Consider the following 288,358-nt stretch of genomic DNA (forward strand, 5'->3'; position numbering starts at 1 on the left):
CGTTAAAGAGCCCCGGTTCCGGGAGCCCGTCAAGGATTGCAGCTCCGACTTGACGAGGGGCAGTGCTCATATGATGAAGCATGACACCTAGCTTGCTGGGTGTGTGAGAGCTCTAGTTCCGCAAAGGGCACTCCCCTGGCCCTCACCTTTTTAAAACAAACATGCAGATGTGGTTCAGCGGTAAATGCATTGTCAGGACACCAGGGCTAAGAATGATGGAGAACTAATACAATGCAGCAGAGCTAGTAAAGTTGCTGCACTGAGTTGTGTGTGGAGCAGAAAGTTTGTGCTGGAAGCACAGCACGCAGGCAAAGTGGGAAAAATGAGTAGGCACAGAATTTAGGCACCAATCCCTGCCTACAATTCCTTGTAGATAGGAATTTGCTTTCACGCCCATGGGTGGCTGCATTTCAAGGTCTGTTGATACAAAGTAGGGCAAGGCAGCACTTTGCGCAGCTTTGTATTACTTTGCATTGCAATCCAACGCAAAAGACAATTTGTGTTGAATGGTGAATCCCATCACAAATCTTTGCATCAGGTTTGCATTAAAAAAGTCATGCAAACCAGACACAAAGTGTTTCTATATCTCGGCCTAGGTACATTATCTTATAATATTTGGGGGGAGAAAATGCTGAGGATTGTGAGGAAGATGTGCAGGAAGGGAGAGGCATAATTGCCCGAGGGTGCCGGGTGTGGGTGGCAGGCAGCAAGTGTTTCATGGGTTAATCGGGCTGCAGCAGGTTATGTCATATTGTGTAAGGCTCCCCCAAGAGTTCTCTACCCCTTTTGAAAGCAGGGACAGATGATTTGAGTGGACCATACATAACAATAATTTGTAGAAAAGTGAATGTAGGGGATATTTTTCACCTTGTGGTTTTGAATGACATCATGGACAACTCTAGCTTTTGCTGTCCATTTTATGTCACCCTTTGGTGAAAACCATTCATAAATTTACTGTTATATTTAATTCTGAATTCTATATGGTTATTTACAGCCATAAAGATGAGGGGGAAGTGTTGTACTTGATAAAAATGTGCCAAAACAGGGGATATTAAGTATGTGGTCAAGAAAGTCATAAGTGACAAGAGTGTATGCTCAATATTGCATACAGTAAGGTAACACAACAACATAACATTATGTAAAAACAAAGCAAACCCAACGACGGACCAAGGTCAAGCACTTGTATTCCTACTGTTTTCCTTATTACTAAGGTACACTATGTTTGTGTACGTGGTGCAACAACTTCCAGCACCCGTCGTTGTTAGATGCAGGACAAGACCAAGAGTTTATACACAACGGAAGGTGCACTCAAATAACCAGGTCCAAATTGATATGTATTCCAAAAGATCTTCTCTCGATCTTCGTATTTATTAAGCAAACAAGGCAGCCAACGCGTTTCGTTCCTAACACACAGGAACTTCTTCAGGGCTGAAAACAATACATAAAGTAACGTATAAAAAACACACACACCGACATATAAATATACAATACACTTACATCACAACGTATAGAAAACATTGACAAACCATAATAACCATAATTCCAAAAAGAACAGAAAAACGACCTAACATAAGACATGTATATACATATATATCAATACATATAAAATCTGCGAGCGTAAAGTATAAAAACAATTAATCTAATCTGTATTCATCTGTGTCAGAGATTGAAAGATGCGAAGTATAAATAATAACATAACATAACACAAAAGTTGCAAGCGGAGAAAGGAAAGGACAGAGGAAAAGGAAAAGAAAGAACCAAAAAAATATCAAAAAAGGACTCACAATAGCCAAAGTAATTGGCAGAGATAACAAGCATCTATATATTCCTGTATATGTCCCAAAAGTTGGCCATTTAGTAAGTTGCTAATACTAACAACATGCAAAATAAGCAACGAGGAAAAAAGGGGGGGGGGAAATGTGAAAGGGGAATAAAAAACGATGGCTTAGGCTCACCACAGAGTAGGTAACTTATGTAATCCTATTCCAAATTCGTAGAGTCAGGGAAAACCCAGATCACAAAGTCGAACCGCACAGTAGGTGTGTAATAGCACATCTGGAACATAAATATAACAAAGCCCAACAGTGTCATGGGCAAAACAAACCAAATAGCATAATAAGTAGGAAAAATATCCTACATGAACAGTATATGAATAAAAAGCTAAGTTCATTACGGGGTACACTTACCCACAGGTATAAAAACGAAGGCAAGATCTTATTACAAAAAAGTCACGTGTAGACACAGGATAGTAGGTCAGGTAGGTTATAAATCCATTGTTGGACCAATTAATCTAAAAGAGAATCAAAAAACAAGAGGTCTCACCACCTGATATGTGTTCAACCAACGAAAACGTAAATAAAGACATCGTGTCAGTCACGACACGCAGTTAAGAGAATGTGCCTAATAACACATACAGATGAAAAGGGTCAATGCAATTAAGCAATTGAAAATATAGAAACCCATAAGCAATAAAAACGGGCAATGATCATGTCGACATCCATCAGAAAGTAACCCATTAGGTTTGTGAACAATAAACCAGTATACAAAATAATATATGTACATGTCAGAGACCATAAAGTTAGAGAACCGTAACATGTGGAATAACAAAATGTATATGCACCCCCATTGTCCTAAGTCTAAAAACCGACCCACAGATCTAATGTGGCGAACATATTACGGCGCCACAGTAAGCAAGTGACACATTATAATCCTGTAGCAAGCAGCAACACGTGCATCGTTTAAAATATTGAGAATCGAAAAAACAGCATTAGCATGTTTGCTCAACCGAGCTTAAAGGAACCACCTTACGGAAACACTTGTAAATAAGATACACTTTGTTGACAATCGACTATGCTGGTAATACGTCAATAAGACGTTGAATGGAGTATAAAAACAGTTTATAAATAAACCGCAACTAAAACCAAATTGTAACACCCCAGTGTCGACAGTTGACTATACTGGTCATATGTCAATCCGACGTTGAGTAAGGTATACATACAAGTAATAAATAAACCACAGCTGTAACAAAATTGTAACACCCCAGTATGAAGGGGAAAATCTGTTGAAAGTTCACCCCCCCGGTGTTCTATACAAATAAAGCGACCCGCGCACGAGTACTCACCTCAATGGTCGTAAATGAACCAGCGGCATGATAACCAGCAGCAGAACGGCGAAGCAAGCAGACCTGCACATCTAGGTCGGTTTAAATACACCGGCCAAGTATAACCACGCGTTATTGGCTGACATGTAGAGCGAACATAGTAAAGGGACAAGACCAAATTCCCTAAATGTGCCGCCATCATGGAATGGCCTAAAATATACATTCCCATTGCAGTCAACCACACGGACTGCCGAGGCCAGCATAGTAAAATCGTATGGTTGTGTTCAAAATCAACCAAAATCAGAACCTGAATTAATAAATGATAAAGAGAGAAAATAAAGGCGAAAATACCACCAATAGTGCAAAGAATACTGCAAGGGCTATATATCAAAACGAATACAGCAGCCATCTTGGAATGGTAAATTACACACAGTAAAAACCATAAAAAGACCATGTATATGGCAGAAGGAAAGACAAAGAAAAAAGAATAAATAGATAAGAGGATATTTACAAGAAGTAAAGAATAATTATAATAAAATAAATTAGATAAGCCAGAGTAGGGCATACGAGAGATTAATAAAAAAGAAGAATGAGAAAAAAATATATATAAACAGCAAACCAAATTTCATTACTAATTTTGTGTATATAAGCTGCATCCTTTTTTCAGTAATGCAAGGCACATACGATCATGGGTAATATGCATCGTAAATAATAACAGATTGTACAATGCATGCAAAGCATTACTAGTTCCATTTAGACAGAGTGATTCACAAATGAAGCAGCCAGAGTGTTTAGTGCTGGCATAACCTGTTTGGGGAACAACACTACCCCAAGAAGTAATGTAGTTCCTTATCCGTATTATGTCCTACCTCGGTTGCCCTAAGTCTGCATATCCACTTTGCCTCCTTTTGTCTCACCAGGAGTTCCCTATTCCCCCCTCTGTTGGTGATAGGGACATGATCTATTCCATGGAACCAGAAATCATCACTATTTCCATGTGCAAGTCTATAGTGTTCACTCAAGGGATATCTCCGATCTTTATTTACAATGGCCCTACGATGTTCCTGTATTCGGACTTTTAATGGGCGGATTGTACTTCCAACATAAATGATGTCACAATTACATCCTATTATGTAAACAACATGAGTAGTATTGCAATTAATAAAGTGCAATATATCATACTTAACGCAGGTATTATAGCAGAAATTAAAGATTTTGTTCCTTCCATGTGGACACATGTTACATGTTCCACAGGTGAAAAAACCTTTTGGTTTGACTGACAACCACGTTTCCCTTGGAGTGGTAACGTAACTGGGACATAGGAAGTTGCGCAGTGATCTGCCTCTTCTGTATGTAACAGATGGAAAATCAGTGAGACAACTCTTAAGTGATGGAACCTCTCCAAGTACACTCCAATTCTTCTTTAAGATGTTAAAGACCTTCGGACTATTGGCATTATACTGTGTAATAAACCTAACTGGATTAGCATCAGGTTTTTTCTTTTTATGAGATGGTTGCAAGGTGTCTTCTCTAGTCCGACATTTTACTTTTTCAATGGCTTTATCCACAACTTCTCTCGTGTACCCCCTCTGTAAGAATCTAGTACTGGACTCTGAGATGTTATTGAGGAAAGTGTCATCATCGCTACAATTCCTACGGATTCTAATCATTTCCCCATAGGGGATGTTGTTAACAACAGATCGAGCATGGGCACTATTCGCATGAAGGATCCCGTTACAGGCTGTGTCTTTCCTGTGAAGGGTGCTGTGTATTTTCCCTTCTTTTATAAAGAATTTAACGTCCAAGAAGTTGATACTGTCTTTCCCAAAAGCCATTGTAAATTTGACATTATATTGATTATTGTTCAGGTACGTAAAGTACTCATTCAACTCTTCCACTGAACCAGACCAGAGACAGATAACATCATCGATGTACCTCCCCCAAAAGACAATGTGTTCAGTCCAGGGGGAGGCACCTCTGCCCCAGGCATGCTCCCTCTCAAACCACCCCATAAAAAGGCAGGCATAAGAGGGAGCAAACCTGGAACCCATCGCAGTACCAAGAGTTTGTTGGAACCAACATCTGTCAAAGAGGAAAAAGTTGTTACATAGAATAATGTCAATCATCTCCATGATCATCTCATTGAAGGAAAACTGGTCAGCATTCTCTTTGTCCAAAAAGGACTGGATGGCCGAAAGCCCAAGATCCTTGCGGATACACGTGTAGAGGCTTTCTACATCAAAAGTTACAAAGAGTAATTCTTCCGACCATTCAAAATCCTTAAATTTAACCAGTATGTCCTTACTGTCCCTGATGTATGACGGGAGGTTTACAACATATTTTTGCAATCTCAGGTCCACAAATTCAGAAATCCTCTCAGTGGGTGAACCTACCCCCGAGATAATTGGACGCCCAGGTGGGAAGGCATTGGGTTTGTGTATTTTAGGAAGGATGTATATGCATGGAAAGTTGGGACAGTCCACTCTAAGGTATCGGAATTCGTCTTCTGTAAGTAGCATCACATCCTTCCATTCATTCAATTTGATGTTGATCATGATAGTTAACTTCTCAATCGGGTTACCAACAACCCTCTTATAACAGGACTCATTGCTGACCTGGCGGTGGATCTCATTCATGTAGTCATCGTGGTTCATAATCACAACATTACCGCCCTTATCCGCCTCCCTAATAACAATGCTCTTATCTTGTTTTAAGCGATTGAGGGCTTTTCTCTCTTGTGCAGTAATGTTGTGATTACGCCACGGTGTGAATTTTTTGTTAGTCTCCATCTTATACAGATCTTCACTTACTTTCTCATAAAAAACATCTATGTTGCGATGATAGTTCATGACCGGTGTAAATTTAGATTTAGGTTTCAAACCACTATCTAGGGTATAGTTCTGTGGTATATCCAAATCACTGATTAAAGAAAGTATGTCACATTGTTCATCATCATCGAGTGTCATAAGGCAATGAATGTCCCTTACGTCTGCGACCGTATGGGTCATAGGTAGTGAGGGCGCAGAGTGTTGAGGAGTCTGCGGAAAAATTTTGGAGAAATGATCTTTTAATTTAAGAATCCTAACAAATTTAAAAAGGTCTATATGTACGTTAGTAATATCCCCACTCTGTGTTGGACAGAAATTCAAACCCCGCCTTAAAACGGCAACTTCATCCTTGTCAAATGTTTTATTGGACAAATTAACAATTTCCAAATTTACACCAGGCTGTACATCATTACATGAGAAATTTTGAACACGAGTGTCATTTACTTCTTGACCTGTCCCACCGTGTTCCCTTTTCCCTTTGTACCTGCCTTTGCCCCTCCGACCTCCCCGCCTGGTTTTGGCATCTCTCTCTTTTGTTGTAATCTGCTGCTGATTCCCCTTTTCATCTGTATGTGTTATTAGGCACATTCTCTTAACTGCGTGTCGTGACTGACACGATGTCTTTATTTACGTTTTCGTTGGTTGAACACATATCAGGTGGTGAGACCTCTTGTTTTTTGATTCTCTTTTAGATTAATTGGTCCAACAATGGATTTATAACCTACCTGACCTACTATCCTGTGTCTACACGTGACTTTTTTGTAATAAGATCTTGCCTTCATTTTTATACCTGTGGGTAAGTGTACCCCGTAATGAACTTAGCTTTTTATTCATATACTGTTCATGTAGGATATTTTTCCTACTTATTATGCTATTTGGTTTGTTTTGCCCATGACACTGTTGGGCTTTGTTATATTTATGTTCCAGATGTGCTATTACACACCTACTGTGCGGTTCGACTTTGTGATCTGGGTTTTCCCTGACTCTACGAATTTGGAATAGGATTACATAAGTTACCTACTCTGTTGTGAGCCTAAGCCATCGTTTTTTATTCCCCTTTCACATTTCCCCCACCCCCCCCTTTTTTCCTCGTTGCTTATTTTGCATGTTGTTAGTATTAGCAACTTACTAAATGGCCAACTTTTGGGACATATACAGGAATATATAGATGCTTGTTATCTCTGCCAATTACTTTGGCTATTGTGAGTCCTTTTTTGATATTTTTTTGGTTCTTTCTTTTCCTTTTCCTCTGTCCTTTCCTTTCTCCGCTTGCAACTTTTGTGTTATGTTATGTTATTATTTATACTTCGCATCTTTCAATCTCTGACACAGATGAATACAGATTAGATTAATTGTTTTTATACTTTACGCTCGCAGATTTAATATGTATTGATATATATGTACATACATGTCTTATGTTAGGTCGTTTTTCTGTTCTTTTTGGAATTATGGTTATTATGGTTTGTCAATGTTTTCTATACGTTGTGATGTAAGTGTATTGTATATTTATATGTCGGTGTGTGTGTTTTTTATACGTTACTTTATGTATTGTTTTCAGCCCTGAAGAAGTTCCTGTGTGTTAGGAACGAAACGCGTTGGCTGCCTTGTTTGCTTAATAAATACGAAGATCGAGAGAAGATCTTTTGGAATACATATCAATTTGGACCTGGTTATTTGAGTGCACCTTCCGTTGTGTATAAACATAACATTATGTGTAAAGAGGTTCTGGTGTTTATGACTGCCCCTCATGTTCATAAGCTGGACAAACATGACCAAAACGTTTCTAAAGGCACAGATACAAGTTTTGCATGACACCAACTAACTGAGAACACAGAGCTTGTAAATAAGTCAGTAGTTCACCTTTATTCTGGTTCAGCTGTTCTTAGGAGAGGAGTAATGATGGCAGGTTTCAGGGGAATGGGAACAGTACCTGAAAGGAGGGAGACATTGCTAAGGTTAGTTGTGTCCAGGGGGAGGCAGAGTTTTTTGAAGAATACTACTGAACATGTGTATGAAGACCAATTGGATACAGTGCTTTGAGTGCCAGTTTTAGGACATCAGAAATTTCTAGGGGTTTGAAAGAGGTGAAGGTGGATAGTAGGTGCAGAGGTGGACTAGGAGTATGAAGGGTCTCAGTGAAGTACTTGCTGTAGATGAATGTGACCAAAACATCAAGGGCCCGATTCACAGAACTAACTTAAGACAAAATCCTAAACTTACTACTTTTGGTATTCACAGAAGTTAGGATTTTGTCTTAAGTTTGTCTTAAGACAAACTTAAGACAGACTTAAGACAGTCTTAAGACAGACTTAAGACAGTCTTAAGACAGACTTAAGACAAACTTAAGACAGTCTTAAGACAGACTTAAGACAGACTTAAGACAGACTTAAGTTAGGATTTTGTCTTAAGTTTGTCTTAAGACAAAGTTAAGACAAAATCCTAACTTCTGTGAATACCAAAAGTAGTAAGTTTAGGATTTTGTCTTAAGTTAGTTCTGTGAATCGGCCCCCAATTGTCTGGCTGACACAAACGTAGCCCATCATATCTTTCTATATGTGTTTCTGAGCAAATCAAGAGCTTCTGAGTACTAGGGGTCATTCCAGTGTATGGTGTGGTACATCTTGAAGATGCCTTAAATGTAGACTATTGTCTTTAATAGTTTACAGACAGAAAATACCCTGAGGCTTTCATATCAAATTGAATGAATTGGAACCCCATTGAGTGGGCACAGGAGGAGGTGCCTGTTACTCTTAAGGTGGCCTGCTTCTCACATGAGGTGGTAGGTGCTTTTGTTTATGTTAGCAGTGATAGTAGTAGTGGTAAAGACTGAGTGGTGTTGACTTCCCCATGTCTGTTCTATTTCTATCAATGATCTCTTGAAAAACAAGTAGGCAATTTACCAGTCTCTAACAACTCTTCTGCCTATGGTAGTCAGGTGGTGTACCAAGAGGGTCTGGCAGGCAAAGTGTGACCGACATTACACATCTATTGCAAAAATAATTGCCATTATTCAGTGGAAATTAGACATGCCTTTGAAGTTCAACAAGAAAATTGATATAAGAATGACCTAGACCAGGCATAATCATACTGCTTACTTTTGAGATGACATGGAACTAGACATAAAGATATTATGGTCCCAAGCTCAAAGGTGCTTTCATCTTAATATTATAAATAGCTTATACAGCTGCAAAAGTCTAGACTGGGAATTCCAGCATAACAGCTCTTTTGTTAAACTACTAGACCTACGGACTGATTCAGAGTTTTTTACTTCGTTGCCCTGAAGGAGTCACCGCACTCCAAAATTAGAGCTGACGCTGCCCCAATGGATATCTCTTACATTAGCAAGAATTGCAGTCATGGCAATACTTGTCAATACATTAAAATGGAACCTGAAAGCGAGATGTTCTTTTTGAAATTAAGAAAAGCAATGACACCCTTGCCGCCATTGTTTTCTACCATGGCGGGGGGGTTGGTGGGGGAGGTCATTGAATTTGTTTTTTTTTACATATGGTCATGTTTGGAATGACAGTAAACGAAAGTAAAAATTTGTCATTTGTTCGCCCTCTTTAAATGGGGCGGGTGTGCAAATGGCGCAACCTCCAATTGCCCTTACTCCATTGGGCCATCAGTAGTGTATGTCAGCTCTGGAGATGGTGTAGTCTGTGCTGTGGTCATATTGAAGATCCAGCTGACCAATTGCCAGTGTTAAATAAAGGCACGTCCTTTGTTTCTTCATATCAAACCAATGCTCTGGAATGTGAGGTTTTCTTTTTAGGTCGAGCCTAAACAGCGCTTGCGCTGTAGGAAATCTGTAGTTATACTTTGTGGAGTGATGGAATATTGGCTCGGGCACGAGCAGCGCTGCGCAACCTGCTTGCTGCCTGTATCTCCTTGTTTATTTCTGCCTGGATGCACTTTCGGTTCGCTGACACAAATCAACAGACGCACAGCGCCTGCCCCCGCCCCATGGAGTATGTGGTCAAGCTACTGTCTGAGGATCCGGTGTCACATGCCTTAAACAAGTATTTACAATGCACTGGGTCTCGCATTTACGTGAGTTTGAGCTATTGACATTGCAAATAACAATGCCTTTTATTTTTGTTTTCAAAACATAAATAAAAGGCATTGTCATTTACAATGCCAATAGCTTAAACTTGCGTAAATGCGAGACCTATTGCATTGCAAATGCTTGTTATAAATTTATGAGACTCTCAGATTGAGACACAGAAAAATCTGAATTTTTTAAATTAAAACACTGAAGCTCCTTTTTGGCACCTACAACACATAACATGCTGGACACTTTTGAAATAAAGGTTAAAAAGGATTTAGGAGAGTTACATTTAAGACCAAGCAAAAAACCAAATTTAACTAAAAATTCGAAAAATATTTTGAGATCCCTAGAAGAAAACAAAGAAGTGGTATTTCAATCAGCGGACAAAGGTGGAGCATTAGTGATAATGGATGCTGCCTCTTACTCATCGAAAGCTGAGGAACATGTGAATGATTAATCTATATACATAGCATTGGAAATAAATCTTACTCTTGATCTAATGGATAGTTTGACCAAAATATTAGACAACTCATAAGAACTCAAATGGATTAGCTCATCCACCAAACCATTTTTAACGACTTCACACCGAAGAAGACTTGAACTTTACATGTTATCGAAAATGAACAAGAACATGATAGAGCCACCATTTCGCATGGTGGTGTTAGGGTGCTAGTCACTATTTTAATCTTTGTGTAAATATTTTGATGTTTTATGCATCCTTTTGTACAAACTTGAGTACATATATACTAAATACGATGGATTTTCTTTGAAAGTTGGAAGACCTTTTTCAAGATGACAGAAACAATTGATTATTATGTACAATGGATGTGACATCTTTATATATTTCTATTCCTCACCAGGAGGGATTAGAAGCGACAGAGTGGGCATTATTGAGACAACCAGAACTGAAAGCACACAAAGCGTTCTTGTTAGAACTTCTACATTTTTGCCTTCACCATAGCTATTTCAAGTGGAATCAAACATTTTTTCTTCAACTATGAGGGATTTCTATGGGTTTTGCAGGGGTGCCTGCATATGCCAATACTTTTATGGCAAAATCTGAATTCAAGAACATCCTAGAAGACACATCCTGGAAAGAAAGGCTGTTGATGTACTGTTGTTTTAATGGCAACATTTTTTTAATTTGGAAAGGCACCACAGAAAGATTGAAGAACCGCATTCAGGATTTAAACCTAATTGATTATTGATTTAACAGCATCGTCAGTAATACCAAGTTGTCAGTTTTGGATGCCTAGATTGAACTGACTGACACAGGATTAAATACCTGTGTACATAGAAAACCAACAGAAAGAAATAACACATTATTATTTCAAAGCTTTCATCCCATCAACTTGATTCAAAATCTACCCTTTTCTCATTTCTTGAGAATAAACATGTTCAAACACAGAAACATGTAAAATTACATTTGATAAATTCAAAGCGAGAAATACAGACAGAGGGTACCCCTCTAAGATATTAAATGATACAGAAGAACAAGTCATGAAAATGGATCAGAAGGATCTGTTGCAAAAGAAACCTAAAGTCAAAACAGAATGAATGGTGTTCATATCAAAATATTCAACTAAGTCCATAGCGATTAAGAAAATAATCAACCAAAGATGGGAATTACTACAAAATGGGCTAGAGTTCCAAGGTCTTTTCAATGAGAATCCATTATATGCATACACCAGATCCAAGATTCTTAGAGAGATGTTAACCACCCAAAAAATTCCAAGAGAACCTCAAGGAGCAGGAAGCAAGAAATGTCACAACTGTATCCATTGTAAAAATGTAGTCATGGGATATCCGATCACACAACCTAGAACAGGAGAGATGATGAAACTCAGACATTCAGAGGACTGTAATGCCAATAATCTAATATCCAGCATCAAATGCCCATGTGGTGTGCTGTATATTGGCGAAACAGAGGAGAAATTCAAACTTAGAATAACAGAGCATAAAAGTATGATCCGGAACAAAAATGTTAACTTTAATCTGGCTTTACATTAGACTGAATACAGGCATTCCATAGCTAAGTTACTGTTTCAAAAGTGTAAATAATAACGAGCAAACCTGGACTTAAATAATAACCAGGTACTTTCACAAAGAGAAGTATATTGGAGGAAATGTCTGGATACGATGTCCCTCAAAGGAATGAATGAAAAAATAAACATGAGCTGCTTTTTAAAAAGAGATATCACATGTCAGGTTGACTAATACATTTTTCTACATGAATAGCATCCAAGCAATTCCTTGGTAGTTTACCACATACATATAGACTTGGCTGTTGATTTGAAGTAATCACAAGAACAAGCGTTTACATATTATTATACATTTCTAAAGGTCTTTCACAGAACATGATCATTTAAGGATGCACGGGGTATTCAGTGGCGTTGTTGCTGTCACTAAGGCCCATTTCTTCTGGTCTCACCAGAGGAAAACATCTAGTACGTTATGTTTACTTTTGGTGTGAGGTGGTCTTTTAGCTTGTCTCGTGCTCTATAGTAGTTTAATTTCAATGTGCAGCATTTTTCAGTAAGCTGTGGCACTCAAATTCTCAGTTTTCGAAATATTTTTGGTCAGGTTTCTCATGATTATTAACGAAGAGGTATTGTTTACGATCAAGTACACTTGTACATGCCGGCTCCACTTGTCAGTTAGCAACATCTCCACTTCTGATTAGAGAGTAAGCACGGGCAGTCCTATTTCCATTGCCAATAAGGAAGACACAGGTTTCATGAGGGTTAAATACAAGGGGGCAGATTTACAAGCCACTTGCAATACTTTTACGCTGCCGTTGCGTCACTTTTGTGACACAGCGGCGGCGTAAACAATGTGCCACTATGCAACATATTTACAACGTGACGCATCTAGTGAGATGTGTCACAATGTAAAGCCCTGCGCTACATTATACCTGTGTCAGGTATAATGTATGCAGGGTGGGCATTCCGTCGCAAGGAAGCCCGGTAAAAGTGACGCAGTGAAATCTACAAGATTTCACGGAGTCACTTTTACGTCCCAGCTGAGTTAAATCCTTACGCCTGCTTGAAGCAGGCGTAAGGAATGACGCAGCATATAAGGTATAGGGCAACCCTGAGCAGTGCTGGAGTTGCGTCGCCCTTGCGACACAACTCCAGAACTGCGTCACCCTTACTGCGACAGCTGCGTCGCATCTGTCTATCCTTGCGCCACGGTGCGCCGCATTGTAGATGCGGCGCATCCATGGTAGCGCAAGGGGTATTCTGAGTCACGCAATATAACTGGCGTATCCCTGCCAATATGTAGGGATGCGCCAGTTATTGTAAATCTGGCTCAAGGTTTCCAGAGATACGTTCACAGTACAACTTACGGTTCATCAGAGCTCAGGAAACATGTTGATAACTTCCTAGAAGACAGCTATGCAGGCTTGAGATACAAGGTTTTTCTCTTCATGATAGTATTGAGATTACAAAGAGAAGGTAGAACTTGTGTTTTCCAATCCTCGTTGCAGTGAGGCTATATTGATATTTGATCACGATTCTTCACCGGTGCATAGATTTTATATGGAGAGAGGCATGTTTCACAAAGTTTTGTTCGAGTACGAGTTAGTTACGTAGGATCTTGTAATTCGTGTTACTAACAGCGTGATTTTTCACAGTTCATTTCAGCACTTTCACTAGATGTATTTCCGGATAAGGAAGCATTAAATAAGCACATCAGAGACTTTCCTTTTCATATTCTCCGTACTATAGTTTTCTTACACAATAGGATGCGATGACAAGGTAACACAGTATATTTTCAGATTACCATTTGGGCACCCAGGTTCTCTTCATTCCTACTTTCTTATCATATTCACAAAGACCTTTGATTACTATCATGCATGATGAATTCAGAATCGGTGTTCACTAAGCCTATGATTGAATATTAAACTTGGGGTCATTGTATCTATCATCACACACCTTGCCTTGATTTCACTCACAGAAAAAGTATTGAGGTTACGCAGATAATAATGTATAAATGAAATATGTTGGTGAATTTTTCCAGCTTGATGAATTATTGTTTTCTATTGTTTAGTGAAGCCCCTGAAGAAGGGATTGAATCCCCAAATTTATTGGGCACATCCCTGTTTGAATGAAATATAACACAAGAAATCATTGTTGTTATATACAAAAGAAAATGCTTTTAAACAAATGTCATCATAAGTAACAGGCTTGGTCTCTGTATTAGGGTAGGAACAATATATTATTTTTTCAAAAGATGACAGAAGAAGATAATACTGTGGAAAAATTAAATGAAACGTATAAAACTGATAAATGAGTTTGAAGGTAATTAAATTAAAAGATAAATTCCTTTATTAGTGCTTACTGAGTCAAGGATTCCAGGAGTTCTTCGCAAATCTAGTAGTCTGAGCTGCTGTCATATTGAAGATCCAGCTGACCCTAAATGAGGCAGATGGACATTTAGTACAGCAGAAAGGGTACTCCATCTCCTTTGAGGTAGAGTACCCTTTCCACTGCACTCTCAATCAGCCTTAAGACACAATTTTCTACAATTCTAGTAAAAATCCAAAGTAGTGCATGATCTTACAGTAATATTGTGGTTGGATCATGTTTCAACTCATTGCATGAGTAGGCTAAAAGGGTTAGTCTCAGAAGCTCTCTGAGTTAATTAAATAATTATTGATGTGGCTTAATTGGTTCAGTTCCATGTGCATATTACTGCTGCTGCTTCACTTAGTGGGTTGGAAGAACCTATGGAAGACAGTGTGTTAGTTTTAGTTTGTGGGGAACCCCATTAATGCTCTTGAAGGAGATTTCAGTGAAGCAGTATGAGTCAATGGGATAGTACAAATAAATTAAACCTTGTTGCTCATTCAGTTTAAGTTAATCATTAGATCTTTGGCCCACATATACAGAATAGTTACTGAGAGCCACTGGTGTGATATGGGTAACTGGTTGAACAAAGTGGCTCTTTGTGCTCTTGTGGAGTTAATAAGAACATAAAGTATGGAAGATACTATGAACTGTTTTGATTTCAGGGTGTAAAGCCACAAAGATGAGACATAGGTGATGTAGTGGATAAAAAAACGATGGCTCCATGTTCCAAAGCAGGAAAGATTGGGCATATGGGTTTGCAAGTGACTAAGATTGTATTTCAATATAGCATAAAAGAATGTTTTAATGACAATTTAGAAATTTATAAAAATATGTTCAGGTTGATCAGGACTGCCCCTCATCTTTTAGGCAGAGTAAACTTGATTAAATGTTTCTATTGCCCAGCATGCAGGATCATCCCAAATATTCTTTCATGGCACTCATTGAGGATGGAAAAGAAAATAGATGACAATCCCACTCCTAGTGAGGATGGGCTTATCCAAACAGCAGAATATAAAGGAAGACTTTATCTGGATGACCGAGAATGAGTGTGATGAAGCCTCATTACAGGAGTTTGAGATTTTAATTTTCAATCACAGCACACGTATACATTTTCACACAAAAGTTTGCACAAAATTTAGCATGTCTTAATCCCCCCCAAATAATTACTCTAACTACAATAGACTCAACATACCATGTGCCTAGAACCTGTAAAAGCCCCGTTTTTGCCCATACCTCCAGATAAATGCTATTGCAGTCCCGGTATTTCCCCAAGCTTTGACTCTGCCAAGCATCATCATCCTATAGGCACTTCCATATCACCTAAGACATCTTGAAATAAAACATCACTTAGTTGGGCTTATTGTGACATGGTTTGATGTCAATTCACCCACATTGACTTTCTCATTCAAGGCCAAACAATTTTTTATAAAAAGCAGAGAGGGTAAGTGTGTGAGCGATATAGTGCTAGCTTACATGTCAGAACATACCTGTTTCATAAACTAAACTCCATATTCTAAACCTTTGAGTGCTTTGTGTTCTGTGTTGCATGAATCCTATAGCTCCTTCATGTCATCAGTGCAATACCAGCTATTGACTGCAATGGAGCATCTCTGGACAGGTTCCTTGAACTCTAACAATAGACTAAAGCCAACAAAATCATGATCATGGCCCCTATAACTTGTGAGTTACTAATCCAGACACCAAACCTGCCAAAGACCTCCTCGATGACCAGCAGGTCCTAAGATTCAAACAGGTGGTATATGGCCCGAAGGCACACACTAGACCTCATTTTTATTACAACCTTGAATCCACAATCATCCAAAGTCCAACCTCTCCTTGATCATTATCACATCCTCAATCCTAACCTGTGAAACAACTGTTCAAAGCAGAAATGATTCCCTCTCAATTCTCCATAGACAATTATGTTTACGAAATGAGGCATTTGAGTCATCCTACGCTGCGACCAAAATTAATCAACCTTTGACAAATTCCCACATTTCTCTTCTCAACACAATCTACCTCACTTTGGCTGAAGGGTGTAAATTCCCTCAACAAGTGTTTCTCTTGGTATCTTGCAGAGCTGAAATGTGCCAGGCAAACCCTGAAATAATAATGGCATACTTCTCAATCTGAAGAAAACAAAAGCCACTGCGAAGCACCCAGACGAAGCAACCACAAGATGATCAAGAAAGCTAAAAGGTGTGTTTCTTTAAACACAACCATGAGGTACCCCAAAAAAACAAGGACATCTTTTACACATACCAGGAGTTTTCTAACAATGATGGCTTGAATATAAACACACACATATCTGAGCAACACTGCAAAGACCTCCTGATCTTGTTTGAATCCAAAAATGCAAAATATTTCAATTCCATACCCAAAGAAACTTCACACCCCTATCCCACCTCTGCGCCTAGTATACACATTCACTTCATTCAAACCCCAGGAGTTTTCTGAGGCCAAACCCCTAGCACTCAAAGGACGGTATCCAATACACATACTCAGCAGTATGCCTGAAACAACTATGGTGCTGTTCCCACCACTCCTCTCCTGAAAATAACTGGTGGCCGAGAAGCAAGCTAGCTATGGATGTATTTATAAACCATACTTTCTGAGTGAAATCATTGAAAGGGAAGTAACAAGACTTTTCCATGCTTATGTGGAACGTATCAACCTTCCCCATAACCCACAATCTGCGTTTTGAACAGTGAGTGTCACCTAAATTGCACTACCCAAGATGAGGTGAGAACTTAGGGCCATATATATCAAAAAAACAGTTTCGCGATTCTCAAATTACGAGTTTTAGCGAATCACAATTAGAGAATCGCAAAATGCAATGTATGTAGGATTTGCAAAAAAGTTTGTGAATCCTACATATTCCTTATTTGCGAATCGCAAATTGAGATTCGCAATTAAGGAATACCTTCCCATTTATTCCTATGGGCTAGGAGGCCCTTAGGAATGATACGGAAGACATTCTCAATTTGTGATTACCAATTAGAGAATCACAAATTGAGAATGCAATTTCAAGGTTGCAAGGGTGCCAAAACGACACCCTGTTACACCCCTGAAATATGCATGTGTGCACATTTTGCGCACATACATGCCCTAACGGCATGTATGTATGACATATGGCACTTTTAAAAAATCTAAAAAGTGCTTTCTTACAGAAAATCGCAAATTACCACCAACTTGAAGTTGGTGGTAATTTGCAATTCCTTAAGGTCAAATAGCAAATTTCTGGTGCTTCCAGAATTGCATTTAAGGAATCGCAATTTGCAATTCCTTAATTGCATTCTCAAAATAGAGACTCCCAAATTTTGCAATTCTCTATTTTGCGATGGCCTTTTGGAATGATACATCCCAAAAGCCTTTTTCCTATTTTCAAACGGGCTGATTCTGAGAATCTGCCTGTTTGCAAACGGGAAAAAGGCTTGATACATATGTCCCTTATTCTCTACTTGGATGGGAAAAGGAAAACTACCCTGAATGTTATTGAATGGATGGTGGCCTACCACACTGTCAACCACACCAAACCTTCTGGAAAGGTTTGAGCTTTGAGCAGGAATCTCTGGGACTGCTCTGAAATGAGTTCAACCATTCCCCAATGGTCACAGCCAAAAAATTCAGAATTTAATCAATCAGCTCATCAACATGCCTTGTGAAGTGTATCACTCTTTGAGGTACTCCCCACCTTTTTCTTCTCTTCGACATCAACTAGTGACCCTTGGTAGATCTTGCTGAGCTGTGCCAGGAGAACTTCAAAATTTATGATGACTATTGTCAAATGAAATTCCCCTTCAAAAGTTGACCTGAGAGTTGAACCAACAGTACCTTGTGCCTACACCATGTGTTTCACTGGATAAATGGTAGCCTCCTACTATCTAGTTATCCTAGTGATAGCCAATCCTAAGTTTGATGTGCCTCCATTTGTCTGGCCTACAGATATTGGGACAACTCCACTAACCTGATCTAAAGAACCTGGGAATGATTTCAACACTAACACTAACTCACCTCTAAGCTCACATTTTCACTGAGGCAGAGCATGTGAATGTGCAACTCTCCCATCTCTAGGAAAGCCTCTCACTTCTTCACACCTAAAACTTAATTGAATTGACCAGTCTCATTTTGTGATACCTTGGATAAGACAAAATCATTTGCTAGGGCCTTTACAAGAAACACATTGCTAATCTCTACAGATTTCAGAATCAAGCAGTAAGAATGTGCCTTAAGCTCAAAATATGGGTCCACAACCAACCCGCCCCTAAGGGGTGCGTATCCAACCGTTCTTGATCAATTCCACGAATAAACTCAAGGTCTGGTGTTCCATCCATAATGTGCACTGTGGCAAAGGTCCAGCCTACCTGTAGAAAAGGCAACTCTCCACCAGGCACCTATGCCAAATGTCTACCCTCCGGATCAAACATCCTTCAAGAGGGTGACAGATCTTTAAGTATGCAAGGCCCAAGATCCTGGATTGTCCTTAACACCAACCAATGAGTGAAACCAAACAAAACAAGATCAAAAAGCTCATAGAAATTGAAAGTTTCAAACTCGCTTTCAAGTGAGATTGTCTCAGGAAAAATGGGTTGTGCAGAACACCATTCATCAATAATAATCACCCCACCCTATTACATGCTTACTTCCCTTTCAACAATCATGAACTCCTTACAACTTTCAAGTGCTTTACATTTACTGAAAGCCAGCTCCTATTTATATAAAACACCTACAAAATCAGATAATTAAATCCCCCACTGGCAAGTATTTTTTTCAAGATTACCATATTTATTGTTTTTCAGTTTTACTCCAAAACACACGTTTTCAGCTGCCTGTGAAAAATGAAGATGTTTCTTCATAAGGTGTCAAGAGGTAGGTTTAAGAATTTATTAATAGGTTGTGTCCTTTCTTTCAGATTCCCATTAATAGAAGCAAGACCATAGATTTAGGAAAGTCTTGAAAAGTGAAGCCCAGTATTCAAAGAAGCGGAAAAGATTGGAAGTGACCAAAGAGAATCAAAGTCTTGGAGAGATTACTGTTCACAGAATCATGTTTGGCTCAACAAACGCAATAGCACTTATCTATTTAGGGCCTGTAAATTAAATGCTATTAGTGGACTTGCAGCATTGATTGATTAAACTGTCATTTTCACCTGGCAATATAAACCTTTTGTGCTATTCTAAACCCTGCCTTTTTAATACATGTAAGGCACCCCTTGGAGATGCCCTGAAAAGCCAACAGGGCCAGGGGCACTGTATTTAACAATGAGTATATGTAATTTTAAGTTTTACATGTCTTGGTAGTGAATAACTCTTAAATTCATTTCTCACTACTGCAAGGCCTGCTTTTCCCATAGGATAATTTTCAGTTTGCCTTTTCACATTAAATAAGCCATAACTTCCAAGTGGGAACAGGTAATTAGTTCACATTTGGGTGCCGATTCGGATCCGTTAAAAAAAATTCCCGCCCGACTCGAATCCGTATTTTTTTACATACGAATCGTACAAGTCCCGTACAAACGGCGAAGTACGATTCCTACGTGAAAAATACATACGAATCGCGTCGGGAAAAGTCTACGAGACGTCCCCGGACAGTTTTATATACAAATTGTAAAACTGAAGTCCGAGCACGCAAGTACGATCCGTACCACCCGTCCGAGAACACAAGCGCATGGAAAAGGCCCCGTACGGAGCGAACTTTGTACGACCCCTACCCGAGTACACTTGTGCCCGGTGTACGAGTCGTGCGGCCCCCCCAGCCTCCCCCCTCCCGCGTACTTTTGCACCATACCCCCCACCCCCTGTATGTACGGACCGTACCCCCCACCCGCGTATGTCCGCACCGTACCCCCCACCCCCCACCCGTATGTACAGACCATACCCCCCACCCGCGTATGTCCGCACCGTACCCCAGGCATACCCCAATCCTCGCGTATGTACGGACCGTACATACGCGAGGATTGGGGTACGCCTGGGGTACGGTGCGGACATACGCGGGTGGGGGGGTACGGTCCATACATACGGGGGTGGGGGGGTACGGTGCGGACATACGCACCATACATATGCAATGTTGGCCTATGTACGGTGCGTACCCCAACAGCGCGTATGTATGCACCGTACATATGCAATGTTGGGGTACGCACCGTACATGATGACACGTACGATGTGGGTGATGGTGTGTACATCGCGTACCGGGCCCCCTTTTCGTCGTGCATCGCAGCGTACTTTTCCGGCACTTTTTGGCTCCCGTAAAAATATAGCCGTACGGAGTGCTGTAGGTACGAATCATACTTGCTGGTCCGTAAAACGCTGCCTGACTTTGTGCGTACGTCGCGTACGCGCTGTCTAGGATCAGAATTGTATGTATTTTTTACCCGTACGGTGTTTTTTACGATTTGTACGGAAATGCTATTTCTGTACGAATCGTACTTGCTGGTTTGTAAGGTGGAATTCCCGGGTACGAGTCGTACGGAGAAAACGCTCCGTACGACCATTTGTACCCGGGTTTTACAGGATCGGAATCGGCACCTTGGTGTCTTTGGAATTGTAATTAAAAAAACTATTTTATGGAGAAGTTGGATTTTGGTTATAATTTTGAAAATGCCACTTTTAGAAAGTTGCATTTTCCTGCCTCAGGCATTTCATACTTGCAGTCTGTCCCTGTGTCACATGACAAGGTGTAGTTGGCAGTTGGTCTTTGTGTATTTTCTCCTAGATAGCCACACACAATATAGAGCTTAGGTGTACCTGGATTGGAGTACGAAGTTAGGCACAGCTCAAATGACACCTGGACAGGCTGTGTCCTGCCTTCACACAAATTACTGCGTACCCCCTGTAGTTAATCAGGAACCAGGGTAGGGTAGGCAGGAAACCTGAGCACTTTACTGGAATCCCCAACTATTTAGTGCACTTCTCAACCTGTGGATACTACACAGCGAAGAGTGCTGTGCTTCTTTTCTGCCATGAGAACTACCAATATGCACCCTTCATCCTAGGCTGAAGTAACTCCAAGTGTGAGTTAGCAGACCTCCTTTTCGGAGCTACGGGGAGATAACAAGCATCAGAGGCTCCCTAAAACTGCAACTGCCCAGCTGACCTGGAACTGGATCTGCCAGAGTCCTGATGGCCTCTGCTGGAGTAAGTTCCCGACCCTCAAATGGTTCCCCTCAGGTCTTGGACCCTTGGTGTGGCCTCAGTTGAGCTCCTCTTGAGTTTTTGGGCTCTTCACAAATGGGTTCATTTGCACTAATACCGCGCCACCCATACCCATTGCTAATGCCACGTTCCAGTGAACCAACACTTCCCGCTACAGCATCGACCAATGTGGTGACTGCCAATGCGACTCTCCAGCCACAACCTTATGGGACGCCAACAGGATCTTCAGTCTACAGCAACAACCATTCGCAATGCCCGGACGGCCCTTCACACTACTTCAAAGGACACCTGCGAACGTCTCCCTGCTCCTCACGACCCATTTCACCTTGATCAGAACTCTGAGACAGTAGCTATTTCAGTGGGATGAACCTGGTCCCTTTATTCGACTCGCACTCCATCGTGGTCAGCCTGAACTTGTGACTATCTCCTGTTCGAGCTCGACCAGATAGCCATGAACGGTGCTTTATGCTTTTTGGCGCAATTTTCAATGAAATCTTTAAAATTGCATATGTCCAGTTCTACTGATTTAATTTTTTTTTTGAGGTGTCATATTAATTATTATGTTTTACTTACATTATCTGTTTCATATTTGCCTATGTAGAGAATTACAGGCAAAGCAAAAAGTATCAGTTTACATCCTTTTAAGTTAACATAAGAATTACTCTTTCATTTAAAGCCTTGTATCATGATTGGACCTGAAGGTGAGTTATGAACATTCCACCTTCTTTAAGTAGACAGGGTCATCTGTGAACAAGTTCTAGTGAAGCAGCAGCTATTCATAAGAACGTTGGCTCCGTATTGAGCCTCGGTTTTCACTCAATGCTTTCACTTTCAATCATGTTCTCATCCTCCCCATTACTCTTAACAAATGATACTCCTTCAAATGAGGTCTGTATCCTTGTTTAAAGTGTAGCCAACACAACAAGATGATGGACGGAGTGCTGAAACTTTTTAACCACTCACCCCCAGTCAAGAGATCTGGGTTTAGTCCATTGTTCTTTTGCTCACTATGCCACCCCAGTTTGGACCCAGCCATATGCAAATCAGTCTTGACCCTGTTCCTTGTTTAGAGTGTGCAGGTGTCCTGTCGCCTGCCAGGGCGGTGGAGGTAATAACTTCTGCTGCCCTGGTGGACTACCAACTACCATATTTTGCAATCTTCACCTGCCTGTGGAAGATCTTTATGCCTTCAGAGGAGACACTGCCAGCACAGATCCTGTGAAGGCAGTGACAGTTTGCTGAAAAGTCGCCATGTTTTATGCGGCCACTAGAAAACTTTTGTGCGTTACAAAAACAACACCCAAATCAGGAGTTTATTTTTATAAACAGAAAACTAATGGCCCTTACACCCTGGGAGTGATTGCAAAGGCATTGGGGATCATTTTGTATTTTTTTGTTGAGGATCAGCAAGATGCTTCTGGTTTCCATGAAAAGAAAAAAACAGACTTTGAACTGTATGCTCTAAATTGGACGGATGGTCTGAGGTAAACAGAATGACGCGATAATAAAGGGGATGATCGACGGAGTGTTTGAGCAAATGAGACTCTCACCTTCAGTCAACTGATCTGGGTTTAGTCCATCATCATTCTTTAGCTCACTCCACCACCCCAGTTCAGACATGATCATATGCAAATCAGTCTGACCCTGTGCCTCATGGGAACAGTCCAGCCCGAACTGCCAAGCCATGTCTTCCCTGGACTGGAAACAAGCATCCTGGGACCGGTTTCGGGTCCATAACCCTCATCAGCCAAGCTATCTTGAATCCAGTGGCAAAGTGAGCAATGGACCCACGTCTGGGCATACCCTACCAACTTAGGGCAAACAAAGCACTACCAAAGGGGATGATGGACGGAGCGTTTGAGCAAATTAAAAACCCACACCCAGTCAACTGATCTGAGTTTAATCCATCATCATTCTTTAGCTCACTCCACCACCCCAGTTCAGACATGGCCATATGCAAATCAGTCTGACCCTGTGCCTCATGGGAACAGTCCAGCCCGAACTGCCAAGCCATGTCTTCCCTGAACCGGAAACAAGCATCCTGGGACCGGTTTCGGGTTCATAACCCTCATCAGCCAGGCTATCTTGAATCCAGTGGCAGTGAGCAAGGGACCCACGTCTGGGCATACCCTGCCAACTTAGGGTGAACAAAGCGATACCAAAGGGGATGATGGACGGAGCGCTTGAGCAAATCAACCACTCACCCCCAGTCGTCTGGGTTTAATCCATCATCATTCTTTAGCTCACTCCACCACGCCAGTTCAGACATGGCCATATGCAAATCAGTCTGAGTCTGTGTCTCATGGCAACAGTCCAGCTCGAACTGCCAAGCCATGTCTTCCCTGGACCGGAAACAAGCATCCTGGGACCGGTTTTGGGTTCATAACCCTCATCAGCCAGGCTATCTTGAATCCAGTGGCAAAGTGAGCAAGGGACCCACGTCTGGGCATACCCTCTCCAACTTAGGGCGAACAAAGCGATACCAATGGGGGTGATGGATGGAGCGTTTGAGCAAATCAAACACTCACCCCCAGTCAACTGATCTGGGTTTAATCCATCATCATTCTTTAGTTCACTCCACCTCCCCAGTTCAGACATGGCCATATGCAAATCAGTCTGACCCTGTGCTTCATGGGAACAGTCCAGCCCGAACTGCCAAGTCATGTCTTCCCTGGACTGGAAACAAGCGTCCTGGGACCGGTTTCGGGTTCATAACCCTCATCAGCCAGGCTATCTTGAATCCAGTGGCAAAGTGAGCAAGGGACCCACGTCTGGGCATACCCTGCCAACTTAGGACGATTTGCATATGGCTGGGTTCAAACTGGAACGGCAGGGTGAGCAAAAAAATGATGGATTTAGGCCCAGATCTCTGTACTGGGGTGAATGTATGACAGTGTTCTGCATTCTGTCCATCAACTGTTGTTTTTGCATTTGTCACACCGAGTGGGAAGGGTATGCCCAGACGTGGGTACCGTGCTCTCCATGCCACTGGAATCAAGCTATCCTGGCTGAAGAGGGGTGAAACCGTGAAACCGGTCCTAGGATGCTTGTTTCCAATCCAGGAGGACCTGGCTTGGCAGTTCGGGCTGGACTGTACCCATGAGGCACATGGTCAAGACTGATTTGCATATGGCTGGGTTCAAACTGGAACGGCATGGTGAGCAAAAAAACAATGTATTTAGGCCCAGATCTCTGTACTGAGGTGAATGTAAGAGTGTTCTGCATTCTGTCCATCAACTGTTGTTTTTGCATTTGTCACTCCGAGTGGGAAGGGTATGCCCAGACGTGGGTCCCGTGCTCTCCATGTCACTGGAATCAAGCTATCCTGGCTGAAAGGGGTGAAACCCTGATACCGGTCCTAGGATGCATGTTTCCAGTCCAGCAAAAAAGCGATGGATTTAGGCCCAGATCTCTGTACTGGGGTGAATGTATGACAGTGTTCTGCATTCTGTCCATCAACTGTTGTTTTTGCATTTGTACACAGAATGACAGCACACGCTCCATTGGGCTGTCAGTCTAAAGTTTGCACTCGCGGAACTGGCAGAGAAACTGCTTGCAGAAACATAATGGACTTCTCAGATCTAAAGAAAGCTGATGGACTGTAAGTTCAATGGACAGGGTACACTACCACATTTGTTGTGTGTACCCTGTCCTCCAAACTCTGTAAAAGCCCCATAACTCCTTTCTCCTGGTTCTGATTAGGTACAATGACTATCTTTGTGTTCATAGACACAAGAAAACAAATGGACAGCAGACCTAAGACCAGTATGCCTATTGAGTAAAGAACTGTGACACCATATCTCTTCCTAAGCCTTCTCTCAGTAGTGGGTGCCAGACTTGTTTTGAACTTATTTTCAAGGGGAATTTTGATTGGTTTCTGTGTCCCACATGGATAAACTATGTCTATTGTTTTCAGCAAGCTTTGATAAAATAGCAGCTGTCCCATACATTCAATCAGCTCTCAGCACCTACCTCTATTGCTGATGCCAATTACATCCCCTTCAGTGGAACCAAAGCCCCTTCCTACTTGCTCTAGATAGGCAGACCAGATTTAGCTGTTCAGAGCCATTAAACACTTATAACTAGCTAGCCCATTACACATTTTACATTTTCTGGAACCTAGATTTAAATTTGTTGATCCTTTTTAAATGTTTTGCCAACTTTTATGTTAATTCTTTGTTTTTCTGTTGCTCTTGGGAAATGTGTTTTCTGTTCCAAGGCAATAAAAGCAAAGACAGCACCAGTAATTTACTTTCCACCCTCCCTCTTTTGGGAGGAATGGTTGCAGTATACGGTTCTGATGAAGACGCTGACAAGTAGAAGTATTTCCAAATATGATGTTTATTTCCGAGTACAAGACCCACAACAGCTTGAGGCAGGAGCTAGGCAAGAAGTCTCAGCAAGCCCCACATTCTAGAATCCCCACCATAATGACACAGCAATGACATAGATAAACTCTACACTAAAAGATACATAACTTTTAATCAAACACCCATACTACAATGGTCAGTCCACTTCTCTGAGTGGTTACCTATATTTGAGACACAAAATCTACATGCACCATTACAAAGTATCGAGCAACAACTAAAAACATTTCTGTTTGGGTTACAAATTGTGCCTTCTCTTGCAGCTATGCCAATGTTGAGACTTCACTTTTAAGGATGACTAATGTGGCTTTGCCACCCTTATGCAACCATCACTCTTTAATATTCTAATTCTTGACATTAATTAAATATAATGATTCAAGAGGGCAGTGGCACTCATTATGCCACCCACTAAAGTATCTGGCCTGCCACTGCAGCCTGCGTGTGCAGTTTTAAACACCAATTTCGACCAGGCATAATAAACATTCTGCCAGACCTAAACCATCCTTTTTAGTACTTAGAAGTCACTCTTAAAGTAGGACCAAATGATACTCCAGGGATCAGTTGGTTGATTATCTGTGTGTGCTACAAGATCACAACAAGCTTTAGAGACCTCCCTGCAACTTCCAAGTTGACCTGCTGCAACTAGACCTGTTGGGCTTGCCTGAGCCCTGGTGGCCTCTGCTGTAGTGAGTCCCCAGGACTTGGACCCTAGGTGGGCATCAGGATGCACTCCTCCAAAAGAAAAAGTGAAAATAGTGAATATGGGTCTCCTTGCGACCTCAAACAGGCCCGTTCATTTCAAGACTTTGCCGCCTGCTATGGATTCCAACACAAAGCTCTAGTCAGACCTGCTCATTGCATCAACAGTAAGTGCCAGTGAAGTACTGTGGTCTAGTGAGACATGCACTTTGTGCTACAACAACAGCCCACGACGACTGCCAGTGCGAAGATACTGCAACGACCGTGCACGACACTTGACTGGCTCCTTACCCTACAGCAACAATGGTCTATGATGCCCGACCTGCTCTTCATGCCACATCAAAGAACATCAGTGACAAAAGCCTCCTCCTTGCTCCCTCCTCCAATGCAAATGGAACTCTCTGTGCCGGACTCATAAGCTAACTCTTCAGCGAGACTAACCTGGCCCTGTATCCGACCTACGCTCCATTGTGTTCACCCGGAATGTGTGAGTATCCCCCGGTCTAGTGTGTTCAGATGACTGCAAGTGACCTTTTGTGTGTTTAGGTTCTAATTTCACTTAAAAAATAATAATTGCACATCTCAGGTTCTACTTATTGGATTTTTGTAATTCTGGTACAATTCTATTTATGTAAATTTGCTCTATTTATCTAAATTGAATTGAGATTTTTCCCGCGTTGTGTTTTTTCACTTTATTACTGTTTGTGTACTGCATAAATACTATTGCCTCTATATTAAGCCTGACTGCTCTGTGGTAAGCTACCAGAGGGTTAAGCATGGGTTAATTTTGTGAATTTTCAAGTTCACTCTGACAAGGATTGTGGTTGTTGCCCAAGTGGGGCGTCTACCTCTGCCAACAAATAACCCAATTTCCTACTCAGGTGCTTTGCAATCCAAGCCCCAATTTCGTGCCTCCGTGGTTAGGATACTGTACTGGCTGTTTAAACCAAAATGCAGTCCTCATAAACGATTTATTGTCCAGTCTTGGCTCCATTGCCAATACTACTGAAAAATGATAGTGCAATATTACAACCACCCGTGCACTCACTGTTCCATACCTAAATTCCCCCATTCAATATCCCACTGCATACATTTTCCCTCTACCCACACGGCCCTTACTGATTTCATCCAGTCATGCACTGACCAATCAAACTAAGCATCCATCTATGTGCTAATTCACTCAACCATCCAACAATACATCTATTCACTCAGTTGATCTTTCATCCATGTGCTCACTCATCTATCTATAAATAGACATTTACAATAGAAACAATAAATCTAGTGGCTTTGTCAAAGCTTATTATGTGTTTTTATTGGCAGCTCGTCTTTGATGCCTGTGATGGGACTCGTGACCACCAACGCTGACTTGCATTATTTACATTTTCTTATGACTTGAATAGCACGCACCTAGATGAACTTGAATTCTGTGGTTTAATTTTCTTTTTAATTTCCGCATTTTATTTTTCTTGTATTGTAATGGCAACTAACCTGCAACCCCTTAAATGTATTTGTAACTGTTGTTTTCATTTATGCGTATGGGCATATTTTTCTTTATTGAGTTCATTTTATCCATTCATTTCAGCGTCTTTTCTGTTCCCAGTACATGTTTTAGCTCCTTTTCCTCCTTGCCTCCTTTCTATTTTCTGTGCTAGCAACCCAATTTTAATATATTTTATGGGACTCCAAATCCTATGCAGTACAATTGTTAGTTATTTAAAATAGATGAAAGTATGGATTCACTAAAGAGGCACAAAAGTCAAGCAGGTCAGCACCCATTAGTGCCAAGCTGCACTGTCTTCTGGACCTGTCCGATGAAGCGCATGCATCATCTGTGATCATAAATCTTTCTTTGATCTAATACCTCCTTTCACCTTCACACAGTGCCAGTCTGGCCTAGGTTGTGGTGTGCACCCTGCATATTGAAACTACAATATCAATAGAATATTATATCAGGGACAGAACATTGATAATAAAATATCTACAGGTAAGTAAGCCTAGATTTTTCATACTTAACTCCACATACATGTACCTACACAGTACATATATTTTCAAGTTACATAGATTTGGAGTTAGGACTAGTAAATCTTTATTTCTCTATATGCACTTACCTTTTCATATTTTCCGCCCTCGATATTCTTCTATCTCAATATTGTTGGTGTCGATACTCAGTAGTACAATCCCAGGTAGAGAATTTTCTTCCTTATCAGAAGGCAAAGGACCCACTGCTTTCTATTTACACCCACTATTTCTCAATATATGCTCATTTTCAAAAAATACCGTCTAGACCAATGACTTTATTAAGGACACCTTATTACGTCTTTTCACCTTCACAGGTTCCTGGTTGAGGGAATCATCAGGTTCTGGCATAGTCCCGTCAGTTCATGTAGGCTCGAAAATCTGTCACCTTAATCGTTCATCAGGTTTAGAGAATTGGGCAGCCATCATTGGCCCTGAATGGCTCAGTTTCACTTACCTTGCCCTTACCTCATCCAACATGATTACATTTTTACTTCTCAGCAATCTCCACACTCATCTCTACGATGGCTACTACACGACAAACACATAGATAAAGATGAGAATTTTAGAAAATCCGTCTCCAACGTTAGAGTCCCACTCCTACTTAATTTTTCTAAAACTGTAGTATGAAGTGAGTTCAATATATATATAAGACTAGCCTGACTTGGCAGAAGCGTCATCACTTAAAGATTTCCTAGCTATTCTCCACATTTAGCAACATGTTAATGGCCTAACACACATACTCTGTTAGCCAAACACTATAACTTATCTTTTCCTTTGACCCAAATCTAGTTACGCTTGAAGTGTTCCATATTGCCCCATGGCCAGACTATTACATAATAGCTTTCTCTGTCTATCTTAAGGCTAATGTCCCTATTCTTAAGAATCTAGCCAATCGGTGATGAAGGCCATTGTAGAATCTCCCCTCTGGTAGATTTCACAATCAACGTCAATGATACTTTTCCTCCCCCTCATGTCTTTGTGACAGACAGTCTTCAACATATGAATGACTATATCTTAGTGGCTATTGACTAGAGGTGTGGAAAATTAGTGTAATCTGCATATGTGTAATTTTGCATACTTTTGGAAAATGGCACAAAATTATATGTAATTGCATGAAATGGAAAACCGGCAAATGGTGCCATATTTAGAATGCACCAATTCTGCGTCAATTATTGAATGCCAGGTAGCAAAAAGATAGTGCAAAAGAACAGAACAGCAGTGAACAACAGCCACTCATGTCCTGTTGTTCGCATTGTTTCCCTGCACATGTGGTACCTTTTTACTACAAATGACATTAATTTTGTGATGTGGAATAACAGTGTCATTTTGGCAATTTAGTGTAGTATTGTACTAGTGAATATTGACACCAACAATATCGTGGCATATTAATATTGTGGACAGAATATTGAAGGACAAACTATAGAAAGGTAAGTGCATATAGGAAAGTTTAGATTTACTATTCCTGACTCAGCATCTAGCTACCTTGAAGTTATATTTATCACATGGGCACACATATGTGGAGTGAAGTATAGAAAAACCAAGACTTACCTGTTGATATTTTAATTTCGAGGTTTTGCCCTCGTTATTCTGTTCCATTGATATTGTTTATTTGATATTCAGGGGGCACACCTACTGTATCAAGAGTAGTGTAGTGATGTTGTATCACTTTAAGTGGGCTCGTGGGTAGGAATAGAATCTACATCTGTATTAGGAATGTTAGGGTATGAGTGTGATTCTAACTGAGTGTCAAAGGATGGTCAAGTTCTGGGTAAAAGTGGTAAAGTAGCAGCACAGTGTGAAGAGCCTTTCAAGGATTGTGCAACTGGGAGTAGGGTAAGCAGGTTTGGCATTCTACGAAGAGAAATCGAGGAAGCACTGATATCGGATTTATCCTTCTACGAAGAGAAATCAAGGAAGCATTGATATCGGATTTATCCTGGTTTTAATTTACTGGATGTTCCTGGTAAACGAGGCGGACCGATCAATCATTTGTTTGGGTCTCTCGCATCGTGTTGGGAAAGTGTACGATGAAGTTTCGTTTTGCCTGGATTTAGGGCTCTCACCACATCGCATTCTGCGGTGAACTATTTCGACAAATTTTGAACATTTGGAAATATCAAGAAGTCTACTCACTTTTGGATGTAAACATTGTCGTTGGAGAGCTCCGCGAGTCCATTTCCTCGCGTTGGATCGTCATCGCACCGTCACGTGTGCCCAGCAAAGTGCACGTCATCACGTACCTTGGTTCATCTTCGCACTGTCACGTGGTACCAACTAAGCGCACGTCATCTCGTACGTGCTAAACACTCGCAGGACACCGTCGATTCGGTTACCATAGTTACGCCTCGACGACGCAGTGTGCGCTCAGAACAAGGACTCATTTTCGCAGGAGATTGGGTTCGTAAGCATTTCGTGATGAGCAGGTGAGCCCAAAGTCACGTGAGTTTCAGGCAAATAGTAACGAAATAGTCCTCGTGAACACAAGGAAGGTTAAATTATAGTGTTGACATTCAAGCAGCTCATTTGTTTTTATTTATTTCGTTTTGGCTGAGTACACCAGGGATTTCTTGAAGTGGTGAGCTATTTAGTACAGTAGCAACAACTGGATGTGGTATTCCAAACGAACAGTTCGGAACTCGTGTTTTTGGATCTTCATTAATTTACAGTTTTTTTTCTGGTTTTTCTTGTTTACTGTTTTTAATTAAAAAATGCCGTCTGACACTTCTTCATCATCCTCGGATACAAGAAATGCCGCTTCTGGCGATGGAATGTTTGTGAAACCACACATTAATTCACCAAAAGAATTTTTACCAACGCCTGGTGATCCGGTAGTAACATGGTTAGTGTGGAAAGACTATTTCATCAACTACATTGCGAATTTGGAGGACATTAGCGGAACATTCTCTCCGGAAAGGAAGAAAAGGATGCTATTGTATTCATTAGGTCCCGAAGGCTTACGGATTTTTAATGAAATGGTTAAGGTGGAAAGATCAGAGGGGGACACAGATGTTTTCAAATCGGCCATATTAGATTTGGATGATTATTTTTCCCCTTCTGTGTGTATTGCTGTAACTAGGCATGCTTTTTTCCACAGGAAACAAGACAAACTAGAGACTATTGAGGAATATGTGTCCGCGTTAAGGAAGTTAGCGAGCAAGTGCAGATTTGCTCAACTGCATGATGAGTTTATCCGTGACCAGGTGGTAATGTACACCAAGAATAAGTCTTTACAAGACAAATTGTGGATAGAAGGAGAGAGTTGTCTTAAGGACATCGTTGCCATAGTTAAGAAAGGAGAACTTTCAGAGAGATGTGCGAAAGCCACGCTTTCGAATGATAAAACGACCACTAGTGAGGTGGTGGGTAAAGTTAGCGATAAGAAAAAGGTGTACAGGAATAACACCAACTCACGGTTTGACAAAGGTAAATCTGATGTATCTACAAAAAAGAAAACGGACTATGGGGATAACAGAAGGTCAGGAAGTTTGATTTGTTATAGATGTGGAAGTTATTCTCACTCTGCAGGTTTTGAGAAGTGTCCGGCAAAATTGGCTAAGTGCTTAGAGTGCGGTCTAGTGGGTCACTTCTCTAGAGTTTGCAGAAGGAAAAAAAAATTGAACACGAATAGTAAAGTGAAATATGTTCAAGAAGAGGAGGATGATAGTTCTTCGACTGCTAGTGATGCAGATATTCAGGTGAATTGCATCCAAAAAAAGAAGGTAGTACTGAATATAACTGGTAATTCATCGTCCAAGCCGTTATGCATGATCTCTTTAGGGGGCATAGTAGTACAACTTGCTGCAGATTCGGGATCTCCATTCACCATAATCCCACGAGATGTATGGAACAACATGTTTGTGGGTAAAATTGGGGAGTGGTTAGAACCCAATGATGTCTCTGCTGAGAGTTTCACAGGGGACAGAATAGACATGTTAGGTTTTAGAATGTTAGTTTTCAGGTTCAAAGAGAGAGAAGCAGTGGGCAAACTATATGTAGCTAAAGAAGGTCCACCAGTGTTGGGATGGAAAGATCAGAAGTCGTTACATATCATCCTGAATCCTAATAGCAAGGAACAAGTTTTAGTCTCATGTGATGGGGAGGACACTAAGAAGTGGGTCGTACAAGAATTTCCAGAAGTATTCACAGGTACCATGGGCAAGTTAAAAGGATTTACCCATCGTATCCATTTAAAAGAGGGAGCTATTCCCAAAATCCACAAAGCTAGGAATATTCCTTTTATTGTGAGGGATGAGGTGAAAGGAGAATTACAGAAAATGTTGGAAAATAATGTCATTGAAACAGTAGAAGCTGCGGAATGGGTTTCTCCCTTAGTCGTAGCACGCAAATCGAATGGTAAAGCCCGTTTATGCGTGGATTTGAGATATCTAAATGATAACATACTAGTTGACCAGTTTCCCCTCCCAAGGATTGATGAAATGCTGTCTGTAACGAGAAATGCAAAGTGGTTTTCCACTTTGGACTTGTCAGCAGCCTATCATCAAGTCGTCTTGGAAAAGAGCAGCAGGCACCTTACCACTTTTTGCACCCCTTTTGGGTGTTACAGATTCAAGCGCATGCCGTTTGGGCTGGCATCAGCCGCTGCAGTATTTCAGAGGCTCATGACCAATCTTTTTAAGCACATACAAGAAGTAGCTGTCTTCCAAGATGACATCTTAATCATGGGGAAGGATAGAGCACACCACGACATGATTTTAAGGGAGGTGTTGTCCATTCTCCGTGACAATGGATTGGTAGCTGAAGGCAGTAAGTGTAAGTTTGCTGAGAAGTCAGTCACATATTTAGGCCATGAGATTAGTTGTGCAGGCATAAAGCCCAAATGTCGTTTGGTGGATGCGATTCTCAATGCACCCCCACCTAAATCAAAGGACGAACTTCGTTCTTTTCTTGGGTTGGCGGAATTTTATTCCAAATTTGTTTACAATTTTGCAAAGAAAACATATGAAATGCGAAATTTGTTAAAGAACAAGGTTACGTTTGATTGGACGCCTGCGTGTCAGAGCGCATTTGTCACCATTAGAGAAGCAATTGCTCATGCTCCCACATTGCAGGGTTTTGATCCACAGGCGTTTTCTGTGGTCACGACGGATGCTAGCGGTACTGGTCTTGGGGGAGTTTTGTCCCAAATTGGGAATGATGGTAAAGAAGTAATCATAGCATTTGCGTCTCGTTCGCTTTCTCCCACAGAGGAGAAGTACTCTGTGATAGAACGCGAAGCCTTAGCCTGTGTCTGGGCTATGGAGCACTTTAGAAAGTTCATATGGGGTAAGAAATTCTTGTTGCGCTCCGACCATAAACCATTGATGAAGCTATTGACGACAGAGGGTTTGTCTAGGGCATCGGCGAGAATCGCAAGGATGTCTATGCGACTCCAAGATTTTGTATATGAGGTGAAATATGTACCGGGTGCAAAGAATATCATTGCAGATTTCTTAAGTAGACTTCCGTTACCTATGAAAGAAATTGACCTTGATCCTTGGAGTGAATTCTCTGTCGCTGGTGTATTTGATGATACAACAGGGTTGCGTAGAGATGATTGGCACTTGGAGTGCAATAATGACAAAACTCTGGAAATTGTCAGAAATAGAGTCATCCAAGGGTGGTCTAATGAATGCAAAAAGGATGTGGCACTGAGAGCTTTTTGGGAGGTGCGCGACGAATTAAGCCTTGATGGGGAATTTGTATGTAGAGGAGGAAAAGTTATACCTCCGTATGGTATGAGGAACAAAATTATCGTCATTGGGCATGAAGGTCACCCTGGAGTCTCTCGCACCAAAAGGAACATTAAGGCGTTATATTGGTGGCCAAGAATTGATTTGGAAATTGAACGGTTTGTAAGGGAGTGCATCAGTTGTGAATCTTCGGATAAAGCACAGAAGACACTCAATCCCCCAATGTCTTCGTTGTCATGCCCGGATTTGCCTTGGGAAGAAGTCGCTTTAGACATTATGGGTCCTGTGGAATGGCAAGATGGGGTTACCAAGTACTTAGTTGTGCTTGTGGACATGTTTTCCAGGTGGATTGAGGTTGAAGTGGTGATGAAGGTGAACACTGAAACGGTTATTAATTTCTTACAAAGATGCTTTCTTAGAGAGGGTTTTCCTGCACGCATCCTTACAGACAATGGTGTTCAATTCAAGTCTGATTTGATGAGAAAATTTATGGAGTGTACTGGTGTTCAGCAACGGTTTACAGCTTTATATCACCCTAGAGGTAATTCGGTGGTAGAAAGGGTTAACAGGGTTTTGAAAGGTGTTTTGCAATTGGCGAAGAAAGGTAATAAGAATTGGGATGATGAATTGGACAGGTTAGTCTGGTCATACAGAATCACCCCACATGACACTATTGGGGAGAGTCCTTTTGGGATAATGCGGGGGAGATTTCCATATTGTAAAATTAATCCGGGGTGGATTGGCAGGAGTAGAAAGTATGATTGGGATGCTGAACGTGTAAAAGAAGCTATGAAGGCTTCACAAGGGAAGAATAAATCATATTTTGATAACAAACACGGTACAAAAGAACCGTGTGTTCAGGTTGGACAATGGGTAAGGGTCAAAATTGCTAGAAAATCTGGCAAATTACAACCCAGATTTTCAGAACCTAAGACTGTTACAAAAGTTATGAGGAACACAGTGCAACTTGATGATGGAAGTGTCCATCATATGAGCCGCATTGCTTTGTCACAGGACCAAAGTAAAGGAAAAAATAATATTTCAGAGGAAGGAAGAGCATATTGGTGGATGGATGTTTTCCCGTCTGTAGGAGATGGTAATGAAAGACGTGGGGATATAGATATGGGTGAGTGTACGCAGTCCATGGAACCTTTGGGTTCTCAGATGGAGCAAAATGGAGCAGCTGAAGTTGTCTCTGATGAGGGGAATGTTATTGGTGGGGAAACCTTGGAAGGGAGTGTGCTGAAGGATGGTCAAGTTCTGGGTAAAAGTGGTAAAGTAGCAGCACAGTGTGAAGAGCCTTTCAAGGATTGTGCAACTGGGAGTAGGGTAAGCAGGTTTGGCAGGTGTATCACTACTCCCCGGAAACTTGATGGTTTCGTTATTTGTAAGTAGCGTATTTTTGTAAATTGTGTTGTTATGATTTTTGTAACTAAGTGTGTGTGAGTTTTGTAAATGTATTTTTGTGAATACAAAGTATTATTAAGAAGGGAGATGTGTAGTGATGTTGTATCACTTTAAGTGGGCTCGTGGGTAGGAATAGAATCTACATCTGTATTAGGAATGTTAGGGTATGAGTGTGATTCTAACTGAGTGTCAGTTATACTGGATGAGCTGCTGATCTCTGGATGTACTCAGCTGTACTGGAATAAACTTGGAGTTATCTCTACTACATATGTCTTACTCCTAATTTGCATGGATGATCTACCACCCGATGTTACAAGTAGCATGAAATGACCATGTTGATTTGAGATTACGACAGGGTAACGCAGTTTTTGCACTGGTCTACTATTGACCAGCTTGTGATCCCTACATTTTCAACAAACACTAGATTTTGTCAGTCTGCTCCCTGGTTCATCCTTGATCTGTGCATAATGAAGATTACGGGTAAATGTGCTACATGCCTGTGGCCAAATAGTTATACTCCTGGTCCATCAGTCAATCAGTCAGTCAGTCAGTCAAACACTTTATTTTGGTCACTAGGACCATAAAATCACATACATAAAATGCATCATTATAAATCAACATTATGCTCAAAATTGCAAGGTTAAAATAACAAGATGAAAAGAATATAAACACCATGACATGACCCTCCCCAAGTGAACAGAAACAGGAGTAATCCCGTTGACCCAGCTGAGACCGGGTAAGTATTATAACAATAGAACAACATGTCAACTGGTATATCATACAGGGGGACTGTTCATCGAAAGTGTGTCAATCACATAGCACAGGGACAAAGGGACGAGGGAGACCAAGTAAGGGGTTGTTATTTGCCTATAGAAGCACTATACTACAACTAGATTGCAGTAACCATAACAACCAATTTTGCACTGGAAGTGTTGCAGTGAGTGAACGGCGCAGTGACACAAGTGATTAAGGAACAACGTGAGGCGGCGAAGAAAACAATAAGAAACAATAAATTGGGGGGTCAAACAAAAGTATTTACAATTACAAGTACAAATTTATTGTTTGTAAATGACCCTTTTGTTGCCGCGAATGGCGTTGTGAAGTCGACGGCGTTTTGACCTATTTAAATCAAAGTCATCATCAGGACGATGGTTACATAATTCTTGGAAAGTGCTCTATAGAGTCAGGAAAAAAGCGAGGGATAATCAATAGGAGTAGAGCCAAGAGAGAGAAGAATCAAACATGGAATCGAGGGACAACACTGGGAAAGTAGTTAGGATACCTGCTGACACTGTAACTGAGGAGGAGAGAGTCCGGGGAGGGGTGGGGGGATTCTGTTAGTCTGGAACTGCTTTGAAATTAAAATGCAAGAGATCAGGAGAAGGAAACCCGAGCACAGCGTGTCAATGTAGGTAGGTGTCCCCCTGGATGTTACCTGTAAAGCGTCACTTGAATGGGGCAGCCTCAAGAATGGCTGGGCTGTGGTCTAGTGCTTCAATTCCACATCTATTGAAGGCAGCAAGTGCGACGCTGGGCTGTGGTCTGAGAAATTAGATGAAACGGCCGGGGGTTACTATCAGGGAGTGTGACGGTAGCCGATAAGCAAGGGCTGAATAGGGCACCGTGAGCTTACCTTAGGGGTGAATTCAACCGGCAGCAGGGGAGCCGATGTCTGGAGGACGGAGTGAATAAATCAGATTACGACCAGCAGTGTCGTTGTCCGCGATTCCAGGTTTAGTCCGGTGGGGGGACGAGTAAAGAGTCTCACTAGTTCTGCCCGGCGTATCCAGTATAAGTGGAAGCCGGCAGATGGATCACGTGAGCGCGCTTAAAGAAAGGGAACTGGTGTGTGGGGGCTAAGAGTTGTGTACCCCGAGGGGGATCAGATAGAGAATTGGTGGCAGATGCAAGATGGCCGTCTAGTAGACACCGAGGTATGGTGACATTTATACATAACTCAACGGAGATCTTATGTTACATATTACAATTCCAAGGTGAACAATGTGAATAAAAAGTTTTTAAGGAGAAGGAAAAAAGTGCACTAATTACAGTACAGTACATTTCAGGCAACATGAACATAGTGAAAGCAAACAGACTGTAATATAAATTTGGCAAGGGGAACAAATTAAGATAAATCGTATAAACATTAGCGCTCATTAGTACGAGACCAGCAAAATAATGATATATATCGTATGTCTGGTCCAACACAAGGTATATACAAAAGTGGGGTAAGCGCATGTTAGAATATTACAAGACATCTATTACACATCAAATGGAGGATTAAAAATTCCTCAGCGTGAGGAGAAAATTAACTAGCCAAATGGGTTGCATCAGGAGTACATGTACTATAGATGACATAGCTCTCACAGGGTGCATGGTAGCAGGGCGGAACACTAAACTGTAGTGATCACTGTGTTCCACTCATCGAGCGAATTGAGTCCTTGGGCAACAGAGTTGCAGTGTGTAATCCACCTGCACTCACATTTATTTAGGGACAGTTGGAGGTTGCCACCACGGATGGATAATAGTGGACAGACTATGACCTGCCATGTCATATCTGTTTCGGAGTAATTGTGTTCTTTGAAATGTGTAGTGACATTTCTTGTGTTGGGAAATGCGTTGCTTCACCATCTGGGTGGTTTGGCCAATGTAAAGTAAATTGCATGGGCAGCGAATCGCATAGATGACGTTGTTGGTGCGACAATTGGAGAATTGTTTAAGCTGATAAGTGCATTCTGTGGTGACAAATACCTTGATGTTGCTGGTAAGGTCACAGACATTGCAGGTCTGGCACTTGAAATGACCTAAAATGGATGGGAGTCCCCATAAAACTGTTACCGATTGGTCATTCTTTTCTTTGAGTGGCCATGTGATGGCGTGGACCAATTTATCCGAAAGATTGTTACCTCTTTTGGATGAGAGTAAAGGTGGTTCCTTGAAGCATGGGAAGGTGCGGAGTAAGGTCCAGGTTCTTTTGATCATCCTGCCGACCTTGTTGCTAAAAGGGCTGTAGGTAGAGACAAATGGAATGCGTGAGTTTTGGCGTTTGATTGAGGGTGTCAGAATTATCTCTTTATGGCTATACCATGCCCGCTTGAGAGCCTTCCTGATCAGATGTTTGGGGTAGCCTCTTTTGGTCAATTTCTCAGAAAGGATGGCTGCCTCACAGAAATAATCTTTGCTCCACTTACAATTCCGCTGTATATGGAGGAATTGCCCGTATGGTAGGCCATTGCGTAGACCACGGGGATGATAACTAGAGTACAGTAGCAAGGTGTTACGCTCTGTAGGTTTGCGGTACGAAGTTGTGCCAATGGTCCCATCCACTACGTGTAAAGTGAGGTCTAGGAAAGGTAAGTCATTTTTTCTGATGTCAGAAGTGAAGGTGAGGTGAGGTTGGTTGTTATTGAGCCATGTGACAAAGGAAGATAGGTCTTCGTGTTGTCCTTGCCACAAGAGAAGGATATCGTCTATGTAGCGACGCCATAATGTAATATTGTTCAAAAATGGGTTTTGGATGGACAGGATAAGTATTGTTTCCAAGTGATGGACGTATAGGACAGCAAAATTAGGAGCGAAACAAGCGCCCATTGAGACTCCTTTTATCTGGAGGTAGTACGTATCCTTATACAAGAAGTAGTTATTGGTTAAAGCAATGTGGAGGAGTTGGATTATGAAGTCTGTGGGAATGCTCATAGGTCTCGATCGTGTATCTAACAAATGTTTCATCACTGCCAAGCCCTCTGTCTGGGGAATGTTAGTATATAATGATTCTATGTCGAGACCAGCCATAAGGTCAGTCTCGGGGTTGAATGGGAAATCCTCAATGATATTGATCAAGTGAGTGCTATCTTTGACAAAGGTGTTGGTGAATGGAACAAACTCTTTAAGGATGGCATCAATATATTTGCCCACTGGTTCCAAAATGGAATGACAACCCGATACTATAGGGCGTCCTGGTGGTGCGGATGGGTTTTTATGCACTTTGGGCAATGTATAGCTCACAGGTGTTCCGGAGTGTGGGTTATTGAGGAAGGCATGTTCTTTTTACAGATGATACCGGTATGCAGTGCCTGGGTGGTGACTTTGGATATTCTGGATTCCAATGGGGGCCCTTGAGAAACACAGAGTATTGTCTACAAACAACAACCTGGGGATAGAGACTCCGCCAATTTTGGAGGCATTGTGGGTGCAATCATTTAGATGGTTAAATACATAATTTATACATAAGGAAAAAAGGGCTGGTGCGAGGACACACACCTAGAACCACTTGGGAGATGCTTATCCTTTCAGTTAATGCCCCATCCTTGCCTCTCTGTACTTGGACATAGTTTTCTGCGTGAACCCTCTCTAAAATACTTACCAGGGTGAGAGGTGCTCCCATCGACCTAGAGTCCGGGAGACAAGATCTAGGGACCAAAACAAAAGAAACTCTAAGTTCGATGAATGCAACATAAAGATAGTCCTTCAGGGTTTTGATATATTTCCAGAAGATCAGCATGATGTTAAAGACTTGATTGACAGTTCCAATTCTGAGTCTGAACCCAGCCTGAAAGGAAGATTGAATGTTTCCGTCCAAAACCCACTCCTGGAGTTTAGGTAGGACCTGACATCAGAACACCATCTGGAGGATGTCAATTAAGCTAATAGGCCTATAGTTACTGAGGTCAGATCTAGCTAACTTCTTAAAAATTGGTACAATTACAGCGCCCCTCCAGTACTCAGGAAGAGAAGCTCCTGTCATATTGGCATTCAGCAGGAGGTTTATGTACGAGTCCCAAATCTCAGTCTCAAAACGGTGCAAACCACCTCGGATGTAATTCAAACCCAGGGCCTTCCCAGGTTTCAAGGATTCTATTGCTTCCTTTGTGTCAGCCAGTGTAAAGAAGTCTAGAGCTGCTACAGAGGATTGCTATCACCTGGCGAAAACCGCTCAATACTACTAGATGATTGATCTGGGTAGGGTGAAGAATATAACTTAGCAAAGTGTTGGACCATGCATTCTGTTGAAAGTGATGTACAGTCATAGTATGAGCAGTCACGCTACCATGCGCAATATGAGCTAAAAGGAGGAACTATCTTTCCTTATGGAGGCGTCTAACAGATACTGACAATTCTTATCATCCCAGCTCATTTTGCTTGCCGCTAGCACCACTTTATAGTGCCCTTTCAAATCAGTAGAGGGTTTGAAGATCTTGTTGCTGCTACCAAAAGGGCTTTAGCTAGTCTACAATCCTTGATAAACCAAGAGGCCATTTCAGTAGCATCTGTTTTCGACTTGCCAGTTCCCCCCTCTACCTGAAACAGATGACTTAGGGAATCAAATAGCTGTTCATGATTTGTAGAAATGGGGATAGCATACATATCAGCATCCTCATATGGGGATAAGATAGAGGCAAAGAGATCGTAAATCGAGGCAAGCCGTGCAGGAAAAGAACAGACTTTAGACCACTTTAGAACCCTCCCAGAGTTTCTGACAAATAACATTCCCGTAATCCATGTGCTGAGAAGTGAAATCAAGCCCTGCCTTCAGTGTTAAGTGTAGAGGATTATGATCACCTTTTACTCTCTCAGTAACTGGAAAATCATCCAGGCAGTCCCATAAGTTAAGAGACAGCATTACATAGTCAATCCTACTCTTCAAGGGAACGCTACAAAATGTAAGAGCCCTACCCATATCAGATACTGTCCTGCAGTTACACACCTGCACTCCATGTGTAATGTTTAGTAGAGCTAAATGTATGGCTACTGTAAAACAAGGTTTTAGGCGGGGACAATGATTCCTGGAATACCCAAAGCTTCGTCTTCAGATTCGGTGACTAATGTAATAAAATCAATTGGCTCATAAGTAGTATTAAAGTCTCCTGCTAGAATAAACTTAGGATTGTAAAATGAGGACTCTTAGTGATTGTCAAGTATAGTTAATGTTGGGGTAGCACTATTATGCACCAGACTATGGTTGTAGATATTGCAGACGTTGATTACGACCAGTCACAAACCTTGATAGATAACCCCAAAAGATAGGAGGGCCCCGTGGCCAACTCCTCAATTCAGCAAAATTTTGCCCCATATCAAAATGCCCCTGGATGGTCGGCCAGACAATGATGGTGGTGTATTCACTGAGTAAGAAACAAGCCCTGACCTGTGCAACGGCTCTGAGGCCCAAGTCTCCTGAAAAATGCTGAGACAAAAAGAAACAGTATAATCGCCACAATGTGAATCGGCTAGCTTGATACATATCCCAGCAAGGCTCTAAGAGAGAATATGCAGCAAACTGGTAGATTCCAGTTGCTCAATTATGGTAGATATCAGTTGGTCACTATCTATGGAAACAGCGTCATAACTTGAACTATATCACCAGCTACATTTGGAACAGATAGCAGGAGACATGGGGCAGTTATGGACTGTAGTCAATCAACACCACTCAAGGACCAAATACTCCTGTAATTACCCCAACCCGCTTTAGAACCCCCACCCCACCTGGTACTATTGCAAAAATTGAGCTGGATCCCTGTGCTGGTAGTGTGAATGTCCAGTGCATCTATTGCCAGTAGGCCTTCTAAAATCTCCTCTGAAGCCACAGCAACCTCAATAGTATCATGCAAACCTGGCTCATGGCAGGGTCTGTGGACTCTCAGAATGACTTCCATGATGATCACTTGCACTTACCGCTGTCTCCTAACCAATACAAAACTTTGTTGCATAGTGACTCCCTACTCTCAAAACAACCTTCCCGCAGCTTAGGGACATTAACCAGGTTGAAGTTAGGATGGCCCTCACAGCTTTTGGACTGACTAGGGTGCCCGCCAAAAATAACCCCATAGACATCACAGGGTAGTAGGACACCACGTACGCTTCCTCAAGCCACTCCTAGGGCTGCCCGCCACTGTGTGGGGCTTGTGGGACCCCGAAAAAGTGCATGTCCCATGCCCACAGGGAACCTTTAACACTATATAGTGTGTGTTAGCAACCAGCCCCTCCTTCTTCAAGCCCCTCCTAGGGCTGTGCGTGGCATGTTCGGCTTGTGATGCCCCCGGAAAGGTGCGCATCCCACGGGGAACCTTCTGCGATATATCTCATGTGTTAGCAGCCAGACCCTCTTTCCTCAAGCTCCTCCTAGGGCTGATCGATGGCATGTGGGGTTTGCGGTGCTCTCAGCAGATCACGTGTCCTGCACCCACAAGGAACCTTCAGCGTCAAAACTCCTAGTGCCCTAAACCCTTAAATCCCCCCCCACACATATATATGTAAATATGTATGTGTGTGTATATACATTTAAGTGAAGCAACTCTTACCTTTGGTCTAAAGACTCCCGATGTACTGTCTACAATGCAATGGCGCTTGATGTAATACCTGTGAACAAAGTAAGCACACCTCAGAGAAACTTCTGCTTTAACAGGCATTATTTTACATATTCAGACAATTTAAGCCTATTGCTCTAAAAATAAACATGAATACCAAATGTACAGCATTTTATTTTGACACACAATCAATCTATAGTTAAGTCATGGCTTTTTGTGTGAATCATGCTTTTTGCTATTGAAGCTAGGTATGGTAAAAAAAAACACTGGAAATACCTGTTGATGTCTTTTCTGTAACACATGAGAGCTTTCTCACAACAGGTCAATCAGAGCGACAACACATTCAGCGGTAAAAATGTGTGAAAAGGCAGTTCTATTTATCTAAAATGTCATAGCTTTAACAACCATATAATGGACCTGGCAACTTCGGAAATACATTCTATTAATAGGATTTAGAAGCACGAACTTATGCATGGGACAGAGATTTCTATCTACAATTTCATCTTCATGAATACTCATTCAAAAAATAGATCTATCTCTTAATTGATTAATAACACTACAACAAGCTAATGTAATCAGCAGAATAAATCACTTCTACATCACACTCTTCTGACGGTTGCTTAGCAAGAGTTTTCTTTGCTGAATCAGATTACGCGTTTCACCAAAGCAATATGTACACTTCATTTGTCTTCACTGTGCAGCCATCCCACGCCACAAAGTACAAAACTAAGGCCCTAATTATGAGTCAGGCGGTCCGAGGACCCTCAGACTTATGGGGTTGTGCAGTGGTGGTCCAGCCACTGCGGCACCAGAGGCCTACCGCCCCATTACGAGTTGGGTGGTTGGACTGCCCTAGGACCGCCGCCAGGGAATCGCCAGTCCTTGGAGATAGCAAGGCCACAATATGTTTTTCCGCCAAGCATATTACGAGTTTCCTCTCTGCTGGCGGTGTCATGAGGTTCCTCCTCCATGTACACTGTGGGGGAGAGTAAACAAAGGGGGCCCTACAGGGCCACCTGTGCCACCTCTGCGTGTGGATACACACGGGGTGGCATGGCCAGTGCCCCCAAGTGCATGCACAACAGTTCCTGCACGGCATGGACTTTCGAGTTCATGCCATGCAGGAACCTTGTGTGGCATTCCAATTGCGGTGCCTTTTTCAAAGGCACCGCGCCTTTGAAAGAGGCTCCGCCCTAGAACCTCCATGCTGCCTGCGTACCTGACCACTTTAAGTCGTAATCTGGCGGGCAGGCGATGGCAAGTCTTGGCGTGCGAGGTCATGGAGGTGGCATACCAACTGCCATTGCACCGCCAAAACTCCTAATTGGGCCCTAAGAATACTACTATAAAGCTTCAAAGCCTGTAATTACGCATTATGCTTCACATGCTGCACACACACACCGGCTTTAAGTGGAATCTGTCATCTGCTGTGTAAAGCAGAACATAGGCCGTCCTTCAAATAAGTGAAATCACCAATGTTCATAGGAGCACTTCAGAGCAAACTACATGTGCTTCATTGCACAAATTGCGACCTTGAAGCTCACCATTGTAGTCACCTCGAGCCTTGAAGGTGGTCTTTGCCACTTCTTATAGACCTTTGGGCCCAAGAAGCATTGTTGGTGGTTACTGGAATTCAACCTTCAATTAAACGAATAATCCCAATTTTTCTCCTTTCTGAAATAGCCTCTGTCATTTTGTGTTCTCTCGAACAAATCTGTTCATGGGCATGCTCAGCTGTATCACATGCCTGTCTACTTTCTGGACTGAAGGACTAAATTAGCCCTGGAGTGTCCTTGTCTATGTCCTTGTTTGTTCTGTGTTTGTTCCTTCTTTTGAGTGGATCATCTATGCCCATGACAGTACCTTACTCACATATAACATAGACAACAGTAAATAAAAACAGGACTTGACAGTAATGCACTACTAGAAAGGAACTCCTTTGGGGCAATCCAACTTGTTACAGTTTTATGTGCCACGGCGTTCCCTATGGTCTGCTGACCAAGCTTTAGTTAGTATCCCTCGTGTTTTGAGAGCTAGAGCCGGAGGCTGTTCCTTCCGCAGTCTTGCGGCGTAACTCTGGAATTTGCTTCCGGTATCGATCAGAGGGATTCAGAACCATCTTGCTTTCATAAAGCCATCAAGACCTGGCTTTTTCCGGTTTACTCCTAAGCTGCTTTCTGCTCTTATCACTTTAAACACGTTGGGGCAGATTTACAAGCCCCTTGCGCCACTTGTGCGTCACTTTTCCCATATTAAAAGTGACGCAAAAGTGGCGCAAGGGGCTTGTAAATCTGCCCCTTTGTGTATTTTTTTAAATGGATCCAATACATGCTGTCGTACAGAAAAGCATTTTTGGGACATTATCCTGACATTGTTGTACTCAAATCTTCCAATATTGTTATTACTGTAAAGGCTTTTGTCCAGCACCCTAAAATTGTCCATCCACATGCTTCCTCTACTCATGTTATTACTTCGCCATGTACAGTGCTCTGAAACCCGGGTAGTGTCGGCACTACACACAGAGCAATATATAAATTAACGAAATAAATATACATGAAGAAAGACCACTCAGATATATATTGTTGTTTCTCAAATGTATGATTCTTTATAAACATGAACTCATCCTGCCCTATTGAGAAACAAACCGCATCATATGATGATGTTTAGGCCTCTCCCTTTCTTGAGTAATAATGATCAATTCATGTGACACCTAAGGATGTGAGAAATGTATATAATTACATCAAATTTGAGGAGAATGTACACAAATTATGAATGATTATGTGAAATGTAAAACTGGCATTTAGCACTGAATTATTTTGGATGCAAGGATGCGTTTGGCACTAAAAACATAGCACAAAAAACACACACAAGTGCCACTGACAGCAGCCACTTGTTGTTTCCCATGTGCTATCTTTTTCCATCTAACTGTGTGTAAATATGCAATGTAACATAAAAGCGCAATATCAGGAATTTCACGTAAGAAGTGTAACACAAATTTAACAAGATTACTCAAGATTACACCCATGTAATGGTTATTTCACATTGCACTAGTGACACCATCCCCTTGACATGCACTGATCACATAATCATGCTCTTCACAACTGAAAAGCCTATCACACCAAAAAAGTAACTAAACTAACAATTTTCAATTCATAGCCAAACAGACATTATTATAAGGCCAACGCTCTTCTTCACAGATGGCGTATCCTCAATGCCTGGCACTGTAGACAATATAGCCAATGACCACTAGTTTCAACGAGATATGTTAAAAAAAAAAAATTAAACCAATAACACACCATGACTTCTTCAAACCTAAGCCTGCTAAGGTTTCAACTACTGTTTAATGAAAAACGTTTCCAGAATTCAAAAGATATAACCTAACAGCTAGCTAAGTTTCCCCACAAGAAAGCTCAAAAAGGAACTATGCACTGCATACTAAACATGTTAAAGGTTGCCTGTTGGACTTGGCCCTTTTTGCAGGGTCATCCCTGAACTTTTGCCTTCCTCCTACATTTTTTCTTACCTGTTGTTGGCTGTTTTATGACTCTGGGCACTTTACCACTGCTGATCAGTGCTAAAGTGCATATGCTCTCCCTATTGTAAATGGATGTATGGATTAGTGACTCCATGATTGACTGATTTGGTTTACCTGTCAGACCCTAGTACAGTGCACTGAGTGTGCCCAGGGCTTGTAAATCCAAATGCCGCTGGTGGGCTTGCAGCACTGGTTGTGCCACCCACAGAAGCAGCCTGTTAAAGTGTGTCTAATGCTTGCCATTGCAGACCCTGTGTGCAGTCTGGTACTGCCATGCTGACTGGGTAAGTGCACCCACTTGCCAGTCCCTAAACCTTCCCTTTTCTTCATATCAGACACCCCTATGGTAGGCCCAAGGGCAGTGTGCATTGTAAGTATAAGGTAGGACAAGCCCTGATGTGTGTGGCATGTCCTAATAGTGAATTACTGCCATTTTCGTTTTTCACTATTGCAAGGATACCTGTTCTCCATAGGCCAGAATGGGCAGTTTGATTATTACATCTTATAATCCTAACTGACTCAGGGAACATGGTAGAAATTCGAATTTAGTATGCCTGAACTCAGAATAATAAAATACATCTTTTAGTGAAGTTGGTTTTAATATTCTGTGTTTGAAAATACCACTTTTAGAAAGTAGGTATTTTCTTGTCTAACCATCCAACCCTGCCTCTGCTAGGTTGTGTTTTCCTTGTCTGGAGTTTGAGTGACAGGGGCTGGGGATTCCAGGAGACAGGGTGATTCAGCCCAGTGGTGAATAGAGAGATCTGCATCTAGATGGGAGGGAGGAGTTGCACCTGGGACATGAATAGGGCTGTGCCTTCCCTCCACAATGCTGGCTCCACCTCCTGTGGCGCGTCTGATGTCTCTGCCCTGCTCTCTGAAAGGAAAGAAGGAGTCATGTAAACAAAGTGCTCCAGGACTGACCAGAACTGGTTTGTCCTAGGCAAAGGTCTCTCTGCCTTCAGAGAACAAAGAGAAACTTAGTATAAAAGAGGGGTCCCAAACCCCAGAGAATTAGATCACTTTTGGACAACAAGAAGAAATCTTTGCTGAGGAAAGGAACCAGAAGAAACTGAGGAGAGACTATCCCTAAGCTGAAGTGCTGCTTGGGGGATTGGCCTGCAGTGGTTGCCTGACTGCCAAAGAAAGGAGAAAGGAACTTTGGGTACTTTATTTCAACTCGTAAAAGATCTCCAAGGGCTTGAGAGAAGAGCTTGCCTCCTGCTGAAGTCTCAGGGGCAACAGACGTCAACCCCCAGCTCCCCAAGAGTTCTTTGGAAGTGCCTGCAGTTGTTTGGGCCTTCTGAGGGACTGCGTGTCGCAAGCAGCTGGAAGCATCTCGCAACTAAGAAGAAGCATGTCGCTGTCGCAGCCGCTGCAGTCGCATCGAGGATGTCTCCGCTGTAGCTGTCGCATTGCACCGCTTCACGAGAAGCGTCTTTCAACGAAGAAGAAACATGTCGGTGTCGCAGCCGCTGCCGTCGCATCACGGAACAACGGTGTTGCCACTGTAGCTGTCGCATTGCACCGCAGAAGCGCCTTGCATCCACAGAGAAGCGCGCCGCCATCGGAGCCGCTGTCGTCGCATCACTGAACAAGGGTGTCGCCGCTGCAGCTGTCGCATCAAGCGAAAGCGTCTTGCATCGCCGGAGAAGAGTGTAGCCGCCAGAGCCGCTGTCGTCGCATCACGGAACAAGGGTGCCACCGCTGCAGCTGACGCATCGAGTTGAGACTTCTTGCAACATCGGAGAAGCGTGCCGCATCAAGAAGAAGATGACATCTTTATTTCTTTGCACCAAAATTTCATCGCATCATGACGTTGCTCGCCGCATTGCCCCGGAAGCGCAGTAAGGAATCAACGCATTACCATCGTTGCAACACTTTCGTTGCCCTGTGTGTCGCATATAAAGGTACATTGACTCAAAGTGTCGCATTTTAAGATCTAAAAAGAACTAAGCCAATTCTACCACTTTAAAGTAATTATTGAGTTTTGTCGTTTGTGGTCTTGTGTTAAATATATATAATGAATACTTTTTTTTAATATACAACTATGTGGTGTCCATCTGTAGTGTTGTCACCGGATTACTGTATGTGTTCACAAATGCTTTACACACTGCCTCTGAGATAAGCCTGTCTGCTCGTGCCAAGCTACCAAGGGGGTGAGCATGGGTTATTTTAGGAGCGTATCCCTTTACCCTGACTAGATGCAAGGGTCCCTATATGCCAACTAGAGACCCCCAAATCTAACATTGCCCAAATTAAATGTAGCAGGAAAAAAGTAGAAACAAATAAAAAGTACAACCAAGAGTATATGTGGAGGGCAGATTGAATCATTTTGGAAAGAAAATATGGTATGATTCTACTAGAAGAGAACTGACAGATCAGACACTGATATGTCAACAGAGAGGGAATCTGGAGAAAGAAATGAGGGCTTCCAATGACTAATTGAAATGAAGTCAGTGATGCACCAGAACAAAATCCCCAAAATGATACGTTATAAAGATAAAAACAAACATGAAAGAAGAAGCATAAAAAGAGAAGGCACCAAAGAAGAACCATTATTAAAGATGTATATATGGAATTGATTTAGTGCAAACCTAGCCACAGGGCAGTGCAGCACTTTACTCAAAACCTATTGGGATTACAAAGAAATATCAGTGTTTTAAATACATCAGTATTAGGAAAAGGATATATGTTAACAGTAAGTACTGGGCTAGTATACAAAAGAGGATTGTAGCATTAGTCTGTGAAGTATAGTTTGAAAAGGTGTCCTTTTTAACTTTACGGAAAACTAATGGTTCTGGGTTGCATCTGATGTAGTGAGGAATCGAGTTCCAAAGCGATGAGAATAAGAAGGCCTGCCTGGAAGGTTTATTTTGGGGGATTTGAGGATTTTTTGAATCACTATGCTTCTATTCCTATTTCTTGTGTATTGCTGCCCACAAGTGAGTGTCAGTTTTTCCATAGGGTAGGAGTTAGGATGCTATACAATGTTATGCAGATTTTGCAGGCAGTCTTAAAGTTAGTCCTTGACTTAAAGGGAAGCCAGTGGTGTTATTTTAGGATGGGTGTGATCCAATTTCTTAGTGCCTGTATAAAGTTTGGTGTCTGCATGTAAAACAATAGAGGATTTGAGAAGACCCACTGGCATTTCATTGCCTTTTTCAAGGTGAGTGGGAATGAGAGAATGAACTGTGTTTGTATGACTGAATGGGAGATCATAGGCTTTAGTTTCCTGAGTAAGTGTAACTGATAGGAGGCAAGTTTGGTTAATTTGGCAAAGTGATATCTTAAATATAGATTTTCTTTGATGATATTTGACAATGAGGATATTATAGATGGGGAAGTGCCAAGCAGATGTAATGTTAAAGCCATTTTTTTACTGGAGGGGGAGTTGTTAGTGAAGATGATAAATGTTGTTTTTGCTGGGTTTACTTTTAGAGAGAGAGACACATAGGATGCATCCATTCTATTAGTTTCTCTAGGAAGAAGTTTAAGTTTGTTATGTTACTTGGTATCTGAGACACCAAGGCAAAGCTGTGTATTATTGGAGTATTGGTGTATGTGAAATTGAGGAGATGGGTTCCCTAACCAGTTTGTAGACTGGATATAATATTTTTTTGCATCGATGGGGTTGGTGCAGTTTTATTGTGTTGAAAAGAGACTTGGGGTGGTTTGTAACTTTGTTAATCTTTGATCTGTAGACTTTTGTTTTCATTGGTTGTATGATAATTTTGTTTGTGTGCTTTTTGTAATTTAAGTGCTAACATAGATTCTGTTCTTTTTTCTCTCGTCTACTCTTTTTCCACTTTCCCAACTTTTCTTTTGGTGATATTGAGCTCGCTTGATTACCATGTTGGTTCGAGTTTCTAGGTGTAGTGGTGTAAGAATGCTGGCAATGGCTTTTGTTGATCCCATGTAATAGTTTGTGAGGCAGTCAGCAGTGTTTGGCATATTCAGAAAGGAGGCAATGATTTTCAAATCATCTGAAAGTTTTTGGATGGGTATTTCATTAGTTTCTTTACCATACTTTTATGGGTTCATGAAGATTCTTTGGTGCTAGTGGTAATTTGAAGGACATAGCAAAGTGGTGAGACTAATCTTGGTTGAATGGGTGGTTAGGTTAAATAAGGGTTTGTGGGCAGGCGAGCATACAAGCCTGGTCACAAGGTAGCTCCACCCTTTCCTCCCACCCTGCACTGCGCTTCGCCATGGATACGCTGTGAGTAACGTGCTGTGATGGGATGCCAGGGGTCGGAGTATATCATTAGCGGCAAACCACTTGCCTTGACAGTTGAGGAGAGACTCGGCACCCACACATGGCAGTTTTCTACCAGTGATATAAGCAGCAATGCAACAGGACGCCGCGATCAGAGTTTGGTGACGCATTATCCACTGTCAGCAAGGTGGAAGCTCAGTGAGTAGAACGCTTGCTTTTTAGGTCGAGCCTAGCAGTGCGCTTGCACTGCTCTGCGAGGCGTCTTGTAGCTACTCCATGTGGGTTTGACTCATCCCACACATTTAATTGGCTTTTGCGTGTGTCTTTCTATAATGAAAGCATGCAAATGGCTAAAGGTGGGTCCATGTCCCACCTCTTCTGAAAAGGTTCACTCCCACTCCATTTTGCCTCAGGAGCGAGCAGCGGTGCGCAGAGCGGCAGCTGCAGTGCCTCCTTGTTTATTTGCATTAGGAGCACTCCCCTCACCTTCTGCATGCACAAACACAGCGTTTCCCTCCCCCAACCAATCCGTGTGCAGCACAAGCCCCGGACACCCTCAGCAGCCAGCTTGGTAGTTTACTGGTTTTTATCACCATGGGCTTGAAACTTGTTTTAAAGGAGGCCGTGCTTGTCATGGTGTTTGATGGATTCTGAAAGAAAGCAGAGGCAACCCATTTTAGTTCAGCTAATTGTTGTAGGATTCCATGTGTTGATTGGGGACTGGTGCCTCCCCAGCCCCTCAAACATGTGAGTAGCCAGCGTGACGTGAGTTTTGTAATACCAGCACGCACAGGACTTGTTTTTCCTTCCTATATAAAAGCCTGCGACTCATTTGTCATGTGACCTTTCCTTCAGCGATTCCTGGCATTTTATAACACTACGCATGCTGGGACTTTTAGGGTCTTTGCCTGTTTGTTTAATTGGAAGTCAGCTGTTTGTATCCACATGCGCCCCATTTAGCACCAAAGACCACACCTTTGTAAAATACCTCATCATGACATGGGAAGTCTGTGGCAGCGGGTGTCAGGGTGCACGGAATCGTGAGGTGCCGCGCTCTGTACTGAATACATCTAGTGTGCATTTTTCCCTAGAGAACCTGTAACAAGCAGCCCCAGAACATACACTCTGACAATGAGTGCTCTATGTACAGGTGGCCCGTAAACATCTTATAGACATGGGGTGAGTATTGAATACAGTGAAATGGCCTTACACCGTCACTCAAAGGAGAAAAAGGCAGTACATTTTCTGTACGTATATGGATTCTTTGCTCCAGTACATATCTGTGCCATCTATTTGTCGTCCACATGTGCACAGCGTTGACCAAGCTTGGTTGTATACCTATATCCATTCAGTATGCATTGCCACCCTACAGCACTCATAGCCGTGAGCGCGCACATCAGTACCATGGGGATGTTTGTGCAGCGCCTGTTATTACGTGTACTGTGCCCTGCTGTGTACTTTGTGTGCTCAATTGTGTATCCACGCACTACAAGATCTAACACCACACATACACAATGCAGACCCCCACGAAGCAGCCTTGGGAAGCGCTAACATTGGGTACTACTACTAGTGTATCAAATATCCTGCGTACCAGAATGTACCTACAGCCAACACCACATGTGCTTAAGTGTAAAACATACACTGTAAGTACATGTTCTGTGTATAACACAGAGGTCTTTCTGGACCTGCGCCAGCAGTGAGTGCCAGACCGGCAACCCCAAAACCAGCCGTATACACATGTGCTCTAGTGCACATTAGTAAATACAACAAAGTGCCAGGGAAAGGGAACATGGTCAAGTCAGCCTTCACCATAGCTCACTAACCCTCCAGTACTAATTACAGCCTCACTGCAATACCCTACCAATCCAGCACTCACTAAATCCCTCACTGCGGCACACTCCCTCTAAAGTACTCAATACAGCCCTCACTGCAACGCCCTCCCACACCAGCATTCACTAAAACCCTCACTGAAACACACCCCTGCATCAGAACTTACTACAACCCTCACTGCAACGCACTCACCCACCAGCACTCACTAAAACCCTCACTGCAACACCTTGCCACTCCAGCACTCACTAAACCCTCACTACAACACACTCACCCTCCTGCACTCACTAAACCACTCACTGCAACTCACTCCCACTCTACCATTCACTAAGACCTTCACTGCAACACCTACCACTATAGCATTCACTACAGCACTCACTGCAACAAACTCACTCTCCAGCACTCAAACCTCTCACTGCAACACACTCACCTCCAAACCTCACTGAAACCTTCACTGCAACCTCGAGACAAATCTCTGAACTGGCTCACCTCAGCTCTAACCGCACCTACTATAGTCCTCTCAGTCCCTGTCTGACCCTCATTGCACCCTCACAGCTCTCACTCTGCCTGGTTCGAACTTCATACTCAAGCTCACTGCACACTCCTCCCTTGACCCTAAACCTTCACCCCACATTGCCCATGTCCGACCCTATCTCTACCCCACCCCCCAGGCCACCATGTTGACCCTCGGTGCATCAATCCAACACTCAGTGAATCCTCCCCCACCCTCACTATGCCTGCTTCGCCCTCATCACACCTCCCTGCCCCTTTTACGCCCCCAAATCCCCCTGGTAACTCTGTTTCTCACACATTGTCATTTGTTGGGGAAGAACATGTTCACGGGTAGCAAGTGGGGGCTGCCAACTGCATCTTGCCCAGTAAGTCCCCCACCGCCCCTTTACCTGGTGAAACTGGTTCTCTGCGTACAGCTGCCTGCAGCTGGTGTACGTGTTTTACAATGTAATTGGGGGGCACCTTACAACAGTGTAGACTGGTTCAGCCGGAGGGTCCAGTGGGACCGGGGGTGGTACGTCATTTCTCGGCTGCACATCATGCTCCCCTCACACTATATCCATTTACTTGCGGAGCACAGTGGGATTGTGACGTGCCCATGGGAAGGTTGTGTTGCATCTGGAGGGCCACGAGGCTTCTAGCCGAATTATGGGCGCTAGTTTTAATGTATTTTCTATTCATTTCCCCATTCCTATATATTAATTTCTCTCCCTTTCGCACTTCCTCTGTCAACCTTTCTCTTCTTATTTCTCTGCTCTTCTGTTTATCTCTTTCCACTCTTCCTCTCACCATTTTCCCTTGTCTCTTTGCTGCTATTTTTTTTATCTCTGTATCTAGTCTTCTGCCGTCTCTCTTTCTCTGTCTAGCCATCACCCAGGCACTCATCCTCTATTTCTTTTCATCCCTCCTGTGGTCACTCTCTTCGTAACATGCACTATCTGTTCCCCTCTCTCAGTTTCACTCCTTCTCTCTCTCTCGCTTCCTCTATCTCTCGCTCAAGCATACACACACACACAATTTCTTTCCAAACATCTCTGGCTAAACACTTATAAGGCTCCTAATGCGAGACCTATTGCCAATGCATGTTGACTCTTGCATTCAGCCCCCCTCCTCCCTCACGCATAACAGCATTTACTCTCCCTCGAGAATTCACCTGTGAAGCTCTCTACTACCACCCTTGTCCGACCTTGACAAAGGTGCTGGGACAGGAACTGCATACTTGATCACATTTTTCGGCTCTACTGAAGTGGAGAGTGAGAGCAAAAGGAGATAAGGGACAGCATGGCAAAGCTGGTGGGAAGGTGTGAGCGGGAGAGTTGAAACCAAGATTGTAAAACCGCAGTCAAACAGATCTCTTTGAGGTGACAAGATGGCCTTAGTTTCACAGAAAGGGAAAAGACGGGGAAATCAAGGGAGATTAGCCCCAGCTAAATCTGAAAAAACTACCCACATAAAAACTGGAACACTGCATTACTTAGAACTGACCTGTTTAGAGGAAGAGAACGTATGGAAAACTCTATGAGTTTTGAGGTTAGTTCCTCTCAAAAAGGTCCATAATCCCCTTGATGATATCAAAATGGTCACATTGCCAGTCAGACACAAGCAAGACTATAGAAGGAACCATATCCTCAATGTCGTTGAGAGCGCCACTAATAGCAAGTGAAGGGCAGAGGCAGATCAGCGTTGCTTCGAGTTGAACTTTAGAACCTCCCCCAGAAGGATTGATGAATTAGTATGTGAGTCCAGCAAATGCCTGTATGTGTGAGGCCTGACAGGCCTCAGGGGAGTCAGTGGGGGCTGAACCAGAATTAAGTCAAGTGCACATACGGATCCAAGAGGAACCTCAGGAGAGAGTTAAGTCATTAACACAACTCATGGAAAAATCCTCAATGAAACCAGAGATCTACAATGGACAACAAGGGGGGAATAGTGGCACTCAGTCAATGGCTAGAGAAAATTGAAGAGACCTTGACACAGTTCCCTGTGAGACTCCGGGAAGCTGAGCAAAGAGGTCCAACATTGGAACATAAGGTCATAGCGCTGGGGAGAGAACTAATGTTGGAAGGAAATTCGGCAGCTATCTAATAACATCGAAGTTCTGGGGAACCTTAGTCAGCTTCTAATCTACGCTTTCTGGGCATACCAGAGGGAGAGGAGACTCAGAGTGGATCTACCAACGCGGTGCAATTGATTGAAAACCTTATTATAACATATATTTTGCTAGGTTTCGATAAAGAATTGACGATCATGCAAGCACACCGAGTACCCGCACAGCAAACTCCAAATATGAAATATCCAAGAACCATCCTGGTAAACTTAAACAACTTAAGGATCGGGGAGCAGATCCTGGCAGCTGCAATTAAGCAGAAAGAGTTCTTCATTTCAGAGAGGTTGAATCTTCGCATTTTTTCAGATATATCTGTATCTGCTGCTCAACGACAGAAGAAGTTTCAAGGTCTTCTGAGTCAATTCTAATTCGGGGGGTCAGGCCTCCTTAATTCAACAGTCAAAGTTCAAAATCTTGTATAAAGGGCAGTTCCACATTTTCTCTGATGTAGGAGATGCACAGACATTATAGACAACAATTCTAAAGTCAGCTGACATTGAAGAACAACATACTCCACTGGTTAAATCTGTACGCTAACTTTCCATTCCTAATAGCATCCAGTATACTAATGGTGCACAGGGTGGGTTGGCTTGGTGCCTTGTCCAAGTGCTTCCCAGGTGACTGTGTGATTGTTAATTTCAATTCTACTCTTACTGTCCAACAATTGCGTTTTAATTATCATGTAAGTGGCAATATGCACCCTAGCATGTGTCTCTCTTTACTGAATACCTGTCCCTTTATTTACCCAAGCGAGGAGGAAGGCATACCCTAGGAATGATACTAGAGTGACCTTCAGGTGGGATTTCTCCCCACAGAGTGACAACTTCAGCGGCGTGAACACCACTGAAGTTGGGAAGACGTGAGAGGAACAGCGCATACTACCCGAAGTGGAAGCCTTGCACCAAAGAATGCTAAAGAGAAAAACAGCACACAAAGAGTAAACCATGATGCTGCACCAAGGCGTCGTGATACCACAGACAGAACAAGAGACTATCTGACCCACATTAGTGTCCTACACCGAAGTTCCCAGCCCTGAGGAAGACCTTCTCCAAATCCTCACGGTCCCCACAAGAAGGTCGAAACACGTCGGCACAAACACTCCCTCTCTTTTTTTCTTCACTGAGGCCAAGAGTATTTCCCCATGGAATTGACAAGTCACCAAGGACACTTAAGTTAAGCCGAATACAGGCCGCTTACCTTCCCAAAATACACCCAGGTGCTCTCTGACCTCTCTCTTCTGGACCGGTTCATGTACAAATATCGATACATAACAAGATAGTAGGACTGTCTAGATTCACAATAAGTTTAATTATGTATTGTCTACAAAGTGTTCTTTTGCACTTTCTTAATATGCACTGTATATAGAGTTTTTAATGTGTAACAATCACAAATAGGTACCAATCTGTAATCTGTAAAAAAGTACCATTGTCATATAATGTTTGCTTGATTCAAAGGATAAAAAAGAAAAAAAGAAAAAGTATGAAGTAAATACGTATTGCTGTAATATCAAGTATCTTGTACGAATTGTGTCATTTATATTGGAAAATACTTGCATGTTGGCTCACTGTTTAGAATAGAATTGAAATATCCACAGGTAATTTTGTGAACACACACAGAGGTACTAAAAATAGACCTGCGTAGTTAAAAGGACTAGGTAATTCATGGTCCGAGGGGTACCTACCAATTGCAACGCTTAACTGATTTCAGCCTCTCTGGTCCGTAACAGAATCGCTCCCCTATCTATGGAACGCTTAAGCTTGGGAAGGCACTCGGCTTAGACAAAATTACAGGTTACCTACAAAAATCCAGCAATAGCATCTGGGTTCCACATATAAAACTATTACTAATATAATTGTTGCTGGTGCCTTGATTCCATCTACATGGAAGGGGGCAGAGATTGTCCCAGTTTTCAAAAAAACCCGGGCAATACATCTAACGACCGCCCCATCAGCCTCTTGGACAACCTCCAGAAGGTTTTCTGTAAACATATTATAGATCGACTAGTGGACTGCATAGATGACAAACATATAATTTCCAATCTCCAATAAAGATATAGACCTTTAACCAGTTCCATAGATTAAGTCTTTCTTTTTCCGCAAACCAAATGTAATACTGTTGACATAGGTTGCAGTGATCTTTTTATGGCCTTTGTTGACCTTTGCGCTGGTTTTGACGTAGTCCCAAGGGACAAGGTATGGACCACTCTCCAGGGGATAGAGTCCCATGTAATCCACTAAGAATTATAGTGTGCCTCCATAAAAGTAACTATGCTAGTATCCACTATGGCAACAAGAGTGAACTGACAGACCCTGTGAGAGTTAGTAAGGGTGTTCGCCAGTGCTGCATTCTATCCTTTACCTTCTTCCTTTTATATATTAATAACTGTGTAGGCTATCTAACTAACTGTGCCAATGACTCTCTTTCTCTTGCTGGGCAAAAAATCCCAGGCCTTTTTGATGCAGATGACACTCCTCTACTAGCAAAAACTAGAGTTGGACTACAGAATCTTGTAGATAGCTTTTGCACCTTTTGTAAAGATTATTGTCTTGAGGTGAATGTTGGAAAAACAAAACTGATGGTTTCCACTAAAAGGAGGAAGCTGAAGGGAATGGTCAATCTGTGCAATAAAGTGTTGGAGAGGGTATCTGAGTTTGACTACCTTGGGGTCAAATTAGCTGACTCTGGATCTTGGACACCGCAGATCCTAAAAAGCTCCCATGTCACAAGTCATAGAGCAGGGGCCATCGCTGGATGGCAAAAAAGGCTCAGTGGTTCCCTATTGTCCCGGCGATAGAAATTTCCAAAATGCAGACACTAGGAGGGGCACTCTATGGGGCAGATTGTGGGGCCACTGTCAACTGTTTGAGTTGGGAGTGAAGGAGAACAATTTATTTAGAGTGATCACAGGATTAGGAGAGGGAACACATGTACTACTGAAACTAGACCTGGGTACTTACTCTGTTGCCGAGTTTGTGGCAATAAGACCACTTCTATGTTGGGTCCGTGTATGGACCACTAGTGAACTCCAATGCTACAGAGAAGGTCTTACTGACATTTTAACTCTCCATTCATTGGCTCTGAAGATCAAATGGCTGGGGTATATAAAAAAGACATGGAACAAATTTGGCTTAAGGTAGTTCTCAGACAGCCTCGCCTCCATTCTATCAAATGCTGATCCAATGGTCAAACACAGATACTGGGAGATGATAGGTACCCAAAATGAAGAGTTAAGTCTAAGAAGAAGCCTCATAAGGGGCATTCTAATGCACACATCGATGCCTAACCCTGAGGCGTTACTGGATTACATCCGTCCATCAAGAACCTGTACACTGTTCCTCCAATTTAGATGTGGTATTTTGACAATTGCTGATTTCGCTACATGATGGGACTCCTCGACTGGAGCTTCTAGTAGCTGCAGCTTCTCCCCCTCCACAAATGAAATGAAGGAGCATCTTCTCTTTTTCTGCCCAAAATATGCAACCCCTAGACATAGATGGTTTGTTTCCCTGTGTAGGAATTTATCAATTACCTCCCTGGCCAGTGCCCTGAGGATCTGTAAGAGTGAATCCTCCGATTTGGTTGTGACAGCTGTCTCCAAATTTATTTTTGCTGCATGGGCGATTAGGCTAAAACTACTAATGAGATTGTAGCAAAACAAGATGTAAATATTGCTTTTAAAAAAAAAAATTCTGTACAATTTCCTAGTTTTATTGATTTATGTAACTTATTTTATTGTTTTTAACGTTTCGAGGATACAGAGTTTGTTTTCTCTGATGTATTTTATGATCTCTTTTATTTGCTCTTTTTATGATGAACTCGTGTTGTGATGTACAATGTTGGTTTTTAATGTCCTTGACGATGAAACTTGTTTTCCAACTGTCAATAAATTTTGAAACTTTGCAACTTTTGGCAAGAAACCCACTTGAAATCAAATACTCCTAAGTTGTCTATTCCCTCGTAGGTTTCCCGTGCTTGTTTTCAGCAGCAGGGGTGTCATGAAGGGGGGTAGTTATTTTCTGCTCTAGAACCTTTAATTGGGTAATCGAGAGTACAAGGAGGCACAGTAAGGGACAATAGCTTTGGATGGTTGACCGTATAACTTCACAGTGCATTCATTTTATTTACTACTGTGGCCCAATAGAGAATGAGATGCACACTCTTAATCAAATATATTCAGTTTTGATAGAGGCAAGGGGGCTAATCATCTTGGGGGGGGGGACTTTAATTTGCTGCAGGATCCCCGGCTTGATGCCTTGCGTAGGGATAAGGAACAACTAAAACATAACTGCTTCTATGATGGTTCAACTCAAGGAAGAATATGGCTTGTTGGATCCATGGCATACTTCAAATCCTGATGCTAGACTCTGTGCATGCCTTTCCAAACACTTTAAGTCTGCATCACGGATTTATTTTTTCTTAATTTCATCAGACTTGATGCACAAATTATTGGAAATAGCTTCTCGAACCACTCTGTGGTTTCCTTTCAAGTGGAAACTAGGGCAGTACATATCTGTGACTTTATTGTACCTGTTTACTTTGCACGTTTAATAGATATGAATATTAGAATGCATCATTTTTTTAGGCCCTAAACACTTTATTGTTATGCCTTTTTTGCATAAAGATAGTGTTCTCTATTTGCTGTGGAGCAATATTTTTAAAAAAAATAAGAGTATAGTAGCTTTTATGACTGTTGTCTTTTGATAACTAGCTAACCTGCTATCTTGGGAAAAGATATTCTATTTTTTTTACTACACGTTGTTAAAACAATATTTTATACTTTTAATTTATCACCTAATGAAAACATTTAACAAAAAAAAGGTTTGGTGGATAAAAAATGAAGACAACCATGTTATCCTTCTTGTGTGCAACTTGAGGTGGTTGATTTGATTAGGTTGTGGTGTTGGATGCTTTTTGTTTTCTAGTGGGTAGATTTTTCTGAATATTGCATGGGATGTTTAGATCACCCTAAAAAATACTGTTAATGTGGTTAGTTTCCATTACAGTGCTTAGTTCTTCTAATTGTTCAGGGAATGCTTGGTTGTGGCCGGAGATGCATTAAATGGTATGAAAACTTTGTGCATTAGACATATGGAGATTGTAAGTGGTTTTAACAAGTGGAGCAAGGTCACTCTAAAGCAGAATATTTTCAGTGGTTATTGTTCGTGACTGCAGGACCACCTCCATTTATCTCAGATCTTTCTTTCCAGATGATTGCTTAGGAGGCATAGATTTCTATTTGATGTGATACAAGAGTGGTCAATGGGGCGACCATTGGGACAATTAAATACATTGAGCAGTGAATACTGACAATGGAGTGAGTATCAACAATGAGAAGTTTTGACAATGGGGCACGTATTAGAGTAGGAAAAAGGAGTTCGACATTGTGGAACAGGACAGTCAGCCACATGGCCATCAAGACTGTAATGTGAGATAGGAAGCGAGCAGGGCAGTTGCAGGGAGCAGGGAAGTGATTCAGCAAGCCAATAAAAAAATCAGGTAGTTTAGCAACAAAAAAACAGAACCCCAAGCAGTATATTTGTTGGGTTGTCCATGTTGGTTAAGAGGACACAGAAATTTAAGGTGAAAGTGCATGGTGACCTACGTACATTTACATAGTCAGTATATTGCCATTGTGAACATCATGACCTCAAAGTACTGTCCATTTGGAAGTTGAGATTAATACCTCAGATGCAGCAGTTCGACATCAAACATTTTTTAAAAAATAGTTCTAATTTTGGGGAATGAGCCCAGAAACATAACTATGGTAGGTTATGGTAGACTATATTATCTTTATTAGCTTTCAAAGCAAATCTTTCACTCTAAAACACGATCAAAAACATACACAATAAGATATTAACATGAAAGAGTCATATCAAATATTTAAAACAAGAAACATTTAATGTATAAAAGACAGTATACAAAAGTGGGCACATCCCCGGTCTGCTCCAGATTCCCTCAGCTCAAAGATATGATATTGTTATGGTCTTGGGAGAATAGATCAATCCACTTCTCCAATATGACAGTTGCACGGACTGCTTGTTGTGACTGTTAATTATTTGAAACATTACACTACTTAGCTTTTTAAAGTCTCATGTGTAATTTCCAGAATCCGCCTGAAATAATTTCACCATTCTGGTAACAGAATCTTGGTCACAAAGATGAAACTAGATTGCATTTGAAATGTTATTTACTGTTGTTCTTCTCAACCAAGAAGCAATTATTTTTTCCCGAATCAATTTATATCAAGACAGTTTAAGATAAAGGCCCTAATTGAATGGTGGCATGTACTATTTAGTTCTACATGTCCTGTTAGTAAAAAAACTATCACATTCATTTTTCACTAATGTGAAGCCTACCCCACCCTTAAGATAACATAGGGGAATCCTTCATACATCAAATAATCTGTAATTTCAAATTAGGAGCAGGTAGCTATATCATGTTTGGTGTTTTGGGAATTGTAATGAAAACCCCTATTTAATGTTAAAGTTGGGTTTTTGAGTACATTTCTTAAAATGCCACTTTTAGGAAGCTGGAATTTTTCTGCCCTTGGCCCTTTTTTGCCTGCAGCCTTCCTTGGGTCACATGACTGGGTGCAACTTACAATTAGACTTTGAATTCCTCCCAGACAGTCACACAATAGAGGGATTTAGAGTGCCTGAATGGGCCATCTGCTGGCAGGATGGGATGGAGCTCAGCCCAGCCCCACTTGCAACTGACTAGGGATGCTCTGCCTGCACACAAAGGACCTAACACATCCACATTGTCACTGCAGCCAGCTTAGGTCCAGGGCAGGGGAGTTAGGAAATTCCATGCACTTCAACGCCACTGTCTAGGAACTTCTCCCATCTTCCAGAAGGAGGGCACCAGGATATAAAAATAGGATCTGAGGCACCAACTCTAAAGTACACTTCCTGGCCTGTGGATACTGTGCCAGGAAGGAGGACTGATGTGCTGTTGAAATGATCGCCACTCTGCTGAACTGCTGACCTGCTGCTGCCTTGCTGAATTGCTGCCATTATGCCCTGCTGCCCTCTACCTGGGGAAGAAGGACTGGACTTGCAATTTGAACCCAGGACCACCAGAGTGTCTCCAAAGGGCAAGTTTGTTGGCCTCCTGACCTGAGCCTCAGGAATACAAAGGCTTCCTTCACCTTGGACCTACACCTAAACCCAGCCTGAGCGAGCCCTGATACTCCAAGTGGTGAGCCAACAGTCCTGGACCCTAGGAAGTGGTTCTGAAGGTGACCAGATGGCCAAAATCCCAAGTGGGGAATTGGACAATTTTTGGCTAAAAACTGCTCTGAGAACCAGGAGGCGACGAGGACCAACCTGCTGGCCTATCCACCAGTGGTGCATTGCCGGTCAGATTGACTTCACAACTTTTACTAAAAAATATTTCTCCACAGCAACAAATCCTTTTCAGTGATCCTTCACCAAAGAGGTATCAGGCCTCATGGAACTGTCTTTGCTACACCCCACTGCCTCGTCCTGCTGGAGATTGTCAACTTCAATTTCAGAGACTAAGGTGCCGATCACGATCCGGTAAAAAATTCCCCCGTGCGACTCGTATCGGGTCTTTTTACCGTACGAATCGTACAAGTGCCGTACGAACTGGCAATCACGATTTGCATGGTAAAAAGTCCATACGACCCGCACCGGGAATCATTCCCCACACGTCCTCGGGTCGGAAAATGTGTCCGACACGTCCTCGGACGATTTACCTTACAAACGTAAAAATCCAAGTCCGACCGAGGAATCACGATCCATCCCGTGCGTCCGAGCCTACAACCGTATGGAAAAAACACCGTCCGCACCGAACACCAATAGCAACCATGGAGACATGTGCCCGCATACGCGCCCAACACTCCCCCCAGCCCCCGTACGTCCGACACGTACCCCCCGTATATGTATACCCCCACCCGTCTATGTACACCCCAGTACGTTCCAGTCGTACCCCCACCCCAGTACGTGTCGTACCACCGTCAATGTAAACCCCCCCACCCCTGTACGTGTCGTACCACCGTCTATGTACACCCCAGTACGTTCCAGTCGCACCCCCACCCCAGTACGTGTCGTACCCCCCGTGTACCTACACCCCAGTACGTTCGAGCCACACCCCCACCCCAGTACGTGTCACAGCCCCGTCTACCTACACCCCAGTACGTTCCAGTCGTACCCCCACCCCAGTACGTGTCGTACCACCGTCAATGTACACCCCCCCACCCCTGTACGTGTCGTACCACCGTCAATGTACACCCCCCCACCCCTGTACGTGTCGTACCACCGTCCATGTACACCCCAGTACGTTCCAGTCGTACCCCCACCCCAGTACGTGTCGTACCACCGTCAATGTACACCCCCCCACCCCTGTACGTGTCGTACCACCGTCAATGTACACCCCCCCACCCCTGTACGTGTCGTACCACCGTCAATGTACACCCCCCACCCCTGTACGTGTCGTACCACCGTCAATGTACACCCTCCACCCCTGTACGTGTCGTACCACCGTCCATGTACACCCCAGTACGTTCCAGTCGTACCCCCACCCCAGTACGTGTCGTACCACCGTCAATGTACACCCCCCCACCCCTGTACGTGTCGTACCACCGTCTATGTACACCCCCCCACCCCTGTACGTGTCGTACCACCGTCCATGTACACCCCAGTACGTTCCAGTCGTACCCCCACCCCAGTACGTGTCGTACCACCGTCAATGTACACCCCCCCACCCCTGTACGTGTCGTACCACCGTCAATGTACACCCCCCCACCCCTGTACGTGTCGTACCACCGTCTATGTACACCCCAGTACGTTCCAGTCGTACCCCCACCCCAGTACGTGTCGTACCACCGTCAATGTACACCCCCCCACCCCTGTACGTGTCGTACCACCGTCAATGTACACCCCCCCACCCCTGTACGTGTCGTACCACCGTCAATGTACACCCCCCACCCCTGTACGTGTCGTACCACCGTCTATGTACACCCCCCCACCCCTGTACGTGTCGTACCACCGTCTATGTACACCCCAGTACGTTCCAGTCGTACCCCCACCCCAGTACGTTCCTGGCGCACCCCCAACACAACCTCCTAAGTACGGAGCGCACCCCATGCCCCAACATCACAACCGCATGTACGAGTCGTACAAAGCCACACACAAGGACCAAATCGTACAACCAAATGGCCCATGTACACACCGTACACACGCTCAAAACGCACGTACACAACAAGGACAAAACAAAACAACTCAACAATACACCATTCGAAAGGCACACAGCCACTAAACATGGCCAACAACCACTAACATAACACAATCACTGACCTGCAACTGTCAAAAACAAACAGAGGCCCAATACACCACCACTCCTTATAACACACCCACCCAAAATTCAAACACTGCCACACCCACCCATGGACCAATAAAAAGGGCCCACACACACAAACCATGAGCCTTTGCAACAGACCCACTGCTGCCAGACACCACAGAACCAGACTACAAGCGACACCACATCTTACACTTGCACACCTTCACACGACCACCCTCACAAACACCCTCTCATCACATTCACACACACACACAACCATCCACACCCCCCCCCAACATCCACACACCCCCCACACCCACACCATCCCCACCCACACCCCTCACCATGCCCACTACCAAGAATCCAAAGTTCAGTCACCGAGAGTTGGAGGTCCTTGTTGATCAAATCCTCAGAGTCGAGCCACAGATCTTTGGAACATTGGTCAGAAGCACCAGCCAGGCAGCCAAAACAGCCATGTGGCAGACCATCGTCGATGCTGTGAATGCTGTTGCGGACACCAGGAGGACCAAGCAGGATTGCCAGAACAGGTGGTACGATCTGCGGAGGAGGGTCAGAGCCAAGAGACAGGAGGAACACGACCAGGCCAACGCCACCGGAGGAGGGCCCTCCCGCAGACCCGTACAGTACCATCCCTGGGAGGAGAGGGTGATGGCCATACTGCCGGTGGAGGCAGTTGAAGGAGTAGAAGGACTCCGAGACCCGGGTGAGTACACAAACAACGCACCTCACATGGGGGGAACTGCAACCACAAACAAAATTAATAACAGGCACGCAAACACCACAAGCCATCGCATTACTCAACCACACTCCATGAGCAGGCACATGCCACTGCTGCCACCATGCCCCATGCACCCAGCTGGACAATGTCAAGTCACAGGCCACAGAAGACAACAACACATGACACGGTAACCCGGATGGCGGGAGTGTGGGCACCAAGAATCACATAGTGCGACTCCAAAGCAGACAACAATGCCCTCTGCCCATATGGCCTAGGTCACAGCCAGACAAACACTGTGTCCCAACACAGGAATGACTTGCCAGCAAATGGCGGATGCCTTGCATCAACACATGGGGGTGAAGGCACTGTTTTGCACATGCCAGCAGCTAATGAACAGCCAACAGTGTGAAAGAGTGGCAGCACACACCACCACAGCAGCAGCGCACAGACACACAGCAGACAAAATGGGTGCCTGGAGATCAGAAACAAACTCACATCAACAGGCCAAGGGCCACTCAAAGATCTGCTAACAGTGTGTGCCCAGGAAGCTGGGCCAAGGTGACAGAGGGTGACACACGGAGGGAGGGAGAGGGGGACACAGAGGGAGGGAGAGGGGGACTGAGAGGGAGGGAGACACAGGAAGATGGACAGAGGGAGGAGGCTGACACACAGAGGGAGGGAGAGGGGGACACAGAGGGAGGGAGACACAGGAAGATGGACAGAGGGAGGAGGCTGACACACAGAGGGAGGGAGAGGGGGACACAGAGGGAGGGAGAGGGGGACACAGAGGGAGGGAGAGGGGGACACAGAGGGAGGGAGAGGGGGACTGAGAGGGAGGGAGACACAGGAAGATGGACAGAGGGAGGAGGCTGACACACAGAGGGAGGGAGAGGGGGACAGAGAGGGAGGGAGAGGGGGACAGAGAGGGAGGGGGACACAGGAAGATGGACAGAGGGAGGAGGCTGACACACAGAGGGAGGGAGAGGGGGACAGAGAGGGAGGGAGAGGGGGACAGAGAGGGAGGGAGAGGGGGACAGAGAGGGAGGGAGACACAGGAAGATGGACAGAGGGAGGAGGCTGACACACAGAGGGAGGGAGAGGGGGACACAGAGGGAGGGAGACACAGGAAGATGGACAGAGGGAGGAGGCTGACACACAGAGGGAGGGAGAGGGGGACACAGAGGGAGGGAGACACAGGAAGATGGACAGAGGGAGGAGGCTGACACACAGAGGGAGGGAGAGGGGGACACAGAGGGAGGGAGAGGGGGACACAGAGGGAGGGAGAGGGGGACAGAGAGGGAGGGAGAGGGGGACAGAGAAGGAGGGAGACACAGGGAGAGCAAATCAGTCCTTTGGTGTGTGGGAATGTCTGCTCGTCAGCAGGTGGACTGCGTGCATGTAGACAAGGGTGCCCAGTGCCAGAACCCCCCCTCTTCATCATGGCAAAACGCAGGGCCATGTTACAACCTGTACACGAGCACAAGGACAGCCACCTGCATCATATGAGTGTGTGGATCCACTCCATGTGCACATGTACAGTGCTACAAGGAAGGCGCAAACGCATAGCTCGGCACACATGCACACTCCACTGCTGACTGCAGTCACACTTGACGCAGCAAGTAAGACTGTGCCACACATAGTTAAAGGGGCCAAATTGGTGCCCAAGGGACACACACATGCACAAGTGCACTGTGAGTGGAATGCAAGACAGATCCTAATTCCAAGAGGAAATGTGCCAACTTTGTAACGGATGCAACATGGATGTTGCATGGATCAAAAGTAACATTGTCTCTCTCACACACAGGTCAACGTCGTGCTGCACCCCCCAACACTGGGGGGGAACACTCACAGGACCCGGATCTGCAGGAGACCGATCCCACCGGCAGCGACCACTCTCACCACTCTGCGGACGACCCCGACCGACCTGGCCCCTCTGGTGTCCAACCACCTGCAGCACCTGCGTCAGGTACAACCGTGCCAACCACCACCCCCACTCCTGCCACATCCCAGGAGACACCCAGGATCCCTGCCCCAACACCACAATGCAGCCAGGCTCGCCAGGAGGGACACGGTGTCCCGGGCACCCAGGAGGAGGCAGGCGACAACGCCAATGCCACCCCTCAGGGGTCCCGGAGACCCCATGTGCCCACAAGTGCAGGCCAGACGCAAGTGGGCAGGGGTGGTGGGAGTGGAGAGCGGCGGAGGCGCGAGCCTGACCAGTTGGCTGGGGATCCGGTATTTTCCCATGTCCGTAACATCCTGGACTCATACCGGCAGGACACCACGGGCATGGCCCAGGTTGTGTCCGTCCTCGAGGGGATCAAGGTCCAGCAGGCCCAGCAACATGCGGAGCTAATAGCCTGTCTACAGCTACACCAACGGAGGATGGAGGACAGACAGGCTGAGCAAGTGACGGCGTCCCAGGGGATTCACGCTGAACTCCGTCGGATGGCCGACACCATGGCCGACCCTCCCTGTGCCAGAAGGCGGAGAACATCACCACCCACAGGGAGGGATCATGAGGAGGAGGAGGAAACATCCGACGGAGCATCCCAGACGTCGTCACGGCCTGCTGCTGAGGTTCCCCGCAGGAAGCCGGGTCGTCCACGGAAAGGACCGTGAGGGTGGCTGCTACATCACCATCTCCCAGGACACCTGGCCTGGCACCTGGCCCACTGGAGCAACAGCATCACAGCATCAAGAGACATTCTCTGCCACATGGCCCTGCTGGTCACTGGCTGACCAATGTTGACAAAGACTGTGGCATGGACTCTGAGGATTTCCAATGGCAAGGACACCAACTCCCCTACTGAACTTTGGATTCCCTAATCCCGGAAAGGCCCTCACTTGGCCCCCCCCCCCCAATAATAAATCACACTATTAAGAGTAGATGCCTGCTGGTAGCATTATTACCTAACATGTGTCTTGTACAGTCTAAACATGCCTGAGTCATCTGTTCACTTCAACCATCCACACCCTGGGGCCTGAGTCTGGCACAGGACACATGGGTCACAGTTTTCTAGGCAAGACAGACATGGAGCACCATACACACCCGTGATGGTCAGAACCAGCTGAGGGGGTGGCCGAACAACCGTGCTGACAGACACATTGAGTACAGCAACAGTCATGCGCAGAGGTCAGGGATCCTGGCCCGTGTCCTGGGGGGCACCCAGGTACGTGTAGACAGGTGGCAGAACCATGTCCTGCAAGCTTGAGTCCGGTGGATGCAGAGAATGGGGTCATGGACAACGTTGGATGCATGGGGATGGCACATGTCACAATACCCACACAGTCATGGACATCATGCCCATTACACAGTCTCAGCACACACACACAGCTTGCATCTTGCCACTCGACACATTGACACATAGCCACAATCAGGGAATACCATGCCAGACATTCAGGATGCACCGTGCCAACACACCAGCATTGACTGAGAAGAGGCACCTTGGAGGCATAGGGACACCTTTAATAGTCATGTGTTTGGGATTGCAGAGGCAACTTGAAGTACACATGAACACATCATGTGGAGTAACATGTGGCTCCAACACTGGCACCCCCCTTCTGCAGCACAAATGCGTGATAGCCATGGAACTGGCACACAAGTGTCGGATAATAGCTAAATACCCACAGCTGCTCACGGAGAGCCTGCCATACACCATACATCCGCTGATGTGGAAGTCCCACGCCATGTCAAGACAATGTTAACCGTATGTGTCCGAGGGCAGTGTCACACACATTGATGCCTTCATCACAATCCACCATCCCATCACTGATGACTGACAACCAGGCAGCCCATCTATTCAGGTGTACCCAGCTGCATGTCGTGTCCCATGGGGATGCCACATGTCTGCAGAGGACCCAAACCCCGACCGGGGCAGTGTGCACACATCGTGAACAACTGCCACACCCAATACACCCCAGATGCATCCCTTACCCCATGGAGACTTCCAAACGTGTCCGTGCCTGTAACGCTGAGTCAGCCCACGATGCCATGTCCATGAGGAATAGCAGTGCCACAACAATGCAACCAGCAAACGGCATGCGCAGGTACCTGGGGAAGAGAGACACACAAGAAGTCAGCCACAAGAAGCACAGCCACTTGCATGTGCATGTACTCGACACATGTATGTATGACAACATGCTAGGTCACAATTATGTCTGGGGAAATACTACCATCACTGCCACCATCACTCCAGTGACACACCCACACACACCTCTGACCCACGTGCCATACATGCAGGTGGAGACACACATCACAACGCATGCCACACGGGGACCAATGCGTGCACACTCAGACCCTGGTACTCACCACTAAGCAAAGAAGTCGCGTATGAGCCGAGTCCGGATGTCCTCTTGCGGCTCCACATCCTCCACATCACTAGCCCCATTGCCAAGCCCTTCGTCCTCCACGGGTGGATGGTCCTCGTCATCTTGATCCAGGATGAGGGGCACAGCTCTTTCAACTGCCATGTTGTGCAGCATGCAGCAGACCATGAAGATCTTGCAGACCTTCGCCGGGGCATATGGGAGTGCGCCGCCGGTCTTGTGGAGGCACCGGAATCGGCTCTTCAGCATGCCAAACGTCCTCTCTATCACTTGCCTTGTCCGGCCATGGGCAGTGTTGTAGCGGAGCTGGGCCGGCGTGATGGGGTTGCGGAGAGGTGTCAGCAGCCAAGGCATGTTGGGATAGCCAGCGTCCCCTAAATGGAAAGCACATGGATATCGTTAGAACAGGCGAAGCGGTAGTGCTGCTCGGCCAAACAGAATACAGGACAGACAGACTGTACCCACCAACAACACATGCACGTTCGTTGCGCAGCTGCATCATCATATCAGGCATCCCGCTACGCCTCATGATGTAGGCATCGTGTGCTGATCCTGGAAAACGAGCACAGACATGTGAAATCACCATGTTGGACAGACACACCACAAGGGCATTGATGGAGTGGTAGTGCTTCCGATTGCGGTACGCCACCTCCCGTGCGTGTGGTGGTACCAAACCTACATGTGTCCCATCTATGGACCCAATGACATGGGGCATCCCTCCCAGGGCATAGAAACCACGTTTGACCTCAGTCATCTGTTCAGGGGTTGGGAACTTGATGAAGTCATCCAGGTGAATCAACATGGCCTCCAAGAAATCATGCAGCACACCGCTGAACATGCTCTGGGACATGCCACCAACATGAGCTATGGTATATTGGAAGGTACCCGTGGCAAGGAAATGTAGGGCAGCCATTACCTTCAGCTGGGGTGTCAGTGCCGTAGGATACCTGTGCTGCGGTTGCAGGTGTGGTGCCAGTCTCGCCGTCAGCTCCAGAATCAACGGTTGGGTGAAGCGGTAGAGCCGGATCCTGTCATTCTCCTGCATGGTGGCCAAGTCTGGAATTCTTCGGGCAACAGGAGGCGCTCTGCAGTAATTTGGAAGTGACAAGGAAGAGTGAGTGCACTACGAGAACAACTCATGTCTACTGAGCACATGTAAATCTGCCAATACACACATGCCACATAGGGAGTCAGGCATGTGCTACATGCCCAGGACACGTATGGATGCAAGGTGACACTCCTTCCAAGACCCAGCTACACACGGTGATTGAGAACCTCCCCATGCCACGCCATGGGAATAGCTGTGTCCCAGTGCAAGTGAACAGCCCGACGCAAGACAGAAGTGACATACACCCACACATCAGCAGAAGTAGGATGCCGATTGTAGAGACTGGTAGCGGAACACCGGAGCCACAGGTCACATGACATTACACTAGGCCTGCCCACACACCTTGCCATGAAGGTGCACATGTCATGACTCACCACACATTCCTTGTGAGGATGCTGACATGGCCTTGTCACGCTACTCCGTGTCCCATGCATACATGTGCACCTCACATCAGATACCACATGTGGCATGGTGTGCGGAACAGTGTGCAATGATAATCTACACACAGACACATGTTGGTTGCTGCAACGGCTGCAGCTTTTGAGGGTGCTACAACATCAACCTGATGTAAATCCCGGACACATAAATGACATAGTCACATTGTGCACTGTGGGTAGTGACAAGTCAGGTTTCATGACCCCTGTACCGGCCATCATGGGACACTTCCGTGTGTTGGTGTCCGTGCCATGCCAGTGACGCTCACCCCAAGTGCGCAGTACGACATGCACACATGTCAAAGGAGTCAAGGGCATGCCTGGCACACATTGCACCCTCACACAGTACACCTGTACACATCTCATCATACATCTGGTGCCTCCTCCACTCAGGAGGCATGTTCCACATCACAGCCTGTCACACCTGTGCCCCACACATGTAGTAATGCACAGACGATGCCTTGATGTCCATTCCTGGACAAGTATGTCCATCCATGGACAAGTATGTCCGCCCTATTCCTACCTGTGTGTCGACTATCACCACAGTGATGTGTACAAACCGGCGTACTGCTGCTAAGAGGGCCTGTGTATGTTCCCCAATCACTGTGGGAGTGCTGCCGTATATGTACCCATCGTGATGGCGAGCGTACAGGCATTTGTACGGTCCGTACCACAACGAGTACGCATACGCGTGCAGACCCATAGTGATAGTGAGCGTACATGCGAGTGTACGGCCCTCTCACTATGGGTCTGCACGCGTATGCGTACTCGTTGTGGTACGGACCGTACAAATGCCTGTACGCTCACTATCACTATGGTTCTGCACGCGTATGCGTACTCGTTGTGGTACGGACCGTACAAATGCCTGTACGCTCACTATCACTATGGTTTTGCACGCGTATGCGTACACGTAGTGGTACGGACCGTACACTCGCATCTACGCTCACTATCACTATGGTTCTGCACGCGTATGCGTACACGTAGTGGTACGGACCGTACACTCGCATCTACGCTCACTATCACTATGGGTCTGCACGCGTATGCGTACACGTAGTGGTACGGACCGTACACTCGCATCTACGCTCACTATCACTATGGGTCTGCACGCGTATGCGTACACGTAGTGGTACGGACCGTACACTCGCATGTACGCTCACTATCACTACGGGTACACAGACCCATAGTGATAGTGAGCGTACAGGCATTTGTACGGTCCGTACCACAACGAGTACGCATACGCGTGCAGAACCATAGTGATAGTGAGCGTACAGGCATTTGTACGGTCCGTACCACTACGTGTACGCATACGCGTGCAGACCCATAGTGATAGTGAGCGTACATGCGTGTGTACGGTCCGTACCACTACGTGTACGCATACGCGTGCAGACCCATAGTGATTTTGAACGTAGGCATGCATGTACGGGCCGTTGCCATGCATTTGGGGTGCCCTAGGGCCCGGAAACGCACCGTACCTGTGTGTGATTCTCCTAATTACATAGGGGACAAGTATTAAGGCCTACATGCATGCTGGTTGTCATGGCGACCAGGTTCAAATTTCGATTTTGTTCTGGAAGGTGCACAGCAGAAGTCAGTTGGAATTCTTCTACTTTGTTGCAATGTGTTTGTGGGGCTGACATCATGCAGGAGAATGAAACCGATAGAGAACCCACAGACTGCTAGGTTTGAAGGGATTGGTGGAAACATAGGATGCAAATGTGAGTGACCAATCACTCTGTACTCCTGTGCATGAGACTGGGCAGAAGGCCACATATAAGGCAGCCAGGTCCCATGAGGGATTACTTGCCTGCACATCTTTGCATTTGTCGACCAAGCTGCTGCTACTGATTCCCTGGAACCATGTCAAGGGCTGTGGAGAGGACACAGCCATTCACCCTGGAGGAGAACATGGCTCTGCTGGATGTGATCCTCCCACAGTACCCTATGCTGTATGGGCGACCAGGGTATCAGGTGAGTGCATAGGCCACTGCCACAGACTGTCCCTATGTTGTGACTGTGTCTTCAGGCATTGTGACCCGGTGTGACACACATGCCATGTACTGTCGGGGGGGTACCAGGGGGGGGTGCCTGATGTCTCCCAGCAGTGCCCTGAGACAGGAGGGGTGTGTGCAGAGTCCTCCCAGCAGTGCCCTGAGACAGGAGGTGTGTGTGCAGAGTCCTCCCAGCAGTGCCCTGAGACAGGAGGGGTGGGGGCCTATAACTCACAGCAGTGCCCTGAGACAGGAGGGGTGGGTGTGGAGTCCTTCCAGCAGTGCCCTGAGACAGGAGGGGTGGGTGTGGAGTCCTCCCAGCAGTGCCCTGAGACAGGAGGGGTGGGGACCTATCACTAACAGCAGTGCCCTGAGACAGGAGGGGTGGGTGTGGAGTCCTCCCAGCAGTGCCCTGAGACAGGAGGGGTGGGTGTGATGCACAGTGTGAGCCTTGATCATTGATTGTGACATTGCCATCATTCCACCTGAGTACCCACTATGGCACGTACTGCCTTTTCCCTCACCAGAGGATGATGTCCCTATGACAGAGGTGCAATGCGTTGGCTGCATTACATGCCATGTAGTAACCAGCTATTATGTTCACATATGTCTCTCTGTGACATGTGGCTGGTGTATTGATGTGGTGTCACTTGTACTTCCTCACAGGTAGGCGCCTCTGCCAAGGAGCAGATCTGGCTGACCGCCGTCAGTGCCGTGAGGCGTGTGGATGGTCGGAGGCGGAGCCTGTCCCAGGTGAGGAAACGCTGGCAGGATATCCGGTGCTGGACGCGGAGGATTGCACGGCTCCTGCTGGGGGACTCACCTGAGAGCCACAAGAACCGCGGCCGCCGCCGTCTGACCCACCTCCACAGGCGTGTGCTGCCGGTGGTCTTTCCAGACCTGGAGAGGCGCTTACAGGCGATGCAGCAGGCGGAAGGGGGTAGGTACATGTGCGTTTGTTGTGTGTCACCGGCATTTGTAAGGGCACAGTGGCATTAATTCACTGGCAGGGTTTAAAGGTGCTGTGCCCATCCAGTTTGCCCAAGTGTAGCGCTGCGCCCCTGCCACCCTTCCCCTCCTTGCAATGTGTTCCCTGGTCTGTGTGTAGTCACTCCTTCACAAGGTAATGTAGGCTGGCGCTTTGTCCACGAGAACAATGACTGTAGCATCATGGGTGGTGGTGGTGGGTAACAGGTTGTGGGACCTTGCCTGTGAACTGTCAAGTTCACTGCATGTGGGTTCCATGTCAGTTGGCACTGATGCTGGCTCCAGACATGGGAGTTGGTCTCTCATGTGTCATGCCTTACAGCGCGCATGTCCTATGTAGTGGCCTGTGACATGATGTGCATGAGTGTGCGCTACGCATAGTGCAGGGATGGTGACGTGTGTAGCAGTCATTCCCATTCAGCCATTCAGTAGCATGTAGTTGCGTGCCCAATACTGTCCCCTGGGGCACCTTATCCTCAGTGTTGTTTGTGTCATCATCAACGTGGACACTCTCACTGTCTACAGCGTAGGTTGTGCTCTGTGCCATTGTCCCCTGTCACCATGTATATAGACGTGCTATTATGTACAGGTGTCCACTGTGCAGCCTGACCTGATTGTCCCTCTTCATACTCACAGTTGCCAGTGCCTGTGTGTCTTGTTATACTCATCTGAGGATGGGCACTGGTACCTCATTATTTGTACAGGCGCACCTTTGCTGTTTTGCGTCCAATCTTGCCTTTTGCCTGCCACTGTGTTTATCACCCAGACTATGAGATGTTGGTGCCACCTGTGTCTCAGCAATTAGCATCGTGTGGGGGTTGCTTGGGGCGGGCAATGCCTATGTGTCAAATCCTGATTCCTAATTGCTGGGTCTGGACAGTGTGTGATGTTACTGGACACACACGCAAGGTGCAGTGACCGAGTTATGTTGGGCATGTTTGCAGCATTACCTATGCAGCATGTGTCTCAAGTTCATGGATATTGTCCCTGGTCATAGGTATTTTCACAAACGCTGTGTGGTGCAGAGGCAGTGCAGGATTGTCCCCAGGGCCTGGGTGCTATGTCAGACTCCGTTTCCTGTCATCAGCTATTGTCTCATGCTCTCCATGGTATTTCAGTGGCATGGTGGCTCAACCAACTGTGTTTCATGCCCTACATCGGTACCTTGTTTTGCAGATGTTAGGGATCTGCCTCTTCAGGCTATGCAATGTTGACTATGTAGATTGGACTCATGTGACAGATGTGTACAGGTGTCTGATTAATTTCTGTCTCTCCACCCTGCCCACAGCATCGTCGGGGGACACAGAGGGAGACATGGACACGGACCAGGCGGAGGGACCGAGCACCAGTGGCAGCCGTGACATCGGGGCTGGCACATCGAGTGGGACAGAGGCGGAGGATAGTGTGGCCGAGGACCTGTCGACTGGCACATCAGACTACGAAGCTGACAGGTCCGAGGAGGATGTCTCAGGGTTGGCGGAGGCTGCACCAGCAGCTGACAGTGGAACAACACCTGCCACCGCCCCCTCAGTTCCCACCAACCGCCTCCCACTTGCTCGTGTCCCTTCCCAGCGTGCCCGGTCACCGCATGTCTCCTTCCTGCCAGGCACCGCACCCCCTGCCCCTGTCTCCACTGCTGCCGCCAATGCTGAGTCTATGGACATCCAGCGGCAAATGCAGGTTGGTCAGGCTGCGATCCTGAATGTCCTCCATTCCCACGGGAAAACCCTCACCAACATCGAGGCATTCTTGGAGGGCATTCATTCTTTGCAGGCTGACCAACGCAACTTGCTGAGGTCCCTAGACTCCACACTGACTGCAGCAGTGGGTCTCCTGCAGCGCGACCTCCCCCCACCTACCCCTGCCCCATCCACACTTCCCACTTCCATGCCTGTCCCACGTACACCCAGACGTCGGCATGCACCCACCACAACAGACACAGGCACCACACCAGCAGGGAAGGTCCACCGCACTCCTCCTGACACGCACACACAGGGTGAGATAGGCACACCCACTGGGTCGGGGGGCAAACGTGTGACACGCAGCCAGAGTGGGAGTCCGCATTCCACACAATCCACTCCCTCCAAATCCCCTCCCCTCAGCTCTCCTGGCCACATCTCCCCCAAGGACTCCTTCATGGCCGCTCTGTCCCTGAGCCCCACAGTTACGCCACCACGCAAGCGGTCAAGGAAGTCCTCGGTCAGGGTGGTTGAGTCTCCCCCCCTGTCTCCACCCTCCCCCGGTGGCGCTGCAACCCATCCCTCTGAACCCCCCCCCTCCTTGGGGCCTGAGGTCACTTCGGGTGCAGGGGACTCCCTGGAGGACCTTGCTAAGGTGTGTAGTGCCATCCTGGCCTCCGCCTTTGGCCATGACACACCCCCTGTGGTTGAGTCCTCCATCCCTGCACCCACAACGCCGCCCCTTTGCCCTGATGTCCCTGCGGTGCCTGTTGCTTCCCCCCCCCCTGATGCCCTCACCAGTATGGAAGACGATGGCATTTGACTGTGCAGGCAAGGTAGGGGACACACATCCCACTGTGTCCCCCATGCAGCTGGGAATAATTGACTGCCCTATGGCCTTTGTTGACTTTGAACTGCCGTTGATCCACGGACATTGTGCTCATGCTGATTAAAGCTTATTTTTTTTTTCATTATCACACTCCTGCTATGGTGGTATTGGTGTTGGTGGGGCTGCTACATTGTTTTGGGTGGTGTTTAAGGCTTTGGGTGTGTGGGATTTGTAGTAGTGTTCTGCTCTTTGGAGCCACCCTAGGATCTGTGTGCCATCACAAGGTGTTGGCTAACTTCCTTAGGTCATGTCAGCAGTTACTGCATGGTTCAATTGTCCCAGGGTGTATTCCTTCCTCTGTGTACCCAGTTTCTTCCCTGCAGGGTGTTCCCAATGTTTAGCGCAGAGCTGTGTGTACATGAGCTGTGTGTGTGACGGAGCCCTTCTACTTTGGCCATGCATGCATGGCCATGTCTCCACCTGCAACAATCGTGGCATCCTTGGTGATCACTGTACTTGTGTGTGGAGTCAGTTGACATGAGTTCATGGGGACATGTTCCCTTGTAGGCAGTATGGATGTGGGTAATTGTGGCATCACACACATGTGTTACACCCCTCCTGGGTGTGGACACTGCTGGGAGGACTCTGCACCCACCCCTCCTGGGTCTGGACACTGCTGGGAGGACTCTGCACACACCCCTCCTGGGTCTGGACACTGCTGGGAGGACTCTGCACACACCCCTCCTGTCTCTGGGCACTGCTGGGAGGACTCTGCACCCACCCCTCCTGGGTCTGGACACTGCTGGGAGGACTCTGCACACACCCCTCCTGTCTCTGGGCACTGCTGGGAGGACTCACCACCCACCCCTCCTGGGTCTGGACACTGCTGGGAGGACTCTGCACCCACCCCTCCTGTCTCTGGGCACTGCTGGGAGGACTCACCACCCACCCCTCCTGTCTCAGGGCACTGCTGGGAGGTCTCTGCACCCACCCCTCCTGGGTCTGGACACTGCTGGGAGGACTCTGCACACACCCCTCCTGTCTCTGGGCACTGCTGGGAGGACTCTGCACCCACCCCTCCTGGGTCTGGACACTGCTGGGAGGACTCTGCACCCACCCCTCCTGTCTCTGGGCACTGCTGGGAGGACTCACCACCCACCCCTCCTGTCTCAGGGCACTGCTGGGAGGTCTCTGCACCCACCCCTCCTGTGTCAGGGCACTGATGGGAGGACTCTGCACCCACCCCTCCTGTCTCAGGGCACTGCTGGGAGGACTCCACACCCACCCCTCCTGTGTCTGGGCACTGCTGGGAGGACTCTGCACCCACCCCTCCTGTGTCAGGGCACTGCTGGGAGGACTCTGCACCCACCCCTCCTGTCTCAGGGCACTGCTGGGAGGACTCCACACCCACCCCTCCTGTCTCAGGGCACTGCTGGGAGGACTCTGCACCCACCCCTCCTGTCTCAGGGCACTGCTGGGAGGACTCTGCACACACCCCTCCTGTCTCTGGGCACTGCTGGGAGTGATGGGCACCCACCCCTCCTGTCTCAGGGCACTGCTGGGTGGACTCTGCACACACACCTCCGATTTCTGGATATGTGCGCTTGGCACATACACGGTGGGGTTACGCACACTGCATTAGAGGTGAGGGTACGAGTCTACTGACACTGGTGTGGTGGGGGTACGCTCCGTACGTCCGCGGGTGGGGGTACGGGTCGTACTTACACTGTTGGGCTGGGGGTACGCTCCGTGCGTCCGCGGGTGGGGGTACGGGTCGTACTTACACTGTTGGGCTGGGGGTACGCTCCGTACGTCCGCGGGTGGGGGTATGGGTCGTACTTACACTGTTGGGCTGGGGGTACGCTCCGTGCGTCCGCGGGTGGGGGTACGGGTCGTACTTACACTGTTGGGCTGGGGGTACGCTCCGTACGTCCGCGGGTGGGGGTACGGGTCGTACTTACACTGTTGGGCTGGGGGTACGCTCCGTGCGTCCGCGGGTGGGGGTACGGGTCGTACTTACACTGTTGGGCTGGGGGTACGCTCCGTGCGTCCGCGGGTGGGGGTACGGGTCGTACTTACACTGTTGGGCTGGGGGTACGCTCCGTACGTCCGCGGGTGGGGGTACGGGTCGTACTTACACTGTTGGGCAGGGGGGTACGCTCCTTGCATTCGTGGGTGGGGGTTCGAGTCGTACTTACACTGTTGGCATGGGGGGTACGCTCCATGCATACGCGGGTGGGGGTACGGGTCGTACTTACACTGTTGGGCTGGGGGTACGCTCCGTACGTCCGCGGGTGGGGGTACGGGTCGTACTTGCACTGTTGGGCTGGGGGTACGCTCCGTGCGTCCGCGGGTGGGGGTACGGGTCGTACTTACACTGTTGGGCTGGGGGTACGCTCCGTACGTCCGCGGGTGGGGGTACGGGTCGTACTTACACTGTTGGGCTGGGGGTACGCTCCGTGCGTCCGCGGGTGGGGGTACGGGTCGTACTTACACTGTTGGGCTGGGGGTACGCTCCGTACGTCCGCGGGTGGGGGTACGGGTCGTACTTACACTGTTGGGCTGGGGGTACGCTCCGTGCGTCCGCGGGTGGGGGTACGGGTCGTACTTACACTGTTGGGCTGGGGGTACGCTCCGTACGTCCGCGGGTGGGGGTACGGGTCGTACTTACACTGTTGGGCTGGGGGTACGCTCCGTGCGTCCGCGGGTGGGGGTACGGGTCGTACTTACACTGTTGGGCTGGGGGTACGCTCCGTACGTCCGCGGGTGGGGGTACGGGTCGTACTTACACTGTTGGGCAGGGGGGTACGCTCCTTGCATTCGTGGGTGGGGGTTCGAGTCGTACTTACACTGTTGGCATGGGGGGTACGCTCCATGCATACGCGGGTGGGGGTACGGGTCGTACTTACACTGTTGGGCTGGGGGTACGCTCCGTACGTCCGCGGGTGGGGGTACGGGTCGTACTTGCACTGTTGGGCTGGGGGGTACGCTCCTTGCATACGGGGTGGGGGTAGGGTCCGTACATATCCGTCCCCACGCTATGTGATGTTTGTGCGGCCCGTACCCAGGCCTTTGCCACGTGGGTGCGATCCGTCCCGCCATTGTTGGGGTGACGTGTGTGGGCGTGGTCCGACTCGTACCCACGCTCTTCAGGCGTGGGTACGGGACGTACCTGTCTGGTTGTGTTGCCGGTTCGCGTGGTGACGGACTTCCGTTGTGGCGGTCGCTGGCTTATCAGGACACGCCCCCACCCCCTCGTGGTGACCAGGGCATGGGAGTCAGGTATGTCCAGGCCATGTGTAGTGTGTCACTCATGTGGTTGTTTTGTGGCCTGCCCTGGTCGTGCCACCCCCACCCCACCCCACTTTCCCCCCTCCCTTAGTTATTCTGACCTTCTGCGGCGTCTGCGTCGTAACCTGTAGAGGAGGTGTACTGCTATGAGGGCAGGGATGACTCGTAGGTTCGGGTCCATGTCTGTCCGTCGCGTACTGGTACTCCTTGCTCGCGTCGTCCTGTCGCGTACGGGTCCTCCTTGATCGCGTCGTCCTGTCGCGTACGGGTCCTCCTTGGTGGCGTCGTCCTGTGTGTCCGTCACGTACTGGTCCTCCTTGTTCGCGTCGCCGTCTGTCCGTCGCGTACTGGTGGTCCTTGTTCGCGTCGTCCTGATTTCCCGGCAGTTTTTGGCTGCCGCAAAATATTCACCGTGCGGGGTGACGTCGGTGCGAATCGTGATTCCTGGGTCGTGAATGGCTGGCTGCGTGCGTCCCGACGTCAGGTCGGCGCTTTCCCGGATCGCATTGGTAGGTGTTTTTTGTTCGGTCGGTCTTTTTTACGATTCGTACGGTAATGGTGTACCCGTGCGAATCCTAATTTCATGTTTGTATATTTTGACGACCGGGTACGCGTCGGACGGAGAATCTGCTCCGTCCGACGGTTCGTACCCGGTTTTTGCCGGATCGTGATCGGCACCTAAGTTTAAATGTATAAATGTTCCCCATAGCTTCGAACCAAGGCTATCCAATGACGATGCTCTCCCCTGGTACACCTCCTTGCCTTGCCCTGCTGAACTTTTCCTTCTCAGAAAACATTTCTCAGAAATACTTCTAAGTCCGAAGGTAAGCGCTGACTTCTTGAATTCGAACAGCGCTCCATCGTGGTCTGCCATATTTTTCAAGTTTGACCCGGTCTCGCTCGACTAGATGTCTGCGTTTGGCACTTTGATCTTATAGGTGCAAGATTTCACTAAAAGCTTAAAAAATTCATAACTTCGGTTTTACTGATTGGAGTTTTGTCTTTTTGGTGTCAAAAAAAGTATTAAATTGTACTCTATTTTTCTATATTGGTGTGAAATTTTTCTTTTGTTGTCTTCTCACTGTATTACTGATTGTGTGTGTCAGAACAAGGAAAACACTAACCTGAATTGTTCCAGGACGATGCAAGAACAAGACTGAGGACACAAATCCCCCTGAAGGCTGGCACCATGCACACTGCACCGACATCTGGGTGCAGGGAGCAGCCCCCAAGGGAAAGGGGGTTGGGATAGAGAAAAAGAAGTGGGGATGTCCAACTTCATCTATGAATTTGGTGGGTGTCTAACTTCCTTTTTCACCAATCTCCAAGGTCACACCGTTAGTGGAGCTGAGGGCCCTGCTGTTAAAAGTAAGTAAAGGAAAGGTTATACTGTCTAACTATTACTTTGTCCAACCAGGTTCTTCCCGATCCTGCCTTCTCCTTTATGCACCTTGTCTTTTAGAGGGATGGAGTGTTGGAGCTCCTAATGACTTCTTCTGTAGGGGTATGCCAGTAGGTACCGTGACTGATAATCATACACCTCCCTCATAAAGGAGGGTCTGTGGTTTTGTCATTCCCTAAGGACACAAGAAGTAAACCAGCCTCAGGGTTAGTTAGCAATACCATACAAGTGTGCGTTCCCTTTTAAACAGTTACCTCTTTTGTGGGCTCTTCACCAGGTCTTGCCAGTTCTTAAAGTTCAGAGGGGTGCCGTGCCTTGATGGTCCTCTTAATTCTACTCTTCTGGCTTAATTGCTGCAGACTTTTCACTGCAAATGTCTTTGGTGCTGCTCTAACCTAAATATCTCAACAATAACTCAGCATCCTATTCTCCAAAGAGCGTTTTTTTTCAGTTGCTGCGCCCTTTTTTTTCCTGGCTAGCGCAAGCGAGCAGTAATTTTACTTACCATGCAAAAAATATCTGTCTCTTTTGTTTTCCCTGCAGGTGATCACTTTGAGCAGAAAAAATCAACTCCAGACATTAGAGAGAAGATTGATATCACAGCAGAGTCTGGAAGTGGGGGTCAAGCCTTGAAAAAACAAACAGGGCAAACAGACTCTTCTTGGGAAGTCTGCAAGTCAAGCAGTTGGCATATGCAGGGGCGCATCTTTTACACAAGATCGCACTCCAATGAATGAATGTTTGAAAGTGAATTTGTAAAGAGCAGCTGTTTCTTCCTAAGAAACATTCTGCCCCTATGCCAGCAGTGGAGGAACAAAAAAATTACACCTCCTGAAACAAAAGTTTTCAACTGGGCCTTAAACAGGCTTTCATTAGGGATAGACCGGAGATACCGTGTTAAGGCATTCCCGAGACTTGAAGCAAAAAAAGAGAAAGATATGGCACCTGATCTGCCTTTTCACACTTTAGGTACACATAGCAAATTTTGATTGCAGAGATTAGTGCCCTTGAAGGAAAATATTTTTTGAGTCTGTCTTGCATATACCTAGGGCTGTTATTATAAAATGCCCTGTGTGTAACCATAAGTGCATTACACCTTATTCTAGACTTGACAGGCAACCAATGAAGTCGTATCTGGCCTTGTCGAATGGAATGCTTTTTTGGAATATTCCGACCAAGGGGAGCAGCTGCGTTCTGAACTCACTGACGCCGATTTAAAAGACCATGAGAGGCTCACAGATAAAGTAAATTTGAATAATCTAATCTGGCTGTGATTTATACATGTACACTATCTTTTGGGTAGCTAAAGGAAGATATTTTAGATACTTTCTTAAAGATTTTAGAAGAGAAAAATAGATAGCAGCACCTGAGGCTTAACAGATAAGGCTGTTTCTAATGGAAACTCGAGATTTCTGGCCACTGGTTTAGGGGGGAGCTTGCCCCAAATCGGTAGGCCAGAGTCTTGTGGCATCAACTGGTGATGACGTGCCAAAAACGTCAAATTCTGATTTGGCAGAATTGAGCTGTAAACTACTATTGTGCATCCAACAAGCAACAGCAGTAAGACAGCCCAGTCCTGCTGTTGGAATGCCAGTACAAACTGTGTGTCATCTGTATATGAAACCTTGGGGCATATGTATGAAGCCCATTTCCCATTCTGAGAATTGGCCCGTTTGCGAATGGGAAAAAGCCTTTTGGGATGTATCATCCCAAAAGGCCCTCGCAAAATAGGGAATTGCAAAATTTGTGATTCCTTATTTTGCGTAAGCATTTAAGGAATCGCAAATTGTGATTCCTTAAATGCGATGCAAAAAGCACCCAAATTGTGCGATTTCTCCTTAAGAAATCGCACATTACCACCAACTTCAAGTTGGTGGTAATTTGTTATTTCTTTGACAAATGCACTTTTATGCATTTTTCAAAGTGCCATGTGGCGCACATACATGCCCTTAGGGCATGTATGTGTGCCACATGTGCACACATGCACATTTCAGGGGTGCAACAGGGTGTCCTTTTAACACCCTGGCACCCTTGAAATTGCATTCTCAATTTGCGATTCTCAATCTAGGCCCATAGGAATGAATCGGGAGGTATTCCTTAATTGCGAATCGCAATTTGTAATTCGCAATTAAGGAATATGTAGGATTCGCAAAATTATTTGCAAATCCTACACACATAGCGTTTTGCGATTCTCAATTAGCGATTCTTTAAAAATCGCTGTTCGAGAATCTCAAATGTATCCTTTGATACATATGCCTCTATGTTCAGACCCCGCTTTTGAGCAATCGTTGCTAGTGGGGCCATATAGATGTTAAACATGGTCGGGATTAAGGCTGAGTCCTGTAGAACACCACAGCGTATCTCTTTAAAGCAGGAGGTCAGAAAGACAGTATCGAAGCCAATTCCAGGCTCTGCACCCTATCCTTGCCGTCTCTGTAAGAGTATTGTATGGGTCACCATATCGAATGTGGCAGACAAATCTAATAGAATGACCTGCACCTTTCTTCCCAGGTCCAGATTACATCTAATATACTCTATGACTACCAAAAGGGCAGACTCTGTGCTGAAGCTCGCATGGAAGCCGGACTGAGAAGGATGAAGGATGTAAGTACTTTAAATGTGCCTGGTAATCTGCCAATTTACCAGAGTTTCCTGCATCTTCCCCAGCACAGGGAGAAGGGAATAGGTCTATAAATACTCAGGACAAGTGGATCAGAGTTGGTTTTCTTCCGGAGAGGCACCACAAACCCGTTTTCCCATATTGTTGGCACCTTGCCCAATTCCAAGGCTAGATTAAGAAGGACATTAATCTGTGGATTAATGAAGGGGACTGCCCGCGACAAAATATAGGGAGGACAGACTTCGAGAGGAGATCCAGTTTTAACGTTATGGATAATATTCTCAGATTCAGCAAGAGTAATCATCTCAAAGGACTCAAGCAACAAACCTTCCTTTACGAGCAGAGGGTCAAAATTTCACCCCAAGTTAGGAATGTCCTCCGTCTTATCAAAGTTTGAGCAGATTTTTTCCACTTTATCTTGAAAAAATGTAGATAAGTCTTCTGTCAACAACTGAGAATTGGAATTATTTGTTTGTTAGCTTCCGGACGTAGGAACGCTTTAACAATATTGAAAACCATTCTCGGAAGCAGCTGTTTGTTCAGCAAAAAAAACTATTTTGTCTTTTTAATATGGTAACCACTCACCAAGGTCAAGTGAGTAGGTAGGATTTCAAGGGGCTCTAAGAAGGAAGCACAAATTAAAGGGGAAATGGCGGTAGGAAGGAGGCCAAAATTAAAAGGGTTATGGCAGTGTAGGGCCACAGAGCGCTGTATATCAGGAGCAGGAGTATGGGGAGGTGGGAGGGTCGAGATAACAGGAGGAACAGGATGGACTGGATCTGTGGTGAAAGGGTTGTAACCAGGCAGCGCAAACAGCTCAGGCAGAGTGAGACACAACAGTGGGCTTCATAAATCCGTTACAAATTGCCTCTAAGGTAAGTCTGACTGCTTTTGATGCCAAGCTAACCAGGGTTAAGCACAAGTTAATTTTGTGACTTTTTGTGGTTCACCCTGCAATGGATTGTGGCTGCTGCTTGACCACCTTTCACACCACAGTCACCCAATAACTCAATTTCCCACATCCTGGGTCACAGCCAGGAGGCTCTGGGGCGTGGAAGTGTGGGCAGGAGGGTGCTCTGCAGGGGGATAGCAGACGGCTCTGCAAGATGCCTCCATCAGCAGGACAGGAAGACCAGGAGAGCAGAAAACTTGTTCAGGAAGCCACTAAAATCAGCTCCCTACAAAGTGCGCCCTGTAAAGGCCAGGAGGCCTGTTGAAAATGCTACTGGCTGGCTGAGTTAACCACCACGAGTGAAACAAGGACTAAGATAATTGAATTCGACCCAAAGGATCCCGAGTTATGCAGCTGGAAAGATTTGCCCTTTGAACCCCACAATCAACAAGAAACGGAGAGTGAGGGCCTCTGCTGCTACTTTCTAAAATTACTCCTGTGGTAGTCAAATTCCTAAGAGTTGGAGGGGGCATGTGTAGGAACCTCTCTCTATTCCACTAAATTCCCCTGGGGGCCCTCATCTCCCCAGAGGCCGATGCAAAAGTAATATCCAGGGCCAGGACCCCATTCTCAGACACCGAGCTGGGTGACAACCAGAGAAAAAGGCAGAAATTACTTACCACCCTCCCTGTGCCTGTGTCTGGGAGGGCGAGTGAGCCAGCCACAGAGTACTGCTCCAGCTGCAGGTGGGAGCAGAATATCAGCTGTTCTCCCAGTGAGAGAAAAAAAAATGCTGGTTCCCTCATGCCTCACAAAGTAATGTGCCAATCAGAAGTCGCTGTTTGCATTTGACCAGGACCAAGGCAAAAGTTCATGCTGATCACGATAAAGCAGAGGTCGGTTACACCAAGTGGGTTGTCCCAGTAAAAGTGTTTTACATTATGTCTTTTTATGGAAGTAAAAATCTCCAGTGGGGCAAGATTGTAGGTTATATCCGATGAAGCCCTCTTGCAGTTGGAAAACATTAAATGAGGCAGCTGGTATTAGCAGGAAAAGCTCCAAGAAGGACAATTCAAATGTTGTGCCAGCTAAAGCCTCCTCGTCAGCCGGATACTTTTTGCACTTTCATCAGGTCAAAACTTCAACCTTTCGAATAAGGTCTTATTTAGAGTGATGGAAAGGATACTGTGTCACAAATGTAGCAGGTGTTACATCCACCATATTACAAGTGCCTCTACGCTGTGATGCTGGTGTGATTTTGTTGTTATGCTTTATTTCTCTTTGCAACCTCGCTCCTAGCTCTTATAAATATTTGTTGTCATACTGTCTCTACCTTAATTACTCCTTGAAGTCTTCCCGCGACTATTAGGCACCTTCTGCCCCGCTCTCCGGTCCACCGCAGGCTTGCCCGATTGTTGTGGAGGGTGCTGGTGACAGTTAGGTTCCTCTTCCGGCCTACGTCGGGGGTGGAGCTAAACTGTTAGTGTTCTAGCGTTCGCTACCCTCAGCCTATCACATATCACTCCCGATGTGCAGCCGATGCACGCAGCGGGTGCGCCACCAGCGCCGAAGGCAAGCCCGTCTGCGCCCGTCTGCACCCGTCTGCGCCCGTCTGCGTCCGTCTCGCCGCCAGCGCCAGTCATGCTGCCTGTGGGCCCCTCGGGGGTCCTATACATTGGTCTAGAGCTCAACTTCTCAACCTCTGTGATATGAGCTGTAAACCACCGGTCATCCCTGACCTCTCCGGGCCTCTCTCCCATTTCAAGTGTGATTCCTGTCATTTTATTTTTCCTACTGATCCCCTGTCACCCCTCTCGGCGCCACCTACTTCTCCTAACAGTGCAAATGGGAATACCACTCATTCCCCTGTCATTAAAGCATGTCTACTTAATTGTAAATCCCTTCCCCAACACTCTAATGACATATGGCTTTCACTGGAGACACAGTCCTGGGATCTAATGTTCCTGACCTAAACTTGGGTCAGGGACCACTCCTATCCTGACATCATCTTAGCCATTCCTAATGGCTACCGGTTTGCAGGGGTGAACAGGGCTGACAATAGAGTGGGAGGTGGAGTCGCAGTGGTTCTCCGCCCTAATTGGGAAATATCGTACAGGAAACCCATTAATATTGGACCCCTAGAAGCCTTGTATTTCAGCATTATAATGGCACCAAACGTTGTTGTGGTCGGTATTTTAATCTATAGACCCCCTAACTCTCCTCTCCATCACATTTTAGTTTTCTATATTCTATAATATAGCCGCTGAATTATCGCTTAAGCATACCCATTTTACAATTCTTGGAGACTTCAACTTCCATGCAGACGACATACACTGCACCAAAGCTCGTCAGCTTACGGAGACTATGGTGAGCCGTAATTTGACTCAGCTGGTTAGAGGCCCTACACATCGGGCCAGACATACGTTAGACTTACTTTTCACTAATAACCCCACTCTTACTACGACCTCCCTTTTACCTCTCACCTGGTCAGATCATTTCCTAATCCCTTTTAACATAGCACGACCTCCCCAGTCCCCTAGTTCCCCAATTAACTTGGACTATAGAAGGAAATGGTACAAAATTACAAATAATTCCATGGCCCCTTCGCTCTCTCTCACCCCTCTTCAGCTGTCTGGAGAACCTGTGTCTGATTCACAAAACTTTAACTCCTGGCTTTCCTCTGCCTTAGACACGGTTACCCCCCTTAAACTCACCAAATCTTTAAGATAAAAACCTTCAGCTCCATGGTTTACCCCTGGGCTTCGTGCCGAGATAAGCCACTGCAAGAACCTAGAGCGCAGTTGGAGATCATTATACGAGCTCCTCAATGAGAGAGTACTTTAGGAACAAAATTCACATGTCCAGTAACACACCAAAAACTATTTTTAAAATCGTTAAAGATTTCATTAAACCATCTGCTATCTCGGGTGCAGTTTCCCACTCTCAATCTGACTTTTTCCATGACAAAATTCTAGATATTTACTCAACGTTCACTTCACCCCCTCACTCCCATGACCCTGATAAGCAGTGATTAACAGTGATGCCATGACCTCTTTCCTTCCCAACTCTTCTGATTCCTCTCTTCAGAAATTACTAGCTTGTAAATCCGGTTCCCCTAAGGATCCGTGCCCGGCTCAGGTCCTGAGCATCTTAGCTCCTCTCATTAATCCTCCATTAAATAAGATCTGGAACTCCTCTCTGTCCACTGGTATTTTTCCCACTAAGTGGAAACATGCTCTTCTAGTGCCTATCTTGAAAAAACCAGATGCAGACCCTGCGGTCTATAAAAACTACCGCCCCATCTCCCTCCTTCCAGCACCAACCAAAATCCTGGAAAAATGTGTCCAGGAACAACTCTCTAGCTATCTGGAATCTCAACATTACTTCCACGATTCACAGTCCGGGTTCAGATTTGGTTATAGTACCGAGACCACCTTGCTAGAGGTTACTGAGACCATCCGGGAACCTGTGGATGCAGCCAAAGCAGCCATGCTGGTGCTTTTGGACCTGTCCTCAGCATTTGACACGGTCTCTCATTCCATCCTTCTTAAGAGACTTTCCAAACTTGGGATCCAAGGCATTCTCCTGTCCTGGACTCGGTCTTACCTTAGCTGTCGGATCCAATAACTATCCCTCCACCCTTTTATCTCTCATGAGAAACCACTGAGTTGCGGGGTTCCCCAGGGCTCGGCACTTATCCCTCTCTTTTTTAACGTCTACCTTTCCCCCCTCGAGTCGTTGGTTGAATCTCATGGGGAGAGAGTAATTTTATATGCCAATGACACCCAATCAGTGTTTTCTTTTGAAGACCACACGGAAGCTGCATTCACTAATTTTAGACAATGCCAGTGTACTATCTCTTCTTGGATGTCACTCAACACTCTGAAGCTCAACTCAGATAAAACGGAGGTTCTCTTTTTTAATCAAATCTGCCCTCCCCCCGCATTGCTTTGGTGGCCTTCTGAACTGAATCCCGCTCCCAAGCCTGTGGACCCTGCAAGGAACCTCGGCTTTCGGTTTGACAGCGACTTGTCCTGTAAATCTCACATATGTCAGGTATCCTCTTCTTGTTTTGGAAAATTTCATATGCTTCGCAAATTCCTGCATTTCCTCCCCTAGAGTCACGTAAGACCATTGATTACCTCCCATCTTGACTATGTTAATAGTCACTACCTTGGAGAACCTGCCTTCCTGATTAGACCCCTGCAGATCGTCTAAAACGCGGCGGCCAGGTTGATATGTAAAATCCGTTACCGCCATTCGATCACCACCCATCTTAGGAAGCTCCATTGGCTTCCAGTGATCAAGTGCATCCAGTTTAAGGCTCTCATATACTGACCTTTCAAGCTTTCCAAGGACGTGGCTCTGCATACCTTCAAGCTCGCCTAAAACATTCCCAACATAGTTGGAACCTGAGATCTAATCACCTTCGTCTTCTGACAACCCCTGCTTCCAACGTTCTAGAATGGGTGGTAGAGCCTTTGCAGTGATTTCCGCCAAAGTGTGGAATGGCCTGCCTCTCTGTCTTCGTACGATTGAATCAGGAGCCGTTTTTTGACGTGCTTTGAAGATCTGGCTCTTCTCCAGCCTTTAGACCTTTGCTGGCCCTTCTTCTGCCGTCTGTTACAGCGCTGGGACACCCCCGTTGGGGGTAGCGGTTGCGCTATATAAACTTCTAAATAAATCAAATAAATAAATTAAAGCCTATGGCACTTGTAATATGGCAGATTGGGATATATTCTAAAAATAATTTTAAACAGATTTTATTGGTTTTGAGATAATGATACAGCCCCTGGAGGCACATACACAAGTAACATGCACATAGGAAGATCCCTGCTCACGTACACCCGCCACACCCCACCATCCTAAATGATCCATAAACGCAACATCTCTGAGAACACCATCAAGCGCACCAACCCCTCCCCATCGCGCCTCATTCCATGAAAGTCTGAATCTCATTTTTGAATACTTGATGCATATGATGGACTTGCTTCAACACGAAGCTCCTGTAGTCTGCCCATGCCTGCCACACATTAGCATGTTTCGGTGGGCAGCCTTGTGTCTTATACACTGCTACCTCCAAGCCCTTGCAATGATTCATCCTTTTTTTCCACCCCACCAAGGAAGGTAGGCCCTGACCTTCCAATCCCAACTTTGGCCACTTCTAAGTCTCCCAGGAACTCAGGGACACACTCAGAATACAGGTATCTACTCCAGCAGAGGCTACCAGTATAATACAGTCCAGGTCCACTTGCCACTGGACAACTGGACACTCCAGGAAATAGTATCTTGCAGATTTTTATGCCATCCCTTAACCACACAGGAAGTCAGCCAATTGGCTCATGGAGATACATTCTTAGTCCTGGGTACAGGTAGGAGCAGGTCCAGCACTTCAGATTGCCACACACATCACAATCAACATGCACTGTCCTCTTCTGTTCTGCCACAGGTCCAAAACATTTTGTTGGGTGGGGTGACATCTGGACACTCCCTGACCAACAAGCAAAATATTTCCAGGGCAATCCTTACCACTTTTGCAGCACATCCTTTTTGCCACATTCACACTGTCTCAGTAACATCCAACATGGCAGATCCCTTATGCACCTGGAAGGCGTTTCTGGAATACCTGGAGGGGTGGCTTGTTTGGTGAGCAGCCCCCTGCCATTCAAACACTACAAAATGGTTCTGGGGACAGCTACCTCCTCCACTGAGCATGAGGCCAGGAGGGCTAAAGTGTATAATGTGATCAAGAGACCTCTCCTCTCCAAGCTTCCCTTATCACTAAACTATATATGTACATCCCTTCCCTGGCCACTTTCAAGTTAGTGAAACTCCTGTATACTCCTTAATTGCCCTTGTTAGGTTAAGCTGTGTCACAAACCTCCCCCAAGCCATCTTACTAGACCCTAGCTATCTTTTCTACTCTAGGAGCAGTATCTCAAGACTCATTAAAGGTAGCACTGACAGGTCAGCTACAGGCAGGCTAATGTTAGTTAGCCTGCTGGAGCTTTGGTCAGGAAAATCTAAAAGTCACTTTTTCTGTAAAAGTTATCAAAAACAGCTTCACTCTTTAGCTTGTGTTACAGAAAAGCCATAGCACCTATGCAGTGAAATAGCTTTTGGGGGCTAGACAGTGCAGGAACATGCCAACCTAATTCCCTACTTTGTGGGTTGCAAGGCTTACTGAGAGATGATTTGCTTAAAATGTAAACATAGGCTTCCTACCAGTCTAACTGGGATTATTTTAACAGATCTGTCTGTAGGTTTAGGCAACAGATGTAGACCTGAAGTCAAGTGTCCCTTTATAGCCTAGTGGATGTTACAATAAGTGTTGCAGGCCACAGGTGTTATTTAACTTTGCATTTCATTGGTATGGTTCCTTAACCATAGCCTTAATACAAAGTTAATTATGGTAATTGGGGATTGGCTGATTTTACTTTACAATGTTTTGGGCTCAGGGCAGACACACTGGGGACTACAGTCACCTAGTTTTCAGAGTTCAAAACCCAGCAGCATCAGTTGACAAAAAATAGAGGGAAGAGCACACAAAATAGTCACTTCCTCACAAATATCTAAAAAGCATATTCTCTCTTCACTAATGTCAAATGTTAATTTTAAGGACATGCTCATTGTTGTTTATGTTACTAAAGTATTTTTAAAACCCTGTGAACTATACCAAATTATGATACACTCATCACATATCACTAGTTTTTCCATTTGCATCTCACTGTCCTTTGCCCATACCACCTACTTTCACCACTATTCAATGGTTCTCTTTTCATAACTGGAGACTTTCATACGTCATACTTCTTGTTTCAACTCACAGTAATCAGCTTGGGTTTGTCTTCAATATGGAAGTTCCATCGTATTGTTTATTCACTTTGTGCTTGACTTAATTTCTTTCATGATATTTTTTTATTTTCATTAAATATTATATCATCCTAAATCTCCTTAATTGTTAATTTTGTTTGCTCTCACTCTTTGGTGTGTGTTATCAAAATCCCCATCATCCATTTTGGACACTGCATATTGCTTACATTCTTTCTTACATTGCTTGCATTCTTGTAGCAATCCAGGGCTGTTGTTAGAAGGATTAAACATAATGAAAATTCTTAACTCTCTTGGAAATCTTCCCAATTCTACGTATTTTTGTAATGAAAATATGTCCCAGTTTTTGCTGATTTCCTTTTTGATCAAGTATTCTAAAATGTTAAATTTATGTTTTGCATCCATTCGGGTAATAACAATTCTATCCACTGCGTATTGCATTTGTTTTGTCCCTGTACTAGTAAACAGTGTAGTTGCTTCCAAAGTCTGTTTCACCACACATGATTCCATGTTGTGCTTTTACTCAAACAAACCACCAATTTGTGCTCTGTGCTTTCCATTGGTGTGATGTTTTATACGCTACATTTTTTTATGTGTTTCATTTGTGCCGTCTTACCCCTTTCTTAATTCTAGTACAATATTTTTATTTTCTTTAATTTTGGGCCACACTGTTTCAAGATGTATACATAACTGATTTACAGTCTGAAGTATTCCATGCAGACTTTCTGTGAAAACAGATTTGGAAATGCTCTTAGCCTTGGGAGACTCTTGCAGTGAAATGATCTGCTGATTCCACTTTTTAATTGCTCAATCACCAGCTTGAGCCTACTTATATTTGTCCTGCTCCATGAAACAGGACAATGTCATGTACATCTTTCTTCATACAAACAATGGTCCAACTCAGTGCAAGCTTACGCTGGTGCTCACAAGCAGATAGCAATGCCACAGCCGATTGTTCTCCAAAATTCACAAGCAAGAGGTGGCATTTCAGTAGGCAAACAATCTTAATTTATTTTCTTAATTAAAATACCACATCACCAAACGTTGTGAGCTATCCTGGTCTTTATAAAAGCTGGTTTGTGTCCTTTTTGTGTTTCCTAATCATAACTACCCAGTGGGGATTGTCAATGGGTTGTAATAGGATTGCTTTTCCATATACTAGACATTTTCTGGTTTGCTAATAACTTTGTCGCTGTTTGACAATTCTTCACAAAACGTTCCGTGAAGGAAGCAAATTAATTTCAGCTCCTTCATGGAAAGTTTCGGGTTGTGCTATTAAGTGGGGCTGAGAAAAAAAGGTGGGGGGGAATACAAACACAAAAAATCCTGAAGCAATTTCTATAGACTTCTTCAAGAAGTACTACTGTAAAAACTGCTGAACAGAATTACATCAAATTTAGCAGGAAGCTAGATGTTGGTCCGCGGATTGTGCATTTTGAGATCTCTTTCCTACCGGGTACCAGGCCGTCTAGGATCATTGCGCCTTGATAGAGGACGCGATGGGGCTCATCGGCTAATATGCCTTTCTGAAGCTGCTGTTCTCAAATAGAGGGAAGCGGACGCTGCCTTCTCATATTTCCCTGGTCTGGATATTGGAAATCAGTGTAATTTGGGGGTTCCCACTTTTGGATCCCGCGACCTCTGACTTTGATCTTTGTCAGAAAATGGAAAATTACTCGCTGGTGCCTTTTTACGGTTGTCCTTCCTAAATTAGAGGAAGCACAGTATATGTCCCGGTTCTCCTTGATTTTACTGTGTGTGGATTGACTTTGAGAAACAGAGGCTACAACAGCACCCCCCTCTTTTACATTTTGAAACTAGACATCCTGGTTATTAGTGCTGGAAGAGAGCAGATTGTATTTAGGAATAAGGGGAGTTACGGCAGCTTTTTACACTAGACATTCATGAAATTGATACTGGAAAGAGCGTATTATATTTAAGGTCCACCTGGACTATACGCACAGGACGATCCTCACTGGTGACGTCACATCTTGATGACATTTTTTAATCGCTTTCAGGTCGTACGTTTCCTGTTACATTTTGAGTAAGCCCTGACAAAGTTCCCATGGCACTAGGGGAACGAAACGCGTTGGCTGTGCTGGTTTTTATGACAAAACAACACTAATAAAGAGAAGAATTTTGGAAAAACGCATGGTTTTTGATTGACTTCAACCAGAGTGCACCTTCCTTTTTTGTGGACATTTGGTGTAAAACTGTTCAGAAGTTTTTGAGAAGCTAATGTTCAAAAAGATCTGTATAGCTGGGCGATTAGGTATATCTGTATATCTGGGCGGCTAGGTCAGAGGGACTCTCGCAGGAGCGCCATTTTAGAAATAAAGAATTCTGATTAGCCCGGGTAGCTTTTTTTCCCTTTTCTCCATCTTGCTCCCATGGAGGTCAGACTCCCACGGGAGTGCGCACTCTGATTCCCTGCCACCAACATGAGAAAATGCATTTAAAAGACACTGGGGACCCTATGCCCCAGGGCTGCTGCTTAAAGTACAAGGGAGGGGCCATGCAGCTCCCCTCCCTGAGCCTTTAATGGCCATGGAGACCCAATTCCCTGGAGCCAGCTCACATATTGTGTCCTCCAGAGCCCACTCCCAGGGCACAGCAGTTTCCCTGCTTCACCAGCGCATGCAGGGAAACTTGTGTTTGATCCCCCATGGCAGGAGCATTTTTTAATCTACCACCAAACGGGAGCACACATAAAGTCTGCTCCTAGAAGTAAGCAGCTTTAAAAATGCTCCCGCCAGCTGGGAGCAGGCTTATATTCTGTTTCCCTGCCCACACTGCTGCAGAACAACAGATTGCTCCAGCTCGGAGGCAGCAGCATAAATAGCTGCTCCCTTCAGGCTGGAGCAATGCCGGCTCCCTAAGCATGGGTAGGACCTGCCCCCGCTGCCCCCAATGCTGTGTAGACGTTTTGCACGAAACTGTGGACTCTTCTTGAATAAAACCACTGATGAGGTTCTGGCCCTGATGCTCATTTCAAATGAAATGTCGACAGTTAACACTCACAAATATAAACATAGCAAGACTCATTTGAAGTTCCACTTCAGTAAAGGACAAATCATCCTAAATTCTTGTGCTTGGTCAAGGCAAAACAAGTGTATTTTCTCTATATCTGCACATTGAAAGACGATCTGAAATCCTTGATAGAGGTGAATGCATCATTGATTTATTGGAGTGCAGTCTTTTCTGTAGTGACTGTCCAAAACAAGTGGGTTCTTTCTTATTGTCTCCTAGTCTAATAGCACAATCCATGTTTCTCCCGTGAAATTGCTGCTGAGTGTGCAAAGGCGCCAAATCAAATACAAGCTCTGCCCATTTGGCCGGCCCCTTCCAAGTTAGTAGTATGCAATGGTTTTCCATTCATTTTCCAGGATATTAGACAGCTCAACTTACCAAAGTGACTCGAGCGCATTTTAACCGATTTTGATGGTGCATTCGGCATTTTGGCCCCACCCCTTCCACATTAGTAGTATGCAATGGTGTTCCTGCCATTTTCCAGGATGATGGACAGCTCAACTTACCAATTGATCCGAGCACGTTTCATGGCAATTTTGATGGTGCATTATTAATACAGAGGAATATGATGACATCTCCACCAAAGAAAGACGCACTTACTCAATATAATTAAGATGAAGTACCTTTATCGTCTTCTCTATATGAGGATTCATTTCGTCACTGATTTCTGTATGAAGATGCCAGCAGAATAATCACATTACCAAAATTACACGTACACAAGGTCATTGAAACATTACCTTGTGGTCCTTTACGCGGCTGTACTCTAGAGTTTGCACTAGACATTAACTCTATGAGGTAGCACTCACTAATTTACCAGTAGAATGTAGTCTCCTTTTTATTGGAACTGACCATGGGCAATGGAGTCCCCGGGACCAATTAAGGGTTGGGGAGGGGTCTTCACACCCCCTACCCATAATATATTTGTTTTGGCCCCAGGGGTAGGGATCCATGGGGCCCTGAAGGCAAACCCCATGTTGTGTGTGGTGTGTGGTTGGTAGCCTGCTGGGGGTTTGGCCACAGGACCATGTGGCATGCCAAGCCCTGTGACCAAGACCCTGATGCACACGGCTAAAGGCTCTGCGCAGCATGGGATTGACTGCCTGTAGGGTAAAGTCAGGGCCTGGCTGAAAGACTAACCCCACACCACACATGACCAAGGGCTGTGCATGGTGTGGGGTTGGCTGCCTCTGGGTGGCTATCTGCAGGGAGTTGGACACAAGGCCTGTCTGTAAGCCAGGCCCAGGAGCCAACCCACAACATGCGACAAAAGGCTGTGTGCAGTGTGGGGTTGCCTGGCTATGGGGAGGCTGCCTGCCTCCATGTGGGTTGGCAACTACGTAGAATCTTCATCACTACGTAAACTGTAAAACAAACTGATACACTAATTGGATGATGTCCCCAGTGATGTCATCAATGATGTTATTTGAGATGTCATCAGTGATGTCATAAATGATGTCATAGAACATTTCATGAGTGATGTATTAGGTGAGGTCATAAGCAGTGCATGGCAGGGGTCCAATTCTGTGATTTCTATGATTTAAAACATTAATGTTGTCACTGACAAACTATAATGTTACTTTAACGTGTTTTTTTTCCCAGTGAATATATATCTATAATACACAACCCCAAGAATAGGGCTTCTTTATTGCAATGGGTCTCCCACGACCCAGTTACCAGGAGAGACGCGTTTTAGCTGTAACGACAGCCTTAGTCAATCTGGTGAGTGCCATTTTTTTTCTATATATAATAGTAAACCTTCCTAGATACTGTAAAAATACTACTTGCTAATACAACATTATATACGCTGCCTAATGCATCAATATAATTTTCACTGTGCGAACTGATATAAAAAATGTATGTAGAAACATTGTATGGCTAATTGGATAGTTTCAAACAACTATGCCAATAGGTATTTGTATTGCCAATACAAATGTCATGTCGTATAGTAATTCCAACACATTGCACATTAAGCATGGAGTACGAAAATCAAGTTTAAAATAATAAACCGTGTTACAATTGTTACTATTATTAAAATCACTTCTGTTTTGTAGTTAAAAGAATTAGCGCACACCACCTCGGATAGCACTCATTTTGCAAATGGGCAGTCGGTATATGTCTCGTGGAGTGGACACAGGTTGCCTGCATTGTTATTTTGAATGATCCTGCTCGTCACACAATTGCTGAACAGCCTGATTCAGATAATGTTTTTCACGAATTGCTTGCATTTCTCTGTAGCTCAAAAACGATATAGAAAAATCATGCGGGTTACAAAACCAAGCAGCGCATAGATACTGCGTAACATTAGTGTAATTACTAGGGGTGGGCGGAATTTGCGAAATCCACTTCCGCAAATTATCGTGAAAATGTTTAAAATTATCGCAAACAAGTGGAAATATCGCGAAGATGCGGAAGTTTTTTTCCAGCATGTTCGCGAGATTTTCTGCATGGTTGCGGGTCGCCAACTTACCCATGTGGTTGCTCGCGGGCGCGGCCATCTTCTTTTGAGTTGTCTCGCGGTGCATGATCGCGAGAAGAAAGACGTGATCGCGCGACACATGACGTCACTGAAGGCGCGAACTGTCGCGAGACAGCGCAAATGGCTAAAAACAATACAACATCTCATGGAGAACGCGACCGGATCAAGAAAACTTGTGGCGGACGCAGGGATTCAGGTAAGGCGATCGCGCGCGCGCGAGAATGTATTATTGTTCAGCGCGAGCAAGAAAGAAATTATCGCCAAGCTGCGGAAAGCGGAAATTTTGACATTTTCGCGCTCTCCGCGGAACGCGGAAATGTCAAATTATCGCAATTTCCTTGAACGGAACGAAATGTTCGTCCAGGCCTAGTAATTACATGCCCGCTTGCTTTTACATCACTCAAACAATGTCATGGAGGACTATTAGTCCCATAATGCATCAGTAAAAAATCATCTGTATGCCCGAGTTGAACATGCATTCGCAGCATGGAGAGCTGTGTTTAACTAAGCATTAAACAGGATGTGAACTGCGGAAGAAGTCAAAGCAGTATTGGTTTTCTAAAGTATTCAAGAGAAATATGAAGTCACTTCAAGTACATGCCGTTCCGCACCAAATGAACTTACAGACTGTAGATCCCAGGCAATCCAGTCCACAGAACGTGTGAGTTTCCAGCTGGCAAAAATCTCGAACAAGTTCAACAGCCCATTTATAGAAAGTGCAAGGTCGTGGGAGAACTTCACCAAAAAGAATACTATGCGCCTCAATTCTCACCAAATGAAAGCAGATGTTTATCAAGGTACCCAGTCACCAAGCCTTCCTCGGCATACTGAGTGTGGATGTAGTGTGCATGGAGAAACTCCGTCCCAATGCTGAAAATCAAAAGATTTTCCCGCACCGAGTCTCCATCTCCCATGCTGTCCACGCCTAGTATTACTCCTCCCGAGGTTTGGTCTGGGGGCAAGCCGGTGATGCACTCCCAGGCTACTCCTCCAAGGTACGGTTATTCCAGCTGCCCAGACCAGCTGCCCAGGTGGTGCGTGAAAAACACCAACTGTCAATGTTTAATAATATAATACACAACCCTTGCTCCCAAATGAAAAGAGCACGCACACGAGGATTGCAGGAATAGGGCTTCTTTATTGCAATGGGCCTACCACGACCCAGCTACCAGGAGAGACGCATTGTATATGAATATTACCTAGGTAGTTATAGAGTAGAGCTAGTTTACATAGTGTTCATTTACCAATAACTTTGGCGCCGCTTGATAAATACTATGAATACGTTTTCCCAATGTTAATTCCCACAGGACCTTCAGCCATGGCGATAGCCCGAACTGCTGAAAGGAGTTACACCAAACTAGGCAGGTGGGTAGATGTTTGTCCAGCGAAGGGACTTTTTGTTATTTGGTGTAAATCTGTTCAGTAGTTGTGGAGTTATAAAAAGATATTTCCAATTGTATAACAGGGACGTGGATCCTCCGAGTATCTGACAGTCCCTGTGCTCAAATCTGATTGGCTGCCAACACTTCAAGCCAGGAAGTGTTGGCAGCCATCTTGGGACTATGCTTGAGCTGAGTCCCAAAGAAAACGTTAAAAAATAAGAGAAGGGGGCAGGGTATAAATACCCTGATCCCCTAGGCATCTAGGGGAAGGGACTCAGAAGGACCCCATCAGGGTAAAAACTCTTTAAAAAAAAAAGTAGTTGGCATGGTTTGTTTTTTCAGTGAAAAAAAAAGAATATATATATATATTATATATATATATATATATATATACATACATACATACATACATATATATATATGGAAATTAAATATTTCAAGAAAAAAGTACCACAATTTGTTGGGCATTTGATGTAGAACTTTTAGAATACCTCCTTGAAGTAGAGGGAGAAGGCAACCCGGATACACCCCTGGAACCACTAGCAGTACAATTGGAAAAAGAACTGGTCATGATGGACACAAAGACAGAAGGGGTACCCCCTTTTCGACTAAAATCAAGATACATTCCTCAGATAGCAAAGGACAACATAGATACATTTTCAGAAAATAAGTTAATAAACTGCGGCTCCTAACTCCCCTGTCTAATGAAAAGAGAAGATTCAGAACCAACAACAAAAAAAGACTTTCTTTGCCACGATAGACAAACTTAAGAAATTAGACAATGTGATACTAAAACCCTCAGACAAGGGGGTAACATTGTACTGTGGGACAAAGAACTTTACCTGAAAGAACCATTTCTGCAATTGAACGATAAAGATACTACAAGCGCATCACCACTGAAGAATAATAGCAAGTGAAAATCGAGTTTAACAACAGATTAAGCATCTAGAGAGTTCCAGAAATTTTAAGGTGGGACGAATACAGCTTTCTGAAGCAAGACTACCCCAAACTACCAGTATTTTACTTGAATACTGAAATACATATAAACAATGTAACACCACTGGGTAGACTAATTATTTCTGTGCAATATAGTATGTTTTAAAATGTTTCAAAATACATTGATTTCTTTCTGAACCCTATAGTAGTTACCCTATCTTCGTACTGAAATTGGAAACCGCTATATATAGGAAGCTCACGGCAGGAAACACAATCCTCCATGCCAGTAGCTTTCATCCTGCACTTTTGATCAAAAGCATCTCCTACGGGAAGTTCTACAAAGCTAGAAGGTTAGGCAGCACTGATGAATAGTACACTCAGGTAGAAGCACAAATGACAGCACGCTTCAAGCAGAGGGGAAACTCAGACAATATATTGAAAGCAGAATCTTTAAGAGCAAGTGCATTGAAAAGGGAGACTGCCCTTTTTGACCAGAGAAGACCCAAGAAAAACACAGGGTTTCAAATACATAGATTTATCACTACATATAACTCAGAATATCAAAAGGTCCATCATGCACTACAGAAACATCAGCATTTAATTAGAGAGGATCCAGTTATAGGCCAGACCATAACTAGGCACCCCAAGATTACATATAGGAAATCTAAATCATTGAGGGATCAGTTAAAGGTAACTTGTACGCCAGACCAGAGAAAAAAAAATTGCATACCCCAGAGAAGGCTTCCTTAAATGTTCAAAGTGCAAAGCCTGCAAACATGAAGAGAATATGTCCCAGATTCAAGTTTTGTTCAACAAATCCATCAAAATGAGGGGCATTCTAACATGTAAGAGCAACTTTGATGTCTATGCGCTGAAAAGCCCATGCCCAAAATTGTATATATGCAGTACCACTACAGAGGCACACAAATGTATACTCCAACACATCAGAGCAATCAACTACAGCGGCCCTTATTGCTCCTTTTCCGTGTTGGGCCCGAAACCCTGGAACTTTCTGCTGTTCGCTCTTAGATCTGGTAACTCACTGCTTCAGTTCTGTAAAAACCTAAAAACTTTACTTTTGAGCAGCCATGATTAAACCCCGCCTTCCTAGATATTCCCCTTGCTACGCCATGCTAGTGTCCGCCTATAGCACCGGGAGACCCTTTGGGGTACCTGAGCGCTCTATAAGCTTCTTAAATAAATAAATAAACAATGATCGAAGCTACCCAGTTGCAAGACACTTTGAGAAATTTCATAAAAGTGACTCCACCAAGCTGAGATATAGTTGCCTAGCCAGATCCCAAAAAGCAAAAGAGGGGGAGAGAGGGAGAAAGAGGTCCGCAAGTTAGAAACACACTACATTTTGGAAGTAGACAGTAAGAAGCCACACGGCCTCAACATGGGTGGGGAGATGCACACATGTCTATATTAATGGCAGCTTAACCTGCCAGCACTTCCCTTTGCACTTAATACATACACCTCTAATTGTATGATGTCTATTGAAAAGAAGGATTTTAGTTTATATATCTTATACATTATCACTGTTTATGTGCACTGTTTGTATATGTGTTTGCAAAATCACTGATGCCCTCTGTATCAGACATCAATCAGGAACCTGATACATTAGTCCTTCCTGGCCTGGGGCCCACTGGGGCTCGTACTATTAGGATTTATTCACATTTAAGAATATAGAGTATCAATTGGATTTTTACACTTGGGAAAAGTGATCATATTTCATGTATAGACCCCATGATAAGTATTTGCATATTTGGATGGAGCGAGTCACACCAACGGTCTAAAATATGTTTATAAATCTGAAATGTGATTCAAAGTGAGACCAGGATAGCAGGGACACATTAAAAACAAATGTAATTTTAGGATTCCACACGTGCTAGATCCTCAATGCAGCCTCTGGTTCGGGATTTGAGATAAGGACTCATGAGGATTGATCATCATGCAGATGAATTGTTAGTATACATGTTTCGCACAATGAGTGTTGTCTAATCATGGCATTTTGTATTATACACTTGAGCACTAGGTAAACACATACACTGAGTAAACAAGTTCCAAGATGGTGACTGTAATGAATTTTGGCTGTTTCGCCATTCCTCTGTTTGTATTGATGGTTCCGTGCTATTTTCAAACAATTTGATGCTCTGTTTAATAAGTTCATGTTCAGTTTTACTTGCATCCTCAATCATGGGTCACTGTTATTAGTTCATCGGATTCAGAGGACCACATTGTCAAAATAGCACTGTTTTCATTGTAAATTTCGGAAAAACATTGTTAAACAGGATTCTTGCTTCTAATACAGCAGGTACTATACCTTACATGTTGTCCTTCTTCACTGTTGCTGTAATACACATTCAAATACCTAACAAGTAGCCACCCCTTCAGGGCATATGGCTAAGACTTGTTCAGAATTGAAACGCGTTGTCTTGTTGCGGTGCCAATAAAAGAACTTCAAACTGTGCACTGACTGGTGGACCTGTTTAGCGTCACGGAAGGTGACGGATGCGTTTTGGTATTGATATTATGGGAGTGACGATCCCCACATGCCCCGACCCGACCCGACAGGATGGGCATCTTATTTCGTCACACAGCATTTGGAACATTTAATATGAGATGCCCTCCAGCTCCATTCTACTGATGGACGGAGTGTTTCAAGGAAGGGCTGCACTGCCCGCCTGGCATGATGGAAAGCTTTCGGAAAACAGCCAGGGCTTGCAAAGGCAACTTTGCCTTACACGCAGTGTTCAATAGTTGGCGATGGCACCAGCACGAAGGAACTGTGAGTAATTGCAGCTATTTGAAAGGAGTGGTGTGACTTTGGTAAATGTCATGATTTTCTACTTTATGCTAAAAATGGAATATGATCCTTTAAAGGCATGGAAGAAGTATTAAGTTATTTAGTGCACCAAAGGTCACATAAACGAAAAACCAGGGATTGTGAAAGGACATGTCTTACATTATGAACAACAAGGCATTATGGACAATGTGGTCCTCTGAATCCGATGAACTACTAACAGTGACCAATAAATGAGGATGCAAGTAAAAGCGAACATGAACTGATTAAAGAGAGCATCAAATTGTTTTAAATAGCACTGTTTTCATTGTAAATTTAGGAAAAACATTGTTAAACAGGATTTTTGCTTCTAATACCACAGGTACTATACCTTACCTGTTGTCCTTCACTGTTGTTCTAAAAATATTCAAATACCTAACAAGTAACCACCCCTTCAGGAGCATATGACTAAGACTCGTTCAGAGTTAAAACGAGTTATGCTTTTGCGGTGCCAATAAAAGAACTTCAAACTGTGCACTGACTGGTGGGCCTGTTTCACCTCATGGAAGCTGACTGATGCGTTTTCGTACGGATATTATGGGATTGACCTTCTCCACAGGCACCGACCCGACATATTATACATACCCAAACAAGTCTCAGATAACGTGCGCTCTCAGGAAAAATCAGGTCCAAACTCTATATATATATAATATATATATTTATATATATATATTCACTGAAAAAACCATAGGTTTTAGGGAAAGTTATAGTTAGAAATTAGCATTTAAAAAACCTTAGAAATTCACTGGAAAAAACATAGGTTTTAAGGAAAGTTATAGTTAGTTGGACATTTCGCTCGTACAAAACCAGAGAAATTCCCCCGTTATAGTTAGTTCAGCTAACTATAACTCGCGGCCCCGCAATGCACTGCTGATGACGTCACATATTACATCACTCATGACATGGTCAGTGACATCACTGATGACATCACTCATGACATCTCAAATGACATCCCAACATTAGCAAAGCTAGGAGGTGGCGGTCCCCGGGGCTCGGGGGTCCGTAAAGGACCCCCCAATTTGAATACTTAAGGAGTTGGTGGTCCCCGGGGCATGTGTGGGGGCTTGAGCCCCCCCACACAGATTTTTTGTTTGTTTTTAAACAAGCCCCGGGGGTGGCGGTCCCCAGAGCTGCGGGCATGTATTTTTAAGATGCCCTGGGACTTGGCCCACCCGAGGATAATTAATAACGAAGCGTGGGAACCTGTGCTTCGTTTTTTTCATTTTCACGACCGGAACCGTGGATCCTCCGCGCATCCCGCAGTTTAAAAAAAAAATTCATTTTTTTGGCCCTGGAGGTCCTTGTGGGACCCCCTAAGCAGGCCTAGGGGGTCAGGGTGTTTCTACCCTGCCCCCTTTTCTTTTTTTTTACGTTTGTTTTACTGATTTCTTGTGCCTCGGTTCTACCGAGGCACAAGATGGCTGCCATCACTTCCTGGTTTGAAGTGTTGACAGCCAATTAGAATGCAGCTCGTGATCGGGAGGGTGCACGGATCCTCTGTGCCTCTAAATATCGAAACTTTTATTTTTGATTTTCTCAGCAACTACTGAATGGATTTACACCATTTTTAAAAAGGTCGCTTTCTGAACCAACCAGTACCTTTTTGCCAAATTTGGGGTAAATCCGTTCAGCAGTTTCGTCTGTATCCTTGCAAAAATTTTCCTATGGGAAATTGATTTTGTGACTCTTATTTTTTGAATTTCTCAGCAACTACTGAATGGATTCACACTATTTAATAAAAAGGTCTCTTTCTGAACCAAGGGCTACCTTTTTGCAAAATTTGGTGTAATTCCGTTCAGCAGTTCGGGCTGTAGTCGTGTCTAAAGTTTCCAACTGGAAATAACATGGAGAAAACGTGTTTTGGGACCCCCCTTTTTTCTCGGCCCCCGCTGGGAGAATCACCCCGAAACTTCCAGGATAGAAGCTGACCGGAGCGAGACCAATGTTTTGAAAATTTCGCGAAGATTCATCAACCGGCGCCAAAGTTATTGGGAAAAGAAGAAACGCTTGTTGAATAGAAACAAGGTCCTAACTATAACTACCTACTGCCGACCGCCAGTAGGTTATATGTGTGTATATATATATATATATATATATATATATATATATATTATCTCGCCAAGTTGCTCCTGCCGACAGCCGGGGGACCCAAGGAAGGTGGCGCGCACACCGGCGGAGCACGCCGGTAGTTAAATCAAATTCCAGAAAGTCAATATTAGCGCGCTCTCAGTAGCAGCCACTTGTGTCATCTACAGCTTTTTCAGTACTAACTACCCACGCCATTTCTCTGTGTACTAGTTGGTTCATGATGAGGGTGGCAGCATCACTGGTCATACGTACATTTTTGTTTGGCTAGTTTTTTCCAGTAGGTGACCTCCACTCTAGGTTGTACTGGATGGGCTTGAGTACTCAACTACATGAGGGGACACCAATCCTCATCTGTATAGGATGCACATAGGCACGATACCACTTTGGATTGACACACACTTTTCATGTCTCAGACCCATAGATCCTCCATGAGGTCTATTACTAACACGCAACCCTCAGCAGGCACACGTGCTAGTCACAAGTGTGTAAGCAAATTACAGCCATGCCATTGTTGCAACTGTTTTGTGCACAAGTGCTATTGTCAGTACGGGTTAAATATCCAATTTTTGGTTGATTATTTTTACAAACAGGTGACCTTCACCATAGGTCCTCTGTTTGTGCCACAACATTTACTACATGATGTTACCATGCATTTTACTTGACATATCGTATATGTATACCACGTGACTTGACGCGCGATTATACACCTTGCAGGCTTAGACCATCATGTGAGGTCTACTGTTTGTGTTCATCATTCAATTCTGTATGGGGCATTTTACGCACTTTATTATCTTGAACAACCACATGACATGTTACCCCACAGTATGACTTGTACAATGTTATATTCATTTATGTTTCCATTGCAGCCATTCATTCTGTTGTATTTTTACCATTCAAAGATGTCTGCTGTGGTTAACAGTCTCTGGTGTGTGCTGTCCTTTGTCTATGCCTAGCGTCGTGTAACTTTATCAGTCATGCTCTTTCAATGCACTGTTAGTTTACGTGAGCAAGACTTCCCTGTAAGTCGAAACGCGTCGTAATAAACACCCTTGGAGCCTTTGGTGTGTCCTGTTGTCCGCTTACTGAGAGCGCGCTAATATTGACTTTCTGGAATTTGATATATATATATATATATATATATATATTCTCCCAAAAAAATATATATATATATAACACCAGTTCCGCTTTTACCTTAAAAAAACGGGTCAGACACATGCTGGTGATGCTCTGCAGTAAGTTTAAATGCCTCCATTCAAACTATAAAAACAAACAAACGCGTTGTCCTCATGTAGCAGCTCCTGGCAGACGCGTTTCGGCGAATGCCTTTATCAATGCCGGTCTTCAGCTGGATAGTCCAAAAGTGAGGATTTTAGCGGGGTGGTGTTTAAATATCTGTATGGAGGGATCTCATTGGCTGTCAGATGTAGCTATCGAGAGAGGACAGAGAAAGTTCCCAAAAGTCAGTACTTTTCCTCTCCCAATATGTCAATCAAGATTCCTCTCAAAATGCCCAGTGCGATATATATATAAGTTTAGATGGAGAGCAGCTCCTGTATAGAGCACCCTACAACACCAGCGACACTCTAAATCTGCTCACCTCAAATGTCTATTTTTCTAGCAAAGCTTTTAAGCATAGGATTAGCACACTGCCATGCACGCCGAGCTAGAAAGGGACAAAGTCTTTTGACATTTCTACAGCAAAGTCTTTAAGCATAGATTGACACAGTGCCATCTACGCCAAATTATAAAATGATAAAAGCTGTAAACCACTCCAGGCACAGCATTACAGCTTTGGATTGGTAAAATACATCCGATTCCAACCTCAAATGAAAACACTTTGTCCCTTTCTAATCCTTATGTTTTGGTCTGAAGTTTAGCTGAGACCATTCAGATAAACTTAAGAGCAAAATTTGAGTTTAACTGAGACAAAAGTCTAGCTTTAATACTCCAAAAATGCCCTTTCTGAATACCGAAAGTTGTAAAGTTAGACTTTTGGCTCAGTTTACGTTTGTTTACGTTTGTGAATTGGGCCCAGCATATATTATGAAAAAGCAATTTTCCAATTCAGTTCGATCATAGGATTCAAATGTAGTTGAAAAATGACATACATAACTCACTTTCTGAGGTATGTTGTAGGTAGACTATAGGGCAGAGTGCTTAAAAGCTAAGAAATATTGTTTGAAGTTTGATTAAGTTACATGCACAGCTTCATACCCACATGTCTATTTATGGATCCAGTCTCCTACCCATACCAGAAAATCATATGTGTAAAAGTATTGAGGCAATAATACACCCAGTCAAACAGTGACAGAGGCACTTAAACCTTCATTAACACACACATACAGCTCTTATGTATCCAGCATTAATGGAGCTAGTTGTTGACACAGTTAACTACTCTGATACTAAGTAACACAGCCAGTTACCTATCCACATAGCCAATTGCATGTAGATTAACATACTCGTAGAGTTACTAAGAAAGCCGCTCTTATACTGACATTTTTTTTTTTAATCTTTTTATTTTGTGCTGAGGAAATAACTTGGCAGATGCATAATGGATCACAAATGTCTGAGTTTTTTTTCTTAGGTCACAGGAGACTAAATGGACAAAGTTCAAAACAACATAATCATTATTAGACAGACATATGGTAAAGCTTCTCCCCCTCCCCAAACCCACCCCCCTCAGCCTACAGGCCACGATACGCCCGCCAGGGAACCCACACTTTCCCATTTCCGTGAACAACCCATGGCGTTGTATATAGTCTGTTCTGCCTGTTGGCACTAGTCCAGGTCAGTTTTCCACTCTGACAGTTTGGGTGCTCGTACTGCTCCCCAATGTTTTGCTATATTACGCTTAGCGACCACCATGGCCACTGTCAACCATATTCTCATATATCTTGGCCAGTTCTCATCTCCTGAAATGATTAGCAAAATCCACTTCGTCCTAGAGGAATCTCCACTCCCGCCAATCCGGCCATGGTATCCCAGATTTTGGTCCAATAACTTTGTATTTTCAGGCATTCCCACAGTATATGTAGGAAGATCCTCTCTTGTCCACAGCCCCTTTGGCCAAGGCCACTCTCTGCTTGGCCCAGTCTCTGAAGTAATCACCTAGGATAGTAAACCTGATGAAGGACCTTTAGTTGGATCAGGCAGAATCTGGTATGGATTGCTACTTCTCGGGGGCCTTGAAGTGCCTCGACCCATTCCTCATCCTCTATATTCCCTATGTCTCTCTCCCAGGCAGTTCTTGATGCTGTTAGTGGGTCAGGGGAGTTGTTGAGGATGTTTTGGTATATTAGTGAGATTGCTTTTTCACTTAACGGGTATGTGAGCAACCTGCCTTCTAATAGAGAGGCCTGCACTACAGCTTTACCTTCACGTACATAGAGCCTCAGGCCATGTCCCATTCGGAGGTATCAAAGCCATTCTCCCTGCCCCATTTCAAATTTCTCTTGCAGCGTTTTGTATGCGATAAACGCTTGTCCTCTCCAGACATCTCCCAAAATTTCCAGACCCAGCAATCTCCACTTCTCAAAATCTTTGAGTTGGGCCACTTCTGCCAGTTGGTTACTATACCAAAGTGAGGTAATCCCCGTTAGCCTCCCTTCCCACCCCAGATATTTGGTGGCCAGCTGCCATGCTATTAACACTGTTCTAGTGTGGGGGGGGGGCAGGTCTTTCAGTTTCAGACTGTTGTATAGGAGAGAGAGGTAGCCTCCAGGTCTCATCGCTGTCCTATCCACCCAGTATGCCGGTTCTGACCTATCAGTGAAGATCCAGACGTTAATACAGACCATCTGGGAGGCCCAGTAGTAGGCCCTGATGTCTGGTATGGCTAGTCCCTCCTCATAGACTCCTTTTTGTAGTTTATGTAGGGCTATGCTACTGCCCTCACTTCGCAATCGATTTTTTGAAAAAATAGCTTAGGTATCGCATATGTTGTGTTCTGGATTGTAAACAGCAGTCGTGGAAGTGTCATCATCTTGAAGAGCGCAGCACGGACCATTAGCGTGAGAGGAAGGGAACGCCAGTGTTTGGCATCTATAGAGAATCTTGCTAGCGGGGTCTCTGCATTCCTCTGATAAAACACATGGGGATCTCGGGTTATGTGTATCCCCAGATATTTAAGGCAGGACGTTTCTACAGGTATTTTACACCTAGAGGTCAGGTCCGGGGCACCCCCCACCAGTGTAAACAGCAACAACTTGTCCCAATTTATGCGGTTTCCGGAATAGTCTCTGTATATCTGGAATATTTGCAGTGCTCTGTCCACTGATTGCCTGGGCCTTACAACATATAATAGTATATCGTTGACATAGAGGGAAAAACGTCCTCCCATTCATCCCCAATGGGGATGCCACAGATCAGGGGGTACTGCTGTACTCATGCCGCCAGTGGCTCCAGCTCCAGGGCAAACAGAAGCTAAGACAGTGGGCAACCCTGTCAAGTCCCTCCTCTGTAGCTCAAAGTCTCGGGAAGTCGTGGAATGAACTTGTACCCGTGCCAGTGGTTTGTGATAGAGGAGCCTCACCCAGCTCACAAAGTTAGGTCCGAGGCCGAACAGGCTTAAGACTGCGAGTAAATACTCCCATTTTACACTGTTGAAGACCATCCTGGAGTCTAACGACAACAGGGCTGCCGGGTTTGTGGCCCTGTCAGCAGTTATATGGAGGACCCCAAACAGTCGCCACAAGTTAAGCCTCGTACTTTTATGGGGCTTAAATTCTGCCTGGTCCGGGTGAATGAGGGAGTTTCTGACTTTAGAGAGATGATTCGAGAGTGCCTTAGCCAATACATTGGCCTCATAATTTAGAAGAGACATGAATAGATATGATCCACAGAGGGATGGGGGTTTGCCTTCTTTAGGTATTACTATGATCACTGCTCTTCGTTGATCCTGTGGGAGCACCCCTCCCTCTCTTGCTTCCAGACACATGTTTTGAAGGTGTTCCGCTGTATGATCAAGCGTGCACTTAAATAGTTCTACCGGTAGGCCATTGGGCACCACCGCTTTGCCTGATTGCAACTGGGGGTTCACCTTTTTAATTTCCTCTATCGAGAGCTCCTCCTCAAGCATTGCGCAGTCTTCTGCGGTTAGCCTCGGCAATAGGATATCTCCGAGAAACTCACTGCAGTCCTCCTCCGACTTGCGGTCCGAAGCAGAGTAGAGGGACTCATAGTATTAAGCGAATGCTTCCGCTATCTCACTGCCTGTCGCTTGACTCTGGCCCTCTTTATCTACCATACGTGGTACCCAATTATGTTTAGATCTCCTTTTATCCAACCAGGCTAGGAGCTTAGATGCCTTATCACCTACCTCGTAAATTCTATGTTGTCTCGCTTCCGCCTGCAATCTAGCCTTAACTTCTTCTAAGTCTCTAGGGGGCATATTATCAACGAGGCGATAAAAAATTATCGCCGCTTTTGTGTCCATTTTCGGACGAATAGCGGGGATAATTTTAACGCCCTATTAGCAAGGACATGCTAACGCGTGAATTCAAGCTTTTTCGCCCTTTCCCTTAACACCCAGCTTTGCATCTCTAATTAGATGCAAAGTGGGCGTTTCTCACAAGAATAACGGGAAAAATGTCACTAAGCGACATTTCTCCTATTATCAAGCCTCACGATAAGAAACATAGCGACAAGAAAAGTAGCGATAACCTCTGTTATCGCTACTTTCCTTACGCCTGCTTTGAAACTGACTTAGCCATGATATCCTATGGAAGGTCGATATCATGGCTAAGTATGTGTAGCCCTATCAGCAAGCTATCGCCAAAAGTTGTGCGATTATCGCTGCATTTCCAGCAATAATCGCACAGTTGGCAGCTTGCGCTCTGAATTTTATCACTTTGGAGATAAGTGTTGCTGATAGCACGCTATCTCCACGATAAAATTCAGAGTTGGCCGGTGATAATTATCCTCGCGCTAAGTGCGCTTAGCGATGATTATCGCCGGCCCTTGCTGATATGCCCCTTCGTTCCCTCTGATGCAGTCCTAGCTGGTGTCCAAGCTCTGAATCCCCCCCTCCTTTTTCCACCACTTGAGTTTCAATTTTGGAGATGACCTCTTAAAGTGCGAGGCCCTGTAGTTGTTTTTCCTTTTTCACCTCCCCTATTGCCGCTTGAGTCTGGCATCTGATTACCGTCTTATAGGCTTCCCAGAGTGTTACAGCCGATGCCGCTGAGCCTCTGTTATCTATGAAGAATTGTTCGGTCCCTTTTTTAGCATCCAGTTTGATTTTGAATTCTTTAAGGTAGAAAGCAAACACAAGGAGATGATGGATGGAGCACTGAAACATTTCAGACACTCACCCCCAGTCACTGATCTGGGTTGAATCCATCATCATTCTTTAGCTCACTTTGCCACCACAGTTCAGACCCAGCTATATGCACATCAGTCTTGACCTAGTGCCTCATGGAACATTCCAGCTCGAACTGCCAAGCCAGGTCTTCCCTGGGCGGAAACAAGCATCCTGGGACCCTTGCTCACTTTGCCACTGGATTCAAGCTAGCCTGGCTGATGAGGGTTGTTACCCCGAAACCGGTCCCAGGATGCTTGTGTCCGGTCCAGGGAAGACATGGCTTGGCAGTTCGGTCTGGACAGTTCTCATGAGAGCAAACAGACAAACAACAGAAAGAAATACCTTAATACCCAAAACCTTTCCAGGATTACACAGGAAAGGTGAAACTGCCAAATTTTGTGGGTTTATAAAATGTATACTAATACCCATGCAGGAGTTAATATCTCTGAAAGTAGTTTTACACATTTGTTTGTGAATTGGCCCAGGAAGATTCATTAAACTAATGGAGACATTAAGGAACAGAGCAATATACACCTGCATTCACTCTGAAAAGCAAGTATTCAACCACATAATTTGTATGCTAAACATTACAATTTTGTGTTATTCAGTCAATTAATTTAATTTCAGTTTGCAACCCTGAGCAAATTTGTACAGACCCACCAGTGCAAAAAGCATTTTGGCACTGGTTACATGAAGCAAAAGTTGGTGGCAATTTGCTGCATCCATCTGCCAATCCTAATACAATTGTATGCCTGTTGTACCAGTTGGCTTCCAGTTCTACTCTCTGGAGATGGTGTTTTAAGCCTCTCCTATTTGCTTCCGTAGATTGGTTCAATATATACATTTTACATATCTGTAAGATGTTACAAATGTCTAAAGGTCTATAAAATAGTCTTTTTAAACCAGTTCTATTCAAACAGTTCTGGAAATTAACGTTTTGTCGTTCCACAAAGCATTATTCTGTCAACCATTTTGCAACTTATTTGGTATTAGCCTTACATGTTGTATCACTTCAGTGTCTTTTCTGACATACTGCTTTCACTGCTGCTTGGTGTTTTTTCTCTTTTTCCCCTCAACTTTTGTTTCCCTACTTTTAATATCATACATTGATGAGTTGTGCAATTTCTGTCACTCCTTTGTCACTAAAACTGCATCCTGTGTTTCGGAGGTGTGAGGATGAAAAGTATAATTTAATTGTTAAAGTTTCACAAAGTTGGCAGACGAAATATATTAACAAAGTTATGAAAACTGCCTTTTCTGTATAGTTACCCCAGATTTTTCAGCTCTTGTTGACCCTTATAGGTTTTGATGGTTTTAGAACTCTATGCACTTAATCCCTGCTAACCAGAAGTAAAGTGCCTGTGCTCCACCTTTAAACATGATACAATTGCCATATTCTTAATCAGTATCTTTAACTTACCTGTAAGTCTCTAGTGTATGGTACAAGATGTACCAATGGCCAGAAAGGTAAATGCCACTCGTGGGCTACAGCACCTATTGTGCCATCCAATAAAGTGGCAGTGTATACATGGCTTCTGGCATACCCAATGTAGAGTGACTGTAGTAGTGTGAAAGCTGTAATTTGGCAAGTAAAAACTAAAGTAAATACAAAATTGACCTGGTCTTGTGAAGGTGCCTCTCCTCAGGCTAAACACATTATCTATATAAACTGAGCTTTTTTTACCAAAGCTGGAGGTTACTACCTCATGATGTTAAAGAGAGGCGTATATGGGATTAAAAAATTGTGAATCCCAACCTCAGCTTATATAGATAATTTGTTTAGCCTGAGGAGAGGCACCTTCACAAGACCAGGTCTATTTTGTATTTACATTGGTAATTGAGTGGAGGGCGACTTGGTCTTTTCTTTCCCTCTGTAGCTCCTTGTTGTATATATAATGTAAAAACTAAAACCTTTGACATGTAAAAACGTTCCTTTTAAAATGTCCCCCCATGTAAGCCTTGCATTCCACAAGTCAGGATGCATGCCATTTAAAAGTAGGACATGTAGAAATGTTAATGTTAACATATCCTTACTGTCACTAGCACCCACACGCTATTTTTACTGTATGAAGGCTGGCTGGCCCATAGGAAAAACCAGAGTAAAAATTAAAATCCTAATATGGGGTTCCTGGAATGGGTCTAGCTAGAAAAATAAACTATTTTTAATAGTTATTAAAAATCAAATTCAATGGTGAAGTTGTATTTTTTATAAACATTAATGAAAAGTAACTTTTAGAAAGTTACCTTTTCCGTGCCTGAAGTTCATGGAAGTCAATGTGCAGTGGTTCTCAAACTTCGTTGAATCACTGATTATCATTTGAATAGGTTTAAAAAAGATATGAAATGCCTCCCAGGAGCAAACAAGAGACTGACCTGAATGGACAGATATTTCTTCTTGGACCCTCCCAGAATATGCAGGGTGGGGGCTGTGAGTACTCTTCTTAACATTACAGTGTCAAAGCCTGCTTAACAGGACTGCTGGGTTTACATATAACACTTTGGGGCACACTTGTAATGCAGAGAATAGGATTTCAAGATAATCCCTTGATATTTTTTTTTCAGTCCCCATATCACCAAAAATATACACAGATCGGTGTATTAGAAGGAGCCATCTCAGCAGATGCAAATTATACAGTAACTCCAACTACTTACTCCATTTATCAATACAATGACTCATAGTTTATTTTAAATTTGATATAGACCTCAACGGAGGTCAACAAATACACAGACATAGTTTTAAAACATTTAACATAACACTCATAGCATAAACTTTGAGCATTTATAATGTTAAAACCCTTCATCCTAGCTTTTTAAGACGGCTTTAACATAAGCCCTGTTTAAGAATTATACCACTAATAACTGTGAAGTTCATCCGGTGGTTATTTTTCTGAACTTAGAGAAATCTTATGGGAAAGTAAAGTTATATCTGTTGTAGATAGGCTGTAATGTCAGCTTTAGATGTTTATGATTTTAACACATTATCATCATAAACTTTAAAACAGCTTTCAAAAGCTCTTTAAAAATGTATACAGTTGATAACAAACAAATTCATCCAGTGGAGATTTACAGAGCTTAATTAGGCTTTGTGCAGAAGAAACATTGTATCTGATACTAATGTAGCCTTATAGCCCGCCGTAGCGGGCTATACTGGCTATTAGAACATTGGAATGTTGGAAGCTCCTTTGAAAACAATGGAGTAGCTCCGGGCTTATAATGGCTGGTATAAGCCCAGAGCTCCAATATTCCAATGTTTCTTTGTGGCTGTGAACAAAGGCTTCAGGGAGCCTGAGGGGATTTCAATCCCGTCGCGCTCCCTGAAGCCTTTGTTCAATTTGTTAGAACATTTTGACCTCTAGTGGCAGAATGTTCTAATAGCCTTATAGCCCTTCGTAGCAGGGCTATACCGGCTATTAAAGTCCCTCTCCCTTGTTAAAGGCCCTCGCCTTTGTCTCGGGCCTTTAACGCTGCAGCAGGCCTTTAATAGCCGGTATAACCCGCTATAGCGGGCTATAAGGCTATATTAAAGGCCCGCTACAGCGTTAAAGGCACGAGACAAAGGCGAGGGCCTTTAACAAGGGAGCAGGACTTTAATAGCCGGTATAGCCCAGCTACGAAGGGCTATAAGGCTATTAGATCATTCTGCCACTAGAGGGCAGAATGTTCTAACAAATAAAACAAAGGCTTTAGGTAGCGCGAGGGGATTGAAATCCCCTCAGGCTCCCTGAAGTCTTTGTTCACAGCCACAGCTGTGAACAAAGAATCATTGGAATGTTGGAGTTCTGGGCTCATACCAGCCATTATAAGCCCGAAGCTACTCCATTGTTTTCAAAGGAGCATCCAACATTCCAATGTTCTAATAGGCTTTAAATACCTCCGCCTGGCTTCTACTAAAGCAGGGTTAGGGCAAATAGCTAATACGTGAGTTAGATCTTGCATTCCTCCCTTACACATCTCACAGAGCCCTGTAGTATTTTCAGAATTATTCCACTTTGCTGTGTATGTGTTCAAAGGGTGGATTTCCAACCTCAGTAAAAGGATACAGCGGCGAATCCTGTGATCTAATAAAAAGTATGTGTATTTCTCAGGGGATTTATACTCTACAGTTTTTGTGTGTTCTATATAGTGTTTTAATTGAAGACAATGTCCTACGTCCAGGTCAAAACTTAATCTTGAGGTCAGTTTCTTTAAAAAGAGCTTCAAAAGTGCTGGTGCCCAAGTTTGTAAAAGTGCTGCTGTGCAGTGAGACAGGCTAAAAGCTATATTAAGATTCTTATTAAAAGTGTATCCCGACGACTCTTCTCTAAAAGTTGCCAGTTTTAAAACATGCCTTAAGGCCAAAGTCAGCATGTAAAAGATGGTATGCCCATCTTGATAAGTTTGCGATGGAGCTTGCATACATGCTAACTAAGGAGAATTTGAGGTGTAATGCTTGGGCCGGGACAGCTTGATTTACTCTTATCAGTTTCCGTATAGAATTCCCTTCTCTTGTTTTTACAGATTTCCAGACGGGTGAAATTTTCATACGATAGACCTCTAACAGAGGTTGGAAATGTCTATTTCTAGAAGAAGAGTATAGCCGCAGAAGTGCTCCAAAGTGGGCATGCATCTTTCGACCTATCTGATGTAAAGGGGAGGAGTTCTGTAGAGTTTAGGAGAAAATCCGACCTAAATAATTGTATTCTTTGACTGACTCTAGTGGTCTTCCCCCAATGTCCAATTAAAGGGGGGTAGTCACTTTTTTCCCCTTAAAGGTAACATTTTGGTCTTCAAAATTATCATCTGCATAGCCCCTTAATGCATTTAGGTTTCTTTGGAGTCCTATCAGTCGAAGGTCTAAAATCACGATGTCGTCTAAGTACATTAAAATATGTATGTCATTCAATGCTAATTTGGGCGGAATTGTTTTACATGTATAAGGTGCTCTCGTAAGTCACTTAAGTAAAGAGAGAATAGCAAGGGGGCAAGGAGACATCAATGTTTTAAACTATTTAACGTGGAGATTGGTCTAGTTAAACCCTGTAATCCCCTCATTTGGACTCTGCACTATGTTTCTGTATGGGGGGATATATTAATTGTAAGTAATACAATGACTCATGTTTAGATATTGCATATGAACCAAAAAGATGTAATCATTGGAGCAGCACGTGAGATCCAGTCATATTCCACCATCTCTCAGATGGTAGCCAGAATTTTCCTCTCTGTGCAGTGGGGTTTCCATATCTAGAGAATTTACATTTCCAACAGACACTACCCAGTCCTCTATTTTGGGGGGATCATTTCAATAAATCTTTTACATATTTCTGCAAAAAGTGCCTTATACAAGGATAACATTATTATTTTTATGACTGACACTATGTAATGCATCAAAAGTGTTCCACACATTCAATCAGAGGTTTTAGACTTTTTCCTCCTATTAGGTTATCAGGTGATTAAGAACACTAGCTAGATGATGACCTAGAACTCTAATGAGAAAGGTAAAGAAAAAAGGAGAGTATCAGGATTTTGGGTATAACAGGGTTAAGAACTTGTAAACAAAAAAATCTGACATGAATATGAGCAGGACAATTAAAGAAACCAAAGGTATGATGAGGAGGTGGAACAATCTTATATTGACTCTCTATGGCCAGACTACTCTGGTTAAGATGATCATTTCACCAAAGTTCACCTTTTTTGTTTAATCATATTCCTTTACCTTTTTGTAAAAATGAACTAAAGAAAATACATGAGGACATACATCATTTTATTTGGGGTACAAAGGTGATTAGAACATCAACAAATCAATCAATCAGGGGAATTGTAAGGGTGCTACTCAAACTTGAGGCTCCCAAGGCACTGAGGGGGGTAAGCAGCTCCGTTTAGTTGAAGAGCCAGGTCTTGAGCATCTTCCTGAAGATGTTTAGGGAGGGGATGTGTCTGATGTCGATCAGGAGCTCATTCCAGGTCTTGATGGCTGTGATGTAGGAGAAGGCTCTTCCACATGTTCTGGCTCTGTGGATGCGTGGGGTTTAAGCGAGGTCGGCGTATCGTAGGTTTTTCTTGGGTACGTGGAAGGAGATTATCTCATTGAGGTATTAGGGTCCAGTGTTTGGGAGGCATTTGTAAGCGTGGATGAGTAGCTTGAACGTCACTCTGTTCTTGACGGGGAGCCAGTGGAGGTTGCGCAGGTGCTGGGTGATGTGTTTGTGTCGTGCGATTCCAAGTACGAGTCTAGCTGCAGTGTTCTGGATGGTCTAGAATTTGTGGTGCAGGGATTTGTTGATTCCGGCATAGAGGGCATTCCTGTGTTCAATCTGCTGGTTATGAGGGCATGGGTGACGGTCTTCTATGGTTCGGGTGGGATCCATTTGAAGGTCTTTTGGAGGATACGGAGGGTGTTGAAACAGGTGGAGGCGATGGCGTTGACTCGTCGGGTCATGGAGAGGGAGTACGATGCCGAGTTATCGGGCGTGGTCCATGGGGGTAGAGGGCTGCTGAGGGCAGTGGCCCACCAGGTGTTGTCCCATGCAGAAGGAGAGGGCCCGAGGATGAGGACCTCTGTCTTCTCCGAGTTGAGCATCAGGCAGCTGCTGCTCATCCAGGCTGTGACGTTCTTCATTCCTTCCTGGAAGTTGAGTCTGGTGGTGATGGGGTCCTTGATGAGGGAGAGGATGAGCTGGGTGTCGTCGGCTTAGGATATTATGCTGAGTCCATGTTGTCTGACGATGGTGGAAAAGGGGGCCATGTAGATGTTGAAGAGCGTGGGGCTGTGTGCCGATCCTTGTGGTACTCCGCAGTTGATTTTCATGGGTTCGGAGAGGAAGAGTGGTAGTCTGAATCTTTGGGTGAGGAAGGAGCGGATCCAGTTGAGGGCGGTTCCCTATATGCTGGCGTTGTGCAGTCTGGCGGTGAGTGTGCGATGGGAGATGGTGTCAAATGCTGTGGAGAGGTCGAGTAGGATCAGGGCTGCAGTGTGTCCTTAGTGCTGTGGTTGCTGTGGAATCCAGATTGGGAGGGGTCGAGGCTGGCGTTTTCTTCAATGAATTTTGTTAGCTGGGCATTGACAATGTTTTCGGTGACTTTGGCCGCGAAGGGAAGGAGGAAGATGGGTCAGTAGTTCTTGAGGTCCTTGGAGTCTGCTGGGGGCTTCTTGAGCAGGGGTCTGACTTCTGTGCATTTCCAGTCATCGGAAAAGGTGCCGGTTGTGAGGGTGGTGTTGATGGTGCGTCATAGCTCTGGAGCGATGGCAGCTCTGTGGTAGAATATGCAGCGGGCAGGGGTCCGTGGGGGCCCCTGAATGGATGCTTTTCATTGTCGAGGTGGTGTCTTGAGTGGTGACTGTGGTCCAGGAGGAAACTGTAGGTTGGCTGGCATTGCTGGTGAGCAAGGTGGTTTCGGAGTCCGGTATCTGGTCGTTGATGTGGTGGTAGAGGCCCTTGATTTTCAGATGGAAGTAGGATCCGAGCTTGTCGCAGAGGTCCTGGAATGGTGTGATGTCCATGGTTTTGCTGGGGGGTTTGGTGAATTCCTGGATGATGCTGAAGAGTTCCTTGGAGTTTCTGGTGTTGGTGAGGATCTTGTTTTGGATGAAGGTCCTCTTGGTGGATCTGATGTGTTGATGGTATTCTGTCATGGTGTTTTTGTAGGTGGTGCGATCTCCTGGAGTTTTGCTGTTTCTCCAGTTCTTCTCGAGATGTATGCAGGTGCGTCTGGATTCTTGGAGGTCGGTGGTGAACCAGGTGACCTTCCTGGGGCGCTGTCTGTCGTATTTGTGCAGGGTGGCGAGCTCGTCTGCGCAGTTGGAGATCCATATGGGGAGTTCTTTGGCTGTGAGGTTGGCGGCAGCCGCTGTGGTAGGGGGGTCACATTTGAGGGGGGAGTTGCTCCTCAGTGATTTTTCTCCAGTTCCTTCTTGGAGGGCACGGTGTGGATTTGGGGGTGTTGGGTTTGTCGACGTTGAAGCGTACGCAGTGGTAGTCCGTCCAAGGGGGTTGTGTGGTGTGGCTGAAGTGGGTGCTATTGCCTCCTGCGAAGATGGGGTCGAGAGTGTGACCTGCCTTGTGGGTGGGCTTGGTGACGAGTTGTTTCAGGCCGATGTTGGTGAGGCTGTCCAGGAGTGTGGTGGAGTTAGGGTCACTGGGGTTGTCGAGGTGGAAATTCAGGTCTTTTGATGAGTGTGTTGTCCGCGGCTGTGATGGCGTGTGGTGCGATGGTTGTGGTGAAGGAGGAGCAGGGTCCAGGGGGTCTGTAAGCAAGGGATCTAGAAGTGAAGGTGTTCAGTGGTGGAGAGGGGGTCGTTCGTGGTGGGGGTGGAGAGTTGGAGGGAGCTCTTGTGAGCGATGGTGAGTCCTCCTCCTGGGCGGTTGGGGCGGTTTTGTCTCTGGATTTTGTATTCGTCGGGGATGGAGATGGGGATGTCGGGGAAGGAGGAGGAGCTGGTCCAGGTTTCTGTGAAGAAGGCAATGTTTGGTGAGAGGGTGTGGAGGAGGTCTCAGATCTAAACGGCGTTTCTGTGTAGGGAGTGCACATTGAGGAGGATGCACCTTAGATTTTCTGAGGTGTTGCCATTCGGTGCGGGAGTGGTGGGTGTCATGGTATTGAAGGTCTGGCGGCAGTGGCGGCGGGAGAACTGTCCTTGGGTGAGGCTCAGCATGGATAGCTGGCAGTTGTTCCTCACAGGGTTGGGTGCAAGGAGGGTTGCTGAGTGGTAGCGGTGGATGGAAGGAGATCCAGGGTTTCTGACGCTGGTTGCAGGCGGGTCACGGACGGGCGTAGATGGGCTTGGTTTTGGCGCACCTTCGGCGAGGCCTCACAGCGCCCACCATTAAATAGGGGGGATACGCAGGTAGGAGATGAGAACCAGCAGTGGGGCAGGGGCCACAGGGGCAGAAGCGGTAGGAATGGGCAGCAAGCGGGCAATGGCATGAAAAAAAAGAGAAAATACAAAAGAACAAGTGTTAGAAATGGGATTTATGGTTGGCTAGGGCATGTGCCTAAGCCAGGCAGAAACCACCACTCTAGTCAGGACAAGGGAGTTACACGCTGAAGATAACCCCTGTTCACCCCCTTGGTAGCTTGGCATGAGCAGTCAGGCTTATCCCAGAGGCAATGTGTAAAGCGTTTGCACAACACACACACACACAACAGCAACACAATAGGCACACCACAAAAGAAACTCCACACAAGGTTACATCAAACATAGCCTTTGTATTCTCATAAGCACATTAGAAACATACTCACACATTTACACTGTGCCAACTGACACTGAGCAATTTTCACAGGGGATTATATACAGGACAGGGCCAATCGAGGTAGTAAATATAAGAAACAACCAGTAATTATTGGTACAATAATGACCTAAGCATTATCACATTAGTATTAGACACCATCGTAAAATATCATAGCATGACATTAGGCATAACCACATTATGCCCAAACCTCATTCGCATAAACATACAACTAATTAGGCCTCACCAGCATAAACTCATTATGCAATAAATCAGTAGAGCACCACAATACACTGACCAGGTGCATACTTCACCTTAGGGCCTTGCGCCCACACACCATTGCGAAGCATTTATTATCACTATTCCAAACATACCAAACTTGACCACGCTGCTCCACTCATATCAGGAATAACCACTGAAACACTTATCAGGGAATTCCCAATGCATTCCTATAGGAGGGCAGACCCACAGTAGTGAGAAACCAAATTGCTGTTTGTCACTACCGGTACATGTCACACACTTAAGGTACATGTCCTATCTTTTACCTACAATGCACCCTCCCATAGGGCTAGCTAGGGCCTACCTTAGGGGTGACTGACATGTAGTAAAAGAGGGTTCACAGACATGGCACACACTTTAGGTGCCACGTCACAGCGGCAGTAACACAGAGTGCACAGGCCCTGCAATGGCAGAGGCCTAAGATAGGTTTGCAAGGCTACTGTGGTGGGTGGCGCAATCAGTGCTGCAAGCCCACCAGTAGCATTTAATTTACCAGCCCTGGATATATGAAATACCACTTTACAAGGGACTGACAGGTAAATTAAATAGGCCAAACAGGTGTAGACCAATCTACCATATTTATCACAGAGCACACGCACTTTACACTGAACAGCAGTGCTAAAGTGCCCAGAGTCCTAAAACCACCAACACCATGTCAGAAAAAAGGCTAGGAGAAAGGCAAAAAGTTTAGGGATGACCCTGCAAAAAGGGCCAAGTCCAACAACAAGTCACAATGAGGGGACACTGAGAAAAAAAATGCAGAGGCAGAAAAAACTGGTGACTAGCAATGGAACAGGGGCACAGTCAGGTAAAACAACAGCAGGAAAACAGAACAGGCAAAATCACAGGGGCACAGACAGGCGCAAAAACAGTAACCAGCAGGAGAAACAGCACAGGCACACTCACAGGGGCACAGACAGGCACAAAAACAATAACCAGAAGGAGAGCAAAATGGGCACAGTTCTGGGGGGGAGCTCGAATCTGTGGGCAGTGAGCGGCGGTGCCAGCGAAACAACGGCAGAGCTGCATGGGGGAGATCAAGTCCCTGACTAGGAGGTCAGAGGTCTTGCTCCATGGAAGAAGCTGAACAGAAAACTAATTAAGCATGGTCTAGCATTGCTGGATCTTCAACTATATTGCTGAGCATTCCAGTTAAAGAAATGTAGAATGCTAATAAATTCAACAAACTCAACCAAAATTGGAAAGCTTATGGAATGTATGATGGAGGAGTTAACTAATAAAGTCTTTCTTTATAAGTTTGGCTCACATAGATCTTAAAGAAAAGTCAGACTGAAGATACTGCAGCCCAAAGTTAGACGGTGGTACAAAGTAGATAATTTCTGCAAATCTCATATATAGCATGTTTGCTCCTATTTGGTATTCATCGGGGATCCCAGACCTCTTAAAGGATAGGCTCTGCATGCCAATTAACAAAGACTGGGTATCAACAAGAGGTGACCTATTGATGATGGGCCAACCGCTTACCTGGGATAAATGGGGAGAAGGATAAGAGAAGACATACTTTAGATTTAATATATACAATTAACCTTGTGGCTGAAGAAATGGCATTGTACTGAGACTTACAAGATTTCCAAAACAACAGTGCTAAAAAGAAGTAAATACGAACCTGGCACTGACAACTGAAGCTGGTGAAAAAAGTGTGTCTTAAGGCTGACCCCCTGTTCAAGCTAGGAGAAGCCTTTCCTGCAACTGCCCAGCTAACCAGTGGCAACTATACCTGGAGTGGACTCTGCTGTTGACCTTGGCCTGACACCCAATGAGCCTCTAAGTGCCTCCCTGCAGGCCCTGTGGACCTTTAGAAGTGAACTCCTGCGGTGGATTGGAACTTAAAGGACAAAAGTTAGTAGGTAAAATCTTTGACCAGGTCACATTTCCACCATTTTGCATATGGAGAAGCATTGACCAAGATAATGCTGATGAATATTTTGGGTTTTGCATCCGATCTATGGGGTGATTCTGTTGCTTACACTCCGACTTATGTGGCAAGGGGGAAGGGGAGTGCGATTGATCATATATTAGTATCTGCTCCCTTGATTTCCTTTGTAAGTAAATATGATATTTTGCCTGCCCTTTTTAAGTGATCATTGACCTATTAGCGTATTATTTTTTAACACACACATGCCCTGCCTTCTAGATGGACTGCAACATTAACTTTCTCTCGCAACCAAGGGACCTGTATAAAATGGAATAAGGTAAACCCTTCTAAAATTCACTCGAAATTGATTTCATCTGGCCCTGAGGTGTTAGGCATTGCTTAAGTGAAAGAACTGAACCAGGAAATTTTTTAAAAATATGTACTTCTATCTTGGGCGTGGTAACAGAGGTCAAATATTTTAGGGACCGCCCAGTAGTTATGTGGTTTAATAAAGATTGTACCAAGGCTCTAAATAACTAACTAACAAAGTTCCCCATGATGTTGGGTCGGTGAGAGCAGCGAGGCGAAATAATTTAAAAAAGAAAGCAAGAGATAAGAACTCAGGCATGGGAAGATCTGGCCGGATTTGCCTCCCTAAATGATAATAAGGCCTTTCTGGACATAGTTAACCACCCTTTTTTTCACTTGTAATACTTCTTCTGGGATTGACTGGCTTATTTTAGAGCAAGACTGGGTCTCCCATTTTTTGAAAATATTTACTGCAGAGATAGGTGGAGTGACCCTGGTGGCTCCATTAGATATTTCGAGATTTGTAGCAGTTCAAGAACAATTGGGGAAGTTCAAAAAGTATTGGCAGCTCAATCTCGGGGAAAGCTTCAGGCCTGGACAGGGTTCCAGTTGAGCTTTTAAAGTATGATCTGGACCTTTGGGCTACTTTACTAACAAATGTTTTCAGAGCTCTAGTTATCAAAGGTCCTCCTGACTCCTGCAAGTAATCAATGACAATCTACATTTACAAGACGGGTGATAAAAAAGAACCTTCTCATTATAGGCCTATTTCCCTCATCCTTATCAATTCTTCTGCTAAGATCTTCGGGAGAATGATCTTGGGGAAATTGGATTGCCTGGGCAAAAGACAGAGCCTTCTTTGCAAAGGTTCAATATGGGTTTTGACCAGGCCTCAGCACCTCTGAAAAAGCCTTAAATCAGTCTTTTATATTAAACAAATATATCAAGGCCAGGATAGGGGCCATGCATAAGACTTTTATGGATCTCTCCTCGGCCTTCAATCTAGTGGGCCGTGCTGGTGTTGAAGCTCCCCCTAATTAATGGTTTTGAGAAGAATGCACCAAGACACCACTTTGAGGGCCCATTTTACGCAGAACGGGGACCTGACAACTTCAATTCCACTTACTCTGGAGGTCAGACAAGGTTGTATTCTGGCCCCCTTTTTATTTTTATTTTATGTTAATGCACTCGATGCATTTTTAATGTCTATAACCACTGCCGTCCCCAAAGTTGGCAACCGTTTGGTTCCTATACTCCCTTTAAATGGATGACGCAGTACTTTAATCGCTCACTGTAAATGGATTGCAAAAATTGTTAGATGGGTTTTATACTTTTATGGGTGACCTGAAGCTTGAGGTCAATCACAACAGATCTTATATTTTGACTATTGGCCCCAAAAACACCCGCTCTACAAAGTTTTATGTGGAAGGTATACCAATAATGAAAACTTCAACTTTTAGCTATCTGGGGATTTTATTCGCAGAGAATTTGTTATGGGATAGACTTGTCAATTAAAGGTCAAAACTCATTGAAACAGCAAATGAATCAATCTTTAGATTTGCCAAAAAATTGAGACGTTGACCCCCGAAAGAAATAGTTATGTTATATAAAATTAAGTGCCTTTCAGTGGCTACGTACCAAGCGTGAAATGGGGCTAGGTTTCCTGGAAGATCTAGTGAGGCTAGCTCCTATTATGCTATGGGTTTAAATATGGATGTCGCCAGATTTTAAATTTACGTGCAGCATTGTTGAAGATTGTTTAACGCAGAGTAGCACGCAGTTACATTATGTTAAGTTATCGTTGCAAGAATTGGGGCTCTTGGATATATGGGCAAACACAGGAAACATTAATACTCTCACAAAGGGGCAGAGTAAATTGAAGTTTCTAGAACGTAAAGAAAAACTAAGAATGGAAAAAGCTTTTTTTATGATATCAGTCCAAAAGTATATAGATCTTTCTACATGCACTGGTATAGAGCCTTATATTTAGTGGATCAAAATTCCTCAACATAGATTTTATCTGTCAAGTTTTCGTATGAATATGATTCATTATTTAGGGGTGTTCCCGTCCACAGGCTCGCGACTTGACTTTCTGCCCCCTTGTTTTTGTGATGGGATTTCTGCTCTATCTACTAAGCCCTTTATATTATTTTGCCCACTCTATGCACCTCATAGATCTTGATTGCTGTGGCCAATTTTTAAACAAAGGGTTTTTAACTCGCAACTTGAAGGATTGAAGGATTGATTTTCTTGAGCGTCTAGACCCCCCACCGATTTGCTTCACTGTTTTAAATTTGATTATTCAGGCATTGAGTTTGAGAAAGAGGTATGCACAATAAACTAAATTAGGTGATGTCGAGTTTGTATGATTTGTTTTTATTTGATATTTAATGGCATTTTTATGGGTGGTGTGGGTTTTAAATTTTTTTTGCTATTTAAATTGTTTCTTTTTTTAATAATCTTTTATATTCTTAATGCTTGCCAAATGTACTTCTTCTATGAGCTTTTATAGTCATATATCAGACCAAATAAAGATCTATTTGATTTAATTTGAACAGGTCAAACCTGGCTGGTGTATCTGACCTGTGCTCTATCGCAGTCAGCATCAAATTGTGCCTAGGCATTATTCCTGCTTAAAGCTTTAAATATTCATAACTCCAGTGCCCCTTATTAGAATTTAGCTTGATCTGCTTTTCTACTTTATTGCTGTTTTGGTACTGCTTAACCCCTTTGCCGCGTGGGTAATTCCCCCACGGCGCGGGGGGGAGGGGCACGGTGCCGCGGTGGTCGTGACGAGCCCAGCTCGTCATGAGTCACGGTGGAGCTGTGCTCATGACGAGCTGGGCTCGTCACGACTCCGCCCACTGATTCATTCGCCCGCACAGGCGGGGAATCAATCGCGCGTGGGCGGACCGCGGCCGTTATGACGAGCCCAGCTCGTTATGAGCACAGCTCCACTGTGATTCATGACGAGCTGTGCTCATCATAAGCATGGAAGGGGTTAAATACTTTGCACATTCCCTCCAGGTTAAGCCTGTCTTCTCTATGCCATAGCTGGGGGTTGTGTGCGGGGGTGGGGGGGGGCGGGTGGAGGGTTGAGCCAAGGTGTAAGCCCAAGTGTAAATTGAAATCGTGACTTTAGTGGTTTACCCCGACAAGGGTTGTGATTACTCCTTGAGGTGGGTAGTCACCCACCCCACTTAATAATCCAATTTCTTACAACCCCTGAGTGTGAACATTTGCACACAAAATTCGCTTTTTTGGGAGGTGGTGATGAGGGTTGTTCCCAGTATAGGTGCACAAGATTCTTTCCCATGCTTTTACTGTGTTTTTTCTACAACCACCGTGAACTACATGAACATGCTTTGTTAAAAAACAACAAAAGTTTCGGATTGAAACATTTGCAATGTTTGTAGGCCCCTTTGCCATCAGCCAGGGCAAACCCCGTACAGTGTAGCGGTCAGTAACTCTCTCGGAAGCGATAAAAATAATTTGAAATGTCAGTTTGTTGCCTTTCACAGATGACAGAAAACGCCTGCTGAGTTCACTTTGACCATAAAAACTTCTAACAAGTTCAAAGCTCACAAAAGAAAAGCACAGCGGAATCTACTTTCTCAGCGAAGACATGCTGAATGCAGTGCGCAGAAATGAATAGAGGCCAGCGTTGGCCAGCACTTTAGGGGGCCTGAGGCGTTTCTGTCATGTCCACTCCTCTGCACAATGGCGAGCGAACATTTGGTAAACACTAACGCATGTTTGTTCTAGTGACCTCTTCTTAAAGCACGCGCTTGGCGGTGGCTGAGCCTTGCATCTGGCATATAGGCCTCGCGCTTGGAGCTTGGAGTAAGGGCACGCTGAGGGGACAATTGAGCTGACAGACTTCGGACGGTTAACTTGGAAATGGTTTATGGGGTCTACTCAACAGTAGCTTTTATAACACAGGACAGATGTGAAACAGTGCAGAAACAGCTGCTAGGCTGCAAGCTTCCTTGTCTGTGGAAGCCATAAAAGTCTCTGGAGCAGGGATAGTGATAAGGACACGCTACCAGATAAAACAGTGAGGTTTCTGAAAAACACTTCCATGGTAGCAGGATAGGAAACATCTGTGAGTCTGTAGGAATCTTTAAATCCACGTGTTTAGTAGTATATCGCACTGTTTCATTTATATAGTGCTTCATACCCCTGATGAAGTCACGAGGCACGCCGAATTGTATCGGGTTACTGTGCTGCCTTCTGATTGCCACTGTCCTATACCGGAGTTCTTGGGTGAAGTGCGTGAGGTAAGGTTGGAGATGTGCTCTAAACATGGTGAGGTGGTATTGCTGCGCTAAAGCATGAAGTGCTGAGGAATAAATAATGTGAGAATCGACGTTGTGGAGAAGGCCATACCTATGGTTTTACTTAGGAATTGGTTACATCAAAGTAGCTATATGCAAGAAGTGAATCAGGCGTTTAATGCTCTCTGAAATTCAAAATATTTGTATATTATTCTTATTCTGGCAAAGGTCGAGTTCAGGAGTGATTTTCAAAAATGTACTTTTCAAAAGCCATTGCTCTGCTAATACAGAACAGATAAACAAGGACAACTTAAAAGGGTTACACATATGATAACTATACATGGTACAACTTCATTTACAAATATGAAAATAATCTATATAAAAAAACATATTTTTATTCATTACAATATAATTTTCAATTACAATTAAATATCTCATGAAGTATGTGATCTGAGTGACACATTTCCAATTGAGGAAAGAAGACAAAGAAACATTTTTATAGGCTGAGTATTTTAGTTAAGAGGAGCATGAGAAGCAAAGGAACCCCAAAAATGTACAGAAATTCGGTTTGGAGGATGGAATGGAAATAATGAGAAAGGCACCTATGAGCAGTGATGGGAGTCAGAAATCGCAAAATTAAATACCACAACCTAAGACAATACTGTCAGGTTTTGGTGGCAGTCAGATACGATTCTAGACCCTGGTAGTGTGTCTCATGTACAGGCTGAGGTGCGTGTCCTCATCATAAGGGAAGAAGAGGTTTCTGTCAGTGGCGTAGCTATGAGGGAGCAGAGGGTCCCTCGCTCTTAACTGCCGTGTATATATAATAGCAAACACCCCTTGCTCCTTAATGCCGTCAAACAGAAAAAACTATCGCCAGCACCCCCCCCCCCCCCCCCCCCGCTCTTCACTGCGGTTGTTGCTGGGCAGCAAATGCAGGAACCGCCACTGGCAGCAAGAAGGCTAGCTATGCCACTGGCCTGTTGCTGGAAACTGTTAGGTTAGGAGGAGGTAGATGTTGAAAGCCTCAATGTTCAAGTTTCAATTTTAATATCCGTCGTAGGCAATGTTATAATGAAGCAGTGGTTGAAGTAAGTCCTTTGCCAAGGAGAGACCCGTGCTTGCAGGAGTTCACTCCTAATAGAGTTTCTTTCAATCAGTACCCTAGTGGCAAATGTTAACGCGCTTCGACCCACTTGATTTTAGGGTCTCCTTAGGGCATGGAGCTGGAGACACTGTTAGACAATAAGACAATAAACAATTGTTTATGACAATGTGCAAAAGGTGTGAGTGATAGATGGATGAAACAATGATTCATAAATGTCTAGTGATGACTTAAAAGTATTCACAGACCTAAACTAGTATAAATGGACTGAAAAATTTGCAATAGAAAAATCATAGATTTTAAAGTTCTGAAATTTCAATGAGACCTACATTGGTTGTATTCAATCATTGAATTAGATTTGCCTCTATTCTAGTTAGATTTCTTTTTCAAATCACCTCCTCAGGGATCAGAATGAATGACTGACAACACAGTTGTCAGTCACACAGTTTCAATTGGTAGTCCCACGCACGAGATTAGCCAGATGGGGAGCAAGAGCTTTTTCCGTGGTTGCCCCTAAGCTTTGGAATTCACTTCCAATTGAGATTAAAACTCTTCCCTCTTTGGATTTGTTTAAAAAGGCCCTTAAAACCTGGTACTTTACCAAAGCATATTAATAAAAGTTCGCTGTTGCGAGTGACGAGCTGGATTATTTGGATTATTTGATTTAGGCGCCTTGACGCCCATTGGGCAAAGTTCTGCAAGACTTAAATCATTCATTCACAGTCCGTTTGAGATCATGTTCAGTGAAGTGATGCTCAGAAAAGTAATTAACAAGTGGGACTGATGCCACTTTGAGATGAATTTGAGATTTGTGCTGCATTATTCTTTGTCCGATTTCCTGGTTTGTTTTACCAACGTACAGTTTTTGACACGGACACACAATCCCATATGTTTTGCAAATTAAAAATGATGTATGTATCCATTTAATGTTCTGCAATGTGAATTTAGAACCTTCAATAGTTTAGAAACAGACCACACATGTGACACATTTATAGTGACCTCTAAAGGAGGTGAATTCCAATGTTCACGTAATGTGCTTTTCGTCATTGAAGAAGGAGTGTATGCTTTTAGCAGTTGCTTGTCAATGTTAAAATTCTTTATAGCAAATAAAGGCTTTTCCAATGTGCTGTCAAGTCTGGATAAAATAGGGCAATTTTAATGAGTGATCCTTTGAAGTGATTGGCTTGTGGGTAAACTTTTACTTTCTGCTTTGTGGCTAAGATTGTAGAATGATGGAAATAATCCTCTTTATTTGAACAATTTCATCTGATTTTCAAAAACTGCCCGTATGCTATTGTGCTTTAGGCTATGTGGATGGTAACTGTCATAATGCAGAGTGCTGTTCTTATCAGTTGGTTTTCTATACAGGTTTGTGATTAGTTTCTACTCAGAAACTTTGACCTCTGCATCTAAAAATGTGATGGAGTTATTATTTGTATTCATGTTGAACTTGATATCTAGGTGCCGATCAGGATCCTGGAGAAACCGGGTACGAACCGTCGGTCGGAGCGTATTCTCCGTCCGACTCGTACCCGGTTGCAAAACTTTACAAACATGCAAGTACGATTCGCACTGAAACACTATTTCCATATGATTCGTAGAAAACACCAACCGAGGAGAATAAACATACAAATGACATCCGGAAAAGCGCCGACGTGACGTCGGGACGCATGCAGCCTGCGTTCCACGAACCAGGAAGTACGATTCGCACCGACGTCATCCCGCGCGGAGAATATTTTCCAGCAGCCAAAAACTGCCGGGAAATCAGGACGACGCGCACAAGGAGCACCTGTACGCGACGGACAGACATGGACCCGAACCTACGTGTCATTCCGGCCCTCATAGCAGTCGACCTCCTCTACAGGTACCGACGCAGACGCCGCAGAAGGTCAGAACAACACCCAGGGGCAAAGGGGGGGGGGGTAAGGGCAGGACACAAAACCCCCACCCAAGTCACACAGCACACATGCCCTGGACATACCCGACCTCCAGGCCCTGGTCACTTCAAGGGGGTGGGGGCGTGTCCAGCAACACCAGCGTCCGCCACAATGGAAGTGAGCGACGACGCGAACCGGCAACACAACAGTACCGGTACGTACCGTACCCACGCCTTAAGAGCGTGGGTACGAGTCTTACCACGCCCACACCCACGTCACCACAACAATGGCGGTACGGCCCGTACCCATGTGCCAAAGGCCTGGGTACGGGCCGCACAAGCACTCCACAGCGTGGGCACGGGTACGTACGGACCGTACCCCCACCCGCGTATGTATGGAGCGTACCCCCACCCCAACAGTGTACATATGGAGCATACCCCCACCCGTGTATGTACGGACCGTACCCCCACCCGTGTATGAATGGACCGTACCCCCACCCGCGAATGCATGGAGCGTACCCCCACCCCAACAGTGTATGTACAGACCGTACCCCCACCCGTGTATGAATGGACCGTACCTTCACCCGCGTATGTATGGAGCGTACCCCCACCCCAACAGTGTATGTACGGACCATACCCCCATCCGCGTATGTATGCAGCGTACCCCCACCCCAACAGTGTATGTACGGACCGTACCCCCACCCGCGTATGTATGGAGCGTACCCCCACCCCAACAGTGTATGTACGGACCGTACCCCCACCCGCGTATGTATGGAGCGTACCCCCACCCCAACAGTGTATGTACGGACCGTACCCCCACCCGTGTATGAATGGACCGTACCCCCACCCGCGAATGTATGGAACGTACCCCTACCCCAACAGTGTATGTACGGACCGTACCCACACCCGCGTATGGATGGAGCGTACCCCCACCCCAACAGTGTACATATGGAGCGTACCCCCACCCGTGTATGTACGGACCGTACCCCCACCCGTGTATGAATGGACGGTACCTTCACCCGCGTATGTATGGAGCGTACCCCCACCCCAACAGTGTATGTACGGACCGTATCCCCACCCGCGTATGTATGGAGCGTACCCCCACCCCAACAGTGTATGTACGGACCGTACCCCCACCCGCGTATGTATGGAGCGTACCCCCACCCCAACAGTGTATGTACGGACCGTACCCCCACCCGCGTATGTATGGAGCGTACCCCCACCCCAACAGTGTATGTACGGACCATACCCCCACCCGTGTATGAATGGACCGTACCCCCACCCGCGAATGTATGGAGCGTACCCCCACCCCAACAGTGTATGTACAGACCGTACCCCCACCCGCGTATGGATGGAGCGTACCCCCACCCCAACAGTGTACATATGGAGCGTACCCCACCCGTGTATGTACGGACCGTACCCCCACCCGTGTATGAATGGACCGTACCTTCACCCGCGTATGTATGGAGCGTACCCCCACCCCAACAGTGTATGTACGGACCATACCCCCATCCGCGTATGTATGGAGCGTACCCCCACCCCAACAGTGTATGTACGGACCGTACCCCCACCCGCTTATGTATGGAGCGTACCCCCACCCCAACAGTGTATGTACGGACCGTACCCCCACCCGCGTATGTATGGAGCGTACCCCCACCCCAACAGTGTATGTACGGACCGTACCCCCACCCGTGTATGAATGGACCGTACCCCCACCCGCGAATGTATGGAACGTACCCCTACCCCAACAGTGTATGTACGGACCGTACCCACACCCGCGTATGGATGGAGCGTACCCCCACCCCAACAGTGTACATATGGAGCGTACCCCCACCCGTGTATGTACGGACCGTACCCACACCCGTGTATGAATGGACCGTACCTTCACCCGCGTATGTATGGAGCGTACCCCCACCCCAACAGTGTATGTACGGACCGTATCCCCACCCGCGTATGTATGGAGCGTACCCCCACCCCAACAGTGTATGTACGGACCGTACCCCCACCCGCGTATGTATGGAGCGTACCCCCACCCCAACAGTGTATGTACGGACCGTACCCCCACCCGCGTATGTATGGAGCGTACCCCCACCCCAACAGTGTATGTACGGACCATACCCCCACCTGTGTATGAATGGACCGTACCCCCACCCGCGAATGTATGGAGCGTACCCCCACCCCAACAGTGTATGTACAGACCGTAGCCCCACCCGCGTATGTATGGAGCGTACCCCCACCCCAACAGTTTATGTACGGACCGAACCCCCACCCGCGTATGTATGGAGCGTACCCCCACCCCAACAGTGTATGTACGGACCGTACCCACACCCGCGTATGGATGGAGCGTACCCCCACCCCAACAGTGTATGTACGGACCGTACCCCCACCCGTGTATGAATGGACCGTACCCACACCCGCGTATGTATGGAGCGTACCCCCACCCCAACAGTGTATGCATGGAGCGTACATGCCCAGACACAGGAGGGGTGGGTGTAGAGTCCTCCCAGCAGTGCCCAGACACAGGAGGGGTGGGTGTAGAGTCCTCCCAGCAGTGCCCAGACGCAGGAGGGATGGGTGTAGAGTCCTCCCAGCAGTGCCCAGACGCAGGAGGGGTGGGTGTAGAGTCCTCCCAGCAGTGCCCAGACACAGGAGGGGTGGGTGTAGAGTCCTCCCAGCAGTGCCCAGACGCAGGAGGGGTGGGGGCCTATCACTCCCAGCAGTGCCCAGACACAGGAGGGGTGGGTGTAGAGTCCTCCCAGCAGTGCCCAGACGCAGGAGGGGTGGGTGTAGAGTCCTCCCAGCAGTGCCCAGACACAGGAGGGGTGGGTGCCTATCACTCCCAGCAGTGCCCAGACATAGGAGGGGTGGGTGCAGAGTCCCCCCAGCAGTGCCCAGACACAGGAGGGGTGGGTGCAGAGTCCTCCCAGCAGTGGCCAGACGCAGGAGGGGTGGGGGCCTATCACTCCCAGCAGTGCCCAGACACAGGAGGGGTGGATGTAGAGTCCTCCCAGCAGTGCCCAGACGCAGGAGGGGTGGGTGTATAGTCCTCCCAGCAGTACCCAGACGCAGGAGGGGTGGGTGTAGAGTCCTCCCAGCAGTGTCCAAACACAGGAGGGGTGGGTGTAGAGTCCTCCCAGCAGTGCCCAGACGCAGGAGGGGTGGGTGTAGAGTCCTCCCAGCAGTGCCCAGACGCAGGAGGGGTGGGTGTAGAGTCCTCCCAGCAGTGCCCAGACGCAGGAGGGGTGGGTGTAGAGTCCTCCCAGCAGCGCCCAGACACAGGAGGGGTGGGTGCCTATCACTCCCAGCAGTGCCCAGACACAGGAGGGGTGGGTGCCTATCACTCCCAGCAGTGCCCAAACACAGGAGGGGTGGGTGCCTATCACTCCCAGCAGTGCCCAGACACAGGAGGGGTGGGTGCAGATTCCTCCCAGCAGTAGCTAGACGCAGGAGGGGTGGGGGCCTATCACTCCCAGCAGTGCCCAGACACAGGAGGGGTGGGTGTAGAGTCCTCCCAGCAGTGCCCAGACACAGGAGGGGTGGGTGTAGAGTCCTCCCAGCAGTGCCCAGACGCAGGAGGGGTGGGTGTAGAGTCCTCCCAGCAGTGCCCAGACACAGGAGGGGTGGGTGTAGAGTCCTCCCAGCAGTGGCCAGACGCAGGAGGGGTGGGGGCCTATCACTCCCAGCAGTGCCCAGACGCAGGAGGGGTGGGTATAGAGTCCTCCCAGCAGTGCCCAGACGCAGGAGGGGTGGGTGTAGAGTCCTCCCACCAGTGCCCAGACACAGGAGGGGTGGGTGTAGAGTCCTCCCAGCAGTGGCCAGACGCAGGAGGGGTGGGGGCCTATCACTTCCAGCAGTGCCCAGATGCAGGATGGGTGGGTATAGAGTCCTCCCAGCAGTGCCCAGACGCAGGAGGGGTGGGTGTAGAGTCCTCCCAGCAGTGCCCAGACGCAGGAGGGGTGGGTGTAGAGTCCTCCCAGCAGTGCCCAGACACAGGAGGGGTGGGTGCAGAGTCCTCCCAGCAGTGCCCATGGAACGCAAATGGTGGAGTACCCACAGATACAATGCCCACAAATGTCAGTCAGGTGCACAAAGACCCTGCAGTACATGTACCACATGTGTGCGAGGCTGGGAGTACACACATGCATAGCACCTAAAAGAGAACATGTCCACATGAAGTCATGTCAACAGTCTACATACACAAGTACAGTGACCACCAAGGATGCCACGAATGATGCAGGTGGAGACATCTCTCAGCATGCATGTGCAAAGTTGAAGGAGTCCGTCACACCCCCAGCTGATGTAGACACAGCTCAGCCCCACATAGTGGAAACACCCTGCAGGGAAGATGTCAGGTTACACAGAGGAAGGAACACACCTTGGGACGATGTCACCATGCAGTAACTGTTCACATGAACAAAGTAATTTAGCCAACAGCTTGTGATGGCACACAGATACCAGGGTCCACCCTATGACCAGCACAAGACTACATTTCCCACACACCCAACACATTATCACCACCCAAAATCATGGAGCAGGTCCACCAACAGCAATACCAGATGAACAGTAGTGTTCAAAGGAAAAAAAAATTGCTTTATTCAGCAGGATGTAAGTTATAAGCATCATAAATGTCAATATATACAAGGCCCATAGGGCAGTCCATGACTCCAATCCGGATGGGGGACACAGTGGGACGTGTGTCCCCTAGCTTGCCTGCACAGTCAGACTCCTTTGTCTTCCACAGGGGATGGGCATCATGTTGGGGGGAAGGACCAGGCACCGCAGGGACAGGAGGGGCAAGGGGAGGTGTTGTGGGTGCAGGGACGGACGACTCCAACACAGGGGGTGGGGCAGTGCCAAAGGTGGATTCGAGCACGGCGCTGCACACTACTGCCAGGTCGCCCAGCGTCTCCCCTGCACCCAAAGGAACCACAGGCCCCAAGGAGGGGGGGGGGGTCACAGGGATGGGCCGCAGCGCTACCCGGGGAGGGTGTGGACAGGAGGGGGGACTCAACCAGCCTGACCGGGGACTCCTTTGACCCCTTGCGGGGTGGTGTCACTGTGGGGCTCAGGGACAGAGCGGCCGTGAAGGAGTCCTTGCTGGATTTGTGGCCAGGAGAGCTGAGGGGAGTGGATTTGGAGGGAGTGGACTTTGCAGAATGCGGACTCCCACTCTGAATGCGTGTCTTACGTTTGCCCCCCGACCCAGTGGGTGTGCCTACTTCACCCTGTGTGTGCGTGCCAGGAGGTGTGCGCTTGTCCTTCCCTGCTGGTGTGGTGCCTGTGTCTGGTGGGGTGTGTGCATGCTGACGTCTGGGTGTACCTGGGACAGGCATGGGAGTGGGAAGTGTGGATGGGGCATGGGTAGGGGGTGGGACGAAGTGCTGCAGGAGACCCACTGCTGCAGTCAGTGTCGAGTCAATAGACCGCAGCAAGTTGCGTTGGTCAGACTGCGATGCTGAAATGCCCTCCAAGTATGCCTCCATGTTGGTGAGCACTTGGCTGTGGCCATGGAGGACATTAAGCATCGCAGCCTGACCAACCTGCAACTGGCGCAGGATGTCCACAGACTCGGCATTGGCGGCAGCAGTGGAGACAGGGGCAGGGGGTGCGGTGCCTGACAGGAAGGAGACACGTGGTGACCTAGCATGCCAGGAAGGGACACGAGCAAGTCGGAGGCCGGCGATGGCAATGGAGGGGGCGGGGAGAGATGTTGTCCTGCTGTCAGCTTTTGGAGCAGCCTTCGCCCCCTCGGAGTGCTCAGCCTCGGACCCGTCAGCTTCATAATCTGTGGTGGCAGTGGACAGGTCCTCCGGCTCACTCCCCTCGGCTTCTGTTCCACTCGATGTGCCAGCTAAGGTGTCACTGCTGGCACTGGTGCCAGGTCCCTCCGCACGGTCCGTGCCGGTGTCTCCATCCGTGTCCCCCGACGATGCTGTGGGCAAGGTGAATAAACAGGAATTAATCAGACACCTGTATACATATGTCACATGAGTCAAATCTACATAGGTTACAGTGCATAGCCTGAAAAGAAAGATGAGTAACATCTACAATACAAGGTACATATATAGGCTCTGCAACACACAGTTGGTTCACCCACCATGCCACTGAGAAACTATGGAGAGCATGACACATTTGCAAATGACATGATATGGATTTGGACAGAGGAGCCAGGCTTTGGGGACAATCCTGCAGTGCATCTGCACCACACAGCGTTGCCGTAACTAGGGATGAGCAGGGACCATCTCCATGAACTTGAGGCACATGCTGCAAAGGTAAGACTTAAAGACATGCCCAACATGAATGGGACACTGCACCTTGAGTGTATGTCCAGACAAACATCACACACTGGCCAGACTGAGCAATGAGATTTCAGGTGTCGACATGTAGGCCTTGCCCGCACCAACAACCCCCTACATGAGACAATTTGATGAGACACAGGAAGCACTTGCATCTCTTAGTCTGGGAGAAATACACATGGGCTGCCAGAAACCCATATTGGACCCAAAATACCCCATGTGCGCCTGCACAACTATCTCATTTACAAATGGCCATCATCAGTAATTGTAACAAGACACACAGGCACTGGCCACCGTGAGTATGAACGAGGAAAATTAGGTCAGGCTGTACAGTGGACACTTGTAGAACACGTTACGTAAATATACATGGTGCCAGGGGACAATGGCACAGAGCACATCCTATGCTGTAGACACTGAGAGTGTCCACATATTGTGATGACACACATGATACCTAGCAAAATATGCCCCAGGGGACAGTAGTGGCCACAATATTCCATGGTCCTGAATGGTAATGACTGCAACACAGGCCACCATCCCTGCACTCTGCGTATCGCACACTCATGCACATCATGTCACAGGCCACAACATAGGACATGCTTGCTGTAAGGCATTACACTTCAGAGACATACTCCTATGTCTGGACTCAGCATCAGTGCCAATTGACATGGACCCCACAAGTACTGAACTGGACAGGGCACAGGCAAGGTCCCAAAACCTGTTACACACCCCCCCACACATGATGCTGCAAGCATTGGTCACGTGGATAAACTGCCAGCCCAGATGACCTTGTGAAAGAGTGACTACACACAGACCAGGGAACACATGGCAAGGAGTGGAAGGGAGGAAGGACAGCACCGCTATACTGTGGGTGACAGGACCTGCACCGCACATTTAAACACTGGCAGTGTATCCATGCAACTGCGCACTTACAAATGCTGGTGACACACAACAAACACACATGTACCTACCCCCTTCCTGCTGCTGCTTCTCCCGTAAGCGCCTGTCCATGTCTGGAAAGACCACCGCCAGCACACGCCTGTGGATGTGGGTCAGACGGCGACGCCCATGGTTCTTAGGGCCCACAGGTGAGTCCCCCAGCAGGACCCTTTGCGATCCTCTGCGTCCAGCACCGGATATCCTGCCAGCGTTTTCTCACCTGGGCCAGGCGCCGCTTGCGACACTCCGTCCTCCTCACGGCACTGACGGCGTCCCTCCAGATCTGCTCCTTGGCAGCGGCACCTACCTGTGGGGTTGAAAAAGTGAGACTACATCAATACACCTGCCACATGTCACAGAGACACACATTAGTACAATTTTGCTGGTTTCAACAAGGCATAGTATGCAGCAAAAGCATTGCACCTTTGTCATAGGGACATTTTTCTCTGTGTAATGGCAAATGCACCACGTGCCATTGAAAGTACACAGGTGGCATGAGGGGTACGACACAATAGATGATCCAGACTCACACTGTGCATCAGAAGGTACACCAGGATTATGTGCAGCACCTCAAAGCAGTCACATGCCACAGGCCACTGACGCTACCTCAGCAGAGTACACAGACACACACAGGCACAGGACATTCACCTGCCATTGCAAAATGCAGCTACAAACCTCACTCTGCACATGTGCCACTAGACTGGGGGGGCTCACAGGTGTGGGGCTGGCTCTGCACGTCAGACACACAGCACTGCTCCCTGCTCGCATCAGATGGGCAGGGTATATCCATCCCTCATGCAGCTTGGGCGCTACACTCCACATATGCACCCACCCACATGACAGGGGACTTACACACACACCGATGCCCAGGGTACAAACACATCATGTGGACACTCTCAGCACAGGTACACTGAACTAACACACATCTGTGGGTACAGTCACCTGTCACACTGGGCTGACCACATAATCACATGAGGACTGTAGAAGCAACATTCCCAGGAGGCTTAGACAGGCAGAATGTGGCATGCACCATGCAGTGATTGTCACAGTAAACACAATGCAAGTGAGGACGGCAGACATGCACCACAGCATGCTCTGGCTGGGAGACATCAGGCATTCCCCCCCTGGGACCCACTCTACAGTACAATGCATGTGTGTCACACCTGGACACAATGCCAGAAGTCCCAGTCACAAAAAAGGGACACAGTCTGTGCTAGTGGACTCTGCACTCACCTGAAACCCTGGTCGCCCATACAGCATGGGGTACTGTGGGAGGATCACATCCAGCAATGCCAGATTCTACTCCAGGGTGAATGGCTGGGCCCTCTCCACAGACCTTGACATGGTGCCAGGGAATCACGAGCAGCAGCAGTGTAGTAGAATCAAAAGATGTGCAGGCAAGCGCTCTCTCATGGGACATGACTGCCTTATATCTGCCTTGCTGGCCTGTTTCATGCACAGGAGTACAGAGTGATTGGTCACTCACATTTGCATCCTATGTTTCCTCCAATCCATTTAAACCTAGCACAGTCAGTGGCTTTGCAATTTTTTTTCTTGAGCATGATGTAAACTCCACAACCACATTGCAACAAAGTAGATTCATTCAAACCGACTTTTGCTGGGCACCTGATGAAAAAAATTCAAACTTTAAACTTGGTCTCCATGATAACCAGCATGCATGTAGGGCTTTATACTTGTCCCTCATGTGTCCCCTATGTAATTTGGAGATTCACACAAGGGTACGGTGCGTTCCGGGGCCCTAGGGCACCCCAAATGCATGGCAACGGCCCGTACACGCGTGTGTACGGTCCGTATCACTATGGGTACGCATACGCGAGCACACCCATAGTGATAGTGAGCGTACAGGCGTGTGTACGGTCCGTATCACTATGGGTTTTCTCGCGTATGCGTACCCATAGTGATACGGACCGTACACACGCCTGTACGCTCACTATCACTATGGGTGTGCTCGCGTATGCGTACCCATAGTGATACGGACCGTACACACGCCTGTACGCTCACTATCACTACGGGTGTGCTCGCGTATGCGTACCCATAGTGATACGGACCGTACACGCGCCTGTACGCTCACTATCACTATGGGTAGGCCTACGGCAGCACTCCCATAGTGATAGGGAAAGTAAACACGCCCTCAGAGCGAATGTACGGTGCCTTACACACATAACAGTTGTGACAGGCAGCACACAAAAAGGAATAGAGCTGACATACTTGTCCATGGATGGACATCAAGGCATTGTCTGTGCAGTACTACATGTGTGGGGCACATGTGTGAAAGGCTGTGATGTGGCACATTACTCCTGAGTTGTGAAGGCAATAGATGTATGATGAGATGTGTACAGATGTTATGTGTGACGGTGCACTATGTGCCAGACATGCCCTTCACTCCTTTGACATGTGTGCATGTCGTACAGCACACTTGAGATGAGCGTCACTGGCATGGCACAGTCAACAACACACGCAAGTGTCCCCTGATGCCCACTACAGGGGTTGCCACACCTGACATGTGACTACCCACGTTGCACGATGTGACTATGTCATGTATGTGTGGTGTGTTCACATTAGCTTGATGTTGGTGTTCCCTCAAAAGCATCTGCTGTTGCTGCAACCAACATGTGTCTGTGTGTAGATGGCCATGGCACACTGTTACACACACCAGGCCACATGTGGTATCTGATGTAAGGTGTGTATGTATGCATGGGACATGGAGTAGTGTAACAAGGACCTGTCTGCATCCTCTCAATGTATGTGTGGTCAGTCATGACATGTACACCTTCATGGCAAGGTGTGTAGGCTGTCCTAGTGTAATGTCATGTGACCTGTGGCTCTAGTGTTCCGCTACCTGTCTCCGCAATCAACAGCCTACTTCTGCTGATATGTTGATGTATGTCACTCCTGTATTGCGTCTGGCTGTTCACTTACACTGGGACACAGCTAGTCCCATGCCATGGGATGTGGAGGTTCACAATCTCCGTGTGTAGCTGGGTCTTGGTAGGAGTGTCACCTGGCAGCCATACGTGTCCAGGGCATGTAGCACATACCTGACTCCGTATGTAGCATATGTGTATTGACAGATTAACATGTGCTCAGTACATATAAATTGTTGTTGTAGTGCACTCACTCGTCCTTGTCACTTCCAGATTACTGCAGAGCGCCGCCTCTTCCCCGACCAATTCCGGACTTGGCTGACATGCGGGAGAATGACTGTATACGCTGCTACCGCTTCCCCCAACCGTTGATTGAGGAGTTGACGGCAAGGCTGGCACCACACCTGCAACCGCTGCACAGGTATCCTACGGCACTGACACCCAAGCTGAAGGTAATGGCAGCCCTACATTTTCTTGCCACGGGTACCTTTCAATATACCATAGCTCATGTTGGTGGCATGTCCCAGAGCATGTTCAGCCGTGTGCTGCATGATTTTTTAGAGGCCATGTTGCTTCACCTGGATGAGTTCATCCATTTCCCAACTCCTGAACAGTTGACTGGTGTCAAGCGTGGATTCTATGCCCTGGGAGGGATGCCCCATGTCATTGGGTCCATAGATGGGACACATGTGGCTTTGGTACCACCACAGGCACAGGAGGTAGCGTACAGGAATCGCAAGCACTACCACTCCATCAATGCCCTTGTGGTGTGTCTGTCCAACATGGTGATTTCACATGTCTGTGCTCGTTTTCCAGGATCAGCACACGATGCCTACATCATGAGGCGTAGCAGGGTGACTGAAATGATGACGCAGCTGCGCAACGAACGAGCATGTCTTGTTGGTGGGTACACTCTGTCTGTCCTGTATTTTGCGTAGACTTCCAGCCCGACCGCTTCTCCTGTCCTACTTATGTCCATGTGGTTTCCATGTAGGGGACGCTGGCTATCCCAACATGCCATGGCTGATCACACCTCTCCACAACCCCAGCACACCGGCCCAGCTCCGCTACAACACCGCCCATGGCCGGACAAGGCGAGTGATAGAGAGGACATTTGGCCTCCTGAAGAGCCGATTCAGGTGCCTACACAAGACCGGCGGCGCCCTCCCATATGCCCCGGCGAAGGTCTGCAAAATCTTCATGGTCTGCTGCATGCTGCACAACATGGCAGTTGAGAAAGCTGTGCCACTCATCCTGGATCAAGATGATCAGGACCATCCACCCGTGGAGGACGAAGGGCTTGGCAATGGGGCTAGTGATGTGGAGGATGTGGTTCCGCAAGAGGACATCCGGAGTCGGCTCATACGCGACTTCTTTGCTTAGTGGTGAGTACCAGTGTCTGAGTGTGCACGCATTGGTCCCCGTGTGGCATGTGTTGCGATGTGTGTGTCCATCTGCATGTATGCCACGTGAGTCAGAGGTGTGTGTGGATGTGTCACTCGAGTGATGGTGCCAGTGATGAGTGTATTTCCACAGTCATAATTGTGACCTAGCATGTTGTCATCCTTACATGTGTCGAGTACATGCACATGCAAGTGGATGTGCTTTTTGTGGCTGACTTCTTGTGTGTCTCTCATCCCCAGGTACTTGCGCATGCCGTCTGCTGGTTGCATTGTTGTGGCACTGCTATTCCTCATGGACACGTCATCGTGTGCTGACTCAGCGTTACACGCACGGACAAGTTTGGAAGTCTCCTTAGGGTAAGGGATGCATCAGGGGTGTATTGGGTGTGGCAGTTGTTTACGATGTGTGCACACTGCCCCTGTCGATGTTTGGTTCCTCTGCAGACATGTCGCATCACCATGGGACACATGACATGTCGCTGGATACACCTGAATAGATGGTCAGACTTGTTGACAGTCATCTGTAATGGGATAGTGGATTGTGATGATGGCCTCAATGTGTGTAACACTGCCCTCGGACACATACGGTTTGCATTGGCTTGACATGGTGTGGGACTTCCACATCAGAGGATCAATGGTGTATGGCAGGCTCTCCGTGAGCAGCAGGGGGTGTTTAGCTGTTACCCGACACTTGTGTGCCAGTTCCATGGATATCAAGCATTTGTGGTGCAGAAGGGGGGTGCCAGTGTTGGACCCACATGTCACTCCACATGACCTGTGTATGTGTACTCCGAGTTGCCTCTGCATTCCGGAATACATGACTAATAAAGGTGTCCCTATGCTTTCAAGGTGCCTCTTCTCAGTCAATGCTGGTGTGTTGCCACGGTGCATACGGCATGTCTGGCATGGTTTTCAGTGATAGTGGCTATGTGTCTATGTGTAGAGTAGCAAGATGCAAGCTGTTTGTCTGGGATTAGACTCTGTATTGTGCATGATGTCCATGACTGTGTGGGTATTGTGACATGTGCCATCCCCATGCATCCAACGTTGGCCAGGCCACCATTCTCTGCATCCACCTGACTCAAGCTTGCAGGACATGGTTCTGCCACCTGTCTACACATACCTGGGTGCCCCCCAGGACACTCCACATGATCCCTGACCTCTGCGCATGACTGTTGCTGTACTCAATAAGTCTGTCGGCACGGTTGTGCGGCCACCCCCTCAGCTGGTTGGGCCCATCACGGGTGTGTATGGTGCTCCATGTCTGTCTTGCCTAATACATTGTGACCCATGTGTGTCCTGTGCCAGACTCAGGCCCAAGGGTATGGATGGTTGAAGTCATATGAGAACTCAGGCATGGTTAGACTTTACAAAACACATGAAAGGTAATAATGCAAAATGTAGGCATCATCTCTTGATCGTGTAAGTTTTTCTTTGTGTTGGGGTACGTGTTGGGGGGGGGGTATGACAAGAGGGGCTTTCCGGGTGTGTGGAATCCAAAGTTCACTGGGGGAGTTGGTGTCCTTGCCAATGGAAATCATCAGAGTCCATGCCTCAGTCTTTGTCAACATTGGTCAGACAGTGACCAGCAAGTCCATGTGGCAGAGAATGTAATTTGCTGATGTGCTGCTGTTGGGCCAGTGGGCCAGGTGCCAGGCCAGGTGTCAGATGGTGCTGTGGCGCCGACCCTCACGGTCTTTTCCGTGGACGACCCGCCCTCCTGCGGGAACCCTCAGAAGCAGGCCGTGACGATGTTTGGGATGCTCCGTCGGATGTCTCCTCCTCCTCCTGATCCCTCCCTGTGGGTTGTGATGTTCTTCGCCTGGTGGCACAGGGAGGGTTGCCCATGTTGTCGGCTATCCGATGGAGTGAACGGTTAATTCCCGTGAGCACCGTCACAAGCTCAGCCTGTCTGTCCTCCATCCGTCCTTGGTGTCGCAGTTGACAGGCATGTTGCTCCGCATGTTGCTGGGCCTGCTGGGTCTTGATCTCCTCGAGGGTCCCCTTCATCTCGTTGAGGGTGGACACAACCTGGCTCATGCCCGTGGTGTCCTGCCGGTATGTGTCCAGGATGTTTCTTACATGGGAATATACCGGTTCCGCAGCCAACTGGTCAGGCTCGCGCCTCCGCCGTCCTCCACTCCCACCACCCCTGCCCACTTGCACCTGGCCTGCCCTTGTGGGCACATCGGGTCTCCGGGACCCCTGAGGGGTGGCATTTGCGTTGTCGCCTGCCTCCTCCTGGGTGCCCGGTACACCGTGTTCCTCCTGGTCAGCCTGCCTGCATTGTGGTGGTGGGGCAGGGATCCTGGGTGTCTCCTGGGATGTGGCAGGAGTCGGGTGGTGGTTGGCCCAGTTGTACCTGACGCAGGTGCTGCAGGTGGTTGGACACCAGAGGGGCCAGGTTGGTTGGGGTCGTCCACAGAGTGGTGAGAGTCGTTGCTGCCGGTGGGATCGTCCTCCCGCAGAGCCAGGTCCTGTGAGTCTTCCCCCCCAGTGTTGGGGGTGATCCACGACGTTGACCTGTGTGTGAGAGAGACAATGTTATTTTTGTTCCATGCAACATCCATGTTTCATTAGTTTCAAAGTTGGCACATTTCCTCTGGGTATTTGGATATGTCTTGCATTCCACTCCCAGTGCACTTGTGCATGGGTATGTCCCTTGGCCACAGCTTTTGAGACTTTACCTATGTGTGACACAGTCTTACTTGCTGCGTCAATTGTGACTGCAGTCAGCAGTGGAGTGAGCAGGTGTGGCGAGCCATGCATTGGCGCCTTCCGTGTTGCACTGTACGTGGGCACATGGAGTTGTTCCACACACTTATATAATGCAGGTAGCTGGTGTTGTGCTTGTGCACAGGTTGAGACATGGCCCAGTGTTTTGCCATGGAGAAGAGAGGGGGATTCAGGCAATGGCCACCCTTGTCTACATGCACGCAGTCCACCTGCTGACGAGCAGACATTCCCACACCACCCAAGGCTGAATTGGTCTCCCTGTGTCTCCCTTTCTCACTCCCTCTCTGTCCCCCTCTCCCTCCCTCCCTGTGTCAGCCTCCTCCCTCTGTCCGTCTCCCTGTGTCTCCCTCCCTCTCTCTCCCCCTCTCCCTCCCACTGTGTGTCACCCTCTGTCACCTCGGCCCAGCTTCTTAGGCACACACTTTTGGCAGATCTTTAAATGGCCCTTGGCTTGTTCATGTGAGTTTGTTTCTGATCTCCAGGCACCCATTGGGTGGCGTGTCTGTGTCTGCGCTGCTGCTGTGGTGGTGTGTGCTGCCACTCTTTCACAGTGTTGGCTGTTCATTGGCTGCTGTCATGGGCAAAAAGTGCCTTCACCCCCATGTCTTCATGCAAGGCGTCCACCATTTGCAGGCAAGTCTTTCCTGTGTGGGGACACACTGTTTGTCTGGCTGTGACCTAGGCCATATGGGCAGAGGGCATTGTTGTCTGCTTCTGAGTTGCACTATGTGATTTTTGAGGCCCACACTCCCGCCATCCGGGTTACCGTGTCTTGAGTTGGTGTTTTCTGTGGCCTGTGACTTGGCATTGTCCAGCTGGGTGCATGGGGCATGGTGGCGCTGGTGGCATGTGTGTGTTTATGGAGTGTGGTTGAGTCATGCGATAGCTTTGGGGTGGTTGCATGCATGATTGTGAGTTTGGTTGTGGATGACGTTCCCCCCATGTGAGGTGAGTTGTTTGTGTACTCACCAGGCTCTCGGAGTCCTTCTACTCCCTCCACTGCCACCACCGGCCATCACCTTCTCCTCCCAGGGATGGTATTGTACGCGTCTGCGGGCCGGCCTTCCTCCAGTGATGTTGGCCTGGTTGTGGTCGTCGGTCATTTTGCGGCGGACCGTCCTCCGCAGATCGTACCACCTGGCTTGGCATTCATGCCTGGTCCTTCTGGTGGACGCAACAGCATTCACAGCATCGACAATCGTCTGCCACATGGCTGTTTTTTCGGAAATGCTGGTCTGTCTGACCAATGTTCCAAAGAGGTGTAGCTCGACTCTGAGGATTTCTTCGACAAGGACCCCCAACTCTTGGCTAGTGAACTTTGGATTCTTGTTAGTGGGCATGGTGAGGGGTGTGGGTGTGGATGGTTGTGGGGGGTGTGGGTGTGGATGGTTGTGTGTGTGTGGGTGTGGTTGTGCAGGTGTGTGTGTGAATGTGATGAGGGGGTGTTTGTGAAGGTGGTTGTGTGAAGGTGTGCAGGTGTAAGGTGTAGTGGAGGTTGTAGTATGGTGCAGTTGTTTCTCTGTGTGGTCTGGCAGCAGTGGGTCTGTTGCAAAGGATCATGGTTTGTGTGTGTTGGGCCTTTTTATTGGTCCATTGGTGGGTGTGGCTGTGTTTGAACTTTGGGTGGATGTGTTATAAGGAGTGGTTGTGTTTTGGGCCTCTGTTTGGCGGTTTGGCAGTTGCAGGTCAGTGAATAGGTTGTATTTGTGCTTGTTGGACATGTTTTGTGGCTTTGTGCGATTCGAATGGAGTCTTCTTGTGTTGTTTTGCTTTGTCCTGGTTGTGTACGTGTGTTTTTAGCATCTGTACGGTGCGTACATCGGCCATTTTGTTGTACAGTGCTGTGCTTGTCTCTGGCTTGGTACGACTCGTACATGCACGATGTTGGGTGAGGGTGCTGGTGTTGGGGCCTGGGGTGCGCTCCGTACTTAGACTGGTGGGGTGTGTGTTCGCTCCGTACATACGCGGGTGGGGGTACGGTCCGTACATACACTGTTGGGGTGGGGGTACGCTCCATACATACGCGGGTGAAGGTACGGTCCATTCATACACGGGTGGGGGTATGGTCCGTACATACACGGGTGGGGGTACGCTCCATATGTACACTGTTGGGGTGGGGGTACGCTCCATCCATACGCGGGTGTGGGTACGGTCCGTACATACACTGTTGGGGTGGGGGTACGCTCCATACATTCACGGGTGGGGGTACGGTCCATTCATACACGGGTGGGGGTAAGGTCCGTAAATACACTGTTGGGGTGGGGGTACGCTCCATACATACACGGGTGAGGGTACGGGCCGTACATACACTGTTGGGGTGGGGGTACGCTCCATACATACGCGGGTGGGGGTACGGTCCGTACATACACGGTTGGGGTGGGGGTACGCTCCATACATACGCGGGTGAGGGTACGGTCCGTACATACACTGTTGGGGTGGGGGTACGCTCCATACATACGTGGGTTGGGGTACGGTCCGTACATACACTGTTGGGGTGGGGGTACGCTCCATACATACGCGGGTGATGGTACGGGCCGTACATGTTATGTTATGTTATGAGGGGTTTTGTTGAGCGCTCAGCTACTCAAGCAGAGTGTCCCGGCGCTATCAGACCCGTAACCGAAGAACTCCATCAGGGGAAGGTGAAACTTATTGGCCAAACAGCCATGTTTTGAGCTTTTTTCTGAAGGCCATCAGGCTCTCACTCTTTCTTAGGGATAGTGGAAGGGCATTCCAGGCCCGGGGCGCGAGATATTTAAAAGACCGAACACCGATCCGGGCGCGCCTAATAGCCGGGACCGTGGTGAGAGACAGAGACGCAGAACGCAAGGCTCTGGCTGGCAGATGGAGACCGATCCTCTTCCTCAGATAGCGGGGGCCAGTGCCATGAAGGGTTTTGAAGGCCATCGTGAGCGTCTTAAATTCAATGCGCCTCTGAATAGGCAGCCAATGACGAGTTTGCAACAGACCGGTAGCAGGAGCGCGATGGCCAAGACCAAAGATCGCCCGAGCGGCCGAGTTCTGCACAATATGCAGGCGCGATAGGAGAAACTTCAGAAGACCCAGATACAGGACATTGGCATAGTCCAGCCTAGATCCTATCAGGGCCTGCACTATTGTTTTCCTATGGACGATGGAAAGAAGGGGAAGAAATTTTCTAAGCGTCTTTAAGACCCCAAAACACTGACCGACCAGGCTCATAATCTGTGGTTTAAAAGTGAGAAGGGTATCCATTTTAACACCGAGATTTTTTGCCACCAGTGCCGCATTAGAAGGGGGAAACATGTCCGTCGGCCACCAGGACTTCCAACAAGTATCTGGGGGACAGCCGAAGAAGAGAACCTCGGATTTATCCGAGTTGCATTTGAGCTGATTATCTTGGAACCAGTTAAAAACCGCACCCAAGCAGCCTTTAATGAGATCACCGTCAAAGTCCATATCTTTCTCACAGGAGAAGAGGAGCTGGGTGTCATCAGCATATGAGACAATCTGGGCACCAAAAGACTCAACCAGCGCCGCCAATGGGGAAATATAGATATTAAAAAGAGGCGGGCTTAAAATTGACCCCTGAGGGACTCCCACATCCAGAGGCGGCACTGCCGCGGAGTACGGAGGTGCCCAGACTGTTTGTTGGCAGTTGGTCAGAAAGGATGTAAACCAATTGAACACCGTTCCTCCAATACCAATCTCCTCGAGACGCGCCAATAGGCGGTCATGAGGAACGGTGTCAAACGCCGCCGAGAGATCAAGCAGTACCATCATTGCCTTCACCCCAGAGTCCAGGACTTCCTTAATGGCCTCGGTCACCTACAGCAGGGCCGTCTCCGTGCTCATATTAGCACGGAAACCGGATTGAGTATGGTGCAAAACACCATGGGACTCAACAAAATGCAAGAGGACAGACTGAACATGCTTTTCTGTCACTTTTGCCAAGGCCGGGAGCAAAGAGATGGGTCGGTAATTAGCATGAATGGTGTGATCCAAAGAGGGCTTCTTCAGGAGCGGAATGACCATCGCCCGTTTCCAAGTAGACGGTACTATCCCAGTTTCCAAGGAGCAGTTTAAGATGGGGTTAACCATAGGGTTGATAACATGGGCCACTTTGGCCAAAAATCTTTGCAGGACAGGGGTCCAGAGGAGAGCCAGATCTCATTTTTAAAAGAATTTCCAGAGAGGCTTGAGGTTGAATAGGAGGAAAACTCGTCAAGCTGGGATGTCCCTGGTCAGGCACATCAGACTGGATCTTAAGACAGGACAGCCCCCCCCGCTCAAGAGAGGGAAAAGTTGCTTGAATACTCCTGATTTTATTGGAGAAGAAGCTGGCTAGTTGTAAAACCCAAGGTTCCGAGAAAGAACATTTAGGAGAAATGGCAGCTGGTGAAGTGAATTCTTTCACAATTACAAAGATTTCTTTACTAGTATTAGCGGCTTCTTCAATCCTTTGAGCGAAGTAGGCTTTTTTGGCTAGATAGATTTCTTTGTGATATGCCTTGGTACAGGACCTATAGGCCTCCTTCAAAGGATCTAGATAGTTTGCACGCCAAGCTCTCTCGGCCTTCTTGCAGAGCCTTCTGCTGGAATTAAGCGCATGCGTGAACCATGGGGCAGATGCACGCGAGGATTTCTTAAAGGGCCGCTTAGGCGGTGCTACATCCTCCAGACACTGCGCTAGCCATGTTTGAAAACTGATAAGGTCCAGTTCTAAATCCCCTGTAAGAGAGCAGGGGTGAGAGAGCCGATATTGCTCTATCATTTCTGGTGTAACTCGATGGAAGGGCCGTGATAGCCGAGGCTGACGACTGACATCTCTGCTAGTTACAGTGATCTTGGACTGAATCCTAAAAGTCAATAGAAGGTGGTCAGACCATAACACAGGAAGGGGGGGCGCAACTGAGATGGAAGAGGTGGAAAAAATCTGATCCAAAGTATGATCCAAAGTATGCCCCTTATTGTGAGTCAGCGACATAACGTACCCCCACCCCAACATACACTGTTGGGGTGGGGGTACGCTCCATACATACGCGGGTGAGGGCACGGTCCGTACATACACTGTTGGGGTGGGGGTACGCTCCATACATACGCGGGTGTGGGTACGGTCCGTACATACACTGTTGGGGTGGGGGTACGCTCCATACATACGTGGGTGAAGGTACGGTCCATTCATACACGGGTGGGGGTAGGGTCCGTACATACACTGTTGGGGTGGGGGTACGCTCCATACATACGCGGGTGAGGGTACGGGCCGTACATCCACTGTTGGGGTGGGGGTACGCTCCATACATACGCGGGTGGGGGTACGGGCCGTACGTACACGGGTGTATATACACGGGTGGGTGTACGGTCCGTACGTACGGGGGTGTACATGCACGGGTGGGGGTTCGGCGTGTACATACGAGGGCTGGGGGGGTGGTTGGGCGCGTACATACGGGGGCTGGGGGGGTGGTTGGGCGCATACATACGGGGGCTGGGGGTTGGTTGGGCACATACATATGGGGGCTGGGAGGGTGTTGGGCGCGTATGCAGGCACATGTCTCCATGGTTGCTATAGGAGTTCGGTGCGGACGGTGTTTTTTCCATCCGGTTGTACCATCGGACGCACGGGATGGATCGTACTTGCGCGGTCGGACTTCACTTTTCACATTTGTACGGTAAATCGTCCGGGGACGTGTCGGACACATTTTCCGCCCCGAGGACGTGTGGGGAAATATTCCCAATGCGATTCGTATGGACTTTTTCCCATGCGAATCGTACTTGGCAGTTTGTACGGCACTTGTACGATTCGTACGGTAAAAAGACCGGATACGAGTCGTACGGGGATTTTTTTTCCACGATCCTGATTGGCACCCTAGTGTCTGATTATTTAACCACTGGTAGAACTGATTTAATGTGTTTTCAATTCCTGTCCACATACAAAAGACATAATGGATACATCTCGCCTGTATTGTTATACCTTTTACTGAAGAGGTTGTTGTTGTTGTTGTATATATATACTTTTTTTCAAATTGTGCCATGAAGAGGATTGCCATCTTTGGGGCAAAGGGACATCCCATAGCAATACCTTTGATTTGAAATAAATATTCTTCATTAAATGTAAAATACTTCTTCTTCAGCATTACGCGGCCAAATCCATAATGAATCCAGTAGGGACCCTGTGTGGGCTTTGTCTTTGTTCTAAATATATCTCAGTGTCATTCAGCCCATAATCCTGAAATCAGAGTCAGAAGAGGTTTCTAAGAAAGTAATAAAGTGTTGCTTGGATCTCCCTGAAGTGCTCATCGAGCTTCAGATCTTGTATAAAATTCATATTTTAGATATGGATAGACTATTTCCAAAATAAAGATCTTCCTATCTCTTTCAAATTTTGTAGTTTTCTGGCTATTACTGAAATCCTTGAATCCATTGATCTCTTTTTCTATCTTTTCCAACAGTGTCTTCCCTTCTGTCAATGTATGACTATATTTGATCTCCAATTCCAATTGAAGGACTAACAGAACACTTCATTACTTTCTCAGAAACCTCCTCTTCTGACTCTATTGGTGAATGAGATCCAGGTGAAGGCACTTCAAATAACAAAATTCTGCAAACAAATAACCGATTTTTTTAGGCAGAGGCCAACAAAAAGGACAAAGGAGATAAAAGCAAGTCAATCAGCTATGGGAGAAGTGTACTCAGCTCCAGTTTTACAAGAACCAATGACATCATGATTCATTAACTTCTCCTCAAAGAATTTAAGCACTAATGAAATTGCAATGTTGAAAAAAGGATTTTCATTTGTTCCATCAACCTGTACAGACTTCATCCATCTGAAAACGGAGCCATGGAGTTCTTCCTGAAAAATATACCATAAAGGTTCTTTAGCAACCATGATTTCTCTCTTTCTGATGAACCCTCTAGGTTACACATTAAGTCCACATTTTACCCTCCTCTAAATCCTATGCCAAGGAAAGTGTTAAGTTTTGAAAAATATGTTTTTTCTGCTATCAGCCAATTTTTAAAGAAATATAAATATTGTAAAAAAAAGCGTCTCTAAACAACAAGGCTTAGCATTAAAGAAATTGAAAATAATAACACAATTGTCATCAAGCCAGCCAACAAAGGAGGTCCAACTGTTATCCTATCAAAAGAACATTATATCGCAGAAGGACACCAGCAAGTTCTTAACTAAGAATTCTACCAGAAGATTCCCTCCGATCATCAAAGGCCATTCAAGGTGATATCTTCAAGTTTCTAATGAGGCGATTGGCCCCAAAGAGCATGAATTTTTGAAGAAGAAAAATCCACGCATCCTAGTTATTTACTTTCTCCCAAAAATCCACAAAGATGCACAAAATCCCCCTGGAAGACCAATTTCTCAGATTGTGATACATTGTTGTAACCAATTTCAAAATATGTTGATACCTTTCTACATCTATTTATTCTGAATGTACAATTACACTTAAAAGATACAACTGATTTCATTACAAAAGTAGAGGATTCTGTATTCAAACTAGGCACACAATGGTAAGTTATCTTTGATGCTGTCTCTTTATTCACATGAATACCACAGGATGATATGCTGGATGCCATTGAGATATACCTAAAAATAAAGACCACACGGGGTCCCTACTGAATTAATTATGGATCTGGCCCGTGTAGCTCTGAAGAAGAATTATTTTAAATTTAACGAAGAATTTTTCTTTCAAATCAAAGAGACTGCAATGAGATGTTCTTTTGCCCCAGGGATGATGATCCTTTTCATGGCGCAATTTGAAAAAAGTATATATACAACAAATCCCTTCAGAGAAAAAAATCACAATGTGGCTAGGGTTTACAGATGATGTCTTTTGAGTATGGGCAGGAGATGACAACATGTTAAACCAATTCTACCAATGGTTCAATACTCAAACACTAGGGGTCCTATTAGTATGGTGATCCGCCTGCCATAAAACACCGCCCGCATGCATATTACCCCCCGTCATATCAGTATGGTGGGGGGTACCGCGGCAGACAGGATACAATCCTATCCACAAAGCCAAAACAAAAAAGTTACCAATGAAAAGTGGTTAGCACCTCGCAAAAATGAGCATGGTATACCCCTGTGAGACCCTGTTAGCAAAGAAAGAAAAGAGCAGACAGGAAAGGCTTATTTATGTATCTCTACCTTTTGCCCACAAACCAATCACTTTAAAAGGATTATTCAGCAAATTTGGCATGTTTTATCCAGACGTGACAGCACATTGGAAAGTACTTTATTTGCTTTAAAGAAGAACCATTGCACTGAAAAGCAACTGGTAAAAGCATACACTACTTCTTCAATGACAAAAAGCACATTATGTGAACATTGGAATGTACCTCCTTTGCAAGGTCACTAAAAATGTTGCAGATGTGTGGTCTATGACCAAACTATTGAAGACTCTCAATTCACACTGAAGAACATTAAATGGATACATACACTATTTTCAAATTGCAAAACAAAGAAACAGTCAATGTCCGGGTCAAAAACTTACTTTGGTCAAACAAACTAGGAAATCCAACAGAAAACACTACAAAAAGTATTTTTCAATGATTGTTTATGTGCAGAAAGGGACACCTTCCTGCACATAAACAACCATAAGAGGGGATTTCCTCATTTTATGTGTGCCGCTGAATGAAGCACACATAGAAAGAGGCAAAAAACACCTCCCTACGCCTCACCCGGGGAGGCGTAGCATTCAGACACATTTCCAGTTTTATGATTTCTCGTAAATCTGGAAATGTGTCAGGTTCCATGGGTGTTGTGTGGGAACACCCACAGCAACACCCACGGACTGCCCCTTTCTCACAAATTGCTGCGTGTTTAGGGGCCGTCTTTACAAAGACTGGAAAAGTTACACAGGGTGACTTTTCATGTCCTTGTAAATATGGGACACCAAAATGTGCTGCCCGTGCGTCGCAAAAAGTGACATACCAGCGGCGCAAGGAGCTTGTAAAAAAGCCCCTTAATGCCTGTAGTTTGTATCTAGATCACACCACTGGGTGTAGCTGACAGTTGGAGTTTGTGTATTCCTCCTAGCCAGCCACACACAATAGAGAGCCTAGTTGTGTCTGAATGGACCATCACTGGAAGGATGTGAGGGCGGAGCTGGGAGCAGCCTTACTTACACTTTAAGTAGCTGTGTCCTGCCTACACACAGATGGCTGCATGCCCCCTGTAGTTAGTCTGGAAGCAGGGAAGGCAGGAAACCAGTGCACTTCAAATGGAAACAGCTGAATGCTTTTTCCATTTCAAAGGAGGCACCTGGTATAAATATTGGACCTCAGACACCAACTCTTCAGTACACATCTGGCCCTGTGGAGACTCTGCCAGCAAGAAGGACTTCTGTGCTACTGAAAGCACTGCCTCTCTATTGGACTGCTGCCCTGCTGTACTACTGCCTTGCTGGACTGCTGCCTTGCTGGATTGCTGCCCTGGTGCCTGCTTCCCTCCTCCCTGAGTCAAAAGGATTGGATCTGCACCTGAACCCAGGCTCCCAGAGTGACTTTAAAGGCTAGTCTGCTACCCTCCTGTTCAGAGCCACAGGGGAACCACAGGCTCCCAACCACCCGGTGGTGTTCCTCAGATCCTGGACCCTTGGTTTAACCTCAATGGAGAAGATTGATATTTTGCGGGCTTTTTGTGACTGCCAACTGGTCAGTTGGCGCCAAAACCTTGTCACTTGCATTGCCCACCAATGAGAAGTTCTGTCAGCCCGAATCTTCCCACCATAGCAATGAACACTCATGGAGAGTGCTACTGCAAATTTCTGGCCTGACCATCTGTGAGGACAACAGGATCTTCACGGATACAGCGATGACTGTACGTGACACCCAGCCAGCTCTTCGCGCTACAAGAGTGACCGTCAATAACGCTTCCTTGCTCCTCGCGGCCCCCTCCACTGCCAACAGGGTTCTTTACACTGGACTGAGAAGGTAACTTTTCAGCAGGACTAACATGGGAACTGTATCCTACCCAAATTCCATCACTGTCGGCCTGAACTTAAGACTTTCTCCAAGTGGAACTTTGGACTTTTTAACGCTATTTCCACTTAAATCTTTAAAATTGCATATCTCTGGTTCTACTGATTGGATTTTTGTTATTTTGGTCTTGATTTAGATATTAAAGTTTGCTCTATATTTCTAAAGTCGTATGGGAGTTATCTTGTCTGGTGTTTTTGCTTTATTATTATTTTAAGAGTTTCATAAATTCTTCACATATTTCCTCTAAGTTAAGCCTGACTGCTCTGTGCCACGTTACCCTAGGGTTAAGTACAGTTTAGTTTGGAGTTTGCTTGTGCCTCACCCTGACAAGGAATGTGGTTGCTGCTTGAGTAGGGTTTCACCCCCCCCAAATATCGATGTCAAAAATATCGAAGTCCTATCTACATAATGGTAAGTACAAAAATATTGGAAAAAAATTCGTTGTAAAAAATATCGATGTTAAAAATATCATTTTTTTAAATGTTTTAATAATAATGTAAAATTAAGTAAATAATACATATAAATAAAAGAAACATAGTTAAAAATATTATAACATGTTTAAAAAATAATAACTTATACATATAGGTGCCGATTCCAATCCTGTAAAACCCGGGTACGATTCGTCGTACGGAGCGTATTCTCCATACGACTCGTACCCGGGAAATCCACCGTACAATCCAGCAAGTACGATTCGTACAGAAATACCATTTCCGTACGATTCGTACAAAACACCGTACGGCTAAAAAATACCTACGAGTCTGATCCTGGACAGCGCGTACGCGACGTCCGTACGGAGTCAGGCAGCGTTTTACGGACCAGCAAGTACGATTCGTCCCCACATCACTCCGCACAGCTATTTTTTTATGTCAGCCAAAAAAAGCCGGAAAACTGAGTACGACGCGAAAACGGAGCCCCGGTACGCGACGGACAGCCATGGACCTCATCCTATGTGTCATCCCGGACCTCTTAGCCTATGACCTGGTGCACCGAACCCGACGCACACGCCGCAGATGGTGAGAACAACACCCAGGGGCCAAGGGGGGTTGAGGGCCAGGAAACATACCCCCTACCCAAATTAAAATCTACAATATTGAGGACATACATTACCTCAAGGGTCTGGTCACTCCGGGGGGCGTGTCCACCAATCCCTGCATCACGTAACAATGGAAGTGGACGTTACGCGTACCCCTATGGCAACACTACAATAGTGATACGCACCGTACTCACACATCCATAGCGTGGGTACGGTCCGTAGCACTATATTAAGGGTGCCGTGGGGTACGCGTCGTATGGACCGTACACACGCCCTCAGAGCGTGTGTACGGTCCGTATCACCATTGTAGTGGTGCCGTAGGGGTACGCGTGGTACGGACTGTACACATGCCCTCAGAGCATGTGTACGGTCTGTATCACCATTGTAGTGGTGCCGTAGGGGTACGCGTGGTACGGACCGTATACACGCCCTCAGAGCGTGTGTACGGTCCGTATCACCATTGTAGTAGTGCCGTAGGGGTACGTGTGGTACGGACCGTACACACGCCCTCAGAGCGTGTGTACGGTCCGTAACACCATTGTAGTGGTGCCGTAGGGGTACGCGTGGTACGGACCGTACACACGCCCTCAGAGCGTGTGTACGGTCCGTATCACCATTGTAGTGGTGCCGTAGGGGTATGCGTGGTACGGCCCGTACACACGCCCTCAGAGCATGTGTACGGTCCGTAACACCATTGTAGTGGTGCCGTAGGGGTACGCGTGGTACAGACCGTACACACGCCCTCAGAGCGTGTGTACGGTCCGTATCACCATTGTAGTGGTGCCGTAGGGGTACGCGTGGAACGGACCGTACACACGCTCTCAGAGCGTGTGTACGGGCCGTACCACGCGTACTCCTACGGCACCACTAGTATAGTGATACGGACCGCACCCACACATACATAGCGTGGGTATGGATCGTATCACCGTTGTATTTGGGCCGTAGGGGTACGCGTGGTACGGACCGTACACACCCCATGTATGCGGGGGTACGGTCCGTATCACACGTACCCCTACGGCACCAGTATATTTGGGATACAAGGCGTACACACGCCACAAATGTTGGCCTACTGCCTGGTGCAGCATATTACCTTTATATTGGTGTGTGTGTAGGCCCAGGACAGCAGTGTACTGCACCAAGGGGGTGGGTGGGTGGGTGGATAGCTGCATAGGATTCCCAGCAGTGGACAGACATGTGAGGGGTGGGTGCAGAGGACTCCCAGCAGTGGACAGACATATATGGGTGGGTGCAGAGGACTCCCAGCAGTGGACAGAGACATAGGGGTGGGTGCAGAGGACTCCCAGCAGTGGACAGAGACATTGGGGTGGGTGCATATCACTTCCAGCAATGGACAGACATGTGAGGGGTGGGTGCAGAGGACTCCCGGCAGTGGACAGAGACATGGGGTGGGTCCAGAGGACTCCCAGCAGTGGACAGAGACATGGGGTGGGTGCATATCACTCCCAGAAGTGGACAGCCATGTGAGGGGTGGGTGCAGAGGACTCCCAGCAGTGGACAGAGACATTGGGGTGGGTGCATAGGACTCCAAGCAGTGGACAGAGACATGGGGGTGGGTGCATATCACTCCCAGCAGTGGAAAGACATGTGAGGGGTGGGTGCAGAGGACTCCCAGCAGTGGACAGACATATATGGGTGGGTGCAGAGGACTCCCAGCAGTGGACAGAGACATGGGGGTGGGTGCAGAGGACTCCCAGCAGTGGGCAGAGACATGGGGGTGGGTGCATATCACTCCCAGCAGTGGACAGAGACATGGGGGTGGGTGCAGAGGACTCCCAGCAGTGGGCAGAGACATGGGGGTGGGTGCATATCACTCCCAGCAGTGGACAGAGACATGGGGGTTGGTTCAGAGGACTCCCAGCAGTGGACAGAGACATGGGGGTGGGTGCATATCACTCCCAGCAGTGGACAGACATGTGAGGGGTGGGTGCAGAGGACTCCCAGCAGTGGACAGAGACATGGGGGTGGGTGCAGAGGACTCCCAGCAGTGGACAGAGACATGGGGGTGGGTGCAGAGGACTCCCAGCAGTGGACAGAGACATGGGGGTGGGTGCATATCACTCCCAGCAGTGGACAGAGACATGGGGGTGGGTGCAGAGGACTCCCAGCAGTGGACAGGGACATGGGGGTGGGTGCATATCACTCCCAGCAGTGGACAGACATGTGAGGGGTGGGTGCAGAGGACTCCCAGCAGTGGACAGAGACATGGGGGTGGGTGCAGAGGACTCCCAGCAGTGGACAGAGACATGGGGGTGGGTGCATATCACTCCCAGCAGTGGACAGAGACATGGGGGTGGGTGCATATCACTCCCAGCAGTGGACAGACATGTGAGGGGTGGGTGCAGAGGACTCCCAGCAGTGGACAGACATATATGGGTGGGTGCAGACGACTCCCAGCAGTAGACAGAGACATGGGGGTGGGTGCATTTCACTCCCAGCAGTGGACAGAGACATGAGGGTGGGTGCATATTACTCCCAGCAGTGGACAGACATGTGAGGGGTGGGTGCAGAAGACTCCCAGCAGTGGACAGACATATATGGGTGGGTGCAGAGGACTCCCAGCAGTGGACAGAGACATGGGGGTGGGTGCAGAGGATTCCCAGCAGTGAACATAGACATGGGGGTGGGTGCATACCACTCCCAACAGTGGACAGAGACATGGGGGTGGGTGCAGAGGACTCCCAGCAGTGGACAGAGACATGGGGGTGGGTGCATATCACTCCCAGCAGTGGACAGACATGTGAGGGGTGGGTGCAGAGGACTCCCAGCAGTGGACAGAGACATGGGGGTGGGTGCATATCACTCCCAGCAGTGGACAGACATGTGAGGGGTGGGTGCAGAGGACTCCCAGCAGTGGACAGAGATATGGGGGGGTGTACATCATTATCAGATGACCACAACTCCATGGGTGTATGTACGCATCCCTAACTTTGGACAATGATGATAGTGCCATAACAACACATCACTGACAGTAGTGTCCCACTCCCAGGAGGATAGCTGTCTTTTCCCCACTGCATGACACACCACATGTGGGTGTGAGGATAAATAACACATGCATACCCACCCCTGGCGGATGCAGCACAATACACACACTGAGATCATGCCACAAGACTGTATAGTCATGTCACTGCCTACTAAACTAAGAGAGCCAAAGGGAACACACACTGTCACGCACATCCCAGACTGATAGGAATGTTCAGGTGCTGGTCCAGCCACCAAGATGTTGTCTCTCATGGAAGGAATAGGGTGGAGTTCCCACATATACAATGCCCACAATTGTGAGTCAGGTGCCCAAATACCTTGCAGAACAAGTACCAGATGTGTGCTAGGCCGGGAGTACACACATGCATAGTGCTGAAAAAGGAGAATGTCTCCATGAAGGCATTTTGACATACTCAATACACAAGTACAGTGACTAGCAAGGATGGCACAGACGATGCAGCCGGAGACATTGCTGAGCAGGCATGGCCATAGTTGAAGGGATCCGTCACCAACAAAGGAAATGTAGACACAGGTCAGCACAACAATTGTGCAACTCTTTGCAGGGAAGATGTCAGGTGCCACAGAGGAAGGAACACTTCTTGGGACAATGTCTCAAAACCGAAATAACACACACTACCAATGATTCTTTGCAGAGACCTTGTGATGGCACGCAGATACCATGGTCCACCTCATGACCATCAGACTAGAAAATTTCTCTGAACCATAACACATTACCACAACACCAACTCCAGGAGCCTCAGCACCAACATCAATACCTGAAATTCAATAGTGTGCAAAGTAAAAATAAAATGCTTTATTCGGCATAAAAATGAAATTACACTATATACAAAGGCCAATGGCCAGTCCATAATAGAAGTCCTTGGGGGGGACACATGGGCACGCGTCTCCCCTAGCGTACCTGCACAGTGGAACCCTCAGATTCGTCGACCGGGGGAGGGCATCATGTGGGGAAGGACCAGGCACCGCAGGGACAGGAGGGGGAAGGGCAGGTGTGGTGGGTGCAGGGGTGGATGTCTCCACCACAGGGGGTGGGGCAGCGGCAAAGGTGGATGTGAGCACGTCGCTGCACACTGCTGCCAGGGCGTCCTGCACCGGAAGAAACCTCAGGGCCAAGGGAGGGGGGGGGTGGCCGAGGGATGGGGTGCAGCACTCTTGGGGGAGGAGGTGGACAGGGGGTGGGACTCAACTACCCTGCCCGGGGACTTCCTCGCCCGCTTGCGGGGTGGTGTCACAGTGGAGGTGATGGGCAGCTCACCCATGTCGACCTCTTTGGGTGTTAGTTTGGCAGGGGAACCAAGGGGAGTGCTTTTGGAGGGACTGGGTTGTGAGGCCTGCGGACTCAGACTGTGGCTGCGTGTATGTCTTTTTGCCCCAGATCCAGTGGGTGTGCCTACATCCCCCTGAGTGTGCATGACAGGAGGTGTGCGCTTGCCCTTACTTGGTGGTGTTCTGCCTGTGTCTGGTGGGGTGCGTGCTTGGGAATGTCTGGGTGTGCATGGGACAGGTATGGGAGAGGGAAGTGTGGATAGGGCTGGGGTGGGGGGGACGAAGCGCTGCAGGTGACTCACTGCTGCCGTCAGGGAAGAGTCCATGGATCGCAGAAACCTGCGTTGTTCAGACATCGATGCTGACGTGCCCTCCATGAACGACACCATCTGTGTCAGCAGTGTGGTGTGGCCATGTTGGACAGTCAGCACCGATGCCTGCCCAACCTGCAACTGCCGCAGTATGTCCACAGACTCTGCACTGAGGGCAGCAGGGGTGACAGGGGTAGGGGGTGCGGTGCCTGTCCCGAAGAAGACATGGTGGTGCCCTGCATGGACAGAAGGGACCGGAGCAACTGGGAGGGCGGTGATGGGAATGGAGGAGGCGGGGACAGATGTTGGGCTGCTGCCAGGTGTTGTAGCAGCCTCCGCCCCCTCGATGAGGTCAGCCTCAGACCCGTCTGCGTCGTAGTTGGAATCGCCACCAGACAGGTCCTCTGACTGACTCCCCTCGCCCTCCGTGCCACTGGCTTCCGCAGACTCGCCAGCACTGGTGGCACTGGTGCTGGGTCCCTCATCCAGGTCCGGGCAGGTGTCTCCCTCGGTTTCCAATGATGATGCTGTGGGCAAGGTGAAGATACAGAAAAACATCAGTCACCTGTATACATCTGACACATGAGTACAAAAACAATAGGTCACAGTGCATATCAGGCAATGCATCATGAGTAACAGCTAGATTACTCCGCACATATGTAAGCCCTGTACTCCCCAGTTGGTAAACCCACCATGCCACTTGGACACAAGGAAAAATAGGACACACCAGCCCAAAACATGAATGAGAAATACACTGAGGAGCTAGTGTCTGGGAACAGGTGAGCACAGCAATACAATGAAGTCATGCCACCTCTTGTTTACCCTGAAAGAAACAGTAGTGGTGCACCCAAGGCAAAGTAACACACCTCAATACCAAAGGTGTCCCCACACTCAGAGACCTATAAGTACTTTGGAACACAAAAAGAAAAAATGTTGGTCCCTTGGGAATCACAATACTTTACACAATCGACATGGTCGGAATGTGGGAATGTGCCATTTTGTGAACAGAACACACATGTGCCTTCATAACAGATGGCTCCCAAGGAGGAGCACACAAAACTACATTTACCCAGTCATTGAAGAAGCTGGCAGCCTTCTTTAAAGAAGCCACTGTTAGAAAGAAATGTTGTTGCAGAAAGTACATATACATGGGCCCACAGAGGGCTTGATGACTTGACACTCGTAAGTTAGTATCACCAACAAACAAGGACTTACCCAATTTCCACAATACTGGGGGAACATGTTTATGTATAATCTAAAAAACAGTCTCATTAGAACAGTGCCTTCTTTTAAATTGTGCCAGCATGTTCCCTGAAAGTGTAAAGGTGGTTTGTTGTGCACTTCCTTGGGAGACATCTGTCATGCAGGCACATTATTGTTCTTAACGACAAAACATCAAACTAAAGCATAGAAAACATGAAGACCTGTTGACAAGTGTTGTGAGTGCCAAGGTACATTACCTTGTGACTAACAAATTGAATTATGTCAGTTGTCACATGGCCATCCGATACCTGATGACACAGTTGCCAACACATCCGACCCACTGCCTGTCATGTGGAGTGGCAAACATGTCCAAACCCAGGACAATGCATGAGCTAATGGGCCTGCAATTGTATCGTAAAAAGGTATACCTGCACTGAGGAGACACCCCCATAGCAAGCCAGAATGTCCACACAGATGTCAGCACACAAAGACCAAACTATGTAGCATCTTGACCACACACTGGTGCAAAAAATGTATGAGCAGGAATCATGTATTTAAACAATTGACACATGCTGCAAAGCACAAACATTAAACCCTGCACAACATCACTGGGTCACTGCACGTTGAGTCTCTGTCCAGCCAATTATCACACAGAGGTCAGACCTGGCAAGGAGACATAAGGTTTGGCCATGTAGGCCTCGCCCGCACAAATCCCCCATACCTGAGACAATGTGATTGAGACAGATCAAGAAGTGACACCTCTTAATCAGGGTTTACAAAAATGTGCAGCAAGAATTCCCAAATGTACTCCACATCACCTTGTGAGGCTGCCAACACATATTTGTGACAAACAACCATCGACAGATAGTTGTGAATAGACACACAGGCACTGCCCAGTGTGAGTATGCACAAGCCAAATGGGGTCTCCCTGTCCAGTCGACACATGTAGCACACTTTGGATAAATACAAATGAGGCCAGGGAACAATGCCACAGAGGCAAACATATGCTGAACACACTGAGAATGGACACAGTGTTGGATGACACACATGATTACGAGGCAAGGGTGTCTCAGGGGACTGTAGTGGGCACACTACTCCTTGTTCCTGGAATGATCTGACTGTAACATGAGCAACCGTCCTGGCACTATGCATATCTCCCACTCATGCACATCATGTCTGAGGACACAACATTGGTCATGCATGCTGCAAGTGTGTTCATTTGAAACCTCACACTCCCATGTTGAGACTCATCATCAGTGCCAACAAATATGGAACCCCAACAGAGTGAACAGGACAGGGCACAGGCAAGGTACCAACCCATGTCACAGACCACCCTCCCACATGATGCAGAAAGCAATGTGCACTTGGATCAACTGGCAGGCTAGATGATCATGTGCAATTGTGATTACACACAGACCAGGGGACACATGTCAAGCAGGGGAAGGGACAAATAAGAGCACCGGTTGACTTTGGGGAACAGAATATGCGCTGCACATATAAACCCTGGCAGTGTATCCAGGCTACAGAGCACTTCCAAAAGCTGGGGACACACAACACAACAAACAGACTGGTACCTACCCCCTCCTTGCTGCTGTCCCTCCTGTAACTGCCTATCCAGGTCAGGGAACACCACCGCCAGGACACGCATCATGTGGGTGGTCAGGTGTCGGCGCCCGCCGTGGGGGCGTGGAGGTGAGAGCCCCAGCTGGACCCGGGCGATCCGCTGGGTCCAGCACCGGATGTCCTGCTATCGTTTTCTGACTTGGGCTAGGCGCCGACTGTGACCCCCCCCGCCACTCTCACGGCCCTGACGATCTCCTTCCAGATCCCCCCCCCTTCTCGTAGGCAGTTACCTGTGAGGATGACAAAGTGAGACAACATCACTACACCTGCTCCGTGTCACAGAGACACACATTTGAACATCAATGATATGTTGAACAGGGCATAGGATGCTGCCAAGGAATAGCATCTTACTCATATAGACATTGGCCTCTGTGGAAGCCCCAATGCACTACATGGCATTGAAACTACACAGGTGGCAGGAGGGGTGCGAAACACTCCCTGATCATGGCACACACTGTGCATCACATACAACACCAGGCTGATGGACAGCACCTCAAAGCAGTTACATGCCCTAGGCCACTGACGCAACCTCAGCAGAGTACACAGACACACACAGGCACAGATCAATCACCTGCCATTGGCAACAGCAGATACATACCTCACTCTGCACATGTGCCACTTGCCTGTGGGGTGTCACAGGTGTTGGGCTAGCTCAGCAAGTCAGACACACAGCACAGCTTACTTCTCACATCAGATGGGTAGAGCTGTTGCCTCTTCCATGCAGCTGTGGTGCAACACTTCACATAGACACTCACCCACATGACAAGGAACCTTCACACACATCAGTGTCCAGGAGGGCGTACACATCACTTGGACACTCTCACCACAGCTCCACCCAACTCATACACATCTGTGGGTACAGTCACCTGTCACACCGGGGGGACCACTGAATCACCTCAGGACAATAGCCAAAAAATGCCACCAAGGATTTGCCAGGCTGAATGTGTCATGCACTATGCAGTGAATGTTACAGTAAGCACAATGCAAGTGAGGAGTGCACACAGGAACTACATCATGCTCTGCATGACAGACATAAGCCTTTCCCCCCCCCCTGGGACCCACTCTAAACCACATTGCATGTCTGTCACACCTGGACACAATGCCAGAAGTGACAGTCACAAAAAAGGTGCACAGTCAAAGGTAGTGGAGTCAGCACTCACCTGCTCCCCTGGTCTCCCATACAGGCTGGGGTACTGTGGGAGGAGGACATTCAGCAATGCCTCATTCTCCTCAAGTGTGAATGGCTGGGCCCTCTCCACAGTCCGCGACATGGTGCCAGAGGAAGCACAGACAGCAGCAGTGTGGTTGACAGGAAAGTTGTGCAGGCAAGTGCCCTCTCATGGGTTCTGGCTGACTTATATCTGTCTTGCTGGGGGCTTTCATTTACAGGAGTACAGAGTGATTGGTCAGACTCATTTACATCCTACGTTTCCTCCAATCCCTTTAAACATACACCAATGACACAAATTTGCATGGTTCAAATTTTGAGGATCATAGCAAGGCAAACACCACTTTGCAACATTGTAATTTTTGGCCCAACTGATGGCCACATTGCAACTGAAATCTCTGTATCCATGACAACCAGCATGCATACTTGTCCCCTATGTAATTATTGATTCCAAAAAACATGTACGGTGTGTTTCACACGTACCTGCACACGTACAGCACCACTACAATAGTGATACGGACCGTACACACGCGTACTCCTACGGCACCACTACTATAGTGATACGGATCGTACACACGCTCCGAGAGCGTGTGTACGGTCTGTATCACTATGGTAGTGGTGCCGTAGGAGTACGCGTGGGTGTACGGTCCGTACCACGCGTACTCCTACGGCACCACTACAATAGTGATACGGACCGTACACATGCTCTCAGAGCGTGTGTATGGTCTGTATCACTATAGTAGTGGTGCTGTAGAAGTATGCGTGTGTGTACGGTCCGTACCACGCGTTCTCCTACGGCACCACTACTATAGTGATACGGACCGTACACACGACGTGTGTACGGTCCGTAACACGCGTACTCCTGCGGCACCACTACAATAGTGATACGGACCGTACACACACTCTCAGAGCGTGTGTACGGCCCGTACCACGCATACTCCTACGGCACCACTACAATAGTGATACAGACCGTACACACGCTCTGAGAGCGTGTGTGGATGTATGTCGTTACAACGCACACTTTTACAACGCATGCACTTACAACGCATTTTTTACAACGCAAGATCCACTACAACGCATTCCATTACATAGCATGACACTACAACGCATGTTTAAAAACTACCTTTACAACGCATTCCATTACATCACATACTACCTTTACAACGCATACCATTACAACGCATAGTATAGGGGTAAAAATTACTATTCTAACTCCAGGGGGTGCAACAGTAGGGTAAGTGTTGGATTGCGTTGTAATGGTATGCGTTGTAAAGGTAGTATGCGATGTAAAGGAATGCGTTGTAAAGGTAGTTTTTAAACATGCGTTGTAGTGTCATGCTATGTAATGGAATGCGTTGTAGTGGATGTTGCGTTGTAAAAATTTCGTTGTAAGTGTAGTGCGTTGTAACAGTTGTGTTGTAAAGGTTGTTCACCGCGTGTGTACGGTCCGTATCACTATAGTAGTGGTGCCGTAGGAGTACGCGTGTGTGTACGGTCCGTACCACGTGTACTTCTACGGCACCACTACTATAGTGATACGGACCGTACACACGACGTGTGTACGGTCTATTCCACGCGTACTCCTACGGCACCACTACTATAGTGATACGGACCGTACACACGGCGTGTGTACGGTCCGTAACACATGTACTCCTACTGCACCACTACAATAGCGATACGGACCGTACACATGCTCTCAGAGCGATAGGAGGCGCACACAAAAGAAATGGAGGTCTCCGACTCGCACAAGGCTGTCCATCAAGTCATCCTCATTGCAGACTTTCATGTGCAGGGCCTCGGTGTGTCAGGCAGTGATATTGCACGTCCCCTCATGTAGTTGCACAATTGATGTGTGATGACCTGTGTACACATGTCATGTGTGATGGGGCACTATGTGGCACACTTCCCCTTCACACTTTGCACATGTGTGCCTGTAGTACAAACGTGTCAAGCACAGCATCACTGGTATGGCACAGTCATCACCACCCGCAACTGTCCCCTGATGCCAGGGACAGGGACACTAACAACTTCCATTTCACAATCAGCGTGCCCTGATGTGACTATGTCATGTGTGTGTCATGTGTTCCCATGAGCTTGCTGTTAGTGTTCCGTCAACTAGATCTGCTGTTGCTGCATCCAACATGTGTCTGTGTGGAGATGGGCATAGCACACATCTACGCACACCATGCCACATGTGGATTCCCACGTAAGCAGGGTCTGTATGCATCGGACATGATATTTTCACATGAGGACATATCTGTGTCGTCTCAATGTCTGTGTTTTCTGTTTTCATGTGTACCCCTTCATCGCAATGTGTTTGATCTGTACATTTGACATTCCATGTGACCTGTGCGTCTAGCTTGCCGTCAGCTGTCTGTATGAGATGACATCCTTTAAATGCAGCTATGTGGATGTACGTCACTCCTGTGATGTCTCTGGCTGTTCACTCAGACTGGCCCCCAGCTCGTTTCAGGGCATGTCATGGAGACTTGCCAATCAACGGGTGTATCTGGCTTTTCGTAGGAGTATCACCAAGCTAGCATACGTGTCCTGGATGTATTGCACACACCAGACTCTGTATTTAGCAGATGTGTAGTAGCAGTTAAGCATGTGCTCTGTTCATTGACATTGATGTTGTTATGCTCTCAATCTTCATCATTCATTACAATTTTCTGCAGGGCACCGCCTGTCCCCCGACCAATGCCAGACTTGGGTGCCATGAGGGAACGAGCCTGCATCGGATGTTACTCAACAGTTGATTGAGGACTTGACCGTCAAGGTGGCACCACACCTCCAACCGCGACACAGGTATCCTACTGCGCTGAGCCCCAAGATGAAGGTGATGGCAGCCCTACATTTTTTTGCCACAGGTACGTTTCAATTCACCATAGCTGATGTTGGTGCCATGTCACAGACAATGTTCAGCCGTGTCCTGCGTGATGTTTTGGCAGCCATGTTGGAGCACCTTGATGAATTCATCCATTTTCCGACTCCTGAGGAGTTGACAGGTGTCAAGGGTGATTTCTATGCCCTGGGAGGGATGCCCCATGTCATTGGGTCCATTGATGGGACACATGTGGCTTTGGTACCACCACAGGCACAGGAGGTAGCCTATCGCAACCGTAAACATTACCACTCTATAAATGCCCTTGTGGTGTGTCTTGCTAACATGTTGATTTCCCATGTCTGTGCACATTTTCTAGGGTCAACACACAATGCCTACATCATGAGGCATAGCAGGGTGCCACAAATGATGCTGCGGCTGCACAACGAACGAGCATGTCTTGTTGGTGGGTATACTCTGTTTGTCCTGTGTGTTGAGGTATCTTTGGCTCTTACGGCATCTCCTGACCCACTTATTTACATGATGTTTCCATGTAGGGGACTCTGGCTATCCCAACATGCCATGGCTGATGACGCCTCTCTGCAACCCAAGATCAGCTGCAGATCACCGGTACAACAATGCACACGGGCAGACCAGGCGAGTGATTGAGAGGACGTTTGGCCTCCCGAAGAGCCGATTCCGGTGCCTTCACAAGACAGGCGGGTCCCTCCCATATGCACCGGCGAAGGTCTGCAAAATCCTCCTCGTGTGCTGCATGCTGCACAACATGGCAGTGGAGAAGGCAGTGCCACTCATCCTGGAGCAGGATGAGCAGGAACATCCACCCGTGGAGGATGAAGGGCTTGGTCACGAGGCAAGTGAGGAGGAGGAGGAGGATATCCAAAGTCTGCTCATACGCAACTTCTTCTCATAATGGTGAGTCACTGGGTCTGAGTGTGCATGCTTGGAGCCTTGGGTGGCATGTGTTGCAATGTCTGTGTCCAGCTGACTGTATGCTAAGTGACTTAGATGTGTGTTCTGATGAGTCACTCGAGTGATGATGTCATTCCACACATTTTAGCTGAGACACTTTCTTTTAAATTAGCATGGGGACAACATTGTTCCTGTTTAGAAAATGACCATGTATGCGGAGAAAAATATTTTAGCTGACTTCTTGTGTGTCTGTCATTCCCAGGTTCTTGTGCATGTTGTCTGCTTGTGTCATCGTTATCCTCCTGCTATTCCTCATGAGTATTGCAACGTGTGCTGAATCAGCGTTCCATGCACTGACATGGGGAAATGTCATTTTGGGTAAGGATTGCAGCAAGGCATTTTGGGGGTGGTACGTGTTTGGAATGTGTGGGGACAGCTTCTGTGCATGTTGTGTTACCATGCATACATGTCGACTCACCATGGGGCACATAACATGTAGCATGACTCCCATGAATTGATAGTCACCCTTCGTGACAGTCATCTGTAATGGTTTTTGGATTCTGATGAAGGCATCAATGTGTGTAAAACTTCCCTCTGAAACATATGGGATGCTACGGGTGGACATAGTGTGGGACATCCCCATGACAGGCTCAATGGGGAATTGCAACCTCTCCGTGTGCAGCAGGAGGTGTTTGGCTCATCCCCTTAACTTGTGTGCCAGTTCATTTGGATTTACAACATCCGTGTTGTGAAGGGGGTGTCCAGCGTAGGTCCCACATGTTCAGTCAAATGACCTGTGAGTCTGTTCATATTGATGCATTTCCCTTAGTGTGAGCTTGAGTAATAAAGGTGTTCCTCACCCTTCTAAGTGCCTCATCTCTGACAATGCAGGTCTCTTGCCACTTTGCATGCGTCATCTCTGGCATAGTTGTCAAAGATTGTGCCTATGAGTGTATGTGTAGTTCGGCGAAATGCATGCAGTTCTTCATGGCTAATAATCTCTATTGTGCATGAAGTCCATGGTTGTGTATGTATTTGGGCAGGTTGCTCCCCCCAATGGGCCGTCAACGCCTGCTGAGGGTGTGTCTCCTGTGCGCAGCTCGCCCTTCTGTTTCCTGATCCTGTGTCAGTCATCTTTGGTGATTGTTCATCCATTTTCTCTGGGTGAGCCATGAGTAACCTGACACTCCTTTCCTTTACATACGCCTTTTGCAGTTGTCCTTTCTGACATCCTTGTCTTTGTGTGCTACTTTTGGCCTAGTTTCCAGTACATGCCGCCTGCTGCTGCGGCCCCTGCGGCATGGGCCCACCAAGTTCCCGGATTCTGCAACCCACACGCCTCCAAGATGCTCCTCCCTTCCTCCCTCCACCCATTCATTAGGCTGTCATCAGCTTGTCTGTGCCACTGTTGCGGCCACGCGGTGCCAAAGGCAGAACCGTCAGCGCATGCAACGTGCACATTGCACGACCCTCATGTCCTTGCATGACCCACATCACACAACAGTCTCATGTTGCAGCCACCCTCCAAGCAATGTCCAACCGAAAATCAACCGCCTGCTCTCAGGCATACCCTAAGCGCACACACGACACCTTCGCATGCTGAGTGTGCAACTCCAACTGCCTACACAGCGCTGCCCCGCCTTCCAGGCCCTGTCACACTAACCAGGTCATATCCCTCCTACTCCACACCGGCTCCGTCCACCAGCACGCCATTGGACTCTGTTACCTCCTCAACACAACAGGCCCACATATCACCTTCATGACAGTGACCTGGATGAAAGCATCCTCAGCACACAACTTCTTCATTGCCATCTCAGACGGATACAAGAGCACCCGCAGGGACGGCACTAACAATCCCGGAGGATGAATTGTTATTATTCCCAAGTACGCACTCAGGGTCACAAATCCGGTTTGGTACAAACCCCCTGCAAACCCTCAGAGTAACACTCATTTACAGATCTCCAGGCCTAAATCCACAAGTCCGCAAAGCCATCAACACGTCCATCATCACGCACGCCCTCACATCCACAGGATACATGTGGCTGTTGGCCAGGCACTTCTGGCTTCCTCCGACCAAGAGAGGAGGTGCTGCAGCGTGAGTCATGATCGCTTAGCTTCGATTTCTAATTCAAAATTGATTTCGGATTGTTTCGGACGTATTCCATTCACCGGACTTGGTACGCCTGTTGAGAGACCACATTTGATGAGGCGCTCTGTCTTTCTACACATGAACAGTTGATTGCCAGGCCATCCTAGACCACTGGCTAGGTTGCCATTGTTTATTTTAATGTCCTGATGAAGACCCTGCATGACGATTTAATGTCGCTTACACTGGGTTGAAACGTCGACGATAACTGCTAGGACCAGTTCAAGACCTGTTTTCCATATATGTTTTGATTTATTCATGAAACGGTGTCATTGTGATTTCCCTTGATACTGGCCCTCCTCATGTATATTGTGTACATAAAAAAGTTCTTCTGTATCTGATCACTGTATATACTATGCACAATTCTGTCACTTTTGTCACCTTGTCACTGACTCACTGACTCACTTTACAGTTTATTACGTTGGTAACCTTGCGTTGCAAGTGATATGGGTGTTTTCATATAAATGATGAAATTTATATATAAAGAATAACATCACACCCTCCAAATCTAGCGTCACCGTGATTTGTACTTTTAGATTGTGTGGTCAATTCTGGATTGATTCCATACATTTTTCTTGATTCACTTGCATAACAAAGCAATTGTTTTATTCATACCCGACAGAACCATTGTTTTCTTGTAATAATCTTACCCAGGTTCTGAGGGACACAGGGTCACCCCATTGCTTATACATTATTGGATGAGAACCACACCAGCATCCATCATTGGTCCATCCACATAGGCATCCACGTCTCCGACGGGCAACACACTGCCACACACCCCGCTACCAATCCCCCAAAGATGCTTGATGTAAGTCAACACAGACATGCTGTGTGGGACACTGGAACCAACACCACCGCCACACCCTGCAACCTCACACACTGGATCAGCAACTGATCCAAAAATCTAGCCATGTTGACAGACTTTCCTGTGACGCACATCAACAATTAAGCCACCTGGGACAAGGCAGATCTACTGGACTCATACACGTCTAGCAGGACTCTTGTGTACAGCTTGCAACACAAATAACCATCAGTGGCCTTACAACCCTGGAAAACGGCACACACAGCCATCACCATATCATCAGCAAGGACAATTGGAGATCCTTTAGATGGGGCGGAGGCCAAAAAACCGCACGACATCAAGGAGCTCATCAGCATTGTGAGTGCACTGACATCAGCTCTCCATCCAAAAGACACCCCACCCGTGCAAGACTGAGCCAATCTCTTGCAACTGTCTACCACTGCAAGCTCATGGACATACATGCAAGCCTTGGCACACAGAGGCAGAACGCACTATTATACGCGGGACCAACCACCCTCTGGTTTTGGACTTCCATCATCAGCAGATACCACACCCGGCTCATGTGCAACATCCCCTGGTGATCTCCATCAGGACCCTTCCCACACAACATCTCAACCACATCATTCCCCATCCTTGTAGCCCACGTCCAGCACGTCATGTATGTATCATTGGAGTTAGCCACATTCCATGGTAGATAGAGGCATGCAGTGACCCAGGCCCTTCTTAGACAATGGACGGCAGGAACGCTGGCTCTCAAGGTACCTCAACGTGCTTCCCTAGCCAGCAAATGTCATCAGGAAGACAGTCAATGAGCAACTGACAAACTTCCTCCACGCAAAGAGCTCCAGGCAACCTGCACAAGACCGTCTTCCACAGTAATCACCCCACTGCAACCGTCATCATTGCCACCAACACCGACAACTTTGCCCTGCTCAACAATGGTGAGGCCACCCCCCTTGACCTCTCCACAGCATTATGCACGATGTGCTCACACACTGTCAGCTCACACATCTCCAACACTGGTATCCAGGGGATGGACCAGGATGAAATTACCAAGTAGCTCACCAGCAAGGCCATGGGAGTGGGACTCAAGCCTTCAGCATGTAGTACAGTGGCGTCATCTGGCACATGGCCCAGGGCTCATCTCTCAGCGTGTCAATCTTCAATGTGTCCATGACCCCCCTCTCCACCATCATATGCGCACACAACATCATCATCTTGTATGCCATTGACAGCCAGCTGCTCCTCACCCTCACCAAAGACACAGCCACTGCCAGTTCCAACCTTCAAGAAGGCATGAGGTCCGTTGATGAATGGCTGAACATCAGCCACCTGAGGCTGGACTTGTACAGGACTGAGGTAATCATCTGAGGATTGTCCCCTTACAGCTGGGTCAACTCCTTGCGTCCCACCCGCCAGGGCACTGCACCAGCACCCAGTGGCCACGCACACAAGATGGTGTGCATCATGGACTCGTCGCTCACAATTGCCATGCAACTCACCAGCATCTGTACCTCATGCTGCAACACCCTCCGCATGATGCACATGATCCACAGATAGATCCACTCCAAGGCAAGACAGACCGTCCCCCAGGTCCACGGCACCAGCCGTGTCAACTGCAGCCCCGCCCTCTACGGAGCAAGTACAGCCAAACTCCCGGAAAACTTGTCCACATCCAGGGTGCATCTGCACACCTCAGCTTCAACATCCCGCGCCCCAGCCACATCACCATCCACCTGAGATAGCTGCAATGGATCACTGTCTGCTGCAGGATGACCTTCACACTCCTCACCCACACTCAGGAGGCAGTCCACAACCCCAGACCCCAAACCAACCTTGGACGTCTGTCATCCAAGACCCCGTTGGGCCAACTCTGTGCATCCAACCTTGCCTTGGCCAACATTCTTCATATCCACCGAACTCCAGCATGCAGGACATAGTTCTCCCACCTGGCCAAACCTACCTGGGACTCCCTCCCCGGGAACCTCCACATGAGCCATGACCTCTACGCCTTAATGATACTCTTCCAAATTGGTCTGTCCACACAGTATTGCAAGCCCCCCCTCAGCAGCTTGAGGCCATCACGGGTGATTATTGTGCTCCATGTCTTTATTGGATGATACATTGTGACCCATGTGTGTCCTGTACCGGACTCAGATCCCAGGGTATGGATGGCTGGAGTTAGTTCAACACTCAGACATAGTTTGACATTTCCCCACACGTATGTTGTGGACTCATGCAAAATGACTGCAACATCTAATAAAAGAAATGTAGTTTTATTCTCGGTGGGTGGCGTGTTTTGTGGGAAAAACATAGGTGCTATACAGTGTGCCTCGAATCCAAAGTTCACAGGGGAAGATGGGATCCTTGGCATTTGAAGTCACCAGAGTCCAGACCACAGTGTTTGTCATCATTGGTCAGACTGTGACCAGCACGTCCATGTGGCAGAGAATGTCAGTGAATGAGGTGATGCTGTTGCGCATGAAGGCCAGGTGCCAGGCCAGGTGACCTGGGAGATGTGGATGGTCCGCTGCCTCTCACGGTCTTTTCCGTGGACGACCCACCTTCCTCGCGGGACCCTCAGATGCAGGCCTTGACGATGTTTGGGACGCTCTGTCGGATGAATCCTCCTCCTCCTCCCTCCCTGTGGCTGGTGGTGGTCTTCACCTGGTGGCACAGGGAGGGTTGGCCATGTTGTCGGCGATCCGACGGAGTGAACGGCTTATGTCCGTTTGCACCGCCAGGAGCTCAGCCAGTCTTGCCTCCATCCATCCTTGGTGTTGTTGACTAGCGTGTTGCTCGGCCTGCTGGTTCTTAATCTCTGTGAGGGTCTCCACTACCTGGCTGATGGCCCTGGTGTCACGCCGGTATGCGTCCATGATGTTGCGTATGTGTGACATACTGGTCCCTTCAGCTGGCTGGTCAGGTTCTCGCCTCCGCCTGCCTCTACTCCCACACTCACACCACCCCTGCCCACATGAGCCTGGCCTGCCGTTGTGGGCACATCAGGTCTACGGGACCCCTGAGGGATGGCAGTTGCGGGGTTGTCTGCCTCCTCCTAGGTGCCCGGCGAACATTGTCCCTCCAGGTCAGACTGGCTCAGTTGTTCAGTGCAGGCAGGGCTCCTGGGTGTCTCCTGGGATGTGGCAGGAATGGGGGTGGTGGTTGGCACGGATGTACCTGAAGCAGGTGCTGCAGGGGCTTGGACACTAGAGGGTCCAGGTGGGTTGGGGTCATCCACGGAGTGTTGAGAGGCGTCGCTGCCGGTGGGATCAGGTTCCTCCCGAGCCTGGGACTGTGATTCTTCCCCCCCATTGTTGGGGGGAGATCCATGACGTTGCCCTGTGTGTGAGAGAGAGACAATGTTAATGCTGTTTCATGCGACATCCATGTTTCATACATAGTCAAGTTGGCACAGTTCCTCCAGGTAGTTGTATGTGCCTAGCATTCCCCTCAATGTTCACTTGTGGATGGGTATGTTGCGGGGGACAGATTGATATGTTCTCCTGAGTGTTTGACATGTAGATTTTTGGCTTGGATGCTTCTTTGGCTATGGATTGATCTTGTTGTGTCACATGTCCATTGTGAGAGTGGGTAAATCCATTGCCTGCCCCAGGGGTGTGTGCTTGTGTAAGGGCTGTGTGTGACAGGGCCTGCTGGTGGGTGTAGTGTGATTTGGCAGTGGGTCTCCCAGGTGATGTATCTGTCCCCTCATGGTGCATGCTGCCATGACAGTGAGTGTGAGTTCCTGTCCTAGATATCGGCGCTTGTGGTGTTGGTGTTTGAGTTTACAGTGGTCACAGGAGGGCCTTGTGATGCCTACAGCAGGGCCAAGTGTCAGCTACCTTGTCAGTACTTTGCCAGTCCCTGTGCATTGAGCATGGTGCATGGGTATGTACCTGGGCCATATGGGCTGAGGGCAATGGTGTCTGATTCTGATTTGAACAATGTGTTTTGTGAGCCCCACCCTCCCAGCATCCTGGACATCCAGTCTTGGGTTTGTGCTTCGTGTAGCCTGGGACATGGCATGGCCTTGCTTTGTGGATGGGGCATACACATGTTAGTGGCATGAGCATTGTTTTTGAATGGGGTTGTGTCCGGTGAGGACTTGGGGGTAGTTGTGTGCATTTGGTGTAGTTGGGGTGTGGATGCCATTACCCCCATGTTACGTAAGTTGTTTGTGTACTCACCAGGCTCTGCAACTCCTTCGACTCCGTGTACTCCCACCGGCGGAAGCAGGGCCATCACCTTCTCCTCCCAGTGATGGTAATGTACCGGTCTGCGGAGCAGCCCACCTCCAGTGATGTTGCTCTGGGCGTAGTCCTCGTTCATTTTCCACTTGACTGCCCTCCGCAGATCGTACCACCTGGCTTGGCATTCATTCCTGGTCCTTCTGATGGGCGCAACAGCATTCACCCTATCGACGATCCTCTGCCACAGGCGTGATTTTTCGGCTATGCTGGTCTGTCTGACCAATGTTCCAAAGAGCTGTGGCTCGACTCTGATGACCTCGTTGACAAGGATGTCCAGCTCCTCCCTTGTGAACTTTGGATTCTTGTCTGTGGGCATGGTGTGGGGTGAGGGTGTGGATGGTTGTGGGTGTGAATGTGAAGGTGTGTGTGAGAATGTGAAGAGGGGGTATGTGTGAAGGAGTGTGTGTGAAGGTGTATATGTTAAGGTGTATGGGTGCAGTTGTTGGGGTGTGCTCTGTAGCTGCTGTGAGTCTGTTGCAAAGGCTCATGATTTGTGTGTGTGGACCCTTTTTATTGGTCCATTTGTGGGTGTGCCTGAGTTTGAAATTTTGGTGGGTGTGTTATAAGAGGTGGTTGTGAGTTTGGGCCTCTGTTTACCTGTTTGGATGTGCCCGGTCAGTCATGTTGATGTTTTTTCTACTGTAGACGTGTTTTGTGGTGTTGTGCGAGTCGAATTGACCCTCCTTGTGCTGTTTTACAGTGTCCTGGTTCAGAACGAGTCGTTTTCGCGTATGTAAGGTGCGTCCATATGCGATGTTGTTGTACCGTGCTCGCATACGCAATGTTGTTGTAAGGTCCGTACATACGCGATGCTGGGGGACGATGGTGGGGTACGGTGCGTCCAAGTACGGGGCTGGGGTACGGTGCTGGGGTACGGTGCGTCCAAGTACGGGGCCGGGGTACGGTGCTGGGGTACGGTGCGTACAAGTACGGGGCTGGGGTACGGTGCTGGGGTACGGTGCGTCCAAGTACGGGGCTGGGGTACGGTGCTGGGGTACGGTGTATACAAGTACGGGGCTGGGGTACGGTGCTGGGGTATGGTGCGTACAAGTATGGGGCTGGGGTACGGTGCTGGGGTACGGTGTGTAAAAGTGTGGGGCTGGGGTACGGTGCTTGGGTACGGTGCGTACAAGTACGGGGCTGGGGTACGGTGCGGACATGGGGGGGTACGGTGCTGACATACGGGGGGTATCCCGGGCACAAGTTTACCCGGGATACGAGTGGTACAGAGTTTGCTCCGTACGGGACGTTTTACATACGCTTGTGTATTCGGAAGGGCGGTACGGATCATACTTGTGCGCTCGGACTTTAGTTTTACGATTTGTACGTAAAACTGTCCGGGTACGTCTCATAGACCTTTTCCCGAAGCGATTCGTATGTATTTTTCACGTACGAATCGTACTTCACCGGTGGGACGGGACTTGTACGATTCGTACGTAAAAATATACGGATACGAGTCATACAGAATTTTTTTTTTACCGGATCGGAATCTGCACCATAATGTTAATATAAAATAAACATATACATATAAATTAATATATATGCTTACTCCACAAAGTGCAACAGTAGGGAAAGCGTTGGATAGTGTAGGGGTAAAAATTGCTATTCCCACTCCAGTGAGTGCAACAGTAGGGAAAGCGTTGGAGAGCGTAGGGGTAAAAATTACTATTCCCACTCCAGGGCGTGCAACAGTAGGGCAAGCATTGGATAGTGTAGATGTTAAAATTATTATTCCCACTCCAGTGAGTGCAACAGTAGGGAAAACGTTGGATAGCATAGGGGTTAAAATTACTATTCCCACTCAAGTGAGTGCAACAGTAGGGAAAGCGTTAGATAGCATAGGGGTTAAAATTACTATTCCCACTCCAGGGAATGCAACAGTAGGCAAAGCGTTGGATAGCGTACAGGTTACAATTACTATTCCCACTCCAGTGGGTGCAACAGTAGGGAAAGCGTTGAATAGCGTAGGGGTAAAAATTACTATTCCCACTCCAGTGAGTGCAACAGTAGGGAAAGCATTGGATAGCGTAGAGGTAAAAATTTCTATTCCCACTCCAGTAAGTGCAACAGTAGGGAAAGCGTTGGATAGAGTAAGGGTTAAAAATACTATTCCCACTTCAGTGAGTGCAACAGTAGGGAAAGCGTTGGATAGCATAGGGGATAATTAACATACTTATCAATTAAATACATTTTGTAAAATAGATAACCTATTAATAATTAATTAACAATTTTTTTAATAAGAAACACCAATAAAATTAAATTAATATTTACTTAAATAACATTAAATTACTTCCCACCCTATTCCCCCATTAACACACAACCCACTACACATACAAAATAACACAATTAATTTAATTATCAATTAATGAATTAATACAAATTAATTACCAAATAACCCATACAATGCTCATGACGAGCTGGACTCGTCATGTCACACAGTGGTCGTGTGCTCATGGCAAGTCCAGCTCGTCATGAAACATCGCTTAGGAAATCACTCTGTTGCAGGCACCAGAGGGATTTCCTTTAAGCTAAAATAGCCTCAGGAGCTGGGGAAGAGCTTCCCCAGCTCCCGAGGCCCCCACCCTGGTTTCCCTGAAATGACAATCGGCGCGCACGTCGCGCTACCGTCATTTCAGTGAAACCGAAACTGAAATGAGCCAAGAAGCTCATTTCAGTTTCAGTTTCTACGTGCTCAGTGGGCTATCTCAGCCCCCTGAGCACGTAGAAACTCAGGAGAGGTATCGTTGGAAAGGGGAGAATCTCCCCTTTCCAATGGTACCCCTCTCTAGTGGATCCCTGCTTGGGCATCGCCCCAGGAGGGTGATCCCCAAGCAGGGATCCACCCACTGGGCACCAGGGAGGGGGGAGCGGCCCCTTGGGCAAGGACCTTTGCTCCCCCCATATTTTTTTGGGCATCATTAGTCTTTCTGCCCCCCCTGGGGGGTAGATGGGGCAGTAGCCCCCAATCTGCCCTCCCAGGGGGGTAGAAAGCCCACTAGACGCCAGGGATTTTCAATTAAGTTATTCCTTAGGGGTGGGGGCTGCCCAAAATGGGCATGCCGATGCCCCCACCCCTCCCAGGCACAAAATCAGTCTTTCTGCCCCCCTGGGGGGCAGATGGGGCAATAGCCCCCAATCTGCCCCCCTGGGGGGCAGAAAGCCCACTAAATGCCAGGGATTTTGTTTTTGCCACATTTTGTGGGGGGATGGGGGCTGCCCGAAACGGGCACGCCAATGCCCCCACCACCATTACAGCCTTTCTGCCCCCCGGGGGGGTAGATGGGGCAGTAGACCCCAATCTGCCCCCTGGGGGGGTAGAAAGCCCACTAGACACCAGGGATTTTCAATTAAGTTATTCCTTAGGGGTGGGGGCTGCCCAAAATGGGCATGCCGATGCCCCCACCCCCAGGCAAAAAATCAGTCTTTCTGCCCCCACTGGGGGGCAGAAAGCCCACTAAGTACCAGGGATTTTGTTTTAGCCCATTTTTGGGGGGGAAGGGGGCTGTCCGAAATGGGCACGCCAATGCCCCCACCACTATTACAGCCTTTCTGCCCCCCCGGGGGGTAGATGGGGCAGTAGCCCCCAATCTGCCACCCGGGGGGGTAGAAAGCCCACTAGACACCAGGGATTTTCTTCTGGGGTATTAATTAGGGGTGGGGGCTGCCCAAAATGGGCTTGCTGATGCCCCCACCCCCAGCCACAAAATTAGTCTTTCTGCCCCCCTGGGGGGCAGATGGGGGAGTAGCCCCCAATCTGACCCCCAGGCAGAAAGCCCACTAAACGCCAGGGATTTAGTTTTTGCACCATTTCTTTTTAGGGTGGGGGCTGCCCAAAATGGGCATGCCAATGCCCCCACCCCCTCACCACCATTACAGCCTCTCTGCCCCCCCTGGGGAGCAGATGGGGGCAGCAGCCCCCAATCTGCCCACCCGGGGAGCAGAAAGCCCACTTGACGCCAGGGATTTTTTTTCATGCAATTTTTTTTAGGGTGGGGCTGCCCGAAACGGGCACGTCAATGCCCCCACCCCCCACCACCATTACCACCTTTCTGCAGTAGCCTCCAATCTGCCCCCCCGGGGGGGCAAAAAGCCCACTAGATGCCAGGGTTAGGTTTGTGCAAATTTGAATTAGAGTGGGGGCTTCCCAAAATGGGCATGCCCATGCCCCCACCCCCTCCCCTGCAAAAATTACAGCCTTTCTGCCCCCCCTGGGGGGAAGATGGGGCAGTATCCCCCAATCTGCCCCCTGGGGGGGGCAAAAAGCCCACTAGACGCCAGGTATTTTTTGGGGCAAATTTTGAATTAGGGTGGGGGCTGCCAAAAACAGGCAGGCCCATGCCCCCACCGCCTCCCCTGCAAAAATGACAGCCTTTCTGCCCCCCCTGGGAGGCAGATGGGGCATTACCCCCAATATGCCCCCCAGGGGCAAAAAGCCCAGTAGACGCCAGGGAATTTTTAGGCAAATTTTAATAAGGGTGGGGGCATTGACATGCCCATTTTGGGCGGCCCCCACCCTAATTAAAATTTGCCCAAAAAACTCCCTGGCGTCTAGTGGACTTTTAGCCCCCTCTGAGGGGCAGATGGGGGTATTAGCCTCCAATCTGCCCCGCCGGGGGGGCAAAAAGCCCTCTAGATGCCTGGGTTTTTTTGGGGTCAAATTTGAATTAGAGTGGGGAAGCCCAAAACGGGCATGCCCATGCCCCCACCCCCTCCCAGCAAAAATTACAACCTTCCTACCCCCCAGGGGGCAGATGGGGGCGTAGCCCCCATGCTGCCCCCCTGGGAGGGCCAAAAGCCCACTCGATGCCAGGGATTTTTTTGGGCACATTTAATTAGGGTGGGGGCATCGGCATGCCCGTTTTTGGCAACCCCCACCCTCAGTAAAATTTGCTCAAAAAAATCCCTGGTGTCTAGTAAGCCCACTAGTCGCCAGGGATTTTTTGGGGGCAAATTTGAATTAGGGTGGGGGCTGCCCAAAACAGGCATGTCCATGCCCCCACCCCTCCCCCGCAAAAATTGCAGCCTTCCTGCCCCCCTCTGGGGAGCAGATGGGGCAGTAGCCACCAATCTGCCCCCCCGGGGGGGGGGGGGGAAACCCCACTAGACGCCAGGGATTTTTTGGGGAAAATTTTTATTTTTATTTTATTTGTTTTATTTTTCTATAATTAAAATTTGCTCTAAAAAATCCCTGGTGTATAGTAGGCTTTCTGCCCCCCCTGGGGGGCAGATGGGGGCATTAGCCCCCAATCTGCCCCGCCAGGGGGGGGGGCAAAAAGCCCTCTAGTGGCCAGGGATTTGTTTGGGGCAAATTTGAATTAAGGTGGGGGCTGCCCAAAACAGGCATGCCCATGCCCCCACCCCCCCTGCAAAAATGACAGCCTTCCGGGGGCATTAGCTGCCAATCTGCCTCCCGGGGGGCAAAAAGCCCAGTAGACGCCAGGGATTTTTTGGGCAAATTTTAATTAGGGTGGGGCATTGGCATGCCTGTTTTGGGAAGCCCCCACCCTAATCAAAATTTGCCCAAAAAACTCCCTGGCGTCTATTGGACTTTCAACCCCCCCCTGGGGGGCAGATGGGGGCATTAGCCCCCAATGTGCCCCAACTTGGGGGGCAAAAAGCCCACTAGACACCAAGGTTTTTTGGGGGGCAAGTTTGAATTACAGTGGGGCCGCCCAAAACGTGCATGCCCATGCCCCCACCCCCTAAACAAATAGCCACATTGTTTCTGCCCCCCTTGGGGCATATCAGGGCAATCCCCCGATATCCCCCCATGGCTGCAGAAAGCAGACTAGGCACAGATTTTTTTTTAGCAATATGCCCACCTGTCGATTTTGGGCCCTAGCGTAGCCGTCACATAGGGAAACCTAGCAAACCTGTACATTTTTTAAAACTAGACACCCAGGGGAATCCAGGATGGGGTGACTTGACTGGTTCTCACCAGGTTCTGTTACCCAGAATCCCTTGCAAACCTAAACATTTGTAAAAATAAAACACATTTTCCTCACATTTCTGTCGTGGAAAGTTCTGGAATCTGCGTGGATCCACAAAATTCCACCCACCCCATGTTCCCCAAAGCCTTCCTATAAAAACAGTGCCTCATTTGTGTGGAAGGCCCAAGTACCTGCGACAGGCAAGGCCCAAAACGTATTGAGGCGACATCATGATTACCTATCACCAAACAACCTGGTTTTGCAAGGGGGGTCACCTGGGTTTTTGGCCCCGTGCTCGGCGGCCATCTAGGAAAACCTACCAAACTCACACATTTCTGAAAACTAGGCACACGGGGCTTCCAGGGAGGTATGGCTTGCGTGGATCCCCCAACGTTTCCTTACCCAGAATCCCCTGCAAACCTCAATTTTAGCTGAAAATATCACTTTTTACACATATTTCTGTGGCGGAAAGTTGTGGCATCAGCGGGATGACACAAATTTCCTACCACCCAGTGTTCCCCCGGATCTCCCGATAAAAATGGTGCCTCACTCGGGTGGGAGGCCCAAGTACCCGCGACAGGCAGGGGCCCAAAACGTAGTGAGGCAACATCAAAATTGCCCATTTCAAAACCACCTGGTTTTGCAAGGGGGGTCACCTGGTTTTTGGCCCGTGCTCGGCGGCCATCTAGGGAAACCTACCAAACCCACACATTTCTGAAAACAAGACACCCGGGGGCTTCCAGGGAGGTATGGCTTGCGTGGATCCCCCAACATTTCCTTACCCAGAAAACCGGGCTCACACAAATTTCCCACAACCCAGCGTTCCCCCAGGTGTGTGTGGGAGGCCCAAGTACCCGCAACAGGCAAGGGCCCAAAACGTAGTGAGGCGACACCAACATTGCCTATCAAAAAATGTTTTGGGCCCTTGCCTGTCGCGGGTACTTGGGCCTCCCACACAAGTGAGGCACCATTTTTACCGGGAGACCTGGGGGAACGCTGGGTGGTGGGAAATTTGTGTAAGCCAGGTGATGCCACAACTTTCCCACACAAAAATGTGTGAAAAAGGTGATTTTTTTCAGCTAAGTTTGAGGTTTGCAGGGGATTCTGGGTAAGGAAACGTTGGGGGATCCACGCAAGCCATACTTCCCTGGAAGCCCCCGGATATCTAGTTTTCAGAAATGTGTGGGTTTGGTAGGTTTCCATAGATGGCCGCCGAGTACGGGGCCAAAAACCCAGGTAACCCCCCTTGCAAAACCACGTGGTTTTCAGATGGGCAATTTTGATGTCGCCTCACTACGTTTTGGGCCCTTGCCTGTCGCGGGTACTTGGGCCTCCCACACAAGTGAGGCACCATTTTTATCGGGAGACGTGGGGGAACGCTGGGTGGTGGGAAATTTGTGTGAGCTCGGTGATGCCACAACTTTCCCACACAAAGGTGCCAATTCCGATCCGGTAAAAAAATTCCCCGTCCGACTCGTATCCGGATTTTTTTCCGTCCGAATCGTCAAAGTAGCGTACAAACTGCCAAGTACGATTCGAACGGAAAAAAGTCCATACGAATCGCATTGGGAAGATTTCCCCACACGTCCTCGGGTCGGGAAAAGTCACCGACACGTCCCCGGGCGAGAAACCCACCGTGCGGAAAAATAAAGTCCGACTGCGCAAGTACGATCCCTCCCGTCCTCCCCATTTCACAACCGTACGCAAAAAACACCGTCCGAACCGAACTCCCATAGCAACCATGGAGACATGTGCCCGCATACGCGCCGAACACCCCACCACCCCCCGCCCGCGTATGTACGCCCCGAACCCCCACCCGTGTATGTACGCACCGAACCACCAGCCGTGTATGTACGCACCAAACCCCCCCCCCAGCCCTGTATGTACGCACCGAACCACCAGCCGTGTATGTACGCCCCCGAACCCCCCCCAGCCGTGTATGTACGGACCGAACCACCAGCCGTGTATGTACGCACCAAACACCCACCCGTGTATGTACGCCCCCGAACCCCCCCCAGCCGTGTATGTACGCACCGAACCACCAGCCGTGTATGTACGCACCAAACACCCACCCGTGTATGTACGCCCCCGAACCCCCCCCCAGCCGTGTATGTACGCACCGAACCACCAGCCGTGTATGTACGCCCCCGAACCCCCCCCCAGCCGTGTATGTACGCACCGAACCACCAGCCGTGTATGTACGCACCAAACCCCCACCCCAGCCGTGTATGTACGCACCGAACCACCAGCCGTGTATGTACGCACCAAACACCCACCCATGTATGTACGCCCCCGAACCCCCCCCCCAGCCGTGTATGTACGCACCGAACCACCAGCCGTGTATGTACGCCCCCGAACCCCCCCCCAGCCGTGTATGTACGCACCGAACCACCAGCCGTGTATGTACGCACCAAACACCCACCCGTGTATGTACGCCCCCGAACCCCCCCCCAGCCGTGTATGTACGCACCGAACCACCAGCCGTGTATGTACGCACCAAACACCCACCCGTGTATGTACGCCCCCGAACCCCCCCCCAGCCGTGTATGTACGCACCGAACCACCAGCCGTGTATGTACGCACCGAACCACCAGCCGTGTATGTACGCCCCCGAACCCCCCCCAGCCGTGTATGTACGCACCGAACCACCAGCCGTGTATGTACGCACCAAACCCCCACCCCAGCCGTGTATGTACGCACCGAACCACCAGCCGTGTATGTACGCACCAAACACCCACCCATGTATGTACGCCCCCGAACCCCCCCCCCAGCCGTGTATGTACGCACCGAACCACCAGCCGTGTATGTACGCCCCCGAACCCCCCCCCAGCCGTGTATGTACGCACCGAACCACCAGCCGTGTATGTACGCACCAAACACCCACCCGTGTATGTACGCCCCCGAACCCCCCCCCAGCCGTGTATGTACGCACCGAACCACCAGCCGTGTATGTACGCCCCCGAACCCCCCCCAGCCGTGTATGTACGCACCGAACCACCAGCCGTGTATGTACGCACCAAACCCCCACCCCAGCCGTGTATGTACGCACCGAACCACCAGCCGTGTATGTACGCACCAAACACCCACCCGTGTATGTACGCCCCCGAACCCCCCCCAGCCGTGTATGTACGCACCGAACCACCAGCCGTGTATGTACGCCCCCGAACCCCCCCCCAGCCGTGTATGTACGCACCGAACCACCAGCCGTGTATGTACGCACCAAACACCCACCCGTGTATGTACGCCCCCGAACCCCCCCCCAGCCGTGTATGTACGCACCGAACCACCAGCCGTGTATGTACGCCCCCGAACCCCCCCCAGCCGTGTATGTACGCACCGAACCACCAGCCGTGTATGTACGCACCAAACCCCCACCCCAGCCGTGTATGTACGCACCGAACCACCAGCCGTGTATGTACGCACCAAACACCCACCCGTGTATGTACGCCCCCGAACCCCCCCCAGCCGTGTATGTACGCACCGAACCACCAGCCGTGTATGTACGCCCCCGAACCCCCCCCCAGCCGTGTATGTACGCACCAAACACCCACCCATGTATGTACGCCCCCGAACCCCCCCCCCAGCCGTGTATGTACGCACCGAACCACCAGCCGTGTATGTACGCCCCCGAACCCCCCCCCAGCCGTGTATGTACGCACCGAACCACCAGCCGTGTATGTACGCACCAAACACCCACCCGTGTATGTACGCCCCCGAACCCCCCCCCAGCCGTGTATGTACGCACCGAACCACCAGCCGTGTATGTACGCACCAAACACCCACCCGTGTATGTACGCCCCCGAACCCCCCCCCAGCCGTGTATGTACGCACCGAACCACCAGCCGTGTATGTACGCACCGAACCACCAGCCGTGTATGTACGCACCAAACCCCCCCCCCAGCCCTGTATGTACGCACCGAACCACCAGCCGTGTATGTACGCCCCCGAACCCCCCCCAGCCGTGTATGTACGGACCGAACCACCAGCCGTGTATGTACGCACCAAACACCCACCCGTGTATGTACGCCCCCGAACCCCCCCCAGCCGTGTATGTACGCACCGAACCACCAGCCGTGTATGTACGCACCAAACACCCACCCGTGTATGTACGCCCCCGAACCCCCCCCCAGCCGTGTATGTACGCACCGAACCACCAGCCGTGTATGTACGCCCCCGAACCCCCCCCCAGCCGTGTATGTACGCACCGAACCACCAGCCGTGTATGTACGCACCAAACCCCCACCCCAGCCGTGTATGTACGCACCGAACCACCAGCCGTGTATGTACGCACCAAACACCCACCCATGTATGTACGCCCCCGAACCCCCCCCCCAGCCGTGTATGTACGCACCGAACCACCAGCCGTGTATGTACGCCCCCGAACCCCCCCCCAGCCGTGTATGTACGCACCGAACCACCAGCCGTGTATGTACGCACCAAACACCCACCCGTGTATGTACGCCCCCGAACCCCCCCCCAGCCGTGTATGTACGCACCGAACCACCAGCCGTGTATGTACGCACCAAACACCCACCCGTGTATGTACGCCCCCGAACCCCCCCCCAGCCGTGTATGTACGCACCGAACCACCAGCCGTGTATGTACGCACCGAACCACCAGCCGTGTATGTACGCCCCCGAACCCCCCCCAGCCGTGTATGTACGCACCGAACCACCAGCCGTGTATGTACGCACCAAACCCCCACCCCAGCCGTGTATGTACGCACCGAACCACCAGCCGTGTATGTACGCACCAAACACCCACCCATGTATGTACGCCCCCGAACCCCCCCCCCAGCCGTGTATGTACGCACCGAACCACCAGCCGTGTATGTACGCCCCCGAACCCCCCCCCAGCCGTGTATGTACGCACCGAACCACCAGCCGTGTATGTACGCACCAAACACCCACCCGTGTATGTACGCCCCCGAACCCCCCCCCAGCCGTGTATGTACGCACCGAACCACCAGCCGTGTATGTACGCCCCCGAACCCCCCCCAGCCGTGTATGTACGCACCGAACCACCAGCCGTGTATGTACGCACCAAACCCCCACCCCAGCCGTGTATGTACGCACCGAACCACCAGCCGTGTATGTACGCACCAAACACCCACCCGTGTATGTACGCCCCCGAACCCCCCCCAGCCGTGTATGTACGCACCGAACCACCAGCCGTGTATGTACGCCCCCGAACCCCCCCCCAGCCGTGTATGTACGCACCGAACCACCAGCCGTGTATGTACGCACCAAACACCCACCCGTGTATGTACGCCCCCGAACCCCCCCCCAGCCGTGTATGTACGCACCGAACCACCAGCCGTGTATGTACGCCCCCGAACCCCCCCCAGCCGTGTATGTACGCACCGAACCACCAGCCGTGTATGTACGCACCAAACCCCCACCCCAGCCGTGTATGTACGCACCGAACCACCAGCCGTGTATGTACGCACCAAACACCCACCCGTGTATGTACGCCCCCGAACCCCCCCCAGCCGTGTATGTACGCACCGAACCACCAGCCGTGTATGTACGCCCCCGAACCCCCCCCCAGCCGTGTATGTACGCACCAAACACCCACCCATGTATGTACGCCCCCGAACCCCCCCCCCAGCCGTGTATGTACGCACCGAACCACCAGCCGTGTATGTACGCCCCCGAACCCCCCCCCAGCCGTGTATGTACGCACCGAACCACCAGCCGTGTATGTACGCACCAAACCCCCACCCCAGCCGTGTATGTACGCACCTAACCACCACCCCACCAGGGAATGTACGGACCGCACCCCCACCAGTGCATGTACGGACCGTACTGACGCCAAAAAAACACGTACTGAACCCGGACAAACCATATTTACACAAGGAGAGTCAAGTAGAGTTTCCCCACACCACCAAACAGGCCCAACAACCCCACAAACATCACATACACTCACCTGCAACTGCCAAACTGCCAAACAGAGGCCCAAAACTCAATCACTCCTCATAACACACCCACACAAATTTCAAACACAGCCACACCCACAAATGGACCAATAAAAATGGACCACACACACAAACCATGAGCCTTTGCAACAGACCCACTGCTGCCAGAGCCCACAGACGACCCACACCACCATACTTGAACCTCACACTTGCATACCTTCACACAACCACCTACACAAACACCCCCTCATCACATTCACACACACACCTCCACTACCACACCCACACACCCACAGCCATCCACACCCACACCCCCACAACCACACCCCACGCCATGTCCACCACCAAGAATCCAAAGTTCACAAAGGAGGAGCTGGAGATCCTTGTCGACGAAATCCTCAGAGTCGAGCCACAGCTCTTTGGGACATTGGTCAGACAGACCAGCATATCCGAAAAAACCGCCATGTGGCAGAGGATCGTCGATTCTGTGAATGCTGTTGGGACAACCAGAAGGACCAGGCACGAGTGCCAATCCAGGTGGTACGATCTGCGGAGGACGGTCAAGAGGAAGATGACTGACAATCACAACCAGGGGAACATCACTGGAGGAGGGCCGCCCCCCAGACCGGTACAATACCATCCCTGGGAGGAGAAGGTGATGTCCACGCTGGCGGTGGAGGGACTACACGGACTGCCAGGACTCCCAGACCCTGGTGAGTACACAAACAACTCACCTCACATGGGGGGGATGCCATACACAATCAATCATGCATGCCACCCCCCCCAAGCCACCACCGGACACAACAACACTCCACAAACACACACATGCCACTGGCACCTCCATGCCCCATGCATCAATCAGGGCCATGCCAAGTCACAGGCCACACAATACACCAACACAACACAGGATGTGGTCGATGCTGGGAGTGGGGGCAGCAAAACTAACATTGAGCAACTCACAAGCACACAACAATGCCCTCAGCCCATATGGCCCAGGGCACAGCCATACAAACTGTGTGTACCCACACAGTACTGTCTTGCCTGCAAATGATGGCTGCCATGCAGGATGCCATGGGTCTGAAGGCACAATTTGCACATAACAGCAGACAATGAAGATGCATCGCTCTGATAGAGTCTCAGCACACACCGCCACAGCAGCAGCCTACACTCAGACACACTGCCCAATGGGTGCCCGGAGAACAGGGACTAACTCACATGAACAAGCCAATGGCCATTCAAAGACCGGCTAACTGTGTGTGCCCAGGAAGCTGGCCTGAGGTGACAGAGAGTGACAAAGAGAGGGAGGGAGAGGGGGAATGAGAGGGAAGGAGACAGAGGGGGGACACAGGGAGACAGACAGAGGGAGGGAGTAGGGTGACAGAGGGAGACCGACAGAGGGAGGGAGGAGGGTGACAGAGGGAGGGAGGAAGGGAGACACAGGGAGACTAAATCACCCTTGGGTGGTGTGGCCATGTCCACTCGTCAGCCGGTGGACTGTGTGCATGCAGACCAGGTCTGGCAGTGCCTCAACCCCCCCTTCCGTAGATGAAGACCGGTCCATGTGTCAATCTGTGCACGAGTCCATCCGTGCTGCAGGCACAGACCTAACCACACACCCAGTATACCCACCCACCGTGTCGGTAAGAACCCTGTCACAAATGCTTCAGTCCCCTACCTGCAACATCAAATTGCCTTGCCAAAACACCATTTGGCCACGTACAGTGCAACACGTAAGGCGCCTCTGCATGGCTCGCTACGCCCGCACACCACACTGCTGACTGTGTACCCAAATAGATGCATCAACTAAGATTGTGTCTCACACATGCGTAAAGCCCTGACAGCTGTGGCCAAGGGACATAGCCATGCACAAGTGCACTGTGAGAGGAATGCAGGACAGATCCAACTACCCAGAGGAAGAGTGCCAAATCAGAAATGCATGCAACATGGATGCCACATGTGACACTGTCAACATTGTCTCTCTCACACACAGGTCAACGTCGACGAACACCCCCCAACACTGGGGGGGAAGTCACACAGGACCAGGCTCCGCGGGATGATGACCCCACCGCCAGCGATGACTCTCACCACTCCGTGGATGACCCAGACCAACCTGGCCCCTCTGGTGTCCAACCACCTGCAGCACCTGCGTCAGGTACAACTGTGCCAACCACCACCCCCATTCCTGCCACATCCCAGGAGACGTCCAGGAGCCCTGCCCGCACACGACCACCCAGCCAGTCTGCCCAGGAGGGACACGGTCCTCCGGGCACCCAGGAGGAGGCAGGCGGCAACGCAGATGCCATCCCTCAGGGGTCCCGGAGACCCGATGCACCCACAACGGCAGGCCAGGTGCACGTGGGCAGGGGTGGCGGGAGTGGAGGACGGCGGAGGCGCGAACCTGACCAGGCAGCTCAGGACCCGGTAGTGTCCCAGGTCAGCAACATCCTGGATACATACCGGCGTGACACCAGGGGCATGGACCAGATTGCGTCCACCCTCAATGACATCAAGGGGACCCTCCAGGAGATGAAGACCCTGCAGTCCCAGCAACATGCCTGTCAACTGCAACACCAAGGAAGGATGGAGGATAGACAGGCTGAGCTCGTGGCGGTGCAAACCCAAATGACCGGTGTACTCCGTCGGATTGCCGACAACATGGGCAACCCTCCCTGTGGCACCAGGCGAAGGCCATTACCAGACACAGGGAGGGATCAGGAGGAGGAGGATTCATCCGACGGAGCGTCACAGACATCGTCACGGACTGCTTCCGAGGGTCCCCGCAGGAAGGTGGGTCGTCCACGAAAAAGACTGTGAGAGTCAGCAGAACATCACCATCTCCCAGGTCACCTGGCCTGGCACCTGGCCCTCTGGCCCAATAGCAGCACATGACATTGTCTGCCACATGGACTTGCTGGTCACTGTCTGACCTATGTTGACGAAGACTGTGGCATGGACTCTGACATTTTGCTACGACAAGGATACCAACTCCCCCAGTGAACTTTGGATTCTACACTCCCGCTGTGCACCTCTTGTCATCCCCACAAACCCGTACCCCACCACAAATAAATTAATCACACTTACAAGATGATGCCGTGATTCTACATTATTACAATACATGTGTGTGTCGTACAGTCAAAGCATGCCTGATCTCAGAATTAACTCCAACCATCCAAACCGTGGGGTCGCAGTCTTGCCCAGGACACACATGGGTCCCAATGTCTCATCTGATACAGACATGGAGTACCAAACTCACCTGTGCTGGGCCCAACCAGCTGAGTGGTTCCCGCACAACTGTGGCTACAGACACATTCAGGGGAGCAACAGTCATGCGCAGAGGTCAGGGATCATGTGGAGTGACCTGGCTTGCCGCTCCCAGGTATGTCTAGACATGTGTCCCTACAATGTGCAGCATGCTTGCGTCAGGCGGATGTTGAGAATGGTGGCTAGGCCAAGGTTGGATGCATGGAGATGCCAGAATGCAGTTTAGGATCACTGTGCCACATGGTTGTGTTGGGGTTGTGGGCTGCATCATGAGTGTGGGCGTGGATCTAGAAGGTCATCCTGCAGCTGGCTGTGAAACATTCCCCCCATCCCGTTAGGACGTTGATGTGGCCTGGTTGCCCGACGCAGTAGCAGAGCTGTGCAGATGCACTCCGGATATGGACAAGTACCATGGGAGTCGTGAGGCACATGTCCGTAGACTGCAGGGTAGGATTCTACACAGATGTTGTAGTTTCCCTGGGGGATGGTCTCTCTTGCCTTGAGGTGGATGGAACTGTGCATCTTGTGCATAATACAGTTCCCACTCCCTGACAAACCCCTAGCATCTTGTCACTCTACACATAGACACATATGCACCACCTATGAAAACTATGCCAGACCTGCGGCACGCACAGTGGCAACAGGGCACCATTGACAGGGAAGAGGCACCTTGGAGACAGAGGGACAAATTTATTAGTCATGTGTGTTGGAATGACAATGATACTCTGTCAACACATACACAGGTCATGTGGATGTACATGTGGGAGCAACACTGGCACCCCCCATTGCAACACAGATGCTGGCATCCCATTGACCTGGCACACAAGTGACGGATAACAGCTAAACACCCCCTGCTGCCACGGAGAGGCCGCTATACACCATTGAGGCCCTGATGGGGCAATCACACACCATGTCAACCCGGTGCAACCTGTATGTTTCCGAGGCCAGTGTTACACACAATGATGGCCTCATCACAATCCCCAATCCCCTGCCACATGACAGTCACCAAGTCTGAGCATGGCTCCAGGTGAAGCCTGCCCCATGTCATGTTCCCCATGTAGGATCACCATGTATGCAAATGGAACACACATGAACCGGAGAAGTGCACACAGACTACAAACAATTCACACACCCAAAACGACGTGAGGCATCCCTTACCCTGAGGAGATTTCAACACTTGCCCGTGCATGTGACGCTGAATCAGCACATGTCGCTGTGTTCATGAGGAGTAGCAGGAGCACAACAATGCCACCAGCAGACAGCATGCACATGGACCTGTGGAAGAGAGACACACAAGGATTCAGCACAAAGGAGCACATCCGCAAGCATGTACTTAACACGTATCATGTTGTTAACATGACAGGTGACAATGATGACCCTCAGACAACATCCTTCCATTGCGCCATCACTTGAGTGACACTTCAATACACACCACTGACTCACTTGGCAGACATGCAGATGGACACACACATTGCAACACATGCCACACACGGCCCAATGCGTGCACACTCAGACACTGGAACTCACCACTAAGCAAAGAAGTTGCGTATGAGCCGACTCCGCATGTCCTCCACAGCCTCCTCCTCCTCCACATCACTTGCCCCGTCACCAAGCCCTTCATCCTCCACGGGTGGATGGTCCTGGTCATCTTGATCCAGTATGAGTGGAACAGCTTCCTCCACTGCCATGTTGTGCAGCATGCAGCAGACGATGATGATCTTGCACACCTTCACCGGGGCATATGGGAGTGCTCCGCCGGTCTTGTGGAGGCACCGGAATCGGCTCTTCAGAAGTCCAAACGTCCTCTCAATGACTCTCCTGGTCCGCCCATGTGCGTTGTTGTAGAGGTGCTCGGCAGCCGTGCTGGGGTTGCGGACAGGCGTCATCAGCCATGGCATGTTGGGATAGCCAGCGTCCCCTACAAGGAAACATCATGGACAGAAGTGTGTCAGCACAGGCAGTGAGATTGGAAGATGACGCCAAACACAGAACTGCCAGAGTCTACCCACCAACAATACATGCTCGCTCGTTCCGCAGCTGCAGCATCATTTCTGGCACCCTGCTACGCCTCATGATGAAGGCATCGTGTGCTGATCCTGGAAAGCGAACACAGACATGTGAAATCACCATGTTGGACAGACACACCACAAGGGCATTAATGGAGTGATAATGTTTGCGATTCCTATACACCACCTCCTGTGCCTGTGGTGGTACCAACGCAACATGTGTCCCATCTATGGACCCAATGACATGGGGCATCCCTCCCAGGGCATAGAACTCACGCTTGACATCTGTCAACTGCTCACGATTTGGGAATTTAATGTACTCATCCAGGTGAACCAACATGGCCTCTAAGAAATCATGCAGAACACGGCTGAACATCGTCTGGGACATGCCCCCGACATCAGCAATGGTATGTTGGAACGTACCCGTGGCAAGGAAATGTAGGGCTGCCATCACCTTCAACTTGGGTGTCAGTGCACTTGGATACCTGTGGCGCGGGAGGAGTTGTGCTTCCAGCCGGCCAGTCAACTCATCAATCAACCGTTGGCTGAATCTGTAGCGGCGTATACAGTCCCGTTCATGCAGGGCAGCAATGTCTGGCATACGTCGAGGGAGAGGCGGAGCCCTGCAGTGAAATGGAAGGAACACCTAAGAGTGAGCACTGTACAACAACATCGTCAATGCACTGAGCACATGTTACACAGCCAATACACATATGCCACGTTGTGAGTCAGGTCTGTGCCACAGTTCCTGGACACGAACGCCAGTCAGGTTACACTCCTACCAAGGGACAGCCACTAACGGAGGGGGGCAAGATCACGATGACATGGCATGAGACTAGCTGTGGGCCAGTGTAAGTGAACATGCACACGCATCACAGGATTCACAGACATCCACACATGTGCAGAGGTAGTATGCGTATGGTACAGACAGGTAGTTGGATGCGATATGCACTGGTCACATGTCATAGGAATAGGACAGGCCACACACATTGCCTTTGAGGAGTACATGTCGAGACAGAACATACATAGGGAGCATGTGGATATGTACTTGTGTTGATACTCCGTGTAGTTGGATACATACACACCTCATGGCAAATCACATATGTGGGCTGGTGTGCGGAACAGTGTGCCATGCCCATCGACACACAGACACATGTTGGCAGCAGCAACTGCTGACACATTGAATCACACACCTACAGCAAAATCATGGAAAGACATGCCACACACATGACATGGTTGCAGCATGCAACGCAGCCATACACGTGTCATATGTAATATTCCGTGTACCTGGCATCAGGGGACAGGTGCGGGTGTCCGTGACTGGGACATGCAAGTGACTCATGGCTCCACTAGTGTGTACGACATGCACACATGTCAAAGGAGTGCAGGGGATGTGTGGTACAATGCGCACCATCACACACGACATGTGTACACAGCTCATCGTACATGTGCTTTGCCCACACCTCAGGGGTAAAGTGCCACATCACATCCTGACACACCTGTGTCACACACAGGTGGTATTGCACAGACAATGCATTGGTGTCCACCCTTGGCAATACCTGTCCGCTCCATTCCTGTCTGTGTGCCGCCTGTCACCACTGACAGTTGTTATACGCACCGTACATACGCTCGGAGCGCGTGTATAGGGTCCCTGGGCCAATATTGCCGCTGGCGTATGCGTACGCCACAGTAGTACGGACTGTACACGCGCTTGTACGGTCCGGATCACAATATGTGCGCTGGCGTATGCGTACGCCACAGTAGTACGGACTGTACACGCGCTTGTACGGTCCGGATCACAATATGGGCGCTGGCGTATGCGTACGCCACAGTAGTACGGACTGTACACGCGCTTGTACGGTCCGGATCACAATATGGGCGCTGGCGTATGCGTACGCCACAGTAGTACGGACTGTACACGCGCTTGTACGGTCCGGATCACAATATGGGCGCTGGCGTATGCGTACGCCACAGTAGTACGGACTGTACACGCGCTTGTACGGTCCGTACTACTGTGGCGTACGCATACGCCAGCGCCCATATTGTGATCCGGACCGTACAAGCGCGTGTACAGTCCGTACTACTGTGGCGTACGCATACGCCAGCGCCCATATTGTGATCCGGACCGTACAAGCGCGTGTACAGTCCGTACTACTGTGGCGTACGCATACGCCAGCGCCCATATTGTGATCCGGACCGTACAAGCGCGTGTACAGTCCGTACTACTGTGGCGTACGCATACGCCAGCGCCCATATTGTGATCCGGACCGTACAAGCGCATGTACGGTCGGTATCACTGCTTGTGGGGTGCCCTAGGGCGTGGAACGCACCGTACCTGTGTGTAAATGTATGAAAACACATAGGGGACACATGAGGGACAAGTATAAGGGCCTAAATGCCTGATGGTTGCCATGGAGACTGAGTTAAATTTTTGAATTTGAGCACCAGGTGCACAGCAGAAGTCAGTTTGAAAGAATCTACATTGTTGCAATGTGGATGTTGACTTGACATCATTATCAAAACTGAAACCATGCAAAGCCACACACTGGGGTAGGTTTGAAGGGATTGGATGAAACGTAGGATGCTAATGTGACTGACCAATCAATCTGTACTCCTATACATGAACAGGCCAGCCAGGCATATATAAGGCAGCCAGGTCCCATGAGAGAGCACTTGCCTGCACATCCATTCATCCCTGACCACTGCTGCTGATAGTGATTCCTCTGGCACCATGTCCAGGACTGTGGAGAGGTCACAGCCATTCACCCAGGAGGAGAACCTTGCCCTGATAGATGTGATCCTCCCACAGTTCCAGAGCCTGTATGGTCGACCAGGGGTTCAGGTGAGTGCAGACTCCACTAGCTTAGACTGTGCCCCTTTTGTGTGACAGTGACTTCTGGCATTGTGTCCATGTGTGTCAGACATGCACTGTTGTTTGGAGTGGGTCCCAGGGTGTGGAAGGCCTCATGTCACCCATGCAGAGCATGCTGTGTTTCCTGTGTGCACTCCTCACTTGCATAGTGCCTACTGTGACAATGAATGCAAGGTGCATGCCACATTCTGCCTGCATACTCCTCCTGGGGATGTTGTTTCCACAGTCCTGATGTGATCCTGTGTTCCCCCCAGTGTGACAGGTGTCAGTACCCATGGATGTGTGTTTGTTCAGTGTACCTGTGCTGTGAGTGTCCAAAGGCCGTGTTCGTCCCCTGCACATTGGTGTGTGTGTTAGTCCCCTGTCATGTGGGTGAGTGCATATGGGGAGTGTTGCACACAAGCAGCATGAGGGATGGATATGGCCTGGCCATCGGATGTGAGCAGGGAGCAGTGCTGTGTGCATGCCGTGCTGAGCCAGCCCCACACCTGTGACACCCACGTCTACTGGCACATGGGCAGAGTGAGGTGTGTACCCGCAGTTGGCAATGCCATGTGATTGTCCTGTACCTGTGTGTGTCTGTGTACTCTGCTGAGGTAGCATCAGTGTGCTGGGGCAGGTGACTGCTGTGAGGTGCTGTACATAATCCTGGTGTAGCCTGTGAGGCACAGTGTGATCCCTGGTCAGTGAGTGTGTGGTACCCCTCATGCCACCCGTGTGCTTCCACTGGCACGTAGTGCATTTGGCCTTCCACAGTGGATAATGTCCCTATGACAAAGGTGCAATTAGTTGCATGCATACCATGGCCTGTTCATAATGAGGATTGTTCTATATGTGTGTCTCTGTGTCTTTGCTCATGTGGATTAATGTATTCTCTCTTTTGCATCCTCACAGGTAGGCGCCATTGCCAAGGGGGAGATCTGGAGGGAAGCCGTCAGTGCCGTGAGGGGTACAGAGGGTCGGAGGCGGAGCCTGTCTCAGGTGAGGAAACGCTGGCAGGACATCCGGTGCTGGACGAGGAGGATTGCACGGCTCCTGCTGGGGGACTCACCTGAGAGCCGTAAGAACCGTGGCCGCCGTCGTCTGACCCACATCCAGAAGCGTGTGCTGGCGGTGGTCTTCCCCGATATGGACAGGCGCCTACAGGAGAGGCAGCAGCAGGAAGGGGGTAGGTACATGTGTGTCAGTTGTGTGTCCCCAGCCAATGTAAGTGTGCAGTTGCATGGATACACTGCCAGGGTTTGATTGTGCAGTGCGTCAACTTCTCCACAAAGTAGCACAGTGCTGTTCTCACTCCCTCCCTTCCCCTCCTTGCAATGTGTTCCCTGGTCTGTCGCCACTCTTGCACAAGGTTATTTATGCAGGCAGTTCATGCAGGTGCCCTATGCTATCAGCATCATGTGTGGGGGTGATGTGCCACAGGTATGGGGACCTTGCGTGTGCCATGGCCAATTTCAGTCATTGTGGTGTCCATGTCACTTGGCACTGATTGTGAATCACGACATAGGGGTGTGTCTCCAAAATGTACAGCCTTCCAGCATGCATGTCCAATTGTGTGCCCTCTGACATGATGTGCCTGAGTGGGAGGCCTGCTAAGTGCAGGGACGGTTGCTTAATTTGCAGTCATGTCCATCCTGGACCATGGAGGAGTGTGGGCACTACTGTGCCCTGGGGCACCTCTTCCTAGGTATCATGTGCGTCATCCAACAATATGGCCATTCACTGTGTCTTTGCCATGGGTTGCGTAGGGTGGCATTGTACCCTGGGCTCAACTGTTAGGACCTACAGGTTGCTACATGTGTCCACTGTACAGGGGGACCCATTTTGCTTGTGCATACTCACAGTGGGCATTACCTGTGTGTGTTGTTGAGACAATCTGATGATGTTTGCCTGTCAATGATGTGTGGACATGGCCACCAGGGGCTGTGTGTTTACAGTCATGAATTAGTGGAGGCCATGTGTTTCCATCCCAGAGTAAGAGGTGTACATACTTTCTCCGTCTCAATGAGATTGTCTCAGGTGTGGGTGGTTTGTGCGTACAAGGCCTACATGTCAGAAGCTTCATCCTCCTTGCTGGGTTTAGCCTGTGTGTGATGTTTGACTGGACATACGCTCAAGGTGCAGTGACCCTGTCATGTGTGGCCTGGTTTCATGTATTGCCTTTGCAGCATGCGGCAAGAGTAAATGGATATGATTCATGCTCATCCCTTTTTGACGACGCAGTGTGGTGCAGGTGCTGTGCACATTTGTCCCCAGAGGCTGACTCCTCTCTAAAATTTCAGGTGCAGTGATTTGCTGTTGTGTCATGATCTCCATTGTGTCTCAGTGGCATGGTGGGTAGAAAAACTGTGTGTTCCATGGCCTACATGTGTACATTGTTTTGTAGGTGTTACTCCTGTTGCTTTTCAGGCTATGCAATGTGACCTATGTATATTTGACTCATGTGACATAAGTGTACAGGTGTCTGATTTTCTCCTGTCTCTTCACCTTGCCCACAGCATCGCCGGGGGACACGGAAGGAGACACTAGCACGGACCGGGAGGAGAGATTGAGCACCAGTACCAGCAGTGCTGTCCTGTCTGGCACATGGAGTGGCACGGAGGCCGAAGGGAGTGAGGCGGAGGACCTGTTGACTGCCAACACAGACTATGACGCAGACGGGTCCGAGGCTGAGCTCCCAGAGGTGGCGGAGTCTGCCCCCCCAGCTGATGGCAGCCCTCCACATCCCCCCGCCACCTCAGGTTCCATCACCGGCCTCCCACATGCTCGTGGCCCTTCCCTCCGTGCTCGGTCCCCACATGTCTCCTTCCTGCCAGGCACCGCACCCCCTGCCCCTGTCACCACTGCTGCGGTGAGTGCGGAGTCTGTGGACATCCTGAGGCAGTTGCAGGTTGGTCAGACTGCGATGCTAAATGTCCTCCATGCCCACACCCAGGTGCTGACCCAGATGGAGGCATACATGGAGGGCATGTCGGCTGCGCAGTCTGACCAACGGCAGTTGCTGAGGTCCATAGACTCCACACTGACTGCAGCACTGGATCTCCTGCAGCGCTGCGTAACACCCCCTACCCCTGCCCCATCCACAATTCCCACTCCCGTGCCTGTCCCACGCACATCCAGACGTCAGCGTGCACGCACCCCAACAGACACAGGCACCACACCACCAGGGAAGTCGAAGCGCACACCTCCTGTCACGCACACACAGGGTGAGGAAGGCACACCCACTGGGTCGGGGGGGAAACGTAGAACACGCAGCCACAGTGGGAGTCCGCATTCCACACAACCCACTCCCTCCAAATCCACTCCCCTTAGCTCTCCTGGCCAACAGTCAGTGACAGCATCATCCACTGCGAGTGTGCCCCCCAGCCCCAGGATGACACCACCCCGCAAGCGGTGGAGGCGGGACCCGGCCAGGGGAGTTGAGTCCCCCACCCTGTCCACACCCTCCCCCAGTGGCGCTGCGACCCATCCCTTTGCCCCCCCCCCCTCCTTGGGGCCTGTGGTTGGATTGGGTACGGGGGAGTCGCTGGGGGAACTTGCCGACGTGTGCAGCGCCATTCTGTCCTCCACCTTTGGCGCTGGCACCCCCCCTGTGGCAGATTCATCCCTCCCTGCACCCACAACACCTACCCTTTCCCCTCCTGTCCCTGCGGTGCCTGTTTCCACCCTCCCCCCTGATGCCCCCTCTTCTGTGGATGAAATGGACTTGTGAACTGTGCAGGCAAGCTAGGGGACACACGTCCCGATGTGTACCCCCCCCCCGGACATTGCTGCTGGGCTGGCCCATGGCCCTTGTACATAGTGGACATTTTCTCTGATATATTTTCCTGCTGAATAAAGCCTTTTCTTTTTGTTTTGCACACTGATGCTTTCCTGGACTTGCTGTTGGTGCTGGTGCTCCCTGCGTTGGGGTGGTGATAATGTGTTAGGGGTCTGTGAAATGTTGGAGTGTGCTGCTCATGGGGTGTACCCTGCCATCTGCGTGCCATCACAAAGGTCTCTGCAAATGGTATTTGGTCATGTTTGCTCTCACTGTATGGTGACATTGTCCCAAGGTGTGTTCCGTCCTCTGTGGCCCAGGCCATTTTTCCTGCAGGGTGTCTCCCAAATGCTGTGCTGTGCTGTGTCTACATTTCCTGGATGTGTGAGGGTTGCCTTTCAATATAGCCATGCTGGCTCAGCGATGGCTCCGCCTGCATCTGGGGTATCACCCTTGTAGGTCACTGAACTTGTTGATGGGGTATATTGTCCGATGTCTGGGCACTGCTGGGAGTGATAGGTACACACCCCTCCTGTGTCTGGGCACTGCTGGGAGTGATAGGCACACACCCCTCCTGTGTCTGGGCACTGCTGGGAGGACCCTGCACCCACCCCTCCTGTGTCTGGGCACTGCTGGGAGGACCCTGCACCCACCCCTCCTGTGTCTGGGCACTGCTGGGGGTGTTTTGCACACCCCATTCTTATAGCAGGTTCGGTGCGTACATGCACGGGTGGGGGTTTGGTGCGTACATACACGGGTGGGGGTTCGGTCCGTACATACACGGGTGGGGGTTCGGGGCGTACATACTCTGCTGGGGTGGGGGTTCGGTGCGTACATACACGGGTGGTGGTTCGGTGCGTACATACACGGCTGGGGTGGGGGTTTGGTGCGTACATACACGGCTGGTGTGGTGGTTTGGTGCGTACATACACGGGTGGGCGTTTGGTGCGTACATACACGGGTGGTGGTTTGGTGCGTACATACACGGCTGGGGTGGTGGTTTGGTGCGTACATACACGGGTGGGGGTTTGGTGCGTACATACACGGCTGGGGTGGGGGTTCGGTCCGTACATACACGGGTGGGGGTTCGGGGCGTACATACTCTGCTGGGGTGGGGGTTCGGTCCGTACATACACGGGTGGTGGTTCGGTGCGTACATACACGGCTGGGGGGGGGTTCGGTGCGTACATACACGGGTGGTGGTTCGGTGCGTACATACACGGCTGGGGTGGGGGTTTGGTGCGTACATACACGGCTGGTGTGGTGGTTTGGTGCGTACATACACGGGTGGGCGTTTGGTGCGTACATACACGGGTGGTGGTTTGGTGCGTACATACACGGCTGGGGTGGTGGTTTGGTGCGTACATACACGGGTGGTGGTTTGGTGCGTACATACACGGCTGGGGTGGGGTTTCGGTCCGTACATACACGGGTGGGGGTTCGGGGCGTACATACTCTGCTGGGGTGGGGGTTCGGTCCGTACATACACGGGTGGTGGTTCGGTGCGTACATACACGGCTGGGGTGGGGGTTTGGTGCGTACATACACGGCTGGTGGTTCGGTGCGTACATACACGGCTGGGGTGGGGGTTTGGTGCGTACATACACGGCTGGTGGTTCGGTGCGTACATACACGGCTGGGGGGGGGTTCGGGGGCGTACATACACGGGTGGTGGTTTGGTGCGTACATACACGGCTGGGGTGGGGGTTCGGTCCGTACATACACGGGTGGGGGTTCGGGGCGTACATACTCTGCTGGGGTGGGGGTTCGGTCCGTACATACACGGGTGGGGGTTCGGGGCGTACATACTCTGCTGGGGTGTGTGTTAGGTGCGTACATACACGGGTGGGGGTTTGGTGCGTACATACACGGCTGGTGGTTCGGTGCGTACATACACGGCTGGGGGGGGTTAGGGGGCGTACATACACGGGTGGTGGTTTGGTGCGTACATACACGGCTGGGGTGGGGGTTCGGTCCGTACATACACGGGTGGGGGTTCGGGGCGTACATACTCTGCTGGGGTGGGGGTTCGGGGGCGTACATACACGGGTGGTGGTTCGGTGCGTACATACACGGGTGGTGGTTCGGTGCGTACATACACGGCTGGGGTGGGGGTTTGGTGCGTACATACACGGCTGGTGTGGTGGTTTGGTGCGTACATACACGGGTGGGGGTTTGGTGCGTACATACACGGCTGGGGGTTCGGGGCGTACATACCAGGGTGGGGTGGGGGTTCGGGGCGTACATGCACGGGTGGCGCTTGGGTGCGTACATACACGGGTGGGGGTTCGGGGCGTACATACCAGGGTGGGGTGGGGGTTCGGGGCGTACATACACGGGTGGCGCTTGGGTGCGTACATACACGGGTGGCGGTTCGGGGCGTACATACACGGGTGGGGGTTCGGGGCGTACATACACGAGTGGGGGTTCGGGGCGTACATGCACGGGTGGGGGTACGGGCCGTACTTCCACGGGTGGGGGTACGGTCCGTACATACCCCTGCCCACGCTCTGCGTGCCTGGGTACGGGCCGTACCCATGCCTTTGGTGTGTGGGTACGGTGCGTCCCACCATTGTTGCGGGCCGTGGGGTCCGCACCGTACACAGGCCTTGGGGGCGTGGCTACGGGTCGTACCACGCGTACCCCTACATGACCCCAGCAATGCTGGTACGAGCTGTACCAAGGCCTTTCTGACGTGGGTACGGGCCGTACCGCTATTGTTGGAGTGACGTAGGGGGACGCGTGGTACGTTCCGTACCCACGCTCTTGCGGCCTGGGTAGGGTACGTACCGGTTCGCGTGACCATCCACTTCCGTTGTGGCGGACGCTTGCGTTGCTGGCCTTGCCCCCACCCCCTGGAAGTGACCAGGCCCTGATGGTCAGGTATGTCCAGGCCATGTGTGATTTGGTACCATGTGTTGGTGTTGTGTGTCCTGCCCCTGCCCCCCCCTTTGCCCCTGGTTGTTGTGCTGACCTTCTGCGGCGTCTGCGTCGGTTCCTGTACGCCAGGTGGACTGCTAGGAGGGCAGGGATGGCACGTAGGTTCGGGTCCATGTCTGTTCGTCGCGTCCAGCTGCTCCTTGCGTGTGTCGTCCTGATTTCCCGGCAGTTTTTGGCAGCCGGTAAATATTTTCCGTGCGGGATGACGTCGGTTCGAATCGTACTTCCTGGTTCGTGAAACGTAGGCTGGATGCGTACCGACGTCACGTCGGCTCCTTTCAGGATCGGAATTGTGTTTAGTTTCTGTTCGGTCGGTGTTTTGTTCGAATCGTACGGAAATGGTGTTTCCGTATGAATCGTACTTGCATTTTCGGATGGATTTCGCACCGGGTACGAGTCGGACGGAGAAAAGGCTCCGTCCGACGGTTCGTACCCGGTTTTTACCGGATCGGAATTGGCACCAAAATATGTGAAAAAAGTGATTTTTCAGCTAAAATTGAGGTTTGCAGGGGAGTCTGGGTAAGGAAACGTTGGGGGATCCACGCAAGCCATACCTCCCTGAAAGCCCCCGAATGTCTAGTTTTTAAAAATGTATAGGTTTGCTAGGTTTGCCTAGGTAGCAGCAGACCTATGGTTCAAGAACTACAGCTAGGCACTTTGTCAAAAAAGGGTCATTTTTCACTGCAAAATTGAGGTGTGACCACATTGCGTTTTGCACCGTTTCCTGTTGTGGGCACTAGGCCGACCCACATAAGTGAGGTACCATTTTTCTCGTAAGACTTTGGGCAATGCGGGGTGGGTTGAAATTTGTGGATCCATGCAGATTTCAGAACTTTCCACCACAGAAATGTGGGGAAAATGTGTTTTGTTTGACAATTTTCTAGGTTTGTAAGGGATTCTGGGTAACAGAACCTGGTGGGAGGCAGTCAAGTCACTCGATACTGGATTCCCCGGGGTGTCTAGTTTAAAAAAATGTATAGGTTTGCTAGGTTTCCCTAGGTGCCGGCAGAGCTAGGGTTCAAAAACTACAGCTAGGCACTTTGCCAAAAAAGGGTCATTTTTCCCTGCGAAATTGAGGTGTGACCACGTTGCGTTTTGCGCCGTTTCCTGTCGCGGGCACTAGGCCGAACCACACAAGTGAGGTACCATTTTTCTCATAAGACTTTGGGGAACGCAGGGTGGGTGGAAATTTGTGTATCCACGCAGATTCCAGAACTTTCCACCACAGAAAAGTGGGGAAAATTAGGTTTTTTTTACAATTATTTAGGTTTGCAAGGAATTCTGGGTAACAGACCCTGGTGGGAGGCAGTCAAGTCACCCCATCCTGGATTGCCCTGGGTGTCTATTTTTCAAAAATGTATAGGTTTGCTAGGCTTCCCTAGGTGCCGGGAGAGCTAAGGTTAAAAAACTACAGCTTGGCACTTTGCCAAAAAAGGGTCATGTTTCCCTGCGAAACTGAGGTGTGACCACGTTGCGTTTTGCACCGTTTCCTGTCGCGGGCACTATGCCGACCCACACAAGTGAGGTACCATTTTTCTCGGAAGACTTTGAGGAACGCGGGGTGGGTGGAAATTTGTGGATCCACGCAGATTCCAGAACTTTCCACCACAGAAATGTGGGGAAAATGTATTTTTTTGACAATTATTTAGGTTTGCAAGGGATTCTGGGTAACAGAACCTGGTAGGAGGCAGCTAAGTCACCCTGTCCTGGATTTCCCTGGGTGTCTAGTTTTCAAAAATGTATAGGTTTGCCAGGTTTCCCTAGGTCCCGGCAGATCTATGGTTAAAAAACGACAGCTATGCACTTTGCCAAAAAAGGGTCATTTTTCACTGCGAAATTGAGGTGTGACCACGTTGCGTTTTGCGCCGTTTCCTGTTGCGGACACTAGGCCGACCCACACAAGTGAGGTACCATTTTTCTCGTAAGACTTTGGGGAACGCGGGGTGGGTGTAAATTTGTGGATCCACGCAGATTCCAGAACTTTCCACCACAGAAATGTGGGGAAAACGTTTTTATTTTGTCAATTCTTTAGGTTTGCAAGGGATTCTGGGTAACAGAACCTGGTGGGAGGCAGTCAAGACTCCTTATCCTGGATTCCCCTGGGGGTCTAGTTTTCAAAAATGTATAGGTTTGGTAGGTTTCCCTAGGTGCTGGCAGAGCTAGAGTTCAAAAACTACAGCTAGACACTTCGCAAAAAAGGGTAAATTTTCATTGTGAAAATGTGGTGTGTTCACGTTGGGTTTTGAGCCCTTTCCTGTCGTGGGCACTATGCCTACCCACACAAGTGAGGTACCATTTTTATCGGGAGAGTTAGGGTAATTCAGATTTGTAAATCAACTGTTATTACCTATTGATTTTTAATGCACTTCTGCCTTCCAAATGAAAGACATTGTGTAAAAAAGAAGTCATTTTGAAAAATGACCAATAATTCTCATGCTAGTATTAGTATTCCTAATTTCGAAAATGTGCAAATATGTACTGTTTCTAAACTCTATAATTTGTTCCCATTTCAGAAATACATAGGTGTCTTTCATACCGATTTTTCCATGTATACATTTTCCCACAATAATTGCTATATACCCGGAATATAATAAAAAACCATTGCAAATTGCTGCTCAGTTTTTGACTCTGGGTTCGTCGGGTTCTTGGTGAACCTACAAGTCCTATATATCCCCACAACCAGGAAGGCCCAGCAAATGTAACGGTATATTGCTTTCAAAGAGCTGTCATACAGGTGAAAACGTTGACATGACACAAAAGGCTGTTTTTTTTCAATATACCGAAACCTTGATGGATCTACACAAATGACCCCTTGCTGAAATAAGAATGTTATCTACCTTTATAAAATGTATAGCTTTCCAGGATCCATTATTGCTTTCACACCCATTTTTACCATTAACTGGAAGGAGGTTGAAAGCACAAAAAATAGCAAAAATAGGCTATGTCACAGAAAAATGCCAAAACTGTAAAAAAAAAATGTTGTTTTGCTGACAAAAGTCTGTCATTCCCTTAAAGCTGGAAAAGGGGTGATTTCAGCCCCACAAACCCTTTTTTGATTCCATTTGCAGAGAAAAACCCAGACGCTTTCATTTGCAGCCCGTTTTTCCCATTTTTCCCCAAAAAAACAAAATTTTACTATACTTTGGCTAATTTCTGGGACCCCTCCAGGGGAATCCACAAACCCTGGGTACCTTTACAATCCCCATGATGTTGGAAGAAAAGGACGAAAATTTGGCGTGGATACCTTATGTGGTCAAAACTTTACAGGGGTCTAAGCGCGCTCTACCCCAGATAGCCAAAAAAAGGTTTAGCACAGGGGGGAGGAAAAGGCCTAGCAGCGAAAGGGTTAATAATAAATTACCAATAAATTATTAACAATAATAAAAATAAAAAAAATTAATACATTAATTATAATTAGTATAATTATAAATGAATCAATTAATACAAATTAATTACCAATTAATAATTGATTAACAATAAAGTAATAATCAATAACGATAAATAAAAAATAATAACAAATTACTTATAATTAATATAATTATAAATTATATTAATCAATTATTAAAACATTCTTACCCATTAATAATTAATTACCAATAAATTAATAATCAATACCAATAAATAAAAACATATTAATTAATTGATAATAATTAAAATACTTCCCACCCTATTCCCCTATAAACCCACAACCCGCTACACATACAAATTAACATAATTATTTTAAATATCAATTAATCAATTAATAAAAATGTATTCCCAATTAATAATTAATAAACAATACATTAATTAACAATAACTAAAAATAATAAGAAATGAATTATAATTAATATAATGATAAATTAATCAATCAATAAAAATTAATTACCAATTAATTAACAATAAGTTTATAATCACGAACAATAAATAAAAATATATTAATTAATTAATTATAATTAAATTACTTCCCACCCTATTCCCCTATAAACCCACTACCCGCTCTGAAACTAAATCGCAAAATTTACTTTAAAAAAATTACAAATTTGTAAACATTTATTACATATATTTAAAAATAATAAAAATACATTACAAAAATGTTAAACATACATATAAAATACATACAAAAATACATAACACTAATATAAATATTGATATTATTAACAACGATATTTTTGCTAACGTTATTACTTACTTCGATATTACTTGCTTCGGTATTAAAAAAAACGATATTACTTACCTTAAGGTCAATATTGTGGTCACCGATATTCTTGACATCGATATTCTGTCCCTACGATATTAAATACTAGATATTAGTGTAGGTCATTATAAAAAAATCTATATTTTGACTGCGCACCGTGGACAATTACACTTGCAGAGTTAATTTAGTGCAGTGAAAATTTTACTGCTTGGGCAGACCATCTGTAATACTAAGCGGACACTGATGTAACCTGAAGAAAGAAAATGGGGAGGAGAAAGGCAAGTCAGTAAAGAAATACAAAGTCAGAACTGTGTAGGTTTACATTGTTCACACCCCACATGTGTACTTAATATATAGTGCTAATGAAGACTGGCATAAGTGTACAAGTTGGGTTTGAAGGAAACCCGAATACGCCTATGTTTAATGGAGGTGTGGTGAAATGAATTTATCAACAGTTAGATTGCGTCTGTCAATCGAGTCAAAAATAACAAATATGGTGTAATGCATTTGTACTTTTAGAATACTCTCTGCAAACCAATTTCAATACATCTTCTTACTGAGTCTGATCTCAAACACTATTACAAAAGGGAACACACACCAGTGCTCCTCATCCACAGTTCAGCACCTACCAAACATTCTCATTAAAGATACAACTATCTTTGTCCCCTAAAGTACATTTTACAAGATACCTGTTCAAAGAAGACTAGTTTCTGTCGCCCTTAAATAAGCCATTCTTGTTACCGACTCAAAATGTCGTCAATAACTACAGGCTCCTTGACTACCTCAAAGGGGCTAGAAAAAATGCAGTTTCTCAATTCTAAGCTTTCTTCAACAACAACAACATTCTTTTTTCATTGCATGTGCATTTCTGCCCTTCGCATTAAAATAAATGAGTCTTAAAGTTGCTGGATGTAGCTTTTACAAAAGACTAAAAAGGAGAAATATGTTTATTGTAGTCCTTACCTCACAATGTGGCTATTTATTGCATATGATCCAATGTTATTTCCATGTTCATATAACTGGGACCATATATTACCCTTTAGCAAACTAATCTATAATATGTGTCACTGAAAGTCCCTTAAAATTATTCCCCATCAGTAGTGCTCTGCGTCAGTGTAAGTTACACTTTCGGAGTAAATTTACACTCAGATTTTGTGAATAGCCAAAAAATAGTACACTTACTCAAAAGTGTCAATTACTCAAAAGTGTAAGCTACCATTGTCAATCAGGCCAGTTATCTTTTTTCTTGTTCTTATCTTTTTTCTTTTGATAAGTCTTTGCATTCTTTTTTGTGTATTTTTAATTAGCAGCAATAGTATCTGATCGAACAAGCCTATTAAGATTTTGCATTTTAAGTATTTTAATTTCTAATTTTTGGCAAGATTGATCAAACAATTTTTATCTGTAGCTAATATACAATTCTCACATTTATCTTCAAAATTTCTATAACATACAGACTGGAGGCATGCAACAACATTAGCAGTTTTTATTGTGTACCATGCAACTTTATTCCCAGTTGGGTTTAGTTATCCAAATATATACAGTGGGATATGTGGTGATCCTGTAGAGGATGTATGTGGACAGGGTCTAGTTTTTTTGTAAATCTCATTGGCTATTCAACCTCTAGTAGTAGAACTCTATCATACGTTCATTCTTCATTTAAGAGGATGACCAATTGCAAAGTCTAATGATCTCTCCCTTCATAATGAAGCAACTTGAAACTCTTAAAACGTTAATACTACCAAATGTTAACATAAATGTAATCTATGGGACATAGTTTATTACTATAATGAAAGGTTTGGTTAGCTGGGGAGTCAGGGGGCTACACCCATACAGACAGATCATCCTATGTTTCGCTAACCAGTTGCACAGATTTCTTTGCTTCATGCATGGTAACATAAAGGGGGAAATTTGCAGTAGGGACCTAATATAAATGTAATAAATGACTTAAGATATCATCCACCATCTTTATATTAAAACAACCTGAAATACTGACTATAGCCTCTGGATAATTAAACTTGATTTGATCTGTTACTGCTCCTATCCTCTTTATTGTTTTAAATGCTTTCCACCTAAACTAAAGAACTACCCAGAGTTCTCTGCTTCTTTTTTTGCATCACTCTATGCCTGAAAGGGAATTGTTTTGACTTATACTTGGTGCTCCCTTGTGTCTGGACAAAGCTATACCTCTCTGAAAAGCTCTAATGAAAGCGAAACACGTGTCAGGGGTTGCTTTCATTTATTTCAGGTTGGCGTGGATGGTATTTTATCAATCCAAAGCTGTAATACTGTGCCTGCAGTGGTAAAAGGCTTTGGCCATTTTGCAGCTCGGCAAGGATAGCACTGTGCTAATCCTATGCTTAAAGACTTTGCTGTAGAAATGGTAAAAGACTTTGTCCCTTTCTATCTCGGCGTGGATGGCACTGTGCTAATTCTATGCTTAAAGACTTTAATAGAAAAGCAGACATTTGAGGTGAGCAAATTTAGAGTGTAGCTGGTGTTGAGAGTGCTCTATACTGGCGCTACTTTCCACCTAAACTTGAGAACTACCCAGAGTTCCCTGCTTCTTTTTTTGCATAATTTATGCGTCACTCTATACCTGAAAGGGAATTGTTTTATACTGGGTGCTCCCTTGTGTGTGGATAAAGCTATATATCTCTGAAGAGCTCTAATGAGAGCGAAACACGTGTCAGGGGTTGCTTTTATTCATTTTAGGTTGGCTTGGATGGTATTTTATCAAGCTAAAGCTTTAATACTGTGCCTGGAGTAGTAAAAGACTTTGGCCATTTTACAGCTTGGCGAGGATAGCACTGTGCTAATCCTAAGCTTAAAGACTTTGCTGTAGACATGGTAAAAGACTTTGGACCAGATGCATCAAGCTTTTTTCTCCTTGCAAACGGGCCTATTCGCAGAATCGGCCCATTTGCGATCATAAAAAATATCTCTTTCTATCTCACCGTGGATGGCACTGTGCTAATCCTATGCTTAAAGACTTTGATAGAAAAGCAGACATTTGAGGTGAGCAAATTGGTGCTTTCCAGCTAAACTTGAAAACTACCCAGAGTTCTCTGCTTCTTTTTTTTGCATATATATATATATAATGGCGGTCATGGTGGCATAGAGCAATAAAGAAAATTTGGCACTAACCTCAGGGTTCGCATCTCTTTGTTCCTGGTGGAGTGGAAGCGACAACGAGCGGTGTAACTGGAATATATTTTATATATATATATATATATATATGTATATATATATATTCACTGAAAAAACCATAGGTTTCAGGGGCGTTATAGTTAGGAATTGGTATTTAAAAAACCTTTGAAATTCACTGAAAAAAACAAAGGTTTCAGGGGCATTATAGTTAGGAATTGGCATTTAAAAAACCTTAGAAATTCACTGAAAAAACTATAGGTTTCAGGGGCGTTATAGTTAGCTGGACATTTCCCTCGTACAAAACCCTAGAAATTCCTCCGTTATAGTTAGTTCAGGTAACTTTGAACTTCAAATGTACCATGCACTGGACATTCAAACTTGTCATCATCAGCAAGTTCCATTCTTTAAGCTACTAAATTGTATGTAATTCTTAGCCCAAGAGCATTTCATAGGTGGGGGTACCAATTGGGGTCAGAGAATCTCCTCTGATAGCAGGATTGCAGACTTAAAAAAGTGCATCCATTGTAATGTGAACCTAGCTCACAATACAAACAATACCAATAAAACAAATCACAATGCGATTTCAAAATAAGACCTGAAATGCAATAAGTAAATCCAACCAAATCAACCTTTTTTTGTCTATAAGGATACAGGATACACGATGCGGTGTCGAGTTAAGGTCCGATATCGAACCGGTCTCAATTCACGATTGAAAGTGACTGGGAAAGCCAGTGAAAGGGTGATTGTATACACGCACATAAGTACTTGAGGGTACAGGTATGCCTATGGTGGATATATGTCGTTACAACGCACACTTTTACAACGCATGCACTTACAACGCATTTTTTACAACGCAACATCCACTACAACGCATTCCATTACATAGCATGACACTACAACGCATTTTTAAAAACTACCTTTACAACGCACTCCATTACATCGCATACTACCTTTACAACGCATGCCATTACAACGCATAATATTAAATTGCATTTAAGGTAAGTATTGGATAGTATAGGGGTAAAAATTACTATTCTAACTCCAGGGTCTGCAACAGTAGGGTAAGTGTTGGATAGTATAGGGGTAAAAATTACTATTCTAACTCCAGGGGGTGCAACAATAGGGTAAGTGTTGGATAGTATAGGGGTAAAAATTACTATTCTAACTCCAGGGGGTGCAACAGTAGGGTAAGTGTTGGATAGTATAGGGGTAAAAATTGCTATTCTAACTCCAGGGGGTGCAACAGTAGGGTAAGTGTTGGATAGTATAGGGGTAAAAATTACTATTCTAACTCCAGGGGGTGCAACAGTAGGGAAAGTGTTGGATAGTATAGGGGTAAAAATTACTATTCTAACTCCAGGAGGTGCAACAGTAGGGTAAGTGTTGGATAGTATAGGGGTAAAAATTACTATTCTAACTCCAGGGGGTGCAACAGTAGGGTAAGTGTTGAATAGTATAGGGGTAAAAATTACTATTCTAACTCCAGGGGGTGCAACAGTAGGGTAAGTGTTGGATAGTATAGGGGTAAAAATTACTATTCTAACTCCAGGGGGTGCAACAGTAGGGTAAGTGTTGGATAGTGTAGTGTAATATTATGCGTTGTAATGGTATGCGTTGTAAAGGTAGTATGCGATGTAATGAAATGCGTTGTAAAGGTAGTTTTTAAAAATGCGTTGTAGTGTCATGCTATGTAATGGAATGCGTTGTACTGGATGTTGCGTTGTAAAAAATGCGTTGTAAGTGTAGTGCGTTGTAAAAGTTGCGTTGTAAAGGTTGTTCCCCGCCCAGGGTGGGCAATATCCCGGAATTTTAAATAGACAAGTTTTGGTGCAGGGTGGAGTGATTGACCCACGCCCTGAAGAAATTGCCGTGAGTTCCTTCCTTTTGGCAATGAAACATGTTGGCTTTTAATGAGCAGACACACAGCACTGAATAAATATTGTTAGCGAGTGTGATCTAGCTCGGTTTTAGATTGGGTCTTGGGGAGCAAAAGTCAGACTCCACATTTCCAATCGTGGGGTTGAGCCTGTGGCACCACTTGGTGCACAGACCATCTTTGGTAATACACCCTAGCACCTTGTCTTTTCTTACTTCTTTACACATTTTTGTTTTGGAACGGTGGTAGCTGATGATGAGAACTTGAGGTAGCAGGCGAGTACCTTCCTGCTCACTCCCTTGGTGTTACTAGCGTGAGGCACCACCAATCCTTCTTCACACTTTTTTTCACCTTTTTTCACTTTTTTTCACCTTTTGCTTTCCTGTGATTTAGTTATAGCACACCACACGAGAGGCAGTTGGGAGACACGCTTTATCAACTTAACAGACAGATTTTAATGCTTTTTAAAATTTGGTGATCCAATCCCTATCAGCACAGATGGTATATAATTAACCTCTGGCTTATCAGATTGTCGATATGTATGACAACAAGTGAATTAGGGACTTGAGTAGTATTATCACACCGTGAACAGGTCCTTGGTTGTGTATACATAATTGAGTGGGGGATGACCTGTTCTCTGCCCCTAGAGCTCCTTAGTGTGTTTGGTTTGGAGTGAATTGTATTGTGCTTTTACTACACTCTGCTGGCCTGTTTCTCAAAGAGTCCTGTCCAGGTCTTCAACCTACGTCCTGCTGGAAACAAGTATCATTCACTGTCTTGCTCTAATCCCTCACCCACTCTTCCCCTTTTTGAAAAACTGGTGCTCCCTACTTACCTAGAGTGTGGTATTGGGTGTGGGACCACCAACAAGATCAGAAGGTGGGATTAACTTTGCTTTCCTTCGAGCAGCCTTAAAAAGGTAGTGCCAGTTTGTCAAAACTAATTACATGGATACTTTCTATTAGAAAATCTCTATTTTTGGGCAAACCACAACAGTTCGCAACCAATCAAGCGAAGGTGACATTTATTCTTTCTTATTTGAGCAAAGATGGATTATCATGGGTAACCTCTTTCATCTTGAACCTGTCTTTCTTACTTTCAAACATTTGTACAGCAACATTTGGTGAAGAAGACCCGACTTGTGGCTCATTCTGTGCTATTGGCACTTTGACCAGGGTCAGTAGTTAGTGGCCAAGGCAGGCTGGACAAAATAATCTGCTGCTGATACATTGTGCCTGGGCCTAAGAGAATAAATAAAACAGGCATTGTCTATGGTGGGAAACTGCCCTACTATATCAGTGGCACTGATAGACTTAACAGTACAAACAAATGCACAGAATAAACAAAGACGCCAAGAAACATCCTTCAGTCTTAAAAAGGTATTTGTAAAAAACACTGTGGAAGATGCTGAATACTCTGTGAAGCACCCTGAAGAGCCAATGGAAGCTAGAAAGAGACTCTCACCTCAGAAGAAAAGCAATGAAGACAATACCATGGTTTACTGTGCTGGTCGCTGGGCACTTTCTCAAAGAATGTCCTCACTTGGCGGGAAAATACAGAACCCGACTGCCACCAACGAACTCCAGTCGGGTTTCCTCCAAGATAAGAGACTCATCTAAAACACTGAAGAAATAGCATGAGCCCATTTTCAACTCCAGGTAAAGATCTTAACACCATTCGGAATCTTGAGTCAGCCTGCACTAAAAGGCTGTAAAGCATTGTATTGTTTTATGGATCCGTTGTTTCATGTACTAAACTAACTCACAATACAAGAAAGGATAAGCTCAAATCCATGGCAGTGATTGATGGCAAAGCTTTGGTGGATGCAAAGCTATTTTGGGAAAAGGTCAAATTAATTATGACATTAGAGAATGGACATATCCAACAAATACAATTTGACCACAGATTCATTATGATTTTACGTATCAAAGGGCTTGGCAAACATAACTCCTAGACCAACTGGGAAAAAGAGAACCTTGTTTTTACTTCCCAGTGTGATGAACTAATATGTTTTCCAGGACAAAGCAAACAATAAGTGCTGCCCTTAATGTGTGGGGTGTCACTGACCTATCCCCGAAAATTATCAAGAATATGGAAGCATGTTCAGTAAAAAAGGGAGCAGATCTGTTACTATCACATCAGGCTTATGATTAAGGCTTCCAGCTTTCAGTTAACACTGATTTTTACAGATAAATGCACACCACACAGAAAACAATTTAATCACTGTCTGTATATATATCTAAAAGTAGAAAAATAAAACAAATTGTGCTTCTTGTAACTGACTCTCCTTGTTGTCCTTCATGAATTCCAGATCATTTGCTAAGCAAATAGACACCATGGAAATTTAAAAACAGGGTCAGATTCTCTTAATACAGATATATGTTAACATATATTTGTATACAATGCTAATATTTCCCTCTAGGTGTAGTGTTTTGTTAAATTTGGATCCTTAATTTGCTAAACTTGGACAGGCATCAAAGTGTGAGTAAAGCAAACACAATTAGACGATGGACGAGGTGCTGAAACTTTTCAGACACTCACCCCCTGTCACTATAAAATCTGGGTTAAATCCATCATTATTCTTCTACTCAGTTCAGTTCAAAGACTTTATTCGGTTATAAAACAATGATAACCATTAAAGTACATAAGACACATATTAGACATAATTTACACAATGTAAAAACAGGTGAGGTATATATAGGTTATTAAAAACTCATAGACTCAATACCTTTAAAACATTATTGATTTCCTTGAATAAAAGACGTTTCTGAGAAATACAGAGACAGATGCTACCGTGAAAATGTCTTCAAGTTTCCGAATTGCCAGAAAGGCAGGGCGGCACTGTCTAAAATTCATATACTTTAAAATTGGCTTGATCCACCTTTCCCTGGGTACTGAATAATATTTACAAAAGAATAAAATATGAATATCCGATTGGGTGGATATATCGTCACAGGGGCATTTGCTTATTCCTGCTGACCAATCATTGTTAACAGGAAAACTCAGTGTTCTAAAAAGAATCCCAAATCTAAAACGTGCCAGCAAAAACCTTTCATGTTCCGTCAACCACAGGGTTAGGTATTCTTCTACTCACTTCGCCACCTCAAGTTCCGATCCAGCCATATGCAAATCAGTCTTGACCCTGCTCCTCATGGGAATTTTGCAGCCTGAAATGCCAAGCTAGGTCTTACCTGTACCAGAAACAAGCATCCTGGGACCGGTTTCAGGGTAATACATCAGCCAGACTAGCTTGAATCCAGTGGCAAAGTGAACAAGGGACCAAGGTCTTGGCATACCCTGCCAACTTAGGGTGCACAAAGCAAACAAAATAGGGTGATGGACAGAGCGCTGAAATTTTTCAGACACTCACCTCCAGTCACTATTAGATCTGGGTTAAATCCATCATCGTTCTTCTGCTCACTTCGCCCCCTAATTCAGACCCAATCATATGCAAATCAGTCTTGACCTTGTTCCTCATGGGAACAGTCTAGCCTGAACAGCCAAGCTAGGTACTCCCTGGACCGGAAACAAGCATCCTGGGACCGGTTTCAGCGTAACACCCCTCATCAGCCAGGCTAGCTTGAATTCAGTGGCAAAGTGAGCAAGGGTCAAGACGAATTTGCATATGGCTAGGTTTAAACTGGAGTAGCATGAGGAGCAAAAAAATAATGGATTTAGGCCCATATCTCTGTACATGGGTGAATGTTTGATATTGTTCAGCATTCTGTCCATCAATTGTTCTTTTTTGCATTTGTCACCATGAGTGGGACGGGTATGCATGCCCAGACATGGGTCCCGTGCTCTCCTTGCCACTGGGGTTAAGCTAGCCTGGCTGATAATGGGGTAATACACCAAAACCAGTCCCAGGATGATTGTTTCCTGTCCACTGAGGACCTGGCCTGGCAGTTCGGGCTGGACTGTTCCCATGGTGAGCAGGGTCAAGACTGATTTGCATATGGCTGGGTTTAAACTGGAATTGCATGGGGAGCAAAAAAAAGATGGACTTAGGCCCAGATCTCTGTACTTGGGGTGAATGTTTGACATTACAGCATTCTGTCTATAAATTGTTCTTTTTGCTTTTATCAAAGTGTGAGTGCATCTTTATTAGGTAAATAAATGTGGAAATATACAATTTTATGAATTCATGTATTCTCCCAACATAAAAGAAATATGAATAAATACCAATAAAATGGCCAAAAATATAAATGTGGATAAATACAGATGGAAATGTTAAAAAAATAAATACCATACAACTAGGAGTCTTACTTATGACTGTCCAATTGCTTTTTTCCTCATAGTCACATTTATCATTTGACCATTAAAGAAGATGAGGTGCTCTGTGATTATTTAAGGGAAAATCTATAGAAGGGGTTCATTCACCACTCTCATCTTCTTTATACCAGGTGGAAAGTACCACCCATGCACTCTCTACAGAGAACCTAACGCAATCATGATATATAATAGATATCAATTGCCACCCATCTCTGTCCTGTTTGACCAAATCAAATCAGCTGAGATATTCTCTAAGTTGGATTTGAGAGGTGCATTCAAGTTAGTGGGACTCAGACAGGGAGATGAGTGGAAGTTTGCCTTTAATACACAATTAGGACATTTTGAATATTTAGTCATGCTGTTCAGTATATGCAACCACTCTCCCTAAGTGGCGTTCCAGCAATTTGTCAATTACATTTATAGAGATGTGTTGGATATATATTAACTTTGGCGAGCCACACATGAGAAAAACACTCAGTCACATGGTGGCTGGTGGGGTTTTAGTGGAACTCCGCATTCAAAGCTGAACGTGGAGTGGGCAAAAATCAGCAAACTCCACCTGTGGAGCGGAATTATTCGCCCACCACTGGTGCTAACAGGAAAGATGAATGAAGATGACAAAACAGTTTTGCAATCCCTAAAATAAAGGTATAAATCTGAACATAGCAGAGTAATCTGCCAAAATCTCACATCCCATATGGTAGAAAAAGAGCTTCTTTGGCATAAATGAAAGATTTTCCTTCCATATCCTCAACTGAAAAAAATTATTTCAAGTGGGAACAAGAATCCCCTGTGGCTGGACACCTAAGGATACATACAACATAGGAACCTAACCCATCAATATTGTTTGCCCTCAAATGAAGGGAGAAAATGAGAAGTTTGTAAAAGAACGTCGTGGCATCTATGCATGTCAAGGTCCCTGAAGAAAACCAGTAGGATTGCTGCAACCCTTACCAACACCTTAACAATGCTGGTCACAAATCTTGAGGGATAATGGAATGGATTTACCCTCTCCAGAATGAAAGACTATTTTCTTGTTAGCAATTGTCTACCTTACATAGACAGGGCATTTTATTTAATTGGAAAAGATTCTACCAGCTCTCACACTTTCATCAGTATTCCAAAATACCCATCAGACTATATGAGCTCCCATGTTATTGTTACAGATAGAGGGTCTCAATTTATAGCTTGATTTTAGAGAACTTTGCTGAAACAACTTGGAATGATACACTTTATGTACACAAGCTACGATCCCCACACAGAAAGATTTAATCAAACATCTGAACAATATTTAAGATGTTTTTTTAATGAAACAGTGGATTCAATGGATTCCAATAGCTGGATCGCCCTACAATTACACCTTGCTCACTTCTGCGGGATATCCATTTTTCTGTTCAACAGGGCTCCATCCCTTCATTTGGCCATCTACTTTCTCCTCCTCTATTATCCATTCTGTTTAATCTCTACTTAAAGTCATATATAAGACCCAATATCCGGCATTAGTTCATTTAAGAAGGTCTAAGGGCATGATTAGATGTTGGTAGGAACAGTCTCATCATCGTTTTTTTGCTGGTCTTCCTTCCCGCCTACCTGGTGGTACTCCTGTCCTATTGAGATGCTGGCTGGCTATGGAAGGGACGACTGCCATGGTCCCGCCGACTCCACCAGGATTTTGGTACCCACCCCTACAGTGGGATGGGCTGCAGCAGTCAGCCGCGGGAGTCCAGCCAGGATTATTGCCCTCCAGATTTGTTTCTGGCTACCTTCTAAGGTAATTCGGGAATCCCTATCATTTTGGACCTGCAGTAAGGTAGGAAAAGTTATTTAAACTTATCTTTTCCAGGGGTGCAAGCTGCAATTTTGTTCTCTTCAGTGTGATCTATGTCCTGCCTGTTCTGCTGCACCTTTACCATGACTGCCGGCAGCCCGATTAGATGGAATGGAAGTTAGGTATGAGGATGTGTGCGTGTATGCATTGCATGGCGTGTGTATGTTGATGGTGCGCAAAGTGGTATGTAAACAATATGCCTGCTACACATATCCTAGATACACATATATACACACAACAACATTTATGCTTTAAATGTAAAAAATAAAATGTCACTTACCTGTCTCACCACCACCACAGTCACCCCAGTCAGCACTCCACCGTCAGGAAACCACCAAACCAACGGAAGCATCCAAATAGGCTGGTGAGGTCCCGCCGTCAGGACAGTGATGGAGGGAGGTTCGCCGCTGCAGTCTTCTGTGATTTACATATGCATCTAGATACGACGGGTGCAACACCATCAGGTCGACTGAGTACTTGGGTCGGCCACTGTGGCAGACTGGTAGTAAGACCGCCAAGTTCTGAATCAGGCCCTAAGATCAAAATATGAAATTTGCAGACATTAAACATAATGCAGGACCTATGTTAAAGACAGATTAGAAGGCCTGGTTATTTACCAATTACTTGTCCATTCCAGGGTCCCATCCCAAAGTTGCACCAAGCTGGACCCATTGTCACTGTCAGATTAAAAGGAAAAAATGTACTTGAATTAAGGCTCCTGAATCAGTGCAGGATGCAGCCAGTAGTCCTCTATGTGAGTAAGTAGATTATTAGTTGGGGTGAATGGTAGTCCACCACAGGTAATAATGCCACTAATGCTGTTAGGTCTAGTGAAGTTTCAGTAATTTAAACCTGAGCTGAACCCTTGGTAACAATGGCAGAGAACGAACAGGCTTAAGTTAAGAAAACTTGTAAAGCACTTAGAAGCACCAAAACAGTTAAAAAGTCAAAAACACAACTTAATAAAAATCTCACGTACAGTAGAGGAAATTTTATGGTACATAATGACACCTAAATGATGTAAATCCAATAAGAGGAATCAGATATATGAATTTTTAAATTTCAAAGAAAAGCTAGCACCAAAAACGCACAGTGTCAACCGTGGGAAACTGTTTGTGCTAGACTGGAGCAAAGTCAAAAGTTAAGGCCATCTTCAATGGAGTGCGGGTTAGATACAAACACAAGGCTCATCCTGGTTGGAACTTTTACCTTCTGACTAAGGGCCTGATTATAACTTTGGTGGTCTTCCCACGGGTCACCACGCCAGTGCCCTGCGGGAAAACCGCCAAAGCCATACTCTCAACGCCCGCTGCATTACGATTGTAATTCTTGGCAGGCAGGAAGTGCTGCAGCGGTGTCACAGCAGTGCCTGTCTAAAGGCCAATAGGTGAGCCTCAGACAGGCATCACTGTGACACAGCTGCACCATGTTCTTGCATGGTCTGGCATGCACCATGTGGTACATGCTGCACCATGCAGTAACTGGGGTGCAAATCTACAGGGGGCACAACATTTTCCTTCCTGTGTGCACCCCCAGAGGCACGAGTGGGTGTTAACTGACCACCAGCCTTTGCATGGTGGGCTCACAGTCATGGGAAAGCTAGAGGTAGGCAACTTGGAGGTGCTGCAGCGGCCAAACTAAATCAGGCCCTAAGTCTCGGAAATGGAACTGAAAATCTTCAGTGGTGCAAAGCAGCAGGCTGTGGCTAGGATGGGTTCCATGAGGCTGAATAGTCGTTGCACGAAGTCCTGGTATAGCAGCTGACTTTTCGACATGAAAGCCCTGACCAGGAGAAATTTAAACTTTGCGACCCCGGAAGGCAGGGCCCGACTGGGAACCGAAACCAGACCTGGCAAACTGCTCATCTGGCCCCCAGGGGTAGGGGGTGGGTTGCGGCTGAGCTGTTTGCTAGGGCTGGTTTCGGCTGATTTAGTTACATGGAGCCGCTGGTAACAAATATGGCCCCCCAGGGATCCAAAACTGGCCCCCACCCAGGCCAGAGCACAGACACAACAGGAGTGCACAACCTCATCACTCAGGAACAATGCACAGACAACATACCACAACACAGACAAAAAGTGCACCATCACAGAAAAACACAGCCACATCAAACAAACAACAGATGCACAGGCAAACAAATCACAAGGCAAACACAGCAGGACATCAGGGGGTGCACACCAGGCAATGACAAGGCAACATACACCCACAGCACTGCATGCACAACAAGCAGTATGTGCACACCAAGCATACCAGCCCCACACAGATATGAGTGACATAACATTAACCTACACAACACCAATCAGCACAGCATGCAGACATCACACCAATGAAGTAAAGCAGTACCACAGCAAACACACATACATTCAAAACAACACTAACAGATGCACAAGTCTGGCACAGAAAGGTGGAAACAACTTGACCAGAGGACTGGGCAGCACACACAGTTGAAGTGCATATGAGCAACCGTGACTGCCAAACAGCACAGGAACATCACATATAACCTATTGGGGAAATGTCCTGAGTGACACATTGCTCCTGGCCAAAGAACTGCACCACAAAGCACAGTGTCACAAATGAAGCGATGGGTAGGCACACACACATGTAAACCAAGGGGACAGCTGACATCAAAGTGAAGTGTTTTGCATGTCAGTAGGGGACATGGCAGGAGTGTACCATACATAAATAGAGGGTGTGCTGACTCACAATGGGTAGGCATCTGAAGCACAGATAGGGGATGGTATGACACCACACACAACATGCCATACTGGAGGCAAAACAGCACCACGTGACAGCATTGCATGAGAAAACACAACCACAATGGCAGTGTGAAGCAGCAGGTCTGCACAGTCCCCACAAACAGTATCAAGAAACATGGATGATCAACAAAACACAACACTGACTTGCCAGTCACACACTCTGCATACTCACAAGTGACAAAAACAACAAGTAGGAGTCAGCCAGAGCTGCAAGTACACACCATCACACTGCACAATGCAAAACATGCAACTCACACATGTGCATACAACCACATCCACAGGGCTGAACAATCCAAACAACAGGCACTCAACTCCTGGGTGACACGTGTGTAGTTGACAATGCAGGGGTACACACTCATCAACACTCCTGACAAAGTCACCCCCTTCACACTGCACACTTCTTGACCACCCAAGAGCACACATTGAAAGTAAGCCATGGGACTAGGATGACTGGCCATCACAAGATGACCACACACATACACTACTGGGCACACATAAAGGAAGAACACACATACATGATGACCCTGGCCAGCCTGCCTGCAATCCTGTGGATAGAATCCCACTCTGTGCTGGCAGTGTCCCCCAACCTGACATGTGTACAATATAGCCAACATGAACAAAATAGGAAAATGATAACTGCTTTCCATTTATAATTGACAGCATTGCCCCCACAAGTATCAGGGTCAGGAAGAACTGAAGTCTCTGTCACCCCTGTAACAAATAGAGTAAGTGAGCCAAGACGTTGGCTATGTTGAAGTGGCACATAGAGCATGTGGCACAGTAAACAATATACACACAGCAAAATAACTTTATTCAGTAAGGACACTGACAAAACAGACAACAGGAGCAACTGTCTTTATTCACATATTGCACAGATAGGCACCAAGAGTAGAGAAGATCAAGGCGCACAATGCAGAGTATGTCCATGAGAAGCTGCACAGGCAAGGGCTAAACAGCAAGGCCAGTGGCCAGTTCAGGGTGCAGAGTATGTACATGAGAAGCTGCATAGACAAGGGCAAAACAGTGAGGCCAGTGGCCAGTTCAGGGTGCAGAGTATGTACATGAGAAGCTGCACAGGCAAGGGCAAAGCAGCAAGGCCAGTGGCCAGTTCAGGGTGCAGAGTATGTCCATGAGAAGCTGCACAGGGAATAGTTGAACACAGCAAAGAGCAACAAGGCCAGTGGCCAAAACGAAGTGCAGAGTGTGTCCATGAGAAGCTGCACAGGCAAGGGCAAAACATCAAGGCCAGTGGCCAGTCCAGGGTGCAGAGTATGTCCATGAGAAGCTGCACAGGGAATAGTTGAACGCAGCAAAGAGCAAGAAGGCCAGCGGCCTAAACGAAATGCAGAGTATGTCCATGAGAAGCTGCACAGGCAAGGGGCATACATCAGTGAATGACAAGGCCAGTGGGAAGGGCAAAGTGCACAGTATGTCCATGAGAAGCTGCACAGGCAAGGGGCACACAGCAGTGAATGACAAGGCCAGTGGGCAGGGCATGTCCTGTATGCAGAGTATGTCCATGAGAAGCTGCACAGGGAATAGTTGAACACAGCAAAGAGCAACAAGGCCAGTGGCAAAAATGAAGGGTAGAGTATGTCCATGAGAAGCTGCACAGGGAATGTGTGCGACTGCACCTTTCCATGGTCAGCAACACAGTCAGGGGGTAACAATGTGCAGTACAGGCTCACCTGTGTGAGAGACAGGTGTGTGAGGGTGACTACCACTCAGACTTGGCTGTCAGGCGGACTGGGAGCTGGCTGTGTCTCGGGGACTGTCGGAGCACTTGACCGGGGAGAGAGCAGCCCAGCTGGTGTAGAGCTATCAGTGGCTTGGCAAGCCGGAGGGCTGCTTGGACCAGGTGGTGTAGTGGCACGTGGAGGCGGAGTCATGCAGACGTGAGACACAGTCTGGCTGGGAGATTGTGGAGGGGTACCTTTCCACTTTTTGGGGATCCTAACTGGCTTCCCTGCATTGGGATCAATTAGAAGTAGTGTGGACACAACAGGCACACTCACCACCAAAGCTGCATCAGGTGCAGACGCTGGGACTCCCTCTGGGGATGTGCTGGATCCAGCAGAACGCTTTGACTGGCTTCGCCTTTGCCCCTCCATCCCCTGTTTACTAGGTATTACCCCTTTAGTACCCTCCTTCCACTGCTTCAGTGGTTTTGGAATGGGAGTCGAGGTGGTTGGTGAATCTGCCTTGGAGCCCTTCTTAGGTGTACCCTTGGCATGCACCACCTTCTCGGTGGGCACAGAAACTGTATGCTTCACTTTGCGAGATGCTTTAGGAACCGGAGATCCTTGTCTGGGGATGCCTCTGAGGCTTGTGAGCCTGAGGTCTGATTCTTTGCATTTTGGCCCCTGGTGTCACCTGACGGGCTTTTGTCTTAGCGCTCTGGGGTGGCTTTGGTCTTCTGTGGGGATGGCGTCTGCGCCCGGGACCGCTTAGGTTGTTGCTGCTTTGTCCTTCGTGTGCTGTATAGTGACTTTGAAGTCTGTGGACCGTGGTCACTATCGTCAGACGTGGCCGATGCCAGGGGGTGGACAAAGGGACCGGAGCTGGACTGTGAGTATGTGCATGTTGAACAGCTGCCATCACTGTGGAGGACAAAGACTGGACAGTCCAGTGCAGCCCACCCACCCCACATCTGAATGTATGCCCTCCATGAAAGCAACCACCTGTGCCAATTTTTTGTCATGGTCAATGAAGGCATTGAGGAGAGCTGACTGGCCTACACACAGCTGGCGCAAAAGGTCCACAGACTCGTTTTAAACAAGGGTATACCCAAAATCATTGGGACCTGGGTGTAGAGCAGTATAGAAAGTGATGGTCCCAGTACAATTATATTCAAAAGTAGTGAAAAAACGGTATCAAAAGTCAATAACACAGAGAAATTGATTAGTGCTAGAGTGTTGTTTAATCACACTAAACACCTGATAGATATTGGTTTAAGCAAACAATTTACAAACAACATTAGAGTAAAAAACGTTGGTGTGCCCAACTGGGTGGGGGGAAGGGAGGTGGGTGACTTGAGTGAGGTAGTGAGGCGAGTGACAGACAATACTCAAAAGCATCACAATCAAATTGTTGGGCATATTACTCAATGCCACACATTCATAGTAAAGTTCTTAGCAGATACTTGACATTTATTTACAGAGCCATGTACAATAGATGATCACAGTGCACAGTGCACTGTTGATGGTACTGGCATCAATGATGTGTCGACGTTTCGACCCCTGAAACCATGTAGGTTGGTTTTAGTCCTTACTGACGGGGTCTTCCTCAGGACAAAGGTGAAGGTGAGGGCAGAGGGGCACCTGAAGGGTAAAATAAGGAATTGGTCAGGTCCAAAACTTTAATTAAAGGACGGGAGCAGAAGTAGGTATAAGTCACTATATTTACTGTATCGGATAGGAGAAAAAGCCTAGTAGGTACAAAGTTTCGTCAGGGACGATGGGGCTCCAATGGCTCCGATAGGCGCAGGTGAGAGTAGATATAAGGTGTCTGTCAAAATTGGGCCTATATAAGAATCCTTGGTCACTAGATTGAACCCATACAGAAACTAAGGTAAACTTACTTTAAGAGGTAAATGTATTCCTACAATTATTCAATGCTGCTTGGAAAACCGTGGTAAAACCATCGGTCACGGGGTGAAAATAATCACAAGTGACTTCCTTCAATGAATCTAGATGAGAAAAAGGGCGGAAACGGGGGGAAAGTCAGTGCTAGGATCCAAATCATGTATTTAAGGTCAGTAGAGTGATTAAAAAGCAGTGCCTAAGTGGAAAATGGCATTCTGCATGTAGAAGCGCCTGATGAAAAACCGGGGGACTCGTTCTCAGGAGAGAAGGGTCTGAAACTCTTGCTAGTTATGGGCAAGTGGAAGGCAGCAAGCCGTTTAAAATCAAGCATCTAAGGTCAGTGGAGTGGTTAGAAACTGTTGTTAATTATGAGCAAGGGGAAGGCAGTGAGCGGTTTAAAATTAAAGCAGTGGTTATATCAAAAGGCATGGGTGACAGACGGCTAAAAGAAGTGCCACGCGTAGTGTGAAACATGCCGGTATCATCCAAAAGGTGAATTACTTAGGTGCTGTCGGGCTGATAACGTATTATCAAAGTTAAATTGAAAACTGCCAAAAAGTTGATAGTGGCGGTTCCAGCAAAGATGGTGTCGTTAGAAATGCTTAGAGCGGTGAAGTCACAAAATTGTTAAACATTCGGACGAAAATAACGTGTCAGGCTGTAACCACACCCGGAGTTAACTAACAGCGTGCTGTTATTAGAGAGACGCGCCGAACAGGAATTCAATGCGCTCGCTGCATGTTGTCAAGAGAGAAGTCAGAGGTGTAATTGGAAAATGCCGGTGACCCCGTGCTATAGAAAAGTGTCTGACCAAGGAAATCTGAACATAGAGTAACCTCCCGTGGTATCTCTAGTCATAACCCCAAGTTTTATAAAACAAAACTAATCCAGTAGTTTTAGGAGCCGACACTGCACTTCCCCTTGTCAGTCAAGCGTTCCTCCTCAAAGGGGGGGAGAGCGAACCGCTTCTCCCTTATTTATGTTATGCGGGATAACGCTGGCCGCTGCATGACGACCCGCGTGCGGCAGCAGCTAAATGCCTGCCGATTCTGGAGTCTAACATCGCGGTAGAAGAAAGACTCGGGTATGCTAGTTGTTATTATTGACGGGGTATGCGTGCTGCAATTCTTCCTGATATTACTCAATTGAAACCATGTAAATTATGGGTAAAGCACGCATTCACAAATATACACATCGCAACCATGGACATCTATACAGTTACATGAATTACAATGACTTGATTATAAGAGGCAAATATTCGCAGATCTGGATCCACTTGGTAGGAATAAAGGTGTGGAACATATCAAACTAACAAAAACATTCTTCCAGTAATGTGCGCCCTATCATAATATTAACATTTTATCGAAATCATTGGCAAACAACATTACACTATGCAAACTGAATGGTAGAGTAGTGTTAAAAAGTTGGATGTCATGAATACACAGAAGGTATTAAACATGTGCAAGTCATATAATCAAAACCTACTCATGGGTGTCTGAGTTAAAACCCATCCAAATACATAGTTAATTTTTTACAAACAGATTGGCATTTTATACAAACAGTACACCCCAACCTATGGTGGAGAAGTTGGAATTGTGCAGTGTATAAGGACCTGGTTACGTATTAAGACATGCCAGTTGGGCATTACTGTAGTCTAATTCATTCAGGCCATTGGCAATTGTGTCCAGACGCACCATGCATTTAGATTCTCTAATAGTTAGGGTTGAAGCATTGTTTCCTCCTCTTGGTCCCAGTTCAGCTTTTTCAATCACCAACCATTGCATTTGATCAGGCCTGTGTCCCATCTGTGTGAAGTGTTCAACTAGAGGCGCACCCGCAACGGAGCATTGGATCCTACTTTGATGTTGCAGTATCCTGGCCTTAATTTTCTGTTGTGTCTGGCCAACATAAAGGGACCCGCATGGGCGGACTATCCCATAAATCACGTTAGCGGAGTTACAATTGGTAAAAGAATGTAGCATGATTGTGTGATGCTTGTGGATGAATGTCTTGGTTGGTATTGTGGTCTGGCATGCTTTGCAGTGTCCGCATTTGTAGTGTCCTTTTACAGGTGGTAAGTTCCAGAGTTATTGGATAGTTGGTTCTACCGAGCTCTCCAAAAAAGAGTGTACCACGTGATCTTTAACACTCATGGCTTTTTTAAAGGAGTGCATGGGTGGATTGGGTTGGTCAATATCGGCTGATACTAGATTCCAATGTTTGTTAATTATCTTTTTTACTGCGTTGCTTCGGGTGGAAAATGTTGTGACACAGATTATTCTTTGTGACATGGTGTCATCCTTGTCCTTTACAGTCAATAGGGTTTCCCTTGAGTTGAACCAGGCCCTCTTCTGAGCTCTCTTCACCAGTCTTTTCGGGTATCCCCTGGTCATCAGTCGGACACTCAGATCTTCAGATTCGGCCATGTAGTCTGCCCTCTTTGTGCAATTTCTGCGGATCCGTAGATATTGTCCCACTGGAAGGTTATCTCTCAGGCCACGTGGGTGGTAGCTGTTGTACCTAAGGAGGGAGTTGCGTTCAGCAGGTTTCCTGTAAAGTGTGGTGAATAGTTTCTCGTCCTCACAACAAATTTTAATGTCGAGGAAAGCTATCTCATTAGCGTCTGATTGGATTGTGAACTTAATATCCTGATCACATAGGTTCAGCCACTCGTGGAAAAGACCAAGTTCGATTGTATCACCGTTCCAGACAAGCAGTATGTCGTCAATATACCGTTTCCATAAATCCACCTGGTGGTAGAACGGGTTGTTGTTGAAAACATACATCTTCTCGAAGTTGTCCATATAGATGATGGCTAGGTCTGGGGCGAAGGCTGCCCCTATCGCCATGGCAGCAGGGGGGACAGGGGCAGCAGTGCCATGGGTGAAGGACACTCTTCCCCTCTTACTGGAGCAAACACGAGCAGCACCAGAGAAAATGGCTGGGAGGGTGGCCACTGGCCGCTGTGTGGTGGAAGATGATGCAGAGTCCCCATTCCCTGTGCCCGCCAACATGGATGCATCCCCGCTGTCATCAGATGATGTGGAACTTTGCATCTCAGGCTGGGATTCCTCCAGCAGACTCCTGTCCCCCTCTGAGGCGCTGGTGGCATCTGTATCACTGGGCTCCTGTGCAGCTGTTGTGCTTGTTTAACCCCCACTGGTGTCCGTCTCCTGTCCCTCCTTGACCACAGGAGATGGAATATAGGTATGCTATCAGTATCACTAAGAAAGAGTGAGACGATAAGTTCTGGTGTGATTTGAAAATGGCTAGTGCTGGGAGGGACTCAAGGGGTTTTTGGGACCTAGTTAGGTCGAGGAACATGCCGGTTGACTCTCTGTTAACTTGTAACATCTCTGAGGAGATGTGGTTTAATCATTTCTCCAAACTTTATTCTCCCTCCCAGGACGATACCAGTGGGATGATTGTCTTACCTTCTCTGAGCCTTCCTGGTTCGAGCGAAGATGTTTCTTTTACGCCTAAGGAGGTAGAGAAGGTTATTAACTCTCTTGTCCCCAACAAAGCTTCAGGCCCAGATGGGATACCGGGGGATCTGTTCCGTCTTAACTTAACGGAATGGGGGTTACTTATCTCTTCACTATTAAATGCTTCGTATTGTGGTGCAGCACTTCCTGATTCTTGGATGGGTGCTGAGGTCGTTCCGATCTTCAAGAAGGGGGGCCGGGACGACCCAGATAATTACCGGCCCATAAGCCTAATTGACTCTTCCCAGAAAGTGGCGGGGAAAGTGGTTCTGGGGAGAGTGCTTCAGTGGGTGGATGACATGAAAATTCTCTCAGACCTACAGGCTGGGTTTAGATCAGGCACTGGGACTATTGAGCAGACATTTAGACTGATGCTCTTGTATTGGAAAGTGGTTGTCCTGGGTAAAGGCAGTTTGTATCTTGCCTTTATTGATTTACGTTCTGCATTTGACCTTGTCCCTCGGGGCTCTTTGTGGAAGGTTCTGTCGGAAATGGGAATGCCTGCATATTTATTATCCTTGGTAATGAAGCTCCACACAGGAAATTTTGCACAGGTGAGGTGGGGCAAGCAGGGGGAGAAGACCGCTAGAATACCGGTGAATAGGGGTGTCCGCCAGGGGGGTGTGCTTGCTCCCACTCTGTTCACCTTGTATGTGAACGGTGTGGTGGAGCATCTTTTGGAAAATCCTACCGATTCACCTTCCCTGGCGGGCAGGAGAATACCCACCTTACTATTCGCCGATGACACCCTGCTCATCTCCAAATCCCCGATGGGCTTACAAAGTCTCCTTGACAGTTTCCAAACTTTTTGCGAGAAAAGGGGTCTTCAAATTAATACAGATAAAACCAAATATCTGATCCTTAATCCCCCCGAAGAAACTTGGAAAATTTCCAATTTTAAACGGGGTGTCTTTGGAAAGGGTCAAGGAGTTTGATTACCTTGGTATCCGTCTCACTGATACTATGCGGTGGACTTCCCATCTCCAGAAGATGTTGCTGAGTCATAAAAGGGTGATAGGGGCTCTTCTTAAAGAGCAACGATTATCCTCCTCCAAACCCATCGCTCCTGTGTTGGACATCTACAAAGCCAGAGGGGTTAGTGCGGCCCTGTATGGTGCTGAGCTATGGGGTTTGCAGAACACTGACCTGCTAGCATGTTCAGAGAGTACATTTCTGAAAGATTTGTTGTACCTCCCTTATAGTACCCCGTCCTTACCTCTATTTTTGGATATGGGCTGCCGCTCTATTAGTGATCAGGCCAGGCTTCGCCCCTTGCTCCTCTGGGCTCCCCTATGGAGAGTCCCTGAATTAGTGAGTTATGCTGATGGGCTGAGGGAGATTTTATCGCTGCCCGGCTGGTCAAACATTGGGTGGTTAAGGGATGTTAAATTGTTGCTGGGGGAATTGGGTCTCTGGGAGTAATGGTAGTCCAGGTCTGCCCCTCCCAAATCCGCCTTGAAGAAGATTTTTTGGAATTGGGTAGTGGGTAGGAACAACTCTAACCCAAACTTATGTAGATCTTCCAGTGAATTCTTCTTGGTTAAGGAAGTGTCGTTTCGGGAACCCTATCTCGACATAATTTCAAAATCCAGAGACAGGGCCTTGTATATTAAATTTAGAATTGGTGTTCTACCAGCGGGAGAATTGACTGCCCGCTGGAAGATCCCGGCTCAAACTAGTCCCTTGTGTGTTTTCTGTTCGCAGAGGACTGAGTCGGTTGCCCATCTATTGTTTGAGTGCCCTGCCTACAAAGCGCCTAGATCTAGGTGGTTAAAACCAGTATGTAAGGAGTTGGGTACTAGGCACTATATGGTAGACTTGAGAATATTGAAGTCAGACACACGGCCCCTAATTGTGTGTGGCATGGCAAAGTTTTTAAGTTGGGCCTGGGTGATCAGATCAAGAAGGCTTAAATTAATTGTTTAATTGGAGGATTTTAAATCTGTGTGTTCAAGGTAACTTATTAATGTAATTTGCTTATGGTATATTTTATCGACTGTACTGTATTGTTATGGCTTTTTTTTTTTGTTTGTCTTTTTACCATATTGTATGTACTGCTTTTTAAGATAAGATTTTATCGAAATAAAGCCTATTGACTGACTGACTGACTGAAAAACAAATATTCAGTCAAAGGAGAAAAAGTCTGCTAAAAGAAGGCAAAATCAGTATACGGAATTACGAAAAAAAATATTTTACAAGAGAGTAGTACATAATTTGCTGAAAGATGTGAAGAAATATAAAAAGAGAGCTCTATTTTATAAAAAGAAGAAGCATATTGAAAACATTGTTGAAAAGGCTTTTGAAGTAAAAAGGAAACTATTCATTTTAGTATTAAACAGAATTCGATCACTAGATAAACCAATCAATTTAATGAAGGCCAAAAGTAGGAGGAAAAGAGTAATTAATAGAAAAAAATGTTGTGATATTTTTTGGGGAGAATGGAAACATAGTTGCAGTTCAGAGGCTTTCTTTAATGAAGAGAGTTATTTACAGAGCAAAAAATTACTGTTTGCAGTTGACACCAGTGGTAGAGGTTACGAAGTTAGAGATGGTTGTCCAATTGAGAAAGAGAAAATGGTTGAAAGAAATGCAGAAGAAGTGATAGCTGATGAAGTTCTAGGGAGACGTGCTAAACACCCTGTGTATACATGGGATTGCAGTAGTATTTGTAGTGTACAACAGGAATCTATTGATAAATTATGTAATTTTTTATGAGCATATACTAAAAAAAGTGTTAAACAAAAGATTAAGGTGTTCAAAGGACTGGACCCTTGCAGAGTGAGAAAAAATACTGGTTTGCAAGGTCATTCTCTGGCTTGTCTTTTTAGGAAAGTTTGTGAAAGTGTTTTTCACCATTTCAGGATGCTGGCGGTACATCATACTCAAATGCAGAAGTTAGTGAGAAGATTGTATTATGCGAAAAGTCCAGCACTAAAGTTAAATGAGTTGAACAGTGCTCTTTTACGTGGCTCAGTATCAGATGTGAAGAAGGTTTGTGAGGATATTGAGTTTTGTTACTTTGGTCCGCAGCAAGAGAGTGGAGAAACTGTGACATTAGTAGAAGAAAATGTTGAATACAATGTAGAACCTGTGATTACAAAAAAATTTGAGGATGAAATCACAAAGTTTAAGGTAATTTCAGGTGAAAGACCAAATGTTTCTTGTATTTGTTGTCGGCGAACTCACTATAAAAATCAGACTAGGGGTGTCAATCTGTATTTAAAAAGTGAAATAGAAGATAATGATAAGTGGATGGAATTTGCAACTTATTTGCTGGTAGAGGATTGTTGTGTTTTGGGATTTGAGCAGCGTATTTGCAAATATTGTTATAACAAATTAGATGAGAATAAAATGCCTGCTAGAGCAGTTCATAATAATCTAGAGTTGGTTGCTATTCCTCCAGAGCTGATAGATTTAAATACGTATGAGTCTATTCTCATTCAATGTGTTCACCCGTTTCAAGCTATTGTTCGTATGGAGCCTAAAACAGGTACATTACCTCCATCAGAGTTGCAAAGAGGATTGAAAGGAAGAGTTGTGTATTTACCGTTAGACTTAAGGACAAATATTGGAAATATTGGTGTAGACCATGCAGAAAATGAGACACTAGTCATTCTAGTTAATGGTGTTCCTACTAAGAATAAGAAAATCTGGCAAGAGTTAGTGGATGTTAGAAAAGTGCAAAATGCATCATTGTATCTGTTAAAATATAATGAGAACTATAGAAATGTGTTTGTAGGAGAAGAAGAAATAGATTTAGCAGAAGATACTGATACATTAAGTGGACAAATTGAAAAAGTGGACATGTCCAGATGTGAAGAAATCTATGAACATTACAGTGTACATCCACTTCATTCCAAAGAGGTGATGGGGAATATGATTGAGTTGTTCCAAATGAAAAAAGCAACAGGAAGTCCCATGAGTGTATAGGAAGAGAGTTTGGAAGCTCGTTGTTTCCCGCAGTTGTTTCCAACAGTAAAAGGTGGACGATATGATGAACGTCCTGTGCAGATTCCTGCATCTGAATATCGGACAACAAGATTATATGCAGAAGATCCAAGATTTCCACAATGTATCCCTTATATGTTTCATCTTCTGTTTGAAAGTGACTTGTCTGGACTTTCATATGCAGTAAATCACATTTTAAAAACTGGAATGCATCTGCAAAATGTAACTGCTAAGGATTTTATGATAAAGTGCATCAGAGAGATGATCATTTAGAATCTCAGTTGATTAATCTGATGGCATGTCAGCGAGGGACTAATGAATATTGGTACCATCGTCATGGAGAACTAAAATGTATGCTACGTAACTTGGGAACTCCTACATGGTTTGTTACACTAAGCTGTGCTCAGTATGCTTGGGATGATTTACTTGAATTTCTTCGAGAGGCAAATTGCAATATAAAAAATATTGAATACAAGACACGTGGAGAATTGTGCTCATTGGATCCTGTTGATGTATGCAGATATTTCAATCATAGATTTGAAGCAATGATGTCTTTCATCTGCAATAAAAAGAATCCTCCTCTTGGAGAAGTTGTGGATTTCTTTTGGAGAAAGGAGTATCAAGCAAGAGGTGCTCCTCATATACATATGTTGTTTTGGATCAAGGACGCCCACAAATTTGGAACAGATTCAGATGAAACTGTTTTGTCTTTCATTGAAGATTATGCCACATGTGCTGTACCCAATAGCAAAGAGCATAAAAACTTAAAACAACAAGTCTTACGATTCCAAAGCCATCGATGTGGAAAATACAGTCGACGAAAGTACAAGTCAAAGGATAAGTTCTATACCAAATGTCGTTTTGGATTTCCACGTCCTGTATTATCCAAAGGAAGAGTGGACAGTTTTATGTCAGCTGTGCGACATACTATCACAAGAAAGTCTCCGAAAAATCCCTACAGCTTAAAAAGAAGTGAAGAATCAAAATACATAAATGACTACAATCCAGTTATTTTATCCATGTGGAATGCTAACATGGATATTCAGTATGTTGCGGACAACTCCATTGCTGTCGCTCGGTATGTAACATCCTACATTACTAAATCAGAAAAGACGGAATTGAAAGAAATGTGGGAAGAGATTTCTCACAAGAAGACTCTAAGTAAGAAATTATACAGTTTCAATTTGAAGATGTTATCGCATCGTGAAATTGGAGCATATGAATGTTCATATTGGTTATCATCTGCAAGTCTATATTCAAAAAGTAGAAGAATCATTTGGGTGAGTTTAGGTCTTGCAGGAATGCGAAATTGGGTACTGAAATCTGTTCAAGAAATTGAAGATTTAGCAGAAAAAGAACCATAAAGTACAGATATTTTGAAAACAAATATGTTGGACACATATTAACTGAACAGAAGTCATCATCTTGAGAGCATGTGTCTCTATGAAGTGCTGCAAAACTACACTTTTAAACGGAATACTACAGAGAACATCAATGATGGAAAATATGCAGTTATTGGTTCTGAAGGATGTCTGGTGAAACAGAGGAAAGGAAATTTAATTAATCACAGGAAACTGAGTTGCGACACTGCTGATAAAAGGGAATTTTACTATTTAGCCCTTTTGCAAATATTCAAACCATGGCGTTCAGAACTGGAATTACTTGGAGATTTTCAGAGCTATGAAGATTCATTTAATGCTTGTAAAGATAGTATACAATGCAGTGCTTTTGCAAATTATGTGAAAATGTTGAATGATGAAATTGATCAAGAAGCTATAATTGCAGCTGAGATTGCTAGAGGCAGTTCTCAAGACAGTCAAAGTTCTGCTGCACTGAGTCAAGATCCACTAGGACAACCAATTGTTGAAAATGAAGCAGTAACTGCCATGAATGAGGTGGAAACAGCAATGTATCAAGCTCAAGAAGATGTAGTACAGTTAGGAAACTTGGAAGAACAACTAAATGTTGAACAGAAACAAATATATCAACAAGTGAAAGAGCAGATTGACCATGGATTACTTCATGAAAAGAAAGGGTGCTCATGTACATCATTTCAACCTATACGAATGTATGTGAGTGGTCAAGCTGGAACAGGAAAAAGTTTCTTAATTAAAGTAATTACAAGTTATGTGCAAAAAACATTCGCATTTGTCTTGTGTTGTCACTGCTCCAACTGGGTTGGCAGCACATAACATTAAAGGAATTACTTTACATCATTTACTAATGCTACCAGTAGAGCATGAGAACAAATTGAAATACCACAAGCTATCTGGAGTAGCTTGTCGTGAAGTTTCAAGAGTCTTGAAGAAAATGAAACTTCTCATTATTGATGAGGTGAGCATGGTGTCTAACTTGATGCTTGCCTTTGTGCATTTAAGAATGCAACAAATTCTTAAAACAGAGTATGACATGTTATTTGGAGGAAAACAAACACATCATATTTTTTGGAGATCTATTGCAACTTACTCCGGACAACCGGTATTTAAAACACTTGCACATGAAGATACCAGAAAGTCTCTTGGTAGTGTTGGTAATGTGAACATTTGGACTAATTTTGAATACAAAGAACTGACAACAAATATGCGACAGGCAAATGATGCTGAATATGGAAGTATTCTTCAAGATATAAGAATTGGAGTTCTTACAAAACATGGCAAACAAGCTTTGGAAAGTCGATTACTTTGCAATGTCTTTCCAAATGAAAATGTACTTCCTGCAAAAGTGTAAATGAAAATTGCTGAAAATAAATCAGTGATCTGTTTAATGCCAACACTGCGAGAGTGTTCCATATTCAATGAAGAACTATTGAAACTGGAAAATGAAGAAATGATAAAAATGGAAGCCATGAAGGAATTACTATTATTTTGACGGGAAAGTTGAAAACAAAACTGGATTCTTTAGAAAAAAAAATATCTAAAACAGCTGGTTTAGAAAAGCCACTGTATGCGTGTGTAAACTGTCGGGTCATTTTAAGGTGAAATTTGGATGTAGAAAAAGGGTTAGTTAATGGTGCAATGGGTAAAGTGGTAGATTTTGTTAATTATCAGAAAAAAGAAGGAATTGTATTTTTAAAAATTAAATTTGATCAGATTGAAGAAGTTAAAGAAATTGGTCGTTGTTCAGTTTGTTTTTTGCTTGTTAAAGATTTATATGTCCGTAGGAAACAATTTCCATTTTCTCTGGCATATGCAGTGGCTATTCATAAATCTCAAGGATTAAGTGTAGACAGTGCATTGGTGAACATTGGATCTACTGTATTTAAAGAGGGTATGGCATATGTTGCTTTGTCGCGAGTCAGAACATTATCTGGTTTGTTTTTGATTGATTTTGATGAGACAAAGGTTACTGCAGATGCAAATTGTGTAAAAGAGTATAATAGGTTAAGAATGGTGTATGCTCCAAATTTAGGTCAATATCCTGTATTTGAAAAGCGTGTGGTTGGTCAAAAAAGAAGGTTTGACAGTATCTGTTCTGAAGGTGTTGAGAAGGGAATAGCACAAGATAATGTTGTGATTGCAAGTAAAAAGAAATTTGACACTGTTGAAGAGGTTGTTGGATATCAGTTTGAAAATAGTTCAGGTGTCAACTGCTATGCTAATGTAGTGGTCAATGTTGTTTTTTATCTTGAAGGTTTGCAAGAACAAATTATGCAGAATCGGCAACAAAGATTTTGTTCTCTGTTGCATTCTGTTTTTGAAAAATTGACAACAGACACAAGTAAAATACAATCTGTTTCAGATGTTCGTAATCTTTTGGATGTGTGTTCTGGTTCTACACAATTTTCACAAAATATCCAACAAGATGCTCAGGAATTTTTAATGTATATGCTTTCCATTTTTTAAAATGAAGGTGTAGAAATCGAAAATATTTTTGGCCTTTCTTACAAATGGGAACATTATTGTGAAAATTGCATGTATACATGTAGCTCCAATGTAGACACTGAGAGATATCTGAATTTAACATTACCAGACTGTAAATCAGTGTCTTTTAATAAATTAAAGGTGAAAATCAAAACATGGTGTGTAGCCAATGTAAATCAGAAATGTTAATCACATTATTTTTTACAAAATATGGCAAATACATAATTTTAATGATGCAACGTTGTACAGCTGACGGAAGATTATTGGATACTTTAATAAAGCAATTTGTAGCAGCACAACTATCAATATCAGGAAGAACTTTTGTAGCAATTGCTATAATTTTCCATGATGGTCCTTCCACCACATCTGGACATTACACTGCCTATCTAAAATGTGACAAAGGCTGGACATTTTGTAATGATGCCCAGTTGGTTTTCAAACAACATTTGCCTAGTGAATTACCAAATTCCTACCTAATATTTTTAAAGCCAAAGTTTTAGGGAGATAATTCACTCTCTGAGAACTTTATTGTTATAATTTAATAGGACTACGATTGGACAATTTACATAAAAAAGGAGTGCAAAAATACCATTTGGCCTCAAGGAAAGGTATGTTTGAATTATGGACTTTTTGGTGGTCATTGATTCGGTGAATATTTTAAAGCGGCAGCATTTACAATTTTTGTAAGGTAAACTTATATAATTTTGTTAGCCGTAAGGATTTCATATCTGTGTGATTTGTATTTTCTGGTATTTTACTGAGAATAGAATGTTGTTGTTTTTTTAACAATCTTTCTGATTGTTTTTTTTTTGCCCGCTGTTAAGTGATGAGTACGATTGAAATCACTATTTCTAGTGAAATTCAATATATTCTGAGAATAGCAAAAAAGGCAAACAAATTACTTTGTGAAAAGTATGCTGTGTTGTAAAAAATGTATTATTACATGTTATAACTATGCTTTTCTTTTCTTTTCACAGATCCTATTTTTAAAATAAGCAATATACATCAAATTAGATTGCAAAGAAAATCTGAAAAAAATGTATACCATTTTTTATTTCTATTACTGTGAAGGTAAGTTTAACTAAGTATCAATATGCAGACTGGAGAGATCTGTAAGAAGCTATAAAGCTTAAACACGTTTTTAAAAACACTGTTTATACCTATGTAGTTTTGAAATCTGACCGTAATCGGATATCATGTGACCTGCAAAAAAAGAGATTTGAGGGGTTCATAATATTTCCCATTGTACCTATTGAAGGACCGCAATCATTTCAATCATTCTTCTTTGAACTTCTTTGCAGACAAAACTCTGTGCTTACCTTCTATCATTCACAAGCAATTTTAAAAACAGAAATATGTCACTTTTTGTAACATAGTTATTGCGCAAGACAGTCTTTCATATTTACAAAGAGAGGAAAGGGAACTCTGTGCACTTTTTCTACTCCATGTAAATACAACGTCATCATACACACCACTTTGCGTTGAAAGGGTGTTCTATAAGTGTTGTTGTGCATGATTGCACTGTATACTCATAGAACAAGACACATCTCTAGATTTATCAGAAAACATAGATCTCGATATGTGTGTGAATGCTGCACCATTCTAAAATTGGTGTAGGAAAGCACAACAAGGAGAATTGTTTTCATTTCTCCACATTTTTATATCTTCAATGCATGCTACAATGCTCAGCATACATTGAAGGAGAAAAATGCCTTTACTGATTGTTTTTGTGCAGGTAGGTGTGTCTTCCTGCACAAAAACAAACAGTACATGACACAGATGTTTTTGTGCAGGAAGGTGTGTCTTCCTGCACAAAAACAAACAGTACATGACACAGATATCCTTGCACTATGGTGCAAGGGTGCCTGTGTCACCACATGGCTGCAGTTTAACCAGCCGGGCAGAGAGAAGCATAGATTTGCAACATATTTATGTACATATGTTGTAGGGGTGGGCGGAATTTGTGAAATTAACTTTCGCAAATTATCGCGAAAATGTTTAAAATTATCGCAAACAAGCAGAAATATCGCGAAAATGCAGAAGTTTTTTTCCCGCATGTTCGCGAGATTTTCTGCATGGTTGCGGGTCGCCAACTTACCCATGCGGTTGCTTGCGGTCGCGGCCATCTTATTTTGAGTTGTCTCGCGGTGCATGATCGCGAGAAGAAAGACGTGATCACGCGACGCATGACGTCACTGCGGGCGCGAACTGTCGCGAGACAGCGCAAATGGCTAAAAACAATACAACATCTCATGGAGAACGCGACTGGATCAAGAAAACTTGTCGGCGAATGCAGGGATTCAGGTAAGGCGATCGCGCGCGCGCGAGAATGTATTATTTTACAGCGCGAGCAAGAAACAAATTATCGCCAAGCTGCGGAAACCGGAAATTTTGACATTTTCGCGCTCTCAACGGAACGCGAAAATGTCAAATTATCGCAATTTCCGCAAACGGAACGAAATTTTCGCCCAGGCCTAATATGTTGCATCCCTGTGCTTCAGAAGTACTACAGCACACTCCAGTTAAAGAGGTTACTGTGTGATGCTGCAGCACTTCCTCATAGTTCTGCACTTATACATTCACCATACGCTACTATGCATTCATTCAGTCAATTACGTACTACACATACATTCGTCTAAACTTTCACACACAAACAAACAAATATAGCTCTTTTTTTATGGCAGGAAAGTTAGTTCTTACAAGAACTTTTTTTTTCTTCTTTCTTCTTTTATATTTTTTTGGGGGGGTTTTCTGAACAATTTTTAAATTTTTTTGGTTTTTCTGCAACAAAAAAAAGGAAATAACAGAACAGGAGGAAAAAAACGATGAACTTCAGGGGAAACAAAAAAAAACTAGCAACGGTGACTTTCTTGCCGACGGCAGATCAGATCAATAGACTACTCTCCGTAGCATAATGTCGCGTTGCATTTAGTGCAGATCACTTTCAAAAATTGGAATTGTGGACGGATATCTAAATTTTGTGCTGAAGGATGCACTCTTGAAGTGCTCGGTTGCGATGAGTCGGAAGGAGCAGGAGCAACTCTCATCCTCCGGCATTCCTCCCTTGCAAGATTTACTGGATGAAGGGTCCTCAGGTGCTTCATCATACTAGCTGTCCCGCAAGAGTATTTCTTGTTAGGATCCCCTCGAGACAGCACTCTTTTGCAGATCTTGCATGTCACCAAAGTGGCATTGGTTTTAGTTTGCCCCTCAGGATAGGTAAAAAATTTCCACACCACAGATGAAAAACATGGTGTGGGTGGTGGCTCTTCCACAAAATCATCCTCAGATGTATGAGGAGACGCAGGAGATGCCTGCTGCCCTGAAGCCATTATCTGTTCTGCAAAAAAAGTCTGAGCTAAGTAAAAATTTAGTCAAAAAAGCTTCTTCTCTGCAAGGAGATGCTCTTCCAAAGAAGGTCAAAGAAGAATGATTGAAATGGGTGGGGTCTTTCAATAGTTAGAACAGGAAGTGTAATGAGCCAATCAAATCTCTTTTTTTGCAGGTCATATGAGATCCGCGCACCCTGCGCTTACGCAGCACGCACGCAGCACGCATCCGCGAAATTGAATTTAAAAGGAATATAGGTTAGATATATAAATATATTACTTTTAAGAGTAGTTTAGAGTTTCTCTTCAATTAATATTCACATGAAATATATATATATGTTTTTTTAAATGTTCAATATTTCACAGGATCCGCGCACCCAACGCGTCATACACGCATGTGACGCATCGCGGCAGCAAGTAAGCGTCGCGTAACGTAATCGTACGTGTCGCGTATAGGCTTGGAGTCGCCTACCGGTCACATTGGAATCGCACATCAAACACGTACCCAACGCATACCGTGCGCGGATGCTTTCGTGTAGGGATCGAGAACGGTGCGCATAGGGTGCTCGGATCCCCAAAAAATGAAAAAATAAATAAAAGATAAAGTTTTGAAAATATAGTTTAACAAATATTTTTAAAAATATAAACATATATTTTAAAAAACCCAATAAAAACAAATAATATTTTTTAATTTTTAAAAGAATTAATTGAAAAAATAAGTTTAAAAAATGGTGATGAAAAAGTATTTTTAAAAAAGATAATTAATGAAATTGCCACACTGAAATTGAAGAATATAGAAATCCAATGAAAATCATTAAACGTGATATCTTTAGAGATAAGTTATAGATAGGAATTAGCATTTACAAAACCTTTGAAATTCACTGAAAAAACCATAGGTTTCATGCACTTTATAGCTAGGAATTGGCATTTAAAAAACCTTTGAAATTCACTTAAAAAACAATAGGTTTCAGGGTCACTATAGTTAGGAATTGGCATTTAAAAAACCTTAGAAATTCACTGAAAAAACCATAGGTTTCAGGGGCATTATAGTTAGCTAGACATTTACCTCGTACAAAACCCTAGAAATTCCCCTGTTATAGTTAGTTCAGCTAACTATAACTCACGCCCCCGCAATGCACTGCTGATGACGTCACATATTACATCACTCATGACATGGTCAGTGACATCACTGATGACATCACTGATGACATTTCAAATGACATCGCTGATGACATCACTAATGACGTCATCTATGTGATAAATTAGTGCATCTTCTCACACCCTAATATAACCTTTGATACACCGACTCAAAATTTCAGACGGCCATTTTGAAAACCATAGATACTCCAATACCAATAACTACATACCCACTTATTGACTCTTAGGTCTACATACAGCTCCACTCACTCACCTGTACAGTCACTCATACTTACAGTCTCTCAGTACAGGACTATCATATGCATTTATACATCTATATAGACACTCACACACCGCCAGTCATCCATTGACGTACTGACACAGCTAGTCAGTCATGCAAATAATTAATCACAGTCCAATTTACTCACTAATACAGTTAAACACACTCAAGTTCACTTACTCATAAAAATACTACCACATTCTGACGCTCTTATACAATTACTAATACAAGCACACACTCATCCATACAGCCACTCCCGCAATCACACACTCTCACATATAGACAGTTATATACTCTTACACACATATACACTGCGTTTCACATACGTAATTACTGACACATGTACAACTGAGATATACATTCAATCACTAACACCCATACATACACTCACCCAACCATACAGTCCATCACAGTTGCACTCTTAAAACCATGGAACCATAGAATCACCTGCTCACACATCTATGCACAGAGTCACACACACCCTACCCACACAAACACTCAGGCACCCATACAGATACTCAGACAACCAATCAATAACCCATATAGACACTCATATAGCTATTCACAAAACCATGCAGCCACTTATACATCAACACATAGACACATACAGACATTCACACAGTTTAGTCACTAGTCTGTAGTAAGATACATTTAATGACTCACTAATAGAGTCAGTTACGCACCTAGAAAATCATCCATTCACACACTTGTACACCCACTCATTCTTCAACAGGCCTTTCCCTATATATATTAAACATATTAAAACTTTACAAAAAACACAGACTCACTGGTTGATGTCATCAGTGATGTCATTTAAGATGTCATCAGTGATGTCATCAGTGATGTCACTGACCATGTCATGAGTTATGTACTATGTGATGTCATCAGCAGTGCATTGCGGGGGCGTGAGTTATAGTTAGCTGAACTAACTATAACGGGGGAATTTCTAGGGTTTTGTATGAGGGAAATGTCCAGCTAACTATAACACCCCTGAAACCTATGGTTTTTTCAGTGAATTTCTAAGGTTTTTTAAATGCCAATTCCTAACTATAACACCACTGAAACCTATGGTTTTTTCAGTGAATATATATATATATGTATATATATATTCATTGAGCAACCACAGGTTTCAAGGACGTTACAGTTAGTTGGCCATTTCACTCCTGCAAAACCAGAGAAATTCAGACGTTATAGTTAGTTGAGCTCACTATAACTCCTGCCCCCACAATGCACTGCTGATGACACCACATATTAAATCGCTCATGGCATGGTCAGTGACATTACTGATGACATCACTGATGACATCTCAAATGACATCACTGATCACATCACTGATGACACCATCTACTTAATATCTGATGCACCTCCTCACAACCTAATATAACCTTTCATACACCTACTCTAAAATACAAACTACCATTCTCAAAGCCATAGACACACCAATTCCAGTTAGTGCTTATCCACTCACTGTTTCATAGGTCTACACACATATCCACTTACCCATACAATCACTCATACATTCAGCCACTCATCAATTTAGCCACTGAGATATGTACTCATACACTTATACAGATACTTACACTCCACCACTCACCCACAGAGTTACTCACACACCTAGTCAGTCACCCAAAGAATCAATCACACTGCCATTTACTCATTATAAGTTATACACACACCACCAATCATTAACCCATATAAACACTCATGTAGCTACTCACCAACCCAAGCAGCCACTTACACACAAACTGACAGACTGATACAGACATTCACACAGATTGGTCACTCACTCAAGCATTCAGTAAGACACGTTTAATCACTCACTTATACAGTCATGCACCTACTAAATCAGTCATTCAGTCACTCATACACCCACTCATTCTTCAATACACCTTGGCGTATGTATGTATATAAAACATACTTACATTTTTCAGAAACACACAGTCACTGGTTGATGTCATCAGTGATGTCATTTGAGATGTCATCAGTGATGTCATGAGTGATGTCACTGACCATGTCATGAGTGATGTAATATGTGACGTCATCAGCAGTGCATTGCGGGGGCGCGAGTTATAGTTAGCTCAACTAACTATAACGGGGGAATTTCTCTGGTTTTGTACGAGTGAAATGTCCAGCTAACTATAACGTCCCTTAAACCTAGGGTTTTTTTAATGAACTTCTAAGGTTTTTTTTAAATGCTAATTTCTAACTATGATGTTCCTGAAACCTATGGTTTTTTCAATGAATGTAAAAGGTTTTTAAAATGCTAATTTTTAACTATGCCTGCAGAGGTAGGACATGTGCAGAAAGAGGAAGAAAGGCGCAGAAAGAAGCAAGAAAAATACAGAAAGAGGCAACAGAAGACCAGAAAGACAAAGAGAGGGTCAGAAAGAAGCAAGAGATTGCACAAAGAACCAACAGAGGAGCAGAAAGAGGCCTTGTTGCAAAGTCATCCTGTGCCTCCAACTTTTTGCTGATGGGTACTGGTGGTAACTGACTCTGATTAACCAGGCCTAGAGCCAGTGCTATGCTAAAAGACACTTAGAATACAGTGAAAACACCTACATACACTAGGGAACACTATGCGTTGGGGTACCCCTGTGATTGGCATGACCTCCTCTGTAAGGCTCTAGTACATAATAGGGCAGGGGGATTAAAACTACCTCTAAATCAGAGGTGCAGAAAGATGCTTCTTTATGTAGTAGTCACGTTTGCAGAGTGGTGGAGAAAGGGTGCTGGGCCTCTGACCAGCGCTCAGGAATTCCACTGCATAGGACTTAGAGGAGGTACCAGGAGAGCTTCTTGGCCCCCAAAGTCCCTCAGGAGTAAATTGGACTTCATCCCCCAACCCGTAGTCTGCCAGGAGGCGTGTTCGCAGAGTGGTGGAGAAAGGGGGGCATGGCCTGCTATGACGTTTTAGCCACTTACTGGAGGTAACAAGAGGGATAGTTGGCCCCCAAGGACAACCTTGGGGTACAACTAACCCTCCTATTACCTCCAGTAAGTCCCGCACAGCAGGATTGCTAAATTGTCATAGCATGCCATGCCCCCTTACCCCACCACTCTGCAAACGCACTTCCTGACATGCTCTTGGATGGGGATTAAACTCCCCTTCGCTGCTGGGGGTCCTTAGGGGCCAACTAGCCTACCTGATACCTCCAGTATGTCTCAGATAGTGTGATTGCTGAAAGCTTGACACAGGCCACGCCCCCTTTCTCCACCACTCTGCAAACATCCCTCCTGGCGCTTTCTAAACTAGGGGATTAAGTCCCCTTGAATACTGAGGGTCCCTGGGAGCCAAGTAGCCCACCAGGTACATCCAGTAAGTCCCACTCACCTGGATTGCTGAAAGTGGTCCAAGGCCACACACCCTTTTTACACCACTCTGCAAACATACTTCCTGGCACACTGCTGCTCGGGGAATGAAGTCCACTTGTGTCCTGAGGTCCTTAAGACTCAAGTACAGAAGGGGTCTCATTACAGGTCTGTGAACCTTGAGCCTCTGGCAGGTTGTCAGGTGTACGAGTGTGCAAACTGTAAGGCATTCATTTTGTTGGGTACAGCTAGGTATTCCCCTGAGGATACTTGTCAAACCCATCCTTTGTCCCTGAAGCATTCTTCGTAAGCCCGATTTGGTATTCATTACAGAAACCTGGACCAGAGACTACTCTGGGCCAGATCTGGTAGAGGCCATTCCCTCTTGGTATGCCCTTTCCCGACTTGATAGGGAAGGGAGGATAGGGGGGGTTTAGGTGTACTGTAAAAAGATATCTATTCGTTCTTCACTGAGGCCCTCACCACTCCGTCAGCTCCCTATCAGGCCTTATATTTCTCTTTGAAGGTCCTACCTACAGAAAGCTTTGTCGGAGTAGTCACCTACCGGCCTCCTGGACCCAGAGCGATGTTTAATCAGGATTTCAGTAATCGAATAGAGTCCTATCTGGTAAGATCTAATATCACTCTCTTGGGTGATTTTAATTTTCATTTGGAGAAAGCTCTGTGTACTAAAACACAGGTTTTCTTGGAAACTATGAACTCTTGTGATCTTCCCCAGTTGGTGAGGAGCTCTACTCATAAGGCAGGACACATTCTGGATGGGATCTTCTCTAATAATCCTAGGAGAGAGGTGAAGGATCCTATCCCACTCTCCTGGTCTGATCATTATGCCATCCCATTCCATCTGCAAATTGCAGTATCTCACCTAGATCCTAATCTTAAGAACAGGGTGGAGATGAAGAGAAACTTTAGCCTCATTAATAAGTAGAACCTTCTTAATAGCCTTAGCAATTATGGCTGCCTCCCTAACTCGGATGTTAATTCAATTTACGATGACTTTTCCAACTGGCTTTTGGCAGCCTTAGATTCTCTTGCACCCCTTAAGGAGCACTATGTGGCCAGAAAATGCTCTCGGTCCCCTGGTTCCCTAAATGGTTGAGAAAGCTTAGACAAGTATGCTGCCACCAGGAAAGGAAATGGCGCTGGGATCTAACATCAGTCAATAGAGATCTGCACAAACTTATACTGAGAGAATACAAGCTAGCTATTAATGAGGAAAAGGTCTCTTATTATTCTAAGATGACGGAATCCATAAAGTTCCCAAGGTAACTTTTCACTGTGATTAATGCCCTCTTAGCCCCCACGGCCACTGCTAACACCGATGTTTACCAGGATTTGTGTGATAAAATGGCATGTTTTTTTCTATGTCAAAATCAAGGACATATACTCCTTCCTGGAGACGTGCAATGCTGGAGGATCAAAGTTAGATCTTCCATCGGATTCTCTGGTAGCTCCTTTGAAGGATTGCTAATTGCGCTCCTTTCCTTCTATACTTCTATACTTCAAGAGGACACTGAGCGATTGTTAAGTTGAAAATCTTGAAACTGGGAATGGAGGCCATTGCCCCACCCTTGACTTCAATCCTTAATGTTGTCATTACCTCAGGCCAGTATCCCACCGCATGGAAAACTGCGGTGGTTAAACCTCTCTTAAAGAAGCCTTCTTTGGACCCTGCGGAACTAAAGAACTACCGGCCTATTTCCCTGTTGCCTTTACCAGCAAAAATGTCGGAGAAACATTTGAACCTCCCTCTGAGTACTTATTTGGAGGAACATCAGCTGCTCGATGGCTCGCAGCATGGGTTCAGAAGTGAGCATAGTACTGAGATGGCGTTAACCGTTTTATTCAACAACATTTGACAACAGGTTGACGCTGGTCATACCACCTTACTGATCCTTCTGGACCTGACGGCAGCCTTCGATTCCTTAATCTGCTTACATCATTCCTTATGGAACAGTCACAAAGAGTTAAGATGGGCACATTCCTCTCAGCTCTTAAACAGTTGTTCTTTGGAGTTCCTCAAGGATCCTCATTGAGTCCTACCCTTTTTAATATTTATGTTGCCCCGCTTGCAAGGGTTGTAAGATCTTTCAGCCTAGAAGTGTTATCCTACGCTGATGACACTCAAATCATGATTACCATCACTGAGAGTGTTGAAGCATCAGCGGCAAACTTTAAAAACTGTATGCAGGCAGTGACTTCATGGATGGTAGAGAACTATCTAAGACTCAATGGAGATAAAACTGAGATTTTAATCTTTGGAGACAAACAGGAGATTTGGTCTGATGCCTGGTGGTCTGATGCGCTTGGATCTTGCCATCGCCCTGGCCTCAGTGCCAAAAATCTAGGCATCATGGTTGACACCTCCCTCTCACTGGGCCCTCAAATAAATAGAACAGTTTCTACCTGCTTCGGGATGATAAGGACTCTTAAAAACATCTTTCAATTTCCCTCACGGAAACAGGCAGTTGCGGCCCTTGTGTTGTCTAGATTAGATTATTGCATTGCTCTTTATGTGGGGATAAATAAGGGACTCCTGCAATGACTTCAACTAGTGCAGAATGCCACTGCCAGGCTGGTGATGGGCCTCCCTAAATACCACTCTGTCTCGGCAACTATCAGAAATCTGCACTGGCTTCCGCTCGACTGGAGAATTGTATTTAAAGGCCTGTGCCTGGTGCACAAGGCCTTCTACAATATGGGGTCAGAAGGCATTAAAAACTGTTTCGGAAATATGTCCCTGGCAAGCAGCTAAGATCTGTCAGCAAGAATCTGGTGACAGTTCCCAGGTTCAGGAAGGCCAGATGGCGGGGGGGGCGGGCCTTTTCGCCTACTGCAGCTTAAGTGTGGAATTCCCTCCCTCTTTAAGTTTCGGCTCTGGAAATTCATTCTTCGTTCCGTAGGGCCTTGAAGACCTGGCTCTTCACCAGCTTGAACCTGTAAGCCCTTTCACCCATGGGCATCTCTGTACCCTGATCCCTTTCCACAGCGCCTTGACGCCCCTGGGCTAAGTTTGCGCTTTATAAAGTTTGGATTCATTAATTTATTCATTCATTGCCCTACCAGCAGTGCGCCAAGAGGCGCGTATGCAGAGTGGTATAAAAAGGGGCTTTGTTTAATTGAGGCCCCCGGTGGGCCATGTCCCAGGAGCAAGTTTCAATATGTAGGAGGGAGGGCGCACGGTTCCCCGAGGGCTGCCACCTCCACAGGGTATTCTTGAATATTTATGTGGGGTTGCCCAAGCGGCAATCCCTACGCCCTATGGACCCTCACCTCCCCAGGGCAAATTAAATATTTTATAGTGAAGCCGGGGGGCCCGCATGGCCCCATGCAGCCCTCATGACCTCCCTGGGACAAAATACAAGAGAAGTGTGGGGGGGACATGTCCCCCCACAGCCCCAGGGACTGCCACCTCCCTGGGGATATATATCATATTAATGTGGAGTGGGCTCTATCCCGCTGCTGCCTCGGGGACTGCCACCTCCCTGGGGCACAAAAACAATAATGCAGGGGTCTGTTGCAGACCCCAAGCCCCGGGGACCACCACCTCCACGGGACTTAAACAAAGAAAGGAGAGGGGCTGCGCAGCCCCTGTCCTGGAGCCCTGCATAGCCTTGGGGACCACCACCCTCGCTTGGCCGGCTCCAGCAATGTCCAGGGGGGCCAACCCCCGGGACATTGCAGTTTGCATGGCTTAGCGGAAGCACCACTCCCGCCAAGCCATAGCAAAAAGTGCTCTGCTTTCAGCAAGTGAGAGCACAAAATGCTCTCACTTGCTGAAAGCAGAGAATGTGTCTGTTTTCCTGCCCTCTGTGAAGCTGGTGAGCTGGTGAGCCATTCATACAGCTGCATTCACAGGTGCCCAACTAAACAGCATTAACATTTAATATCTTTCTATTTGTTTGTTCTCCACAAGCAAAACACTTTCTCATTCACCTTTTCCCCTACATTTCCCCTAATTTTTACTCGTCTCAAAAACAGATTTATTTTAACCTTTGATGGAAGCAAATCATCATCAGTTTTGAGAGTGAGAAACTGCCTACACCTGTTCAGCGAATTTTAACAAATTTGTCAGTTTGACTTCTTGACACAAAGTTCCCCAATCACGGATTTTGTGTCTGATTCGATTATGAAGATGGGTCTGATTCACAAATAGGCATTGGCTGTTCCACGTAACTCTCAGTGGAGGTCACCATAGCATATTGTGCCTGACTTCAGTGTTTAACTTTGTCAACCATCCCATTCTTCATGCTTTTGGCAAGGCTTGTAGCAGGTGGCAGAAATTGAGTGGAGCTAGAGTATTTTATTGATTGGAGTTGAAGAGCATCAAATGGCCTGGTTAGGGTTCTTAAAGGCAAAGTCTGAGACAGGGTAGAAATTGTAATCTCTGAGGCAGAGCTTGTAATACTCTCAAACTCATCTTGAATTTCAGAAAACCAAGAGATTGTAACTAAAACAGAACGCATTTGGACCAATTTTCAACAACAGCATAAGCCTCCAGCAACAACACGTTGTAATCAAATCCTCAAAAACTAGATCTTGAGCTTGTAAATCATCAAAATTGTGCTTAATTATCTGAGCCCTCTCAATATGAGCCAGGTGACAAGTAGCTTCATGACATTTGTTAAAGCCCATCAATTTGACAACGGGCTAAGAGGGAGGCAAGTATACTCGGAGAGTTCCATTCTATTCAGAAGTGTCAATTTTGACGTTGTCTTTTGTAAATTGCTAATAAGAACTATATGCCCGTTAAATCTAAATTTACCATTGAGTCAATCTTTAAGAGAACATGTATGAGGAGAAAGATATGTTTCATATTGAAATGGATGTACAACAGGAATACAGAAAACATTCCTCAAGTTAACACTAAACACCTTCTTTTCTCAATTGTCTTCACTTGTTTCATCCCTATCCTCTACTAGCAGGGCATAGCTACAGTCTTAATGCCACTTTTCTCAGTAGAGCCATAACATCCTGGATAACTAGACAACACTCAAAATCAAATGAAACCACAAATACAATTCTTCAGCTGGAAGACCTATATATTGTGAAACCAAGCTTGGGTACAGTGGTGAAAAACCCAGAAGAATGGTGACATTGAAAAGACCTCCATTTATTCCAAGCAACGAATGTGATTTGCAGCACAGAATAGGAAATTCTGATTTGAATGATCCTCTTGAGTGACCTCCATTTTGATACAGTAAAAGCCTTGCGGCTAGAAATGGGCCATATTCCACAAATGTTCCTGGGCAAAGCTGCAAACTCTACCCACTGGCCCTGGTGAAAACATGTCTCACTGAGGAGCTCAGAAGGCCAACTACACCTTTTAACGCTACATTCATGTGTTATAAGATTGGCACACTTCAGGAAGAAAGGGGACACTGTAAACCTTGCTAAAACTGGTTCTAAAATGGACCCTGCCCCGAGAAAGGTGGAACAGTCACCTTTTGTCTGACTATCCTGAGACATACTATTTCCACTCTGATGTTTCCAGCATACAGCAGTAAACCAACTCAATGGAACTAAGAAATCAAAAAACATCTCCCCACCCTAATGTAGCAGCACAGTTTAGCCACAGCAGTGCAGAACACTTTGGAAATGACCATGCATTGTCTAAATATGTTGGCACCACACACACCACTCTGTATTGAATGCACAGTTAAATGCTGCAGGCTGCATGATTAAAAGCACCATGCTATTGTTATGAATAATTCAAGCATGGAAAACAACGTGCGCTGTGTCAGGTTGCGCTGTACCATTCCGCAAGAATTAAATATCTCCACTCTTCAGGTAATACCTACTGTCAGTAGAAACCAGCACTGTGGTTCTTTAGGCTACACACAACTTCAATAGAAGGCAGTCTTCGATCCAACAATCTCCCAACCTTCAATTACTTGCACCTTTAACAACAGCCCAGTGACCATGCCAAAGAATCTGAAACAGAAGTAAGCTTTTATAGTCAATATGCAAAAACAGTAAGCACACATTGTAGAAAAGTAGGAAATGTAAGGCGTTGGTTACAATATGCTGTCTTAGATGTTTATTTCGGACAGTAACAACCTTAAAAACACACATAAACAAAAAGTATTTAAATTAATTGCATGCAATCATCATCACATCAAACATTCGCCTAAAATTTGGATTAAAAGTGTTATTTAAAACCAACAATTTATTTATGCACCACCCAGGTAGATATGAGCAAGCACTAATTTCCCTCTAGAACATCACTCATAAAAACACTGTAAAACATATACAGTCAATTCATCAAAGCACCATCAACTTTGCATTATACTGCGGGGCAAGTAATGTATTTCTCATTACCAATGTAGAAATTAATTTCACAACACTATAAGTGGGGCAGCGAAACAGGGCCAGTCCTTGACGGACTACACTCGCCGCCAGTACAATCCAGCAGCGTGGGGGGACTACAACCCCCATGAGCCTCAGCTCCTCGTGACGCCTCTACCGGCGACAGCGCGCCCGGAGGCGCTAGAAAATCGACTGCTCCCTCGGTGGAGCGGGGGAGACACCTGAGCCATTACCAGCACAGCAGCATAGCGGCAGGAACCACATCCTTTCTCCGTGGGGCAGCGAAACAGGGCCAGTCCTTGACAGACTACACTCGCCGCCAGTACAATCCAGCAGCGTGGGGGGACTACAACCCCCATGAGCCTCAGCTCCTCGTGACGCCTCTACCGGCGACAGCGCGCCCGGAGGCGCTAGAAAATCGACTGCTCCCTCCGCGTCGCGGGACGCGCGCGGGCGACGCCGGGCTGAGCCCGGGCAGAGGGCGGGCCGTCTGTGGCCGTCCGGGGCAGGAGGAGGCTGGGCTGGGCCACGTCTCTGTGGCCTACTTCTCCCTGGTAAGATCTCCTTGACTGTCGCAAGTCTTGCTATCGTATGTAACCATGTCACTCGCTACGGTCAAAGAGGGGAAACGTTGCCTTACACCTGCCATAGCAAGCGGAAGGCCCACCGGTACTCTTGACGACTTCTTCCTGAGAGCAGCTGATGTTGTAGGAAGGGAGATTGCCCGGACTGAAAAACGCTTGTCTATGGAACTCCTGAGCAACAGACGCTCCTCTCTAGGTGATTTAAATTGTGTGGTGTCACCAGTAAGGGCAGATTTGACTTCCGCATGCCCACATAGTTCAACGTACTCTGACTACCCTGTTGTCGTGGATTCTGTGTCTAAGAGTAATAATTCCTTCAGCAGCCTTGATTCATCCGAGGGTTTCTATCCAATTGAGCCTAGAAAAAGCTTGCAGCCAGAAGATCATGTAGCTCTTGAAGCCAATATAGTAGCGGCTCTCCCTAGTTTGGATAAGGAAGGGAAAAAGAAAAGGAAAAGGGGTGGTAACAGCCAAACAGGCAGGAAATCCAAAATTTTAAAATTGACTGGTACACATAGTGTCACTTGTTCTAAAAACTATACCAAAAAATCTAAGAAGAATTCTCAAATATCGATAGACCCTGTTCTGTTGTCTTCTGCTTTACACAATAGAGATATGATTAGTGAAAGGGTCGAGGACACAACAGTATCTCTTTCCAACATAATCCATCTTCTACGTTCCTTCACTCTAGAGAGATTAAAAAACATTAATAATAAGTTAGATACTTTGGGGGAGCTCGTCAATATCAATAAGTGTAGGCTTGAGAATTTAACACCGCCCAACCCGATCACCTGTACTGAAACAACACTTAGCAATAACCCAGCCCCTCAAGGTCTAAATACCCAGGTAGCTGGTGATAATTGCTTACCTTTGATGCCCCCGATAACTACAAGTGTCAATATTACCGAACCCACCCCACCTATTACTACTTACTTACAATCTAGTGACAAAAGTTCGAGGGAGAAAGAGCGGGATGATCAGGATGAACGGGTTTTATTACCAGTTATTAACCTTCCACCAGTGTGCTCACCTTTAGTAGTAGTGCTCGCAAATGTCCCTACATTGAATAAAGGCGTCAGTGAGGACTTTGGTCAATTAAAAAACAAGGTGCTTCACTGGTTTACTAAGAATACCACGGCGGGCAATAACATTTGGAATGATTTAATAATGGTGCGAAGAGTGGCCTGGATTGGCAGATCTAAGAAGACCAAAGACGGAGATTGCATTATACTTAATTTTAACAATTCTTTTTTGGTTAGACGAATTATCAACGAATCATTATTTAATGTGAAACCACAATCGAGGGGTATCCAGATTCTCTCACTCGATTATTTTTATAGAGAGCTGAATAGACCAAACTCCAGTATGATCCCTGAGCTAGGGGGGAGGATGAGTTACCGCACCCCGCTTAACTTAGGCTGGGAATACCCAAGGAAAACGTTTCCTAATAGGACTTGGTGTGGGAATGACAGCTGCCACCGTAGTTTTTCAGGGGTCATCCGCTTCTCAGTTTTGAGCGGACTTGAAGGAGTGGACTGACGCCCATCTACGGAGGCTGCTGTTACTCCTGCTATGACTGATTTATGTGTACCAACCGCGATACCCTGTGTAACTGATGTGCAGTTGGTAATCTCACCATTGCACCAACCAGAGCCAGTAAAAAACAAAGGAACCAGGATAGCGTTCTGGAATGTAGCTGGTCTCCGTTCCAAGATTGATAATCCCATATGGATTGATTATATCAAGAATATAGACATTTTATGTTTGCAAGAGACCTGGTCCTTGGAAGCCATCCACATTACCGGATATAGAACCTTCCATCAACCTGCTAGTCCTTCTACCTCTGGGAGAAATAAAGGGGGCCTGATTATGTATTTATCTAATCTGATGGAGACCCTGTCAGTAAAAGTGGTGGGCCAATGTGATTACTATCAGATTATTTTAATCCAGGTAGCCCCCAAAGTGGAGATGCTCATTGTTAATTTATACAATAGTATTGAGAAAGGTCTAGTAAATGGTTTGATAAATACTCTCATTAAAGATCTAGGAGCTTTGCTAGCCTCATCACACCGGGATTCCATTATTATTTGGGGAGGTGACTTTAATCACCACCTCTGTAAATATTTTCTGAGCGGTTGTGGTGATCAGGAAAAATATAAATCTGAATATCAACCACATTTCGACCATAATAGCGGGGGTGATTCATTTAATGAAATGATGGCAACTTTTGATCTTGGTTTTGTCAACTTGCTCTGCAGACCTCCAGTGGAGTTTAGTTCAACGTATGTGGGGAGAGGGTATAGTACGTTGATTGACTTCATTACAATCACCAACTCCCACTCCAGCTGGTTAACTGATTTTGCCACACATACTCTTGGGGTGAGTGATCATCTTCCCATGAGTTTTAGCATACAGCTCCCCTGCAAATCAGTCTGTTCTGTGGTAGAGAAATTGGCCTGGACTACCGACTGCACTTTAAATAGAACGAACGGGTTTGCCCTTAGATGGTCACAGTGTAATCAAGTGGAGATGAATAGGAATATTAGTAAACAGGCATTAACCTCCATTAACGTGTGCCTTCAGGATGAAGTATCCCACTTAGACATTCTGGAATCTTTTGCTTCTATTACTAAGATTATTAAGGATGTCCTACATCGTCCCCCTAAAGTGGGGAAAGTAGCTAGAAAAGGGTGGTTTGATTCTGCGTGTACTAAGGCCCACACTGCTTTAAAGATAGCCTTGGGGAAAAATCCAAGGAATCAAACTGAAATTACTCACCTTAGACGTGTGTACAATCAGGCCCGGAAGGCTCGAAAATGCGCGCTTAAGAACGACGCGTGGGAATGTTTATATAATGCGTCCTTGGAAAAGGATTGCTCTGCCTTCTGGCTGGCGGTTAGGGCTCCTTTCCTCACTACAGGGGAAATTGATAGAATGGATGTGACCATCACTGAAGATTCTTGGGTCGACTTTTTTGCTGAGGTTTATAATCCGGGAGGGAAAGATAAATTGGTAGTTAAGAAGTCTATTACCCAGGGACAATTGGCGGACGATTTCGTCCCGATCAATTTAGACGTTACTGTTGATGAACTCTCTGTCGCAATCACCCAGAGCAAAGGTAACAAAGCGCCAGGAGCAGATGGCGTCCCAATTGATTTATTTAAAATTCAGCCGGGGCTCTGGTCGCCTCTACTCAAGCGTGCTCTAGAGGCTAGTTGTGCGCGGGGTTTCATCGATACCTGAGCAGACTCGGTAATTATACCAATATTCAAAAAAGGGGACCGAGATAAACCTTCTTGCTACCGTCCCATATCCCTTCTGGATTCTTTCTTGAAAGTCACTGGGCGAGTTATCCTGAATCGGTTGCAACTTTGGGCAGACGAGTTTAACATCTTATCGCCGGTTCAATACGGTTTTCGCAAGGGCTGCGGTACTGTAGAACAGGTTCTCAACTTTACGTCTCTAGTTGGCAAATATACCCAGGCCAAAGAGGGCAAACTCTTTGTCGTGTTCGTCGACCTAAGTGCGGCTTTCGATTGTGTTATTCACAATCGATTGTGGCAGATTTTGAGTGATATGAAGGTTGACGAAGTAATTATTTCCTTTCTAAGACAGCTGTATGCTGGCGCTAGGGCAAAGGTTAGATACGGTTTAAATGGTGAATGCACTAAGCCCTTTTACGTAAAAAGGGGCGTGAGACAAGGGTGCGTACTCGCCCCACTGCTGTTTAACCTGTATACCAACGACTTAGAAAAAGTCCTGATTGCTGCAGTACGCGATTCCCCTCAGGCCAATCAGCACCAAATTGCATCCCTCCTATATGCTGATGATGCAGTGATCATGTCCCGGACGCAAAGAGGCCTTCAAACTGCTCTGGACACTTACATTAATTTTATGGATAACAGGGGGTTAAAACTGAATGTTTGCAAATCGTTTGTAATGTCCTGTGGTAGCGGCAAGAAAAGAGCGTGTCGTTTGTTTGTGGGGAAAGAGGAACTTGCCACATCTAAAATATTTTCCTACCTGGGAATAGTTCTCGAGGAAAAGGGGTCCTGGGGTCCTGCTATTAGAAATAGGACATTGTCATTTAAGAAAGCTACTGCTGCACTTATGATCTTCTCGAAAAAGCTGGGAAAGAGACCGCCTGCAATACTGTTAAAAATCTATCAAGCCAAGTGCATCAGTATAGCCATTTATGGGGCAGGTATTTGGGGGATCAATAATAATTTCTCCACGATACAAAGGGTAGAGAATGCATTCTTAAGATTTATCTTGGCAACCCCTGCTAGCTCCCCTGTTTTTAACTGTCACGCAGAGTTAGGTATGCGCTATGTGAGCGATCTGATTAGTATTCAACCAGTTCTGCTTTGGTACAGGGTATGGACTTCTCCAGCTCTAACGCTAAATAGAGACATCCTCAAAGATTGCATGGGATTGGATAAAGCACTTAGGATACCCTGGTTGAAATACATTTGTCAATTTACAAGGGACCTTGGCAGACCCGAGTTTTACTTTCAACCGGAGACCATGTGCAGTCTAACAAGAAAGGACTTGAAGGAGCTATGCTGGTCCCATGTTGAATCACTTAGATTAGGCGTTGAATTTAATAAGAACCTTGTATTACAACATCAACTTACATTGGTTTCTAATGATATTCAGCCATATTTAAAATGGTGTCAGGTGGGCTTTGACCGTTTTCTGCTCACCAGGCTAAGGTTCGACGTCTTCTTCCGCTTAGTTTCCTTCCCTGCAGTTAATGATTGGTCAAGAAAATTATGCAATTGCCCGTGTGACAATTTGTCTACCCAATCAACTTTGCATGTTATTTGTTTTTGTAAATTTTATTCAACGGAAAGATCTAGATGGATTAAGCCATTTTTAAAAAAACATGGTTCATGGAGACACTGTCGGCCCGCCTTATTGTTTTTAGTATCTTTACAAGATGAATACTGTGTGTCAATAATGCTGGGCTTTTTAAAAAGTATTTTAAGGAAAAGGAAATGTTTAATTAATTCTTAGGTAATTTATCTATGTTCTGTGTAACATTATTTTTATTGTGGTTTACTTTTGTCTGTATATGAACATGTTACTTTTATGATTTCATGAATTTTGAACTCGAATAAAGTATTATCTATCTATCTATCTATCTATAAGTAATCGCTTCGTTCATAGTGGGTCTTAAAATTCTCAACGCTTTTTCTCATTGTCTGGTCTCTAGAAGAAGGCACACTGGCAAAATCTATTTCTTGCAGGGGGCTTCATAAATATTACAGAACAAAACAGATGAGATACTATTTCACCTGTTACTGAAGCAGTATTTCTTCCCCCACCGAATACAAAAAGATTTTAGTGGGCAAGATCTCATATCTAAATTTAATATATAACTGCTTTCCCATAGGCCATGTGATGTTGTTGAGAAAAGACTTGTATGATGGGGAAAATGTATGATTCAAAAATGATTCTGTCAGACTGCTCGAATTGCATTCATGCAGCTCCTCTTCCCATAAAAAATGCTTACGTTTTTCTTCGATTACAGACTTGGACACCCAATGGGCATCAACAGGGGTCTATTAAGTGTCGGCTAAATCTAAACTATATAGCATGTGTTTGTCAAACGCTAGGCATGGAATTCTCGCATGGCAATTTGAGAGCAGTATTTCCTCAAGTCACAGCCTATATGTGTGTAACTCCTCAGTTAAAAAAATCAGGGGGGAGAATGGACCGCTTGTACCTGTGTAATCAGGGTCATTTGGTTGTGGACCTTGCTAAAAAACCCTCATTAGCGTACACAAGTGGTGGGTGGTATAGTTTGATTCTCCACCTATGTGTAGCGTGACAGCACCATCATCGGGTTTTTTGTTGGTATGCTGACCTCCACCTGGAGGAAGACCACTGGTATTACAGTAGCGTCCATAGAAGTGAATGTGGTGCTCAAGTGAAATGATTTAAAATTCCCTATACCGCCATGTCAGACAATTCTTTAATGGAATGGTGGTATGGAAAAATAAAAACAAAGTGGTGCATGTGTAGATCAAGTTACCAATCTAGCACACTATTGAGATCATATCGGTGGTCGACATGTTTCAGCCTCATTGTCCTATTGGATCTCGGGGCTTTCTTCAGGACCTCTAAATAGTAGACGCATGTTGTGGCAACTACTTAAAGTGGGTTATTGACTTACCACTCTTGTTGTGCTGAGTCAGGTCATTAGTACCTGTAGCTATGTGGGCCCTATTTAGGGCTTCCTCGGGGTGCCGGCGGACTTTTGTGGACCTGCTCGGCAGGAGCTGGTTCCTGACTTGTGCTAGCTCTGTACGCGGTGCTCCTCAGTTAGCCACAGTCTACGCCAGTGCAAAGTGGCCTTAACTTAACTATGTAAATGATCAGATACATGCCTAAATCGATTAACTGTGGTATATGGGGAGCTTCTATGGATGATTTAATAAGGATTGCAATTATTTGTTTTCAACCACCTCTAACCTCGCTTCCTTTACATTTCCCCATAACTCAGATCCACGTAAGGCCGTCCCCTTAGCCTTGATATTGCATATTTCTAAGGCGGGTGATAGAATTCTCATTTTTGCTTTCTTATATAATTTTAAGATGGCCATTGATTCCTGTAGTAATCTTACTGTGCTCATATTAATCTGTTGCTTCCAGGATGTGTTGCTTCCAGTTTAACTCATTGATAATCAAAATCTAAGACATGCTGGAGTGTTTCATTATGCACTTTTATGTAAATCTTCATGGATTTATAGGGGTTAAAGGACATATATTTAGTTTTTGAAGTACTTAACTCTAAACCCGTTTCTGTGCAGAGTAGCAAAAATGTTGCTTTTTAGGTTTTCCAAAATCTCTTCTATGTAATATATCTTAAAAGGGGGTCTTATCAGTTTCCATAGCAAAATTACTGTGTTCATTTGCTTTTGAGTGGAACTTTTTATGTCTGTTAACTTCCCTTGGCTGCACACATTTATGATACATCTACAAAAGCTGTTCAGATGGTTTAAGCCCCATTCACTGTCAAGATAGGATCTTTTTCCACTGAAAAGCCAGACACCTGCTAACAGTATGCCGGAAAGCCTGATTTTTATTACTTGGTTCTGTAAAGCAGATGCTTTAGCCTTAGAACGCCTGTGGCATTTCCAATTCATGTGTCAGTACTTTTCATCGCACTTTTTAGGCATTATTGGATTGATTTTTTCAACTTAATATATTTGGTCATTATGATCAAATTCATAATGTTGTAATAAACATTGCATGTTAAAAATACAGTTAATATACAAGAGGTATGCTGTATATTACCACTAAACAGGCAGCCACAAGTGCAGTTATCTTGCAGACAACAAGGTCATGATTTGAATGGTGCAGTAGGTGTAGAGGCAACGGGCCTAAAAGTTGTCAGATCTCCTCTATGCACCTCATATTGCTATGTTTTACTACTATACAGCAGATACCATTGCAATTATCTTGCAGTTAAAAGGGGCTCGATTTGAATGGTGCAGCAGGTGCAGTGGCACCAGTGCCAAAAGCTCTAGGGACTCCACTAAACACAGAGGGGCAGATTTACGAGGACTGGCGCATCCCTGCATATTAGCTGGGATGCTCCAGTAAAGATGCGACACGCAGGAATACCCTTGTGCCACCACAGATGCGTCGCATTTACACTGCGACGCACCATGGCGCAAGGATAGTTAGATGCGTGTCGCATCTTCTGGCGTAAGGGCAGCGCATTGCTGGAGTTGTGTCTCGAGCGCGACGCAACTCCAGCAATGCTCAGGGGCGCCCTATACCTAACATGCTGTGTCACTCCTTACGCCTGCTTCAAGCAAGAGTAAGGTTTTGATGCAGCATGGATGTAAAAGTGAATCTTGTTGATTTCACTGCGTCACTTTTTACGAGGCTTCCTTGCGATGGAACACCCACCCTGCATACATTATACCTGACGCAGGTATAATGTAGCGCAGGGCTTTACATCGTGACACATCTCACTAGATGCGTCACGTTGTAAATCTGTTGCATGGTGCCGTATTGTTTAAGACGCCGCTGTGCCACAGAAGTGACGCAACGGTGTCGTAAACATCTCGCAAGGGGCTTGTAAATCTGCCCCCAAATATTGCTATAGCTCACTACTAAATAAGCAGTCACAAGTGCAGTTACCTTGCAGGCACTAGGGTCATGATTTCAACGGTGCAGCAGATGCAGTGACACCGGGGCCCAAATCTCTATGGACCCCTCTAAACACCAATGGGCAGATTTACGAGGACTGGTGCATCCCTGCATATTAGCAGGGATGTGCCAGTAAAGATGCGACATGCAGGAATACCCTTGCACCACCACGGATGCATCGCATTTACAATGCGACTCATTGTGGCGCAAGGATAGTCAGATGGGTTTCGCATTTTCTGGAGTCGTGTCACAAGCGTGACACAACTCCAGCAATGCTCAGGGGCGCCCTATACCTAACATGCTGCGTCACTCCTTACGCCTGCTTCAAGCAGGAGTAAGGTTTTGATGCAGCATGGATGTAAAAGTGACTCAGTGAAATCTTGTTGATTTCACTGCGTCACTTTTTACGAGGCTTGCTTGCGACGGAACACCCATCCTGCATACATTATACCTGACGCAGGTATAATGTAGTGCAGGGCTTTACAGCGTGACATATCTCACTAGATGCGTCACGTTGTAAATCTATTGCATGGTGCCGTATTGTTTAAGACGCCGCTGTGCCACAGAAGTGACGCAACGGTGTCGTAAACATGTCGCAAGGGGCTTGTAAATCTGCCCCTAAATATTGCTATAGTTCACTACTAAATAAGCAGTCGCAAGTGCAGTTACCTTGCAGGCACTAGGGTCATGATTTCAACGGTGCAGCAGATGCAGTGACACCGGGGCCCAAATCTCTATGAACCCTCTAAACACCAATGGGCAGATTTACGAGGACAGGCGCATCCCTGCATATTAGCAGGGATGTGCCAGTAAAGATGCGACATGCAGGAATACCCTTGCGCCACCACGGATGCATCGCATTTACAATGCGACTCACCGTGGCGCAAGGATAGTCAGATGGGTATCGCATTTTCGGAAGTCGTGTCGCAAGCGTGACACAACTCCAGCAATGCTCTGGGGCGCCCTATACCTAACATGCTGTGTCACTCCTTACGCCTGCTTCAAGCAGGCGTAAGGTTTTGATGCGGCATGGACGTAAAAGTGACTCAGTGAAATCTTGTAGATTTCATTGCGTCCCTTTTACGGGGCTTCTTTGCGACAGAATGCCCAACCTGCATACATTATACCTGACGCATATATAATGTAGTGCAGGGCTTTACAACGTGACACATCTCACTAGATGCGTCACGTTGTAAATCTGTCGCATGGTGCCGCATTGTTTACGACGCAGCTGCATCACAGAAGTGACGCAACGGTGTCGTAAACATGTCGCAAGGGGCTTGTAAACCTGACCCTAAATATTGCAATATTTTACTACTAAACAGGTAGTCACAAGTCCAGTTACCTTACAAGCAATAGGGTCATGATTTGAATGGTGCAGCAGGTGCAGTGGCACCAGGGTCAAAAGCTGTCTTAACTCCTCTAAACACCAGAAATTGCTATATTTTTGCTACTAAACGGCAGTCACAAATGCACTTATCTTACAGGCGCTAGGAGCATGATTTGAATGGTGCAGCAGGTGCAGTGGCACCCGGCCCACAAGTTGTCAGAACTCTTCTAAACACATAGTATTGCTTTTACATCAATTAATTCTATGTCCCCCTTTCATTTAATTTTTCAAAATGTTACTATTACTTACCCGCACTATACCAGTAGTAACAGCACAATATATTGCCTTTTTGTACATAATCAAGTCGTAACAGTTTAACATACTTTTCTGTAACTTATATTGAGCATTTACTCAGCAAGCTACAACTTACAACAAAAACTGCTTATTATTAATCACATAGGTGAAATCTAATACATTTACCAATGCTTGTTGCTTTCTGCATATCCTCTAGTACTTACCAGAAATTCGCACCAATATTAAAACGATTCCTCATATTGCATGGGCAGGTATTTAGTTTTTTCCAAGCATTTGGCGCAGGGCACCAGTCCTAAAAAAAGAGGTGGGAGACTAACCAAGTTAAGCAGTATACAAGTGACATCATAGCCCGTGTCATTGCAGCGCATGACGTCTCAACGTGTGACATCACACGTGGCATCAGGAGAAGTGACCTCAATGTAAGTGACATCACAAGAAGTGACATCAAATATTAAGACCTCACACATTTGTTTATCAGATATATCATGAGTACTTTTAAACACATTGTGAGATTTAACAAAGTAGATTTTGCTTTGAGGTTGTGCTAAAAAACAGGCACAATCCCAGCGCAAAATCTGGTCCTCAACTAATACATTTTTTTTTCAAACCATGCCACTGGCTTGGCAGTTTGGGTTGGACTGTTCCCCTGAGGAACAGGATCAAGACTGATTTGCATATGGCCAGGTCTAAACTGGGGTGGCATGGTGAGCAAAGGAGTGATGGATTTAACCCAGATCTCTTGAGTGGGCGTGAATGTTTTTATTTGTGCTGCATTCCGTCCATCAATTGTGTGTCTTTTGCTTTCTCGCCCTAAGTTCGCCAGGTATGCCCAGACGTGGGTCCTGGGATCACTGTGCCACTGGAATCAAGCTATCCTGGCTGAAGAGGGGTGAAATCCCGAAACCGGTCCTAGGATGCTTGTGTCCGTTTCAGGGAGGACCTGGCTTTGCAGTTCGGGCTGGACTGTACCCATGAGGCACAAGGTCAAGACTGAATTGCATATAGCCAGGTCTAAACTGGGGTGGCATGGTGAGCAAAAGAATGATGAATTTAACCCAGATCTCTTGACTGGGGGTGAATGTTTTGATTTGTTCTGCATTCCGTCCATCAATTGTGTGTCTTTTGCTTTCTCGCCCTAAGTGCGCCAGGTATGCCCAGACGTGGGTCCTGGGCTCACTGTGTCACTGGAATCAAGCTATCCTGGCTGAAGAGGGGTGAAACACAGAAACCGGTCCTAGGATGCTTGTTTCCGGTTCAGGGAGGACCTGGCTTGGCAGTTCGGGCTGGACTGTTCCCATGAGGCACAGGGTCAAGATTGATTTGCAAATGGCCAGGTCTAAACTGGGGTGGCATGGTGAGCAAAAGAATGAGGGATTTAACCCAGATCTCTTGACTGTGGATGAATGTTTTGATTTTGTTCTGCATTCCGTCCATAAATTGTGTGTGTTTTACAAAGAAATTGGCAACAAGGAGAAGCATGGTAGTAGATCTGTTCTGCTTAAGTGGTTGCAAAGTCCTCATTTTAAAATATTTTTTTAGGGTTAAGGCATCTGCTGTAGAGGTGCCCAGTAAATATCAGATAATAATAATAATGGTGAGATAACTCTGGAGGTTAAAGCATTTGTTTGAGAGATCTGTGTTTTATGCAGTCCCAGATCTGAATTAAAATAGCATAGAATGTTAATGTCTCCTACAAAGCACATCATATAATATGCAGATGACAAAGCTAGGTAACTGGGTTACTGCTTTGAACACAGAGATCCTTGCGTTACTTGCAGTTCATAAATACGAATCCTCCTAATATAGTACAGTGAGCTATGAAGAATCTGTGACTCCTACACCCTGTAACCCTCTCTGATTCATGTAACAAATTCTGTACATTATTTTAAACACATTGATTTATTGTTAATGTGTATGTTATGTAAAGCAATCTGACACCCTGCATTGGGATGAGAAGCACCATAAAATAGTGTTATTCGTGTAAATACTGGGACAGACCAACATATCTGACATTCTTACACTTACATAAAGGGACAGAACAAGGTCAAAAGCATGCCTCTCTTAAGTACCTGTGAAGAGATAACACTCTGTGGGCTTTTGTGCACTCTCCATTGCACTTGCATTTAACTGTGAGGTTCCAGGCAAGAGTTCAGTCAGGATACTCGATCAAAAGGAGGCCTGATGGATCCTTACCTTGGCCTTTATCTTTGGTCCAGCTGGAGGTGAACATAAAAAATCACCCACGCCGCCTGCGTGTTGCTGCTGTGGATGGAAAGCAGACATGGGGCAGGCAGTGCTGAACGTGTCCGGTGTCTGAAAATTACACCGGGACAAGTTCAGCACATTTCTGTGGGGCCTAACTTCTTGGCAGGGTGGATGGTGTTCATCCTGTAAAAATAGTGAGTCGACGCCGTATACCCACGTGTACCCCTGACTTGTGCCCTGATTTGGTGTAATGCCTAAGAACTTTTTTCTACTATAAATAGTTAAGAAACAAGTGTTTTATAACGGTTGACTTTTTCCCATGTATGTCAATTTTGGGTATCAATGGGTAGTAGCTCTGTTCCCTGCTTTCCCTTTGGTACCCCTGGCATAGCTCTTGTTATCCTTCGAATTAGGCCATGAAGGTAGAAAACGGAAGAGAAAATAAAATGGATTATCTGAGCTGTGTTTACTTTCTGTAGTTTGCACCTTTTATTCTTCAGTATGAAATAAGAGCAGTGCTCCATGTGAGCAAATGGTTGTAGGTGGGGACCACCAAAGCTATTTTCCCTTATCAGACTTTGTTCAGACTAAGAGAGAGAAAAACACAAAAAGGGGAAAAAAAGAGGTAGTTAAATAGGGAAAAATGGTGCCAAAGGGAGAAATCAGCGATGAAAAAAACCTGCAAGAATGCATTAAAGGGTGAGAGTGTATCTGGAGTGGATGAAAGAGACTTAAGGTAGAATGAGGGAGGAACAGCTTTGGTAGGTAGCACCCCGGATATTCTGTTGCACCAGTCGTGGGCTTCTGAGCAAAACTTTGGGCACCGGTACAAATTATCTTACAATTTAAGCACTGAAAAGGAGTCTGCTAAAAGACCAATACTGGGACAGGGAGATGTCATTAGGGTTCAAATGGTGCACAATCTCACTTCCAGCCCCGTGGCATTTTGGTAAATCAATATCCATTCTCTCAATTCTCTACATCAGTACTCTTGGAATCCATGCCTGAAACCTACCTCAGAGTCTTGACAAAGGTCAAGGCTTGGCTATCTCACTTGACAATGAACTGACTCCACACCAGGATACAATCCATTGCTCTTGTTCCTGTTTATCAGGAGCAATCTATAAGGGCAATCTCCTTCAGAAAATGGATGCACAGGATTGTGGGTCAATAGTCAGCAAACTCACAAAGCCAAGTTCTCACTGCTGGTTGTATTTTTCTGGATTCTGGATATTACATGGGAGGTACAATTAGGTCTATTGTTAGATGTGCCCGTTAGATACCACCATTCTCTATTAGAGTGCACCACAATAACAATATCTGGGGCCGTGCAATAGACCAGCTGGTTGTTCCATCAACCACTTCACAAGGTAAGCAGTTTGATGTTGGGACTTCTAGCTTTTGTACTCAGCAGAGTTGACTTCGAGCTGTCCCTAATCAAACTTTAGAACTTGAAACCTCAGTACTTGCTTCCAAATCCCTACTTCCCCTTCAGAATTCAAACACGAAGCCCACGTGACGTGTTCGGACTCCTTTGGCAGCACAACAAGAAACCGGGCCGTATTTGCTAAAGGGCCGTGACAGAGTCGAAAATGGCTGAATGCCTTTCGGTAAATAGCGCCTTTCCTCTGCCAGCCCAGTAGGCCGGCTACTTCGAGTGTTTATCTCTCTCAATTTGTCGAGTAGTTAATGCTTCAGAAATATTGTCATGGTAAATATAATTTAAGGTAAAGTCAATTTACTTAAGGAACAGTGAACAAACCATAGTAATTCTTTTCACAGCCTCGCGCCTTATCCTTGTCCAGCCATCATTTATTTTGTTTGGTAATTACTGTAATAATGTTTATCGTGATTAACTCCTTTGGGTCGAAAGTAGTTGAATTCTAAGGCGCATCCCGAATTACCTTACAGGCATTGCTTCTTCTGTCGATCATTGCAGCAGTAAACTGCAAACAAAAGGTAGGACACATTTACATCAAAAAGAACATTGAGCTGCAAATAGGAAACAGGGATTGACTTGCATCGCACAAGAATTCCACGTGAGTCTGCACTGCGATCCTGCGCTTATTTGCAAACTTTATAAATGTAAATGTATTTATTTTACTATGTAATTATTCTTTATTTATAGTGCTAATAAGCCACCAGGGGGCATGTTAGAATACTCCCAGTCATTACAAACATCAAATATTGGCAATATGGCATCAAACGTTTACCATGTCAACAATTAAGTGCAGTTGTTGGTATAGCTTATCTCCCAAGATGGGGAGTTGTGGGAGTAGAGCACGAGGTTTGTTCAGAATACATTTTATCTCTGCCTAATGTGTTCAGTTTGCAGTTGTCTGCGAACAGTGACTAGTCAACTTTCAATTTTGGATTCAGTTTAAGGCATTCGAGAGTAGTGCTACTTTCAAATATTGGGGGTATCCCCTCTGTACTTCACTTGTGACATTGTCTGCTATTGACTTTTTCTAAGGTGCCCATTCAGGTATCACCTGGATGCTTTCTGGTGGTGTTTTTTTTTTATTCTTGTAGCTTTGTGTTGCTAGAAAGATCTGAAAAAGTAAAGGACAGTGTTCTAGTGCAGCTATCATAATAGCTTTGTTAGCGCTACAATGTGATTGGACGAGCGTCTTCAGTAAAATTAGTGCGCAACTTTACCCACAGAATTCACTGGAGGCATAAATTGGATCCTTGTGTTATATAAATTGACCATGAGGTTTTTGCTGTGGTTACAAGTGAGGAAGTCACGTGCAGCGAATGTAGCTATAGTGAATGATAAGGCATTTACAAGAGCAGTACTGCCTTGCATCTTTGCAGTCGGAGCAAACACTTCTTTCACAATCAAGGATAGATTTAGTATATTTAATGGTAAAAAAAAGGAGAAAATGTTGTGCAGTTGTCAAAAATGGAGACTGTTTCCTTGAAAAAATGAGTCTGTGATTATAATGTAAAACCTTTGTAAAATTATGTATCATTATCATTGTATGGCTTCGATAGAAAAGCAGACATTTGAGGTGAACAGATCTAGAGTATCGCTGGTGTTGAGAGTGCTCTATACAGGAGCTGCTTTCCACCTAAACTTGAGAACTACCCAGAGTTCTCTGCGTCTCTTTTGCATAATTTATTCATCACTCTATGCATGAAAGGGTATTTTATTTACTTATACTGGGTGCTCCCTTGTGTCTGGACAAAGCTATACCTCTCTGAAGAGCTCTAATTAGAGCGAAACACTGTGTCAGGGGTGGCTTTTACTCACTTCAGGTTGGCTTGGTTGGTATTTTACCAATTCAAAGCTGTAATACAGTGCCTGGAGTGGTAAATGGCTTTTGTCATTTAACAGCTCTGCAAGGACAGCACTGTGCTAGTCCTATGCTTAAAGACTTTGCTGTAGAAATGGCAAAATACTTTGTCCATTTCTATCTCGGCGTGGATAGCACTGTGCTAATTCTACGCTTAAAGACTTTGATAGAAAAGCAGACATTTGAGGTGAACAGATCTAGAGTGACGCTGTTGTTGAGAGTGCTCTATACAGGAGCTGCTTTCCACCTAAACCTGAGAACTACCTATAGTGAGCGAGCGTGACATGCTCCCCAAATTTGATCCAAACACAGTTCTCCACTTTGCTAGGAGCCCCCGTCCCTGCAGGGCGGCCTCGTTTGAACAAGGCTATCAGAGCCGAAATGCATCAGGGAAGGAAATGCTTTCTCTGTGTATTTGAATAACGCTGCTGTTTTACGGACTTGAAGCCTCAATATCTGTTCCTGTGTTTTGGTTTTAAAGGACAGGAGACTCCTTGCCTGTTTAAACGAGGCCGCCCTGCAGGGACGGGGGCTCCTAGCAAAGTGAAGAACTGTGTTTGTATATATATACATATATTCACTTAAAAAACCATAGGTTTCACACATGCAATCCACTGCTCATGACGTCACATATTACATCACTCATGACATGGTCAGTGGCATCACTCATGACATCACTGATGACATCATCCTTGTGATAGAGTGGCGGTCGCGCGAGTTATAGTTATCTGAACTAGCTATAACGGGGGAATTTCAATGGTTTTTTACGAGTGAAATGTCCAGCTAACCATAACATGTGTGAAACCTATGGTTTTTTAAGTGAATTTGCAAGGTTTTTTAAATGCTAATTCCTAACTATAACGTGTGTGAAACCTATGGTTTCTTAAGTGAATTTGTAAGGTTTTTTAAATGCTAAGTTATGTATACTTTATTATATTTTTTATATATATATATTTTTTTAAAGGTTTTTCACCGTGCGCGCACGGTGCCGCGATTTTTTGAAAAAAAATAATGTTTTTTTCACCCTTCGGGGTCCTTCAGGGACCCCCTGACAAAGGCTAGGGGATCAGGAACTCTCTACCCTGCCCCCTTTTCACGTTCTCCACCTTTCTTTTTCACTGTCACACACAAAACACACAAAATGGCGGCCGACACTTCCTGATTTCGACCGATTCGAACGTTGACTGACATGAACCCACCAATCAGAATTACGCTCGCGCACGGCACCATGCGCGCACGGTGCGCGCACTGTGCGCGCCTATAGATATGTATGTACTTTTAACTGCAATTTTCTCAGGAACTACTGAACAGATTGACTCCATATATGCAAAAGGCACATCCCTGACCTGAGGACTACCTCTTTGCCAAATTTCAAGTAATTCTGTTCAGCCGTTCGGGCTGTATCTTCGACTAAAGGTCCTATGGGAAAATGCATGGGCAAAACGCGTTTTGGGACCCCCCTTTTTTCTCAGCCCCCGCTTGACGGATCACCCCGAGACTTGCAGAGTAGGAGCTGAGCAGAGCGCCCCATTAGTTTTGAAAATTTTGCGAGGATTCGTCAATTTTCAGATTTCCTATGGAAACACGGTCCTAACTATAACTATCTACCGGCAACCGCCAGTAGATAATATATATATATATATATTTATATATATATATATATATATATATATATATATATATATATATATATATATATATATATACACACACATATATATATTAAGGAGGGACAAAAAGCTTTCACATCAATGTGTTAGAAAAACCCATAGCAAAACAAGCAATAGCAAAGCCGAAAGGCTGGCTGGCAAATCTGTATCGATTGGCTTGTATCGATAAAGTATATTATAGCACAACAGATTTTCCATAAACCCTCCACTTGTACTCATAGTGGTATATATGAATTGCAACAAAGTGATGCAGGTATATAAAGAATCTTGGTAGAGTGAAGGAGGATATAGAGTAGTGCTGACTTGGTTCAAAAAGTATCCAGTGGTTCTGGTGTTGATCCTCCATTTTATGTGGGGATGCTGAAAGATGTGAACAACAGAACGCTGATGGACGTTGGTGCGCATCTAACTTTGATTTCTAATGATGACTGAAATATAAAACACAGCACTTTGGGGAAGCCTAAAAGTCTAACATGTTTAATGCAAAAATAGTCAGTATGCAAGAAAAAAGGAGTACAACAATTGTCATTTCGATTGACCAGAGCTTCCACCCAAAAATCCATTTGGAGCATATATTGCTAAAATACATACATTTTAAACATGCATTTACAGAGTTATTTCTCAATATAAGTCAATGGAAACATGAGCATGTAATAGAAACTGTAACTTGAAAGAAACTATCCAATGAGCAATGGCAGGATCTTATCACTGGGAGAATGTGATAAGGAAGGAGAGATACAGAAATATAACTAACCTCTGACTCTATAACTTTCTTTAATTCATGTTTTGTTGTCTCAATCCTCAAAACCAGGCTACACTCACTACACAGGGAAGAACAATTGGAGTTGTACAACACTGAATAAAATGGCATCTGAGCCTCAGAAAAATATGAAACTTTGCAAACATGTTTGTGTTAAAGGTTCTGAAATCAAAAAATGTAATCTGCCTGCATTAATAGATTAATTCCCCCTCCTGTCTGTCATCATTGGTTGAAAAAACAAACTTTACCAACAAAGTCCATGAAATCAGCCAGATACAAGGAAAACAGCAGGGGCCGCACTAGGTATTGGCATTGTTTGCGTCTGGCGCAACTTTGAAAAGGTGCGCCGGACACAAACAATGCCACTGCCCCCCATTATTGTGAATGCGCTGCCCTGGGGGCAGCCGCAAACTTGCAAAAACACAAAGCAGCTGCTCCGTGTTTTCACAGTGCAGGCGGCACCCGCCTGCCCTTTCAAAGGGGTTTATAAATCCCCTTGCTGCCGGGTACAGTCAGTGACTTCACCCGCCTGCAAGGGGATGTCTGGGGGGTCCATGGGACCCCCTTTACCCTCTGCAGAGGGTTTGCTGTCAGGAGACAGTGCACCACTTTTTAAATGGTGCCCTCTCAGTGCGCCTTCTGAGGGCTTCTTTGACTCTGCACCCGCGTCTCTAATATGGCACGGGTGCAGAGTGAAAAGAATTCCCTCATTTGCATAGGGCACGTCCCTATGTAAATGAGGGAACACCCTCTGTTGATAGCACTGGCGCTTCAAGTGCGCCAGCACTAACAGTATTATAGAAGGAGACGCCCAAGCGTCTGTGCCCCCTTCTATATTACTAAAGGGCCCCGGGGGCGCACAAAGCGGGCACAAACGCCCGTTGCGCCCCCGGGGCACCTTATGTAATAGTGCCCCAGGGAGGCAAAGAGCCACAGCCTGCTGAAAATTGAATAATAGATGACAATTCATTTGCATAACCTATCTGTACTATTAACCAGTTTTCCTTATGCTGCCACTTCAATGTTTTCAACACAACTGGCGGAAACCTCTGCTGTTTCTTAAGCTTGGTCCACAAAGGGACATGGTCAACCTTTTCAAATGCATAGGGGAAAATCTATAAATTCCACATAAAGTTGGTGCTTCCTGTGGCACTTCTCTGTTTAAAAGCAAAGAGTCATAACTTTGTCAAGGAGCAATTTACTCTCAAACTAGATTGCTATGATAATAGCATAACCACTTCTGCCGACAAATCCTTCAAAGTGAACACCACTTAGGGCCCAATTTAGTATTTGGCTGAGGTCCGGACTGCAAAATTTTGAAATGTAAATCAGTCCAGCGGACAGTACAACTATTAACAGGAATTGCCATCATAGCTGTTCCTACAATGCATTGTAAATTTGATGTACAGCTCTGTCAAACATGATGGTATATTTTACAAGGTTGAAATGGCAGTTTAAAACTGCACTACAAGCTGCAGTGGCAGGCCTGAGACATATTTTAAAAGACTACTGTGGTGGGTGGCACAATGAGTGCTGAAGGCCTGCTATTAGCATTTAATTTACAGGGCAATGGTACATGGAGTACCACTGACTAGGAATTTGCACGTAAATTAAATGTGCTAATTAGGGGTTGGACAATTGTATCATATTTTAGGGGGAGCACACACACTCTAGGACTTGTTAGCAGTAGCACAGTGCACAGAGTTCTCAAACAAACACAAAACAATTCAGCAAATCAGGAAGGGTGAAGGCAAAAGCTTTGGGGGATTACCACCTAAGGGTGTCAGTTCTAACGAGAATAATTTATCTAAAGCAATAACCATGTTATTTTGTTCGTGTTTTAAATGTGATTGGTATGATGCTTTCACCTTTTGGAAAAATCCGGTTTTGATGTTCATTTTACGATCCTTAGACAATGATGGAATTGAATTCACAACATGTTTCTCCAAAACCTTAAGCATCATTTTGCCAGAAATTGACTTCCTGAGTTAAGGCTTGACCCAAAAATTAGGAAGGTGCGTAACAGTTCTGCAAAGTCGAACACTTCTGCTCGGTCACATGATTCTTATAACAAGTGTAAGCCCAATGAGACAGTACAACTGTTGCAGCTCATCCAGCACTAATTCATAGCTTAGTTAGTACTGGATTATAATCACTATGTGCTTCTGATATAGCTTCTAATTTGAGGACCTGTTTGGCCAAAATGTACGAGACGAACACATAGTCGATTGTCGCGCAATGTTCACATGTAGTCCATGTGGACTGTTCTGGGCATGCCACCTGTATCCTACAACTATTTTGCTGGTGCATTCAACTTAGATGCCCAAACCAAAAATGCAGTACCTCATTTGTCAGACTTCAAGGTGGAGAGGTGCAGGGTATACAGACCCCTGGTTTCATTGTAAAGGACCAGTTCTGATATTTTGCAGTTTTTACCATATAGAAGAGCACTGAAATCCCTCACTATTATGAACCAGCCAAGGTGACACGGATCTTGAAGTGATTCAATAGTTACCAACAAAATGATCCAGGTTTTTGAGACCTGGCAGAGGATAAATAGTGAATAGCAATTCTCAGTAGTATACGCATTGTCTCTAAGTTCAAGTTTGAATACCACGTAATATTTAGAATCAACGAAAAGCTGTACACAGTTCAATTTAAAAGAAGAGCATAGCAAAATTTCTAATCCGCAAATGGCATTATCTCTCAAAGAGGGTGCCGCAGGTTTACTTAAAAAAACATACAATAGCTCCTAATAATCAGTAAGTCAGATTTCCTGAAAACAAATACTATGGCCCCTGAAAATGCAGAGAAGCTGCCCCTGGACATTAAGGTATTTAAACCAGCCACTTTCCAGCTTAACAAAAGATATCATCTTTGGAAATCCTATGCAATGTTTAACCCTCAGCTACAACTATGCAAATCAGTGGCCACCCACTGCAAATCATTCAAGACAAATATTTAATCATCAGTAGTCCTATGGTTTGCCACCTGATGATTGTCCCCAGATGCAGAAACTTTCCAGGACCTTGCCTCAGGTGTACTGGGGTCGGGTAATTTATAACTAGCCATTGGTCTGACCACAGTATCTAACGGATGTATGTCGTTACAACGCACACTTTTACAACGCATGCACTTACAACGCATTTTTTACAACGCACAATCCATTACAACGCATGACATTACAACGCAGGACACTACAACGCATTTTTAAAAACTACCTTTACAACGCATTTCCATTACAACGCATACTACCTTTACAACGCATAGCATTACAATGCATAATATTAAATTGCATTTAAGGTAAGTATTAGATAGTATAGGGGTAAAAATTACTATTCTAACTCCAGGGGGTGCAACAGTAGGGTAAGTGTTGGATAGTATAGGGTTAAAAATTACTATTCTAACTCCAGGGGGTGCAACAGTAGGGTAAATGTTGGATAGTATAGGGGTAAAAATTACTATTCTAACTCCAGGGGGTGCAACAGTAGGGAAAGTGTTGGATAGTATAGGGGTAAAAATTACTATTCTAACTCCAGGGGGTGCAACAGTAGGGTAAGTGTTGGATAGTATAGGGGTAAAAATTACTATTCTAACTCCAGGGGGTGCAACAGTAGGGTAAGTGTTGGATAGTATAGGGGTAAAAATTACTATTCTAACTCCAGGGGGTGCAACAGTAGGGTAAGTGTTGGATAGTATAGGGGTAAAAATTACTATTCTAACTCCAGGGGGTGCAACAGTAGGGTAAATGTTGGATAGTATAGGGGTAAAAATTACTATTCTAACTCCAGGGGGTGCAACAGTAGGGTAAGTGTTGGATAGTATAGGGGTAAAAATTACTATTCTAACTCCAGGGGGTGCAACAGTAGGGTAAGTGTTGGATAGTATAGGGGTAAAAATTACTATTCTAACTCCAGGGGGTGCAACAGTAGGGTAAGTGTTGGATAGTATAGGGGTAAAAATTACTATTCTAACTCCAGGGGGTGCAACAGTAGGGTAAGTGTTGGATAGTATAGGGGTAAAAATTACTATATTATGCGTTGTAATGGTATGCGTTGTAATGGTAGTATGCGTTGTAATGGAATGCGTTGTAAAGGTAGTTTTTAAAAATGCGTTGTAGTGTCATGCGTTGTAATGTCATGCGTTGTAATGGATTGTGCGTTGTAAAAAATGCGTTGTAAGTGTAGTGCGTTGTAAAAGTTGCGTTGTAAAGGTTGTTCCCCGTATCTAACAGATGTAGCTCTAATGGGGAAGATTGTAAAATAACATAGTTTCTACTACAATGCAGATCATCAGAATGTTGCCAGACTGGATTACAAACTTCCATGGAGAAAAAAAAAACATTAGTCCAAAAAAGATTGTAGCTATATTTGTCAATTTTTGTGAAACTCACTGATCTAAGATCAGGCAAATAAATCATTCTCAACCAATCGTAGACTGAAACATTTTGAGCAGATGTCAAAGACTCATGGGACAAAAAAATGAAGCTTGGGAAATATATTAGCTAATGATAAATAATTGGTCTCCGGTGAGTTGCCAAAAAAGGAGGTGGTCACTGCAAGGATGGATTCCTTTACCATAGCTGACAGAGGGGTTGGAGTAGAGGTCCACTTATCAAAATTGGATTGGAACGATTATACATGTGCATTTAAAGAGCAGCAAGAGTTGGTGGTCATGTCCAGAGATGGATCGTGTAGAATAGGTTGCTGTCAAGCCCATACTCGCCACTCACCCGTTTTTGCTATTTTGCAGTCTATTTGCTCCCTCAAACATTTAATAGAGGATTACGTAATGAAAAGCAAATCCGTAGGGTCAGTTACTTGCAGCCTTATGTGTTCCCTGAGCTTGGATATCTCTATCTGTACAACTACATTTGCCACAGATGTAATACTCCTTATGGGCATATTCATTAGACTGCTGTCCCTTAATATCATTGAAGTTTTAAGAAGAATGTTGTAAGGATACATTCCCAACAAATTTGAATCTTAAGAAACTGTTAGGAGAAGGTACCAAATCAGTTCAAAGCCATCATTGTAGATGGCATAGACAGATGTGTCAAAGAAACAGAACTGTTTGTTTCAGGAGAAGTACCACACAAAATGTGCATTAATGTCCTTTGCAAAGATAAACACCCAACTTCTAATGGCATGGCAGCATGAGATTTCCTTGAAAAGTAATCAAGACTATTATGGTTCTTTATTTACATCGGTGTTGGATGAGGCTGCCTGGATTTTGGCAACAGGAGAGAACAGAGTGGCACTTATGGGTCCCTCGTAGACGATGAATCAATGACTAAGAGTTCAAACATTTGAAGAGGGCCCTCACAACCTGGCAGCATTAACCAAGAATCCAGCCAAGTGGTAACAAACAAATGATAAAACAGGAATAGACCCTGGCTTCTGTCCACCGGCTGCTGGTCTGTACGCCCGTAGCGAAGTGCTTAGAGTGTGCGCTCGAATCTGAATCTTCTGCGTTGCAGAAATAGACACCTAAGCAGTGGGTGGGGAGGCATGCAGCCAGTTCAGATGATATATGGTTCAGCATTGCTTTCACCCAAGCACTGCCACTAGCTAACCCTCAAGCAGGGGTCTGCTGCCTTTAGTTTGAACAACTACTGTGGTAAAAGAAGAGCAGAATGGTATTTAAAGTGACATCTTCACAACATTATGACACACTATGTTAGTTGCCTTGAGGAAATAGGCACGTTCATGGCATTGGATGATAACAGAGAGGCAGGTGGCTAATTCGGGAAATGTATGGGTCAGCTTCTATCCTACACAGGCACTACTTCCAACTATTTCTTCAAGTGGTGTTCTGTTGACTTGCAAGATGGCCTTAAAGCCATTAAAAGAACACTTTTTGTTGCAACAGTCTGAGGTTCAATTTTACAAGACTCGGCGTCAAATTTGTTAATCACAGGTATCCTACTTTGCTTTCTAGCAACCCCATTTCAGACCATCTCTTGGCATGGTACAGCTGGCCTTGCTCTGATTCAACAATTAAGAAAATTCCTTCTAAATGTAAAGGTCTGTCTCGGACGATTGATTGAATCCAAGTAGCATTTGTGTCTGGTTTGCCAAGGGGGCTAGATGAAACCGTGACCTAAATGTTTGCCATGGAAGCTGCTCCAGAATGTTTATGATTGAGGAATCATCCGTGTACATCTGAAGGTTCACCTTTTAGTGGTCTACAAGGTAGCATAAAGTTCAATAAGAGGCAGGACAGAGGACAGGCCAGTGGAAATCTGCAAGGAAACGTGTGATAGTAGAATTCAAAGGTACTAATTCTGACTTGGCTGTAGCTAGATAGGGAGAATTTATTCCAGATAGTCCAGCTCATATTTAGAGCCTACACTGATCTACATTTGGAGTGCACAATAGGAGGCTGCTGTCAGGTCAGTAAGGACAGCAGCTGAGTGCTTATGTTCATCTATGGAGAAGAGTGCTCTGATGAATGCCACAGATGACTCGTTGCCCGATGATGCCCTGAAACCAGTCCACTGATCAAGAAGGATGAACGATCTTGTTTCTTCCTTTTCCATGACCTTGCTGAGCAAGCATTGATTAGGCACCAGGTGATAGTTAACCAACTCCCTGGTTGGATGCAGGTTTCTTCAAGAGAGATACAGTAACAGCATGTTTTAAGTAGTGATTGTATTGTATTGTAATCGCATTTATATAGAACTTACTACCCCTTTCAAGGCGTCTTAGCAGTTTTCGGCGAGTAACAGGCTACACTGGAACCCATAAAGCATTAGTGGTGAATTAGTTTAATGAAATATGAAAGTAATTTGAGCGGTGGATATGTTAGTCAGTTATTTGGATTGAGAAGGATATTGGAGGGATAGAAGAGGGAAAAATGGTTTGCATTTATACAATGCTTGCTACCCCTGATGGAGTGTTGAAATGCTTTTTCAGTGAGTTGCGTGCTACTCCAGAACACACAGAGGATTAGTGGTGGGTTGGTATAGAGAAATATGAAAGTAAAACGAGTGGTGAATATGTTAGTCAGTTATTTGGATTGAGAAGGATAGTGGAGGGACAGTAGAGAGAAAAAGGTTAGCATTTACAAAGCGCTTGCTACCGCTGATAAGGTGTTGAAGGGCTTTTTGGGTGAGTAGCACACTACTCCGGAACCCATTAAGGATTAGTGGTGAATTAGTATAGTGAAATATAAAAGTAATTTCAGTGGTGGATATGTTAGTCAGTTATTTGGATTGAGAAGGATAGTGGAGGGATGGAAGAGGGAAAAAAGGTTAGCATTTAAATAGCACTTGCTACCCCATTGATGCGTTGAAGTGCTTTTTCGGCAAGTAGCACGCTACTCTGGAACCCATAAAGGATTAGAGGTGAATTAGTATACTGAAATATGAAATTAATTTGAGTGGTGGACATGTTAGTATGTTATTTGGATTGAAAAGAATAGTGGAGGGATAGAAGAGGGAAGGATTTAGATGTTTTTAACTCATAGCAGTCGTAGGTGGTTTGGGATAGGTAAAAGGGAGGTGGAAGAGACAGAGGGAAGGATATAGAAAGGCTTTTTTGGGATATCTGAATCGTAAAGAGGTATGAGATGATGCAAAGAGGGGAGAGTGGGGGAGAGTCTAGGAAAGGTTATTTAGGGGATCATAGTAGTGGTGCGGAGTTTGGGATAAGTGAGAGAGTTGAGGTACAGGATAATTTGATAGAGGTATAGGGTGAGAAATAGGGTAGTGCATGGGAAAGAGTAGTAGAATGAGGTTTGAAATGAGTCAGAGAGTTGAGTTAGAGGGGAAACCAGTGGCTCCAAGATGCCCTACCTGCTGTAGGGGCCCCGTTGCTGTCCTGTCCTTCCTGCCTGCCGTTACCGCTGTTCCTGGGTGCCTTACGCTGTGAGTCTCCCCTGCCGCCGCAACTCCACCGCGTGGCCGTGAGCAGGGGGAGACTACAGCTCACAGGCTCCCTAGCGGCTGCCGACGCCCTCTACGTGCCCGGAGGCGCTGAAAAGACCACGGATCCCTCAGTGGAGCGGGAAACCAGTGGCTCCAAGACGCCCTACCTGCTGTAGGGGCCCCGTTGCTGTCCTGTCCTTCCTGCCTGCCATTACCGCTGTTCCTGGGTGCCTTACGCTGTGAGTCTCCCCTGCCGCCGCAACTCCACCGCGCGGCCATGAGCAGGGGGAGACTACAGCTCCCAGGCTCCCTAGCGGCTGCCGACGCCATCTACGCCCCCGGAGGCGCTGAAAAGACCGCGGATCCCTCAGTGGAGCGGGAAACCAGTGGCTCCAGGACGCCCTACCTGCTGTAGGGGCCCCGTTGCTGTCCTGTCCTTCCTGCCTGCCGTTACCGCTGTTCCTGGGTGCCTTGCGCTGTGAGTCTCCCCTGCCGCCGCAACTCCACCGCGCAGCCGTGAGCAGGGGGAGACTACAGCTCCCAGGCTCCCTAGCGGCTGCCGACACCAACTACGCGCCCGGAGGCGCTGAAAAGATCGCGGCTCCCTCCGCGTCGCGGAGCGCGCGCGGGCGTCGCCGGGCTAAGCCCGGGCAAAGGGCGGGCCCTCTGTGGCCCTCAGAGGCCTGAAGAGCCCGGCCTGGTCCAGAGACCTTGGTTGAGCACGTATCGTCCATCTGAGGCTGCCGGTGAGCTCATGTACGTACAACTACTGGGGTAAATAGTGTCGATTACCTGGGGTCAGTACATGTGCCATCACCTTCTATACATACCTTATTTGTTTCTGTTGCCAGTAACAACTTTGTTCTGATGGCCAAAGGTAAAAGCGACAATATTCTGCACGGGATGTGCACAATGGGCAACTACCTGATTAAGAAGGTGAACCAGATCAACAATGTCAGAAGGGCTTCTCTGGGCAAGGAGACCCCTATAATGTCACTTGAAGAGGCGCCTCTCTCACTGGCGGATACACATGCGCCTAGTAATTCTATCACTAGTGTAAAGAAAGTGTTATTGGCTTCAGCCCAGATGCATGATGAGAGGCATGTAGGTCAGCCAGTTTATTCTAGGGCTGAACTAGAGCATGCCTCGTCACCCGTAAGATTGGTAAGAAAATATAAAAAAGCACAAAGGAGGCATAGGGGAAGCACGACCAAAAAAGAGTAGCAACATCTAATCATAAAAGGGGCTCCTTAACGCAGCTATCACTGGGAAAAAGCTCCGCTTTGGGGGAATCAGGGACTGTGCCATCATCAATGACCAATCTAACAAACTTCTTAACAGAACCTACTGGCTTATCTAATACTGGAGTTAAGGAGGACACAGGGGAAGTCCCGGCTAGCCTTCGCACTGACGATTCCCCCTTAAGTACGCCTGATAACGCTTGTGAATCCTTGTTGAGTTTCTGTATTAGCAGTGATGATGAAGGGTCATCATATCTCCCTAGATTTTCCCCCGTATCTCCCTCAAACTCACCTGAGGTTGAACGTAAGAAAAGTGGGGGAGGCTTATCAGTAAACTGGCAAACTGAAAATCCGCAGAGGAACTCAACCTCTATTTTTAGGGATGCGATGGATCAACCGACCCCCCTCACGACGCCCTTAGAGGCTACTCACTGCTTTATTAGTGAGGGTGGTCTTTTGGAAAAAATTGAGTACCTGGTAAAATCGTTAATGCAGCCCCTTCTGGAAAATATAATGATGATTAACACGCACCTGGATCTTATTGAGAAAAAGGTAGCAGATAATACACTTTCACTTTCTGGTTTGGCGATAGGATTAAATAACATAAACCCCAGCAAATTACCTGCAAAAGTGATGATAGCTACAAAACCTGCTCCATCATGTCCCTCCATCACCCTAACACCTAACCAGATTAGACAAATGCCATCCTGTCCTTCCCCAATTAAAGTGTCAACACCGCCCTTGCTGAAGAAAAAGCCTGCCCATAGGACGCAACCACAAAGTAAAGCAGGTGATCATATGGTAGATAATCTGACCCCAGAAGTAAAATCAGTACCACTACAAAATAAGGCCAATAAGGCCAATAAGGATAGTGAGTCTAGGAACACCACTAATAAAAACTGGCAATCCCACAGTATAGTAGATTTACCGCCAGAAGCTGCCCCCTATGCGATCGTTATGGCGGGCGTCCCTGAGCTCCCCGCTGAGAACAGGGAAGACTATCAAGCCCTAAGGAATAAAGTCATTCACTGGCTGTGTAATAACAGACCTTTGCCTGCCTACATAAATGGGGAAATCCTACATGTTAGGCGTTGCAATTGGGTGGGGTCTCGTCCTAAAGACAAAAAAGGGGATGTGATTATCGTAAATTTTAAAGATCAAAGAGCAGTTAGACATATTGGAGACTGGTATGATCTAAGCAGTAGTGACTCCATCTCTACACACTACCTTAATTATTTCTACCCATACTCTCCAGCCCAACATCGTATGAATCAGGAGGAAAGAAGGCAGACTCTTAATAGGTCTGCTTTCAACCATCATGGTTATAGCCGGATCCCTTTTGTGCAACCATATAGCTCATTTAATCCCCATCCTAGGCAGCTCCATCCCTCCACCCGAGGCCTGAATTATGGAAATAATTATCTGTGGGATAATAGAGGCATTGCTTTGCCTGTTCATAACATATCAACCCACAATCGGTTTGATGTTTTCTCAGGCCTTGAATGTGTGGATTGACACAAGAAGGACATCTGCAATAGTCAACTACTAGGCTTAGGGGGGCACACTGACAAAATTAACGAGAAAATTAATGAACAGAGGCCACGGGATTGTATTGAGGACAATACACAAGTACAATCCGCTTATAGTGTGACTTATGCTGATATCAGGAAGGATAGCTGTAAGGTTTCGAATACACTGGATTTAAATGATGGGGGATATAATGGAGCACCCTGCTACAAGCAATCTGAGAAGGCAAGGGATAAAGGATTTTTATGTGACCTTGGAACTGATGAAATAAGGAAAACCTGTACATTCCTATTCTGGAATGTGGCAGGATTAAGGGAGAGAATTAATAATCCATCCTGGGGAACTGTTATAGATGGACATGACATTTTGGCTCTCCAAGAAACCTGGTCTTTAGATCCTGTGCATATTAACGGTTACAGAAATTTCTTTACCTCGGCCGTGGGGGGCAATCATGGAAGAGCAAAGGATGGTTTACTTACCTTTGTCTCAAACCAGCTTAAATGTGATAAGACTTGGTTTACGCCAAAATCTAGTTTTTATCAACTAATAACCCTACGAAATAAGAAGGGATTTAATGTTGTTGTCATAAACTTTTATAATAATATTCCGAGGAAAGAAATCCCTAGCATCTTAATAACGCTGAGGGAGGATATATAACATGAAATAGATAAAACCGACAGGGAATTCATGATTTTATGGGGGGGGGGGGGATTTTAATTGCAAACTCTGTATAAAAGGTAAACAGGGTATGTGTGGTCTAACAATAGAGCAGGAGATAAACTTTACTCATTTTGATCATTCTCTGATCGGGGACCTATTAAACGATATATTGTTTATGTATGATTTGGGATTTGTAAATGAAATCGCCCAAAAACCTACCACCTTTGTGCCCACATTTATCGGCAGAGGAGCTTTGTCTACCATTGATTTTATCATTGCTTCAAATAGTTGCAGCCATAAGATTATCAAGTCAAAGATCATGGAGCTGCCAATAAGTGACCATCTGCCCCAAATAATGGAGGCTGAAAACCCTTTTTTTGATTGGCATGAGGTCGTGCCCTCTATGTGTACAGTTCCTGATGTGGCCCTTGGCAGACAAAACGGGTACAACTTAAAGTGGGGCAAGGTTGTCCCGGAAATGTTTTTAGGTAAGTTGCTGAATGCTTGCCCAAACAGCTTTGACATCTGTTTGGATGAAAAGTCTAACAGCGAGCTGATAATTGAGCATTTCAATATAATAGCTTCCACAATTAAGAAAATTCTGTGGGTGGAGGCTAAAAATAGGTCAAAGGGTAAGAAAAGCTGGTTTGATAACGCCTGCACCAGGTCTTTAACCGACCTGAAAAGCGCCATTCATAGGATACCCCAAAATCCTATTGAAATAAGAGGCTGCAGGAAAAAATATAATGAAGCCCTAAAAAATAGAAAAAATGTCATAAAAAAGGAGGCCCTGGAAGTGTTATGTGAAGCATCACAGCTGAAGGATGCGTCTGCATTCTGGAGGGCCGTTAATACCCCGTTCCTCTACGATAATTCCAAAGCGCGAATAGAGATCGCTATCGCTGAGGAGGACTGGGTGGTGCATTTCTCTAATCTTTATAGGTCTCAAGATGAATGCCATACCATAGATCCTGCTATAAGGGACAATACAGGTGTCGGGGTTGAAAAACTGGTAATAACCCTGGAGGAAGTCAATATGGGCTTGAAAGCAATGAAGGGTGGCAAGGCCGCAGGGCCTGATAGATCCCTGTTGACTTGTATAAAGCAAATATTGAGATCTGGGGTCCCATGCTGGTACAACTTTTTAACGCAGCACTGGCAAGGGGCTTAAACCCGTCTTGGTTCACCTCGGTCATTGTACCTATATATAAGAAGGGAGATAGACAATGTTGTGCTTGTTATAGACCAATCTCCCTTCTGGACTCATCTGTAAAAATCCTTGGGAGAATCATCTTGGCAAGATTACAAAGCTGGGCCGAGGAGAATGAAATAATGAGCGACCTACAATATGGATTTCAAAAGGGCATTGGCACTGTCGAACAATGCCTAAATCTAATGATCTTACAATCTAAGTATTTGAGGATAAAGGGTGAATGCTTGTATCTCACGTTCGTCGACCTTTCATCGGCGTTCGACTGTGTATCACATGTCAAATTATGGGCAATTTTGAGAGAGATAGGTGTGGAAGATTCTATTGTTTGCTTTCTGAAAGATTTATAATCAGGGGCCACAGCTTCGGTACGCTATGGTAATGGGGGCCAATGCACTAGAAGGTTTGAGGTGGGCAGGGGTGTGCGCCATGGGTGCGTTTTGGCCCCTTTCCTATTTCTGGTATACATAAATGGACTTGAGCGTCGCCTACTTCAGGAATGCAGGGATATGCCTAAAGTTGGAAGGAGGTCTATCCCTGCACTCCTGTATGCAGACGACGCAGTTCTAATGGCCCGTACCCCTGTGGCACTCCAAAATTTGATACAATCTTTTGAGATCTTTATGTCTAGCTTAGATTTAAAAGTCAATTGTAGTAAAACCTTTTCAATGAACTGTGGTAATAGACCTGGAAAGCAGACAAAAAGAATGTTTTTGAATAATGTTCCTTTGGAAATTACTTCTACTTTCCCTTATCTTGGTGTTTTGTTCCATGAAACTGGGGCGTGGACTTGTGCGGTAAAGGCCAGAACTCTTTTGTTCCAAAAAACTATAATGGCCTTAAAGAATTTTATCAAAAAATTGGGTAAGAAACCGATAAAAGAAATCTTAACAATGTATAAAGCTACGTGTACATCGGTAGCCATGTATGGCTCGGGTCTTTGGGGGTACTCCAATATTGACTCTATCCAAAAAGCAGAGAATAGGTTTTTGAGATATGTCCTGACAGTACCTCAAAGTGTTGCGACTTACATCTGCCACATCGAACTTGGACTAACCTATATATCTGATATAATCAGAATAGAACCCATCCTTCTGTGGCATAGGGTATGGACAACTAATGAGTGTGCTATGAATCGGGCCATTTTTCAGGATGTTTTAAAATTGGAAAATGTGGGTAGATTGGACTGGCTAAACTATGTTAAATCTTTCTTTGATAAAATTGGCTGCCAACAATATTTTGAAGACCCACTCTCAATGGGTAACATATCCAGGAACCTGTTGTCTAGGCTATGTATGGAATATCTCATGGAAAAAAGAAGGCAGGAGGAAATGAAGAAAAATACAGTAACCTCGCATCTTCCTTTGTTAACTAGCAACAAAGTACAGCCATACTTAACCCTGCCGATGTCAAATTATGATCAATTTCTTTTGACCCGTTTTAGATTAAATATTGTTTTTAGACTTCTGTCCTTCCCAGTAATGAATTCATGGTTGTCTAATTTGCCCTTGTGTCCGTGTGATGATTCTTCGCCCCAATCTGACATCCATATTTTATTATTTTGCAAATTTTATACTTTACCTCGTAGGAAATACATTATTCCACTTCTTAAAAAATTGAAAATAAATAAATGTCGCTCAGCTTTTTTAGAATTTCAGAGAATGGACACTGTTCTAACTGTTACTGTAGTTTTAAGCTTTTTTTAAAACGTTTTTAAATTTCGGAAAACAATGGGTCTTGATGAAATATAATTAGACCCTTTTCTCTTTTATATTCTCCCTGTCTAAATTGTAATTGTAATTTGATGTTGTTGCTTTCATGGTTTTTGTCTTTTAAACCGAATAAAGTATTTTTGAATCTTGAATCTTGAGTTAGAGGTTGTATTGAGAGCTGTATAGGGTGAGGAGTAGGGTAGTGCATTGGATATGGTAAATTAGAAGAAAAGTAATAAATATATAGATACATAAGTACATGGAAGGTATATATATGCATAGGAAAGGTAGCATATGTAGATTAAAGATGTGTTTAATAAACTCCGGCTTTCAAGTGTTGTATTACTTTAAATTATTATTATTTTTGCTTTGTATTTCAATAGAGAAGCTATGGCTGACCATGAATGGCAAGTCCAACTCTAAAGAGAGAAGGAATCACTTCCTTCAGATGTGCAGAGTATAATTTGCTGTTTATTATCATTTTGAGTGAGGATGGGGTCATGACTCACAAGAGGTGAAACCTTAAGTGTAGTATGATCCCCCTCGTCTTTGCAAGGAAGGGTAGTAAGTAGCATATTACACTGCGTGTGTACACAGATATGGTATCAGCTAGGGAACATTTTAAAAAGGGTGTTCAAGTAAAATCAGGGGTTACATTTGTGCAGAAGGGGAAAACTATATTTCATGGCCATTGCCACTATTTGCAGAGTTACTTACTTGTGTAGAAATCATTTAAACATGCAAACTGTTGGGCAATAAACAGTGTTTTCTTGTTTCAATGTTACTATATTGTGGTAGTATGCTCCACATAACCTATAGGAGGGCCACCTTTATTTTCACTGCCAAGACATATATATATATATATATATATATATATATATTCACTGAAAAAACCATAGGTTTCAGGGGTGTTATAGTTAGCTGGACTTTCACTTGTACAAAACCATTGAAATTCCCCCGTTATAGTTAGTTCAGCTAACTATAACTCGCGCGCCCGCAATGCACTGCTGATGACGTCACATATTACATCACTCATGACATGGTCAGTGACATCACTCATGACATCACTGATGACATCTCAAATGACATCACTGATGACATCACTGATGACATCATCCAGTGAATGTGTGTTTTTCTGAAAATTAAATATGTTTTATACATGTATATCTCAAGGTCGATGGAAGAATAAATGGGTATATAAGTGTCTAAATGGATGATTTGTTTTTGAAAAATTGATTGTGTAACTGACTGATTAAGTGTATCATAGTGAATACATGGCTTAGTGAGTAATGTTTAAATATGTAAATATCTGTATCAGTCTCTCACTTTGTGTATAAGTGGCTGCATGGGTTGGTGAGTAGCTACATGGGTGTCTATATAGGTTATTAGTTGGTTTTTTGAGTATCAGTCTGAGTGTCTGCATGGTTCGGTGGGGGGTATTACGTAGTGCATAGGTGCATGAATGAGTGACTCACTGTTAGTATGTGTTGAACACAGCATGTGTGCAGGACTGTATGGGTGGATGAGTGTGTGTATGGGTGTGTTAGTGAGTGAATGACTGTCTCAATAGTGTCTTTATGAGTAACTACATATGTTTTAAACTAGTATATGTGACTATTGGTGTATATATGTGAGTATATGTGAGAGTGAGAGATTGAAAGAGTTCCTGTATGAATAAGTATGTGTTTCTATAAGTGATTGTTTAAAAGACTAAGTATGTGTAAGTTTCCGTAGAAGTAAGTATGGTGGTGTGTGTATAACTGTATATGCAAGTAAATGTATGTTTGATTCTTTATTAGCATGAGTGACTATGTGTGTGAGTAACTCTATGGATGAGTGGCATTGTGTAACAGGATGTATAGGTGTATGAGTACATATGATGAGTGAGTACATGTATGAGTGACTGTATAGGACTGTTGGTGAATGAGTGGATGTGTATGTGGATCTTAGAATTACTGAAGAGGTTGTTGTAACTGGTATTGGTATGTCCATTGTTTTGAAAATTTTAGTCTCTATTTTTGAATGTGTGTATCAAAGGTTATATTAGGGTGAGAGGAGGTCTGCCACTCTATCACAAGGATGATGTCATCAGTGATGTCATCAGTGATGTCATTTGAGATGTCATCAGTGATGTCATGAGTGATGTCACTGACCATGTCATGAGTGATGTAATATGTGACGTCATCAGCAGTGCATTGCGGGCGCGCGAGTTATAGTTAGCTGAACTAACTATAACGGGGGAATTTCAATGGTTTTGTACAAGTGAAAGTCCAGCTAACTATAACACCCCTGAAACCTATGGTTTTTTCAGTGAATTTCTGAGGTTTTTTAAATGCTAATTCCTAACTATAACGTGCCTGAAACCTATGGTTTTTTCTGTGAATTTCAAAGGTTTTTTAAATGCTAATTTCTAACTATGCCTACAGAGATAGGACATGTGAAGAAAGAAGAAAAAATGCACAGAAAGAAACAAAAGAAGTGCAGAAAGAAGCAACAGAAGTCCTCAAATACGAAGATAAGTGCAGGAAGAAGGATAACGTGCAGAAAGAACAAAAAGAAGAGCAGAAAGAAGCCTTGTTGCAAAATCATCCTGTACCCTCAACTTTTTCAGACGGATACTGGTGGAAACTGAGTCTGACTAACCAGTCCTAGAGCCAGTGCTATGTTAAAAGACACTTAGAATACAGTGAAAACATCTACATACACTAGGGAACATTATGCGTTGGGGTCCCCCTGTGATTAGCATGACCTCCTCTGTAAGCCCCTAGTGTATAATAGGGCATGGGGATTAAAACTACCTCTTAAAACAGGCCACAGGGCGTTTTTGCACACGTTAACTCAGGCCCCGTCCCCTCCCTTCACCACTGTGTAAACACGCCCTGTGTCCGTTTTTAGTTGGGAGATTAAGTTCATTTGAATCCTGAGGGTCCCTAGGGTCCAACTAGCCCACTAGGTACCTCCAGTAAGTGCCACAGAGCTGCGTTGCAGAGAGGTGTAAAAAGTGGCACGGCCTGGACCACCTCTCTGCAATGCAGCTCAGTGGCGCTTACTGGAAGCACTTGGTGGGCTAGTTAGCCCCCAGGGGCCCTCAGTATTGAAGGGAAATTATATCCCCAATTTAAAACGTGCCATAGTGCGTGTTTGCACACGTCACCTCAGGCCCCGTCCCCTCCCTTCACCACTGTGTAAACGCGCCCTGTGGCTGTTCTAAGTTGAGAGATTAAGTCCCCCTGAATCCTAAGGGTCCCTAGGGTCAAACTAGACCACTAGGTACCTCCAGTAAGCGCCACAGAGCTGCGTTGCAGAGAGGTGTAAAAAGGGGCTTGGCCTCAGAACACCTGGCTGCAGCGCAGCTCCCTGGCGCATACTGGAGATGCCTGTTGGGGGCGCGTTTGCAGAGTGCTGCACGGAGGGGGCATGGCCTCCGGCACGATGCCAGTCTTTTATTTATTTTAGTTTTTTAAGAAGGGGGGCTGTTTGGTTCCCCTTCTTATTCTAATTTATTGGCCCTGATGACCCCATCCCCCAGGGCCAGTCTCCTAATTATATTTTTTTGACCCCAAACCCCAGGGCCGGCCACTGTTTTTTATTATTTTTAAAAAATATATATTTATAGACACACCTAGGACATGCTGGACAAACCGTACGTACCTATCACCATGACGATTTGCGTGATATTCATTAAAAGGCGACTATGCATGCAATGAATCCACGTGGAATGTATTTACACCACTAGTGAAGCTCTGACATGTCTGATGCCCTACCGTGCCTAATCCTGGTAGACACCCTTGTCGTTTATTTATACAAACATGGGTAGCTATTGACGGGCACATTTAATACACATGCACACCAAGCCATTCAAAGGGGATTCGACAAAAATTCGACCAAAACTATGCAAGAAACCCCCCTCACGGTTAATAAAACACACATCCACTGCCGGATGTGTAATACTTTTTATTTTACTCTCTGGAAAGGGGACGAACATCACTTGAGAGTCACAGCGTGCTCCTGACAGAGCCCAATGCTGTGTTACACCCACCATTGCCTGCCGAGTGCCACACACCTCTGTGTTGTATTCCACTAGCTAGTGCATATGCTATGACACTCTCTAGCCCATGTGCACTGTAACACCACCCCGTGAATATGTCATGCCACACTTGTCTTCGCACGGGTTATATTGCCCCATCTAACGTGCCTTTCTCGATGCCTATGTTATAACGCACAGTGCTATGCCATACATATTACAATCTGGGATCCATATCTTTGTCACAGTGCATATGCAACGTTACACTCCCCAGCACATATTTTATATTACAACTTTAGAGACTAGTTAGGTTACACAACACTGCCCTGTGCATATTACACTCCAAGGCGCATATCGCATAGCACGCGCTAGTGCCTGTGCTATCTCGCGCTCTCCCATGAATCTGTCATTGCGCACAATGTATTGCATATTATATTTCACGCCCGGTTCATCTTATATCACACTTTTTGGTGCATAGTTTATACCATACACTATATCTAGTTTTCATTTTCAATCGTGCTCTCAGGACTATGTTCTATATAACACTGTGTTCACCTACCCTTTTCACGGGCATTACATTTTGCGATAGGGGGTGGAGGGTCAGGGGGTGTTTCTGCCAAGTGAGCCCGGAGTCACAGTCACAAACGTCCTCTTCTTCCTGAATAAAAGTGAGATTATGCTGCATACTTGTTCATATTTTAAGTAGTTCGCACAGACACAATGTTTTAAAAACAATAAAGTTCCTAATACCCGCCTTCTCTGAACAGTTAGCTTGCTGCCCCATCCCCTTCCTCCCTATCCTCTGTTGTGTGAATCCATGGACTAGCCTCCTCCCTCCTGCCATGCATGGTCTGATGTGCTGCCACTGCCCTCAATTTAGTATGATGTACCAGTCCACTCCTCCTGCCCTCCATTGCCCAATTCTATGCCCCATCATTGACCTCCTGCTTAAACTCTGTGCTTAGCTTGCTGCCCCTATTCTCCTTCCCCCTGCCCTCCGATGTCTTTGTGCATGCCCCTGCTCCATCCTTTTTGCCCACCATGTCCCATGGACCTGCCACTCCTATCTACTCTGAGTGTTCTGTTGAGCTGCCACTCCCCTCCCACCTGCCTAGCATTGTCAGATGACTGTAACCTGTCCCTGCCACCTCCACCCTGCCTGTCCACATGCCATGCCCCTATCCTCTTCCACCTGTCCTACATGGTCCATTGTACTGCCACACCCTTCTGCCCTCCCTGGTCTGTTGTGCTGCAACTGCTCCTCCTGCCTGCCCCGTGTGGTCTGTTGTGAGGTCCCTTCCCCTGAACTTTCTTGTCTGTGCACAGGTCCTGACCCTTCCTTCTATCCTCCATCGTCCTTTGTGCATGCCCCTCCACCCTCCTTCTTGCCCATCATAGCCATTGTGCTGCCACTAACCCTCCCACTTGCCATGCATGGTCTTCTGTGCTGCCATGGCCCCTCCCACCTTCCCTGTGTGGTCAGTTAGCTGCCCCTGACCCCCTCCCACCTTCCCTCCATGGTCTGTGTGTATTCCATCACAGTCTCACTGTTGCTCTTCATGGTGTGTCTTGCTTCTAGTGCCCATCCTGCCTGACCTACATGGCTATCTTGCTGCTCCTGCCCTGCCCCCTTGCCCCCAGCCCTACTCCCTCCCTCCTGGCTTGTCTGTTCCATTGTAATGCCCCTGATCCGTCCCTCCTGCCCTTTATGGTCTGTTATACTGCAGCTTTCTCTCCTGTCTGTCCATTATGGTCAGCTAGCTACCATTGCCTCTTGCCCCTCTGTTCTCTGTTGTCCATGTGCATGGTCCTGTCCCCTCCCTCTTGCTTTCTATGGATTGTTGTGCTGCACTCCCGTCCTGCATGCCCTGTGTGGTGTATTGTGCTGCTGCAAACCCTGATGCCTGCCCTGCAGGGTCAGTTTGGGGCACCTCTCCATGTCCCTCCTGTCCTCTGTTATCCAAGTCCATGTCCCTATCCCATTTCCTTCCATGATCCAATGTACCATACTTGCGAACATTTTGAACTTGGTAAGAGGGAGATTTTGAAAAAAAACTGGGGTATTGATTTTCCCCTTTGAGTTACATTGAAAAAGAGGATATTGTAGACAGGAGACAGATCAAATAAAGCCCATTTGAGCTTAAAAACATTGGACGTTTCCTGGCTGAATCGGGTCTGTTGGCATGTATGGTTGTACTACCATTGCCTCTTCCTTCTGCCCACAATGGTCTATTACATTGCCACAGCCTTGAAGGAGGGTAGATTTTGTATCACAGGGGGCCCCTGGCCCGTTCTGTCCACACCTGAAGTATGAGACCCTTGTCCTTGCCCTGCCAGCTGCATTTGTAGGCCGTATTAAATTGACCAGCGGGTCCTGTGTTGCTATATAATTATCCTGAGACATCCTTACCACTCAGCCAGCATAAAACCCCTGTGTAGGCCCTTCTGTTCAATATGTAGGCCTCTTTGTTAAATTGACCATAGCTCTGCAATTTTAGTGTATAGCAGTCTGAAGGCAGGTCTGCGAGGCCTTCTGATCCAAACTAGTAGCCCCCACCCTTCCCGAGTGCTCCGTGCTCGGTATCAAAGTTCAACATCCCCCTGAAGCTGTCGACATACAGTAGGCTGCATCCTGGACTGGTACTTGCTTCCTGGGCAGGTTTCCCGCTTTTAAGGAAGTGGCAACCGCAGAGCGTCAAGTTAGGAGAACTGAGGAGATTTTATACATGAATATATTGAATTCCCGTACAATACCCATTATTTTCTGCTTGCTCTATGGAACTTACGATAAGCGATTGGCCTGAGAGACTGACCTTTTCACCCAGTCCATTGTCAGCATTAAGTGGGTAAATGACGAAATGTCTGGTAAAATCTGCAGACGAAGCTTTTGGGTAGCATACGTAGGTAGATGTAGCGTGCAAAGGAGCCCACAAAATGATATAAAAAGGGAGCACCCACAGATATCGACGGACTACCTCGCCGTCTGTATGTAGGTTAACAGGCAGTGCAGGTTTTCCCCAAGAGCTGGGAGCTCTTGTCTTCCTTTGCTTAAAATGTCTTGCTCTGCTTTGCTTGAAGTATCTTATTCTATTTTACCTATATGAAATGTCATGTTATGTTTAACCATTGTTCTCTTTACTTTTGCATTTAAAAGATTTTGTATTGTAATTGCAGGAATGCTTGCTCTAAGAGTAAACGTGAGTGTTCCTAGGTAACATTTTCCTTGGTGTAACTTGTTTCTCATGATGCATTTATAGATGTGTTTTCTCTCTCTCTCTGTCAGTACGTTAATTGAGATACAGAGAATATTATGACAGCTGTATGATTATCTGGATTCTGTATTTTGTACTTTATGTCTCTATTCTGCGGTTTCTTTGAAG

This window comes from Triturus cristatus, chromosome 6 (assembly GCF_964204655.1).
Source record: "Triturus cristatus chromosome 6, aTriCri1.1, whole genome shotgun sequence".
In the NCBI taxonomy this organism is placed as follows: Eukaryota; Metazoa; Chordata; class Amphibia; order Caudata; family Salamandridae; genus Triturus; species Triturus cristatus.